Raw genomic sequence first — 215921 nt, 5'->3', positions numbered from 1 at the left:
CACAGAGCATGCACCCCCCCGAAAAAAAAAACAACTCTGGGACTAAATCCCAGAATTAATATTTAAAATGTACAATCTGCACAGTTTTGATAGTTAATCAAATGGTATTTAAGATAGTGTTTAATATTTAGAATTTAAGAAACTCTGATATTGTTCTAGTTTGCTAGCTGCCAGAATGCAACACACCAGAGACGGATTGGCTTTTAATAAAAGGGGATTTATTTTGTTACTTCTTCAGAGGAAAGGCCGTGAACTTTCCACTGAGGTTCTTTCTTACGTGGAAGGCACAGGATGGTCTCTGCTGGTCTTCTCTCCAGGCCTCTGGGTTCCAACAACTTTCCCCGGGGGTGACTTCTTTCTGCATCTCCAAAGGCCTGGGCTGAGCTACAAGTGCTGAAATGAGGTATGCTGAGCTGCTTGAGCTGTGCTACGTTGAGCTCTCTCATTTAAGCACCAGCCAATTAAGTCATTGCAGCAGACACGCCTCCTAGCCGACTGCAGATGTAATTAGCAACAGATGAGGTTCACATACCATTGGCTTATGTCCGCAGCAACAGAACTAGGTATGCTCACCTGGCCAAGTTGACAACTGAATCTAACTAACACAGATATCTTCACAGATTTTTTTCCTTTCTTGTTTTCTCTCTCTTTTTTTTTTTTGCATGGGCAGGCACTGAGACTCGAACCCACGTCTCCGGCATGGCAGGCGAGAACTCTGTCTGCCTGCTGAGCCACTGTGGCCTTCCCTCTTGTTGTAATTTTAAATTGGTTTATGAAACATATTGTACAAACAGGCTTTATTATGATTACTTAGATTTTTTTTAAATATGCCTATGGATAAGCTAACTAAGTTATCCATTTTAGGTGGTTAAGATTTTCATATGTTAATTGTAAAAGTATTCGCATCTTCATATTTTCCTGAAATCTGGAAAATATTTAGTAATAGAGATCATTATCATAGCAATGCAGATATTTGTAAGAACTTTCTACTTGATATTTTGAGAACATTCACAATTTTGACAGCTGATCAAATGGTATCTAAGTTAGTGTTTAATATTTAGAATTTAAGAACTTGTTGTCTGAATTGGCAGATTTTTTTCCTTGTGGCCTTAATTTTAAATTGTTTTATGAAACTTACTGTACAAACACAGGTTTTACAATGATTATATGAGTACTTTATTAAAATATGCCTATGGATAAGCTAACTAAGTTATACATTTTTTGCTGGTTCTAGGTGTAATGTTTGTTTTCTTAAATTAAAAAAATACACCAAAAGATAAAAAAAAAACAAAAAAATGAAAAGAAAAAGTACAGTGTGCAATAAAAGATTACACGAAACACAAAAAAAACAAGAAATGATGACTTATCCAAAGGAACAAGATATAAATCAAGAAACTGTCAGTGAAGTAGATCAGACTTTGGCTATACTCAACAGAGACCACAAAAGAATCATTCATCCTCAATATGCTCAAGGAGATAAAGGAAACTACGGAGAAAGAACTAAAGGATATCAGGAAAATAATGAATGAACAATGTGAGAATCTCAGTAAAGATTAGAAAATATTAAAAGGAACCAAACAGAAATATAGAGATTGAAGACCACAGTAACTGCTGTTCAAAATTCCCTGGAGGGTTTCAACAGCAGATTGGAGCTGGCAGAAGACATCAGTGAATGTGAAGACAAGACCATTGAACTGATTCAGGCTGAGGAGCTGAGAAAGAATTGATAAAAGCAAACAGAGCCTGAAAGACCTATGAGACATTATATGAATGTGGTTATCTATGAGAATGAGAACAGAGGGAAAGGAGCAAAAGGAATATTCAAAGAAATAATGACAGAAAACTTCCAAAATTTAACAAAAGATATAAATATGCACATTCAAGAAACTCAATGAACCCCAAATAGGTATTAGTAAAACTCCCAAATGCCAAGAATGAGGAGAAAGTTCTGAAAGCTGCAAGAGAAATGCGATGTGCTATGCCAATTTCATATCAGAAACAAGGAAAGCAAGAAGGCTGTGAGATGAAATACTTAGAGCGTTGAAAGAAAACAATTTTCAACCAAGAATTTTATGTCTGGTGACACTGTCTTTCAAAAATGAGGGGAACATTCCCAGATAAACAAAATCTGAAGGTGTTCATTACCATTAGACCTGCCCTACAAACAATGCTAAATGGTGTTCTTCAAACTGAAAGGAAAGGACACTAGACAGCTGATCAAAGCAGATGACCAAGGCAGCATAAAGAAATAAAGACATCTGGTAAAGTTAAGCATTTGGGTGATTATAAATGCCAGTAGTATATGTACTGTATTTTGGGGTATGTAATTCCAGTTTTACTTTCTACAGTTTCTAAAATGAAAATGAAAATAATGAAAAATCTATAGTTTTGGACATACAATGTATAAAGATATAATTTGTATAAAGGACCACAAAAAGGTAGGGGAACAGAGGGATATAGGAACAGTATATATGTATGCTACAACTTAAAGTTAAGTGTATCAAATCAAACAGCATTGTTGTAGATTTAGGATATTAAATTTTAGTCACATGGTGACTGCAAAGAAAGTATGTGAAAAATATATACAGAAAGAAATGAAGGGGACAAAAAAAGGTACACTACAAAAAATCAAATAACTATGAAAGCAATCATTAACAGAAAAATTGAGGGAAAAAAGTTTTAATACTTATAAAGAGCAAATATCAAAATGATAGAAGAAATTACTGCATGGTCAGTAGTTACTTTAATGTAAATGGATTAAACTGTCCAGTCAAAAGGCAGAGACTGCCAGAATAGATTTAAAAAAAAGCTTGATCCAACTATAAGCAGTCTACAAGAGACTAGAACAAAGAAGGTAAATATATACTGATAATGGTGTCAATTCAAAAGGAAGGTTAACAAGTATAAATATATTATTTACCAAATGGCAGAGCCCCAAGATATATGAAACACATACTGACATATTTAAGGGAAGAAATTAATTCCTTTAAAGGAAGAAAAAATCTCCACATTAATAGTGGGAGATTTCAATATGCTACTTTAAATAATGGCAGAACATCTAGACAGAAGATCAGTAAGGAAATAGAAAACTTTAACAATACTATAAACCAACTAGACCTAATAGGCATACATAGAATCCCTTACTCCAAAGCAGCAGAAAACACATTCATCTTTAGTGCATATGGATCAGCCTCTAGGTTAGATCATATCTTAGGTCACAAAATAAGTCTCAATAAATTAAAAAATGTTGAAATCATACAACGAATCTTCTCTGAACACAAAAGAATGAAGGTAGAAATCAGTAATAGGTAGAACTGGGAAATTTGCAAATATGTGGAAATTCAACAGTACACTTTTTTTTTTGCATCACCAAAAATATTTTATAATTGCCAAGATTTTCTGCTCATACAAAACTTTTACAAGACACAAATTCACCTTAACTCTTCACAGCACCAAAATAATGCCCAGAGTAAAGCTACACATTTTCATTATTTTACACACTAAAAAGAAAATGCTGATAATTAAATGCAGTTCTTATGATCTAGAAAATACTCACCATACATAAGACATTTATTACTCTACCTCTGGAATGTAACTGTACACTCTTAAACAACCAATGGATCAAAGAAGAAATCACAAGGGAAATTAGGAGATATCTTTTTTTTATTATTAATTAAAAAAAATTAACAAAACATTTAGAAATCATTCCATTCTACATGTACAATCAGTAATTCTTAATATCATCACATAGTTGCATATTCATCATTTCTTAGTACATTTGCATCGATTTAGAAAAAGAAATAAAAAGACAACAGAATAAGAATTAAAACGATAATAGAGAGAAAAAAAAACCTATACCTCACACGCAGCTTCATTCAATGTTTTAACATAATTGCATTACAATTAGGTAGTATTGTGCTGTCCATTTCTGAGTTTTTATATCCAGTCCTGTTGCACAATCTGTATCCCTTCAGCTCCAATTACCCCTTCTCTTTTTTTTTTTTTTTAATTAACGGAAAAAAAGAAATTAACCCAACATTTAGAAATCATACCATTCTACATATGCAATCAGTAATTCTTAACTTCATCACATAGATGCATGATCATCATTTCTTAGTACATTTGCATCAGTTTAGAAGAACTAGCAACACAACCGAAAAAGATATAGAATGTTAATATAGAGAAAAAAATAAAAGTAATAATAGTAAAAACAAAACAAAACAAAACAAAGCAAAACAAAAACCTATAGCTCAGATGCAGCTTCATTCAGTGTTTTAACATGATTACTTCACAATTAGGTATTATTGTGCTGTCCATTTTTGAGTTTTTGTATCTAGTCCTGTTGCACAGTCTGTATCCCTTCAGCTCCAATTGCCCATTGTCTTACCCTGTTTCTACCTCCTGCTGGACTCTGTTACCAATGACATATTCCAAATTTATTCTCGAATGTCCGTCACATCAGTGGGACCATACAGTATTTGTCCTTTAGTTTTTGGCTAGACTCACTCAGCATAATGTTCTCTAGGTCCATCCATGTTATTACATGCTTCATAAGTTTATCCTGTCTTAAAGCTGCATAATATTCCATCGTATGTATATACCACAGTTTGTTTAGCCACTCGTCTGTTGATGGAGATTTTGGCTGTTTCCATCTCTTTGCAATTGTAAATAACGCTGCTATAAACATTGGTGTGCAAATGTCCGTTTGTGTCTTTGCCCTTAAGTCCTTTGAGTAGATTCCCAGCAATGGTATTGCTGGGTCGTATGGCAATTCTATATTCAGCTTTTTGAGGAACCGCCAAACTGCCTTCCACAGTGGTTGCATCATTTGACATTCCCACCAACAGTGGATAAGTGTGCCTCTTTCTCCGCATCCTCTCCAGCTCTTGTCATTTTCTGTTTTGTTGATAATGGCCATTCTGGTGGGTGTGAGATGATATCTCATTGTGGTTTTGATTTGCATTTCTCTAATGGCCAGGGACATTGAGCATCTCTTCATGTGCCTTTTGGCCATTTGTATTTCCTCTTCTGAAAGGTGTCTGTTCAAGTCTTTTTCCCATTTTGTAATTGGGTTGGCTGCCTTTTTGTTGTTGAGTTGAACAATCTCTTTATAAATTCTGGATGCTAGACCTTTATCTGATATGTCGTTTCCAAATATTGTCTCCCATTGTGTAGGCTGTCTTTCTACTTTCTTGATGAAGTTCTTTGATGCACAAAAGTGTTTAATTTTGAGGAGCTCCCATTTATTTATTTCCTTCTTCAGTGTTCTTGCTTTAGGTTTAAGGTCCATAAAACCGCCTCCAGTTGTAAGATTCATAAGATATCTCCCAACATTTTCCTCTAACTGTTTTATGGTCTTAGACCTAATGTTTAGATCTTTGATCCATTTTGAGTTAACTTTTGTATAGGGTGTGAGACATGGGTCTTCTTTCATTCTTTTGCATATGGATATCCAGTTCTCTAGGCACCATTTATTGAAGAGACTGTTCTGTCCCAGATGAGTTGGCTTGACTGCCTTATCAAAGATCAAATGTCCATAGATGAGAGGGTCTATATCTGAGGACTCTATTCGATTCCATTGGTCGATATATCTATCTATCTTTATGCCAATACCATGCTGTTTTGACCACTGTGGCTTCATAATATGCCTTAAAGTCAGGCAGCGCGAGACCTATTAGGAGATATCTTGACGCAAATGAAAATGAAAACACAAAATGCCAAAACTTATGGGATGCAGCAAAGGTAGTACTAACAGAGAAATTTATAGCTCTAAATCTCACTGAGATTCTTTATCAAATGAATCCTGAGAAACAGCCTGGAAGGAGATGCCACATGAGAAGAAGGAGCCACCCCCCAAGTTCACTCTTGGCCTCTCATTACCACCTTTCTGCCACTGGCAAGCTGGCTGCCAGGATGGACTCTTTTCCCCTTAACTTCAATCTCAAACTTGGAAGGAGACCTTTCTAAAGCTCCTGTGTGCATCACTGAACCTGGAAAGCAAGGGAAGAAAGTGCTAGCTCCTAGCAATTTTCACAGGCCTGGAACACTCCCAGCCCTGAGACTGCTAAACTCAGCCCTAAAAAGCTGTCTTCAAGTTTGCAAGCTGCCAGAATGCAATATACCAGAACTGGAACAGCTTTCAAAAAGGGGAATTTATTAAGTTGCAAGTTTACCGTTCAAAGGTTGTGAAAATGTCCAAATTAAAGCAAGGCTATAGAAATATCCAATCTAAGGCATCCAGGGAGATACCTTGGTTCAAGAAGGCCAATGACTTTCAGGGTTTTTCTCTCAACTGGAAAGTCATAGTGAATATGGCGATGTCTACTAGCTTTCTCTCCAGGCTTCTTGCTTCATGAAGCTCCCCTGGGGGTGTTTTCCTTTTTCATCTCCAAAGGTCTCTGGATGCGTGGGCTCTTGTGGCTCTTAAGCTTTTTTCAAAATGGCTTCCTCTTAAAGGGCTCCAGCACGCAGCCCTACCTTGAAGTGGAGACACATCTCCATGTAAACCATCTAATCAAAAGTTACCACTCCCAATTGGGTGGGTCACATCTCCATGGATAATCAAGAAACTCCCAGCCAGCAATATTGAATGAGGATTAAAGGACACGGCTTTTCTGGGGTAGCCCACAGATTCAAACCAACACAAGCTGCAACTCTTTCTTGGGCCCTCTTCTGGCTAACTTCTGTGCTGGCCTGCAGCATGCCTCAGTCTGTGAGCCAGCAGACTACTTAGCTCAGGCACTTCCATCATTCCAAGGGATCCTTTTCCCTTCTCCCCGTTGCAGACCCACAGGGTATCGTAGCCACTCCATATTCAAACCTGTCCAACAGTAAGCATGCAGAAGAGCAGTTCTGCAACTTTCAGGCCTTTATGAGAAAGGGAAAAGGATTTATCTTTTTCTTACCCAGAAACATGCAAAGCAGGAACAGAAATAAACTTATGCCTGCTAATATTTGTCTCTTTTGTCCAATCTGTCATTCTACAGAGCTACAGATGATGGAATACAATGACTGCCACCTTCCCTCCTTCCTTTCAAGCCCTGAGGCAAAGCCATGGCCATCAGATTGTCAATCCCAACTACATATTTGAATCATGAGCTTTTAAAACAATTTTTCTTAGTAGAGAAGTTGTGGGTTACAGAAAATCATACATAAAATACAGGATTCCCATATACCACCTGGGCTAGTTTGAAATGATGTATGTGCCCTAGAAGAGTCATGTTTTAATCCTAATCCCATTTTGTAAAGGCAGCCGTTTCTTCTAACCCCTATTCAGCACTGCATGTTTGAATCTGTAATTAGATCATCTTCCTGGAGACGTGACTCAATCAAGAGTGGTTGTTAAGCTGAGTGGGTCTTGATTAGTTTACTGGAATCCTGTAAAAGAGGAAACATTTTGGAGAAAGCTGGAGATTCTGAGAGAGTAGAACGACATAGCCATGAGAAGCAGCGAGTCCACCAGACAGTGACCTTTGGAAATGTCAAGAAGGAAAACGCCTCCCAGGGAGCTTCATGAAAGAAAGCCAGGAGGGAAAGCTAGGAGACGGTGCTGTGTTCACCACATGTCTTTCCAGAAGAGAGAGAAACCCTGAACCTGTTCGCCATGTGCCTTCTCACTTGAGAAAACTTGAATGCCATTGGCCTTCTTGAATCAAGGTATCTTTCCCTGGATGCCTTTGATTGGACATATTTATAGACTTGCTTTAATTGGGACATTTTCTCAGCTTTAGAATTGTAAACTAGCAACTTATTAAATTCCCCTTTTTAAAAGCCATTCAATTTCTGGTATATTGCATTCTGGTAGCTAAAAAACTAGAACACCACCCTATTATTAACACCTTCCGTTGATGTGAAGCATTTATTACAATTGATGAAACCACATTTTTAAAATGAAACTATTAACTACAGTTCACGGTTTAACTTAGGGTTCACTGTTTGTGTAATGCAGTTCCATGAATTTTTAAAACATTTTATTCTGGTACCATATATACAACCTAAATTTTCCCCTTTTTAACCATATTCAAATATATAATTTGGTGCTGTTAATTACATTCACAATGTGCTACAATCACCACCATAAATAGCTAAAATTTTTCCATCATCCCAAAAAGACATTCTCCATCTTTAGCTTTATGTCTCAGTTGATATTGTGCCTGTGAAGCAGATTTCTTCTAAAATGTGAGTGAAGATATGAAATGAGAGTAGATTTTCAGATTCTTTGCTTAATGACTGTCATGGTCAGGGACATGTGTCAACTTGGCCAAGTTGTGGTACCTGTTTATCTGGTTGGGCAAGCGCTGGCCTGACTGTTGCAATGAGGACATTTCATAGAATTAGATCATGATCACGTCAGCTGCATTCACAGCTGATTCCATTTGTAATCAGCCAAAGGGGAGTGTCTTCTACAATGAGTGATGCTTAATCTAATCATGGGAAGCCTTTTAAGGAGGATTCAGAGGAGACAGGTCCCATTCCTGCTTCGGCTGGTGAGCCTCTCCTGTGGAGTTCGTCCAGACCCTCCATTGGAGTCGTCGACTTCACAGGCTGCCCTGTGGATTTTGGACTCTGCGTTCCTGCGGTCACATGAGGTACTTTTATAAATTTTATATTTGCAAGTATTCCCTGTTGATTCTGTTTCTCTAGAGAACCCTAACTAATACAATGACATTAACAAACTTAGGACAGAAAAAAATTCCAAACTTGCAACTTCAAGGTCTCTCCATCCTGGTGGTGGCAGAGTGATCTTCCAAGGTTTCAGGAGTGGGCACAGGGCCTGATTTCTACCTTAGTTTTGAGGGCATCGGGGAAGGCTACCTCTGCTCACTTCCTGTAGGATGCTGTGGAACGTCCAATGCAAAGAAATTTCATTACCTGCATCTGCCAATCCCAAGAGGAGCCACTACTCTGGGGAACATGAGCTGGGGCATAGTCACAATCACACAAGACAAGAATGGACACTTATTAGACTAACTTTCAGACAAATCTAAACTTAGTGTAACATTTTATTTTCCTTTTTCATGAACACTTTTTTTTTATAGGTCAAAGAAAGATCACATTTTATAAGGCCTTTATTTAAGTAAGAGTCTTACCTTGATTTTATGCTCTTAAATCAGCATCGATTCTATGATGCTTTTACTCCCATAGCCAGGATTCACAGGTCCAAGAATCAAGGGGTGGAATTGGGAGTGGCACCACTCACTATTACCCTCAGTGATCCACTAGAAATAATTTTGCTTCCTGGCCCTACAACCTGATGCTCTGCTGGTTTACAGGTCTTGGTTCCAAAAAGAAGAATGCTCCTACCAGGAGAGACAACAATGATTACACTGAACTAGAAGTTAAGACTGTCACCAGGCCACTTTGTGCTCCTTAAGTCTTTGGAGCTTAAGGCTCCAGGTAAAGAAAGGAATTATACTGTTGATTCCCTTGTACTGGCTGGGTGATTGATCATGACTATCAAGGGGAAATGGGACTGTAATTACACAATGGAGGTAAACAAGAGTTTGCCTGGAATACAGGAGCTCCTCTAGGGCAACTCTTAGTACTACCATGCCCAGTGATGAAAGTCAATGGAAAAGTGCAACCACCCAATCCAGGCAGGACTACCAATGGCTCAGAAACTTCAGGAATAAAGGTTTGGGTCACCCTACCAGGCAAAGAACCATGGCCAACTGAGGAGTTTGCTGAGTGTAAAGGGAATAGGGAATGGGTAGTGGAAGAAGGTAGAAATATAAAGCCATGATGATGTGATCAGTTACAGAAATAAGAATTATAATAGCTATGAATATTTCTTCCTTATTTTGTAATGAGTATATTTGTATAGATAGAAAAAGCTATTATCTTAGCTTTCTTCCCTATCCTATCCCCTTAACATGACATAAGTGGCATTAACTTAATGTCACAGTATTGAAGTCACAGGATATCAAGTTTAAGAGTGACTATTACCCAAGTACTTGCAGCCTATTTTGAGACAGTTAGTGCATTTCCAGTTGTAAGCAGGATAGTTGAGTATTGTTAGGCACAATATGACTGCTGTTGTTTTTATTTAGAGGTTAAATATGGTTTAAGGAGATGTGTATGCCAAGTTGAGAAGGGGTGGACTGACTGGTAAGTTCATATGTCAACTTGGCTAGGTAATGGTGCCCAGTTCCTTGGCCTGTTACTGTGAGGACATTTCATGGACTTAAATCATCAGTAAGATAATCACATTTACAATCAACAGAGATAACCTTCAGCAACGAGAGATGTTTCAATCATTTGAAAGCTTTAAAAGGAAAAGTGATGATTTCAGAAGTCAGAAGAGAAAGTTTCATCTCTACTTGAACCAACCAGCTTCTCCCGGGGAAGTCACTGAAAACTTTCACTGGAATTCCCAGCTTGCTGCCTGCCCTAAGGAATTTTGACTTACCCATCTCCATAGTCACATGAAACAATTCTTATAAAAATCTCATAATAATATTTACAAATATCTCCTGTCAGTTCTGTTTCTCTGACGAACCCTAAATAATAAAATTCCCTATTCTCTAACCTAACCCCCACCCCCACCCCTTGGCAACTAGATTCTAGTTTCTGACTCTATGAGTTTGTTTATTCTAATTATTTCCTGTCAGTGAGATCAGACAATATTTGTCCTTTTGTGTCTGGCATATTTCACTCAACATGATATTGTCAAGGTTCCTCAATTCAGTCACATGCATCAGGATTTTATTCCTTTTTATGATGGTATAATATTCCATTGTATGTACTTACCATATTTTGTTTATCTGTTCATCGACTGATGGACACTTCGGTTGTTTCCATCTTTTGAAAATTATGAATAATGCCACTATGAACATCAGTGTGCAAATGTCTCTGAGTCCTTGCTTTCAGTTCTTTTGAGTATTTTATTAGTTAGGGTTCTCTACAGAAACAGAATCAACAGGAAATATTTGTAAATATAAAATTTATAAAAGTGTCTCACATAACCATGGGAACACAGAGTCCAAAATCTGTAGGGCAAGCTGTGAAGCTGTCGATTCTGATGGAGGGTCTGGATGAACTCCACAGGTGAGGCTCGTCAGCCGAAGCAGGAAGAGAGCCTGTCTCTTCTGAATCCTTAAAAGGCTTCTAGTTATTAGATTAAGTATCACTCATTAAAGAAGACACTCCCCTTGGCTGATTACAAATGGAATCAGCTGTGGATGTAGCGGATATGGTTATGACTTAATTCTATAAATGTCTTCATAGCAAAAGACAGGCCAGCAATTAACTTGCCCAACCAGACAAACAGGTACCACCACTTGGCCAAGTTGACACGTGAACCTGACAAGTATATACCTAGAAGTAGGACTGTCAGGTCATATGGTAATTTTATACTTAACTCTCTGAGGAAATGCCATATTGTCTTCCACAGCAGCTACACCATTTTACATTCTCACCAGCAATGAATGCGTATTCCTCTTTCTCCGCATCCTCTCCAACTATTTTTTTTTAATAGTAGTCATTCCAGTGGTTGTAAAATGGTATCTCAATGTGGTATCTCCCATTGTATTTCCCTGATGGCTAATGATGTTGAACATTTTTTCATGAGCTTTTTGGTTATTAGTATACATTCTCTGGAGAAATACCTATTCAAGGTTTTTGCCCATTTTCCTTTATTTTTTTTTAAATTTTATTTCTTAAAACAAACACTAACATTCTTACCATATGATCATTCCATTCTACATATATAATCAGTAACTCACAATATCATCACATAATTGTATATTCATCATGATAATTTCTTAGAACATTTGCATCAATTCAGAAAAAGAAATAAAAACAGAAAAATAATTCATATATCCCATACCCCTTACCCCTCCCTTTCATTGACCACTAGCATTTCAATCTAGTAATTTTATTTTAACATTTGTTCCCTCTAATATTTATTTTTAATCGATATGTTTTACTCATTTGTTGATAAGGTAGATAAAAGGAGCATCAGACACAAGGTTTTCACAGTCACACAATCAGATTGTGAAAGCTATAGCATTATACAATTATCTTCAAGAAACATGGCTACTGGAACACAGCTCTACATTTTCAGGCAGTTCCCTCCAGCCTCTCTGTAACACCTTAACTAAAAAGGTGATATCTATTTTATGTGTAAGAATAACCTCCAGGATAATCTCTCGATTCTGTTTGGAATCTTTCAGCCATTGATACTTTATTTTGTCTCATTTCATTCTTCCCCCTTTTGGTCGAGAATGTTTTCTCAATCCCTTGGTGCTGAGTCCCAGCTTATTCTAGGACTTCTGTCCCACGCTGCCAGGAAGGCCCGCACCCCTGGGAGTCATGTCACATGTAGACAGGGGGAGATTTTGCCCATTTTTCAACTGAGTTGTATGTCTTTTTTGTTGTTGTGTTGAAGGGTCTCTATATATTCTGGATATGAAACTCTTATCAAATAAGTCATTTCTAAATATTTTCTCCCATTGTATAGACTGTTTTTTTACTTCCATGATAAAGTAATCTGACATACAAAAGTTTTATATTTTGATGAGGTTTGGTGAGCTTTTAAGAATACCAATATTTTATCCCAGACCAATTAAAAGACTGTAGGTAGAGCCAGGAGTGAGGATCTTTTATAAGCTCCAGCTCCCCAGGTGAGCATGTTATGGCCAAAGCTGAGAACTGCCACTCTAGCTCATGTAGAATCATCACTTTGGCAGCCCAGGCCCTTGCGGCCCAGCCTGCGGAGGTGAGCACCCTGACCAGCATCCCTGTTTGTGGACTGACCACAGTGGAGCAACTCCAAAGGTAGAGAGCCATCTGAGTCTGGGAGAAAAGGTAAGATGGAGGCTGCTTCCCCAGGTCTTGGGGTGGACAGTTGATTGTTCCCGGGAGACAGTCTCTTTAGCCCTCTGTTTTCACCCAACCCTAAGCCCTCATTCAGGAAAAAAGCTGGCAGAAGTTGCCAGCAGATTCTTAAAGCATGCTGCTAGAAAAATTAGCCCCAGCTCCCTCCTTGTTCCTGACACTTTGGGAGAACCTCATGCTCTCTATTCATCCACCAAGGGTTGCAGTAACGTGTGTCTGTAGCAGGAGGCTACTTAAGCAGTCAGAACTCAATAGTGCTCAACCCTGGAGGAAAGCTGGGTTTATATCTCTCCACATGGGTGCACTCACCCCAAGGCCAGCTGGGAGGGCTGAAGCCAAGAGGGCTACTGCTGGGCAGGTTACACAGGTAAGGTGGAAGTCTGCAGGGCAGAGAGGCTGCTGGAGCTTTGGATGAGGCTAAGCCCAGTGTTTTGGTTTTTAAAGCTGCCAGAATGCACTATACCAGAAATGAATTGGCTTTTATAAAGAGGATTTGTTAAATTACAAGCTACAATTCTAAGGCCATGGAAATGTCGAAATTAAGGCATCAACAAGAGGGTACCTTCTGATCAAAGGCTGATGGTGTTTGGGTTCCTCTGTCACATGGTGACAGCTGCTGGCTCTTCTCTCCTGGTTTCAAAATGGCTCTCAGATCCCATGGGTCCTTCTGGCTTCTCCTGGGGTGTTTCTTAGCTTCTTCGAACTCTCTCATCTTTCCCTTAAATGACTCCAGCAAGCAGACTAAGACCCACGTTGAATGGGTGGGATCACATCTCCATGGAAACAACCTAATCAAAAGTCCCATCCAACAATAGGTCTGTCCCCACAAAACTGGATTAAAATAAAATGGCTTTTCTGGGGTACAGAACAGATTCAAACCAGGATACTTAATTTTCAGATTCAGGGCTTTAGGCATTCATTTGCCTTTCATCCTTTTTAACTCAGCACTTTTCCTTTTCTCCAGGAAAGCAGCCAGAGAACCAGTGACCTAATAGGATCTTTTGTTCAACAAAATAACCTGCATTCATGTCCGAGTTGGAGGAGCATATCCTTTCCTGGAAGATAGCAACAAGTTTTCCTGTTTTTCCACAACACTGGGACCAAACAGTCCTTCCTGACGGTGGAGAGAAGGCTAGAAAGAAAGTAAGGGTTCCCTGTGAACTGAAAGCAGAAGCAACATACAGATACAAACTAAGTTGCTGAATTCTCAATTTCAGCCCAATAGGCCATCCAGGTGGCTTTTGTTCTCCTACAGGTAGGAATACAATACAGATTTCCCTTTTCTCCTCCCTGCCCCCCCAGGAGAGAGGGATAATTTCTCTACTTCCCCCTGCACATATCCAATCAATATTTTTAAACTGGAAGATACTGTCCCAAATCCTATTTTCTAGCTTCTCAAAGAGAAAAAAAAAGGAGAGGCATGGGGAGAAAATGCAACACTCTGATCTCATTCCTGATTTCCTCATAGTAGTCATTCACCAGGGATGAAATCTATGCAGGGTTGCGACTTCCTGAGTATCTAGTGGTGGTGGTGGGGGGGGCTGGAACACACATTTGAGATCTTTTAAGCCTTAAGGTTTTTAAAAAGGCACAGGTCAAACTCTCTTCTATCTCTTAGGAACCAGCAATGGGCCAATGGGCCTTACACATAAATTATAACTCATACAGTATTTAGAGAAACTGTTTTATACCAGTGGTTCAACTCTGGCTGCACATTAGAATTACCTGGAGGGATTTTAAAAGGATGTCCAGCAGTACACGGTGGTGGAGTGAGGTGCTTCAGGACTCTTTGGAGAGAAGCTTTGAACAACCATCAAGAATGAACAGAAACATCTTTCTCGAAGCTCCATGAAACAGTTAAAGGGCTGTATTAACAGGGTAAGACCCAAATCAAGAAAAAAGCCACAGTGGCTCAGTGGCAGAGTTCTCGCCTGCCATGCCAGAGACCTGGGTTCGATTCTCCATGCCTGCCCATGTTAAAAAACAAACAAACAAAACCAAAACCAAAACTGGTAGGATCTCATGGTGTGTGGCTGGCCCTCCCTCTTACCCTGCTCCCCCGGCCCCCACTTGCTCTCAGTGCGGATCCCTGGACCATTTCCAGAGGGAGCAAAGTAAACCTCGTACACTTAGTGTGAACATGTATTCTGGCCCAATCTGTGTAGTGGTGGCCTGAGGAAATTGCTGTTTCACAACTTGCCCTGTATGTAAGTGGCTCACAGAGCTCTCCTACAGAACATTGGGAGAACAGTCAAGTGGCTGCGTGGGGCAAGGAATTGCTGGCGGTAGGACATAATAGTGCAATGCCCCAGACCATGAAGAAATTCTTTCTCAGGGAAAAGGGGAACATTCCTCTCCACATAAACAGGGGAACACCCAGGGCCACACGCACAAGTCCAAGACAAAGGAGGCTTGTGAGGGAAGGACTAGAGAAGGCCCTTGGATTTAGCCTAGAGCTGTTCTTTAAACTAATTGTATAGATAAGCCCAGAAGGAGAGAGCACTCACAGAGATCAGCATGCAAAGACAGGAAAAGGTGTTTTATCTTTCTCTTCATTTTTTATTAGCTACTGGCATTCAAGAAAAGTTCCCTCATGACACTAGCTGGATACAAGTTTAAGGAAAAGATGTCTCAGAGTCTAAATTCCAGCAATAATGCATTAAAATATCAAAATGTCTAAGTTTTAAAGAAGAAAAAATAAAACATATGACAAAACAGGAGATGACTGTCCAGGCAAAGGAGATAATTAAAGCATTAGAAATCATCAATGAGGATGAGACCTGGGACACAGCAGACAAAGGCTTTGAAAAAATGGCCCTATATATGCTCAGAGCTAAAGGAAAGTATGGACCAAAAAATAAAGGAATTAGGAAAATGATAGATGAACACAGAACAATAGAGTGATGGAAATTATGGAAATGAAGTAACTCTGTTTCCTTTCCACAGTAACAGAAATTTCCTAGAGGGGTTTCACAGAAGATTGGAGGTGGAAGAAGAAAGAATCAGTTAACTCAAAGATACGAAAAGTGAAATCATCCAGTCTGAGGAGCAGGAAGAGAAAAAAATGAAGAGTGAATAGAGTCTGAGGAACCTGTGGGAAAACAACTAAGTACCAGTTGAGGCATTATGGAGTCTCAGAAAGAGAGAAAGGTGCAGTGAGAATATTTAAGGAAATAGTGGCTGAAAACTTTCTAAATCAAGGAAAAACACGAATATACACATCCAAGATGCTCAACAAACTCCAAAGAGGATGAACCCAAATAAATCCTTGCCAAGGCACAACAAAATCAAACAGTCAAATGCCAAAGATAAAGAGAATTCTGAGAGCTGCAAGAGAAGAAACAAGGGATCCACAATAAGAATGATTTCTTCATCAGAAACCATGGAGACAAGACAGCACTGAATGGCATATTTAAAGTGCTTAAAGCACCAAGAAACTGTATCTGACAAAACTGTCTTCCAAAATGAGAGATTAAAACATTCTCAGATAAACAAAAGCTGATGGAGTTCATCACCACTAGCCAGCCCTACAAGAGATGCTGAAGAGATTTCTACAGGTTGAATGGAAAGGACAGTTGACAATAGATCGATACTGCATGAAACACAGATTTCCAGTGAGACTACTGGCCAGTGTAAATATAAATGCCAGTATTACTGCATTTTTGGTTTGTAACTCATTTTTACTTCTTGACAGGATTTAAAATGCAAATGCATGAAATGTAATGCGCAATCAGGGATTCTGGACTCAATGCATAATATGTAATTTGTGCATTACATATCTGGGGGGGGATGAGGGCTTGATGTAAATTATTGAAATTACGTTGGTTATCAAAGCAAATGAGATTTTATAGAGTTACAATGTTAAATTTAAGCTCCATGGTAACTACAAAGAAAATATTAGAGAAAATGCAAATGCATGGACAGAAATTATAGTACAAGGTGCCTGGGTGGGGGGCAGGGTTTATCAGGAATTAATGCATAATGGGTGTACAATTTCTATTTGGGGAGATGGAGAAGTTTAATAATGGAAGATGGTGAGGGTAGCACAACACTGAATCTGATTGATTCCACTGAATGGTATGTTTGGGAATGGCTGAGATAGGAAAGTTTGTTGTATTTCTGTTCAACAAAGAGTGAGAACTAAAGAGGCAATGACACTTAAAGGCAATACATGATCCTGGATAGGATCTAAGAAGGGAGAAGGCTCAAAACAACATTGGGACATATGACAAAAGTGGAAGATTGACTGTAGGCTTATATCATGGTTAAATTTCTTGAACTTGATAAAAACTACACTTAAGGTGGTTACTAAATAGGTGAATATCCTTGCTCTGGGAAAATGTACATGATAGTGTTAAGTGTTTAGGGAGTATGATGTATACAACCTACACTCAAGTGTTCAGAAAATGGTTTGAAAGAACAGATACACTGATAGATTGATAAACAGATTGCTAGAATAATATGGCAAATGTGGCAACTGGTAGAGCTGATTATCTAGGAAGATAGGGGTATGTAGGCGTTCTTGTATGGGCTTTGTATTAGTTTTTGTTTGTTTGTTTGTTTAACTGTCCTGTAAATTTGAAAGTGTTTCAAAATAAAAAGTTTACCAAAAAAAAAAAAAAAAAAAAAAAAGAAAAAAGAAAAAGTAGTTCTGTGAATTCAGTATACAGCCAGGCTCTGGAGGAAAGGAATTTCTCCTAGCCTTGACCCCTTAGTTGCTGGGACTTGAGGCAAGTGTTCATCTTTTTGGATGTTTCCTCCTCTTTACAGAGGGTGGTTCTCACCTGGCAAGGTTGTTAAGCATTACAAGTCAGGACCTGCAGAAAAGTGCCTGTCATACCGTAAGTCTCTATAAATACAAGGGATTATTGCTTCACTGATTGCCAAATCCCCCTCATTTAGGAGGCCTGGCCCTTGTTAACTTAGGGCTATTTCTTAGGAGAACCAGGATTGGAGTAAATAATTTTCACCATAAGCAGTGTCACGGCTCTGAAAGAGAGGGAAAACCCAGAATGAAACCAGCTTTAAAGCAAAGAAGTTAAAGAGAATGACACAATATGGGGACTAATATACAAATAGGATATATCCACAAAAAGAGCCAAAAAAGACAAAAGTAACGCAAAATCTGAGAGTTGCTAGTAGTTTGAAGCAGAGGAGAAGGCCTGTAGAAGGGTCAGTCATTGTCAGTGTGGTCAGGATTAGATTCAAGTTCAGTTTCAAGTTCAATTTTAGAATTATGGGCATGATCCTTTCCTCATTGCCAAGCAATTAAGGGCTAGTAAGATCACTGGAACAAAATGAAGGCAAAGAGAATAAGGGTGAGAGTGCCAAGTTCAAGGACAAGATTAAAGTAAGGATGGTTGATGTATAAATGAGGGTCAGATCAGGATCAAGGTCAAATTCAAAGTCAGGCATATCGGGGCAAGGTAAAGAACTAGGTTAGAATAGCTCATTGTCAGAACAATGGCAAGGTCAGGATGGGTATGATGGCCATTTCAAGGCCGAAGCCACTTAAGGCCAGAAGGATCATCAAAGTCAGATGACAAAGTAACTTTCAATGTCAAATTCAAAGGTTCAAGTGGAACACTGTCAGGACAACAGTCAGGGTCAGGTACTTTAAACAAGTGAAGTTTAAAGGTTAAGCCCAGGAAAAGCCAGGATGATCATCAGTAACAGAAAAAGGGTCAAAAGCAGGGTCAAGGTCAGGTTCAGTATCATGGTCAGGAACAATTGAGGGTCAAGGAAAACATCAGTTTCGGGTTATTTCAAAGTCAGAGCAAGTCTAGGTCAGGACAATTACTTGTCAGGAAGGGAGTCAAGATCAGGGTGATAGAATGAGACAAGTGTCAAGGTCAATTAGAAGGTTACGTTCAAACTCAAATTCAAAGCCATAATTAGAATTTACCTTGGTCAACATGGACAAGTTGGGTGTACCTTGGCATAGCTTGATTGGGGGAGGTTAACTGTTAGAATGTAGTAAGGATGGGTGTGAAGGTCACTTCTATAATGAAGTTCAAGGTCAAAAGGAACATAGTGTAACATTTAGTGTCAAATTCAGGAACTAGGTCAGATTCAAGGTCAAAATTAACATCTAAATGAAAATTAAGGCAACTGAGGATGAAGATAATATCTATGGTCAGGGTGAGGGAATGGATTAGTCAGGATCAAGGTCAGGTTGAAGGACACTTCAAAGTCAGAGCTGGTTATGGTCAGGATAGTCAGTGTCAGAATGAAGAATAACTTAATGGTTAAGGTTAGGTTCAAAGTCAAATGCAAGGTCAAATTAAAATTAGGGAACACATGAGCAGGGTGAGGACTGGTTTCTAGGTCAAAGCTCAAGTTAGTTTGGTTGAATGACCAGGTTTAGGTCAACAGCAGGGTCAAGTTCAAAGTGAGGTTAAGACATCCTCAGAATGAGTCAGGTTCAAGGTCAATTTCAAGATCAGGAAGGGCCAAGATCAGGGTGCAGGTAAACATTGTATTTGAGGTCAGGTTGGAAGCAAAATCAGGGGTCTTTGGCAGGATCTGTGAAGCAAGAGGAATGTAAATTGAGCAATATGCTTTCAACTCTAACTGCTTATCAGCATGAATTAGGATAAGAGTAATTAGTTGTAAAGAAAAGAATCCTTATTAGTGCTGACACAGTCAGTCATTCAAGCGTAACATCTTGTTGCTTGTTCATGTAATCCAAAATGAATGTAAAGAGTGGCAACACATTCATCTCTAACTCTCGTTCTTACCACGATGTAGAGAATTAGAATGAATCTGACAAGTTCTATTGTAAAGTATTGGTATTAGCACTAATAAACTCATTCAGAAAATATTCTGAAAAGTTAAACTTAACTGCTGATTAGTTTTAATTGACATGAACATAATTATCATGCATTAATCTCAAAGATATATTCTTACTGAGAAGATGAATCTGAAGTGGAGTCTGGATAAGAATTTTTGTTAGTTCAACGAATTTAGCCCCATTCTTCTTAAAACTATCTCCTTATAGTTTGTTGGAGCAAACTGAGAGAAAATTAAGCACATCAACATACATTCATACTGTGAGAAAATGTGAATTTGGATGAACCCAAAGAGTATTACTGAAAAGAATTTGTAAATTAGTGCAAACTTAATTCTAAACTTTCTTAAAAGTGAATCCCTACTACTTGTTGGAGACCGGCCCATTTTTCTTAAAAGCACATGCTTACAGTGAATCTAAGTAAGAATATGGAAGAGGAATCTAAGAGGAATATGGAATTAGTATAGAGGTCAGTTATGGCCATTCCTACTTACTGTGATTAAACCAAATCTAGGTGAATATAGGTTGTCTATGTACAATTTAGGTAGATAAGATGAAACCAACTAAGTAAAAGGTATTAGGTTGATGAGACATTACTGATTATACTGAAGGTCAGAGAATAAGCTTCACTGTCATGGTAGAGTTCAAAGTCAACTTCAAAAAAAAAGGCAGGACATTGTCAGGGTCTGAGTCAAGATCATTTCAAGGGAGTCACGTTTACGATGATAATCAGTGATGGGATGAGGGATCAAGTTCAGAGTCAAGGTCAAGTTTGCAATCGGGGTGAGACATGGTAAGGACAACGGTTATGGTCAGGATGAAGTTCATGTATAACGTCCTATTCATGTTCACCTCAAGGTCAGGCAGATCAATTTCAGGATGGCCATCAGTTATAGCATGGAGGTAGAGGTCAGTGATAATGTCTGTTTCAATGTCATGTTTTCAAGATTAGGACCAGGCAAACATAATCAGGGGAAGAAGACCCTGTAGTTTGTAGACCTGGGCGTCACACACAGGATCACAACTTATGGCCCAGTGACTGGGCCCCAACCCAGAAAGGATCCTGCTCCTCTGGAGGCCAAACACAATCCCACATTAAGCTTAGCTCAGGGCAGGAGAGCAGAGATTTAAGCCATATACAATGAACCTAGTGGAACTTCAGATATATATGATTTCTAAGGGTGTGTCATTTGAACTTCAAGGAATATTTGTAACTCATGAATATGTGCTAAAAGCAGGCATGAGGAAGGAAACCAATTGAGGAACCTGGGATGTGGAAACAGAAAAACACAGCAAAGTCTAATTCAAGATGTAAATTAAAGGGGCATTTGGGTAAAACCCACAATGATTCACTGGCAGGGACACTGCCCTGGTTCTAGGTGGCATCTATGCAATTCCAGCCATTGGATGACATATATTGGAATATAGGGCCCCTACTTCAAAATCTTTCTTTCCTGTGAGAAATCAGAAATCTGGAATTCTTATATCTAAGTGTCAGTTACTACATCCATTAGTTTTAAATGCTTACCTGCTGTGCATGGCCCATGGGTCACCAGTTTGTGGCTGCTGCTCTAAAGTGACTGTACTTTCTCCACTCAGGAAACTCTCCTAGGCCCCCCCCCCAAAAGTACTGTGATTAAAAATAAACAAACAAGTATGAAGACAGGTATGCAGGGTTGGGAGTAAGAAGGCCTTTCTGCCCATGTATGAAGGCTCTTTTGCTTGATAAAACTTTGGCTGTGACTAGCTAAAGTGGACTCAACTGAGCCAAGGGGAGGGAAGATGGAAAAATGACAGGGCAAAGGCAGATGATCTTTGTTCTTGTTAAATTTTATTGGCATCACGTTCATCTCCTTACAGAAGAACTTGGCCCACACCCTAGAATGTAGACCTTTGGAAAAAAGGGGAAGTGCTTCATTAAGCAAGCTACCAATGCAGGGGCCAACCTTATGGAGGAAGAACTGCCAGGTTCCATACCAAAGAAAAAGGTTAATTAATGGTGGGCAATACTGGGTAGGTAGAGGGATACGATAACCTAAGGATACGATAACCCCGAAAGGCGCGCCTTCTAGAACAAAGGTAAAATCACTAGGACAGATCTGTTGGGATTTTCCTTTCCCTCTTAAGAGTAGGATACTGATCTAATAGGGAGTTCTGAAGTGTGGAGCAGGGGGCAGGGGAAAAAAGGAAACAAGAATTTTAATTTCTGAAACAGCTATTTATCTATTGCACGTACCACTGTATTATGCAAATCAACCTTTTGGAAAATTTAGACACGGAAGGGAGATACACACTTTCCCTCCCGGAGAGATGAAAAGCTTTTTGGCTCTTAAGTCTTTGATAAAAGGTGTACATAATTCTCGTCTACTGTACAGAATACTGCCTCCAGCTGGATTTTTGAATTCTGAGTTGCTAACACTCTGCAATCCAGACAGGGTTCAAACCTCCATCTTACGCACCTGCATTACAGGACTTAAACACATAATCCAAGAATTTCTTACACTAATTTATACATTTTTAATTGGTTGCATATATTAACATGTACTATAAGATTCTTTTCTAAGAAGCATTACATAATAAATGGATACTGTAAAAAGATCTGATTAGTTAAAAGTAACAAGCATTAACAGATACATACAAAACTCAGCCTGATCAGACTGGGTGTGAGCCTGTAATGAAACATGGGGCACCAGCCTTCCCAAGTTGTAGCCTTCACAAGGAGGGGAGGGGTGAGGTGGGGTAAAAAGACCACAAGACCATTAAAAAAATCAAATAACTAATTAGACGCAGATTAACTGTAAACAGTCTCTCTCTCCAGTAGACAAAAAGAATAAGCTTCCAATGCTGACTCCACACCAGAACGATTTCCACAGCCGGCCTGTCCTGCTGCCATATCCAAGGGCTGATGTGGAAGGTGGACGGGCAGACCCTGCAGGAGCTGTGTCACAGGCATGGGATCGAATCTGTCTGCTTCTATCAGATCTCTGTGTGTTCTGTGTATGGGGGTGAATGTGTTTGGTGGGGTTTCTTTTGGCAGCTGGATATGAGAGATCAATTTATGTTTTGCTTGGAAGAGGAGAGGGGGCTTGTGTTTGAAGGCCTATGTGTGTTCTTGGTTTGTGAAGGACTCTGTGCTCTACTCCCATTGCCCCTTCAGCAACTGCAGCTTTCTGCTGAGGCCTTGGCCCGGTCATTCTTGTCCAGTTTGATGGGTTCAGGAAATTCGTTGTAGAGCTCCACCTCCGTTTCCTGGACAGGAAGAGAAAATGTGGTTACTCTGGGTGCGAGAGCATAGGGGAATTCAGTTCTCAACTCTGGCCTCTACCAGCAGAGGTGTGCTTCTGCTTGGATACAATGGGGAGAGAGCTGAAGACAGAACCAGAAGTAAAGGGATGTTACGACAGGAGATGCTCAATTAGAAGGATGAGCAAGATGAAGATAGGTTTCTGAAAACTTTCAGGTCAACGTAAAAAGAAAACTTCAGCCAGAAAGAGCAGCTTTCAATACTGAGAAGTCAGACAAAAGGCGATTTATATTCTCTCTCAGATTATAATCTGGTGGCTCTGGGGCCACACCTAGCTCACAAATGTTTTTTGTATGGCTTACAGAGCTACCAACACTTAACAAAATATTACATGTAAACATGGTCTAGATTTTAGTCTCTTTCAAAGATTTGGCAACATTCCCACGAGGCAAGAATGGGCTAAAGATGAATGCCAGCTGCTGTTTTAGTTACAGAGTCTTTCTCCAGTTTCCTACTTTTCCCTCATTTTTCAGGATCTATGATTTATTTCCTATTTCTTTCAAAGGTTTAGGAGAGCTGTGTCTCTCAAATGCTGCTTGCCTAGAAACATAGCTGTAGGCAACCAACAAGGATAAATTTTACTACCATCTGTGGTGAGAGATCAGAGTAAATTATGGTTATTTTGGTGGGATTTTTGCTTAACATATGTCCTATGAGGCACTTTCTACTTCCTGGGGCAGGAAAACAATTTGTAGCTGGAACACTGAGCAGCTATGTGGCAGAAGCTGTTCTGACTTTGGAGATAAAGCAGGTTATATTTCAATTAATTAGAAAGTTCTCCAGGAAAAATTATTCCATTCACAAATACATACAAATTCTTAGGATTACACTTTTTTAAAAGAAGCTAATGTAGGTAGTAGAGAAGCTTAGCCTACCTATAGGTATGCCTAAGAGTTACTTCTGGAGGTACGCTTTTGTTGCTCAGATGTGGCCTCAGTCTCTCTAAGCCCAACTCTGTAAGTGAAATCATTGCCCTCCCCCTCCATGTAGGATATGACATCCAGGGATGGAAGTTTCCCTGGCGATGTGAAGATGACTCCAGCCCTGGCACCATGGGATCAACAATTCTATCTTGACCAGAGTGGAAAAGAAGCGTAACTAATAGGTAGCAGTGGCACAGAGAGTTCAAATAGAGTCGAGAGGCTGCCCTGGAGGATGCTCTATGCAAGCTTCAGTTAGACATTGCTTACCTATCATAACCTGCCAACCCCCCTCCAGGACCATTCCACCCAGTCCTAAAGAATACCTAAGGCAATATATAAGATTCCTCAAGGGTTCCCTGCACTAGTGTAACTCCAAAAGCCTATAAACTCCAGATGGGTCATGAAACCTAGAGGGCCCAGCATCTCCAGAGCATCAGAAAATTCCATCTCCCTACCTCATACTGGTGACAGACCCTTCCAAAATGAGAAAGTTGGAATGGCCATGGCTAAAACACCCCTAAAGAGAGGGACAGAAAGATCAAAGGTGATGGTGGAGTTATACAGAGAAGACAGGATTTAACAAATGAATATGACTGCTGAATCATTAAACTGATAAAGCTTTAGTCTCCAATATCTTAGAGTAGCTAGAAGTAAAAACCTAAAATTGTGGAACTGTAACCCATGTCAAACTCTGAAATGTGTTCTACAACTAACTGTGGTGCTGTGCTTTGAAATTAATTGTTTTTTCATATACATGTTATTTTTCACAAAAAAGAAAAAAAGTTGATTGTGGTGATAAAAAAATATTTAAGCCTTCTAGCCTCTTATATTCTGGAGCAGCTAGAAGGAAAAATCTGAGGATCATATGGTAGCCCATGACAAATTCTGGTATCTGTCCTGTAACTACCTGTTGAAGAGTGCTTTGAAAACTATTGCTTTTTTATTTCTTTGCTTTGTATATATGTTATACTATACAATTAAAAAGTAAAAAAAAAAAGGCTTTAGATATAATTCATATGCCATAAAATGTATAATTCAATGTTTTTTACTATATTCAAAAACTTCTGTAGCCATCACCGCTATCTAATTTCAGAACATCTTCATCACCCCAAGAAGAAACCCTGACTTATTTTACTTAACACAATGTCCTCAAAGTCCACCTACATTATTATTATTAACAATGCAAAGTGTTAATAATAGGGTGGTATATGGGAATCCTGTACTTTATTCATGATTGTTTCGTAAATCCACAACTCGTCTCTTAAAAAGAAAAAAAGGTATGGAAAATTATAGATTTCTACTGAAGGAATATAAAGCAAGACTTAAAATACAGAAAGATAAAATGCACGTTCAATTACAATCTCAACAGGGTTTTATTTTGGTAGGGCAGGGTGAGGGAAGAGATGTAATTGGAGTGAAATTCTTAATCGAAAAGGAAAATGCCCCCAAATACCCAAGGAAAGCAAACAAACAAACAAACAACAACAACAAAAAAAACCCTCACAAAAAAGACTAATTAGAGAAGGCCTGCCTTATCAGAGGCCAGTAAATAATACGAAGCCAGTAAAACCAGGATGGTACGAGCACAGGAACCAAAACATCATTGGAACAGATTGGAGAAACCAGAGTTAGACTGTTATACATATGAAAATTTAATACGACAAAGGTATTATTTCAGTTAGTAAGAGAAATGGTTTATTTAACAACTGGCTTTTAATATTTGAAACTGCCTATCCCTCTGGAAGAAAGAATTAGGTCCTTACTTCCTGTCGTAAGCAAAAATGAACCCTAGCTGGATTACAGACAATAGCACAATCTAGACATAGGAAACCTAAAAATTAAAAATGACAACACTGAAAAACTGCTTTCATACTATGACCAAAGGATATCAAAAGATGACAGGATAAACCTTTATACACCTATAGTCAACCGATTTTTGACAAGGGAGCAGAGTCTACTCAGTAGGGAAAGACTAGCCTCTTCAACAAATGGTGGTGAGAAAAGTGAATACACATACAAAAGAATGAAATGTGGGGCTTCACCTCACCCATATACAAACATTAATTCAAAATGGATCAAAGACTTAAGTATGAGAGCTAAAACTATAAAACTCCAGAACATAAGGAAACATCTTTAGGACCTTGTATAAGACTTTGCACCAAAAGCACAACCAACAAAAGAAAAGCTAGATAAATGGGACTTGATAAAAATTTAAACTTTTGTGCACCAAAGCACTTTATGAAGAAAGTAAAAAAATAATCTAAAGAATAGGAGAAAATATTTGGAAATCACTTATCTGATAATGGGTTAATATCTAAAATATATAAAGAACTAACAACAACAAAAAACCACACAATCTGATTTTAAAAATGGGTAAACGACCGGAACAGACATTTCTACAAATATATACAAATGGCCAATAACACATGAAAAGATGTTCAACATCAGTAGCTAACAGCAAAAATATAAATCAAAACCACAATCAGATACCAGTTCACATGCACCAGAATGGCTACAATTAAGAAAATGGAAAATAACAAGTGTTGTAGAGGATATTGGGAAATAGGAACTTTCATATATTGCTGGTGGGAATGAAAAATGGTACAGCTACTGTGGAAAATAGTTCAGAGATTCCTTAGAAAGTTAAGCATAGAATAACCATATGATCCAGCAACCCTACTTCTAGGTATATAACCCAAAAAACCCTGAAAGTAGGAACTTAAATGGCATTATTCACAATTGCCAAAAAATAGATGCAACTCAAGTGTCCATCAACTGATGAATGGATTAACAAACTGCGGTATGTACATACAATGATCACACATTATTTGGCCATAAAAAGAATGAAGTTCTGATACATGTGACAACATGGATGAAAGTTAAAGATATCATGTTGAGTGAAATAGGTTACACACAAAAAGGACAAATATGGTATGATCTCACTGATATAAAATAAGTAGAATATGCAAATTCATAAAGTCAGAAACTACAACATAGGTTACCAGGGGCTGGGTATGGGGGCAGGCAAATGTGAAGCTAATGGTTAGTTGGTTCAGGGCTTATGTTCATGGTGACGGGGAAGCTGTGGCAATGGACGATGGTGATGGAAGCACAACTTCGTGAATGTAAGCAATACCATGGAAATGAGTATTTGAGAGTGGATAAAATGGGAAACTTTAGATTGTATAAAGATAATCAGGAAAAAAAAACCTCACAGAATGGTATGAATCAAAAGTGAACCCCAATGTAAACTATGGGCTACAGTTAACAGTACAGTTATAATAATAAAGGTGCATCATTTGCAACAAAGGTAACATACTAATGTTAATGTTATTATCAGGGAAAACTGTACATGTGAGGGGGGCTGGTATATGGGTACTGTTATTTTCTACATGATTTTTTCTGTAAACCCACAATTCCTCTAATTAAAAAAAATAAACTTAAGTGATTACCCAACTTGTATTTAAGCAGCAAACCATTTCTTTTTTTAATCTTTTTATTGTAAACCATAACAAACATACAAAAATTCTTGACACACAAACATTCTATACATGGTGTACAATCAATGGCTCACAATATCACATAGTTGTGTAGTTATCATCATGATCATTTTTTTTTTAATTTGCATCTCTACAGAAAAAGAAATAAGAGAAAATCATACATACCATACCTCTTACTCGTACCTCTCACTGACCACTGGTATTTCAATCTACGCCATTTACTTTAACCTTTGTTCCCATTATATAATTTTTTACCCATGTTTTTTACTCACCTGTCCATATCACAGTTAAAAGGAGCATCAGATATTAGGTTTTCACAATCACACAATCACATTGTAAAAGCTATATCATTATACAGTCATCTTCAAGAAACATGGCTACTGGAACACAGCTCTACAGTTTCAGCTACTTCCCTCTAGCCACTCTAATACACCATAAACTAAAAAGGGTTAGTTATAGAATATGTTAAGAATAACCTCCAGGATAACCTCTCAACTCTGTTTAAAACCTCTCAGCCACTGACGCTTTATTCTGTCTCATTTCTCTCTTCCCCTGCAAAACATTTCTTGAAATAAACTCTTACATAGAACCCAAATGAGTAAATTAAAAAAAACTAAAAAGACAACAGAATTGGGAAAAACACTTCTAACACAAGCAGGTTTGTTTCAATTTACAAAGATCTCTTAGCAGCAGAGGAAATAAAAATGACTATGCCCATGGAAACTGGGCAGGAGGGTTCAGAGGGCCAGCAGCCAGGAAGGGGGCCTTTACAGACCCAAAGGCTGGAAGCATACCAGCATTACAGCTGAAACCCATTGCTTGCTGGTATGGACGCAGTGGGAAGAAAACTCACAGGGCTTTGGGAGGTGGGGAGGGGATTACTGCAGCATTTCTGTCCTTGGGGAAAGTGACCTGGCATCAGCTCTTACACTCCTTTCAATCTTACCTGGTGGGGTGGGTAGCACCTATAAATAAAGACACTATTATAAGACTACAAGGACAAGAACTCCAAGAATATGGTCAATAGGGAATGGCTGGAAAAAAGTCCTCCTGTTTGAATTTAGATTCTCATGAATTTCAGGAAAACACACTAGGTAAAATCAGGTATGACAGTGGGTTAAAAATGGGGAAAGAGTTCCGGAGAAGATGGTGGCTTAGTAAGATGCGCGGGTCTTAGTTCCTCCTCCAGAACAGCTACGTAAGAAATAGAAACGGTACAGAACAGCTCCCGGAGCCACGACAGAGACCAAAAAGACAGCGTACCCCATTCTGGAATGGCTGAACCGGCTGGGAGAATCTGCAGCGGTGAGATCACCGAGGGGCGCATGCTTACCCGGGTTGGGGCGGCTGGCGGCCGGAGTCCCTCCCCCACTCCTTCACGGGCCGGCTGGGAGAATTGGACAGGCGGTTTCCTCAAGCCGCGGCAGCTGGCGCTCCCCCCCACGCGCGGCCCCCCAGACTGGCTGGGAGAATTGGATCGGAGGTCCCCCAAGCCGCGGAGACCGGCGACCGGGGTCCCTTCCACACACGTGGCTTCCTGGTACGGCTGGGAACGTTGGATAGGCACTCCCCCAAGCCGCGGTGGCCGGCGCCCCCCCGCCAAGTTTGGCGTCCCGGGCCGGTTGGGAGATTCGGATCGGCACTCCCCCAAGCTGCTTCGGCTGGCGACCCTCCCCCACAGCGAGAGTTTTCCAAAGTTAAAGGAGCCACAGCATCTTTTACTGGTGGGACCCGCAGACAGACGAACGCCACGAGTGCCACCTACTGGGCAGCATAAGAAAAACAGAGCCCAGAGATATCACAAAAAAAATTTTCAACCTGCTGGGTCTCACACCCAGGGAAATCTGATCAAATGCCCAGATGCCAGCAGAAAATAACGGATCACGCTCGGAAAATTGAAGATATGGCCCAGTCAAAGGAACAAACCAATAGTTCAAATGAGATACAGGAGCTGAGACAACTAATGCTGAATATATGAACAGAAATGGAAAAACTCTTCAAAAACCAAATCAATAAATTGAGGGAGGACATGAAGAAGACATGGGCTGAACAAAAAGAAGAAACAGAAAAAATCTGAAAAAACAAATCACAGAACTTATGGGAGTGAAGGACAAAGTAGAAAAAATGGAAAAAACAATGGATACCTACAATGATAGATTTAAAGACACAGAGCCTAGAATTAGTGAACTGGAGGATGGAACATCTGAATTCCAAAAAGAAACAGAAACTATAGGGAAAAGAATGGAAAAATCTGAGCAGGGGATCAGGGAACTGAATGACAATATGAAGCGCACAAATATACGTATTGTGGGTGTCCCAGAAGGAGAAGAGAAGGGAAAAGGAGGAGAAAAACTAATGGAAGAAATTATCACGGAAAATTTCCCAACTCTTATGAAAGACCTAAAATTACAGATCCAAGAAGTGCAGCGCACCCCAAAGAGAACAGACCCAAATAGGTGTTCTCCAAGACATTTATTAGTTAGAATGTCAGAGGTCAAAGAGAAAGAGAGGATCTTGAAAGCAGCAAGAGAAAAACAATCCATCACATACAAGGGAAACCCAGTAAGACTATGTGTAGATTTCTCAGCAGAAACCATGGAAGCTAGAAGACAGTGGGATGATATATTTAAATTACTAAAAGAGAAAAACTGCCAACCAAGACTTCTATATCCAGCAAAATTGTCCTTCAAAAATGAGGAAGAAACTAAAACATTTTCAGACAAAAAGTCACTGAGAGAATTTGTGACCAAGAGACCAGCTCTGCAAGAAATACTAAAGGGAGCACTAGAGTCAGATACGAAAAGACAGGAGAGGTATGGAGAAGAGTGTAGAAAGAAGGAAAATCAGATATGATATATATAATACAAAAGGCAAAATGGTAGAGGAAAATATTATCCAAACAGTAATAACACTAAATGTTAATGGACTGAATTCCCCAATCAAAAGACATAGACTGGCAGAACGGATTAAAAAACAGGATCCTTCTATATGCTGTCTAAAGGAAACACATCTCAGACCCAAAGATAAACATAGGTTGAAAGTGAAAGGTTGGGAAAAGATATTTCATGCAAATAACAACCAGAAAAGAGCAGGAGTGGCTATACTAATATCCAACAAATTACACTTCAAATGTAAAACAGTTAAAAGAGACAAAGAAGGACACTACCTACTAATAAAAGGAACAATTAAACAAGAAGACATAACAATCATAAATATTTATGCACCGAACCAGAATGCTCCAAAATACGTGAGGAATACACTGCAAACACTGAAAAGGGAAATAGACACATAAACCGTAACAGTTGGAGATTTCAATTAACCACTCTCATCAATGGACAGAACATCTAGACAGAGGATTAATAAAGAAATAGAGAATTTGAATATTACAATAAATGAGCTAGACTTAACAGACATTTATAGGACATTACATCCCACAACAGCAGGATACACCTTTTTCTCAAGTGCTCATGGATCATTCTCAAGGATAGACCATATGCTGGGTCACAAAGCAAGTCTTAACAAATTTAAAAAGACTGAAATCATACACAACACTTTCTCGGATCATAAAGGAATGAAGCTGGAAATCAATAATAGGCGGAATGCTAGAAAATTCACAAATACGTGGAGGCTCAACAACACACTCTTAAACAACGAGTGGGTCAAGGAAGAAATTGCAAGAGAAATTAGTAAATATCTCGAGGCGAATGAAAACGAAAGCACAACATATCAAAGCCTATGGGACGCAGCAAAGGCAGTGCTAAGAGGGAAATTTACTGCCCTAAATGCCTATATCAGAAAAGAAGAAAAGGCAAAAATTCAGGAATTAACTGTCCACTTGGAAGAACTGGAGAAAGAACAGCAAACTAACCCCAAAGCAAGCAAAAGGAAAGAAATAACAAAGATTAGAGCAGAAATAAATGAAATTGAAAACATGAAAACAATAAAGAAAATCAATAAGACCAGAAGTTGGTTCTATGAGAAAATCAATAAGATTGATGGGCCCTTAGCAAGATTGACAAAAAGAAGAAGAGAGAGGATGCAAATAAAGAAGATCAGAAATGGAAGAGGAGACATAACTACTGACCTCATAGAAATAAAGGAGGTAATAACAGGATACTATGAGCAACTTCATGCTAATAAGTACAACAATTTAGATGAAATGGACGGGTTCCTGGAAAGACATGAACAACCAACTTTGACTCAAGAAGAAATAGATGACCTCAACAAACCAATCACAAGTAAAGAAATTGAATCAGTCATTCAAAAGCTTCCTAAAAAGAAAAGTCCAGGACCAGATGGCTTCACATGTGAATTCTACCAAACATTCCAGAAAGAATTAGTACCAACTCTCCTCAAACTCTTCAAAAAAATCGAAGTGGAGGGAAAGCTACCTAATTCATTCTATGAAGCCAACATCACCCTCATACCAAAAACCAGGCAAAGATATTATAAAAAAAGAAAACTACAGACCAATCTCTCTAATGAATATAGATGCAAAAATCCTCAACAAAATTCTAGCAAATCGAATCGAACAACACATTAAAAGAATTATACATCATGACCAAGTAGGATTCATCCCAGTTATGCAAGGATGGTTCAACATAAGAAAATCAATTAATGTAATACACCATATCAACAAATCAAAGCAGAAAAATCACATGATCATCTCAATTGATGCAGAGAAGGCATCTGACAAGATTCAACATCCTTTCCTGTTGAAAACACTTCAAAAGATAGGAATACAAGGGAACTTCCTTAAAATGATAGAGGGAATATATGAAAAACCCACAGCTAATATCATCCTCAATGGGGAAAAATTGAAAACTTTCCCCCTAAGATCAGGAACAAGACAAGGATGTTCACTATCACCACTATTATTCAACATTGTGTTGGAGGTTCTAGCCAGAGCAATTAGACAACAAAAAGAAATACAAGGCATCAAAATTGGAAAGGAAGAAGTAAAACTATCACTGTTTGCAGACGATATGATACTATACGTCAAAAACCCAGAAAAATCCACAACAAAACTATTAGAGCTAATAAATGAGTACAGCAAAGTAGCAGGTTACAAGATCAACATTCAAAAATCTGTAGCATTTCTATACACGAGCAATGAACAATCTGAGGGGGAAATCAAGAAACAAATCCCATTTACAATTGCAACTAAAAGAATAAAATACCTTGGAATAAATTTAACTAAAGAGACAAAAAACCTATACAAAGAAAACTACAAAAAACTGTTAAAAGAAATCACAGAAGACCTAAATAGATGGAAGGGCATACCATGTTCATGGATTGGAAGACTAAATATAGTTAAGATGTCAATCCTACCTAAATTGATTTGCAGATTCAATGCAATACCAATCAAAATCCCAACAACTTATTTTTCAGAAACAGCAAGACCAATAAGCAAATTTATCTGGAAGGGCAGGGTGTCCCGAATTGCTAAAAGTATCTTGAGGAAAAAAAACAAAGCTGGAGGTCTCACGCTGCCGGACTTTAAGGCATATTATGAAGCCACAGTGGTCAAAATAGCATGGTACTGGCATAAAGATAGATATATCGACCAATGGAATTGAATAGAGTGCTCAGATATAGACCCTCGCATCTATGGACATTTGATCTTTGATAAGGCAGTCAAGCCAACTCACCTGGGACAGAGCAGTCTCTTCAATAAATGGTGCCTAGAGAACTGGATATTCATATGCAAAAGAATGAAAGAGGACTCGTATCTCACACCCTATACAAAAGTTAACTCAAAATGGATCAAAGATCTAAACATTAGATCTAAGACCATAAAACAGTTAGAGGAAAATGTAGGGAGGTATCTTATGAAATTTACAATTGGAGGCGGTTTTATGGACCTTAAACCTAAAGCAAGAGCACTGAAGAAAGAAATAAATAAATGGGAGCTCCTCAAAATCAAACACTTCTGTGCATCAAAGAACTTCATCAAGAAAGTAGAAAGACAGCCTACACAATGGGAGACAATATTTGGAAATGACATTTCAGATAAAGGTCTAGTATCCAGAATTTATAAAGAGATTGTTCAACTCAACAACAAAAAGACAGCCAACCCAATTACAAAATGGGAAAAAGACTTGAACAGACACCTTTCAGAAGAGGAAATACAAATGGCCAAAAGGCACATGAAGAGATGCTCAATGTCCCTGGCCATTAAAGAAATGCAAATCAAAACCACAATGAGATATCATCTCACACCCACCAGAATGGCCATTATCAACAAAACAGAAAATGACAAGTGCTGGAGAGGATGCGGAGAAAGAGGCACAGTTATCAACTGTTGGTGGGAATGTCAAATGGTGCAACCACTGTGGAAGGCAGTTTGGCGGTTCCTCAAAATGAATATAGAATTGCCATACGACCCAGCAATACCATTGCTAGGTATCTACTCAAAGGACTTAAGGGCAAAGACACAAATGGACATTTGCACACCAATGTTTATAGCAGCATTATTAACAATTGCAAGGAGATGGAAACAGTCAAAATGTCCATCAACAGATGAGTGGCTAAACAAACTGTGGTATATACATACGATGGAATATTATGCAGCTTTAAGACAGAATAAACTTATGAAGCATGTAATAACATGGATGGACCTAGAGAATATTATGCTGAGTGAGTCTAGCCAAAAACTAAAGGACAAATACTGTATGGTCCCACTGATGTGAACCAACATTCGAGAATAAAGTTGGAATATGTCATTGGTAACAGAGACCAGCAGGAGTTAGAAACAGGGTAAGATAATGGGTAATTGGAGCTGAAGGAATACAGACTGTGCAACAGGACTAGATACAAAAACTCAAAAATGGACAGCACAATAATACCTAATTGTAATGTAATTATGTTAAAACACTGAATGAAGCTGCATCTGAGCTATAGTTTTTTGTTTTGTTTTGTTTGTGTCTTTTGTTTTTCTTTTTCTTTTTATATATACATATTTATTTTTTATTATTTTTATTATTTTTATTTTTTTCTCTATATTAACATTCTATCTTTTTCTGTTGTTTTGCTAGTTCTTTTCCTGAATTGATGCAAATGTACTAAGAAATGATGATCATACATCTATGTGATGATATTAAGAATTGCTGATTGCATATGTAGAATGGAATGATTTCTAAATGTTGTGTTAATTTCTTTTTTTTTTTCTAATTAATAAAAAAAAAAAATGGAGAAAGAGGGAGGTAGGAAAGTAGCCATGTCTGTATCTTGGTCAGTTTCACCCCACCAGCCTATCAGTGTTGTTCAGCATGGCTTCTGGCTTGTAGGGGGTAGTCCCTCTCATTACAGAACACATAGGCCCCTCCATCCCACAAAACCTTCTAGTCCTCGGAGCACTCTATTCCAAATACCTCCTTGTCCATATGTCTAGATGCTCTGTCCTGCAGAGAGCCAACATTGCCTTCCATAAGCCTAATTACATGGAAGAACTCACCTTGCCCTGTATGTCTGGGCACAGTCACAATTTGCTCCAAGTGTTTTCATGCTACTGGCAACCAGGCTCACCTCTGAATATCCACCCCCAACCCTACTGAAGGTGAAAATCACAGGACTGAGAATGCCTCAGGACCTGCCTTAACTTATCACTGGCTGTAATGAAGTTGTTGCTTTTTTTTTTTTTTACATGGGCAGGCTCTGGGAATTGAACCTGGATCTCTAGCATGGCAGACAAGTGCTCTGTGTAACGGAGTTTTAAAATCAAAATGACATCTCTGCCCCCAGGAACATTACAAACCAACAATATGAGATTTTTTTGGAGGGAAAAGTTAAATAAACAACATGAACAAGGAGAATACAGAAAAACTATTCAAGGGAAATAATTTCCCATGCTTCTGATCAACCTTTTCTGTAATTAAATACAACCATCTGAGGAACAAAAGCAAATTCATCTGGACTTCGGGGAAGATGGCTGAAAAAGGTGAGTTTAGACCAGATCTGTGAAACAATGAGAGAGAATACAGAAAAAAACACTGATTCCAGGATGGGAGTGATCACAGCGCATCTTCCAACCTGTAGAAGGAGGCCCTGAGCAAAAAAGTGGAGAAATGTGGACAGAGAGAAAAGGGAAGGTGTGCTTGGTCATGATTCTAGCCCACCCCTACAGCTAAGCTGATCTTTCCTTACAGCTCTGCAGCTGGCAGTTCCTGTGGGGGAACTCAAAAGCCAGCAGGCTTGCTTTCCCTGCACACTGAGACCATGTGGCCCAGATACAGCACCTGCTCCTTATTCCTGAGAGAAGCTGCTGTGGGTATCTATCTTTTTTTGATAGAGACTGGGGGGTCCTCACCAGGGTAGGAGGAAGTAATGCAGAATGATGCCATTCTGACAGCTGGCCAGGGAAAGACAGTTATTGGGTACAGATATCGCTCCCCTTCTCCCATGGAGGCCCAGAGACTTCAGTTATGTACGGACAGAGAAGTGAGGCTAAGAAAGTTGGCCGAATTGAATGCCGTGACCAGCTGCGAGGCATTTCCAGATTGGCTAAAGGCAGGGGAAGCTGAAATACCCAGTTCCACCACAAAAGGTCATGCCAAGAGGGATTTTGGGGTCTACCAGATAAACTGGGCACACAAGTAGGATCTATGCTGAGGTGTATGCTGAGGTGCCCTGGGGTTGGCAGCTTTCAATGTGCAATGAGAACCAGCGTCCCTTACTGGAATTATACTGGGTCTCCATTCCGTTCAGCCCACACCTGCAGTTGGGAAAAAGCGGACATGAGAAGAGGTGGCTCAATAGTGCCACCCGCTGGGAAGAACCAAAAGTGCAGGCTGGTGAACTGCCTATTTGCCTAGCTTTCAACAGAGCACCAAGAAGAACTGCAATGATCCCAAGATATTTGGGACTTGGTTTTGCACGAAGGGCCCACAAACCAAATCCAAAAAAGGACTTTCAATGCTGAGTCCAGGTAGATACAAAACTTTAGATGAGTTAAGGAAATCAACGTGGAAGATAACCTTACCAAGACAATCAAATGCCCAGTTTGTAACAAAAGATCACAAAGCACGTAAAGATTCAGTAAGATCCTCTCCATTACGTGGGATGTGACTCTCAGGCAAGTATAATTCCCTGGCAACGTGTGACAGGACTCCTGGGGATGAGCCAGGACCTGAAATCATCAGAATGAGAAAGGCTTTCTGATCAAAAGGGGGAAGACAGAAATGAGAAATCTCTCAGTAGCTGAGAGATTTCAAGCAGAGTTGAGAGGTTATCCTGGAGTTATTCTTGCACATTATATAGATATCCCTTTTTAGTTTATGGTGTATTGGAGGGGCTAGAGGGAAGTACCTGAAATTGTTGAACTTTATTCCAGCAGCACTGATTCTTGAAGGAGACTGTGTAAGACTGTGTAAGTCTTGAAGAAGACTATATAGCTTTTACAATGTGATTGTGAAAACCTTGTATTTGATGCTCTTTTCATCCAGGGTATGGACAGATGCATTAAAAAAATTATAAAAAATAAATAACAGGTGGATATAAAGGGTAAAAATTGAGTAGACTGAAATACTGGGAATCAATGAGAGGGAAGGGTAAGGGTATAGGATGTATGAGCTTTTTCTTTTTATTTTTCCAGAGTGATGCAAATGTTCTAAAAACCATCATGATGAAAAAAACACAACTATGTAATGATATCTGTGAGTCACTGATTGTATCATAAGGCTGGACTGTTTGTGTATGGTATTTCTCAATGAAAATATTAAAAAAAAGAATTAGGTAGATATGGCCCAGCCATATCATTGATTTAATGATCAAATTAAAACACTAAAGGGACACAGAACTTGGAACAATAAATCACGGACGTTTATAACAACATAAAAAAATATGAAGAATGCACTGAAAAAGCATAAAAAATTTTTAAAAGAATAAACAGACAGAACAAGAGATCTTACAGAGATGAAAGACACTGTAGACCAAACTGAAACTATAATAGAGACACATAACAGCAGATTTGAAGAAAGAATAAGTGAATTAGAAGATAAGACAACTGAACTCGAATGCACAAAAGAACAAATGGCAAGAAAGATGCAAAGAATGGAACTACATCTTAGGAAAATGATACACAACATGAAATGCAGAAACATAAGAATTATCAGTATCCCAGAAGAGAAAAAGGGATAAGAAGGCTAGTTGAAGAGATTATGGGGGAAAACTTCTCAACCTATACAAAAGATATAAATATGCAAATCAAACAAGCCCAGTGGATTCCAAACAGATTAAATTCAAACAGGCCTACTCCAAGACACATACTAATGTCAGATTTTGAAAAGAAGCAAAAAGTCATGAGAGAAGCAAGAGAAAAGAGATTTCACTACATAGAAGGGAAGCTACATAAGAATAAGTTCGGACTGCTCAACAGGCCCCATGGAGGCAAAAAGGCAGTGGTATGAAATATTTAAGATTCTAAATGAGAATAACTTCCAGCCAAGAATTCTTTGTTCTGCAAAGCTGAGGAAGAGATTAAAATCTTCACAAAAGCTGAGAGATTTCCCAACAAGAGACTTGCCCTACAAGAAATACTAAAGGGAACTAACTCAACTGAAAAAAAAACAGGTAAGAGAGGTCTGGAGGAGAGCACAGAATTGAAGAGGATCAGTAAGAGTAACTTAAAGGATAAAAAGAGACAGAGAGGGAACAGAAAATATAGATATAACAAACACTAAAGGATAAGACAGTATATTCGAGAATTGCACTTACAGTAATAACTCTGACTGGTTGATGAACCAAATGCACAAATTAAAGGACACACATTGGCAGAACGAATTAAAAAAATATGATCCATCTATACGCTGCTCACAAGAGACTCATCCTAAACCCATGGATACAAATAAATTGAAAGTGAAAGAATTGAAAAAGATGTTCTATTCAAGTTGTCAAAGAAAGCAAGAGTAGCTATACTAAAATCAGATAAAACAGACTTTAAATGTAAAGATATCATACGAGACAAGAAAGGACATTTATATACTAATAAAAGGGACAATTCATCTAGAAGAAATAACAACCATAAATGTCTATACCCCCAATGAAGGAGATCCAAAGAACATACAGCAAACATTGGCAAAACTGAAGGCAGCAATAGATGTTTCAACAATAATAGTGGGTGACATCAATAAAACACTCTCCTCTATGGGTAGAACAACCAACCGAGGATCAATAAGGACTCAGAGAATTTAAATAATGTGATAAATGAATCAGACCTAACTGATATATACACATCGCTATACCCCAAAATATCAGGAAATACATTCTTCTCTAGCGCTCACGGAACACGTCTGCAGGACAGATTATATGCTTGGACATAAATAGGTTCTTATAAATTTCAAGTAACAAGACTGAAATTATTCAAAGCACTTTCTCTGATCATGATGGAATTAAGTTGGAAATTAATCATCAAATAACCAGAACTTTCAAAAGTAGATGGAGATTAAACAACACACACTAAAACAATCAGTGGATCAAAGCAGAAATTGTTAGAAAAATTGGTAAATAATTGGTAAATATCTGGGGATGAATGAAAATACAACATATCAGAACTTATGGGATGCAGCAAAAGAAGTGCTGACTGGGAAATTAATCACTCTAACTGCTGATTTAAAAAAGAAGAATTGAGCAAAAGCTGATAACCTAACCACTCATCTGGAGGAACCAGAGAAAGAACAGTAAACTAACCCGAAAGCAAATAGAAAAAGAGAAATAACTAAGATTAAAACAGAAATAAATGAATTGGAGAACAACAACAACAAAAACTAGTACCAAGAATCAATAAAACCAAAAGTTGGTTCTCTGAGAAAATCAATAAAATTGATGGATCCCTAGCTAGACTGACAAGAAAAAAAAGAAAGAGGATAGAAATAAACAAAATCACAAATGAAAGCAGGGTCATTACCATGGATCCTGAAGAAATTTTAAAAACCATAAAAGGATATTATGAACAACTATATGCTAAAAACTAGACAAATAAGAATAAATGGACTAATTTCTAGAAACATACGAACTACTGACATGGACTGAGAATAAACAGATCTTAATAAACCAATTAGAAGTAAAGAGATTCAATTAGTCATCAAAAATCTTCCTACAAAGAAAAGCCCAGGCCCAGATAGCTTCAGAGGGGAATTTTACCAAACATTAAAAAACAAAACAAAACAAACAAAAAACCTAAGACCAATCTGCTCAAACTTTTCCAAATAATTAGGGAAAAAGGAACACTACTGTGCTGGTCTGAAAGGAAGTATGCCCCCTAAGAAAAGCCATGTTTTGATATAAATCCCATTTCTTAAAGGTAGAATAATCCTTATTCAATACCGTATATTTGAAACTGTAATGAGATCATCTCCCTGGTTGATGTGATTTAGTCAAGAATGGTTGTTAAACTGGATTAGGGGATGACATGTCTCCACCCATCTGAGTGGGTCTTGATTGGTTTACTGGAGTCCTATAAAAGAGGAAACATTTTGGAGCGAGAGACTCAGAGAGAGCGGAGAATGCTGCAGCACCATGAAGCAGAGTCCACCAGCCAGCGACCTTTGGAGATGAAGAAGGAAGACGCCTCCCGGGGAGCTTCATGAAACTGAAGTCAGGAGAGAAAGCTAGCAGATGATGCGGTATTCGCCATATGCCCTTCCAGCTGGGAGAGAAGCCCTGTGTTCGCCATGTGCCTTTTCACTTGAGAGAGAAACCCTGAACTTCATTGGCCTTCTTGAACCAAGGTATCTTTCCCCTTTGATTGGACATTTCTATAGACTTGTTTTAATTGGGACATTTTCTCGGCCTTAGAACTGTGAACTAGCAACTTATTAAATTCCCCTTGTTAAAAGCCGTTCCATTTCTGGTATATTGCATTCCGGCAGCTAGCAAACTAGAACAACTACTTAACTCAGTTTCTGAGGCTCATATCACTCTAATATCAGAATAAGATAAAGACGCTATAGGAAAGGAAAATTACAGACCAATCTCCCTAATGAATACAGATGCAAAAATTCTCAACAAAATTTTAGCAATCAAATCCACAATATATTAAAGAACTATACATCATGACCAAGTGGGGTTTATACCAGGAATGCAAGTTTTTCAACATATAAAATCAAAAATCAATGTAATATAGCACATTAACAAATAGAAAAGGAAAAATCACATGATCATATTGACCGATGATGAAAAAGCATTCGCCAAATTTCAGCATCCTTTTCTGATTAAAAAAAAAACTTCAAAAGGTTTTTTTTTAAGGAATCAAAGGAAATTTCCTTACTATCATAAAAAGCACGTATGAAAATCCCATAATCCTTAATACCATTCTCAATAGTAAGAGACTGAAAGCTTTCCCCCTAAAATTGGGAACAAAATGAGGATGACCACTGTCACCACTATTATTCAACACATTTGTACTAGAAATTCTACCTAGAGTGATAAGGCAGGAGAAAGGAATAAAGGACATCCAAATAGGAAAGGAAGGAGTAAAACTTTATTTACAGATGACAAATAATTTCCTATACTTGGAAAATCGTGAGATATCTACAACAAAGCTACTTGAGCTAATAAATACTCATGGATAGGAAGGTTGAACGTCATTAGGGCGTCAAGTTCTATCCAAAATGATCTACAGATTCAATGCAATACCAACCAATTAAAATTCCAGCAACTGATTTTGAAGACTTGGAAAAGCTAGTTATCAAATTTATTTATAAGGGAAAGAAATCTCAAATAATTGAAGATATCCTAAAAAAAAAAAAAAAGAGTGAAAACTTCCCAACTTCAAAGCTTACTATAAAGCCACAGTGGTCAAAACAGCATGGTACTTGGCAAAAATAGTACTGACCAATGGAACGGAATCAATAGCATGGAGACCGACCATCAAATCTATGGGCGATATGCACCCAAAACCACGGAATTGGAACAGAATTGTCTTTTCAATAAACAGGCTTGGGAGAACTCAAAATGGATCAAGACCTAAATATTAGAGCCAGTACCACAAAACTTCTAGAAGAAAATATAGAGAAACATCTTTAAGACCTAGCAACAAGAGGTAGCTTCTTAAACTATACTTACAGCACAAGTTATGAAAGAAAAAATAGATAAATGGGAACTTCTCAGAATCAAAAGTTTCATTTTCTCAGATGAGTTTCTCAAAAAGATGATGAGACACACAACACACTGGGAGAAAATACTTGGCAGCCATGTATCAGAAAAGGTTTGCCTTCCTGCATATATAAAGAAATTGTTCAACTCAACCACAAAAGAACAAACAACTCAATTATACAAAGGGCAAATGATATCAATAGATATTTTTCTGAAAAGCAAATATAAATTTGGCTAAAAAGCACATGAAAAGACATTCATTTCATTAGCTATAAGGGAAATGCAAGTCAAAACTACAATGACCATATCTCACACCTGTAAGAATGGCTGCCATTAGACAAACAGGAAACTACAAATTTTGGAGAGGATGCGGAGAAAATGGACCACTTATTCACTCCTGGTGGGAATGTATAATGGTACAGACGCTGTGGCAGACAATTTGGCGGTTCCTTAGAAAATTGTATACCAAGTTGCTCAATGACCCAGCAATACCAATATTTGATATATACCCAAATTGCCAAAAGACGGAAACAATCCAAGTGCCCATCAACCGACAAGTGGATAAACAAAATGTGGTAAATACACAGGATTGAATACCCTGCAGCATTAAGATGAAATGAGATCCTGAAGCATATGACAACACGATGAACCTTGAGAACATGATGAGTGGAAAAGGATAGATACCGTACGATTTCACTATTACGACTCTGGTAAAGACAGCATATTCCAAATCATATAGCCCAGAAAGAAAATCTGTGCTCATACACAGCAATGAACAAGACGTTACATCTCCACAGCTAGAGTATACAAATGACTTCACAAGCAACTGCTTCCGTATGTTTCACATTTTTAACATTTGCCATTCATAATTAAGATTTTATAAAAGAGAAAAAAATTAATTACAAAGTAAATTTATAACCATACACTATTCAAACACCAAAAAAGCATGAAAAGAAAGTAACATGCCCAGCCAAGCCGAAGTCTCCACCACCTCTGCATCTTTCAGATTATTCACGAACAAGAGGAATTTCTGGAAACTTAAGCAGAATATGTCTTTATCTCCCTAGATGTATATATAGGTTTTCCTGGCTACAAAGAAAAGATAGTCTGCTAGGGGGAGAAGATTAGGGTAAGAAATCTGGGAAGAGCTGGACTGGTGGTCAAACAATCACCAGAGAGAGCCAGACAGCCCCCAGGGACCTACCTGTTTAAGTGCATTCCGTGCAATAGTCTGGAACGCCTGCTCCACGTTGATGGCCTCCTTGGCACTGGTCTCAAAGTAGGGAATATTATTTTTGCTGTAGCACCAGGCCTGTGCTCGCTTTGTGGCCACCTAGAAGAAGAAGCAGGTACACGTGTGCTCACAACAGCCAGCAGCAGCTAGCACCACCTCAATCCAGGTACAGTCAGGACCATTCCTGGTGCACAGATGGCCAAGAGGCAAGGGCAGACTTAGGGGATAAGGACAGAGGACGGACTGGGCCTTACTGCGTGGCGGGTTCGCCACCCACCCTACCTGGCTTCCCCCGCCGCGCAGCCGCGGATGTCTCCGGCCCGCAGCCGCCTCCCTCTGCCAGCAGGAGCAACGCTAGCGCCAGGCCCGGACCCACACCCGCAACGACGACCCTCATGATGATCGGCTCCTGCAGCAAGCAACTCATACTCTCGGGGAACCTCATCAAGGGAGCCGTGCAGAGGATTCAAACAGCCGTCGCAGCGGCCGCTGCAGTTGCAGCCACAGGCCCTACTGGTGCCGCTGAGCCCGGCAGTGTTCGCAGGGGACCCGACCTGGTCGCCCTACAGCCCTCAGGCGCCCTGCACTGACTCGAGACCCGGGGGAAGAGGAGGCCGCCACGCAGACCGATGGCATCCTGTCTCCACCAACCCTGAAGCTGAAGCCGCCGCCGCCGCTATCCTGGGAGCGAACGCCTAGGCTGCGGGAGGCGTGTGGAGCGAGACCCCGAAACTAACAAGTTTCCGGCCTCTAAGAGGCTGTCCGAGAAAACATGAAAAGTGGAAGAATGCACGGGCCAGGGCGCACCCATGCCACCTGAGAATTTCCCCCGGCCATCCCGGGGCCTAGGACCTGGGATAAGCTGGGAGAACTATGGCAGCTACTTATATCGACTTGTACCTGACTTGGCCCTTGGGAGCATTCTTGCTTGGATTGTTTAAAGATAGGGCAGGAATCGTGAGGGCTTTATAACAATACTTGAAAACTATTGAGATGCACACATTTTCTCTTTGTTATCCGGAGGAAGAGCTTAGTGAAAATGGTGCTACAATTGCCGTGCAGAAAAACTCTGCGGGGAAGAATGTAAAAGTTTGGTGGATGGGTTGGCATTGTCCACCTTTTTCATCTAATCGGTGGTGGTGGAGGTGGAAGATGTGAATTTCGGTTAGGGGATCCGAGGGAGCTGGAAAATCACCAAGGTGTGGAGAACAGAATGTGTACTTTTTTTTTTAAATTTATTTATTAATTAAAAAATAAAGAAAGTAAAACAACATACATAATCAGTAATTCACAATATCATCACTTAGTTGCATATTCATCATTTCTTAGAACATTCGCATTAATTCAGAAAAAGAAATAAAAAGACAATAGAAAAAGAAATAAAACAAACACAGGAAAGAAAAAAAAATTATACCTACCATATCCCTTACCCCTTGCTTTCATTGATCACTAGTATTTAAACTAAATTTATTTTAGCATTTGTTCCCCCTATTATTTATTTTTATTCCATATGTTCTACTCCTTTGGTGACAAGGTAGATAAAAGGAACATCAGACACAAGGTTTTCACAATCACACAGTCACACTGTGAAAGTTGCATCATTATTCAATCATCCTCAAGAAACATGGCTTCTGGAACACAGCTCTACATTTTCAGGCAGTTCCCTCCAGCCTCTCCATTACATCTTGAATAATAAGATGATATCTACTTGATGCATAAGAATAACCTCCAGGATAACCTCTAGACTCTGTTTGGAATCTCTCAGCCATTGATACTTTATCTCATTTCCCTCTTCCCCCTTTTGGTCGAGAAGGTTTTCTCAATCCCTTGATGCTAAGTCTCAGCTCATTCTAGAGTTTTTCTCAATCCCTTGATGCTGAGTCTCCATTCATTCCAAGATCTCTGTCCCACGTTGCCAGGAAGGTCCGCACCCCTGGGAGTCATGTCCCACGTAGAGAGGGGTAGGGTGGTGAGACTGCTCGTTGTGTTGGCTGGAGAGAGGGGCCACATCTGAGCAACAAAAGAGGCTCTGCTCTCTTGGGGGTGACTCTTAGGCCCTAAATTTTAAGTAGACTTGACCTATCCTTTGCACAGTTAAGTTTCATATGAACAAATCCCAAGACTGGGGGCTCTGCCTATAGCTTTGGTTGTCCACACTGCTTGTGAGAATATCAAGAATTCAACTTGGGGAAGTTGAATTTCTCCCCATTCTCACCACTTCCCGAAGGGGTCTTTGCAGATACTTTTCCACTCACTGATCAAATGATTCATTGGGGCATCACTCTGGACAAACCAGCAAAATCTCATGTCCTACTTGAGATTCCAAGTACTTATTGCGTTCAAACTATCTACATAAGTTATATTAGGAAATGCACTAGTCAAAATATAAATTTTGTAACTAATAAACATTTTTTGCTTTAGTATCACACAGAAGGTGACATTTTAAAATATTAATTACCATCTATTTTCAGTACCCTGTAATAATGACATTCCTTTGTTCTTCCTCACGTAAAAACATTTTTAAAATTGTACCTTGTACATTTCACTATTATTACACACTCTAGGCATTCCTAGATTATACCATCTCAATCTTTAACATCTATCTTTCTTTCTGATTTCATGAAAGTGTACTTTTAAGTGTCCTGACTTTGCCACCTGTGGTTCAAGGTCACAGTTTGCTGTAAGTGGAAGGCTGTGGGGTGCCTGGGAGAGCTAACTCACTTCAGAGTCTTCTCTTTCTTTGCCCTGACTGTGCTTTGCTACCGCTTGGAGTCTCCCGAAAACACACAGGCAGAGTGGGATGGTGTGGGGAAGAGTTATTTTTTTCATGCTTTCCTCTTTCCACAACTACTCCTCCCAGGAGGCCACTCTTGGCTATGCTGCGAGCTTTCTTAGAACAGTCATCTACCACCGCTTGAGCCTTGTCTGTGCTCCCAGTCCACCCTTCTGGTGTCAGTACAGGGTGGGTGAGAGAGGCCACCCACTTTTTTGCTCTGGTGCTCTGTGGAGTCGTGGGTCTGAGCCTCCATGGTTCCTTCCTGGGCACGGTTGTTCCCTCCTGCTACGCCAGCTCTTTGTGAGTGACTGAAACCGTTTTAAAATGTGACTTTCTGAGAGGAAATCGCTGGCTTTACTGTTGTGAAACTTGACGGCCCTTTCAGAACGTGCCACCCACAAACATAAGGTAGCTAAACGATTTTTTTTTTTAAAGATCCAATGGCTCGTTCATCCTCCAGATGTAGCTACTGACATACACTTTGCACCAGAGTGTCTGAAATTGTGGTGGTCCTGATTTATAGGATTTCTTAATTAAAATGTCTGCTGAATAAATTTGGTTTTTGTTTTGGAAAAAAAAAAAAGAGACAAGGACAGACTAAGTCACCAAGGGATGGGAAAAAAAAATAGATGGTCAGAAATAAATTTAGCTCTATTCTTGACAGAGTCTTATGTTTCCAAATGTAGCAAAATGTTAAAAGTGGGTAAATCTGTGTATCTGGGTAAGGGCTATACTGAAGTTCTCTATATTGGTTTTGTATTATTTTCGCAAGTTTCCTGTCAGTTTGAAATTATTTCAAAATTAAAAAATAAAATCAAAGCTCTATTTCTAACAGAAATGCTATATGAAAGTAAACCATAGTAATTTTACTCAAAGCCCAAAGCAATCTTCTGCACACATGGAAATTCTGGCAGGCCTTTGAGGCATGAGACATTTGGACTTGGGAGGGCACTTGAAAAAGACAAAATCGTATTTCCTCCTTTAAAGCGGGGGGGGGGCGGGGGGGGGGGGCGGGAAGGAACTGAAGCTCAGAGGCAAGGTATTGGTTCAAAGTCACAGCCAGCCAGGGCGGAGCCGGGGGACTTAACCTAGTCCTAACTCATGGTCTTCAAAGGTAGATGCCTGAGTGCAGGTCCTGAGTTGTTCACAATACCACCAGCACCTGCAAGATCCATTCCAGTCTTGGAACAGACCTCTCCCAATTCACAGAGGCACCTTAGAAGCAAGTCTCTATGACAAGAGAGGAAAACATGACAGGCTAACTAGAAAGCCACTATTTCCCAAGCTTCTGTTATGAGTTGTGGATGTCCTGTCACTCGGGAGAGAGGCAAGGTATACTCATGATAACGAGCAACAATTCACAGTTCAAGGAGTTTTCCCAACTCAACAGTACATGTACCAGGCTTCAAACTCAAGTCTGTTTTTAAACCCAGAAGGCCAAAAATGCAAAAGGCCACACTACCTCAAGAATGCCATCTCCCTTGAACTAAGCAGGATGGCCAGTACAAAAAAGGCCACACTACCTCAAGAATGCCATCTCCCTTGAACTAAGCAGGATGGCCAGTACAAAAAAAGCCACAAAATAGACTTGGCACTTTGTGAGCATAATTTCAAGGGAAACTCCATGTCAACCTTCTACTGTCCCTGTTTTGCCACCAGGAAAGCCAAAACGGCATGCTAGTAATAGGTGAGGGAGCAAAGACCTATCCCAAGGGCTGGGCAGGTCACTGGTAAGTTGTCCCTTCTAATCTAACTCAGAGGTTCAATGTCCATGCCCCACACACCCCGTGGAGGCAATTACATACAGATATACAGTGCTTATAGGGTACTGGTGGCTTTTTAATCAGAGCTAAAAATAGCACCTGACACCCCAAATTTAGCTGCCTCTAAAAGAAGCCAGAACATTCACAAGAGGAGGTCCACATTCACAAGAGGAGTTCCACATTCACAAGAGGAGGTCCTTAATCCTTCGTGTTGTTTATGATTTCCACTATTTTTAGTACTTACTTGTCTGTTTTCGAGGTCAATCTTGTTTCCCAATACAACAAAGGGGAAGTTTTCAGGATCCCGGGGACTGGCTTGGATGAGAAACTCGTCTCTCCAGCTATCCAGCGTTTTGAATGTGTTGGGGGCAGTTACATCAAATACCAGAACACAGCAGTCTGCGCCTCTGTAGAAGGCCACACCAAGAGACTGGAACCGTTCCTGTCCTGCTGTGTCCCAGATCTGTGAAAGACAAAGTATTTATTCCATGGAAGGAATGTTGAGCAGAGCACCAGGAATGAGGGAAGGTTACAGACAGGTTGGATTAGGGGCCTCCCACAAAGAAATGATTACATTATTTAGGAAGCAGATTTCAGGACCAGAGTTTCTAATACAGCCCTGAAAAACTGTGTGACTGTGCTGTGTGTGTGAGTGGATAATGAGAGGAAGGAGGCATAACAGAATCCTTTCTGTGGTACCAGAAATGTGTTCTATCTTGATCCAGATAATGGTCCATAGATACATACGTACGTAAAAATTCAAGCTGTTAACTTGAGATTCAAGTACTCTGGGAACATTCTGGGGGTGATGAAAGTATGAGGAGGAGTCATCACTGAACTGTATATTTAGATCTAAACATTTTACTGTAAGTAAATTTTACCTGAAAGGGGGGAGGGATTTTATATTATATTTTATTTATATTAAACCTCAATTTAAAGGAAAATGAACAAGGGTGGGCAATGGTGGTTCAGGGCAGAGTTCTTGCCTACTATGCCGGAGACCCAGGTTCGATTTCCAGAGCCTGCCCATGTCAAAAGAAAAAAAGAAAGAAAATGAACAAAACCTAACCCTGACAGAGATTGAAAGACAATGGGAACACACGCTAAATTAAATGTGAAAAGTCAGTTTTAAGGTAAAATAACATCAGGTACCTCTGACAAGTTCAAAGACTTTTATATCATCAATTGCCATAGTAGGTCCAAGAGCAAGGAGAATTTCCTCTCTGCCCTAGATACTTAATAGGGCCATTTGGTTCAGACTGGAGAGATGACAAATGTCCAAAAACTCATTTGAACAACCCTGGGTAACCTGCCAGACTGAAGAGAGTGCTTGGGTCACCATGTAGGGATGGATAACCTTCCAGATGATTAGTCAGACTCACTGTCTGTTTTCAAGGAAAGAAACCCACTCAGTTTCAGAATGAATCAAGAACTTGGACCACCCTTCAAATCAAACAAGTTCCTCCTTTATGGTCAAATTGCCAAAAACTTTACCCAAAGGCTAGGGGTTAGGAAGACAATAGGGTATGGACCAGGCTATTAGAGTTAAATCTTTAGAATGAGCTTTTGCAGAAAGGTTGAGCTCCTCCCCAAAGCCATCTCTGGCAATCAGGCCTGCCTCCCCATGACTCCAGAGCTCATAGGGAACACACCAACTATGCCCAGGGCCTGTATACACCCAGCACCCACCACATGCCAAATGTGAGCTGACAGGATAGCTAGACAGAGCCTCACTGTGAGACAAACTGAGGGGCAACTGCTTGGCTAGAGAAGTAAATACACACAAGGGCAACAAACTAGGATGGCACAGTGTCACAGGGTTCATGTTTCATTAATACCACCAAGGTAAACAAAGCTCACGATATTTCAAACCCCACAATACCTCCTGAGGAATTATCCAACAGGGGTTCTAAAACACCATGTGCAGATGTAATCAGGTAATGGCTGGTTTGCTCTTGGTGTTTGGCTAAAATCACACAGTAGCAAGGAGAATGGTAGGAACTTAAATACCAGAGAAAAGGTTGAAATTGTCAATGTTAAGTCCATTAAAGAAGCTTCAAGAAAGGAGTATAATCATGCAGGCTGAACTCGGGACACACTGATTAGCCAAGAGTCCAGGCCAAAGGCATGCATGAGAGAGCTGAGGTTCCCAAGGTCAGTACTGGGCAATAAGTGCACACCTCAGCTTCACTGAACAACAATTCTTAAGAGGGGGACCAAGAGGAGCACCTAGAGAAGGATAGCTCTAAGAAACCACCTCAGCATTTCTGTCTGATGTACAAGGCCCTCGACCAACAGTAAGGGACTGTGTGGTCAATGAGACTCCTGTCTCTACCTCTGGTAATGGAACCCTCTTGTGGTAGCCTATTGCATTCCCATGAAACTCTGACCGGTACAAGCATTAGCTATCTAGAAAAGACCTTATTGAGACAGAACATGCCCTTCCAGCCACGGGAAGGTATGCCCTGACTGCAGCAGGGCTGAGTCAGGAAGTTGGGAAGAAGAAGAGAGAGAAAGTAAATAAATAAAATCAGAAATGGAAGAGGAGGCATAACAACTGACCCTGCAGAAATAAAGGAGGTAATGAGAAGATACTATGAACAATTTTATGCTAATAAACTAGACAATGTAGATGAAAAGGGCAACTTCCTAGAAAGGCTTGAACAACCAACACTGACTCAAGAAGAAACAGATGACCTCAACAAACCAATTACAAGTAAAGAAACTCAATCAGTCATTAAGAAGCTCCCCAAAAAAGAAAAGTCCAGGACCAGATGGCTTCACATGTGAATTCTACCAACTATTCAAGAAATAATCAGTACCAATCCTGTTCAAAATCTTCAAAAAAATTGAAGAGCAGGGAAGGCTACCTAGCTCATTCTATGAAGCCAACATCACCTTCATATTGAAGCCAGACAAAGATATTACAAGATAAGAAAATTACAGACCAATCTTTCTAATGAATATAGATGCAAAAATCCTCAACAAAATTCTTGTAAATTGAATCTGGTGGCACTTTAAAAGAATTATACATCATGACCAAGTAGGATTCATCCCAGGTACACAAGGATGGTTCAACATAAGAAAATCAATTAATGTAATACAACAACCATATCAACAAATCAGATCAGAAAAACCACATGATCATCTCGATTGATGCAGAAAAGGCATTTGACAAAATTCAACATCTTGTTGAAAACACTTCAAAGGAAAGGAATAGAAGGGAACTTCCTCGACATGAAAAGGGAATATATGAAAAACCCTCATCTAGCATCATCATCATGGGGAAAAGATGAAAACTTTCCCCTTAAGATCAGGAACAAGACAAGGATGTCCACTATCACCACTGTTATTCTAAACTGTGTTGGAAGTTCTAGCCAGAGCAATTAGATAAGAAAAAGAAATACAATGCATCAAAATTGGAAAGGAAGAAGTAAAACTCTCACTGTTTGCAGATGATATGGTACAATATATATAGAAAACCCTGAAAAATCCTCAGCAAAACTACTAGAGCTAATAAACGAATACACAAAGTGGCATGTTACAACAGCAACACTCAAAGTTTGTAGTGTCTCTATACACTAGTAATGAACAATCTGAGGGGGAAATCAAGGAAAAAAATCCACGCCACCAAAAGAATAAAATATTTGGCAATAAATTTAACTAAAGAGACAAAAGACCTAATCAAAGAAAACTACAAGAAATTCTTAAAAGAAATCACAGAAGACCTAAATAGATGGAAGGGCATACCATGTTCATGGATTGGAAGACTAAATATAGTTAAGATGTCAATTCTACCTAAATCCATTTACATATTCAATGCACTACCAATTAAAATCCCAAAAACTTACTTTTCAGAAACAGCAAAACCAATAACCAAATTTATCTGGAAGGGCAGGGTATCCCAAATAGCTAAAAATATCCTGAGAAAGAAAAATGAAGTTGGAGGTTTAACGCTACCTGATTTTAAGGGGCATTACGAAGATACAGTGGTCAAAACAGCATGACACTGGCATAAAGATAGATATACTGACCAATGGAATCGAACAGAGTGTTCAAATATAGACCCTCTCATCTATAGACAATTGATCCTTGATAAGGCAGTCAAGCCAACTCATCTGGAACAGAAAGTCTCTTCAATAAATGGTGCCTAGAGAATTGCATATCCACATGCAAAAAAACTTGAAAGATGATCCATATCTCACACCCTATACAAAAATTAACTCAAAATGGATCAAAGACCAAAACATTAGATTAAAGACCATAAAACTGTTGGAAGAAAATGAAGGGAAATATCTTTTATAAATCTTATTATAGGAGGCAGTTTCCTAGGCCTTACACCCAATGCATGAGCATTGAAGAAACAAAGAAATAAAGGGGAACTCCTCAAAATTAAACACTTTGTGCATCAGAGAACTTCACCAAGAAAGTAAAAAGACCGCCTACACAATGGGAGACAACATTTGAAAACAATATATCAGATAAAGGTCTAGTATCCACAATATATAAAGAGATTGTTCATCTCAACAACAAAAAGACAAACCAATTACAAAATGGGCAAAAGACTTGAACAGACACTTCTCAGAAGAGGAAATACAAATGGCCAAAAGGCAAATGAAAAGATGCTCAACTTTCCTGGCTATTAGGGAAACAAATCAAAACCACAATGAGATATCATCTCACACCCACTAGAATGGCCATTATCAATAGAACAGAAAACAACAAGTGCTGGAGAGGATGTGGAGAAAGAGGCACACTTATCCACTGTTGGTGGGGATGTCAAATGGTACAACCACTGTGGAAGGCAGTTTGACAGGTCCTCAGGAAGCTAAGTATAGAATTGCCATATAATCTGGCAATACTATGGCTAGGTATCTACTCAGAGGACATGAGGGCAAGGACACAAATGGACATTTCTACCCCAATGTTTATAGTAGCATTATTTACAATTGCCAAGAAATGGAAACAGCCCATGTCCATCAACAGATGAGTGGGTAATCAAGCTGTGGTATATACATACGATGGAATATTATGCAGCTGTAAGAAAAAACAAAGTTATGAAGTATGGAACAACACGGACAGACCTTGAGGACCTTATGCTGAGTGAGTTAGCCAGAAACAAAAGGACAAATACTCTATGGTCTCACTGATAGGAACTAACATTAGTTAATGAACTTGGAGAATTTCAGCTAACAACAGAGACACCAGGACATTGAAATAGGGTAGATATTGGGTATTTGGAGCTAAAGGGATACAGATTGTGCAACAGGACTGATTGTAAAAATACAGGAATGGAAAGCATAATACTACCTAACTGTAGTACAATAACGTTTATACACTGAATGAAGCTGAATGTGAGAAAGATAGAGGGAGGAGGGATGGGGGCACAAATGAAATCAGAAGGAAAGATAGATGATAAAGACTGAGATGGTATAATCTAGGAATACCTAGAGTGTACAGTGATAGTGACTAAATGTACAAATTTGAAAATGTTTTTTTTTTGCATGAGGAAGAACAAAGGAATGCCAATATTGCAGGGTGTTGAAAATAGATGGTAATTCATATTTTAAAACTTTAACTTATGTCTAAGACTAAAGCAAAAGATGTTCATTTGGTACAAAATTTATAATTCGACTAGGGCATTTCCTAATATAACTTACGTTGATAGTTGAATTGAACATCATAAATACATGGAACCTTGAGTAGGGCGTGACATTTTGTAGGTTTGTCCAGAGTGATGCCCTGATAAATCCCAGAATGATTTGAACAGTGAATTAAATAGTTTTTATTTGCAAAGTCCCCTTGGGGGAATGGTGAGAAAGGGGAAAATTCAACTTCCCCATGTGAAGAGTCTATATTCTCACAAGCAGTGAGGACAACCAAAGCAACAGGTCAAGCCCTCAATTTTTTTTTTTTTTATATGAAACTAATACCCACAAAAGATAGGCTAAGCCTACTTAAAATTAGGTCTAAGTGTCACCCCCAGAGAACCTCTTTTGTTGCTCAGATGTGGCCTCTTTCAGCCAACACGACAAGCAAACTCACTGCCTTCCCCTTCTCTATGTGAGACATGACTTCCAGGGGTGCAAACCTTCCTGACAACATGGGACAGAAATCCTAGAATGAACTGGGACTCAGCCTCAAGGGACTGAGAAAACCTTCTGTACCAAAAGGGGAAGACAAAATAAAGTGTCAATGGCTGAGAGATTTTAAACAGAATCGAGAGGTTATCCTGGAAGTTATTCTCACGCATTATATAGATAGCACCTTTTTCACTAAGGTATACTGGAGAGGCTGGAGGGAAGTACCTAAAAATGTAGAGGTGTGTTCCAGTAGCCATGTTTCTTTTGATTGCATAATGATATAGCTTTCACAATGTGACTGTGTGATTGTGAAAACTTTGTGTTGATGCTCCTTTTATCTATGGTATGGAGAGATGAGTAAAGCACATGGATTAAAAAACAAATAATTGCGGGAACATGTTAAAATAAATTTAGTAGATTGAAATGCTAGTGATCAATGAAAAGGAGTGATAAGGGGTATAGAAAAAGATAGGGGAAACAAAGACTAAGTTATATTGGGTAGATGGAAATACTTGCAATAAATGAGGGAGGGGTAAGGAGTATGGTATGCATGAGTTTTTTTCAGTTTTCATTTTATTCCTTTTTCTGAATTGATGCAAATGTTCTAAGAAATGATCATGGTGATGAATATACAACTATGTGATGATATTGTGAGTTACCGATTATATACCAAGAATGGAATGATCATATGGTAAGAATGTTCATGTCTGTATATTGTTATGTTCAAAAAAATTTAAAAAAACCAAAAACCAACTATATGGGGCGGTGCAATGGTGGCTCAGTGGCAGAATTCTCACCTGCCACGCTAGAGATCCAGGTTCAACTTCTACACAAAAAACAAAACAAAAAACTATATGGTCCTGTAATTTCATGTTGAAGAGTGCTTTGAAAATTATTGCTTTTTTATTTGTTTGCTTTGTATGTTTAATATACACCAAAAAATTAAAACAAAAACAAAAACAAACAAAAAAAGAAACAGAAGGACTTGGTAATGGGTTAGTACACAGATGAAGGGCGATAAAAGCAAGTTCACATTCTATCTGCCACTCTGTATGGCGAGGGACTGAATGCCATGCTCCTTCCCTCAACACAACAAGCAAAATACAATCATATATACAAAAAGATTAATGTGAATATTGAGTAACCAGGAGCAAAATGGTTCTTGATGTTTGCCTCTGTGTTTTTCTGGTTTTCTACACTTCTACCCTGAATTTCTTTCAGTATGGGAAAATGACACTTTTTTCATAAAAAGGAAACAAGGTAGAGGGGAACTAAGAAGTAGGTCACATAACAAGAAAGTAGAAACAGAAAACTGCTATAAAGACAAAACAGGAAAAGTTTTAGAAAAAGAATCTAATTGAAGCTGGGGCAAATTAGAAAAACAAAATTCGCATTAAAGAAACAACAGTGCTATTAAACAAATATTTGGAAAACAAAGCAAAAGCAAAGCAAAACAAACAACCCCCCCCCCCCCAAAACAAACTAAAAACCACCTGGCACCCACATATAGGACATTATTTGCTTATATCTTAGTGTAGTCACACACACTGGAGAGTTTTATATTGCTAAAATGTTATTCCTTATCCCACGTGCCACTCTCCACCCTCCTGTCACTCACTCCTCTCTTCTGCAAGAGAACCACAATCCTCTACACCAACAGTTTACACATTCAGTGGTACCCAAGAAACTCAGGGACACACCTTCTATTTCATTCTGCTTTTAAATAATGCTGCCAATTTTCCATAATTATACCTAACTCAGCAAAGAACATTAATATACAGAGCTTTTTCCTGCATTTCAGAGTGCTTCTTTAGGATGGAATCACAAGAGCAAAGGGAAATAACTCTATTATTTTTATGAGAAGTTTAGAACTCAAGATACATAGAGAAGGCAAAGAAAAGAATTAAGCAAACAAGGGCCATTATATTTACAATGATGTGCAAGTATCACCACTAATTCCAAAAATTTTCATTACCCCAAAGAGAAACTCTGCATCTATAAAGTAACAATACTACATTCTTTCGCGTACCAACCCCTTGGTAACCTCTAATTTATTTCCTGTCTCAACGAATGGCTTTTCTAGATACATCACACATGTGGAATCATAAATATCCATAAGAAAAGCAGGAATGTGCACATTTATGTTCATTAATAAAAATACTTTAACATAGCTTCCATGGCAAATATTCCACATTAAGGCTTTGATAATCAGCCTCTGGTTAGAGGACAAGATGGTTAGTTTTGTAGCCATAGAAATCTGAAAAAACAAATCAGAGGTTAAAAACATTTAGCATTTATTGCTTTTTTGCATATATGTTATTTATCACACAAAAAAATGGGCAACTATAACAGAGAAGATAGGATTTAAGAAATGAGTATGACTGCTGAATCATTATATACGTATTTATTTTGGTCTCCAGTGTCTTGGAGCAGCTAGAAGAAAAAATGAAAAATCGTGGAACTGTAACCCATACCAAACTCTAAAATCTGTTCTATAACTACTTGTGAAAATGTACTTGGAGATTTATTGCTTTTTTGTATATCTGTTGCATTTTTCAATTAAAAATAAAAGAGTTTTTCCACAATGAGGTATCATCTCACACCCACCAGAATGGCCATGATCAATAAAACAGAAAATGACAAGTGCTGGAGAGGATGTGGAGAAAGAGGCACACTTATCCACTGTTGGTGGGAATGCCAAATGGTACAACCGCTGTGAAAGGCAGTTTGGTGGTTCCTCAAAAAGCTAAGTATAGAACTGCCATATGACCCGGCAATACCATTGCTAGGTATCTACTCAGAGGACATGAGGGCAAGGACACAAACAGACATTTGCACACCAATGTTTACAGCAGCGTTATTTACAATTGCCAAGAGATGGAAACAGCCAAAATGTCCATCAACAGATGAGTGGCTAAACAAACTGTGGTATATACATACAATGGAATATTATGCAGTTGTAAAACAGAATCAAGTTATGGAGTATGTAACAACATGGATGGACCTTAAGGATATTATGCTGAGTGAGATTAGCCAGAAACAAAAGGATAAATACTATATGGTCTCACTGATATGAACTGACATTGGTGAATAAACTTGGAGAATTTCATTGGTAACAGAGACCATCAGGAAATAGAAATAGAAATTGGGTAATTGAAGCTGAAAGGATACAGACTGTGCAACAGGACTGACTGTGAAAACTCAGAAATGGATAGAACAATACTACCTAACTGTAATACAATTATGTTACAATACTGAATGAAGCTGAATGTGAGAATGATAGAGGGGGAGGTCTGGAGGAACAAATGAAATCAGAAAGAAAGATAGAGGATAATGATTGACATGGTATAATTTAGGAATGCCTTGAGTGTCTAATGATAGTGACCAAATGTACAAATTTAAAATGTTTTTGCATGAGGAAGAACAAAGTAATGTCATTACTGCAGGGTGTTGAAAACAGATGATAATATTTTAAAATTTTAACGTACATGTGAGACTAAAGCAAAAAATGTTTATTTGGTACAAAAAAATGAAAAGATTGTTCATGCTTGTATGTTGTTTTGGTTTGATAATACATAAAAAAAAAAATTGCCCACGACAGTGCAACGGTGGCTCAGTGGCAGAATTCTTGCCTGTCATGCTGGAGTACCAGGTTCGATTTCCAATGCCTGCTTGTGAAAAACAAACAATAAAAAAAAACCAAAACCACAGATGAGAGGATCTATATCTGAACACTCTGTTTGATTCCACTGGTCAGTATATCTATCTTCATGCCAGTACACATTGTTTTGACCACTGTAGCTTCATAATGTACTTTAAAGTCAGGGAGTGTGAGCCCTCCTACTTCATTTTTCTTTCTCAAGATAATTTTAGCTATGCAGGGCATCATTTCCTTCCAAATAAATTTGGTTATGGGGTTTTCTATTTCTGCAAAGTAAATTATTGGGATTTTAGCTGGTATTGCACTGATCTATAAATCAATTTGGGTACAACTGACACCTTAACTATATTTAGTCTTCTAATCCATGAACACAGTATGACCTTCCATCTATTTATTTAGGTCTTCCATAATTTCTTTAAGCAATTTCTTGTAGTTTTCTGTGTATAGTTCTTTTGTATTCTTAGTTAAATTTGTTCCTAAATATTTGCTTCTTTTGACTGCCTTTGTAAATAGAAGTTTTTTCTTGATTTCCTTCCCAGATTGCTCATTACTAATGTATACAAACACTACTGATTTTTTGGTGTTGGTCTTGTACCCCGCCACTCTGATGTTCTCATTTATTAGCTCCAGTAGCTTTGCTGCAGATTATTTTGGATTTTCAACATACAGTATCATATCACCTGCAAATTGTTGAGTTTTATTTTTTCCTTTCCAATTTGGATGACTTTTATTTTTCTTGTCTAATTGTTCTGGCTAGAACTTCCAGCATAATGTTGAATAACAGCAGGACAATGGGCATCCTTGTCTTGTTCTCGTCTTAAAGGGAAAACTTTCAGTCTTTCCCCAGTGAGGATGATGTAAGGTGTGGGTTTTTCATATATTCTTAATCATGCTGAGAAAGTTCCTATCCTCTATAGTGTTTTCATCAAGAAAGGTTGTTGAATTTTATCAAATGCCTTTTCAGCATTAATCGAGATGATCATGTGTTTTTCTGATTTTATTTGCTGATATGGTATATTACAGTAATTGATTTTCTCATGTTAAGCCATCCTTACACACCTAGAATAAATCCCACTTGGTCATGGTGTATAATTCTTTTAATGTGCTGCTGAATTTGATTTGCAAGTATTTTGTCAAGGATTTTTTGCATCTATATTCATTAGAGAGATTGGTCTATAATTTTCTTTTCTTGTGGTATCTTTGTCTGGTTTGGTTATTAGGGTGACAATGGCTTCACAGAATGAGTTAGGTAGCTATGCCAGTTTGAATCCGTTGTGTAACCCAGAAAAGCCAAGACCTTCAATCCTCATTCAACATTGCTGGGTGGGAGCTTTTTGATTATCCACGGAGATGTGACCCACCCAACTGTGGGTGGTAACTTCTGATTAGATAGGTTCCATGAAGATGTGTGTACACCCATTCAAGGTAGGGTTTGCTTACTGGAGCCCTTGATGAGGACACAATTTTGGAAAAAAGCTTTAGAGCCCACATAGCCAGAGACCTCTGGAAATGATGCAGGAAAATACCCCCGGAGGAGCTTCACGAAAGAAGAAGCCAGGAGATAGAGTTAGCGGACTCTGTGTGCCCTTCCAGCGGAGAGAGAATCCCTGAACTTCACTGGCTTTTTCTGAGTGGCGGTAACCTTTTGTTGGTGCCTTAATTTGGGCATTTTCACAGCCATTTCTCAATATGAACTGTAAACTTGCAACTTAAGAAATTCCCCTTTTTAAAAGCTGTTCTGCTTTTGGTATATCACATTCCAGCAAGTTGGAAACAAGAACAATAGTTTCCCCTCGTCTACAATATTTTTGAAGAGTTAGAGCAGGACTGGTACTAATTCTTTCTTGAATGTTTGGTAGAATTCACATGTGAAGCCATTTGGTCCTGGACTTTTCTTTTTTGGGAGCTTCTTGATGACTGATTCAATCTCTTTACTTGTTATTGGTTTGTTGAGGTCGTCTATTTCTTTTCGAGTAAATGTTGACTGTTCATGCCTTTCTAGGGGGTTGTCCATTTCATGTACGTTTTCTAGTTTATTAGCATATAGTTGTTCATAGTATACTCTCATTACCTCCTTTACTTCTGCGGGGTCAGTGGTTATGCCTTCTCTTCCATTTCTGACTTTATCTGCATCTTCTCTTTTTTTTTTTGTCAATCTAGTTAAAGGTTCATCAGTTTTATTGAGCTTCCCAAAGACCAACGTCTGGTTTAGTTGATTTTCTTGATTGTTTTCATGTCCTCAATTTCATTTATTTCTGCTCTAATCTTCGTTATTTCTTTCCTTTTGCTTGCTTTTGGGTTAGTTTGCTGTTCTTTCTCTAATTTTTGGAGGTGAACAATTAATTTCTTGATTTTTTATCTTTCTCCTTTTTTAATATAAGCACATTTAAGGCAATAAATTTCTCTCAGCACTACCTTTGCTGCTGCCCATAAATTTTGATATGTTGTGTTTTCATTTTCATTTAGATATTGACAGATTTTTCTTGCAGTTTCTTCCTTGACCCCACTGGTTGTTTAAGAGTGTGCTGTTTAGCCTCCACGTATTTGTGAATTTTCTGGCCTTCTGCCTGTTGATATCCAACTTCATTCCATTATGATTCAAGAAAGTGCTTTGTATGATTTCAAGCTTCTTAAATTTACTGAGACTTGCTTTGTGACCCAGAATATGGCCTATCCTTAAGAATGATCCATGAACACTTGAGAAAACTGTATCCTGCTATTGTGTGGTGTAATGTTCTGTAAATCTTCTGTTTAGCTCATTTATTACATTATTAAAATTCTCTGTTTCTTTACTGATCCTCTATTGAGATGTTCTATCTATTGATGAAAGCAGGGAATTGAAGTCTCCAACTGTTACAGTAGAACTGTCTATTTCTCCCTCCAGTATTGTCAGTGTTTGCCTCATGTCCTTTGGAGCACTATGGCTCACTGCATAAATATTCATGATTGTTATGTCTTCTTGTTGAATTGTTCCTTTTATTAATATGTAGTGTACTTTTCTCTTTTAATTGTTTTACATTTGAAGTCTAATTTGACGGATATTAGTATAGCTACTCTTGTTCTTTAATGATTCTTGTCTGCATAAAATAATTTTTCCCAACCTTTCACTTTCAACCTATCTTTGCCCTTTGGTCTAAAATGAGTCTCCTGTAGACAGCACACAGAAGACTTTTCCTTTTACTACCAGTTGCCTAGTGCCCATCTTCTATCAATGTTACAAGTATGGCATTCAAGTGAGACAATGAAAAAAACTGGATTTGTGGTCTTAATGTAAATTTCCCAGCTTGAGGTATAAATATTTTGTAGCTTGTTCACAAATATATTGTTAAAACCTACAGAAAATAAGTACTGAACTGTTTTAATTATGATTTACCATTTTTCCAAGTTGAAATTTTTTACTGATGGGAAATAGAAAAATGTTTTAATAACTGCATTTAAAAATAAACTCATATGGACAGAAATAAATAAATACATAATAGTGGGGACATAAGGTAAAATAAATTAGGTAAAATGAAAACACTACTGATCAATGCGAGGGAGGAGTAAGGGGTATGGTATGTACGAATTTTTTCCTTTTTTAAATTTCTTTTTCTGGAGTAATGCAAATGTTCTAAAAACTGATCATGGTGATGAATACACAACTACATGATGATACAGTGAGTTATTGTTAATGCACTATATATAGAAAGCATGTGTGAAAATTTAGTAATAAATAAATAAATAATAAAAATGTGATCTAACTTTTTCACACGCAAGAAAGCAACTTAATAGCATGTTATAAAAGGTCAAAAGGGGGTTGATTACATCTTTGCCCAAATATCCCCATTAAGGTTTTTGAAATACAGTGAAACTTCTTTATAACTTTAAAATCTAGTTCAGCGATTCCCGGTGCCTCCCCGTGTAAAAATAAATAAATAAAAATAATAAATAAATAAATAAATACATCTAGTTCAGGTACCCCTTGGAACTGTTATAAGGAAAATTTTCTGAGAAGCAACCATTGTTTTACAGAAATTTATTTCATTATATGACAATTCTTTATGTGCAATCAGCCTTTCCAAGAGAAGGTATCCTCTTATTGGTGCCTTAATTTGGACATTTTCACACCTTTAAAATTATAATTTAACAACACCCCCCATATAAAAGCCAATCCATTTCTGGTATACTGCATGTTGGCAGTATTAGCAAACCGAAACAACTCCCATAATGAATACACTGGCCTGTGTGACGGTATATCTCTGGTCTCTAAGTAGAATATTTTAATATGATAAGCTCTTAAAATATGGTTCTTGAGAGGTTTTGCTCTATTCTAGAAGGCTTGATGTTCTTGATCAGTGACAATTTAGTTTGCGAACCAGGAAGTATTCTGACAAAGAATTCTTTGAATGAGAGGAAATTAAATACAAAATCAACTACCCAATCAAACAAAATACCTCTCCTAGTCTTTGTGAATTGGCTCTGTGATGGGGCACTCCTTTAACACTCAGCCAGACCACTTAGAACTCTGCATGGGTCTTTAGTTTCTGCTCGTAGTAGGCCTAAAGTTCAGACAGTGATGGAAGCTTAGGGTCATCTCAGGTCTCTTCTGAGAAGGGTGAATGGCCTGGACACGTGCCATGGCCCTTTAAATTCTCAATATACAGTGGTGCTTTTGATTGTCCTAATTTTCCAAACAAACTATACCAACCCCATCCTGCTTTTTCTCCCAGGCGTTAGGCCATCTACTATTTATCTCAACCATCTTCTGTTCCAGGAAATTGTATAACTTTCTTCTCACCTTGTAATGCTTCCAAACACCGTCAGTGTCAGTTGTTTTTGCCACCTTCAGTGGATTCCAACTTATGTGAAACAAAATAGTTCCTCGTGTCAGCCCTTTAGTTAACACACGTAGAGAGGTCAGAATACATAAACACAATAATTTGTGAATAAGGTCTGCTCTGCTCCCTTTGAAACCAGGAACCACAGTCCCACATTGGGAATATGAATTGTCATCATCAGGACTGCTGTCAAGCAGAAGAGAGGATAGGGCAGGGCAAGTAAAAATGCTATAAGGCTTTCTAGCGCTGCCTGATGCCCCTTAAAACTTTTTATTTTGAAATATTTTCAAACTTACAGGACAGTTAAAAAAAGCATACAAACCCCATACAGAAAATTCCAACAAACCCACCCGCCCTCACCACAAATACCCAAATCCACCAATTTTAACATTGTGCCACATCTGCTGTATCAGACTACATACTGATGTATCTATTAATCTCTCCAGCTATTCGATCCATTTTCTGAACACTTGTGTTGGTTGTATACGTTATGCTACATGAACACTTAATACTGCCATGTATATTTCCTAAGAACAAGATTATTCACTTGGTTGGTCTTTGGGGAAAAAGCATCACTTGATGGTATCTTGATTTGGACTTCTATTTTAGCCTGAAAATCATAAGCAATTAACATCTGTTTGAGAAGCCTAGGAAACTAAAATGGCATTTGACAGTATGATTATGATATGCCATGGCTGTGGGTCTATTTGGATTTATCCTGTGTTTGGAATTTATTGACCATCTTGGATGCGTATGCCTTTTGTTAAAGTTAGGAAATATTCAGCCATTATTTCTTTGAATATTCTCTGTCCCTTTCTCTCTTTCTTCTTCTGAGTCCCACAGTGCATATACTGGTGTGCTTAATGGTGTACCACAGGTTCCTCAGGCTCTGTTCACTTTTCTTCATTCTCTTTTTTCTTATTGATACTCACTAGTACTTGATTCCACCTGTCTTATCTTTAAGTTCACAGATTCTTTTTTATGCCAGCTTAGCCCCTCTAGATAATTTTAAATTTCTGTTACAGAGGTCTTTAAGTTCTGTTTGGTTCCTTTTCATAATTTCTATCTCTTTACTGATATTCTCTCGCGTTCATTTATCATTTTCCCAAATTCCGCTAGTTATTTATTCATATTCTCCTTTAGCATTTTGAGCATAATTACAAACATGTTATTGATGGCCTATGAGGCATCAATGTTATGGCAGAAATTTCGTTGAATGCCAGGTGCTAACAAAAAAAGGAGGAAAAAACAAAAACATCTTTCCCAGTCTTTGCATACTGACCTGTGTGAATGCTGTCTTTTACAGCTTACCCATACAAAGTGTTTAGAGAATAGCTATAGGCCAAAGCATAAGGCCCACCCTGATTCCTTCTGCAAATGCAACTCTTGGGTTGCATGTGTGGCCCTGGGAATTTCTCAATTTCAATGGATATTAATATGCCTTCTTTCCAAGGGAACAGTTTCTCATGGTCCCAGGCTCTGGCACTGTATGCCCTATAGGCAGCAATTGTTTGCTCCAGTCGGCACATTCTGCCCCACAGTGTTATGTAGGAAGAGTTCCATGAGCTGTGTTCTACATGGAAGGCGACTCTCCAGGGCCACCACCAGGTTGAGCAAATATATACGCTCTCAGTATGTGCATGAAGGTTATTCTGCTACCTCTGGAAAAGGGAAGCACACTGCAGGTATAGGCTAATGAGAAAAGGCACAACCAAAGTGTCACAAGATCCTGTCTTCTGTTTTATTTTGTTTTTAAGTTTATAGCATTTTATTGTCGATTTTACTTCTAAAAGTTTATCCCAAATAAATTACTTAAGTAAAGCAAAAACAGAACTACACAGCCTTTCCATACAGCAGTGACCCCAACATGTTTAAAAAATGAAAATAATCTAAGTATCCAACATTAAAATAACAGTAAATTATGGCATATCAACAGTGTAAAATATATTGTATTAAATAATAATTAGGAATATTTTCTACCACTTTTTTTTGCTATAAAAGAGGAGCTTTATTCCACTACCCCCACATCACTTTTTGCTTGATTTGGGACTTAATCACGTTACTGTTTTCTAGAGCTTTAAGAAAGATGTTTATGCCGGTTCTTGCTGGTTGTTTCACAATTCTGTGCAAGGTATGGAGTCCTCAAGTGTGCCACTTCATATCATCTTAATCAGGAGGAGACTTCTAAAACATTTGTAAGTTGCCTTTTCCTTGATTCAATGTTCACTTGGTTGCTAAATCTCTGTTTCCCTGAGTTCTGGGAAAGTTGGTTCTGATAGTTGCTGCTTGTTTTTTGATGTTTTTGTGGAGGGATTAAAGTTTGGAGCTGCCTATTCTGCCATTTTACTGATGTCACTCTCTGAAAGATCTTTACACATTTTAATTGAAAATTTTTAAAAAGAAATATTTAATCCCCCTATATCATATCCTCATACTTACCTCCTCTGAAAATATGTCTCTCAGCTGTACTCCTAGACAGAGAATTGCTACGTTGCTTGGTATGAATACGTTCAACACTATAGAGCAAAATGGTAGTGTTCAGTAAAGTAGCTGTACACTCCCATCATCAGCTTAAGAATGGTCTACTTTATATTCTAGCAATAGAGATTTTGTCAGCCTTTTCAAATTTGCAATTCCTTGACATGACATCCAGGGATGAAAGTCTCCCTGGAGGTGTGGGAGATAACCCTCAAGGATAAGCCTGGCCCTGGTACCATGGAATCAACAATGCTATCCTGACCAAAAGGGGGAAAAGAAGTGTAACAAATAAGCTTTCAGTGGCTGAGAGAGTTCAAATAGAGTTGAGAGGTTACACTGGAGGTCACTCTCAGCAAGCTTCAGTTAGACATTGTTACCTATCATAACCTCAACCAACACCATTCCTGTTAATCGTAAACAATACCTAAGGCATTACATAAGATTCTACAAAGGTTCCATGCACTAGGGCAACACTCCAAAACATACAATCTCCAGATGGGCCCCTGGACCAGGAAGTCCTGAAAGGCAGAGGGGAAAACCATTCCAGAATATCAGTTCCATCCCCCTACCCGTATTATCAACAGCCCCTTTCAACATGAAAAAGTTAGAATGGGAATAGCCCAAATACCCCTAAAGACTGGGAAAAAGATCAAAGGTGAGGGTGGAGTGATATAGAGAAGGTCAGGTTTAACAAATGATTATGGGTGCTGAATCATTATACTGATATTTCTTTTAGCCTCAAGTACCTTAGAGCAGCTAGAAATAAAAACCTTAAATTGTAGAACTGTAACCTATACGAAACTCTGAGATCTGTTCTACAACTAACTGTTGTGATGTACTTTGAAATGTATTGCTTTTATGAATGTTATTTAAAGAGAAAGAGGAATAAAACAGAGAAGATCAGATTTAACAAATGAGTATGACTGCTGAATCATTATACTGATATTTTTGTTGATCTCTAGTGTCTTGGAGCAGCTAGAAGAAAAAACAAAAAATCATGGAATTATTAACCCATGCCAAACTTTGAAATCTGTTCTACACACCTCCAAAATACCAGGAACAGTACAGGACAGCTCCTGGGGCCACGTCAGTGACGGGACACATAGCGTACTCCAGTCTGGACCAGTGGGACTGACTGCGAGACCCCCCCCCCAGAACCGTGAGTTTCCCAAGCCGCGGCGGCCGGCACCCCTCACCCACAGGCTGCTTCCAAGAGGGAAAAGGAAAGGGACTTTACCAGCAGCAGGGGCTGAGCACAACCAAAAGTGAATTGTGGAATTAATACACAAATTCTGACAACTAAAAACAGACCCCAGTTCAGGTGAACCTGGTCAAACCGGAGGTCACTCATTTTTGTCCGGGCGCCAAGGGGGCAGGGTTGATGGAAAAAAACAAAACAAAACAAGAAACAGAGGTTTTTGTGGCTGTACTTTTACAACTTGACTGCCTTTGGATACAGCAGCAGGACTTCTCAGGCTGCAACTGCCCCAGGCATAGGCAGAAACAAGCTTGTTTGAGAGCTTGTCTGGAGACTGTGCCTTCCCCAGGGGAGAGGTGAAGCCCAACTCAGGCAGAATCCCTCCCTTAAGGAATTCAGACACAAGGGCTTGGTAATTTGAAGCCATTAAAACCAGCCTATGAGGAAAAATAACGAAGCTGGAGGTCTCACGCTGCCGGACTTTAAGGCATATTATGAAGCCACAGTGGTCAAAACAGCATGGTATTGGCATAAAGATATATATATCAACCAATGGAATCGAATAGAGTGCTCAGATATAGACCCTCTCATCTATGGACATTTGATCTTTGATGAGGCAGTCAAGCCAACTCACCTGGGACAGAACAGTCTCTTCAATAAATAGTGCCTAGAGAACTGGATATCCATATGCAAAAGAATGAAAGAGGACCCGTATCTCACACCCTATACAAAAGTTAACTCAAAATGGATCAAAGATCTAAACATTAGGTCTAAGACCATAAAACAGTTAGAGGAAAATGTTGGGAGATATCTTATGAAACTTACAACTGGAGGCAGTTTTATGGACCTTAAACCTAAAGCAAGAGCACTGAAGAAAGAAATAAATAAATGGGAGCTCCTCAAAATTAAACACTTTTGTGCATCAAAGAACTTCATCAAGAAAGTAGAAAGACAGCCTACACAATGGGAGACAATATTTGGAAACGACATATCAGATAAAGGTCTAGTATCCAGACTTATAAAGAGATTGTTTAACTCAACAACAAAAAGACAGCCAACCCAATTACAAAATGGGAAAAAGACTTGAACAGACACCTCTCAGAAGAGGAAATACAAATGGCCAAAAGGCATATGAAGAGATGCTCAATGTCCCTGGCCATTAGAGAAATGCAAATCAAAACCACAATGAGATATCATCTCACACCCACCAGAATGGCCATTATCAACAAAACAGAAAATGACTAGTGCTGGAGAGGATGCGGAGAAAGAGGCACACTTATCCACTGTTGGTGGGAATGTCAAATGGTGCAACCACTGTGGAAGGTAGTTTGGCAGTTCCTCAAAAAACTGAATATAGAATTGCCATACGACCCAGCAATACCATTGCTAGGTATCTACTCAAAGGACTTAAGGGCAAAGACACAAATGGACATTTGCACACCAATGTTTATAGCAGCTTTATTTACAATTGCAAACAGATGGAAACAGCCAAAATGTCCATCAACAGACGAGCGGCTAAACAAACTGTGGTATATACATATGCAGCTTTAAGACAGAATAAACTTATGAAGCATGTAATAACATGGATGGACCTAGAGAACATTATGCTGAGTGAGTCTAGCCAAAAACTAAAGGACAAATACTCTATGGTCCCACTGATGTGAACCGACATTCGAGAATAAACTTGGAATATGTCATTGGTAACAGAGACCAGCAGGAGTTAGAAACAGGGTAAGATAATGGGTAATTGGAGCTGAAGGGATACAGACTGTGCAACAGGACTAGATAAAAAAACTCAAAAATGGACAGCACAATAATACCTAATTGTAATGTAATTATGTTAAAACACTGAATGAAGCTGCATCTGAGCTATAGTCTGTTTGTTTGTTTGTGTCTTTTTTTCTCTATATTAACATTCTATATCTTTTTCTGTTGTTTTGCTTAATCGATGCAAATGTACTAAGAAATGATGATCATGCATCTATGTGATGATGTTAAGAATTACTGATTGCATATGTAGAATGGAATGATTTCTAAATGTTGTGTTAATTTCTTTTTTTTCTTTAATTAATAAAAAAAAAAAACACAAAAAACAAAAAACAAACCAGCCTACAATTTCTCCTCTGTCTCCACCACGCCCCCAGCAGGGAGAGTCTGCCAAAATTAAAGGTAACACATCATCTTATGCTGGTGGGACCTGCAGGCAGACAAGCGCCACATACTGGGCAGGATAAGAAAAACAGAGCCCAGAGACCTCACAGAAAAGTCTTTCAACCTGCTGGGTCTCACCCTCAGGGAAAACTGATGCAGGTGACTCTTTCCTCCTGACAGAAGGCCAGTTTGGTCTGGGAAAATATGGCTGGGGTCTATAATACCTTAGTAGTCCCTCCTAAGTATGGGTGGAAAAAGGCACCATACAAGCAGGGCAAGAAAGAAGAAGACAAGAACTGAAAAATTCTGATCTGTTAAATAAACCCTAAGCTAGAGGTCCAGAAAAAGCTGAACTGAATGTCAAAGAACAGATATACAACAAATTCATCCAGCAAGAAAACCCTAGGTAAAAGAAGTGAAAACAATCTCCAGAATAAACTAACTAAGGTAATTAAATGCCCAGACCCCAGCAAAAACTAAGAAATCACACTAGGAAAACTGAAGACATGGCCCAGTCAAAGGAACAAGCCAACAATTCAAATGAGATACAGGAGTTGAACCAATTAATTCAGAATATACAAAAAGACGTGGAAAATCTCATCAAAAATCAAATAAATCAATGAATTGAGGAAGGATATAAAGGCGAGGAATGAACAAAAAAAAAATCGAAAGTCTGACAAAACAAATTACAGAACTTATGGGAATGAAAGGCACGGTAGAAGAGATGAAAAATGCAATGGAAACCTACAATGGTAGATTTCAAGAGGCAGAAGATAGGATCAGTGAACTGGAGGACGGAACATATGAAATCAGACAAGCAAAAGAAAATATAGGGAAAAAAATGGAAAAATATGAGCAGGGACTCAGGGAACTGAATGACAATATGAAGTGCATGAATATACGTGTTGTGGGTGTCCCAGAAGGAAAAGATGAGGGAAAAGGAGGAGAAAAACTAATGGAGGAAATTATCACTGAAAATTTCCCAACTCTTACGAAAGACTTAAAATTACAGATCCAAAAAGTGCAGCGTACCCCAAACAGAACAGATCCAAATATATGTACTCCAAGACACTTACTAGTTAGAATGTCAGAGGTCAAAGAGAAAGAGAGAATCTTGAAAGCAGCAAGAGAAAAGCAATCCATCACATACAAGGGAAGACCAATAAGATTATGCATAGATTTCTCAGCAGAAACCACGGAGGCGAGAAGACAGTGGGATGATATATTAAAATTACTAAAAGACAAAAACTGCCAACCAAGAATTCTATATCCAGCAAAATTGTCCTTCAAAAATGAGGGAGAAATTAAAACATTTTCAAACAAAAAAATCACTGAGAGAATTTGTGACCAAGAGACCAGCTCTGTAAGAAATACTAAAGGGAGCACTGGAGACAGATGTGAAAAGACAGAAGAGAGAGGAGTGGAGAAGAGTGTAGAAAGGAAGACTATAAGTAAAGGTAAAAAGAAGAAAAATTAGATATGACATATAAAATCCAAAAGTCAAAATGGTAGAAGAAAGTACTACTCATAAAGTAATAACACTAAATGTTAAGGGATTAAACTCCCCAATCAAAAGACATAGACTGGCAGAATGGATTAAAAAACAGAACCCATCTATATGCTGTCTATAGGAAACACATCTTAGACCCAAGGATAAACATACGTTGAAAGTGAAAGGTTAGGAAAAGATAGTTCACGCAAATAACAATCAGAAAACAGCAGGAGTAGCTATACTAATATCCAACAAATTAGACTTCAAATGTAAAACAGTTAAAAGAGACAAAGAAGGATACTATGTATAAATAAAAGGCATAATTCAGCATGAAGACATAACAATCATAAATATTTACGCACTGAGCCAGAATGCTCCAAAATACATGCGGCAAACACTGAAAACACTGAAAAGAGAAATAGACACTATAGCATAATAGTTGGAGACTTCAATTCACCACTCTCATCAATGGACAGAACATCCAGACGGAGGATCAATAAAGAAACTGAGAATTTGAATAATACAATAAATGAGCTAGACTTAACAGACATTTATAGAATATTACACCCCACAACAGCAGGATATACCTTTTTCTCAAGTGCCCATGGATCATTCTAAATGATAGACCATATGCTGGGTCACAAAGCAAGTCTCAATAAATTTAAAAAGATTGAAATCATACAAGACACTTTCTCAGATCTACAGGAATGAAGCTGAAAATCAATAATAGGCAAGAGTGCCAGAAAATTCACAAATATGTGGAGGCTCAACAACACACTCTTACACAACCAATGAGTCAAGGAAGAAATTACAAGAGAAATCAGTAAATATCTTGAGGTAAATGAAAAGGAAAACACAACCTATCAAAACTTATGGCAAGCAGCAAAGGCAGCGCTAACAGAGAAATTTATTGCCCTAAATGCCTATATCAAAAAAGAAGAAAGGGCAAAAATCAAGGAATTAACTGTCCACTTGGAAGAACTGGAGAAAGAACAGCACACTGACCCCAAAGCCAGCAAAAGGAAAGAAATAATGAAGATTAGAGCAGAAATAAATGAAATTGAGAACATGAAAACAATTGAGAAAATCAATAAAGCCAGAAGTTGGTTTTATGAGAAAATCAGTAAGATTGTTGGACCCTTAGCAAGACTGACAAAAAGAAGAAGAGAGAAGATGCAAATAAATAAGATCAGAAATAGAAGAGGAGATATAACCACTGATCCCACAGAAATATAGGAAGGGATGACAGGATACTATGAACAACTTTATGCTAATAAATACAACAATGTAGATGAAATGGACAACTTTCTAGAAAGCCATGAACAACCAAGAAAAAATAGAGGACCTCAAGAAACCAATCACAAGTAAAGAAATTGAATCAGTCATTAAGAAGCTCCCCCAAAAGCAAAGTCCAGGACCAGATGGCATCACATGTGAATTCTACCAAACATTCCAGAAAGAATTAGTACTAATCCTGCTCAAACTCTTCAAAAAAATTGAAATGGAGGGAAAGCTACCTAACTCATTCTACGAAGCCAACATCACCCTCATACCAAGGCCAGACAAAGATACTACAAAAAAAGAAAATTATAGACTAATCTCTCTAATGAATATAATGCAAAAATCCTCATCAAAATTCTAGCAAATCAAATCTAGCAACACATTAAAAGAATTATACATCATGACCAAGTAGGATTCATCCCAGGTATGGAAGGACAGTTTGATGAAGAAAAGGCATTTGTCAAAATTCAACATCCTTTCCTGTTGAAAACACTTCAAAGAATAGGAATAGATGGGAACTTCCTCAAAATGATAAAGGAAATATATGAAAAACACACAGCTAACATCATCCTCAATGGGGAGAAATTGTAAATTTTCCCTGTAAGATCAGGAACAAGGCAGGATGTCCACTATCACCACTGCTATTCAACATTGTGTTGGAAGTTCTAGCCAGAGCAATTAGACAAGAAAAAGAAATACAAGGCATCAAAATTGGAAAGGAAGAATTAAAACTTTCACTGTTTATAGGTGATATGATACTATATGTCAAAAACCCAGAAAAATCCAGAGCAGAACTGCTAGAGCTAATAAATGAGGACAGCAAAAGTGGCAGGTTACAAGATCAGCACTCAAAAAATCTGTAGTGTTTCTATACAGTAGTAATGAACAATCTGAGGGGGAAATCAAGAAAAAAATCCATTTACAATTGCCACCAAAAGAATAAAATATTTGGCAATAAATTTAAAGAGATAAAAGACCTATACAAAGAAAACAACAAGAAATTGTTAAAAGAAATCACAGAAGACCTAAATAGATGGAAGGGCATACCGTGTTCATGGATGGAAAACTAAATATAGTTCAGATTTCAATTCTACCTAAACTGATTTACATATTCAATGCACTATCAATTAAAATCCCAACAACTTACTTTTCAGAAACAGAAAACCCAATAACCAAATTTATCTGGAAAGGCAGGGTGCCCCAAATAGCTAAAAGTATCCTGAGAAAAAAAAATGAAGTCGGAGGTCTCATGCTACCTGACTTTAAGGCATATTATGAAGCTACAGTGATCAAAACAGCATGGTACTGGCATAAAGACAGATATATTGACCAATGGAACTGAATAGAGTGTTCAGATATAGACCCTCTTATCTATGGACAACTGATTTTTGATAAGGCAGTCAAGCCAACTGACCTGGGAAAGAACAGTCTCTTCAATAAATGGTGCCTAAACAACTGGATATCCACATGCAAAAGAATAAAGGAGGACCCACATCTCACACCCTATACAAAAGTTAACTCAAAATGGATCAAAGATCTAAAATATTAGATTTAAGACCATAAAATTGTCAGAAGAAAATACAGGGAAATATCTTATAAATCTTATACTTGGAGGCAATTTTCTAGACCTCTACACCCAAAGTGAGAGCACTGAAAAAAGAAAGAAAGAAATGGGAACTCCTCGAAATTAAATACTTTTGCGCATCAAAGAACTTCATCAAGAAAGTAAAAAGACAGACTACACAATGGGAGACAATATTTGGAAACGACATATCAGATCAAGGTCTAGTATCCAGAATTTATCAAGAGATTGTTCAACTCAACAACAAAAAGACAGCCAATCCAATTACAAAATGGGCAAAAGACTTGAACAGACACTTCTCAGAAGAGGAAATACAAATGGCCAAAAGGCACATGAAGAGATGCTCACCTTCCCTGGCTATTAGAGAAATGCAAATCAAAACCTGAATGGGGGGTTCTAACATATCATCTCACACCCACCAGAATGGCCATAATCAATAAAACAGAAAATGACAAGTGCTAGAGAGGATGTGGAGAAAGAGGCACACTTATTCACTGTTGGTGGGAATGTCAAATGGTACAAGCGCTGTGGAAGGCAGTTTGGCCGTTCCTCAACAAGCGAAATACAGAACTGCCATATGACCCGGCAATACCATTGCTAGGTATCTACTCAGAGGACATGAGGGCAAGGACACAAACAGACATTTGCACACCAATGTTTACAGCAGCATTATTTACAATTGCCAAGAGATGGAAACAGCCAAAATGTCCATCAACAGATGAGTGGCTAAACAAACTGTGGTATATACATACAATGGAATATTATGCAGTTGTAAAACAGAATCAAGTTATGGAGTATGTAACAACATGGATGGACCTTAAGGATATTATGCTGAGTGAGATTAGCCAGAAACAAAAGGACAAATACTGTATGGTCTCACTGATGTGAATTAACTTGGAGAATTTTGTTGGCAACAGAGACCATTAGGAGATAGAAACAGGGTAAGATATTGGGTAACTGGAGCTGAAGGGATACAGATTCTACTACAGAACTAAACGTAAAAACTCAGAAATGGACAGCACAATACTACCTAACTGTAATACAATTATGTTAAAACACTGAAGGAAGTTGAATGTGAGAATGATGGAGGAGGGCCAGGGGAACAAATGAAATTAGAAAGAAAATAGACGACAAAGACTGAGAGGGTATAATCTATATAATGATAATGACTAAATGTACAAATTTAAAAAATGTTCTTGCACAAGGAAGAACAAAGGAATGCCATTACTGCAGGGTGCTGAAAATAGATGGTAATTAATATTTTAAAATTGCAATTTATGTGTGAGACTATAGCAAAAAATGTTTATTCGGTACAAAATTTATATTTTGACTAGTGCATTTTGTAATATAACTTATGTAGAGAGGTTAATTGAACACCATGAGTACATGGAACCTTGAATAGGAGATGAGATTTTGTTGGTTTGTCCAGAGTGATGCCCCGATGAATCCCAGAGTGATTTAAACAGTGAATAAAAAGTATTTGCAAAGTCCCCTTCGGGGAATAGTGAGAACGGGGGAAAACTCAATTTCCTCAAGTTGAATTCTTGATATTCTCACAAGCAGTGTGGACAACCAAAACTACAGGCTGAGCCCCCAGTTTTGGGGTTTGTTCATATGAAACTTAACCCCACAAAGGATAGGTCAAGCCTACTTAAAATTAGGCCTAAGAGTCACCCACAAGAGAACCCTTTTGTTGCTCAGATGTGGCCTCTCTCTCCAGCCAACACAACAAGTAAAGTCACCACCCTCCCCCTGTCTAAGTGAGACATGACTTCCAGGGGTGTGGACCTTTCCTGGCAACATGGGCCAGAAATCCTAGAATGAGCTGAGACTCAGCATCAAGGGATTGAGAAAACCTTCTCAACCAAAAGGGGGAAGAGTGAAATGAGACAAAGTGTCAATGGCTGAGAGATTCCAAACAGAGTCAAGAGGTTATCCTGGAGGCTATTCTTACACATTGAGCAGATATCACCTTGTTAGTCAAGATGTAATGGAGAATATGTAGAATGGAATGATTTCTAAATGTTGTGTTAGTTAATTTCTTTTTAATTAAAAAAAAAAAAGATGTAATGGAGAGGCTGGAGGGAACTGCCTGAAAATGTAGAACTGTGTGCCAGTAACCATGTTTCTTGAAGATCATTGTATAATGATAAAGCTTTCACAATGTGACTCTGTGATTGTGAAAACCTTGTGTCTGATGCTCCTTTCATCTACCTTGTCAACAGATGAGTCGAACATATGGAATAAAAATAAATAATAGGGGGAACAAATGTTAAAATAAATTTAATTTGAAATGCTAGTGATCAACGAAAGGGAGGGGTAAGGGGTATAGTATGTATAATTTTTTTGTCTGTTTTCGTTTTATTTCTTTTTCTGAATAAATACAAATGTTCCAAGAAATTATCATGATGATGATGAATATGCAAACTGTGATGATATTGTGAATTACTGATGATATATGTAGAACGGAATGATCAAAATAGGAATGTGTGCATTTGTTAGGTGTTTTTTCTGGTATTTGAAAAATAAATAAAATAAAATAAAAAAATCTGTTCTATAACTACCCATTAAAATGTAGTTGGAAATTTATTATTTTTGTATATATGTTATATTTCATAATTTTAAAAAAGTTAAAAAAAATCTGCAATTCCCTGAAGTCAACTCACTGGCTATTAAAATTTCTTCTGTGAACTGCTTGTCCACATCTTTTTATCTAGTTCTCCACTAGATTGCCTGCCATTTGGATACTAATACTTTGTTAGTTATGTATTATCAACACTTTCTCCTGGTTTACCTTGTTTTTATTATTAGGAATGTTGCTATTCAGAAGTTCAATTTCATGTGGTCTACTATAATCTTTAACCTTTTATCACTTGTGCTTTATCTTAAATGCTTCCCCTAAGATAAAAATTCTTTGTTTTCATTTTTTTTTAAGGTCTTCACTTTCTATTTTTTCCACATTCATGTCTTGAATCCACCTGGATAACCCCACACCACAGAAGCTGCTGTCCAAGCCCATTTACTGCATAATTCCTGCTCTCCACAGTTGTGTGAATCCAATTCTCTAGCAAGCTCTCCTTTATGTGTAGCTTGTTTTTGTGTCCTGTTTCCTTGGTCTGTCTGGTCTGCTATTATCACACTGACTGAATTATCATGGCTTCATAGTAAGTTATATTTAAATTTTTCATGCATACTTGACTCCATCTAATGTTTAATATGAATTGAGTTCTCACATCTCCCATTACTATATAAGGAACTTAAAAAGCATAATTTCAAAGTTGATTTCCTAATACCAGTTTGGAAGTTATGTATTCTGAATATCAGAGTCAGCATTCTAAAAAGAGACACATGTATACTTCCTTCTTATATCTGAGACTTTCCAAGTGAATTCACTTTACTTTTGCCTGAAGTACATCCTCTAAAATTTCTAACATAGTACTAAAAGATGAATTTTTATATAGCAATGACTTCACTTCACTTTCATTTTTGCACGATATTTTCACCATGGGTAGAAGACTATGTGAACTGTGCTTTTCTTCTGGGAGACATCCTACTGTCTTTTTTTTAAAACATTTTTATTGTGAAATAGAATATACAAAACAATAAATTTCAGAATCCATTTTTAGAAGTAGTTTTAGAACAAATTTCAAAGTATAGTATGGGTTTCAGGGCTTCTCTGGCCTAGGAACCGTCTGGAGGTTATTGGTTTCTGAAAAATAAACTTAGGGAGTGAAACTTTTATAAAGTCTCAGATGCAGCCCTGGATATTCTTTCTAACTAAGGAATTCCAGCTCTAAGACACTGGAGACTAAAACTAAATATCAGTATAATGATCCAGTACTCATACTCATTTGTTAAAACCTATATACTCTGATACAACTCCTCCTCCTTTGATCCTTCTCCCATTCTTTAGGGATATTTAGGAAATGGCTATTCTAACTTCATGTTGAAAACACATCCCACTGTCTTCTGATTTCCACTGTTCCTACTGATAAGTCAACTGTCAGCTTCATTGATGTTGTTTTAAAGGTCATCTTTCTCTACTAGCTTTAAAGTTGTTTTGATTTTGGTAATTTCATTGTGATTCATGTAGATTTCTCTTTTATTCACATTTCTTGGAATCTGGACTTTAAGAATCTATAGACTAGTACCATATCAGATCTGCAAAATTCTCAGCAAATATTATCTTTGCTTTATTTTCTTTTCTCTTACTTCTGTGACTCTGATTACAAGTAGGTCAGACTTTCTCAATGAATCCTGTTGTTTGCATTTCCCAACCTTTTTTTTTTTTTTTTTACCTTCCAAACCTCTTCTGTTGTGTACCATCTCCTGCCAAAATCCTCTCTGAATTTCAAATTTCAGTTATTTCATTTTAAAAAATGTGACTGCAAAAGTGTGAAGGTCAGTCTTTGTTTCAGTTTCTCAGGAACATATTTTATTTACCATTCTTCTAGACCTTGCTCAGTGCGCCCTGTGGTTCTCCAGACATGTTTTCTCGATAACTGCACTACTCCAGAGTCCCAGTTTAGTAGTGCATGTGTGCTCTATTATACCTCTCAACTCAGGAGGGGTTATGCTCTGACTTCTGAATCCCTTGGCTGACAAATACAGCCTGGTCCTACAATTCTATTCTCCTGGTAAAGGAATCCAGAATTTATTTCATTAAGCTTCTGGCCTCTGTTGCTACAGAGAACACATGTCTAAACACTGTTTCTTTATAAGTAATTTGTCTTTTCTCCCTGTTCTTATGATTTTGGAGTGCCACAGTTTTGAGTTTTCTTCTAGATAATTTGCTTGGCTTAAGAGTTAACTATTTTCTTCACTGGTATTTAATTTGCAGTTATCTGAATTTAGTTTATTTCAATGACTAATTTTTCACTTCTTGAAAGTTTTAAGTTTTCCATATCCTTATTTTTCATAGGGTCCCGTTTCAAATGTGATTTCTATTCCCTTTTGAAAAATCTCTAGTCATTGTGATCATTTTTTGTGGTATATTATTTCCTCTTGTGGCTATGAACTCAATAACAGTGAGATTATTCTTTCTGTCCTGATATTTTAAATATTCCTATAGAGTGGATTTATCTTTGTTTTTGCCAGGAGTTTATGTCAAATTCTTCACGAGAGATTTCTGTACCACACAAAGTTTAGATTTAGGTTCGACACATGTAGATAGTGGAACTGGGGTTCTCCAGCAAGGAGGCAAACATGCATGTCCCAAGCCTATATTTCTGACATAAATTTTGCCACTTCTTTGGGTCAGGGTCTTTCAGATCTGCTTTCCTGGATGGAACATCCTTCCAAGGTCCTAGATGACTGTGTGTCAAGGGATTCTTGGTTCCAGCCTCCCCTTTCCTCCATACTGTGTAGTCACATAGCCTGCCTCTGCACAACTAACACAACTCTGTTAGAACTTCCCAATTTACCATGGCAGGAGCTCATGAACTTATCACTAGTTTTCAATTCCCTCTTCATTACTGTAATCTGGAAACTTCCTTTTCTCTCAAGTTTGGCTTATTTAAACTTTAGCTATATTTTGAGCATTTTGGTATGGATGTGTGGGTGAGATGGAGAGAGGAGAGATCTATGTTAGCACTGCCTCAGAAGCTCAAGTCAAATGAGGGTAGGCATACTTTCAAGAGTCCTTATTCTCCTGTGGGAGCATGCCAATTCATGATCAACACATATAAAAATTTCTTTCTTTTAACCTATATTTCGTTCAAGGATTTTTCAGGACTACAACGGACAAGACCCTGTACTTGATCACTAGAAGCTTAGTCTCTCCTGGGGGGGGGGGGTATTTACATTAAACAATTGCAGCAGAGAAGAAGTTACAGAAGCAACATTTGAGCCAACAGTTAGAGACTTCAGAATGAATGTGGATGTGACAAAGGGGCCTGTCAGGAGAGAATGCACAAGGAAAGGTTTGGAAGAGTAGCACATGATTTGTAAGGACCGGCAAGAGACAAAAAAAAAAGTTTGCATCAGGAATGTAAAGGCATTCAAAAGGCCATGCCAAGGAATCTGTACCTTATCATAACAGTGAAAGGGAAGCCCCTGAAGGAATAAGTTGATAAATGAAAACCAGTTTGTTTAATGGAAACACACCTTTAGAGGATAAAAATATCAGAAAAATACAGAAGTCCTGGGTGCAATAAGAACCTTAGAGAAAGAGTCAAAAATTCCTGATCTAAAGCACTAGATAAGGATATTAAAACATTTTGGACACACAACTACAGATTCCAAATTTAGCAAAAATAATAACAGGAAAAAAGGAAGTCTGGTTAAACTTGAATTTTAGCTAAACTATGACTAATTTTTAGGGTAAATATGCCTCATACAATATTTTGAACACAGTTAAATAGTTATAAAGACTTACATTATCTGAAATTCAAATTTAACTGGTGTCTGGCATTTTCTCTGGCAACCCTGTCTGTAGCCAATTATTCATGAATGTAATAGTGGGATTTGAACAATAAGGAAGTGAAATGCCTAGATGTGATGAAAAAAGGATTGAGACTATATGAACTTATAATAAGGCTTGGTTAGCAAAGCCTAGATGCGTGCTTACCTGCATTGTAACTAGTCTGTCATCCACCATCACCTCCTTCGTCAGAAAGTCTGCTCCTATTGTGGCTTTGTACTGATTACTGAATTTCTTGTTCACATATTGGTTCATGAGTGATGTTTTACCAACTCTGAAATTGGAGAAAAACCACAAGTATAAGCCATACAATACAGGAAGGTAATGAAAACTGATTCTTGTACTTGCAGCTTTAAAAGGAACCTAACCGTTCTGAAGGAGAACAAAGAATTGGACTGTAAACAGATGGCAATGCCAGCAAGCGTCTCAGCGTTACTCATCCGAGGGTTGTCCTTTCTCCTGGGATAAAAATACAGGGTACAAATGTGGACCGCATATTGAAAAGTCCTGCTAAGTGTTGGTACAGGCAACTCAAAAGGTAGAATCTAGCATTTTATTCTCTTCAAAAATGATGCAAGCAAATATACTTCTTTGAAAGAACCTTCAGCAATAAGACTGTCCTATTCTAAAAATAAAACTGCATGAAGTTTCTGGTATTTCTCCACTTAGTGGTTACTATTCAGTTTCATAAAATAATACCAGGATGGGCCCGTTGGTTTCAATAACCAACCAGCCAACCAACTTGCTTGCTTTACAACGCTTAAAATGTAAGGCAGAAAGAGCACCAATATTCCAATGAGCCAGAATCTACTTCAAAGTATATACCTCCACAAATAATTTTCAGCAAAACAAACAAACAAAACTCATTAAGAGACAATGTGTGATACATACATATATATATATTTTTTTTGATAAGGTTGAGGCAGGTAAAAGCCCCGGAAGATAATGCAAAAGCCTTTAATATACCGAATAACATCATCTTCCTTTCCAGCAAAGGAAGACATTAATTTAACTTTTTCACATGCAGACGATCTGGAAGAACAAAGCAGCCCAAGGTAGTGTTCTCCAATTTCCAGAGGAAAGGTGAGGGAATCTGTGTCTCTAATGAGGTTCTGGTAATTCTTCTCAGAATTGTTACCTCAAACTCAGGCAAGTTTGGGTAACACTGCCTAAATGCAGCAATTTTCAGTCCCCACAGCAAAAGAGCATCATCTGGAATGTGTGTGTGTGTGCGCGCGCGTGCCCGTGCCCAAGTACAGAGGACTAGGCTTTGCCCCGTGGGTCTGAGACTGAGTGTATCTGCTAGTGTTTTTAAAAGGCTCTTCAGGTGATTCAAATAAGCCAATCAGGAAACTGTGAAATAAAGAGGCACACCTCCATTTATCATAAGTATTATTAACATGCAGGCCCCAGTTAGTCGATGCTTTCACGGGCCACTTCAGATACAAGTCTGAAAAGCTTTGCCACAGAATCTTCAGAGCTACTAAAGAGGTAGTTACTCAGGCTGGGGCAGCTCTAGAATCAGAGTCCAGTTCTCAAACCCAGGCTTTTTTGCATATAGGCCTGAATCAGACGCAGCAGGAAGGTACTGCACAATATAGTCAAAGCCCACAGTGTAACCAAAACACACTGTAGGTGTGATGACAACAACAAATCTAAATAAACAGGACTCCTTAGTATAATCAGCTCGGAAAAAAGGAATTCCATGAAAATGCCTTCCATTAGTTAGGTATGCTCAATAGCCACTCTTCCCCTCAAATCACGCTAAAAATGAGGAAACGAAGGATAATATTTAAAGGAATCATTCACATTTCTGCCCTGCCCTGAAACAGCAGGGAGACCTAAGGCCCTACGCCACTGCTACTGGAGAAGGAAGAGGCTAACATCAGAGAGAGGGGGCAGAGGCTTCAAAAAGGTTAAGTTTAAATCCAAACCAATCCACCAAATATCTAATTCATGAGAAAGACTTACCCAGAATCTCCCAGGATGATAACTTTCAGCAACACTTTCTTCCTAGAGGTCATCCTTCAAACTAAAGAGGAAAGAAGAAAGAACTGTGAGAGAAAAGGGAACTCAAAGGTGAATCACACACCCACTTCACCCCACCCCACATCAAAGCAGCCTGGAGATCCTGTGCCCTGAGCCTTTCCTGCTGGCTGTTTTCCCAGTGTGAGGGGACCCTGATAAAGAACACTAACAACCATCAGAGCTCTGGTCCCAGGAGAAAGGAGGGCCATCCTGTCCCTGGGGTAATCTGATTAAATATATTCTCAAGGATGGATGCTGCTGCTGTCAATTTCGATTAATGTTCCAACTTATTCATAGCTCATTCCCTCTTCATTCCCTCTTTTCCATTAAAAGAGGTGATGCTCTTTTAGTGATGCTCAAATATCACCTATTCAGAGAGTTGACTACTTAATATAAACTAGGACTCCCTTCCTCCCCATTTGTTCTCAATCCTTTACTCTTATTTTTCTTCAGACCATGTATCATTACTTAACATTTCTGTGTACTGAATCCATCTGTCTTCTCCTTTTTAAATAATTTCCATGAAGACAGTTTTATTCCCCTACCATAGCCCCAGTGCCCATTACAGAATTATAAATATTGGTTTAGTGCATGAATGAGACTTGATTTAGCAGCTCTAGGGATGCCCTTTTCCAGAAAACCTTTCTGGCAGCTAGCTATCTCTACCTCCAAGTAGACAATATATAAGTTGCCTCAAGTTTGCTTTCTTCCAGCACTCTCCATATACGAAGACAGGGCTCCTGTGTTATTTACCTCTGAGTCTCCAGAGTCTGGCTCAGTGACTTTCAGAAAATGAGTGGCTTTCAGAAAAATAGCCCTAAATTCTAGATCCCAATGTTACTAACTTATCTAAGGATTGCTGGAGGAACACTCCTCTTTAGACAGCTGAATTCTCAGTAGGAGGTAGACATCCTCTTCTAAAATTGGAAATTCAAGATTGAATGTTAGTATCCTCAAAAATGACCAGTTATCTTCTGATATGGCTTGGCCCTGCATCCTCAGCAAACATTTAAGTAGCCAGGGCAGGATATGAGGAGTAACAAGGTCAATATCAATGCCTGGCTGCAGTGAAGCTGGGAGAGATAAATGTTTATATATAAACAAAGTAGGTAATTAAGTAGGTTCAACAGAAGCCTGTTCTACAGCTTGGGAAAACAAGGCAATCAGACACCATCTTAGAAAGGCTACTTTTCAATTTCCTCTTTAACAGTCTAGCTTCCTGAAGGTTGGGGCTGATAGTACTACCTAGAGTAGGTGTGAGTTAAGCATGCAAATACTTCTGAATCCAATCTTCCCACTCTGGAACAAGAGATTTCATTTTTGTCTCCTGCCCTTTGCGTGTCTCTCAAAAAGGCCAGTGCAGCCCCCTTGCCTGTAGCAGAACTCATACCAGTAAGCCGCTTTCCTCTTCTGCGAACTACAAGTCGTATTAACCCTGAAAACTATGTGAAGATGCTGCACCTAAATTCCCACTACAGCAAGAACATATCCTCAGCATATAACTTGGGTGTTTTTTGATCCTCCCACAGTATGATTTATCCTTGTTTCCAGTGCTTTGGAACTACTATTTTAATGGTTAATATTCTTTGAGTGGATTAAGCATTCAATCAGTCATCATTTATTTAATATATCAAAAATATTCTGCAAAGAGCAACTGTGAACTTCTGTCCCTGGGATCATTTCCTCAGGAAACATTAATGTCCACACAACACGTGTTGCAACAGTGTTGCAATAGTCCACAGAGCAGTCCAGCTCAGGTGCACAGACACTGTGTGGACTCACATGGAGGAGACCCAGGAAGACAAGGAAACCAAAAACCCTCATTCTTGAAGGGAGCCAATCCTTAGTCAGTTTTCATGCTCCTACAAAGGATATGTTGTCTATAAGAGCACGTCCATACTCAGCAAAATACAAAGCTTGGATTTCCAAGATATTTACTTTCCTTCGAGTCCAGATGCAATTTAACAACCAGGGAACATTTTAACATAAGTAATATTCCCCAGCAACATAGCTGACATTCTGCTTTTGAACAGTTCCCAGGGCTAAAAGAGCTAGAAAGTTAACAGTAAAGTCAAATTCTCCTGCAGGGGAGAGGGTTTTATTAATCTTAACCCACAGATACTGTTTAGGAACAGGGTTACTAAGTTAAAAGTATAAATATTTTCATGATGTTTGCTAATTCATTTTTCAGAAGACACATTTTCTCAGATTATTCTGCAACTATTGGATTAAAGGGCAAAGGACCTAAATAAGGAAAATGATAATTTTCCTACAACAGAGAAAATGTAAATAAAGAGATATTTCCAAGTAGGAAACCTTAATGTAAAAATGCTGATTTTCTGCCATTTAAACAATCCCAAGGATTTTTCGCATATATGCTATAAAAATACAGATTCAACAGTGTGGAATAGGACTTAAGCCAATAAAGAAATAAGACCTCCAGAAATGAACATATTTGACAAAGCTGGCATCATAAAATTCAGTGTCAACAGGATGAACAATTCATTAAATAGTGAGAGCAGAAAGAATCTGTGAGAAATACAATTAGACACACCTCAGATTCAAAACAGGTTATCAATGGAATAAGATTTAAATGTAAAAATGGTTATCCATGACGCTGAAAGGGCTACACACAAATACAAGTGAGTTTTTCTAGGAGGTGGGATTACAAATGTTTTTGCTTTCTTCATACTTACTGTGATTTTTAGAGAAGCATATTAACTTTATATTCAATTAAAAAGCAAATTCCATTTTGGGAAAAAAAAATGTCTGTCTGTTTTTTCAAATGATTTTTCTGATTACAAAAACATTCCTTAGGTGTGTTACCACCCATTTAAGGTGGGGTTGCTTACTAGAGACCATTAAGAGGGAATCATTTTGGAAAAAGCTCAGAACTAGCAGAACCCACGCAGCCAGAGCTCTTCGGAAATAAGGAACCCCACCCCCTACCCCCTGCCGCCCCTGCATGGGAGCATCATGAAATAAGAAAAGAAAGCTAGCAGACACTGTTGTCATGCGTCTTTCAGCTCACAGAGAAACCCCTAACATCACTGGCCTTCTTGAGCCAAGGTACCTTTCCCCGGATGCCTTAATTTGGACATTTTTATAGTCTGAACTTAACTTGGACATTTCCATGGCCTTAGAACTGTAAGCTTGTAACTTAATAAATTTCCTTTTGAAAAAGCAAAAAATAAATTCCTTGTTCATCATGGAAAAGGAACTGCACTTGAATGTAGACTTACTAAACATCAGAGGGTTGCTACAAATGGTACTAAACAGCCAAAGCCAAAGGAATCCCACATCTGGTTTTACGAGAATGTTGATGGCTTTAAATTGGCAAAAAAGTTAGGAACTATGTTTCTGTACTTAATGTTCCCCAGGATCAAATAAAGCAGGACTTGTTTCTAGAAGAACTAAGAAAAAAAAAAACCCACACTTTGAACATAGCCTTTGCCCTAAGAAGCTGCTCAAAAGTGAGTGTGCTTCATAATCTCCACTAGCAGTTTCTACTTCCGTAATTGATTTCCATTATCACCTTCATGGACTTCTGAGGACTGAAACATTTCTTTCTAAATCCTGCCATGTGAAATTTCTATCAGATAAAAAGTTCTCTAAAAGATAAGACAACTACCTTTCAAAGGAGAAACTGAAGCAGGCAGAGTAGAAAGGAAGAAAAAACTGAACAATGCTCTGACACTTCATTCTTTAGAAACGTGCATTTTAGATCCATTAAAATATGGATATACTCTAAAATCTTTTTAGAATAAGGTATATTTAGAACAAATATCCTTCAAGATCGATCAAATTTCTGCATCAAAAATATCCTTCCCTCTGCTATCAAACCAAACCCCATCAATGGAAGAACAAGCATTTTTTAACAAAACACCAACAGTATTCTACATCCCAAAACAATTCTTTCCTTCAAGTATGTTTCATATGTAATAAATTAAAAGCTAGAATTTTCCTTCATTAGCCTGAAATTGTTACTTTCTTCCACTCAGAAGCAGGAAAGATAACTGGCCATACAGGTAGGTGCAAAAAGAAAAGGACACACTAGGGGTAAGGAAGACAGTGTCTATATTTTAGCACCACACGTACTCTTTCAGACCAATGAAAGAAAGGTTTATTTGATTTGGAATTGAAATGTTCTGTAGTGCATAATCTAATTCAACCTACCTGTATAGCTCATTTGAATAACTGAAACACAGGGAGCACAGAATAAGAAAGAGGTCCTTTAATCCCGTATAGAATATTGCAATGCCTGGAAACATCCTAGACTATTTTAAAGGGATAATAAAAAAGTACTGGCAAAGTCCCTTGAGGGAGAGGATAAAGAATATGGAACTATTAAACCTTACCATCAGGGCATCCTCTGATACTGTGTCAAACTTTAGGGACACCCAAATCAATAGGCGATGCCCCCGATCATAAGGCTCACTCTTATGTAGGTAGGAGAGAAATTTAGATTACCTATAGGCATGCCTAAGAGTTACTTCTGGAGGACCTCTGTTGTTGCTGAGATGCAGCCTCACTCTCTCTAAGCCCAACTCTGCAAGAAATCATTACCTTCCCCACTACGTGGGATATGACTCCCAGGGATGAATCCAGACCTGGCACTGTGGGGTCAACAATTACATACTGACCAAAAGAGGGAAAAGAAGTGTAATAAATTATCAGTGGAAGAGAGAGTTCAAATACAGTCGAGAGGCTACTATGGAGGTTGCTCTTTACACAAGCTTCAGTTAGACCTTGCTACCTATCATAACCTGCCAACCCCCAACCAGGACCATTCCTGCCAATCCTAAAGAACACCCAGGGCAATATATAAGATTCCACAAGAGTTTCATGTACTAGAGTAACTTACCAGAAACCTACAACCTCTAGATGGGTCCCTGGTTCAGATAAATCCTGAAGCCTAGCCCAGCCTCTCCAGAACATTAAACAGTTCCATCTCCCTCCCCCATATTAGTGACAGACCCTTCCAATACAAACAATTTATAATTGCCAAAGCCCAAACAACCCTAAAGAGAGGTACGGAAAGATCAAAGGTGATGGTGGAGTTATACATAGAAGATAGGACTTAACAAATGAATATGAATGCTGAATCATTAAATTGGTATCTCTTTTAGTCTCTAGCATTTTAGAGCAGCTAGAAGTAAAAACCTAAAATTGAGAAATTGTAACCTATGTCAAAGTCTGAAATATGTTCTACAACTACTTGTCGTGCTGTGCTTTGAAATCATCTTTTTTGTATATATGTTATTTTTCACCAAAAAAAGAAGGAAAAAAGTCGATTGTGATGATAAAAAAAAATATGTAAGCTCTCTAGCCTCCTATATTTTGGAGCAGCTAGAAGGAAAAATATGAGAAGACTGTATGGTAGCCCATGACAAAACTCTGGGATTTGTCGTGTAATCCCTTGTTGAAGAGTGCTTTGAAAACTATTGTTTTTTTAATTCTTTGCTTTGTATATATGTTACACCATACAACAAAAAAAAGTTAAAAAAAAAAGAAAAGGACATGCAAGGAAAATACTGTTCAAATGACTGACCAACAGGTTTTGGCCCAGAAAAGGTGAGAGAGGTCAGAGAAGTGCTGAAAGAGAAAGCAAAGGGGTAGGCAGGAAAGGCTAACAAAGGACTGGTATGGCCAAAACAAAAAACAGAAGGGAGGGGTAGAATGTTGGGGGTCAGTGGACAATTTCAAAGTCCGAAATACTTGGCAAGTGAACAATTTCGTGTAGCTAGCAGGAATACGTGATGACTGTGCACACTCAAGGGAAGTCTGGATGGTATTGAAGGAGCAAGGAACTGAAAGCAAAGTGCTTGCAAAGCCATCAATACAATAATGCAAAATGAAGGGAATGAAACCAAACTATGTTATCAGGTCCAAGGTCACAGAGCAATTAGGCAGCAAAGGTGGAATTACCACAGTATCAGCCCAAGCTCCAACATGTAACTATAATGCCATACTGCAATACTAGCTCCCACTGCAAATGGGATTTTGGTCGTAGGGCTAGGGGTGAGCTGTGGATTAGGCATTTAAAAAAAGTTCCTGTGGTGATGGCGGCACACAATTACATCATGTTTGGAAAATACTGACATAAGGCCTACCACCCACTGTTCTGATTTACATGTTGTGTTCAATACAAAATTGTATAATGATGGTACTAAATATCTGAACAAAATGCTAAAGGCTTGAAAACACTGCAATGGTTAAACTCATTAACCTTCTCTAGTTCACTGACTTCATTACTAGCCTGGCCTTTCCAAGTTGCTTACCCTTATCATCCAGGTCCAACCACATCACTGTTTTTCTGCTCTCCCATTTCCCACCCCGGTACTGAACTGTAGAAAATTTGGGGAGGTACAAAAGAATGAAGCAAAGAAAAGAATGCCACCCCCAATTCCATCTCCTAGAAGCCATCACTATTAGGCTTTGGGAATGTCATTTACATTTGCCTTCAGATGGTTGTGATCACATTGTATACAACTTGGCATCTTGCTTTCTGTACATTAACTATCTTCCTATGTTATTAAAACTCTTAATTACCATCAAAATTGCATGACATTTCAGCATATGAATAGGCCCAAACCCTTCCTTGTTATTAAGTATGCTGCTGTTCTTGATTTTGCTGAGATGAACCTCTGTATATAACGTCAGTCTAATTATCAGACTCACAAATGTGTATTCAGTTAAACTATGAATATTTTAATGGCTCTTGAAATGTATTGCCAAATCATTTTCCAAAATAGCTTTGTTTATTTCCACCTTCACCAGAAGGGAAATAGCACTCGCATTTCACCATATCCAACTATCATTAGCACAAATTAAATAGAGGAGAGTGTCAACAAAGTTCCATTTGCATTTCTTAGATGCAAACCACTCAAACCACTCAAACTACATACGTCTCAGTTGTCATAATAGTCTTTGCCTATTTTGTCCATTAGCATGTGATCTGCTACAGAAACAGTCTAAATATAGATTTGTGGAAGAAGTATCATGTGGACATGGATTCAGAAGTTATAGGTTTCTGAACAGACTCAAAAGTACCATTCTAAACTTTAACGAAGGACATACTGGTAATGTCTCTCTCTGTTTCATTTTGTTCAGAGACTGTGCTCTGGCCTGACTATAAGAGAAGACTCAGCAGACATTCCGTCCTCAAAACTGATGGATTTCAGGTCTCAGAATAAAAGAAGCAAGCAACATTTGCTCATCAAGTTTCGGAGAAGGCTGCAGGGGAGACTATAAAGGCATTTTACGTCATAGAATATCACTGTGCTGGTCATCAAGCTGAACAGGAGGGTCTGTTGTAGGCACTCTTTAACTTTCCAAAAGGAGTCAGTTTAGGGCCAAAGAGGTGGAAGAGTATATCTAGGCCATGAAACAATAAGAAATACCATTTACTGAATATCTGCTCTGTGCCAGGCATTGTACTGCAGACTTCACCCAGGTTATTTTATTTAATTATCACATAAGCCTGTAAGGTGGATACTAGAAATTTTCATTTAATAGGTAAAGAAATAAGAGGCTCTGGTGGTCACTGGATTTCTAAAAATATTCAAAAGTGAGACTAGAGCCCAATGACTGACTACAAAGATCATCTCAGCTACTACATGGAGTTGAACATGAAGAGCAAAAAGACGTTCAATGCTCTGAAATAGTCCAAAGGGTGAGAGGGAGCAGATAAAACAAGACTGGCCATGAGCGGATAGCATAGGGGTTCAAGACACTGTTCTCACTATTTCTGTATATTGTCTGAAATTTCCCATACCAAAAACTGTAACGTATTTCATACTTTATTAGCAAAAGAGGAATATCCATAAGAAAAGCAGGAATGTGCACACTTATGTTCATTAATAAAAATACTTTAACATAGCTTCCATGGCAAATATTCCACATTAAGGCTTTGATAATCAGCCTCTGGTTAGAGGACAAGATGGTTAGTTTTGTAGCCATAGAAATCTGAAAAAACAAATCAGAGGTTAAAAACATTTAGCATTTATTGCTTTTTTGCATATATGTTATTTATCACACAAAAAAATGGGCAACTATAACAGAGAAGATAGGATTTAAGAAATGAGTATGACTGCTGAATCATTATATACGTATTTATTTTGGTCTCCAGTGTCTTGGAGCAGCTAGAAGAAAAAATGAAAAATCGTGGAACTGTAACCCATACCAAACTCTAAAATCTGTTCTATAACTACTTGTGAAAATGTACTTGGAGATTTATTGCTTTTTTGTATATCTGTTGCATTTTTCAATTAAAAATAAAAGAGTTTTTCCACAATGAGGTATCATCTCACACCCACCAGAATGGCCATGATCAATAAAACAGAAAATGACAAGTGCTGGAGAGGATGTGGAGAAAGAGGCACACTTATCCACTGTTGGTGGGAATGCCAAATGGTACAACCGCTGTGAAAGGCAGTTTGGTGGTTCCTCAAAAAGCTAAGTATAGAACTGCCATATGACCCGGCAATACCATTGCTAGGTATCTACTCAGAGGACATGAGGGCAAGGACACAAACAGACATTTGCACACCAATGTTTACAGCAGCATTATTTACAATTGCCAAGAGATGGAAACAGCCAAAATGTCCATCAACAGACGAGTGGCTAAACAAACTGTGGTATATACATATGATGGAATATTATGCAGCTATAAGACAGAATATAGTTATGAAGTATGTAACAACATGGATGGACCTTAAGGATATTATGCTGAGTGAGATTAGCCAGAAACAAAAGGACAAATACTGTATGGTCTCACTGATATGAACTGACACTGGTGAATAAACTTGGAGAATTTCATTGGTAACAGAGACACCATCAGGAGATAGAAACAGGGTAAGATATTGGGTAATTGGAGCTGAAGGGATACAGATTCTGCAACAGGACTGAATGTAAAAACTCAGAAATGGACAGCACAATACTACCTAACTGTAATACAATTATGTTAAAACACTGAAGCTGAATGTGAGAATGATAGAGGGAGGAGGGCCAGGGGCACAAATGAAATCAGAAAGAAAGATGATAAAGACTGAGATGATATAATCTAGGAATGCATAGAGTGTAAAATGATAGTGACTAAATGTACAAATTTTAAAAATGTTTTTGCACAAGGAAGAACAAAGGAATGTCATTACTGTAGGGTGCTGAAAATACATGCTAATTAATATTTTAAAATTTTAACTTATGTATGAGACTAAAGCAAAAAATGTTTATTTGGTACAAAATTTATATTTTGACTAGTGCATTTTGTAATATAACTTATGTAGAGAGGTTAATTGAACACCATAAGTACATGGAACCTTGAATAGGACATGAGATTTTGTTCGTTTGTCCAGAGTGATGCCCCGATAAATCCCAGAGTGATTTGAACAGGGAATAAAAAAGTATTTGCAAAGTCCCCTTGGGGGAATGATGAGAAAAGGGGAAATTCAACTTCCCCAAGTTGAATTTTTGATATTCTCACAAGCAGTGGGGACAACCAAAGCAATAGGCTGAGTCCCCAATCTTGGGGTTTGTTCATATGAACCTTAACCCCACAGAGGATAGGTCAAGCCTACTTAAAATTAGGTCTAAGAGTCACCCACCAGAGAACTCTTTTGTTGCTCAGATGTGGCCTCTCTCTCCAGTCAACACAACAAGCAAACTCACTACCCTGCCTCTGTCTACATGGGACATGACTCCCAGGGATGTGGACCTTCCTGGCAACGTGGGACAAAAATCCTAGAACGAGCTGAGATTCAGCATCAAGGGACTGAGAAAAACCCTAGAATAAGCTGAGACTCAGTATCAAGGGATTGAGAAAACCTTCTCAACCAAAAGGGGGAACAGTGAAATGAGACAAAATAAAGTGTCAATGGCTAAGAGATTCCAAACAGAGTCGAGAGGTTATCCTGGAGGTTATTCTTATGCATTAAAGATATCACCTTGTTAGTCAAGATGTAATGAGAGGCTGGAGGGAACTGCCTGAAAATGTAGAGCTGTGTTCCAGTAGCCATGTTGCTTGAAGATGACTATATAATAATATAGCTTTCACAATGCGACTGTGTGATTGTGAAAACCTTGTAACTGATGCTCCTTTTAGCTACCTTATCAACAGATGAGTAGAACATATGGAATAAAAATAAATAATAGGGGGAACAAATGTTAAAATAAATTTAGATTGAAATGTCAGTGTTCAATGAAAGGGAGCGGTAAAGAGTACGGTATGTATCAATTTTTTTCTGTTGTCTTTTTATTTCTTTTTCTGAATAGATGCAAATGTTCCAAGAAATGATCATGATGATGAATATGGAACTATGTGATGACACTGTGAATTACTGATTATATATATAGAATGGAATGATCAAAAGTTAAGAATGTTTGCGTTTGGTGTTTTTTGGTATTTAAAAAAAAATATTTAAAAATTGTAACAAAAAAAAGTTTAATACCCAGAAGAAAAATAAGGGCCTTTAATCTTGTATAGCTTAATGTAATGTCTGATATATCCCATAATATATTAAGCAGATAATAAAAAAGTATTGGCAAAGTTCCTTGAGGGATGGGAGAAAATATATGGAACTATTAAACTTTAACACCAGGGAAACCCCTGATGCTGTTGCAAACATTAGGGACACCCAAATCAATAGGGCAACCCCCTGATCGTAAGGCTTGCTCTTGTGAGGCTTATGTACGTAGCGGAAAAACTTAGCCTACCAAAAGTGCCTAAGAGTCACCTCCCAAGGACCTCTTTTGTTGCTCAGATGTGGCCCCACTTTCTCGAAGCTCAACTCTGCAAGTGAAACCACTGCCCCCTGTGGGGCATGATATCAAGGGGTGAAAGTCTCCCTAGTGGCACTGGAGATGAGTCCCAGGGATGAGTCTGGTCCTGGAACCATGGGATCAACAATGCCATCCTGACCAAAAGGGGGTAAAGAAGTGTAACAAATATAAGGTATCAGTGGCTGAGAGAGTTCAAATAGAGTCGAGAGGCTACTCTGGAGAATGCTCTTACGCAAACTTCAGTTAGACATTGCTACCTATCATAACTTGCCAAACTCCAACCAAAACCATTCCAGCCAATCATAAAGAACACCTGCAGCAATATATAAGATTCTACAAATGTTCCATGTACCTGGGTAACTTTCCAGACTAGATAAGTCCTGAAACCTAGAGGGGCCAACCCTTCCAGATCATCAGCCAGTTCTATCCCTGACCCCTTATTACTGACAGCCTTTCCAAATGAAAAAGCTAGAATGGGCATAGCTCAAATGCCCCTAAAGGGGAAAGATCAAAGGTGATGGTGGAGTTATACAGAGAAGGTAGGGTTTAACAATGAGTATGATTGCTGAATCATTATACTGATACGTATTTTAGTCTCCAGTATCTTAGCGGAGCTAGGAATAAAAACCTAAAATTGTGAAATTGTAACCCATACCAAACTCTAAAATACATTCTACAACTAGCTGTGGTGCTGTGCTTTGAAATTTACTTCTTTTTTGTATATATGCTAATTCTCACAAAAAAGAAAAAAAGTGATGATAAACTATATATATATATATATATATATTCCTTCTAGCCTCCAATGTTCTCGAGCAGCTAGAAGGGAAAATCTGAGATGATGGTGTGCTAGCCCTCGACAACTCTGGGGTCTGTCCTGTAACTACTTGCTGAAGATTGCTTTGAAAGCTATTGTTTTTTTCCTCCTTTCCTTTGTATGTATGCTATATTATACAATTTAGAAAGTAAAAATAAAACATTAAATTAAAAAAAATTCAAAGAATTAAAAAAACATTTAGCATACTTCTTAATAGAAAGCTTATGAACAAAAAAATTTGTTATGGTTTTGGTAAGAGTGGGTAGCTTTTTTTTTGTATACTGTATGGCGGGGGTTACATTTCATTCTTTCTCCATATGAATATCCCTTTTCTTGCAGCACTTTTTGTTTGTTTGTTTTTATTTGCTTGTTTGCTTGCTTGTTTGTCTGGGAAGTACACGGGCTGGGAACTGAACCCAGGTCTCCTGCATGGCAGGCAGGAATTATACTACTGAACTACACTTGCATCCCCACATAGCTGTTTTAAAGATCAGTTTTAAAGATCAGTTCCCACTGCAAAGGGTAAAACACACTGCACTAAAGGGTAGTAGAGTAGCAGGAGGCAGCTTAGGGCCCCCTTTCCAGGGACAACTTAAGATACTATACAGTGAAGAAAAAGTAACTCTTAAAAGCATCCACAAAGCCAGGAGGAGGAAGGGAATAAGTACTGCTGGTTGCAGAAAGTAGGTCTGCTTGGAGTGGTCTGGTGAGGAGGAGAAAACTGAAGCCATAATTTCAAACAGTAGCAAAATGAGAAAGACTATCACTGGATGATCAGATGATACAGGTGATGTAGGTACAAGAAAATGCAGGAGAGAAAAGTGGAAAAGGGTCATAGCCACACATTTCTAGGGGTACCCAGAGAAGGGGACAACAGAGAGACATGATGCTCATTCTGGGGAGGGGGACAGGAGTAGAAAGACCACTGGTCTGGTAAGGAGGAGAAAAGGTGATGAGTTAATGGCTTAGATAAAAGCCATTTCTGTAGACTGTTAAGGTCAGCTTTTAGAAGCTCAGGATAGTGTTGGTCCTTTACTGTCTGCTTTGGACAGTAAAGCAGAATTTAGCAATTGGTCAGGATGATCAAACTGCACCTCTGAATGCACAATGGTCATTTAGACAATGAAGCCATCTGTGCCTTTTAACTAGTTTTTGCTTTGTTAGTACTCAGCTCTTCCTAGATCGAATTCTTCTGGGGAATGGGCGGGCTAGGCAGGAAGCCAGATTATTTAGCTTCCGTCTCCTATAAGGAGACTGTCGTACCCTTGAGAGCTGAGGCTAGTGTTTAATGGTGGGTTTTTCTGTCCACAGTCCTCACCAATTCCACAAGACATTTTTGGCCAGCCCTGTTTCTCAACTGGTTGCTTAGCACTGGAGAGTCACCTTCCCCATCCCCAAGTGGTGCCCCATCCTCGGTTCTGGACATCATCTGGGTTTCCCTGGAGTACAACTGGTCTCCCAGCCTCTAGTTTCTACTCCTTCCATTCCATTATCATATTTTCTTGCCCCCAGGCCTTTGCACACATTATCCCCTTAACTGGCCAATCCATGATTTCATTCAATATAGCTTATGTTTCAGAATAATCTTCTAACCCTAAACTTAGGTTCTACACTTGCTGGGCACCAGGGATTTTCTGTAGCTCATTTCCCCCCTTTCAAAGCAAAGGCTGTCTCCACTGAGAAGTCTCCTCTAACCTCCTAAGTTTCCATTACACTCTGCCTATACTGCTGGGCAGCCACTTGTTAACTGGGTAGAAGGTGGGGCAGGAGTCAGGAGGGCCACACTTCCTTCAGGGACAGTCCTTTGGACCAAACAGGAGGCTGCAGGCAGCCTAGAAATGATAGCTTGCCTTCTGCATGACTACCTCCACTTCTGCAGCTATTCTGCAAAGGAACTCGATTATTGAATCATGGTCCAACAGTGGCCCCCTTCTACTGAAGCTAATCTAGGGGGCTGCTGCAGCCACCACCTCCCCTTTGGAGAGGACTGAATTTACACGACTTGAAATACGTAGTCCACTGACAAAGCATAGCTTGTAGTATTTGATTTCTAATCATGCCATGAATAGAGCTCTTAAACCTCAGGACTACCAAGAAGTATAATATTAATCTTATCATATTCATTCACTGAACAGATGGAGGGTAAATAGACACTATGCCTGCCCCCTCTCCCCCACTAAAGCAGAAATGGAAACCAAACACAAAAATAAAATACCAACATGATAAGATATGTGGAGTTAACTTTAAGGGTAATTATTTCATTTGGGAGAATTAGGGAAGGATTCCTCCAGGTAGGATGAACTGAACCTGGGCATAAGGAAGGAAAAGAAGATAACAAAGTAGTTTCTTGGCAGAAAGAATAACACAGGCAAAGGCCTTATTGTAGGAAGAAACAAAGAGTAAGGCATGGAAAGAAAGCTGGGGTGGGTGGAAGGCTGAGGGAGAGCACAGCGCAAGAGGAAGCAGAGGTGCAGAAGCCAGACACATGGGACCATGAAAGCCATACTAAAGTCTTCAAACCGCAGTGCAAGAAGCCCATCGTTTAAGGATTTGTAAGCAACAGTGCTCATATGGTGAGGCAATCACCTTACCTGCAAAGTGAGGGCTGGAGCGGGAGGGAAGGCCCCCTGACAGTTCAGTTGAAGAATTTCAACTGCAGGCAATAGTGGTGAAAGTGGGGGCATTTTAGAGGGTTTTAAGTAAAAATGTAGAGCACTTAGTAAGGGATTAGACTTGGAAGGATGCCAGACATGAGAAAAATACCAAGAAAGTAACCTAGGTTTTATGCAACTAAATGGATTTCTTATATCAGGTATTGCTGGAAAAGAGCAAGGTATTTTTTGGGAGGGAATTTTGTTTGGTTTTAGATATGCTAAGTTTGAGGTGACTTTGACACACAAAGAAAAGATTTTTACTCAATTAAGTATATAATTAATTTGGTTAAATGCCTGTGATGTCTTTAAATACAAAATCAATACTCCATATAATATAACTGAGGGGAGGGTAGTTGCAGACCAAAAATACATGTGATAAAAGATCTGAGTAACAGTTACCATTCATCGCAAAAAAATCTCAGTCAAAGCAAAGGTACCATGGGAGGGGCCAACTCCAAAATGGGGAGCCCACATTTAGAACCCAGGTGGACAGGGTAGCGAGCAGGGTTTGTGGAATTTTTTGCCTCTCTGAAGCAGTCTATACTATGAAAAGTTTGAGAGCCACTGCTTTAACAGACTTAAGGATCTGGTAAGGAACACTTACATGAAATCCACACTCAACTACTTCCATGCTATACATTCATTCACAGGGATTTCCAAGACTAAGAAATATAACAACTCTGTTGAATTTAACATATTTCCTCTTCCTCCAATATTAGAGGGTGGGGAACTGGCAACCAAATCTATTTTAAAAGATAGCTTTGTATTGAGTTTTTTCTTAAATTTCAGTGTTAACTGAGGGAATGCTTGTTTGTGCTTAGATTTGATGGCTTAAGTCTAGATGTCTGTTCTAAAATGGGAATGTCAGCATTTGCCCAGACAGAGAGCAATACAAACAGAAGGCTGGCCTTGCCTTCTAGAGCTCTGCTGCCTAGTTAGACAAGGTGACATAAACAATCATTACATAGGGCAGTGGAAAAAAGGGCTTCAAGAGTATGCAGTACAGCCAGGAAGAGAACACTCCCAGCCAGAAATACTAAATGTTTTCAAAAGCAAGCCTAAGCAGCTATTAAAAAGGGCGTGTTCAGTGTGTCAAAACTAACTGGCCAGAACACATTTTACTTGTTCTCATTTCCTTACAAACTTCAGAGAAGTCTCAGAGAAGCACTGTGGAAAATGTTAAAGGACTAAAATTAGAAGAGCAAGACTGTGAAGCCTGAGCTAGTACACAACAGCTAGAGAGGCTGCTATGCTTGCTCCCAGATGACCTTGTAGGGGAGATATCTAGTCTCACCTTTGCAACCTTTCTTCAGAAAATGCCTCATTCCCACCCCGAAATACCTGATCTTGGGTAAGTTTGCCACTCCCGCAGGGTGGCACATCCTTCATTCATGCCCTTTGTACCCAGGAGCCCACTCATCTAGAAGGGGGTGATATTTATGCAGTCTCCAGAGCCTGTCCTGCTGGAAATCTCTCTCCCCACCCCCAGAGTATCTGGTTTCCAGAAACTCAGTAGTGCTGTCATATGTGAGGACTTACTTAACAACTACTAAAAAGGCAAGTGCACAAGCCTTGAGGCCAAGGAGTCACATGGAAGGTGGCAGTCTTTCTTGGTTTTGATAAAAATTTTCAAGTTGCTAGCCCCTGTAAGCACCGTCCTCTAGACTCAACCCAGAAATAATGATGTCAAGTTACTTAGTACAAGGCTATCTTTTATTCAAATGAAAACTATAAGCCTCTTTCCCATCATGGTACCTTTTGCTCCTCGGGACATCATGAAAGCTCCAATTCTGGCCAGGGAGCATACTCTGAAACAGCAACAGTAACAGGTGTTGTATGTGCCATCACTTAGGACCTTCCTTCCTTGTGCTCATGGACCTGTGATCTTTTAGCATTACGTGGCTGGAGGGAGAGAGTAATAATCTAGAAATGTTATATAAGACGTAAAGAAATGCCTTAGCACCCTCTCCTCATCTTTGCTGATTTCCCTACCTCTCCCTGGAGTCAACCACAGACAAGAGAAAGCAACTGGTATGTGCTGCCATGACATCATGGCTAAACATGAAAATGCAGAGGTACTTTTGCTGTTCTGTGCCATCAGCAGATCTTGGTACCATAAGGCCTCCTGCCCCTAAGCCTAGCCCAGTTAGAATTCGGGGTATTATCAGAGGTGATCCTCCTGCACACTGACTCCGAGGCAGGAAGGCATACAGCAAAGCTCCCCACGTATCTGAGTGTCAACCTGTGCTACGATGGAGGACCGTTCTGGTAATATGCAGCATTTGCCTCTTCAGGCAGGGCCAAATGGCAGCCTCTTCCTTAGAACTCAAGATTTATGTACATAAAAGTAAATGAACTTGCCTTAAGCTTACCTATAGTTATATGTGGAGCCAGGATCTAAACTCAGGCTGTCTGATCCTCCAAGGATCAACGGTTGTCTACTCTTGCCACATTACCTTCTTTTTCCTAGACCAGAGCTCTGGCCTCTTAAAAAGAGTTCCTTATAGTCAGTTGACAAAGGAAGAGAAAACTTGTACCTGGTTTACAGATGGTTCTGCACGATATGCTAGTATCAGCTAAAAGTGAATAGCTGTAGCACTATAGCCCCTTTCTGGGAAATCCCTGAAGGACAATGGTGAGGGGAAATACTCCCATTGGGCATAACTTTGAGCAGTGCACCTAGTTGTTCATCTTGCTTGGAAGGAGAACTAGCAGAAGGTGCGTTTGCATACCGATTCATAGGCTATTGCTAATGATTCGGCTGGATGGTCAGGGACTTGCAAGGAGCATGACTGCAAGACTGATGACAAAAAGGTCTGGGGAAGAGGTATGTAGATAGGTCTTTCTGAGCGGGTTTTTATCCCGAATGCATTATCCCCATGCGTTATTTGTATCCTGTATGAATGCGTAGCAGAGGAAGGTTTTAATAATCAAGTGGATAAGATGACCCATTCTGTAGATACCAGTCTGCCTCTTTCCCCAGCAACTCCTGTCACTGCCCAAATGTTTGAAGAACAAAGTGGTCATGGGGGTAGGGATGGAGGTTACGCATGGGCTCAGCAATATAGACTTCTACGCACCAAGGCTGACCTGGGTAAACCACTGCTGAATACCCAATCTGCCAGCAGCAAAGACCCATACTCAGCCGCCAACATGGCAGCATTCCCCGAAGTGGTCAGCCTGTTACACGGTTGCAGGTTTATTACGCTGGACCACTTCCATCATGGAAGGGACAGTGATTTTGTTCTAACTGGAATAGACACATACTCTAGATATGGGTTTGCCTTCTCGGCATGTAATGCTTCTGCCAAAACTACCATCCATAGACTTACAGACCATCTTATCCATCGTCATATAGTCCAAACAGCATTGCTTTGTATCAAGGAACCCAGTTCACACCAAATGAAGTATGAGAATGGGCACACACTCATGGAATTTTCTGGTCTTACCATGTCCTCCATCATCCTGAAGCAGCTGGATTGATAAAATGGTGTAATAGCCTTTAGATGATCCAATTACGGTGTCAACTAGGTGGCAATACCTTGCAGGGTTGGGGCAATGTTCTCCAGAAGACTGTGTATGCTCTGAGTCAGTGTCCACTGTATGATGCTGTTTCTCCCACAGGCAGGACTTACGGGTCCAGGAATCAAGAGGTGGAAATGGGAGTGACACCACTCACTATTACCCCTAATGATCTACTAGGAAAATTTGAGCTCTGCTGGTATACAGGTCTTAGTTCCAGAAGGAGGAGTGCTTGCACCAGGAGACACAACAACAATTCCACTGAACTGGAAGCTAAGACTGCCACCTAGCCACTTTGGGCTACTCATGCCCCTCAATCAACAGGGCAAGAAGGGAATAACTTTACTGGCTGGGGTTACTGATGCTGACTATCAAGGATAAATAAGACTGCAACTACACAATGGAGGTAAAGAAGTGTTTTGCTGGAATACAGGAGACACTCTAGGGTGTTTCTTGGTACTACGATGTCTTGTGATTAAAGTCAATGGAAAACTGCAACCACCCAATCCAGGCAGGACTACCAATGGCCCAGAAACTTCAGGAATGAAGGATTGGGTCACCCCACCAGGCAAAGAACTGCAGCCAGCTGACGTGCTTCCTGAGGGTAAAAGGAACATGGATTGGGTAGCAGAAGAAGGTAGTGATAAATATGATCTACAACCATGTAATCAGTTACAAAAATAAGAACTGCAACGGTATGAATATTTCCTCCTTGTACTGTAATGAGTATACTTATATTTGTACATAAAGCAAATATCTTCTTTTCCCCTCTAAAAAAAAAAGAAACACTGGCTGGTTCTTGATCATTCAAATGTTCACTGGTTGTTTCTGTGCAAGGTATCAGGCAAGATTCTATTTCATAGATCAACTTTTATTATACCAAAGACGCTAAAGACCTGAGATCACAGCCCTCAACATATAAGGCTCCCAAACTCTCAGGGAGAAAGGTAAATGGTTGCACTGAACAACAGGAAGAGAAAGGCAGCTTGAAATTGCCCAAACACGGCCACAGCCATGGGTTCAAATCACATCTCAACACATTCAGCTGTGTGACTGGAAATGAACCTATGCTTTCATGTGAAAGTGAAAAAAGTCTACTTCAAAACTCTACAAATGAGATAATGCAGAAGAAAGCTCCTGGTATATCATCTAACACACAAAAGATATTCAGTAAGTGGCCATGATTATATGAAGGCTTTTCCAACTAAGATGAAAACCTTGTGCGTAGTATACAAATATTATTCCACCTTCCAAATCTCACTACTGTAGCCTCTCATACTACCTTTACAATCTTTGTGATATCTGAACATCAATTCACTGAAATATGTCTGAGGTGTATTTCTAATAGCTATTACACATTCATCCATATATCACCTAAAATCTCAACACTGATGCAATGAAATCATACTTAAGCAAGCTCAGCAGCAGAGAGCCATATTTAGCATAAGACCCTTGCCATTTGAGGAAAATATAGGGAGAACTTTGTGAACTTCTAATCAACCAAAACCAATTGAAAGAAAAACAAAGCAGTGCTGAGAAGGGGTGCTGGGCTACTAAGTGACTTATTCTCATTATACCAATTTGAACTGATTCAGCCCCTACTGGTTTTGACAGTATAGGCATGTGAGCCCTACAGCCAGGAGCTAGCACTCACTCAATTCTAGCCACATAAGTTGTTGTATTTCCTCACCTTCTGATTCTCCAGGACCACCTCAGGCTAAAATTACCACTGCCTTGACATCTCTCTTCTACATCTTACTTCATCATACTTAGCACGTGCTTGATTCTATGGTCATTAAGCATGGGCTGGGGGTAAACACACCTTGTTTAGGTCAAACACCTCCTATGTGCCCACTCAGTATCAGTTATTGGGATGGTATTGAAGATGACTTACCAAAGGCTGCAAATGCTTTCTTACTTCAAAAGCTGTTAAGTAAAACATCCTGTTTTGTAGTTTTGCAAGTGCTAAAACTGAAACCTAAGGGGTCACTTCAAAATTCCTCACTAGGTAAGAGGTTCTATAAAATTCTATATATTCAGAAATAGTGAGCACTAGTTTCTAGCTAGTTGGAAAAGGAAGACAAAACCAAAGTACCTTAAACTCAACTGTAATGGGTCCTGAGAAGTAATTTTATCTCTAGTCACTAGGAAAGACACTTTACAGCCCTTAAACCACCCAGTTTCTCCTTGAACACCGCCAGTGATGATGAAACCACCTCCTGTGCAGCCTGTTCCATTTTCAGACAACTTCAATTGTAAAGTGGTTTAATTAACTGAAACTATCTCTGTGGTTCTTCTACCTACCTTGTCCTTTGAAGCTGTATGATATCAATCTAATCTTTCTCCCCCATGACATTCTTCATTAGGTGGAGACACACAGTCTCTCCATCACCACATCAACATCTGGGGTTCTTTCAACTCTTCTCCATACAACATGGATTCTAGATCCCTTCATTTCCTGGCTGCCAAATAGGCAGAATCTTTTAGATTCTGTTTGCTGATATGCTTTTAATATATCTGTATCTTTTCACAAGTTCCAAACATAACTAAAAAATATGGATACTTATAAGAATGTCATATCTCAGTACAAAAAAGGATGGCTAATGGAGAATTTCTCAAACCTACAAAAACGTCCTCATCTTTGAAGTTCTGAGCTGCATTCCTCACAGGTACCAGTCTTAGGAGTCATTGTAATTGCCTAAGGATGCCAATCCTCAATTATGGAGTGATATAACAAGAGTCCGTAGCCTTCTAGGAGATACAATATATAGACAGAAATCTATGGTATTAAAATTTTATCAGACAATGTGACGATACTGTGAGCCACTGATTGCATACTTTGGTTGGACTATATGGTGTGTGAATATATATATCAATAAAATTGCATTAAAATGTTTTCATTGGAGCAGGGGAGATAATTAAGAAAAATATATTCATCTATAACAGCTGGGGGAAATGAGAGAAAAAAAAAGCTTGAGAAATATTGGTCTATACCTGAGCTGTCCAGTATAATAGTTACTAGCCACAGGTGTCCAACTTTAGATTTCATTTAAAGTTCATTTCATTTCCTTTAAAGTCCCTTAGTTGTACTAGCCACATTTTAAGTGCTCAAAAGCCACATGTGGCTAGCAACTACCATACTGAGCAGTGCAGATATGGAACAATTCCATCATTACAGAATGGTCCATTGCACATTGCAGGGCTAAAGACAATTCTGGGGCATTTTACAAGGATTAATATATAGTCCTCAAATATCTCAAATCTCAACTTATGATCACTACTCATTTCATTAATTGGGTAACCTTTCACTTTTTTTTCCCCTTTCCTTCCTGAGAGCAAGTAAAGGTAATGGTTCTTCAGCAGCAAATTTTAGGTATTATTAACATATGAATTCTTCATTAGATAGATGCAAATATTGCCTTGTGGAAGTGGGATAATAGCTGCATCACAATTACTTCAAAATCCAAAATATCTGTAACCATTTGTCCTAGTAGACCAGAGGTGTATACACTGAGGTCCTTTGTAACCCACAGAGACTGAGGTTCCATTAACTGTCTCACAATCACTGACTTATGGGAAACAAAGCGAGCACCGGAGGAAAGGGACATTCAAGTTAAAGTATGCATTACCATTAACAACGTAGGAAACATCAAGGCCCAGAGACTGATCACATCAATCAACTGCACGGATTACAGAATCTGTGCCTGAGTAAGACAAAATTATGAAAACTTAAATGCAAGTCTTACAATCCTGTACAACACTAATTCTCTTGAATGGGTGCGAAACACTGCTAGTTACAGTTAAGACAGTTTCATCAGTTCTGAGAAAGTCCTCTTTAGAAACACAATTTTGTAAGGGCATCACACATATTTTATTCTCTAGCACTCTTTTAAGAACCATGGCAAACTGAGGTGTTTCATGGGATTAGATTTATATTCCTAAATAATTTCTTCCTTATCACATCCCGAAACAAGATTTCAAAGTAAAAGAAATTCAGTAAGATATATGATAATCTGTCTCCACGCTTGGCATTTTTTAAAACTCTAAAACAAGTATCACAAATAATGTAAAGTGATGATGATGATGATAATGCCTGCTGCATGGTTATAGTAGTAGTAACAGAAGTAGTAATAATAATAATGATAATAATAATAACGTGCCTGCTGGAGTCAGATGCAAAAAAAATAGTCTTTAATCTTCTACTGAGGAGCCCCACAGCTGAAGAAATCTACCAAACAACAAAACTGAAAACATATTCTTTCTTTCCAATGAAGGGTAGAAAAAACAGCAGAAAGACTCCAATCAAGAAATGAGCATCTACAATGAACAAACACTACCTTGAGGAAAAGCAATGTGCCTGAGCCAGAACACCTTTGCTGAAGTATGGCTCTAATGTGCAGATGTTTACACACAGTAGCCGGGCTAGCTATGATTACAGCTCATTGAGTGCTCAACTATGTGACATAGATTTAAGCTCCCTTAGGAATTAAGGAAGTAAGAGAGGAAATGCAGGCTAGAGAGAAAAGGAAGGAAGCATAAATCAGACAAGGTCCTAAAGTTAGGAGTATTTGGATGACAGGGACAAGGACATAGGAGAAAAGGGAGTACGGATTGATCAAATGTTTTCTTATCCCAAGCACAGTAGGATTGCTTCTCTAGCAAAGCAGGGTATGATGGAGCCAGAAGAGAGAGAGAACTCCTCTTTCCCCACCGTGCCCCAGCTAGGGCTTAAGTCAATTGCCTGTTTTTCTTCCGTGTTTGATTCTAGCCCTTACATATGTCCTTTCCTGCCAAGCTCTTAAGTCTTCCTCTTACTTCCCTCATCCCCTTTCCATACTGTGACTACCCTGGGAGGAAAAGGGAGGAGGAGCTGTTGGCCTTGGTTTGCAGAGAGTGGTGGGGCTTTGGGGAAAGGCGGTGAGCTGTTGTGCTGTTGGGGCTTCCCCCGGCCCTCCCTTCAGTCTCTGCACTATGATGTATGATATGTATGTAGAGACCAGAGATGTTTATATACAGTTAAGATTCTTATGGTCTCAGTCACTATACCTTTTAAACAGGGTGCCGGCCACACAACCAGATATTGAAGGCCCTTATGGTGCAAGCCCAAAGGGGAAAAGCTGGTAGGTAGCCCAGGAAACTCTAAGATCACAAGGAATATTTTCAGCTGAAGCCTTGCTCTCCCCTAAAAAATTTATCTTCATCTATCAACAATGCCCATCCAAGGTAAGTAGGAGGTGTATTATTTAAGCACTACTTTTAGGTCAACTCCCAAACAGTTAATAGAAAAGAAGAGTAGTATTTGCTTCAAAAAAAGTCATTTCTACTTAGATTTTTTTTTTAGCAGGAGAAAGATGGAGGATTTGCCTTCTTAATTATATTTTTTCTTAAGCTGTTAAAATGGCTTTTTTTTCCTTCTTTATGTATTCATTTGTCAACAGAAAGAACTAGGTTAGAAAAAGAGAGACAGGGATGGAATGGCAGGGAACCTTCATTTCAGAGCTGCCTAGTGATAGAGATTGTTACACATAACTGACAAATGACTCAGCAGTTGACTATTGTGCTGGTATGAAAGGATATATATCCCCTAGAAAAGCCATGTTTTAATCAAAATCCAATTTCATAAAGGCAGAATAATCCCTATTCAATACTGTATGTTTGGATCTGTAATTAGATCATCTCCCTCGAGATATAACCCAATCAAGAGTGGTTGTTAAACTGGATTAGGTGACGACATGTCTCCATTCATTTGGGTGGGTCTTGACTGGTTTACTGGAGTCCTATAAAAGAGGAAACATTTTGGAAAATGAGAGATTCAGAGAGAGCAAAGCAGAATGACATAGCCACAACAAGCAGAGTCCACCAGCCAGCAACTTTTGGAGATGAAGAAGGAAAATGCCTCCCGGGGAGCTTCATGAAACAAAAAGCCAGGAGAAGCAGCTAGCAGATGACGCCGTGTTCGCCATGAGCCCTTCCAGATAAGAGATGAACCCTGACTGTGTTCACCATGTGCCTTTCCAGATGAGAGAGAAACTGACTGTGTTCGCTATGTGTCCTTCCACTTGAGAAAGAAACCCTGAACTTCATCGGCCTTCTTGAACCAAGGTATCTTTATCTTTCCCTGAATGGATGCCTTTGATTGGACATTTCTATAGACTTGTAATTGGGACATTTTCTTGGCCTTAGAACTGTAAACTAGCAACTTATTAAATTCCCCATTTAAAAATCATTCCATTCCTGATATACTGCATTCCGACAGCTAGCAAATTAGAACAACCATCTACTTTTATGATCAGCTTTCCCCGACGATTTCTGACTCTCCAGTGTATTCAGCAAGGGAGACATCATAAATGTAAATGCCCTCTGGGTTCCTAACTAGGATCCTAGCCTAGTTTAAAATCTGGTCTGGTTTCAAAAGGTTGACAGAAAGTTCTATTGGGATATTTCATAGATACCACACCAAAAGCACAATCCACAGGAAAAAAAAAACTGATGAGACTTCATCAAAATTAAGTACTTCTGCTCTTCAAAAGATACTGTTAACAGAACAAATTCAGAGACTAGATGAAAATATTAGCCAACTGCATAACTGATAAAGAACTTGTCATCAGCATATATAAAGTACCCTCAAAACTCAGTAAGAAAAAATTGACTAAAAAAATGGGTAAAGATTAAACAGAAACTTTTGTTAAAGAAAAACAGAAGACAAATAAGTACATGAAAAGATGTTCAACATCATCACTTATTACAGAAATGCAAATTAAAACTACAACAAGATACCACTACCTACCTATTAGTATAGGCAAAAAAAAAAAAAAAAAAAAAAAATCACCTACCTATCAGTATGGGTAAAAAAAAATTTTTAAGGACCATATCAAGGACTAATGAGAATACGGAACAAGTGGAACTCTCACATACTGGAAGGAAAGTACAATGATAAAGCCATCTTAAAAATTTAAGCATACATTTAGGTGATGACAGAGTTCTGGAATTAGTGGGGATAGTTGCACAATCTTATGACTATACTAAAACCACTAAGCTGCATGTGTTAAAAGAGTGAATTTTAACTCAACTAAAAAAATAAAAAGGTAAACATAAACCTACCACATGCCCCAAGGACTCCCTTCCTGAAGACTGTGCAACAGAACTGATTATAAAAATTCAGAGATGGACTGCACAATATCACTTGATGGAAGCACAATAACATAAGTGTGCTGGTTTGAAATGATGTATGGACCCTAGAAAAGCCATGTTTTAATCAAAATCCCGTTTTGTAATGGCAGAATAATCCCTATTCAATACCGTATGTTTCAATCTGTAATTAGATAATCTCCTTGGAGGTGTGATTTAATGAAGAGTGGTTGTTAGGCTGTATTAGGTGACATGTCTCCACCCATTTGGGTGGGTCTTGATTGGTTTTCTGGAGTCCTATAAAAAAGGAAACATTTGGAGAATGAGAAATTCCGAGAGAGCAGAAGATCATAGCCACAAAAAGCAGAGAGTCTACCAGCCAGTGGCCTTTGGAGATGAAGAAGGAAAACGCCTCCCAGGGAGCTTCATGAAACAGGAAGCCAGGGGAGAAAGCTAGCTGATGACACCATGCTTGCCATGTGCCCTTCCAGCTGAGGGAGAAGCCATTACTGTGTTCACCATGTGCCTTCTCACTTGAAAGAGAAACCCTGAACTTCATCTGCCTTCTTGAACTAACGTATCTTTACTTGGATGCCTTTGATTGGACATGTCTATAGACTTGTTTTAACTGGGACATTTTCTTGGCCTTAGAACTGTAAATTAGCAACTTATTAAATTCCCCTTTTTAAAAGCCATTCTATTTCTGGTATATTGCATTCTGGCAGCTAGCAAACTTAGAACAATAAGTCACTGAATGAAGCTGAAAGTGAGTGTGGTTGAGGGAGAAGGGCTGGGGGCACATAATGAAACCAGAAGGAAAGACAGAGGATAAAGACTGAGACAGTATAACTTAGGAATGCCTAGAGTAGACAATGATGGTGATTAAATGTACAAATATAAAAATGTTTTTGTATGAGGGAGAACAAATGAATGTCAACATTGCAAGTTGTTGAAAATGGATGGTATACAGGAAAAGGTACAATCAGTGCTAGCTATGGTCTATAGTCAAAAGCAACACTGTAATATGCTTCCACTGAATATAACAAAGGAATTATGCCAAAACTAAATGTCAACAAGGGTGGTGGTAATGGGGGATGGGTTTGGATTCTATATAAAAGACAATAAAAGGTCTTCATATAGATTACAGTGGCATAAGGCATATTTATTTACTTAGGTTGGATTGTATGATGTACAAACAAAATTGTTTAAAAATGAACAGAAAGCAAGAGTGCTAGAGAAAATGTGGACAAAGAGATGTACCTATTCACTGTTGGTAGGGAAGTGGGGTTGCCATATGATCTTGCAACCCCATTGTTAGGTATAAATCTAGAGGAACTGAGAATGGGTACGCAAATGGACAGCTGCACAGTGGGATTTATGGCAGCAATGGATGGAGGTAGCCTAAAGGTACAATGACTGAGGAATGGAAGGGGGAACAGTGTTGTATACATACAACAGACCACTCAGTGGCCGCAAGAAGGAATGAAGTTGTGAAGCATGCAACGACGTGAATGAACCTTAAGGACAGTTGTTAAATAAAATGTCAGAAACAAAAAGACAAATATTATCATGCCTCACTGATATGGATTAATTATAATATACAAACTTAGAGGACTGAAGTTGAAAGCATTATCAGCTTAGGGGCTATTGGAAAGGTTCCTAGAATGTAAGCTCTTACGGCAGTCACATATATTCAAGAGTTGTAACTGATATTTCTAAATTCTGAGATACTGAGCTATTTGTATATAACATGGTCTTCCCTGAAACTTTGGTCATTTATGTGACACCTGAGACTCAAGAGTTAAAGCACTGAAACTATTAAAGTTAGCATTAATCCATTTAGCAACTGTTAAAAAAAAACTGAAAAACTGATCAGACTTCAAGTAGAGATATGAATGAAGCTGATAAGGATAAGGACTAAGGTAAATCAGAATACTGGGTAAAGGATAATATGGCCCATATTTTAAAACTCAACCACTATGTGAGACCAAAGGGAGAGATATTTATTTGGTGCAAAAATTATATTTTTTGTAGCAAAATTATTTAATTTAACTTGTATGGTCAGTTTACCTGAACACCATAATTGCACGGAATCTTGGACAGGGCATGAGATCTTGGTTTACACACATAAGTGTGATGCCCCGATATATTCAGAGTAATTTGGGCAGAGAATAAAAAAATTTTTGCTAAGTCCCCTTGGGGAACTGGGGAGGAAAAAGGAAATTATTACACTTCTCTATCTGAGAAATTCTTGATATTCTCGCAACCAATTCTTGAACTGGACAACCAATTCAACAAGATGAGTCCTCAATCTTGGGGCTTGTTCCTAGGAAGCTTATTCCTGCAAAGGAGAGGGGTAAGCCTACTGATAATTATGCCTAAGAATCATCCCCAGAGAGCCTCTTTTGTTGCTCAGATGTGACCTCTCTAACCCAACTTGGCAGGTGAATTCACTGTCCTCCCAGTTAGGTGGGATATGACTTCTAGGAGTGCAAATCTCCTGGCAACATGGGGCAGGACTCCCGGGGATGAGCTGGGATCTGGTGTTAACAGAATGAGAAAGCCTTCTTGACCAAAAGGGGGAAGAGAGAAATGAGACAAAACAAAGTCTCAGTGGCTAAGAGACTTCAAACAGAGTTGAGAGGTTATCCTGGAGGTTATTCTTACACATTACGTAGATATCCCTTTTTAGTTTATGGTGTATGGGAGTGGCTAGAGGGAAGTACCTGCAACTGCTGAACTGTGTTCCAGAAGCCTTGATTCTTGAAGAACACTGTATAAAGATATAGCTTTTACAGTGTGACTGCATGATTGTATAAACTTTGTGGCTGATGCTCCTTGTATCCAGGGTATGGACAGATGAGTAAAAAAAAATAACAATAAGGATAAAAACAAAAATAATAGGGGGAGGTAAAGGGTAAAAAATTGGATAATTTGAAATACTCTGAGTCACTGAAAGGAGGGGTAAAAGGTATGGGATGTATGAATTCTTTGTTTTCCTTTTTATTTCTTTTTCTGAAGTGATGCAAATGTTCTAAAAATGATCATGATGAAGAATACACAACTCTGTGATGATACTGTGAGCCACGGATTGTATAATATGGTTGGACTGTAAGTGTGTGGACAGTCTCAATAAAAATATTTTTTTAAAAATGCATAAATTTTCACAGCAGCTTTATCTGTAACAGCCCCAAGATAGAAATAACCCAAATGCCCATCAACAGGTGACTGGATAAACTAATTGTGGTTTATCTATATAACACTCAGCTATTATAATAAGAAATGAACTACTGAAACATGCAATATGAGTAATTCTCAAAATACTGATAGAGTATAAAGACATCAAACATTTTCTCCTGAGAAAGAATACATACTGTAAGATTCCATTTATATAGGATTCCAGAAAATGCAAACTGAAAAGAAGATCAGAGGTTGCCCAGGATAGAGGTAGGTTGGGAAAGCAGAAGAAAAAGGATATGTTCATTATCTTGAATGTGGTGATGGTTTCACAGCTATATTCATACATCAAAACTCAAAGTGTACAGTTTAAACATGTACAGTTTATTGCATAGCAATTATATATAAATAAAGCTGCTAAAATTACCATGAGCTCTCACCAAATAAATATTAGAAAGTTGAAATAAATGACAATACCAAATGCTGATCTCTCATACTTTTTAGTGGTACTGACACCCCGGAAAATACTTTGGGCAGTTTCTTTAAATGTACACTTACCACACAGTCCAGCAATTGCACTCCTAGGGCCTCTCCTGGAGAACTGAAAACTTACATCTGGACACAAACCTATTCAGAGTGTTTATTGCAGCCTTATTGGTAATAGCCAAAAACTAGAAATGATCAATGGCCCTAAATAGGTGAATGGTTAAACAAGTTGTGGTGTGTGCATTCGTATCTCAAAAGGTCATATATTGAATGATTCCATTTCTATGAAATTTCCCAAATGACAAAATTGTAGAGCTAGAAAACATGGTATAGAGAAGAGAGCTGGGATAACTATGAGAGGGAGATCTGTGTGCTGATGGAATGGTTCTTTATCTTGTTTGCAATGGTGGCTACATGAATCTATATATATATATATATAATAAAATTACATAGAACTCTACACATAGTGTACAAATACCAATTTTCTGGTTTTTATATTATACTATTACTATATAAGATGCAACCAATGGGGAAAATTGGGTGAAGTATACATGGACTCTCTCTGGACTATCTTTGTGAATTCATAATTATTTCAAAATAAAAAGTTATATATATATATATTTTTAAAAAGCAGCTCTAAAAAACAGGTAGAGGCAAGTCAGATACAGTACATACTTGAGGGATGGTACAGAAGAGGCAATAACCTTGCTTTGCTTTAGTTCTCACTTCACTTAGGACTCCAAATCCGGACTTCCAGCTTAGATTTTTCTTAATTATTAGCTGCACAAACATATGTCACCTGTTCTACTAGCACCTAAAAGGTCACAATACATATAAAACCCACCCAAATCTGTCCTTCCCAAGGGGAACATTCTCATCCTGTTCCCAAACTCAAAACCATTTCCTATGTTTCTTTACCCCAACCACCACATCTGGTCCAGTCCTACAGATGCTAATCTTCCCCACACCTCTTCTTCCCATTTGCAGAGTCCTAATTTTAGCCCACATTATTTCTTGACTTTCAGTTTATTTCCTTACCCTTATGCTCTCTCTACTCTGTGGCCTGTTTTGCAATATACAGTATTAGCTCTAAAATTCAGAGCTCCTTGTTCTAATACTTCAGGCCCTCCAAAAGCATGATCCCAGCTACCTTTCAAGGCTAGTATAGCACAGGTCTTTCCCTTCTAGCTTCATCCACTTTCCCATACCTTCCCATTATCTGAAAGAAGAAACCCTGTTGTATGCTGTGACTAAAACCCAGTGAGTAATTCCTGATTAGACTAGAGCTAAACTCCTGACCAAAGGGTCGACCAATCCATAGCCTGGGCTGAGCCACTCCAATTCTAACTCAATAACCTGAACATCAACATTCAGCATGATTAAATGGTAGGAGAAACTAAATTTAAAGGCTTGGAGCAAGAGCTGGCATCGCGGCAAGTGAGATACAGTGGTAAACTGAAAGAAAAGGAGACATATTATATAGATAATCCTTTTTGGATTATGGTGTATTAGAGTGGCTAGAGGGAAATACCTGAAAGTGTTGGGGTGTTTTCCAGCAGGCTTGATTTTTTAAGACGATTGTATAATTATACAGCTTTTACAATGTGACTGTGTGATTATGAAAACCTTGTGTTTAATGCTCCTTTTATCTAGGGTATGGACAGATGAGTAAAAAATATGGATGGAGAATGAACAAATAATCGGTGGGGACAAAGGTTAAAATAAATTGGGTAGCTGGAAATACTAGTAGTCAATGAGAGGGAGAGGTAGGGGTATGGTATATGTTTTTTATTTTTAATTTTTTCTGAAGTGGTACAAATGTTCTGAAAAATGATCATGATGATGAAAGCACAGCTATGTGATGATATTGTGAGCCACTGATTGTAAACCATGCATGGGATGTTTGTATATTAAGATTTATCAATTTAAAAAAAAGAAAAGGAGAACCCACTTCACATCTACTAGAATGGCTATAATTTAAAAACAACAACAAAATCATGCAAGGATGTGGAGAAATGAACTTTCATACATTGCTGATGGGGAGGTAAAACGGTGCAGCCACTTTGGAAAAAGTTTGGGAGTTCCTAAAAATGTTAAGCATGAGAGTTAGCAGATAACCCAGCAATTCCATTTGGGGGTACGTATCAAGAGAAGTGAATTGAAACACATGTCCCATGAATGTTCATAGCATCATTATTCAAAATACCCAAAAAAGGGGAAACAACCCAAAGGTCCATCAGCTGATGAATGGAGAACAAGATAAGAGTAAGCAAAATAATCTGGACCCTCATAAGAGTGAAAAGGTCAAAAAGGGAGAATAAATGAAAGACCATGAAATATCACACAGAGATGACATGACAACCTCCCCATTCCCACAGAGCTGGGCTGCAAATGAGTTTCATAAGATTTCCTCTTGTTTCCTTCTCATAGCCCTTCCCACTTAATTCAATGTGGGTGATGAGTAGTGCACCAGGAACCTTGCTCACATCCCATACTTGCCCCATCCTCTACCAAACAAAATCTCCTTTAGCCATGACTTCTCAATAGTGACAAAATCACCTGCTCTACAACACTCCAGACTTCTCCGACCCAACCTGAATAACACCAATTAAATGATATTACACCTCCTAAATTAAGAAATCCTTAAGTCTTCAGCTGAACCCTCTACCCACAGATGTACAAATGTAAGAAATTACTCTGAGGTGCTCCACTGAGTAGAGGGACTCAAACATGAGACCCTGAATACAGTGACAATAAAAAAAAGTTTGCCAAATTGCATTACTCCAGAGGACAGAATCTGAACCAATTTTTCAACAAGCAAATTTCAAACTAACAAAAGAGAATACTATCAGCTGCTCAACAAGGAAACAGAATGCTTCGAGAAGTACTGAGTACATGGTCACAGGAAGCAAAAGACGGGTCTTCTGTCAAGGCAACAGGTTTAGGCTTGGACTAAATCTACCACATGATTCCTTTCTGGCTTCATGATTTTAAAATTAGCTACCAAGGATATTTGAAAATAAAAATCAAGGACTGGCCATGATTTTCTAAAGGGAAGAAGAAGCAACTCCTAAATTAAAGATTACTTTTACACTAATTCTGATGATCAAACCAACATGATTTCATTAAAGATGACTACTCTATACAATAACTCTTTACTCTGAAAATCAAAATTAAGGGAAAAGAATTAATGTATCCCTTGCAAAGAGATGGAAACAGCCAAACTGTCCATTAACAGACGAGTGGCTAAATAAACTGTGGTATATACATACGATGGAATATTATGCAGCTCTAAGACAGAATAAACTTATGAAGCATGTAATAACATGGATGGACCTAGAGAACATTATGCTGAGTAAGACTAGCCAAAAACTAAAGGACAAATACTATATGGTCTCACTGATATGAACCGACATAAGTGAATAAACTTGGAATATGTCATTGGTAACAGAGACCATCAGGAGATAGAAATAGGGTAAGATAAGGGGTAACTGGAGCTGAAGGGATACAGACTGTGCAACAGGACTGGATACAAAAACTCAGAAATGGACAGCACAATACTACCTAATCGTAATGTAATTATGTTAAAACATTGAATGAAGCTGCATGTGAGGTATAGGTTTTTTTTTTCTCTCTATTATTGTTTTATTTCTTATTCTGTTGTCTTTTTATTTCTTTTTCTAAATTGATGCAAATGTACCAAGAAATGATGAATATGCAATTATGTGATGATATTAAGAATTACTGATTGTATATGTAGAATGGAATGATTTCTAAATGTTTTGTTAGTTAATTTTTTTTAATTAATAAAAAAAATTAATGTATCCTGCCTTTTTAACAGGAACTTTACAAGTTGACAAATGGAAAACAAACAAACTGATGAATGCCAGTAGAAGGAATAGCTAAGGAATGAATGAACTAAGCGGAAAAGTCATTTTGCAACCCTTAATGAAAGCAAAATGCTCAGGTAAAGATCATCAATAACCCTAATACTATAATGAGAAGCAGATGGGGAATGAGAGATTGCATGGCACCACAATCTCACCCCACAGACCATTTCTTAACCTCAGAGGCTAGAGGGTAGGGTAAGTGATGAGCTGTAACAACCTTAACACCATGATTAACCCTACATCGCAAATAGTGGGCCATCCAGATAGTTTATACCTCCAAGGGGATGCAACATGAAGTATTTATGAAGTATTCTTGCCAAAAACATGTAGCCTCAATTTATTTAAACCTTTAGATTTAATTCCCAGTTCACAAGAAATATTATGGTAGGAGGAACACAATAAACAGAAAAGGGTGCAACCAGCCAAACTCAGAATGTGGAACATTCTTGATAAGACAAATGACTTATCTTTTCAAAGTTAAAGATAATGACATAAAAAGGGGGGAGATTTTCACCCACCCACCCGACATGAGATATAACATTGAGGGGTTAAAGTCTCTCTGACACCATGGGCCAGGGACGAGCCTGGCCCTGGCACAGTGGGACTGACAATGACTTCCTGACCAAAAGGGGGAAGAGAAATGTGAAAAAATAAGGTATCAGTGGCTAACAGAGTTCAAATAGAGTCAAGAGGCTATTCTGGAGGCTACTCTTATGCAAGCTCCAGCCAGATATTAATGATTATTATAGTTTACAAAACCCCAACCAACACCATTCCTTTTAACCCTAATGAACACCTAGGGATCTACCAGAGATTCTACAAAAATTTCAAGTACTAAGATTACTTTCCAGAAAACTACAACTTCCAGATGGGTTCCTAGATCAGATAAATGTTGATACCCAGAGGGGCCACCTCTCCAAGAACATCAACTAGTTTCATCCCCCATCACATATTATGGACACCACTTTCAAATGTGAAAAGGTCAGAAACGGCAGAGACCAGATACCCCTAAAGATGGGCAGAAGGATCAAAGGAAATGGAAAAACTTAAAATTTTGGAATTGTAACCCCTACCAAACTGAAATCTGTTCTATAAATACTTATTACAATGTACTCTGAAATTTATTGTTTTGTATGTATATTTCATAATTAAAAATGTTTTAAAAAATGTCCCCACACTGCAAATATGTAAAGAATGTGCAACTTGAACAATTTATGGCTTAAAACAGTCATAATCAAACAGAGAGAAATAAGCGCTAGAGAAAATGCAGAGGAAAAAAGTCATAATCTTTCATATTTTAAGACATATTTATCTTTTTTTAAACTAACAGTAGCAACTAACTTAAACATAATCCCTTACCAGCTATGAAATGTATCCACAAGTATCCTCCTCTTTTATGAAACACATGGTGGGAGGAGGTGGACTAAATGAAAAATGAAACTAAATGAAATAGCAGAAGCATTTCACTCGACATGAATTGGAGCCTATATAAATAAAATAAACATGTTGATTCTGAAAGAAAAGGGAGGGGAGGCGGTCACACTCTAAAAGACTTGATACAACCCAAATGCAATGCATGATCTTTAGTTAAATCATTTCTTTTTTAAGATTATGAAAGACATGTGGGGGATGGCAAGAACAATTTTTGTATGTGGTATGTTTTAGATGATATTAGGCAATATCACTATTTTTTTCCAGATATTGGTGTGGCTGTGTAAAAGAAAAAATTTTTGGAGATGCATGAAGTATTTAAAGGTGAAGCACCTGCTGGTGATCAGTGAAGGGGAGGGAGGGGTAAGGCATATGGTATGTATGAATTTTTTTCTGTCTTCTTTTTATTATTTTTTCTGAATTGATGCAGATGTTCTAAGAAATGATCATGATGATGAATATACAACCATGTGATGATAGTGTGAGTTACTGATTATATAACAAGAACAGAATGATCATATGATAAGAATGTGTTTTTGTAATATTTTTAAAAATTTAAAAATTAATTTTAAAAATTAAAAAAAAAAAGGTGACACACCACAATGCCTAATTTACTTTGTAGTAGTTCAGTCAAAAGATCAGACAAAGAAAATGGACAAAAAATTAACTGCTGAAACTAAGGTAGGAGTGTGAGTAAATGTATGCATGTATGTACCTCTTTATTTTCTGTTTGTTTGGAATTTTTTCATAGTAAAGTATTTTAAAAAGAGATCGCTAGGACACATTTGAGGACAAGTGACTTCCTAAATTAAAGTACCCGTTAAATAACTCCTGATACTTGCCTCCCCACCCCCAGCCCCAGGTACCCCTACCAGCACTGCCTGTCAGATCCAGCTCTGGCAGCCAGTCAAAAGAGGCAACTTCAACAGACAGAAATGCATGAAACTCTCCCAAAGTATTTCAGGTCTGTTCAACCAAGAATTCTCCTGACCCTTCCTCTTTTAGAAAAAAGAAGCCACTCACTAGTTATTCAGATTTAAGTTATCCTTCATGTCTTTATACAATTCTCTCCTTCTTTTAACATGTGTGAACGTGCATATATGTGATAAGACTTCAGGAAATTAAGAAAAAGTAAGTGCGAGGGGAATTTGCTTAGTTTTACTGTGTTGGTTATAAAGAATGTATAATAATGTAGTCTTTATAATATTTAATATTAAAGACTACATTATAGGGAATGAAACACTTGTTAAGGCAGTGTGCCAATCTGAAAGGATTTATGTACCCTAGAAAAGCCATGCTTTAATCCTAATCAATCTTGTGGGAGCAATGGTTTCTTCTAATCCCTATTCAGCACTGCAGTTTGGAAACTTCATTAGGTTATCGCCACAGAGATATGACTCAATCAACTGTGGGTATTAAACTTGATTAGATGGAGATGTTTCTCCACCCATTCCATGTGGGTCCTGATTACTTTACTGGAATCCTATAAAAGAGGAGACATTTTGGAGAGAGTTCCTTTTTTGAGAACAAGGAGAATGCCACAGAACCACAAAGCAGAGAGTCCACCAACCAGCGCCTTTCTTTAATGAAGCATAACCACATACAAACACAAACATTCTTACCATATGATCATTCCATTCTCGTTATATAATCAATAACTCACAATATCATCATATAGTTGTATATTCATCATGATCATTTCTTAGAACACTTACATCAATTCAGAAAAATAAAAAGAAAACAGAAAAAAATTCATACATACCATACCCTTTACTCCTTTTCACTGATCACTAGCGTTTTTAAAAATATTTTTATTGACAAATCTTCACAAACATACAGTCCATACATAGTATACAATCAATGGCTCACAATATCATGACATAGTTGTGTATTCTTCACCATAACCATTTTTTTATTAATTAAAAAAAATTAACTAACACAACATTTAGAAATCATTCCATTCTACATATGCAATCAGTAATTCTTAATATCATCACTTAGATGTATGATCATCATTTCTTAGTACATTTGCATCGATTTAGAAAAAGAAATAGCAAGACAACAGAAAAAGAAATAAAATGATAATATAGAGAAAAAAATAAAAATATATATATATATATATATATATATAAAAAAGCAGAACAAAAAAAACCAAAAAAACTATAGCTCAGATGCAGCTTCATTCAGTGTTTTAACATGATTACATTGCAATTAGGTAGTATTGTGCTGTCCATTTTTGAGTTTTTGTATCTAGTCCTGTTGCACAGTCTGTATTCCTTCAGCTCCAATTACCAGTTATCTTACCCTATTTCTAACTCCTGATGGTCTCTGTTACCAATGACATATTCCAAGTTTATTCTCGAATGTCGGTTCACATCAGTGGGACCATACAGTATTTGTCCTTTAGTTTTTGGCTAGTCTCACTCAGCATAATGTTCTCTAGGTCCATCCATGTTATTACATGCTTCATAAGTTTATTCTGTCTTAAAGCTGCATAATATTCCATCGCATGTATATACCACAGTTTGTTTAGCCACTCGTCTGCTGATGGACATTTTGGCTGTTTCCATCTGTTTGCAATTGTAAATAATGCTGCTATAAACATTGGGGTGCAAATGTCCATTTGTGTCTTTGCCCTTAAGTCCTTTGAGTAGATACCTAGCAATGGTATTGCTGGGTCGTATGGCAATTCTATATTCATTTTGAGGAACCGCCAAACTGCCTTCCACAGTGGTTGCACCATTTGACATTCCCACCAACAGTTGATAACTGTGCCTCTTTCTCCCCATCCTCTCCAGCACTTGTCATTTTCTGTTTTGTTGATAATGGCCATTCTGGTGGGTGTGAGATGATATCTCATTGTGGTTTTGATTTGCATTTCTCTAATGGCCAGGGACATTGAGCATCTCTTCATATGCCTTTTGGCCATTTGTATTTCCTCTTCTGAGAGGTGTCTGTTCAAGTCTTTTTCCCATTTTGTAATTGGGTTGGCTGCCTTTTTGTTGTTGAGTTGAACAATCTCTTTATAAATTCTGGATGCTAGACCTTTATCTGATATGTCGTTTCCAAATATTGTCTCCCATTGTGTAGGCTGTCTTTCTACTTTCTTTTTTTTTTTTTTTTTTTATTAATTAAAAAAAGAATTAACAAAACAATTAGAAATCATTCCAATCTACATGTACAATCAGTAATTCTTAATAACATCACATAGTTGCATATTCATCATTTCTTAGTACATTTGCATCGATTTAGAAAAAGAAATAAAAAGACAACAGAATAAGAATTAAAACAATAATAGAAAGAAAAAAAACAAAAAAAACAAAAACAAAAAACCTATACCTCACATGCAGCTTCATTCAGTGTTTTAACATAATTGCATTACAATTGGGTAGTATTGTGCTGTCCATTTCTGAGTTTTTATATCCAGTCCCGTTGTACAGTCTGTATCCCTTCATCTCCAATTATCCCTTCTCTTTTTTTTTTTTTTTTTAATTACCGGAAAAAAAGAAATTAACCCAACATTTAGAGATCATACCATTCTACACATGCAATCATTAATTCTTAACATCATCACATAGATGCATGATCATCATTTCTTAGTACATTTGCATTGGTTTAGAAGAACTAGCAACATAACCGAAAAAGATATAGAATGTTAATATAGAGAAAAAAATAAAAGTAATAATAGTAAAATCAAAACAAAACAACACAAAACAAAACAAAAACCTATAGCTCAGATGCAGCTTCATTCAGTGTTTTAACATGATTACTTTGTAATTAGGTATTATTGTGCTGTCCATTTTTGAGTTTTTGTATCTAGTCCTGTTGCACAGTCTGTATCCCTTCAGCTTCAATTACCCATTGTCTTACCCTGTTTCTAACTCCTGCTGAACTCTGTTACCAATGACATATTTCAAGTTTATTCTCGAATGTCCGTTCACATCAGTGGGACCATACAGTATTTGTCCTTTAGTTTTTGGCTGGATTCACTCAGCATAATATTCTCTAGGTCCATCCATGTTATTACATGGTTCATAAGTTTATCTTGTCTTAAAGCTGCATAATATTCCATCGTATGTATATACCACAGTTTGTTTAGCCACTCTTCTGTTGATGGAGATTTTGGCTGTTTCCATCTCTTTGCAATTGTAAATAATGCTGCTATAAACATTGGGGTGCAAATGTCCGTTTGTGTCTTTGCCCTTAAGTCCTTTGAGTAGATACCTAGCAATGGTATTGCTGGGTCGTATGGCAATTCTATATTCAGCTTTTTGAGGAACCGCCAAACTGCCTTCCACAGTGGTTGCACCATTTGACATTCCCACCAACAGTTGATAACTGTGCCTCTTTCTCCCCATCCTCTCCAGCACTTGTCATTTTCTGTTTTGTTGATAATGGCCATTCTGGTGGGTGTGAGATGATATCTCATTGTGGTTTTGATTTGCATTTCTCTAATGGCCAGGGACATTGAGCATCTCTTCATATGCCTTTTGGCCATTTGTATTTCCTCTTCTGAGAGGTGTCTGTTCAAGTCTTTTTCCCATTTTGTAATTGGGTTGGCTGCCTTTTTGTTGTTGAGTTGAACAATCTCTTTATAAATTCTGGATGCTAGACCTTTATCTGATATGTCGTTTCCAAATATTGTCTCCCATTGTGTAGGCTGTCTTTCTACTTTCTTGATGAAGTTCTTTGATGCACAAAAGTGTTTAATTTTGAGGAGCTCCCATTTATTTATTTCTTTCTTCAGTGCTCTTGCTTTAGGTTTAAGGTCCATAAAACCGCCTCCAATTGTAAGATTCATAAGATATCTCCCTACAGTTTCCTGTAACTGTTTTATGGTCTTAGACCTAATGTTTAGATCTTTGATCCATTTTGAGTTAACTTTTGTATAGGGTGTGAGAGATGGGTCTTCTTTCATTCTTTTGCATATGGATATCCAGTTCTCTAGGCACCATTTATTGAAGAGACTGTTCTGTCCCAGGTGAGTTGGCTTGACTGCCTTATCAAAGATCAAATGTCCATAGATGAGAGGGTCTATATCTGAGCACTCTATTCGATTCCATTGGTTGATACATCTATCTTTATGCCAATACCATGCTGTTTTGACCATAACCATTTTTTAATGAAACATAACCACATACAAATACAAACATTCTTGCCATATGATCATTTCGTTCTTGTTACATAATCAATAACTCACAAAATCATCAAATAGTTGTATATTCATCATCAGGATCATTTCTTAGAACATTTGCATCAATTCAGAAAAAGAAATTAAAAAAAACAGAAAACAATTCATACATACCATACCACTTACCCCTCCCTTTCATTGATCACTAGCATTTCAATCAACTAAATTTATTTTAACATTTTATTGCCCTTATTTATTTATTTATTTTTAATCCATATGTTCCACTCATCTGTCGATAAAGTAGATAGAAGGAGCATCAGACATAAGGTTTTCACAACCACTCAGTCACACTGTGAAAGCTATATTATTATACAATCATCTTCAAGAAACATCGCTATTGGAGCACAGCTCTACATTTTCTGGCAGTTCCCTGCAGCCTCTCCATTACACCTTAACTAAACAGATGATATCCATTTAATGCGTAAGAATAACTAACCTCCAGGATAACCTCTCCACTCTGTTCGGAATCTCTCAGCCATTGATACTTTATTTTGTCTCATTTCGCTGTTCCCTCTTTTGGTCCAGAAAGTTTTCTCAATCCCTTGATGCTGAGTCCCTGCTCACTCTAGGATTTCTGTCCCACGTTACCAGGAAGGTTCACACCCCTGGGAGTCATGTCCCACGTAGACAGGGGGAGGGCACTGAGTTTGCTTGTGGTGTTGGCTGAGAGAGAGAGGCCACATCTAAGTAACAGAAGAGGTTCTTTTGAGGGTGACTCTTAGGCCTAATTTTAATTAAGTAGGCTTGGCTTATCCTTTGCAGGGTTAAGTTTCATATGAACAAACCCCAAGATTAGGGGCTCAGCCTACTGCTTTGGTTGTCCCCACTGCTTGTGAGAATATCAAGAATTCTCCACTTGGGGAAGGTGAATTTTCCCCCTTTCTCACCATTCCCCCAAGGGGACTTTGCAAATACATTTTTACTCACTGCAGCCAATGACTTTTGGAGATGAAGAAGGAAAATGCTTCCTGGGGAACTTCATGAAGCAAAAGGCCTGGAGAGAAAGCCAGCAGACACCACAATGTTCACCAGGTACCCTTTCAGCTGAGAGAAATGCTGAATGTCATAGGCCTTCTTGAACCTAGGTACCTTTTTCTGAATGGCTTAGATTGGACATGTCTATAGACTTGTTTTAATTGGAACAATTTCTCAGCCTTAGAACTGTAAACTAGCAATTTATTAAATTTCCATTTTTAAAAGCCATTCTGTTTCTGGTATTGCATTCCGGCAGCTAGCAAACTAGAACAAGCAGTTTTTCCAATTCTTTCAGAAGTGTTAGCAAAAACTCTCCCCACCCCCACCTCTTTAGACTTTTTCATCTCCAATCTTTACACAGCAAAGCCCACCTATGGCCTAAAACAAACGGACTCATCATTTTTAGCTCAACACTGGCAGGAATGTTTTATTCCTTAGGTTTTCAAATTTGTTACAAAAACTTATAGAAAGTATTCTATTTCATTGTAATTACCTGAATACCTGTTAAGTTTATTTTTAACAGTAGATTTAAAATCTCACTTTAAGGCAACTGGTAAAACACAGGATTAGATAGGGTGCCAAGTAGAAAAGGGAGGAAAAAAGCTATGGCAGGGCTCCGTGCTTTCTGCATAGAAAGTGCACAATAAATATCTGCTGATGAGGATGATACCACATTACCAAGCGTTGACGTAAGTGAAAACAATAAAACATTAAATGCTTAATTACATTCCAGTGATACCTAAAACAGTCTTATTCAGATCACTACTTCAATACACTGTTTGAGATTTGTAATTTAAAGAAATTACAAATTTCTTTAAATTACAAATCCCTGTAATTTAAAGAAAAAATTTTTTTTGGGCAGGCACCAGGAATCGAACACAGGTCTCCAGTATGGCAGGTGAGAACTCTGCCTGCTGAGCCACCATGGCCAGCCCTAATTTTTTTTTCTAACAAATTATTTTTGAAAACAGGATTATAGGCTGCAGCTATTACTCTAGAGCAGATGTGCCCCATTTTTCAAGATCAATCTATTATACAGATCTAAGTCTAGTGAAGAAGGTAGATCCATTCAGACAGATCAGCAACGGTACATAAGGCCTATTCAGGGGCTGCCGACCTTCGAACAGATTCATTTCTCAAGCACCTGCACTGGGCCAAATGTAAAGATCACTTAAATAATCTCCTTGCTTCACAGAGCTCAGTGTAGTGCGACATGGGATACATAGTATTATTGTGAGATACGTACTATGTCATAAGTATATAGTCAGGATTTTTTTCTTAGGACTGAGATGTGGGGACTATAGAGGGTGTTGACTTTTATTTCCCTAAACACAATTTGCCACCTTTGAATTTTTAAAATACTGAGCACTTAGTTCTTTTGTAATCAAAAGAAACTCAGGACACAAATGAGAGTCTGGGAGGTATCCTCTATGTTAAATCCTCAATTGGATATGGACATGGTGGCATGTGAAAAATTCTAAGTGAAAAAACAAAGGCTGGAATTAAAAATAAAAGTGGGGTAGGAGGCCCTGACCAAGACGGCAGAGTGAGAGCTTCAGGGCTGTTCCCCAACAGACCTACAGAAGGTCTGAACAACCAGTGAAAAAACATCTTTCTCAAAGCTCAAGAAAACATCAAAAGAACAGAGCGAGCAGCGAATCAAGAAAAAGGTCACTTGTTTTATATAACACAGTCTTTCCCCAAAACTTTGGATATTTATATGACACATAAGACTCAGAGTTCGAGCTCTAAAGCTATGAAAGTCAGTAGTACCCCATACAAGAACCGTTAAAAAGTTAAAAAGGGGATCAGACTTCAAGTAGAGATATGAATGAAGCTGATCTTGACAGGACTAAGGTACATCAGAAGAATGATTAAGGGATGATATCACCCATATTTTAAAACTTCAACTTTGGTGTGAGACTAAAAAGAGAGATGTTTGTTTGGTGCCAAATTTATATTACGGGTAGTTCATTTCCTAATTTAATTTGTATGGTCAATTTAGTTGAATACTGTCAGTGCATAGAATCTTGAATAGAGCATGAGATTTTGTTGGTTTGTCCAGGTTCATGTGATGCGCCAATAAATTCCAGAGTGATCTGGACACTGAATAAAGAAGTACTGCAAAGCCCCCTTGCGGGACTGGGGTTAAAGGGGGAAATTTTCAACTTGCCATTTGGAGAATTTCTGATATTCTTCTAAGCAGTGGGGACAACCAAATCAATAGGCCAAGCCCTCAATCTTGGGGTTTGCTCCTACGACACTTAATGCCTGCAAAGGACAGGCTAAGCTTACTTAAAATTAGGCCTAACAGTCACCCATAGAGAACTCTTTTGTTGCTCAAATGCGGCCATTCTCTCAGCCAACACAGGAAGTGAACTCACTGCCCTCCCCTGCTACGTGAGACATGACTCCCAGGGATGTAAATCTCCCTGGCAACATGGGACAGAAATCCCAGAATGAGTCGGGACTTGGCATCAAGGGATGAGAAAACCTACTTGACCAAATGGGAGAAGTGAGAAATGAGAAAAAATAAAGCATCAGTGTCTGAGAGATTTCAGAGTCAAGAGGTTATCCTAGAGGGTTATTCTTATGCATTATATAGATATTCCTTTTTAGTTCATGGTGTATTGGAGTGGCTGGAGGGAAGTAAATGAAACTGTAGAGCTGTGTTCCAGTAGCTTTGTTTCTTGAATATGAATGTATAATGATACAGCTTTTACAATGAGACTGTGTGATTGTGAAAAACTTGTGTCTGATGCTCCTTTTATCTACGGTATGGATAGATGAGTAAAAAATAAACAAATAATAGGGGGGACAAAGGTTAAACTAAATTGGGTAAATGGAAATATTGGTGGTTAATGAGAGGGAGGGGTACAGGGGTATGGCACATAGTTTTTTTTTTAATTTTTTAATTTCTGTTTCTGAAGTGATGCAAATATTCAAAAAAATGATCAGGGTGATGAATATACAACTATGTGATGATATTGTGAGCTGTTAATTGAACACCATGTACAGGGTGTTTATATGCTAAGAGTGTTTGAATGTTTGTATGTTGTTTTATCAATTAAGAAATATTTTTAAAAAACCCACTTCCCCATGTGGAAAATACCTGATATTCTCACAAGCAGTGGGGACAACCGATTCAATATGCTGAGCCCTCAATCTTGGGGCTTGCCTCTACGAAGCTTATTTCTGCAAAGGAGAGGCTAAGCCTACTGATAATTATGCCTAAGTCACCCCCATAGAGTCTCTTTTGTGGCTCAGATGTGGACTCTCTCTATAAGCCAACTTGGCAGGTAAACTCATGACCTTCTTCTCCCTACCTGGGACATGATTCCCAGGGGAACAAATCTCCCTGGCAACATGGGACCTGACTCCTGGGGATGAGCCAGAACCCAGCATCATCAGAATGAAAAAGCCTTCCTGACCAAAGGGAGAAGAGAGATGAGACAAAATAAAGTCTCAGTGGCTGAGAGACTTCAAACAGCATCAGGAGGTTATCCTGGAGGTTATTCTTTTTTTTTGTTGTTTACATGGGCAGGCACCGGGAATCGAACCCGGGTCCTCTAGCATAGCAGGCAAGCATTCTTGCCTGCTGAGCCACCGTGGCCCGCCCTGGAGGTTATTCTTATACATTATGTAGATACCACTTTTTAGTTTATGGTGTATTGGAGTGGCTAGAGGGAAGTATCTGAAACTGCTGAGCTGTGTTCCAGTAGCCTAGATTCTTGAAGACAATAATATAAAGATGTAACATTTACAATATGACTACATGACTGTGAAAACCTTCTGTCTGATGCTCTTTACATTCAGGGTATGAGTAAAAACTATGGACAAAAATAAATTAATAAATAAGCAAATAATGGGGGGACAAAAAGTAAAATAAATGAGTAGATGGGAACACTAGAGGTCAATGAGAGGGAGGGGTAAGGTGAATGGTATGTATGAGTTTTTCTTTTTATTTCTTTTTCTGGAGTGATGCAAATGTACTAAAAAAGTGATCATGGCAATGAATACACAAGTATATGATGATACTGTAAGTCACTGATTGTACACCATCTATAGAATCCATGTGTATGAAGATTTCTCAATTTAAAAAAAAGAAAGAAAAAGGTCACTTAAAAGGGACAGGATCTCACTGGCTGGCCCCCCACCCACCCACCCCCATCACTGGCTCAGCCTGCACTCCCAGTGCAGAAACCTGGTCCCAGTTTCAGAGTAACCCTCATGCACATTCTGGGAGTGTGTATGTCTGTCTCAATCTATCTGGTGGTATAAAGGAATCACTGTCCCAGAACTTGCCCTGTCTATAGAAGGCAGCTGTGGGAGGGCAGTCAAGTCACACTGCTTGGGGCAAGGGATTCCTGGCTGTAGGACACGTGGTACAGTTCCTGGGACCATGAAGAAACTGTTCCCTGTGGAAGAGAAGCCATTCCTATTCAAGCAACGGGGGAATTCCTAGGGCCACGCACATATGCCCAACACAGGACACATGCACAGAAATGATCAGAGAGACCCCTGCACTTAGGCCTCTAAACTCATTGTATGGATAAGTTCTGAAGAAAAGCACAGCATCAGGTCAATCTGCAAAAACTGGGAAAGGTCTTTCGTGCCCCTCCCTATTTTTTTTTTGTTAGCTCCGGAAAGCTCTATTATACCACTAGCTGGACAAGCTTAAGGAACAGACACCTCCGGGTCTAAATTCTAACAATAACACACTAAAGTATAAAAATGTCCATGTGTCAACAAAATACACAAAACATACAAAGGAACAGGAAGTGGTATCCCAAGCAAAGAAGGTTAAAGCATTAGAAACTATCAATGAGGAGGACCAAACCCGGATTCCAGGCAAAGACTTTTAAAAAATGGTCCAATTATGCTCAAAGAACAAAGTGAATATCAGTGGAGAGATGGAAATTATGAAAAGGAACCAAACAGAGCTGAAGATCACAGCAACAGAAATTAAAGATTCCCTGGAGGTAGAATGAGCTGGGACTTAGTAAGAAAATCTTCTAGACCAAAAGGGGGAAGAAAGAAATGAGACAAAATAAAATGTCAATGGCTAAGAGATTTCAAACAGAGTCGAGAGGTTATCCTGGAGGTAATTTTTACATATTACATAGATATCACCTTTTTAGTTAAGGTATATTGAAGAGGCTGGAGGGAAAATGTAGAGCTGTGTTCCACTAGTCATGTTTCTTGAGGATGACTGCATAACGATATAGGTTTCGCAATGTGACTGTGTGACTGTGAAAACCTTGTGTCTGATGCTCCTTTTATCTACGGTATCGACAGATGAGTAAAACACATGGATTAAAAATAAATAAATAATAGCGGGAACAAATGTTAAAATAAATTTAGTAGATTGAAATGCTAGTGATCAATGAAAAGGAGTGATAAGGGGTATAGAAAAATATAGGGGAAACAAAGGCTAAAATATACTGGGTAGATGGAAATACTAGCAGTCAATGAGAGGGAGGGGGAAGGGGAATGGTATGTATGAGTTTTTTTCTTTTTTCTTTCTCTGAATTGATGCAAATGTTCTAAGAAATGATCATGGTGATGGATATACAACTAAGCGATCATATTATGAATTAATGATTCTATACCACAAATGGAATGATCACAATGTAAGAATGTGTGTGTGTTATATTTAAAAAAAAAAAAAAGATTCCCTGGAGGAGTTCAACAGCAGACTGAAGATAGCAGAAGAAACATTCAGTTGAACTTCAAGATAAGACAATTAAAATCATCCAGTCTGAGGAGCAGAAAGAGGAAAGAATGAAGAAAGGTGAACAATGCCTGAGGAACCTGTGGGATGCCATTAAGCATACAAATATACACACTGTGGGAGTCCCAGGAAGAGAAGGAACGAAAGGGGAAGAGAGAATATAGAAGAAAAAATGGCTGAAGAGTTTCCAAATTTAATGAAAAACATTAATATGGACAGCCAAGATGCTCCATGCACCTTAATCAGAATAAGCTCAAATAGATCCATACTGCGCCATGTGATAAACTGTCAAATGCCAAAGATAAAGAGAGAATTTTGAAAGCCACAAGAAGCAACGTGTTCATACAGGGGAGTCTCAGTAAGATTAAGCACTGGGGAGACAAGAAGGCAGTGGGAAAACATATTTAAAGTGCTGAAAGTAAAAAAATCACCAACAGAGAACTGTGCAGCCAGCAACATTGTCTTCAAAAATGGAGGGATTAACCTGGACCAAATGAGTCCTAGAACCTAGGGGGCCCAAACCCTCCAGGGCATCGGCTGGTTCCATCTACCTGCCCCACGTTGTTGGCTGCCCCTTCCAGTATGGGAGGGTTGGAGTGGTCATGGCCCAGGTGCCCTTGGGTATGGAATAGAGGGATCAGGGGTGATGGTGAAGTTCTGCAGAGAGGGTGGGATTTGATGGATGGGTGTGATTGCTGGATCATTGGACTGGTAATTCTTTTGGTCTCCGGTGTCTTAGAGCAGCTGGGGGTAAGAGCCTGGAATTGGGGAATTGTGGCCCATACCAGGCTCTGAGGTCTGTTCTGCAACTAACTGTTGTGCTGTGCTTTGAAGTTTGGGGCTTTTTTGTATATAGGTTATTTTTCACAAAAAAGAAAAAAAAAGTTGATTGTGACAATAAAGAATATGTATTCTTTCTGGCCTCCTATATTCTGGAGCAGCTAGAAGGAAAAATCTGAGAGGACGGTAGGGTAGCCCATAGACAAACTCTGGATCTGTCCTGTAACTACTTGTTGAAGAATGCTCTGAAAATTATTGCTTTTTTCTTTGCTTTGTATATATGATATGTTACACAATTTAAAAAAATTTTTTTTAAAGGTTAAAAAAATGGAGGGATTAAGACATTCTGAGATAAACAAAAGCTGAGGGACTTCAACACCACTAGACCAGATCTACAAGAAACGCTAAAGGAAATTTTATAGGTTGAAAGAAAGGACACTAGACAATTGACAGAAGCCACACAAAGAAATACAGATCTCTGATAAAGATAATGAATGACATGGGTACTGCCAGTACTATTAGTATTTTTTTATTTGTAACTCCTCTTTTTATTTCCTACAAGATCTAAAAAGCAAGTACATAAAATATAATGATAAATCAATGATTTTCGAATCAATGTCTAAATACGTCATTTGTGACAAGAACTACACAATATAGGTGAGGGGATGGAGGGGTAAAGGAACATAGTTTAGCAATGCTATTGAAGTTAAGTTGGCATCAAAGTACAAAGGATAGTTAGAGATTTAGGATGTTACATTTAAGCCCCATAGTAACCACAAAGAAAATATCAGAAACTATGTAAGCTCACAGAGACAGAAAGCATATGGGAGAATAGGGGAAAGGCAACTGGGAGTTAATTTTAAATGAGTATAAGGTTTCTGTTAGAGTGAAGGGAAAGTTCTAGTACTGGATGGTGGTGAGGGTACTACAACATTATGAATGTGATTAATACCAGCTGAATGGTATTCTTGGGAGAGAATGGGATGGAATGATTTATGTTGTATGTATGTTTCAACAATTAAAAAAGAAAGAAAAACTAAAGAACGCAATACACGATGTTGAATGAGATCTAAAAATGGTGAAAAAAAGGCTCAAAAGGACATCACTAAGATACAAGGAAAAATTGGAATATAGACTGTGAACTTTATATCAATGTCAAATTTCTTGAACTTGATGACTGCACTAAAGGTGATTACATAAGTGAATATATTTGTTCGTAAGAAAAAGTATGGGGTGGGTGATGCAACGGTGGCTCAGCGGCAGAATTCTTGTATGCCATGCCAGAGACCTGGGTTTGATTCCCAGAGACTGCCCATGCCGAAAAAGAAAGAAATATACAGAGAAGAATTATGTGTGCAACTAGCTCTATCTGCTTAGAAAAGAGATAGACAAGGAGAAAAAGCGATAAAGCAAAGATGGTAAACCGTTAAATTGGTAGATTTGGATTATCTGAGGTGGTTACATGTTGGAGTTCTTCGTATGGGGTTTGTATTTAGTTTGTAACTATCCTCTACATTTGAAATTATTTCAAAATAAAAAGTTTAAAAAAAAAAGTGGGGGAAGAGTAACAGGTTAAGTAATCCCATGAACCATTGTATTTACTTATAATCTTTGTAATGGATATGGGGTGTGGGGGTGCTGGAAAAATCTGACGCCTGGATTCTCTGCTTATTAACTTTACAAAGAAATTCTTTTATCTGTACTCCAATTTTCTTCTTCAACTGTAAGACAGACTCCTGCTCATCTCTTAGGGTTGTAGGTAGGATTCCATAGGCAAACAAATAAAGAAGGCTTGTAAAAAGTAAAACATTTATACAGGTACACTCCTTACCTGAAGTAATAACGGGATTGGCAATAGGAAATGACCTGATTTTGCCTAGCTCCCCCTACAAAGATTTAACTAGAAAAGATTTCAAGGTAAATGCTAGCCTCATATGTTTATACATCAGGTAACACAGAGACTGAACATTTTTCTATAACCAGGGCTAGCCCCAAAACTATCGACCTTTGGATCTGGGTATCTGGAGCAGAGATGGGTATGTTAGAGTTCTCTGTGTGAGTTCTGAATTATTTTTGTAACTATCCTGTAAATTTGAAATTATTTTTAAAAACAACAATACACACACAACTATCCACCTTTCATTTCAAAATCTCTTCTATTACGGTTGAGGAGGAATTTCCTCACCTTCTTCCACTAGCCTGGTTTAACAATCACTGTTAGTTAACAGCTGACCTTTTTGTTCTGGTCAATCTGGCTATTCACAAACCAGAGAACAGATCTCTGCATGGTAGGAAGTATTAGTGAAGCTGAACTGCAGTTCCTCTGATGCTTGGTGATGCTTGGGGCCAAAACTTGCCTCTGGGAGAGAGTGCCTCTTGGAATGCTGGGGAAGAGGTGAAGACCTAACAGCTCACCCACTGGAAGCTTCAAGTGATATGGGGTACTGTAAGGATCAAGGACATGCCATGCTCTTTAGTCTGAGGAGGAAGTGCTGAAGACCAGGACATCAAAATTTCACAGCCCTTTCCTTCCATTTTAAAAGTTACATTACTATAGAGCTGGTTTAAACGGACTCCAGCTTTAAAAACCATTTTCAACCTTTGCCTGCAATATCTTAGGCACGATAAAGATCTACCTGTCTCACCAGATCACCAATGCATGGCTGGCCTCAGACAACATAAAGGATATCTCTGCTAGGTTCTGATTCAAGACGGCAATTCCTGGCTACTCTGCTAAAAAGGAAAAAGAACTAAAATTCCTGACCAACTAGGTTATATCTGGATGCTTTTCCACCACACCACAATGAATTACAGAGTGCGCTAAGAGGAACTAATACACCATTTACTTAATTTACTCCTTTTGAGTCAGTACAGTTGCTTTAGAATAGAATTCTCTCTGTTGCTGTTCACCAACTTCAATGTGCAGCGACTATTAAAATGCACTTCACAGATCAGTCAGTTAAGATGATATGGCTGGCTTTTTTTTGAGGAACAATTTGAAGGGAAAATACTAATCCTAATTGCCACATTCGAAAAAATAAAAGAGCTATAGATCTAAGATTCCCTTTACAGAACCTCAAGGCCAAAATCAAATTCTAGTTTATTTCCTACTTAAGTGTCTCCAACCAAACCCTGAGGCACATGTAGAGCTAGCAAATCCCTTAGTTATCTTTCTCGGGGGGGTTAAGTTTATTTGAAGCTATAGAATCATGTGAAATGAACTCTTATGTGAAAGCATTCATTAAATAAAAAAAGATAAATCAGAGCTCTTCTTGGAGTGGCCAAGAGTAATCTAATCCCCTTCTTATACCAACAAAGACATCACCTCCAAGAAACCTTAAGACTCGATATACAATTAGAAAATCAGTGTTTTAGTCTAAGCTCTTTTATTTTTATAAACATTTAAACTCATGCCCAGAGAAGGAAACACACTCGCTCAAGAGTAAACAGCTCTGAAAATATTTTCAAAGTCATTCATTCCTGATAAATATCCCTGAAAACAAGCAGAATTCAAAAACAAAAATAAAAAAACCTCAGGCCCTTGCCCCTTACCCATTTCTCACTTTTCTTTGCATATACTAAGCCCCTCTGCCACAGGACACAGTCCCAGTTTCCTCCTTCACTTCCTTCAGACTGCTCAAACGCCACCTTCCCCACAATCTAAAAGAGCACACTGCCATACACCCTTTTTCTTTACCCTGTTTTACTTTTCTCCACTATACTTATCACCATCTATATTCATCTCTCTCCCCTTCCTTCTTTCTATCTTATCTGTTAAATGCACAAAATATGCAGAGAAATACTTAAAATATTCATGCAAGGTCGAACTAAAAAAAGTACAATGACCTTTCCCATAATATGACATAAAATCTAATGGTCTGTATCAGAGAAATTCAGATCTGGTCTGTAGTCTTTTAATTTAATCATCAGCAGACCTTGATTTTTAGACCTTGCCCAAATGCATTCAAGCCCGTTAATTTTCTTAACGGGCTTGATCACCGTTAATTTTCACCACAGAAAATTTTCACGTAAATTAATCACCGTTAATTTTCTTAACAGAAAATGCCAGGTATTCGCCTACTCTTGGACAACACAGGTATGATTTATTTTTTGGTTCTTGTAAAGGATCACGGTGGGTCAGCCGTATAACTCCTTCCTTAAATCTCTTGTGACCAAAGAAGACCACCCACAGACTGAATTATGTGGCAGAAGAGAACAAAAATAATCTAATATAAAGCACAGGCTCAAAACATCACCCTAGTGACTTCTGTGTTCAGAAACACTAAGAGATGGTTGACAAGAAGCATGACATATAATTTACTTCAAGAGTCTATATTCTGGAAACAACTGCCCTGTGCTGGGAACTACAGCTGGAGTTAAAACTTCTAACACGGGTGCATAGGTGGTTCAGTAGTAGAATTCTCACCTTCCATGCCGGAGACTGAGGTTTGAATCCCAGACCTTGTACCCCTTCTCAAAAAAAAAAAAAAAAAAAAAAATTTTTTTAACTCTATGTCCATCACATTTATGGAACTCAGCTCTCCTTGCAGTCCTCCTCCTGGAAGCCTACATTTAAAAGGATACAATGAATGGCCCAGGCAAGGAAAATACTTAGCACTCACTCTGGAAACTCTCTCTAATTTTCTCTCTCTAAAATATGTCTCTCTCTTTTTTCTTCTTCTTTTCTTTTTTGCAGTAATTAATGTGCATCAGCCGAGTAAGCTAGGAGTTGCTAATACAATGCTTGGGAAATTGATGTTGTAATAGTGAGTCAGCAACTCCCACCGAACAAGTTCTTCCTCCAAAAACAGCCAAAATTACAACAACAAATTGACCAGTCAGTGCACGAATACAAATACGAAAGATCACTGGTGAGCAGCAACAAAAGCTAAGAATTCTGTATCATCATATCTTCATTATCACTAGAAACTCTTTATCTTCCATATCACTAGAAATTCAGATGAACCAGGGAACCACACCGGTCCTCGGGGCCTTATAGATATCTGTGGTTAATAATCCTGTTCTTCAGGAGCAGTCAGTCAGGCTTGCTTCCTCCTTCACTGGCTCTCTGCTGTTTGCCTATGTCCACTCCACATTTGTGCAAAGCCTGTCAGATAGGCTACCTTGGATTTATGGTCACAGTCACCATCTTAGACCAGGCTCACAAACCCCATACCTCATGCCCATGCTACTTTAATTGTAAATCCTCTCTATCAGAATCATCTCCCTCAGATACCACTCTCTTATCACTTTCTTTTAAATATTTAAATATGGGTTGATTATCATGACAAAATGCAGTTAATGTAAAAATTATTTTTATTTTGTCATATTGCAGGCTTCCTAATGCTCCACTCTTGACTAGTAATATGCCGGAAAAATGCAAAGTTAACTGCACTTGAAATCAGCAGCATATTTCTGTATACCATGCTTGCTTTCTTACTGCTAATTCTTCACCCCTCATTTTCAAGACCTACCACCACCTCAAATCACTGCCCAAGTCTGTTTGCCTAGCTAAACCGCCTGCTTCCAGGTTCTGCCAAGTTAACCTATTTGGAAGGCCATAGGTCCACTTCTCTTTTCCTTTCCTCTCTTTGATGCACCCCTCCCGGCCAACAAAATCCAAGTGGAAAAAAATTCCAGATGAGGAAGGCTTATACTTACTATTAGTGGAACATTCTTAGATGTAGATTTTTTTTTAGGGAAGCTACAGAACGAGATATACTCCGCTCCCACTTGTGTTTGTCATTAGGTTAAAACCTATGAAACTCTCACTTTTTATTGAAAATTCAGCAATTTTGTACAGTTCGATGAAGAAAAGCAAAGAATCTAAGGATTGCCTCTAGGGAGGTAGGGTTTGGGAAGGCCAAGATTTGTTTTCAACTGGCTTTATCAAGTATGTCATTTCCTATCCCTTCTGTAGGTGCTCTTCCTGCATAACGGCACTGCCAAACAGGTAAATTCCTCCAGGACAGGAACTGGCTTGAAGCCTCTGGCTTTTCCCCGGGCTCAGCACCCCCGGCATCACTCTGGGGGCATGCCTGCTGATCCCACTGGCACTTCCCCTGTATCACCAGAGGAAGAACTCGGTGTTCCAACAACGGCTGTCAGCAGTGGGAAGCAGAAAAGCCAACCGGCTTCTCTGAACCTGACATGCATTGTTTGCGTTTGGGCTCTCAAGAGCTACAGGTGAAGTTATTCATTAACTGTATACACCATCTGCCGGATGTGGAGACTGGAGAGGGTGTTCAATTCAGGGGCTGACCTACATAACCCCCTCTCCCCACCTACACAATGTCAAGGGAAAATCACCCTAAAACTGCTTCACCTCTCCACTGGGCCAACAGAAGCCACCATTCTCCCAGCAGACCATGAGTGCTCCTCTAACACTCTAGATGCCTTCATGGATTCATAGAACTGCAAGTCACAAAAGACAGCCATTTGGCAGGGCAGTTGGACAGTCGCATGTAGATGGATTTCATAAAACAAAGCAGTGATGGTAATCTACACCTTCAGAAGATAACAAGCAAGAGTAAAAAAGGCAGACTTGGCTGAACCTAGTGTACTTTTTTCCTGTCTAAAACGCAATATTTTTTCCTGATTCAGACTGTTACTATTCCTTCAAAAGCAATGAAAATAAAGACTGGCCCAATGGTTTGTTCTTTATCTGTGAAAATTACCACCACCACTCCCTTATCTGTTAAAATTAATTATTAAAAAGGCAGGAAAGATGTGATGATATTGTGAATTGCTGCGTGTATGTGCTGGGAATGTTTGTGTTTCTCGTAATTTCTTTTATAATTAATAAAATTTTTTTTTTAAAAGGCAGGAGAAAAACATTTTTAATGTATGCAAAGCCTAGGGTATTCCTATGAAATCTCAGCCAGGAATGATAAATCTAATTCGTTGCTTAAACAAGAAGAGTTAACTTCTAATCTAAAGCCCATCTAGACTGTATACGAAGACACTGTATATGTTTAAATACTGCAAGAAAAGACCAAAGAAAGCAAGACATGAAAAGCTTAGAGCTTCATGAAATAATTTAAAACTTAGTATGTGCTTTCCAAAATCTTTCTTCAATGCATTATATAAGGCAGTAATAGGGGCCCAAGGATTAAAATAGATGTATCATTGCCCCCATCAACTGAGGGATTCTTGGGGACCAGGAACCAGATTTTCCACCATGTGTACAGCTATTCCCTTGCATGAGGCCTGGGACATGGTAGGTGTTCAATAATACATATGACTGGCCCAAAAAAGCAATGACACAGTGTATCAGTGTCCCAGATACACTGGAAGGGAGAAATAAAGTTTCTTCCCTCTACCAGAGCACCATGGGAGGGCTTCCTCTAAATTTCTTGATGAGTGAGTATGCCAGTAAAACTGATTAAGGATCAATACCAAAATGGGGAGAAACCACACCACTTCATCAGTATTTGAGACTAACTTAAGCAAAGTCTCGTAAAAGATAAAAAGTTGCCCAGCTTACCAAAATATATCATGAAGCAATAACAAATAAATCAGTGGTATATACTGATTTATTTGTCCCAGAGACGAAGAAAGGAACAGAAGTGTCTGAAAAAGACACACAGGTGTGAAATTAGTGTGTGATAACAAATTACTAGTCAGTGATGAAAAAATGACAACATCTTACAGAAAAATTCCAAATTGCTAAGCCCTAGAAGAAAATATTTTTATCATCTTGGGGATGGGAAAACCTAAGCTTAATATGAAACCCAGAAAGCAAAACAAATTGATGAACATGACTATAAAGCTTCTATACTACAAAAAAATACACCACCAACCAGACCAAGAGAAACAAGCCAAGAACAACGTTTACAGCATAACATTCTTGCTATAGGAAAAGTTTACAAATCAGAAAGGGAAAAACTTCACTTGGGCCACAAAGAACAATTCACAAAAGAAATATAAAGGGCAAATAAACATGGCGGGAAAACAGAGCTTAATTTATTTATCAACGAAAAGTAAGTTTTAAAAGAATGAGACATCATTTGAATATTTCCCATTAAACTGGCAAACATTAAGAATATTGAAAATTGGTACCTATATAACTAGAATTCTCCAACTGCAACCTTGCTGGAAGCAGACAGGCAATGAATACCAAATTTTAAGTAAGTATACTCAGTCAAGGAAATAATCAGATAAGTGGGCAAAGATATACATTAAATAATCTTCTTACAGAGAAGAGTTGGAAATAACAGAAATGCTCATTAGAAGATGGCTAAACAGATTGAGAAAACCTTCATGACCAAAAGGGAGAAGAGAGAATGGCTGAGAGATTTCAAACAGAGTCGAGACGTTATCCTGGAGGTTAGTCTTACACACTATTTAGATATCACCTTTTTAGTTAATGTATATTGGAGAGGCTGGAGGGAAGAGCCTGAAAATGTGTTCCGGTAGCCTTGTTTCATGAAGATGATGGTATAATGATATAGCTTTCGCAATGTGATTGTGTGATTGTGAAAATCTTGTGTCTGATGCTTTCATCTACCTTATTGACAGTAAGTAAAACATATGGATTAAAAATAAATAAATAATAGGGGGAGTAAATGTTAAAATAAATTTAATAGATTGAAATACTAGTGATCAATGAAAGGAAGTGGTAAGGAGTATGGGAAAAAAATAGGGGAAACAAAGGCTAAAATATATCGGGTAGATAGAAATATAAGCAGTCAATGAGAGGGAGGGGTAAAGGGTATGGTATATATGAGATTTTTCTTTCTATTTCTTTTTCTGAATTGATGCAAATGTTCTAAGAAATTATTATGGTGGTGAATATACAACTATGTGATGATACTGTGAGTTACTGATTATATGCCAAGAATGGAATGATCATATGGTAAGAAAGTTCGTGTTTATTGTTTTATTATCATGGTCCACCGAGTTCAAACAGTGAGGAAATAACATTATAATGTTATTAATATGTTTACTGTTATTATGAAGATGGCTAAACAAACTACGGTAAATGCAGTATTACAGAGACATTAAAAATATGCACTGACATGGAAAAGTGTCTACATAATTGAGTTTAAAAACCTCAACCTGCAGAAGAGTGGGAAGAGTGGGTACTACATTTCATTTAAATAGTAAACAAGTATAAGTTTAGAAGTATAGTAACCAAATTATCCAGAAGGAGGATAGCAAAAACTATGCAAAGACTTCTACAGTTTCTGTAACTTAGAAGCAAGTCCATTTTTTAACTTTTTTTATTGTAAAATATATTCACAAAGCAAAGATAGAAAAAAAGCAATACTTTTCAAAGCACACTTCAACAAGTAGTTACACAACGTATTCCAGAGTTTATCATGGGCTACCATTCTACCATCTCAGATTTTTTCATTCAAGTTGCTTCAAAACAACAAGTCCAGTTTTAAAGAAAACTACCTGCAGTAATGTTCCTCTTACCCCTCATAAAGAAGTGAATGGGCAGGATCCCTGTAGGTGACAGCTTTTGAAATGGCTAAGAAGGTCCTTCAAGTTTCCACCCTCTTGCCCATTTGCAAAAGCCACTGTGGTATGACCAAAAGCCTGAGAGCCTCAAAATGAGAAGGGACCTTGAGGATAGCTAATCCAATACTGTCATTTCTCAGAAGTGGAAACTGAAGCTTGATAACACACTTGAGTGCAATACTGTGGCTCTGCTTAAGGAAGCCTCCATGCTCTTATGGCTTCTGGTCCACCGAGTTCAAATAGTGAGGAAATAACAGGTACTTTTTTTTTCCAGCCAGGGAATACAACAGATGAAGCGTATATGCCTATCAACCAAAAGCCACTAGGGGAACATGCTTTAAGCGCATTCATTCAAAAGATTAATCTTTGGGGTAACGCACAGATCTATCAGTCTAGAATTCCCCTTAACAGCCTCTCCTAGGACAGGAAAGACATACGTACAAAATCCCTGGGAGAAACTATTCTGTGGCAGGTCACAGGATTCAGGGGAAGGGGAAATATAGTATGGGCTACAGTGGTCAGGAAAAAGCTTTAAAACTGGAGCTGACCAGTAGCCATGTTTCTTGAAGATGACTGTATAATGATATAGCTTTCACAATGTAACTGTCTATAAAAATCTTGTGTCTGATGCTCCTTTTATTTACCTTATCAACAGATGAGTAAAACATATGGATTAAAAATAAATAAATAATAGGGGAAACAAATGTTAAATTTAGTAGACTGAAATGCTAGTGATCAATGAAAGGGAGGGGTAAGGGGTATGGTATGTATGAATTTTTTTCTGTTTTCTTTTTATTTCTTTTTCTGAACTGATGCAAATGTTCTAAGAAATGATCATGATGATGAATATACAACTATGTGATGAAAAAAAAACAAACAAAAACTGGAGCTGATAGCTGGAAGTGGTACACAGAGATGAAGAGAAGTGGCAGGAACCAATTTGAGAAAAACAGAGAACAAAGTGCAGTAAGGAAAGGGTGAGTAAAGCAACTCATGGCTGCATATGATCTGAATCAAAAACAGGATCAAGCCAAGGTAAGCTGGGGATAGTTTGTGGAGGGCCTCGACCAAGGGCAAAGGGATCTATGGATAGGGAAAGAACAGGTCTTGAGGAGTAACTGAAGACTATCTGGTACACTTTATGAGAAGGAGCTACAATAGCAAGTGTGGGGGTGAGGGCAATCAGTAAAATGATACCTACTGTAAGTCTACAGAATTTCAACACTCAAAATGTGGAAGGCAAGTGAGAGCTCAGAGCCAATAAATTATTTCACAACTACTTCATGCAAAGGATATTTCAAGGCCGGTGAACTGAGGATAAAGCATTTGTCATTTGAAAGAAACAAGATTTTTAGGATAGGAAGCTGGTTTGTGAGTGAAGATAATAGGAAACTTGCTATCCCAAATCAAGCTCTTTCTAGTATTTAACTTAACAGGTGACTGGAATCTACAAATGGGGATATTCTTTGCCCCAACAGTCATTACATATTAGAGCACTGCCTGAATGACAGTCACTGGTGCGGTTTGCAAATATTTCCAGCTCTGTACCTTGTAAGCCCAAGGTACGATTACACTTCTCAGCACCTTGTGAGCACAAGTGAAGTCCGAGCAGAAATGATGTGTGATCTCTGGGCTGCACATCTAACTGCAGAAAGAAGACCCTCCAACAGTTATTTTTCCCTCTGCCAAGAGAACCAGCAATATTCCTGATCATGGCTGCTTTCTCCGTAGAGTAAGAATGATAATGATGCAGTGCTCCTGAAAAATCCATGCTAAACATCTGACCTGAACAGGAAATAAACCTATGTTCTCTTAGGCCATTCTGGGGTTACTTGTTACTACAGCATAACCTAAGCCTGTTCTGTCTGATAGTGCTAGGAAGCTCACTATCTGAAAATTTACATGTCAAAAGAAACAGAATAATCAAAGTCTACTGTTTCAGAAAGCATTTAAGTAAAGCTCAATAATAAAATTTCAAAAACTGTCCTTCCACAAAAGCAGCTCTTACTCTCTTAACCATCATGAGGGTTAAAAGAACATCTGCCAACTTGGAATACTTGTATTGGTCCCAGCTCTACTACTCAGTGGCTCCATGATATTGACCTTATCCTTTCAGCCTCAGTTCATGTATCTGAAAAAAGATGGTGAAAACTCAGATGTTGCAAAGTTTGAACAAGTTTAACAGTTGAGCTCTATAAAATGTAAAGAGAGAACGTTTATATACTTGCATACTTCATTCAGTTAAGCCACTCATTGGCAGCGAAAGAAAAACTAAGACAACTTACACAAAGAAGCAAGTTCCATGGAAAACAATCCTTGTTAAAGGGACTCTGCCTCCCATGTCAATAGGTTCTTGAAAACGATGTTCTCAAGCTTCCTAACCAACCAAGGGCTAAGGGCTGTATTGTCTTTAATGAGCAACTAGGAGGATGGGACACCTCCTTTTCTATTGAATCAAACTGGAAAGCAGACAGCTATTAAGACAGGCCGTAAAGAAGAACTATTTTCAATAGCTCAGAGCCTCTAATTTCACCCTCAAAGATCTCAGACGGATTACCCTAGTAAAACTGATTGCCCATAAACTGCTAAGAAGAGCTCACAGTGGGCTGGCTGGCTGAAGAGGAAAACGAAATTAACTGCTCTCTTCCTCCACTCCTTCCCCCCAAACCAGCTCCTCCTTTTAAACCTGCCTTAAAGGCTCTTTTGAGGAAGCACCACTTCCTTGGTTTCAGTCTTGGCCCCAGTAACTTTAATGTTTTTTCAGGCAAAATTCAACCTCAAAGTCTTTCCTCATCCATAACTGGAATATCACCTGCCTTTCTCAATAGGGTTGTGAAGTTGAAGTGAGAACATTATGTTCTACTATACTACGTTATCCAGAGGAGCATCCTTCAGTTAAACATAAACACTTCAACAGGGCATAGCATTGCCTCTCCTCCCCAAAAGAACCTGGCCCTATCACACCTATATACTCATTCCCAAATTGGAGACAGTGCATGTTCCACCTGCCTTACCATTTCCTACCTGCATTCATTTGCTTATGCTGTTCCCTGTGAGAATAATGGTTTTCCCAAGCCTCCATTCCATATTAACGTATCCAAAAATCCACTCGGCACCTCCCTAACCCCCCTAGCCATTGAATAACTCTAGCATGTACTTGAGGCTATTTTTGTGACTCTTATTTGCCTTATTTTACAATTACACCCAACCTCCAGTGCTCTTATTTTACATTCCCCACAGCCACCAACAGTCTTCTGCTTACACTAGAAAATAAAAATGTGTCAAATGAACACAGAAATTCAACAAGGTGTACTATTCAGGAAAGCTATACATATTAATCCTCTCCCAGAAGTGTAATTTACATGCTACAAATAGTAATTTACTTGCGTTGTCAGAACTAGAAATTTTTTTTGAACAAAAGTTTACTGAGTAATGTGTCAAAAAAACAGTTCTACAATGATTTATCCTTGCCTCAAGGAGCTTAGAGTGGGAGACAGACAAAACCAAGTAATATTTCAAACTAAGGTTTAAAGTGGATGAGTAAAGTTCAAGGTCACTCAGAAGAAAGCTGGTGGTCAAATGCCAATTAATATATACATGCGCAGTCAGAACATGCAAAAGAGACATATTTCTAGCAGAGCATATGAGGGAATGCAGTATTTTAAGGACTTAATTGTCAGACTAAATAAGAATTTGAGTGAAAGGACTATCTACTGTGGCCAGATTTATGGCTCACAGATGATACTTCTGGGTCAATTCCACCACCAGGACTGAGTCCAGATTACAAAAGCAAAATCTAATCCACAGGGCTAATGGCTCACGAAACTGAAGTCATTCACTGCAATTCTGCTTTTCCAGCCTCAGTGGATTTAAGTACCATGTACAAGAGAGAGACTCAAACTATGACACATTTTGCTCCAAAAACAGGCCTGGCTACCCTCGCAAAGGGTTTCTCTATGCTGCTAAGGAAAGTGGCTATACTAAGGGAACAAAAGAAACAAGTTTCTACCAGAGTGGCTAAAATGTAAAACAAAATAACAACTGTTGATATGAGTTTGGAATTCTCATACACTGCTGCTGGGAATGTGAAAAATTACAACCGTCTTCTTTTGAAATAGCAGTAAAACATACATGACATAAAATTTATCATTCATAAAAAGAAAAAAATTTACCATTGTAAAGTGTATAGTGCAATGGCATTAAGTACATTCTCAATGCTGTGCAAGTATGCAATGTGCAAGTATACCATTATCTATCTTGAGAACTTTTTCATCTCCTCAAATACATATCTGTACCTATTAAGCAACAATTCCCCATTCCTTCCTTCCCCTCAGACCCTGGTAATCTCTATTCTACTTTCTGTCTCTCTGAATTTGTCAGTTTTAGATATTTCACATAGGTGGAATCATAGAATATTTACCTTTTTGTGCCTGGCTTATTTCACTCAACATGTTTTCAAGGTTCATCCATGTTTGTAGCATGTAACAAAACTCCATTCTTTTTACAGTCAAATAATATTCCAATGAAAGTATATACCATATTTTGTTTATCCATTCATTCACCAATGGACACATGACTATTGTGAATAATGATGCTATGAACACTGATGTACAAACTGAGTCCCTGTTTTCAATTCTTTGGGGTATATATTACGGAGAAATAGAACTGCCGGGTTATTTGGTAATCTAGGAACTGCCAAACTGTTTCCACAGCAGCTGCACCAGTTTACATCCTTACCAACAATACATAAGGGCTACAATTTCTTCACATCCTTACAATATTTGTTATTTTCCATTTTTTTTTAACAATAGCCACCCTAGTGGGTGTGAATGTGGTTTTGTGAAGCACTACCCTGATGAGTAACGAGCATCTTTTCTTGTGCTTATTGGCTATGTGTATATCTTCTTTGGAAAAATGTCTCTTCAAGTACTTTAACCATTTTTAAACTGGGTAGTTTGTTGTTTTGTGGTTGAATTTTAAGAGTTCTTTATATATTCTGGATATTAGGCCCTTATCAAATATATGGTTTGCAAATATTTCTCACATTCTGTGGATTGTTTTTCACTCTCTCAGTAGTGTCCTTTGTTGCACAAAAGTTTTTAATTTTGATGAAGTACCACTTACCTATTTTTTTCTTTTGTTGGTTGTGCTTTTGGTGTCAATTGTACGAAACCATCGCCAAATCCAAGGTCATGTAGATTTGTCCCTATGTTTTCTTCTAAGAGTTTTATAGTTTTAGGTCTTAAGTTCATTTTTAGTTAATTTTTATATATGGTGTAAACATTCTTTTGCATGTGAAGCTCCACATTTCCCTGTACCATTTGTTGAAGAGATTGTTCTTTTCCCACTAAAAGGTCCTGGCACCCTGTCAAAAGTCATTTGACTATATTTCTCAGGATGCTAAGTATAGAACTGCCAGATGATCCAGAAATCCCATTACAAGGTATATATTCGGAGGAACTGAAGGCAACGATTCAAACAGACATTTGCACACTGACGTTTATAGCAGCATCATTTACAATTGCCAAGAGATAGAAACAGCCCAAATGTCCACTAATGGACAAGTGGCTAAACAAGCTGTGGTATATCCATACAATGAAATACTACGTAGCTATAGGACAGAATAAAGTCACGAAGCATGTTATGTAGAGGAGCCTTGAGGACATTATGCTGAGTGAGATTAGCCAGAAACAAAAGGACAAATACTGTATGGTCTCACTAATATGAACTAATATTAATGAGTGAACTTTGAGAGTTAAAGTTAAGAACACAGGTTATGACACAATAGAAAGAGGGCATTTGGTGCTGAAGGAATAAAGATCGTGCAACAGCACTGATCATAAAAATTCAGAAATGGATAGCAAAATAATATAAGTACACTGAATGAAGCTGAATGTAAACATGGTTGAGGGAGAAGGGCGGGGGCACATAATGAAACCAGAAGGAAAGACAGAGGATAAAGACTTAGGAATGCCTATAGTGGACAATGATGGTGACTAAATGTACAAATACAAAAATGTTTTCGCATGTGGGAGAACAAATGAATGTCAACATTGCAAAGGGCTGAACATGGATGATATACAGGAAAAGGCACAATCAATGCCAGCTAGGGTCTATAGTCAACAGAAACACTGTAATATGCTTCCACTGAATGTAACAAAGGATTTATGCCAAACCAAACATCAACGGCGGGGCAGGACCGGGGGTGGGGGGGTGGGCACATATTGATTCTGCGCAGAAGAAAAGAAGTGTCTTCATATCGATTATAGTGGAGAAGGAATATCTATTTACTTAGGTTGGACTGTATGATGTGTGAACTAAATTGTTTAAAAATGAACAGAAAAAAATAATCTATCTGTTATTATTATATTAATATTATTGTTATTAATATTTATAAAATTATTTTTTTTAAAAAACAGTAATTTGCTCCTTCTGTACCAGCAGCTACTGGCACCCATCTCCCCATCCTCACAGCAGGCCATGGTGGAGTCCACCCCTGGTCAGCTGCTGGTGACAGAAAGGGACATGAATATCCCCTTGCCCAAGAACAGTGGTAGGCAGAGCTGATCACTGATCATGGTTTTGATGAGTGAATTCAGATCACCAGAGGCCTGGCTCCAAAGGGAGCTATTATTTCAATCTATCCTGGACAAAGGCGGCCGCAGCCATTGTCTCAGCCCACCCCGACAAGGGTGGCGGAGGTGGAGACTTAAAGATGCTGTATGTCCTCAGAACTGCAGGGTACAGTTAGATCAAGGTCTGCATCGTCTGGGCAGAAGAGGAAAGCTCAGCTTAGGGAGCTGTTGGATAAGCTGTTGGTGCCCTTCCTGACCTCCCCAGGGCACTTTGGAGCTGGTCTGACCCCTTTGTGGGTCCCCGGCCCTATTTTGGCTGGGAAAGACTAACTTGGGAAAGTTCTCTCCTGTGTGCCCTCCTCAAAAAAAACAGCTTGAAAAAACACAAGGAGTATAAAAACTACAAGGACGAACAGTTTTGGACAAAGGCCTAATGCCTTCAAACACCTAAAACAGGGAGGTCTGTCTCCTGGGAATCAGAGGGGAGAGCAAAAACTCCTTCAAACAGGGGAAGGCTTAGACAATTAACACGCAGAGTCCCAGGGCCGGACAGAGGTCCAGAAAGACAGGGAAAACCTGTACACTACATTCGCCTTGGGCAGACCTGACTGATAGGAGGATTGAAGTTGAAGAAAATCTGCCTTATCATCAGCTGGTTACAAAGACAAGAACAGATATCTCAGGAATATATCCCAGAGATAACCGTTTAAAATATTATAATATACAGTGCGCAACAAGAGTACAGGGCAAACAAAGAACCAGGAAATGAGGGTCCATTCAAAGGGAGAGGACAAAAATAGAAAAAACACCAACAAAGAAGATGAGAATGTGAATGCATCAAAGTCTTTAAAAAATTGATCTTAAAATATTCAAGGAGGTGAGAGCAAGAAGGCAGTGGGATGAAATACTAAAAGTGCTAGAGAAATCATTGCCAAGCCAAAAAATTTATACCCAGTGAGATTCTCTTTTAAAATTGAGAGAACAAAAATAAAAAATTAAAAAATGAGGGAGTATTTAAGACATTCTCAGATAAACAAAAGCTGAGGAGTTCATCACCCACAAGCCTGCCCCACAAGCAATGCTAAAGGGAGTTCTTCAGACTGAAAGGAAAGGACACTCAACAGTAGTTTAAAGTAGAATAAAGAAACAGAGAGTAGTGGTGAAGATCAGCATATGTAATTTAACCGTATGGGTAATTATAATATGCCAGTATTACTGTCGTGTATCATTTGGTATGTAACTGTACTTTTTACTTCCTACAGGTGCTAAAATGCAAATGCAAGAAAAGTAATGATAAATCTGTGTTTCAGGATATACAATGTACAAAAATATAAGTGGTAACATGCACAAAAAATACGGAGAGGGACAGAGGAGTAAAGGACAAGTATATGTGCGTGCTACTGAAGTCAGTTCATATCAAAACAAGTATGACTGTTATACGTTTAGGACGTTAAACGTTAACCACATGGTAACCACACAAAAAAAACAGATGGAAAATATATCCAGATAGAAATGAAAAAGAACTCAATATGGTACAACACACAAAAAATCAAATAAATAAAAAAGTAGGCATTAATGGAAGCAAGGAACAAAAAAAAGGTATAAGACGTTAAATGGCTAAATAATATGTAGCAGAAGAAAGTCCTGTATAAACAGTAGTGACCTTAAAGGTAAATGGATTAAACTCTTTAGTCAAAAGGCAGAGTTTGGCAAACTAGATTTAAAAAAAAAAAAAAGCATGACCTAACTATTTGCTGTCCACAAGAGACTCATCTTAAAGTAAAAAATACAAGTAGGCTCACGGTGTAAGGAGGAAAAAATACATACCACGCAAGTAGTATCAAAAAGAGAGCTGGGGTGGCTCTACTAATATTAGATAAAATGGTCTTTAAGTCTGAAACAGTTATGAGGAACAAAGATGGTCATTACATATTATAACAGAGGATATTCAACAAGAAGATTTAACAACTATAAGTATTTATGGACCTAACAGCAGAGCCCCAAAATATATGATGCAAATACTGACAGATTTGACAGGACTTGAATGATGCACTTAACCAACTAGACCTAACAGACATATGTAGAATATTGCACTGAATGAAAACAGAATATACATTCTTTTTGAGTTCACATGGATCATTCTCCAGGATAGACTACATGTTGAGTCACAAAACAACTCTACATAAATTAAAAAAACACTGAAATCATACAGTGTATAGTCTCTGACCACAAAGAATTGAAACTAGAAATAACAGAGGGGAAAATGGAAAACTCATAAATATGTTAAAATTAAACAACATATTTTAACCAATGAATTGAAGAGGAAATCAGAAGCAAAATTGGAACTATTTTGAGGTGAATGAAAATGAAAATACAACATACCAAGACTTATGGGATACAGGGGTGGGCCGCGGTGGCTCAGCGGGCAAAGTGCTTGCCTGCTATGCCGGAGGACCTCGGTTCGATTCCCGGCCCCAGCCCATGTAACAAAAAACGGAAAAACAAAATACAATAAAACAAGAAAATGTTTAAAGATGTTTCCCTTTCTTCCTTCCTTCCTTCTCTCTGTCTTTCCTTTAAAAAAAAAAAAAAAAAAAAAAAAAAAAAAAAGACTTATGGGATACAGCAAAGGCAGTGCTGAGAGAGAACTTTATAGCTCAAAATACTTAACATTAAAAATGAAGAAAGATTTTGAATCAGAGACCTAATCTCAAAATGGGAAGAAGTTGAAAAAGAAGAGCAAAATAAACCAGAAATGAGCAGAAGTAAAGAAATAAAGACTAGAGATAAATGAAATAGAAAAATAATAGAATCAATGAAACCAAAAGCTGATCCTTCAAAAAGACCAATAAAATTGACAATTAACAAACCTTTAGCTAGAATGACAAAGTTAAAAAAAAAAGAAAAAGAAACACCAAAAATCAGAAATGAAAAGGACAGTACTACTAACCCCACTGAAATAAAAAGGACTATAAAAGAATGCAATGAACAATTATATGCCATTAAATTAGATAATCTAAATGAAGTAGACAAATTCTTAGAAACCCATGAACCACTTATATTGACTCAAGAAGAAACAGAACATCTCAACAAACCAATTACTAGTAGAGATTGAACTAATTGTCAAAAAACTTCCAACAACAAAAAGCCCAGGACCAGATGGCTTCAAGGGGAATTACACCAAACATTCCAAGAACACTTATCTCTAATTCTGCTCAAAGCCTTCCAAAAAACTGAAGCAGAGGTAACACTCCCTTAACTCATTCAAGAGGTCAACATCACCGTCATACCAAAGCCAGATAAAAATACCAAAAGAAAACTACAGAGCCACATCTCTTATGAATATAGATGCAAACAAAGTTCCTCAGCAAAACACCAGCAAATCAAAGTCAATAAAGTATAAAGAATTATACATCATAATCTAGTGGGATTTGTCCTTGAAATGCAAGAGTGGTTCAACATAAGAAAATAAATTAATGTAATGAACCATATTAACAGAATGAGGGGGGAAAGATACATGATTATCTCAATTAACGAGGAAAAGGAATTTCACAAAATCCAGCTCCCCTTCATGATAAAAATATTAAGAACACTAGGAATATAAAGAAACTTCCTCAACATGGAAAAAAAAAATGAACAGAAAAAAACAAATGCTAGAGAAAATGTGGAGAAAGAGATTACATAGTCGCTGCTGGTAGGAAAGCTGAGAGGTGCAGCCCCCCTGAAGGGCAGTGTGGTGGTTCCACAGGAGGCTAGTGGTGGGGTTGCCATATGATCCTGTAACCCCACTGCTATGTATATACCTGGAGGAACTGAGAGTGGGGACATGAATGGACATTTGCATACTAGTGTTTATGGTGGCAGTGTCCCTGATTTGCAATGGACAGAGGTGGCATAAGGAATGTAAGGAAACATGGTAGTGTTTTCATACAATGGATTACTGAGCTGCTGCAAGAAGGAATGAAGTTGTGAGGCATGCAAGTAGATGAATGACCCATAAGGATAGAATATTGAATAAAATGTCAGAAACAAAAAGATAAATATTATGATGCCTCGCTCATGTGGATTAATTATAATAAACAAACTCAGAGGACTGAAGTCAAGAGCATGTGTTATCAGGTTGGGACCTGTTGTAAAGGTTTCTCAACTGTAGGCTCTTACAGCAGTCACATATATTTAGGAGTTGTAACTGCTATTTCTAAATTCTGAGACAATGAGTTATTTGTATATAACCTGGTCATTCCCTGAAACTTTGGGTATTTATGAGAAATGTGAGACTCAAAGTTAAGAGCACTGAAGCTATGAGAGTCATCACTACCCCACTCAGCAACTGCTAAAAAAGCTGAAAAAGTTATCAGACTTCATTTAGAGATTATTAATGAAGCTAATCTGGATGGGACGAAGGTAAGTCAAAATATTGAGTAAAGGCTGACATGGCCCATATTTTAAAATTCCAACCACTGTGCGAGATTAAAGGGAGAGATGTTTATTTGGTGCAAAATTTATATTTTGGGTACTACATTATCTAATTTAACTAGTATAGTCAGTTTACTTGAATACCATAATTACATGGTATCTTGAATTGGGCATGAGATCTTGTTGGTTTGTACAGGTTAGTGTGATGCCCCAGATATTCCAGAGTAATTTGGGCAAAGAATAGAAAAGTATTTGTAAGGTCCCTTTAGAGACTAGGGAGAAAGGAGGACATGTTAAACTTCTCCATGTGGGAAATTCCTGATCTTCTCATAGGCGGTGGAGACAACAAATTCAATAGGCTGAGCCCTCAATCTTGGGATTTGCCTCTATGAAGCTTATTCTTGCAAAAGAGAGGCTAAGCCTACTGATAATTATGCCTAAGAGTCACCCCTGTAGAGTCTCTTTTGTTGCTCAGATGTGGCCTCTTTCTATAAGCCAACTTGACAGGTGAATTCATGTTTCCCCCGCCCCCCCCACATACACAGAACATGACTCCCAGGGATATAAATTTCCCTGGCAACATGGGATCTGTCTCCTGGGGATGAGCCAGAACCTGGCATCATCAGAATGAGAAAACCTTGTTGACCAAAAGGGGGAAGAGAGAAATGAGAAAAAATGTTTCAGTGACTGAAAGATTTCAAACAGAGTCAGAGAGGTTATTCTGGAAGTTATTCTTATGCATTATATAGATACCCCTTTTTAGTTTATGGTGCATTAGAGGGGCTAGAGGGAAGTACCTGAAATAGTTGAGCTGTGTTCCAGTAGCCTTGATTCTTGAAGACAATTGTATAAAGATACAGCTTTTACAATGTGACTGTGTGATTGTGAAAATCTTGTGTCTGTTGCTCCTTTTATCTAGGGAATGGACAGATGAGTGAAAAAAGAAAAGATAAAATACAAATAAATAATAGGGGGAGATAAAGGGTAAAAACTGGGTAGATGGAAATACTGTGGGTCAATGAGAGGGAGGGGTAATGGGTATGGGATGTATGAGTTTTTTCTGTTTGGTTGTTTTTTTTTCCTTTTCTGGAGTGATGCAAATGTTTTAAGAATGCATGGTGATGAAGATACAGTTACGCGATGATACTGGGAGCCATTGCTTGTATAATATGGTTGGACTAGAAGTGTATGGTTATTTTTCAATAAAAAATTTTTCTGAAAAGTCAACTGACCACAGATATGAGGGTTGATTTCTGGGTCCTCAATTTTATTCCATTAGTGAATATTATCAGAGTTCTGTATTGAGTTCTGAAATTAGGAAGTGAGCCCTCCAACTTTGCTCTTCCTTTTCAAGATTTCTTTGGCCATTTGGGGTACCTTGAAATTCCATATGAATTTTAGGATGGGTTTTTCTATTCCCTTAAAAATGCCACTGGGACTGTGAAAGGGATGCACTGAATCTATAGATTGCTTTGGGTAGTACTGACATGTTAACAATATTAAGTCTTCTATCCATGAATACATAACATCTCGGTTTATTTAGGCCTTCCTCTCATTTCTTTCAGTAATAATTTGAAGTTTTCAGGACACAAGTCTTATGCTTTCCTTAGTTTTAAACTCACTCCTCAGTATTTTATTCTTTTTTACAGTTTTCTACTGTAAATGAATTGTTTTCTTAATTTTTTTTCTGATTCTTCATTGCTAGAGTATAGAAATACAACTGATTTTTGTCTATTCATTTTATATCCTGTAACTTAGCTGAAAGTATACTGACTTTGGCAAACTGGCAGTATCTTTGAAGCTATCTGAATAGATATATACCTAAAACTTTGCCATTCTAGTCCTAGGTATTAACTCAACGGAAAAGGTGACAAGTCATCTAAAGACAAATACATGAATATTTATAGCAGCATTATTTGTAACAGACACAAATTACAAGTTACTCAAATGTCCATCAATGATTTAATAACTAAATTATATCCCATACTGTAATACTATTTAGCAATGAAAAGGTAGCTAAAATTGAACACAACAACAGTTTGAGAGACATAATGTTGAATCAAAGAACCAGATACAGAAGGGTACACTGTGTATGAATTCATTTATACAAAGTCTAAATAAGGCAAAATTAATCTATAATGTTAGAATCAGGAGACTGATTTACCTTGGAGGGAAGATAATGACGTGAAGAACACAAAAGGGGGCTTCTGAGTTTGGGAAAAGCCTCCATGTTGTTCACTTATTTGTACATTTTTCTGTATTACGTTCTATTTCAGTTAAAAGTTTACTAAAATATAGAAGAAATGACAAATCACAACCCAGGAACTGTTCAGATGACCCAGTTATTTCGGGGGGGTTGGGGTGAGGGGGTGTCCCCAGAACTATAAGTACACTGAGAATTGTTGGCAAACTTACTAAATATCATACATATTTTTTATATTAAATCCATGCTGTCAGAGAATTAATTAAAAGGTTAATTCTTAGCAGCTTTGTCATTATATACTCTTCAAATAACTGAGAACTTTATCAAATGGGAGTTGATTTTTTTTTTAATTGCACACAAAGACTGGAAACTAATGATGTAACTATTTATGTCACAAGGTAATTTTTTTAAGAACTCCTGAACTGAGCCGGATAATTCCAGGGAAAACAGCAGTGACAGAGAACTTCCTTTACTATATCTGGAAGTAGTCACACAAGCAGACTGTGAGAAGCAGGCAAGGTTGCAGAATTCCTAAAACTGCCCAGGTCTCTAAGCTTCCTTTAATTTTGCTTCCTCAGATTTGCTCTGTCCCGATGGCAAGCAATTCTAGGAGACCAGGAAAAGGTCAACCCAATCAAGCAAGCTGATCTAGCAGTTATGACCTCACCAAAACAGGGAATCCTAGGTGAGGTTCTTGGGCCCCTCCATCAAGTACTGTGTCTTCAAGCAAATAAATGAACAAGGCCAATACTGTATGTCACCACTGGAAATAACTCCCAAGCTTTCTTCCTCCCCCACAGAGACATTCTGCAAGTAGCTATTCTTAAATTTGTTTTTGAAATCCCAGCTTGGAGTACTAAAATTGAAACTAGTCAGAGAAGCTGCAAAAAAAAAAAAAAACCCTGTTCTGATTTCACTCAGGTTACTTTTACCTTTAATTCACAAATCACACTGACCACAATCACCATGAAGTTTTAAAGAATAAATGAAAACTATCTTTCTTTCTGTAATGTTATCTGTGGGAAGGAAAAAGTGGAGAATAGAGGAAAGATGTGAGAGAAAATAACCGAAGAGACCAATGCATCACATTATGTTTCTGCAGCGAACTGCAGGCAGATACACACAGAAATTTATTAGATGGCACTAACAGATAAGTGTCTGACAACATGAGGAATGGATCCCTGAAAATACAATGGCAACCTTATATGAGAGATAAGAATCAGCAGAAAGCCAAAAGCTGCAAAAGGTGGGGAGGGGGGGGAGAGAGCTCGTCTTTACTAGAGCTTTAGCCCTTTTGAGGAGATGACATCAGTGCCAAGAGAAACCATAGGCTTTCTCAGGAGGATGCTTCCTCATTACTTGCCCCCAAAATCGTTCCTACAGTTAGCTCCCAGTTTAGTATCTGGTCAAATCTCTCTCAGCCACATTTGTCGAATTATAATGAAGACTTGGATAATTTATCACAGGAATAACGGCAAAATATTTATATCAAATCCCAGAAAGCAACAACAATGCATAAGAGCACTGTCATATCACTACTGTGTTCTCAGTCTGACATTAGCCCAGAAAGGCTAATGTCAAATCTAAGTGCAGAAGTATTATTAATGCAGACCTCTTCAAAACTTATTAAAAGATCATAAAATAACCAAAACTCTTCCCTTTACTTGGGAGTAGAATCAGAAACCTCATTCAAAACCACTCTTTGCTATACAGCAATGTTCTCTGATTATGGGGCTTGGGGGCTTAGCCAAGGTTGGCCCCCATATATAAATAAATAAAGGTAAATAGAAGTGTACCCAAGTGGTTGTTAATTACCTGGACATATATACTAGTAAAACCATTTTTAGAGTGCCTTCCCCTTCCTTCCACCCTTGCTTGTTTACCCATGCAGTTCTACCACAAACGCAAAGCCCAAATTCCCTTTTATAGAAGAGGAGACAAGTTGTGGGATGGCACACTGTTTTGTCTAGGATGTTACCAGTACTGTGGCTGGTAGGAGTTACATTAAACTTTGTCAGTAAAGAAAAAAAATCCAGCATGCCAAGGGTACTTTTAACTTCTAACATTTGCAGTGCAATGGAATAGCAGTGACATCGATTCTCTCTTGAATGAAAATAAAAATGCCACTACAGCAAAAGAAGAAACAAGTTAGGTGTTGAAGGTTACTCTTCAAAGGATATGATCAATTAGAAACTCTCTTCTACACTCTCTTCAAGCACAAACCATACAAATGCTGTTGTTAAAATTAACAAAGCCTTTGATTCAGCTAAAACACCAGACTGTGGATTACCACAGATTCACTCGCAGGGATGAGAAATAACTCCTTTTTCCAAAGCCTCAAGTTCTACTGCCACGTCATTCCAAAACAGAATTCCTAGCCAGGACCACTCACTACTTTAAAATTCCTTAAGACAGGAACCATGTCTATCTCTCCTGAATCAATAACCAACAATGTCTGATACATGGTAGGCACTCAAAACATTTGATGAATGAATGAATCGTGTCCGCCATTACTCTCCTCTAAACCCAAACGTTATTTACAGCTACAGTTCTTACTACTCACTTAAACATTTCAGGCTTCTTAGCAAAATAAAAAGGACTAATGAGAACACAGTGGGGCTGTGAGTACTATGCTTTAGTATGGACAATATCCTCGGGAGGACAAATACTCATAATTCACATTCCAATCCTTAAACTCAAACCTGGACAAATCTTCCAAAGTTTGAAGAGGGAAGCACACTAACAGGAGACTTCATTAATCCATGGATGGGAAGTCATGTGGCCAATCAGCTGCTTAAGTCACAAGGAAGAGACAAAAGTCTTTCTTTTGGAATCCAAAGAAAAGATAAAGCACTTCAACAGGGAAAAATCAACTAGCTGGACACCACTTACTAACTCCACATTTTTGCTAAAGGTTATAAGTTCATGATAGGCTCGACAAAAGACTTAAATACTTAAAAATTTCCCAAACCTAAATTAGTATACTTCAAGAGCCCTTAATTTAATGATTTAACTACAATGTGTTAAGCCACAACTGCGAAAGGAATGACTTATATCTTTAAGGAGGAACTAATGCTACCTGAGGAAGCTTTGAAATGACATCACTAGAAAGATGGGAGGCCACAAGGGGCAGATACCAAGTGACAAAAGAGAAATCACAAGTCTCAGGGGCACCTGAAAACAGTACAACCTAAAAGCAGAATACAAATCTATGGAGTCTGACTGCCAGAACTTAAATCTCAGTTTCATAACCTATCAGTTGAGTGTCCTTGTTTAGGTGACTTGACATCTCTATTCTTCAATTTCCCTATCAATATGAGGGCAAAATAATGGTACTTCAGAAAGGTGTTCTGAGAATTAAACAATGTGTGTGAAAGTCTTGGCGTGATGTTCAGTACACAGTGCACGCTCAAATATTTGCTATTATTATTCTCAATATCCCCTGGGCTGTAAGAAATCCAAAGCAGCCCTTCGGCCAACCACCATCTCACCCCTACTCCCCCCAATAAAAGTTTGCAAACTTCTTTCAGTATTTAGCATAACATGCTTGTGACAAAAAGCTCCCTGTCTCCCACAGCCAGAGGCATCTCACATGCATACAAGTCTTTGAGGAAAGCCCAGAGCATGTGACCTGACTCACAGTCTTGACTCAGTTGCCGCCGGGGAACCTCTCCCACTAACAGAGTCAGACTGTTCAACCGAACAGCACAGATGGGAATGTGGTTCAGCTCTGGGAACCTGTCACCATGGGCCGCGCAGTCGGCGGCAGAGGTCAGCGTAACCCGATATGGCCACGAGTGGGGTCGGCTCCTACACTCTCTGGCTTGCTCCAAGGGACTAAGCCTGCTAATGCGTCCCGCCGCGGCCCAAGTACCTCCATTCCCTCCCCGCCCCATGCCAGTGGCCCACCCAGTCAGGAAACCCTCTCGGGTTTCGGGTCTTGACACCACCAGTAAACAAGGCGCCGGTGACTACGGCCCGGAGCCGGCACCCCGGCCAGAGGTCACACCCGATGACCTCTGACCTCTTCCCGGGTGGGCGCGGTCCGGGCCTGCTCCCCTGGGCTGGAACGACGCGGAGTTTCCAACGGAGGCCGGGGCTGGGAATCCGCCCAGCGTAATTGGAACAACGCGAGTCCCAGGCGACCCAGGGAAGGAGAAGGGGGATGGGGCCAGGCCGTCAGCCGAGACGGGCCCGCTGCTTACCGCGCGCTCCGCGGGGGCTCCGGGCCGGGCACGTTGCGAGGGCTCCCAGGGAGGAGGCAAAACAAGGAAAGACAGGAACAGAAAGGAAGACCAAGTTCCGGTACCAGCGAGTCGCTCCGCGTTCTTAAAGACTCCAAAGCCGCCGCTGCCTCCGCCTCGGGCTTTATGGCCAAGACTCCGGCCCCGCTCCCACTTCCGTCACCGCCGCCGCCCCGAGCGGAAGTACCTGTCACGAGACGCTCGACGCCGAGGATGCGTGGGAGGGACCCCGCCTCAACTTTGCGTCACGTTCCGGGCCACCTCTGGCCTGGGCCTGGATCACGTAGTAGAAACATGTCGGCCCCCGAATGGTACTCTCCATCTTTGGTGTTCGTACAAGGAGCAGGACGGCGCCATGATGGACCCACAAACAGACTCCTCAACCACTCGAATTCTCAGCCTACCCGGGAGACAACGAGGTAAACCCGCCCTTCAAGTAGAGTCCCTCTCTGGAGGCACCGATTACGCAACCAAGTAGTCCTACTGTGTACCCCGAGTTCTGCAGATCAACAATAATCTGCTCTAGAAACGAGATTGCCCAGGGACAAATCTCAGTCTTTTAGAGACAAGACCGTAAGCATTTGACAAACTAATACATGGGTGAGGCAGGGCGTACGTATTCATTAAGGACCTACTGTGCTCCTATACTAGAGTCTTGGATCATCTCCATTAGTCCTTCTTTTAACCACTTGAGGAAACGTTTTTATTATCACCAGTTTGCAAATGGAAGCTGAGACCAGTACAGAAGGTCCCTTGACCTAGGTCACAGTAATTGTCAGAGCCAGGATGTGAACCAAGGTCTGTCTGATACCAGTGTTTGTGATCTAGACTACAAATAACTGCACCAGTTGTTTAGTTGGGTGATGGAGACAGAGAAGTAATTGGACATCTCCAGAACACTTTGTCTGGCAGGGAAGGTAGTCCAAGAAAATTGAAAAAGACCTCAAGAATTTAGTGTTGAGAGAGAGGCAATAAAGATGGATGTGTTGTTAAAGCTTCTTGAAGGGTGGGGCACTCTCCCAAACCCCAACCCCACTGAACACGATTAAGATTTAATCAGAACTTTATCTCTGTATTCAAGAACATGATCTTCTCATAGTCTTTATACTATTTTGGTTCATGCAAACTCCGTTTTTTCTGTTACAAGTCCGAAATCCTTGGACTCATTTCTTTCTTACTGCATGTTAATACATTATCATATACTTTTAAAAATGATAATACACACAGGTATTTGATTACGTAAACGTGGAGGTTCACAATAAACATAATAGTTGTAATCTGTGAAGGATCTGTGAAGGACTGGAGGAAGTGGTAGGTGGGAGACTAATTTTTCATCTTATTTCTTCTTATATATTTTTGTGCTTTTAGCAATTTGTGTAAATTTTTCTATAAATATAGTCCATCATCTAGTCTGCATACTTTTTGAGTTCTTAAAATGTATATATTTATTTTTAATTCTGGTAAAATATATATAACATTAAAAATCACTGTAACCATTTTAAGTATACAATTCTTTGACATTATGTACGTTGAAAACACAGTGCTATTTTCCCTGGTATTAATTTCCATGACTATTTTCATCATGCCCAAACCAAAACTCATACTCATTTAGAAATAACATGGTTTACCACCTGCGGTAACCACTCTGTTTCCTGTCTCTATGAATTTGCTTATTCTAAGTATTTTATTTAAGAGAAATCATACCATATTTGTCCTCTTCTGTCTGGCTTATTTCACTCAACATGATGGCTTCAAGGTTCATTCATGTTATAGCATGTACCGGCACTTCATTTATTCTTAAGGCTGAACACTGGTCCTTATATTGGATGGCTATACCACATTCATCAGTTGATGGACACTTGGGTTGTTTCAACATTTTGGTATTTCCGTCTGTGCGCTTTCTTCACTAAATCCTATAAGTTTATGTTTGCATTTTCTGTCATCTCAAGATATTTCCTTATTTCCCTGTGAGTTCTTCTTTGGTTGTTCAATAGTGTGTTGTTTCATTTCCACATATTTGTAAATTTCCCAGTTTTCCTTTCATATTGATTTCTAGCTTTACTTCAGTGTGTTCCAGGAAAATACTTTGTATGATTTCAGTATTCATAAATTGATGAGGTTTGGTATATGGCCTAACATATGGTCAGTCTTGGAAAACGTTTCATTTGCACTTGAGAAGAATGTGTGTTCTGCTCTTTTTTGCTGGAATGTTCTATTTAGGTCTGTTACGTGTAATTATTTAGCAGTGTTATTCCAATCCTCTACTTCCTTACTGATCTTCACTTTCAGTGTTCTATCAATTATTGAAAATGGTGTGTTGACGTTTCTCACTATTACGGTAAAACTATTTCTTTAGCCCCTCAGTTTTGTTGGTTTTCATTTCATATATTTTGGAACCCTGTTGTGAGGTGCATAAAGGTTTAAAGTCGTATCTTCTTGCTTGATTGAACCTTTCATCAAAAAATGATCTCTTTATTTCTCTCCTCTAATCGTTTTTTTTTTTTATTTAAAGCCTATTTTTATGTATGGATTCCTTTAGCTCAGTTGATTTCAAGTCTTTGATTAATGATTCCACTGTATGGAATCCAGGGAATGATACCTTGATTCACAAAGGTCGATGAAGTTCAGGGTTCCTCTCTCATCTGGAAGGGCACATGGTGAACATAGCATCATCTGCTACCTTTCTCTCGAGGCTTCCTGTTGGATGAAGCGCCCCAGGAGGCATTTTCCTTCATCTCCAAAGATTGCTGGCTGGTGTACTCTCTGCTTCTCGTGGCCACATCATTCTCTGCTCTCTCAGAATCTCTTGACTTTCTCTCTTGTCATTCTCTTTTATGGGATTCAAGTAAACTAATCAAGACCAACCTAGAATGGGTGGAGACACGTCTCCACCTAATCCAGCTTAACAACCACTCTTGATTGAGTCACATCTCCAGGAGATGATCTAATTACGGTTTCAAGTATACAGTACTGAATAGGGATTAGAAGAAATGGCTGCCTTTATAAAATGGGATTAAGATTAAAACATGGCTTTTCTAGGGTACATACATCATTTCAAACCAGCACAGTTCCCATACAGGAAATGGAGAGAGAAAAGAAAAAAAAACAATAACAAGTTACTGCCTCTTTAAGACTCCTCTGCAGCTTTTGCCTGTGGGCAATTGTAACAATGGCTGCTCTCATAGCCAGCCCCCCATGATCTGAAGTAGCTTCAAGACTGTGTCCTTACAGCCTATCTTGGCACAGCAAGCTGAATGCGGAGCTGGTCCTCACTGCTGCCTGCAAGGTGCTTGGGGGACAGAGGGAGTAACCAGTGCTCAGAGGGTGAAACTCACCGATATTTACCACAATTTACAAGCTGCTTCTTCCTGCTCTTCCCTGGATGTTGTGCAGGGTTCCACTAGACTCCGGAGTTTCAATTTGTTGACTCAGTCAGTTCCTACCAGTTCGGTAGTAGTTTAGGTGGAGGACTGATTCCTGGAGCTTCCAGTAGGAAGACTCTTCCCGCAGTTCTCTTGGAATATTTATTGACTCCTATAGTAGGTTGAATGCTGGATCCAAAATCGATTATGCCCATGTCTTGAACTTTTGAATGTGACCCCATTTGGAAAAAAGAGTCTTTGCAGATATAATTAATTTAAGGAACTCAAGTTGAGAGCATCCTGCATTATCCAAGTGGACCCCAATACAATCACAGGTGTCCTTATAAGAGAAACTCAGAATAGAGGTACAAATAAAGGAGAAGGCCATGTGTGATGGTTGGGTTCATGTGTCAACTTGGCCATGTAATGGTGCTGAGTTGTCTCGTCAAGCAAGCACTATCTTAACTGTTACTGCAAGGATATGTCATGGACTTAAATCATCAGTAAGTTGATTTCATTTATGGCTGATTATATCTGCAATCAACTGAGGAAAGTTTCTTCAGCAATGAGATAGGTTTCATCCTGTCAGTTGAAGGCTTTAAAAGGAGAAGTGATGACTTCAGCAGTCAGAGGAGAGAATTTTTATCTCTACTTCAGTCAGTCAGCTTCTCCTGGGGTATTCATAAAAAACCATCATTGGAGTTGCCAGCTTGTAGCCTGCCCTACAGAATTTGGACTTGTGCATCCCCACAGTTGTGTGAGACACTTTTATAAAATCTCATAATATTTACAGATATCTCCTGTTGGTTCTGTTTCCCTATATAACCACATCTAATACAGCATGTGAAGATGGAGGCAGAGATTGGAGTGATCAGCCACAAGCCAAGGAATGCTTTCAGCCACCACAAGCTGGAAGAGGCAAGGAAGGAAATCTCCCCTTGAGCCTCTGGAGGGAGAATTGGCACTACCAAATGCCCTTTATTTTGGACTTCTCACCTCCAGAACTGTGATAAAATACATTTCTCTCATTTTAAGACACCAAGTCTGTACTAAATTGTTATAGCAACCCTAGGAGACTAATACAATTCCCTCTATCTTTTTTACTCCTTATCCACAGCCTTCTACATATTTCAAGAACATGACTTCTTACCATTTCTGCTGCTACACATGGCCAAAGCTTACATCATTCTCATCTGCAGTGTTGCAAACAATTTTCGTGTCCTGCTTGTACCCTTACTCCCCTCACCCCCTATCAATTCTCAACAGCCAGAGTAATTCTATAAAAATGTCAAACCACTTCATTCTTCTGCTCGAACTCTTCTAACATCTTCCTGTCTCACTTGGAGTAAAAATCTACCTTGTCTGGACCTTATTTACATGACAAGATCTATTTTGAGCCAATGATATATTGAGAAAATGTTTAGGCTCTTTGGGAGAAGGTGAGTATATCTTGCACATGCGGGAAATATAGTATTTGGCTAAAAGGCAGACTATGGCAGATTAAAGATGGTGGTGAATTCTTTGTTCCTTCTCCCTTTAATATATGCAGTCTACTTCCCCTTCTTTGAATCTGGGTTGGCCTTACAGATGTGTTTGACCAGTAGAATGTAGCAGAATTGTGGCATATTGTGAATTGTAGGGTTAGGTCATATAAAGTCTTACAGCTTTCATCAGGTATCTTGAAATGCTTTCTGTCTGGAAGCTTCATCACAGAAACCAGTCTCCATGCTGTGAAAAGCCCAAATCATGTAAATATGCTCTAATCAGCAGCCCACATCAATGGCCATCCCTGTGAGTGACCCATTCAGCCCTGTCAGGCCTTCGAGTGGTGGCAGCCCCAAACAACATCTGACTGCAACCATGCAGGAGGCCCCAAGGAAATGGTACCCAACTGAGCCCAGTCAACCTATAGAACCATGACATGCTGTACTAGTTTGCTAGCTGCCAGAATGCAATATACCAGAAATGGAATGGCTTTTAAAAAGAGGAATTTAATGCGTTGCTAGTTTACAGTTCTAAGGCCGAGAAAATGTCCTAATTAAAACAAGTCTATAGAAATGCCCAATCAAAGGCATCCATCCAGGGAAAGATACCTTGGTTCAAGAAGGCCAGTGAAGTTCAGGGTTTCTCTCTCAAGTGAGAAGCCACATGATGAACACAGTCAGGGCTTCTCTCTTAGCTGGAAGGGCACATGGTGAACATGGCATCATCTGCTAGCTTTCTCTCCTGGCTTCTGGTTTCATGAAGCGCCCCTGGAGGCGTTTTCCTTCTTCATCTCTAAAGGTCGCTGGTTTGTGGACTCTCTGCTTCGTGGTGCAGCAGCATTCTCTGCTCTCATCAAATCTCTTATTCTCCAAAATGTTTCCTCTTTTATAGGACTCCAGTAAACCAGTCAAGACCCACCCAAATGGATGGAGACATGTCGCCACCTAATCCAGTTTAACAACCACTCTTGATTAAATCACAGCTCCAGGGAGATGGTCTGATTACATTTCAAACATATAGTATTGAATAGGGACTATTCTGGCTTATGAAATGGGGTTTTGATTAAAACACGGCTTTTCTAGGGGCCAATACACCCTTTCAAACCAGCACAGATGCTATGATATTTTTGTTTTAAGCCCCTACTTTTTTTGGCAGGGGGGTGTGGGGTACATGGTCTGGGAATCAAACTCAGGTCTCCCACATGGCAGGTGAGCATTCTACACCCATGTACCCCCCAACATTGCCTTTTTGTAAAAATACTTGGAGGGCGGTGGGTATCCACCTCATGTTGCAGCCATTTTGGTATAAACAGGATTTGGACTCACATCTTGCCAAATAATTGAAGGAGGATCACTCCTGTGCCCAAGTCTCAGGAGCCCCTGTCTTATTCCTTCACTCACCACCCATGCTCACCATCTCATCTGGAAGGGCAGGAGTTTTGCATTAAGCAATCCTTGAAGACAAAACTGTACCCTTCAAACAGTATAATTATATATCGACAAAAAATGGGAAAAGATGTCCCAGTGCTGCCTCAAAGCCTGAGAAGACAGAGGGGGTATCCTGTGCTGAGCATGCCCATAGGAATGCCCTGGTCCTTCATGCTCAAATAAAGAAGACCAACCCACAGCCTATGGGTGGACCACCCTTGTGTCAGCAAAGTTCTTATGCTAAGAGAGAACTTAGTTCTCAGACTCCAGGAGGTAACCGAAGTGAAGTCAGCCAAATTCTGGATGAACACATCTGGAGTGATGGGGAGCAGGAACCCATTACAGTGGATCAGGCTTGGAGAGATGACCTTGACAGTGAAGCTGACAATTCAGACAGTGATCAAGAAGATCCCCTAAAACGTGCTGGTGTCAATACAGCAGAAGTGGCCCCCTAGTATGTGTAAGAAGCTAATTTGTTTTCAGTCTTTGTATGTTGATCAATTTAAACAACGTAAGCATCTAGATGCTCAAGGACAAGGAGCACTGTTAATTACATAATCACAAAGTGAAACATGAAGCTCTTAGGTAGTAGCTTCTTGACTGGTCCAGAGGACTTTTGGCCAAAGAATGAGTGACGAAATCATCTCTGGTGATATTGCCAGCACTGTCAAATGGAAGACTTACTACAAAGGCAGCTGAAAGAATGCTGAATGCTCCCTTCAGATGGTACTACCTAACAGCCTCTTACTACTCGTTCCAATCAGAGGTGCTTGACCTTTGTGGATGATATTCATTGTTCCAGTCAGTCTCTTCTGGTGACCAGACACCATCTCATCCATACCTTTTTACTCTGCCTGTTCAGGCTCCCAATTTGCTTGCTAGAGCCGGGGTTAATGGGAATGTCTTTGCTAGTTTGTTTAATTGAGAGTGTTTGTTTTCCTCTGACCCTGAATCAAAGCCAATAGTTTGATGGAGCTTTTGGTTCCAAGCAGAACATGTCTTCCTATGTCTGCTGACCATTTCAGAACTTTAGAAATGTTATGGTCAATTCATTAGAAAGAAACATCTGTGTCATTGGTGATGGAAGTGAGCTAATATTTATTTGTAGTCCTAATAAAAACTGGGAATCCAGAACATAGGGATACTTGATTTAACTTATTCATTAGAATTATAAAGCAGTTAAAAGTATTTCCAAAAACAATGATGGAAGGATTTTTCATCCAAACAATAAGACAGTTCTGGACTGTGACCTTCCTTTGAGTGATGTCAGAGCTCTAACTTGTATATTTTAAACTTCATTCAATAATGAGAAACTTCCTGTTCCCAAAAATGGGGTAGTTTTTTCCTCCTTTCAGTTAACTTGCCTTGGAAATTATCATTATGTCTGTTGATTCTGTTATGGAACTACAGATTTACCTGATATGATAATAATGGACTACAAAAATGTTTGAGTTGTTTATTGGGTTGTGAAAGTGCTTTTTTATCCTGGGCATTGGTTGAAAAAGTTGATTTCACTGAACAGGCACTAGTTAAGTAAATGTGATGATGTTCATTATGTGAAAGGCAGAAATTTTACTAGATTTCATTGCTTTGCAAGAGTTAAAATATATGGAAAATAAGCTGTAATTTCTTTAGTAGGAAGACAAGGAGAACTGTCCCTTCTTTTGGGAGGAAAAGTGAATTTTTATATTGTTTATTAAATATTTTGCCAATTTATTAATTTTTGCAGCAAATCTCTGATAAAAGATTACTACCCCTAATATGTAAAATGCTTGTGCAAATTAACCAAAAACTAAAGACAAATGCTTAAAACATAATTGGACAAATGCTATTTATGGACAGATTTAAAAGAACATAAAAGTGGCTGATAGCTAAAGTATTAATTTTCGCTATCAATAAATGAAATAAACAAGAAAATTTTTAATCTGTAAATTTAATATTTGTATATATTTTTAAGTAAATTTAGAAGTATAAAATTTATTTTTTAATGAGTAAATTTCAAAAGTTGGTAAGAATAAGGTGAAATGAGCCTTCCTAAACACTGCCGGTGAGAATATAAATTACTACAAGCTTTTTGGAAAGCAATTTGACACTTTTTGATGTAGTAATTCCATCTCTGGGAATTCGTTTTAAGGGGATAATAAATATAAACGAACATTTTTATGTAAAAATATTTATCCAACTGGAGACAGTCTTAAAATTTCCAGACATGGGGAACAGAGAAGTAAATTATGGCATAACAATGTTTAACAATGTTGGATATATTAAATACATTTACCAAAGTTTATGAATGACAGGAAAATGTTTGATAGTGACTAAAGGATATGGAATTCTGTAGACTGTGACATGATCTATGTTTTAACTGCATGGAACTAAAATCTGAGAGGTATATAATAAAGAAACCTGATTTATTGGGGGGAAAATAAGTAGAGTTAGAATAAGAATAAGAACATACACTCAAGAAACTAATAAAAAATAGTTACCTAGTATATTAGTCAAGATTTGTCCAGAGAAATAAGTCCAGAGTAGTTAGGATAAGGAATTAACTATAGAGGTTAGACCTTACACAGTTGTAGCAGTGGGTCAAACTCCTACTCAGGCAGTTGCTTCTGTGCTTCAGTGTTGAGACCAATGTCAATCATTACAGGTTGGGTAGACCAGCAGTCAGGAAGAAAAGCAGGATAGGGTGAGAGCAATGCCTCATGGGAACCACAGAGAGAAGCAGGAACCCATGTCTGTCTCTCTTTAACTTGAACCCTAGAGACATGGGTGGATTACCTGCTGCACACCCTACATCGCAGAGCTGCACATGGCTGAAGATTCAGGGAAACTGAAGGAAGAGGTCTTCTGGAGACTGGAGAAGATGGGGGTCTGGGTATTTTCTATGTCAACCAGGCCAGCAGACCGGTGACACCATACACAAGCTGCACCAGTGCGCAGAGCCCTTGTGACCTTCAGAGTGTAAATAGCATGACTGCAGTTTCACTTTTTTTTCACCTGCCAAATCTCACACAAAACATCTCTTGTGGAAGCAGGTCAAGAGGGCAGCTTAACGTGTGCATTTTAGTTCGTCCTCCAGAACAACTACTAAATAACCCAGAAACAGTACAGAACAGCGCCTGGGGTCATGTCAGTGACCAGACACACAGCGTACCCCAGTCTGGACCACCTGGACTGGCTGCGAGCACCCCCCAGAACTGTGAGTTCCCAAAGCTGCGGCGGCCAGCGCCCCTCCCCCACAGGCCGCTTCCCAGAAGGAAAAGGAAAGGACTTTACCAGCAGCAGGGACTGGGCACAATCAAACGCCAATTGTGGAACTAATTAACAAATTCTGACTACTAAAAATAGGCCCCCAGCTTAGGTGAACCTGATCAAAGCGGAGTTTGCTCATTTTTGCCCCGGCGCTAAGGCGGCAGGGCTGACAGAAAAAGGGGGAAAAAAAAAAAAGAAGGAAACAGAGGTTTTTGTGGCTGTGTATCTACAAAGCCTTGACTGCCTCTGGATGCAGTGGCAGGACTTTTCAGGCTGCAGCTGCCCCAGGCATAGGCAGAAGTGAGCTCTTTTGGGGGCTTATCTGGAGCCTGTGCCTTCCCCAGGGGAGGGGTGAAGCCCAACTCAGGTGAAATCCCTCCCTCGAGGAATTCAGACACCAGGGCTTGGTAATTTGAAGCCATTAAAACCAGCCTACAACCTTTCCTCTGTCTCCACCATACCCCCAGCAGGGAGAGTCTGCCAAAATTAAAGGTACTGCATCATCTTATCCTGGTGGGACCTGCAGCCAGACAAGTGCCACACACAGGGCAGGATAAGAAAAACAGAGTCCAGAGACTTCACAGGAAAGTCTTTCAACCTGCTGGGTCTCACCCTCAGGGAACCCAATGCAGATGACTCTTTCCTTCTGATAGAAGGCCAGTTTGGTCTGGGAAAATCTGGCTGGGGTCTATAATATCAAAGTAGACCCTCCTAAGTGTGGGGGGTGGGTGGGAAGGCACCACACAAGCAGGGCAAGAAACAAGAAAACGAGAACTAAAAAATTCTCCTCTGTTAAACAAAACTTAAGCTAAAGGTCCAGATAAAACTGAATGGAATGTCAAAGAACAGATAGACAACAAATTCATCCAGCAAGAAAACCCTAGATAAAAGAAGTGAAAGCAATCTCCAGAATAAACTAATTAAGGTAATTAAATGCCTAGATGCCAGCAAAAAATAACAACTCACACTAGGAAAATTGAAGATATGGCCCAGTCAAAGGAACAAACCAACAATTCAAATGACATACAGGGCCTGAAACAATTCAGAATGTATGAACAGACATGGAAAAGCTCATCAAAAACCAAATCAATGAACTGAGGGAGGATATAAAGAAGGTAAGGAATGAACAAAAAGAAGAAACTGAAAGTCTGAAAAAACAAATCACAGAACTTATGGGAATGAAAGATACAGTAGAAAAGATGAAAAAAACAATGGAAACCTACAATGGTAGATTTTGAGAGACAGAACATAGGATTTCTAAACTGGAGGACGGAACATCTGAAATCCGACAAGAAACAGAAACTGTAGGAAAAAAAATGGAAAAATTTGAGCAGGGACTCAGGGAATTGAAAGACAATACGAAGTGAACAAATATACGTGTTGTGGATGTCCCAGAAGGAGAAGAGAAGGGAAAAGGAGGAGAAAAACTAATGGAGGAAATTATCACTGAAAATTTCCCAACTCTTATGAAAGACTTAAAGTTACAGATCCAAGAAGTGCAGCATACCCCAAAGAGAATAGATCCAAATAGGCATACTCCAAGACATTTAATAATCAGAACGTCAGAGGTCGAAGAGAAAGAGAGGATCTTGAAAGCAGCAAGAGAAAAGCAATCCATCACATACAAGGGAAGCCCAATAAGACTATGCGCAGATCTCTCGGCAGAAACCATGGAGGCAAGAAGACAGTGGGATAATATATTTAAATTATTAAAATAGAAAAACTGCCAACCAAGAATTCTATATCCAGCAAAACTGTCCTTCAAAAATGAGGGAGAAATTAAAACATTTTCAGACAAAAAATCACTGAGAGAATTTGTGACCAAGAGACCAGCTCTGCAAGAAATACTAAAGGGAACACTAGAGACAGATACGAAGGCAGAAGAGAGAGGTGTGGAGAAGAGTGTAGAAAGGAAGACTATGAGTAAAGGTAAAAAGAAGGAAAATTAGATATGACATACAAAATCCAGAAGGCAAAATAGTAGAAGAAAGTACTACCCATGCAGTAATAACACTGAATGTGAATAGATTAAACTCTCCAATCAAAAGACATAGTCTGGCAGAATGGATTAAAAAACAGGACCCATCTATATGCTGTCTCTACTCAAAGGACACGAGGCCAAGGACACAAATGGACATTTACACACCAATGTTTATAGCAGCATTATTAACAATTACCAAGAGATGGAAACAGCCAAAATGTCCATCAACAGACAGTTGGCTAAACAAACTGTGACATTTACATAAGGTGGAACATTATGCAGCTGTAAGATAGAATAAAGTTATGAAGTATGTAACAACATGAATGGGCCTTAAGGACATTATGCTGAGTATGATTAGCCAGAAACAAAAGGACAAACACTGTATGGTCTCACTGATATGAACTGACATTAGTGAATAAACTTGGAATATTTCCTTGGTAACAGAGACCATCAGGAGATAGAAATAGGGTAATTGGAGCTGAAGGGATACAGATTGTGCAACAGGACTGAATATAAAAACTCAGAAATGGACAGCACAATATTACCTAACTGTAATATAATTACGTTAAAACACTGAATGAAACTGCATATGAGAATGATAGAGGGAGGAGGGCTGGGGCATAAATGAAATCACAAAGAAAGATAGATGATAAAGATTGAGATGGTGTAATCTAGGAATGCCTAGAGTGTATAATGATAGTGACTAAATGTACAAACTTAAAAAACGTTTTTGCATGAGGAAGAACAAAAGAATGTCATTACTACAGTGTGCTGAAAATAGATGGTAATTAATATTTTAAAACTTCAACTAATGTGTGAGACTAAAGCAAAAAATGTTTATTTGGTACAAATCTATACTTTGACTAGTGCATCTCCTAATATAACTTATGTAGATAGTTGATTGAACACCTTAAGTACATGGAACTTTGTATAGGACATGAGATTTTGTTGGTTTGTCCAGGTGATGCCCTGATGAATCCCAGAGTGATTTGATCAGTGAGTGGAAAAGTATTTGCAAAGTCCCCTTCAGGGAATGGTGAGAACGGGGGAAAACTCAACTTCCCCAAGTTGAATTCTTGATATTCTCACAAGCAGTGTGGACAACCAAAGCTATAGGCTGAGCCCCCAGTCTTGGGGGTTGTTCGTATGAAACTTGACCCCACGGAGGATAGGTCTAGCCTACTTAAAATTAAGCCTAAGAGTCACCCCCAAGAGAACCTCTTTTGTTGCTCAGATGTGGCCTCTCTCTCCAGCCAACACAGCAAGCAGACTCACCACACTCCTCCTGTCTACGTGGGACATGACTACCAGGGGTGTGGATCTTCCTGGCAGCGTGGGACAGAAATCCCAGAATGAGCTGAGATTCAGCATCAAGGGATTAAGAAAAACTCTAGAATGAGCTGAGACCCAGCATCAAGGGATTGAGAAAACCTTCTCGACCAAAAGGGGGAAGAGTGGAATGAGACAAAGTGTCAATGGCTGAGAGATTCCAAACAGAGTCGAGAGGTTATCCTGGAGGTTATTCTTATGCATTAAGTAGATATCACGTTGTTATCCAAGATGTAATGGAGAGGCTGGAGGGAACTGCCTGAAAATGTAGAGCTGTGTTCCAGTAGCCATGTTTCTTGAAGATGATTGTATAATGATATAGCTTTCACAATGTGACTTGTGTGATTGTGAAAACCTTGTGTCTGATGCTCCTTTTATCTACCTTGTCAACAGATGAGAGGAACATATGGAACAAAAATAAAAAATAGGGAGAACAAATGTTAAAATAGATTTAGTTTGAAATGCTAGTGATCAATGAAAGGTATCAGTAAGGGGTATGGCATGTAAAATTTTTTTTTCTGTTTGTTATATTTTTCTGTTGTCTTTTTATTTCTTTTTCTGAATTGATGCTAATGTTCTGAGAAATGATCATGATGATGAATATGCAACTATGTGATGATATTGTGAATTGCTGAGTGTATGTGTTGGGAATGTTTGTGTTTCTTGTAATTTTTTTTAATTAATAAAAAATTTAAAAAAAAAAAAAACATCTCTTGTGACTAACATGAATTCAGAGCCATATAGAGAATTCTGGGAAACTTGGTTCCAGCTTAGCTAAGTTGCCACCAGGCAAAGCCATCATCCCTGATAACTAGGGACAAAGCAGGAGCTATATTTTCAGTGCGTATTTTTTGTATTATCAAGTTTTAACCAGGAAACTGTGTTAACCATTAATTATTTCAATAAGAAAAGGAAATCCATAAAGTGATCAGTTGGGAGTCAGACGATGAAATGGTGCAGTGATAGAAGTTGGAGGAGAGGCCGTATTCGACCTTCTGGCTGAAAAGGTGACATTTGACAAGAGACCTGCATGACAAGATAAAGCCAGTCTATTGAGAATACCTGGGAAGAAAATATTACAGCTGGAGGAATCAGCAAGGGCAGAAGCAAAAACAAAAAACCAACCAAGGTGTCCCTGTCCAAGAAACAGCAAAAAAGCCAGTGTTATTGGAGCAGAGTGAGCGAGGGGAAAAGTTGGGAAGAGGTGGGGTAGGAGAAGTGGGCAAAGCCAAATCATCTGGGGGCTCATTGGTCATGGTAAGGCCTTTAGAATTTGTATCATGTGTGACGTGAAGTCCCTGGAGAGTTTTTAATGGGGGTGTGGGGTGGGGAGGGAGGAGAGGGAGAGGGAGAAGAAGAGAGGGAGGGAGAGAGAGAGAGAGATTGAGAGAGAGAGGGAGAGGGAAAGATAGAGAGAGATGTTTCTCCTTACAGGTCCTTTGCCCTGCAAAGCCTTTCCTGGCCCCACCCTTTGCTTCTCTGTTTCCATAGTGATCCTACAGCCATGGTTTGTCCTTGCCATGGCTCCATGACACAGCTTCCTCCCTGTCTGCTTATTCATCTGCCCCTCATCTAGATCAGGTTGCTCCTCAAGGATTGGCACCTGTTCTGATCCGCCTTAGCTTCCCCAGAGCCCCACCGGTCACTGGCAAACTCAATGCATGATTAAACAATTCAAAGTGGAATAAAAGGTGGAATTATCCTCCCTGACACCGCTTTGCATGATTTATGAAGTTCTCTGGGTTTTGCTATTTAAACATAGCCAATTTTGCTCAAGGGTTGCTCCCTTGGCAGTGTTTATTAAACCAGAAGCTGCTGGCTGGCTGTCCCTAGGTGCCCTTGCTCTGCCGCCCCGCCCCGAGCCTTCCATCCTTGGTTACTTCCCCAGCTCCCAACACCCAGCCTGAGCACCAGTCCTTCAGCAACTCACTTGAGCTCTCTGGGCCTCATTCTCCTCAATTATAAATGGGGTTAATAAATCCCACCTCTTTGAGTGATTGTGGGAATCAGATATGAAAGTGATTTGTAACTCCCTATCTAAGGGAGTTACTGACAATGTGTCAGTTGCAGGATGAACTAAATCTCAGGAGGTGGCCTCAGGTACTTTCCTGCTGAGTGCTGTGCTTGGAAGCAAAGATTCATTCATTCATTCAAGCATTAATTCGAAAGTAATCAGTCCCCGGCTTCCAGGGTGTGACCCTAGGGACATAGAGATGAACCAACCAGTCACAGTCTCTGTGCTCCTGGAGCTCCCAGTTGTGTATATGTTTGTGGTGGGGGAGTAACACACAAAAAGTCAAGCACGTATCACACTACACTGTAACCTCATATCACTCTGCCTTACGACACTCTGCCACAGGTTGCTTTCTAGAGCTTCCCTGCACGCAACACTGCATTGCAGCCCTCTGCCCACAGAGACTCATTAGAGATGGGCACTTGACCAGATCCAGGCCCTTCGGGGCCAATAATCAAGGCTGGGTATTTTTGGAGGGTGGAGGGAGGCAGATGTATTGGAAGAAAGAAGACATTTGCCCCAGGTAGAAAGAATACGACATGTCTAGAACTGCTGGAGGCCTCCTTGTCGTCTTAAGGGGGAAGTATGCCTGAGAGTGAAGCTCGAACAGAGGAAAGCAAAGAGATGAAGTAAGACCTGGTCTTAATGATAACATTTTTGGCACCTGTATCCAGCTATACCTGACTCCGCCTACCCACTTCTAGACCTGCACCACTTGCTTAAATGGAAAGTCACAGCTGCACCCAAGGTCTGGTCTCAGCAGAAGCTGCAGGAACCTCGGTGTCCAGGCCCTACCTGGCTGGACTCACAGAGGCTTTGGTTCCCTAGTGACTGCCCACAAAAAGCCAGAAATATTGGGAATTGAACATCCCCATGGAGGGAACCTTCTAGAAAGGTATTGCCAGCAGAAGGACAGCTATCTGTAGAGGGTTAGTGAAGACAAAACATGTCATAACTCATTGAAGAAACTGCTGATGATTCAGTTTTTCTAGAGGACAGATTTAGAGGGAAGGAAGAGGTAGCAATATGGAAACACAAGCAGAAAAACCAGTCATGGTAGGTTACAAATTCCTCTGGTCTGTATGTTGAGAGGGTCTTTTCCTGTTTTCTTGGTATAGGAAACTAGGATCCAAAACTGAGGATAAAGAGCACTGAGGACCCCACATTTAAGGAAGATGTGAGGACATCCACCAAGATTGGAGCAAGAACAAGCTCCAGAAATGTTCAGAAAGTTAGCTCTACCACACCCACTTCCACCTCACCCTATCCAAACCAAAGGGTGAGAACAGGGAGAGAGGGAATCCACATAGGTCACAGCCCACTGGGGAGTATTGTTTTTTTCTTTCCCAAAAATGAGGGGGTAGTTTCCAAAGGATACTCTAAAGTTTGGGGGCGGGGGGTGGTGCTAAAGGTAGGAGAGATGAGTATACAATTTCCCAATAGAAACTGATGAGGCACCAGCTGCATTGATCCTGCCTTCTGCTCTCCTGAGCAGGGAAAGGAAACACAGGAAAAGGGGAAGCTGCAGGGCTGCTGCCTGCAAATTTCTCTGAGCTGAGGCTAATGTGCCAAGTTGCCCAGAGTCAAAGGGTCAGTACTGAAGGGCATCAGGCTTGAGCCATTGTATGAGTTATCTATGGCTGCAAAATAAAGTAACTCAAAGGTTAGCACCACGAAACAATAATAATTTATTATCTCTTGATTTCTATGGATGTGGTGTAATGAAAAACTTGGGCTGGTATTTGTCCTCAGTTCCAGGGGAAGCAACCTCTAAATCTTTGGAATTTCCTGTGACTTGAGTGTCTTTTGTTCTTCAGGGTAGGTCCAGGACCACACCTGCTCAATCATATGCCAGTGAGACCGTGGGGAGGGCCAGCCATACCTGCAGCTTTAGGGTGGGGACTGGCCCCACCATTGAGACCAACCAGGTGATTGGGTTGTTGGCGCTTCAAGCCAAATCATATCAGTTTCCAACCTCTGGGAGGGGAGGGTGGCTGCAGATTGACTTCAAACACGTGGACATTCATTCCATCAATCACCCCTACTTAAAGAGACCCCAAATAAACTCAGAACTCCAAAAGCCATGAGGAACTTCCACAATTTATAAGATATATCACTGTGCCAAAAGGATGACATTTTCTGACCTCACATGGAGAGGACATGCAAGCTTGCCTCTGAGACCCTCTCAGACATTGATTGCCCTATGTGTCTCTTCTTTTGGCTTCTTATTTGTATCCTTTCACCATAATAAAACTATAATCGTAAGTATAGCAATTTCAGTGAGTTCTATAAGTTGTCCTGAAACTGACCAAAACCTGTTAGCTTCTCTTTAACCCATTAGTGGTAGCTTCTGCTTTTGAGCTTGTTTTGCAAGCTCTGCCCAAAACTTATTAGTAACCTAAATTCTCCTTTTCAGCCTGTTTTGCAGGTCAATGAAGTCTGAGCATGTGTAGAAGCCCAGACTGGTGTCCTTACATAACCTCCAGGACCCTGGAACAATCTGAAAGGAGAGGCCTTTCAACAAGGAAAATCTGGTGCAAAGCCTGCCTCTACCCCATATGTGCAAATCTATGCCTAGCCATTCAAACCACGCCACAACACCCTTCCCCATAAAATGTCACTTAGCCTTCAAGTCAAGGAGAAATATTTGAGTCTTGTCTCCTGTCTCATTACTGGTCAACTTTGCAATAAATCTTTTTCTTTTCTCAAAATCCTAATGTCATAGGATTGGCTCCTGTGATCATCAGGCAATGAGACCTTGCTTGGTAACAAGTTTGGCAGCCATGAAGGAACTTAAGGTCCCAAGACTGCCTGCCTAAGGTGCTGCAGTACCAGCAGGGCATGGGCCCTCTTTGCCATCCCTGATTGGCCACCTAGACTGGTTTTGTCTGGAAGTTTAATGATCAGGGTCCTCTCTGCCATGGCCTGCCACTGTAGGCCCTTCAGCATTACATCTAATTTTGGAGGGGAGGAGGGAGTGTGGGGGTGCATGGCCCAGGAATTGAACCCGGTCTCCCAAATGGAAGGTGAGCATTCTACCACTGAACCATCTGTACACCCTCTACATTTAATGTTGAGGAAAGAAATAATTCTGGGAATAAATGTCTTTTGGATGAATAACCTTGTATGAGCACCTATTTTCTTCTGTCTAATATCTGCCTGATAGAACTTGGGCTTGAGTCTCACCCATTAGGGTAAGGTCTAGGATTTGTGGTTAGAGTACCCCTATTAAGAATGTACAGAAACCCAGACTAGATGATTTGCACAGTTTGATATGATGCCCCAATATATCCTAGAGTAGTCTAGGCAGAAGATTAAAAAGCATTTGCAAAAGTCCACTTGAGGGACTGGGGTAAAAGGTGCAAATATTACATTTCCCCACCTGGGTAAGGCCTGATATTCTTGTAAGCATTGGGGACTGCCAATTTGATGGACCAGGCCCCCAATCTTGGGGCTTGCCCTTATAAAACTTATTCCTGCAGTGGAGAAGCCAAACTTACTTATAATTATGCCTAAAAGCCACCCACAGAGAACCTCTTTTGTTGCTCAGACGTGGCCTAAGCCAATTCAGCAGGTTCTTTAACTCAGTGCCCTCCCCCTTACGTGGGACATGACCCCCAAGGATGTTGTACTGGTTTGAAAGGATTTATGTACCCTAGAAAAGCCATGTTTCACTCCTAATCAATCTTGTGGAAACAACCGTTTCTTCTAGTCCCTATTCAGTACTATAGGTTGGAAACTTGGTTAGGTTATCTCCATGAAGATGTGACTCAAACAATTGTGGGTATTAAACTTGATTAGATGGAAACATTTCTCCTCCAATTCTAAGTGGGTCTGGATTAGTTTACTGGAATCCTATAAAAGAAGAAGTATTTTGGAGAAAGCTTCAGAATGCCACAGAACCATGAAGCAGAGAGTCCACGAGCTAGTGACTTTTGAAGATGAAGAAGGAAAATGCTTCCCAGGTAGTATATGATGATACTCTGAACCACTGATTGTATAATTTGGATGATTTTATGGTATGTGAGTACATATCTCAATAAAATTGGGTTAAAAAAAAGAAGTAGACAAGATCCTTTGTTGAGTTTGAATCCCAAGAGTGAGAGATCGCATACCTGACTGTAGTCCTTTGCAATGTATTTTATAAAATTGGTATGTTCTGTTTGTTTTTTTAACTTTTTTATTGTATAATATGACATATATACAAACCAAAGAAAGAAAAAAGCAATAATTTTCAGAGCACTCTTCAACAAGTAGTTACAGGACAGATCCCAGAGTTTGTCATGGGCCACCATACCATACTCTGATTTTTCCTTTTAGCTGCTCCAGAATATAGGAAACTAGAAGGAATAAACATATATTTTTATCATCACAATAGATTTTTTTCTTTTTTATGAAAAATAACATACATACAAAGAAGCAATAAATTTCAAAGCACAGCACGACAATTAGTTGTGTGTGAACAGATTTTAGAGTTTGGAATGAGTTACAATTCCACAATTTAGGTTTTTACTTCTAGCTGCTCTAAAATATTGGGACCTATGTCTCTTGAAGATGATTGTATAATGATACAGCTTTTACAATGTGATGTGTGATTGTGAAAACCTTGTATCTGATTCTCCTTTTATCTACCTTATCTACAGACGAGTAAAACATATGGAATAAAAATAGATAATGGGGGAACAAATGTTAAAATAAATTTAGATTGAAATGCTAGTGATCAATGAAAGGCAGGGGTAAGGGGTATGCTATGTATGAATCTTTTTCTGTTTTCTTTTTATTTCTTTTTCTGAATTGATGCAAATGCTCTAAGAAATGATCATGATGATGAATATGCAACTATGTGATGATATTGTGAATTATTGATTATATATGTAGAACGGAATGATCATAGGTTAAGATGTTTGTGTTGTTTATTGCTACACATTTTTAAAAATTAAAAAATTAATAAAATGTTGGGGAATAAAAGTATCAATTTAATAATGCAGCAATCATATTCGTTTGGTAAACTCTACCTTCTCTGTAAAGTTCCACCATCACCTTTGATCTTTCTATCCCAGTCTTTAGGGATATTTGGGCTACAGCCATTCTAACTTTTTCATGTTGGAAGGGGCTGTCAGTATTATGGGGGAGGGAGATGGAACTAGTTGATGTTCTGGAGAGGCTGGGCCCTCTAGGTTTCAGGACTTATCTGGTCCAGGGACACATCTGGAGGTTTGTAGGTTTCTAGAAAGTTACCCTAGTGCATGGAACTTTTGTAGAATCTTGCATATTAGCCGAGGTATTATTTAGGATTGGCCGGAATGGTTTTGGTTGGGGGTTGGCAATTTATGATAGGTAGCAATGTCTAACTGCAGCTTTTGTAAGAGTGACCTCCAGAGTAGCCTCTCTATTTGAATTCTCTCAGCCACTGACACTTTATTAGTTATACTTCTTTTCCCCCTCTTGGTCAGGATGGCATTGTTGATCTCACAGTGCCAGGGCCAGACTCATCCCTGGGAGTCATCTCCCACACTACCAGGGAGACTTTCAACCCTGGACGTCATGTCCCATGTAGGAGAAAGGGCAATGATTTCACTGACAGAACTGAGCTTAGAGAGAGTGAGGCCACCATCTGAGTAGCAAAAGAGGTCCTCCAGAAATAACTCTTAGGCATACCTATAGGGAAGCTAAGCTTCTCTGCTACCTACATAAGCTTCACAAGAGTAAGTCTCAAGATCAAGGGCTTGGCCTACTGATTTGGGTGTCCCTAAAGTTTAGCACAGTATCAGGGGATTCCCTGATGATAAATTTTAATAGTTCCATATTTTCTCTCCCATTCCTCAAGGGATTTGGCCAATATTTTTTTATTATCTGCTTACTATATTCTAGGATGTATCCAGGCTTGCATTAAACTATACAGGATTGAAGGCCCTCATTCTTATTCTGGGATCCCTGTGTTTCGTTTGTTCAAATGAGCTATCCAGACAGATTGAGTTAGATTATGTGCTACAGAAAATTTCAGTTCCAGACAAAATAAACCTTTTTTCCTTTGGTCTCAAACAGTAGGTGCGGTTCTAAAATATAGACAATGTCTTCCTTACCCCTGTGTTCTGAATTAAAAATTCATACATTTTTAAATAGAACCTGGACACTGCCTTGTTGTAGGTTAAAAGTTAAAAAGAGCAGCTTTAAACATCTCAGGTTAGGCAAGAAGCAGGAGCCAGCTTCAGGAGCTAACTCTGGATCTGTGATTTGGACAGAGAGTGATAGACATCTGGCAAGAGGAGAGATAGCAGCTTTTCCAGACATGAGTAAAGAATAATTATGTGTGGCCCAAGAAGCTAGAATGCAGGAGGGGACTTTGTGATCTATTTTGGCTGCCTGCTCAGAGACTAAGTTCCTCCTTTCTTGCTGGATGTGGCTGAAAGGATATGGATTTATGAAAACAAGTGTAAGTACTCATTTCCTCAAATGGCTGCAGATGAATTTGGGAAAGAAAAGCTTGCTGGGAATACAGGAAAGCTAATCTTTTTGTGTTTTTCAAGGACCTTTGAGTAGAAGAGGACTAAGGCCAGCTTCTTCACCAGACTGAAGTTAACATTGGAAGTCTATATTGAGGTTACCCTTTATAATTGTATTGGTTTGCTAATGCCTCCAGAATGAAATATACTAGATATGAAATGGCTTTTATAAAGGGGATTTATTAAGTTGCAAGTTTACAGTACTAAAGCCATAGAAATGCCCAAACTAAGGCATTCAGGGAACAATACCTGACTCACGAAAGGCTGATGGGTCCAGAACACCTCTGTCAGCTGGAAGGCATGTGGCTGGCATCTGCTGGGTTCTTTAGCTTCTCATTTCAATCAGCTTCCCTGGGGGCATTTTCTTTCTGCATCTCCAAACATTTGGGTCTCATGTTAGCTTTGTAGGCTCTTTCCAAGATGGTTCCAACTTAAAGAACTTCAGTAAGCAACCCCACCTTGAATGGGTGGAGACACATCTCCATGGAAAACGACTCATCAGAAGGTCTCACCCAACAATATTTAATGAGGATTAAAGGACATGGCTTTTCTGGGGTACACAACAGTTTCAAACCAGCACAGTAATCAAACTCATATGATTGCTACAAAGAGGAGAGATAAACAATACCAGAAAAGATGAGATTATAGTTGGTGAATGACTTCTAACTTCCACACCTTAAGATCTTTGAGTCAAGCCTGCCTCTTGGGAGGCTGAAATGAAATACCAAACTGATGCTAACAATCCCTAGAATACTTAATAATAGTTAACTGCCAATTACCAGTTGAGTGGAGGGAAGCTGATCAAGCCACACTTGATATTTGTCTTAAGAAATAGAAAATGTTGAGCACTTTGACAGGCAGCTGCTTCTCACTTAATTTCATCAGATTTTATAAGCGAAGATAACTTGTAGTTCTTAGAGTGACCTCGTCTTGGAAATTTTAGCATGTTGCAGCTACCTAGTCACCACTCAGCCATGACTCCAGCAGGTGCTGATGTCTAACTGAAACATTGTGTAAAAGAGTCCACAGGGATTTCATGGGTAGGCACCAGGTATTGAACCTCAATCCCTGACATGGCAGGTGAGAACGCTGCCACTGAGCCACCGTGGCTGCCCAATCCCAAAGTGATTTGATCAGTGAATAAAACAGTATTTGCAAAGTCCCCTTCGGGGAATGGTGAGAACAGTATATTAGTTAGGGTTCTCTAGAGAAACAGAATCAACAGGGAACACTCACAAATATAAAATTTATAAAAGTGTCTCACGTGACCATGGGAATGCAGAGTCCAAAATCTGCAGGGCAGGCTGTGAAGCCAATGGTTCCAATGGAGGGTCTGGATGAACTCCACAGGAGAGGCTCACCAGTTGAAATAGGAAGAACCTGTCTCTTCTGAATCCTCCTTATAAGCCTTTCGGTGATTAGATTAAGCATCACTCATTGCAGAAGACATGCCCCTTTGGCTGATTACAAATGGAATCAACTGTGGATGTAGCTGATATGATCATGATTTAATTCTATGAAATGTCCTCATCGCAACAGACAAGCCAGCACTTGCCCAACCACCACTTGACACCATGTGGTTGCCAAGTTGACACCATGAACCTGACCATGACAACAGGGGAGAATTCAACCTCCCCAAGTTGAATTCTTGATATTCTCACAAGCAGTGGGGACAACCAAAGATATAGGCTGAGCCCCCAGTCTTGGGGGTTGTTCATATGAAACTTAACCCAACAAAGGATAGGTCAAGCCTATTTAAAATTAGGCCTAAGAGTCATCTCCAAGAGAACCTCTTTTGTTACTCCTATGTGGCCTCTCTCTCCAGCCAACACAACAAGTAAACCCACAACCCTCCCCCTGTCTACGTGGGACATAACTCCCAGGGGTGTGGACCTTCATGGCAACGTGGGACAGAAATCTTATAATGAGCTGAAACTCAGCATCAAGGGATGGAGAAAACCTTCTCGACCAAAAGGGGGAAGCGTGAAATGAGACAAAGTGTCAATGGCTGAGAGATTCCAAACAGAGTCGAGAGGTTATCCTGGAGGTTATTCTTATGCATTAAGTAGATATGACCTTGTTAGTCAAGATGTAATGGAGAGGCTGGAGGGAACTGCCTGAAAATGTAGAGCTGTGTGCCAGTAGCCATGTTTCTTGATGATGAATGTATAATGATATAGCTTTCACAATGTGACTGTGTGATTGTGAAAACCTTGTGTCTGATGCTCCTTTTTTTTTTTTTTTTTTTTTTTTAAGAGAGAGGGAGGAAAGGAAGGAAAGAAAGACAGAGAAGGAAGGAAGGATGGAAGGAAGGAAGGGAGGAAGAAAGGGAAACATTTTTCTTATTTTATTATATTTTGTTTGTTTGTTTGTTTTTTACATGGGCTGGGGCCGGGAATCGAACCGAGGTCCTCCGGCATGGCAGGCAAGCACTCTTGCCCGCTGAGCCACCGCGGCCCACCCCTGATGCTCCTTTTATCTACCTTGTCAACAGACGAGTAGAACATATGGAATAAAAATAATAAGGGGGAACAAATGTTAAAATAAATTTAGTTTGAAATGCTAGTGATCAGTGAAAGGGAGGGGTAAGAGATATGGTATGTATAAAGTTTTTTTCTGTTTTCGTTTATTTCTTTTTCTGAATTGATGCTAATGTTCTGGGAAATGATCATGATGATGAATATGCAACTATGTGATGATATTGTGAATTGCTGATTATATATGTAGAATGGAATGATCAAAATAGGAATGTTTGCGTTTGTTAGGTGTTTTTTGATCAATGAAAGGGAGGGGTAAGAGGTATGATATGTATACTTTTTTTTCTGTTTTCGTTTTATTTCTTTTTCTGTTGTCTTTTTATTTCTTTTTCTGAATTGATGCAAATGTTCTAAGAAATGATCATGATGATGAATATGCAACTATGTGATGATATTGTGAATTACTGATTATATATGTAGAATGGAATGATCATATGTTAAGAATGTTTGTGTTTCTTTCTTGTCATATATATATTTTTTTAATTTAAAAATTAATAAAAAAAATAATAAAGAGTCCACAGGCCTGTGGGGGACATTTCTCTAATCTGCTTGAGAAGTGGTAGTTTATGAATACAAATGAGAACATCTTTAAATAGTCTGGCATGATTTGCAACCCAACAACCTGATCTGAATGCCGTGGCTATAGCAACCCCAGGGGAAGAACTGGGTTGGGACCCAAATGATCCTGGGGACTAGGGACAAATTAAACAATTACAAAGACTGCATCAAAACAGGGATGCAGAAGGGAGTTTTTAAAAGGTCCAGGAGGTACAAGGGCCAAAAGAGAACCTGTCCACTTTTCTCGAGAGTATTTGACACATACAGCCAATATACTGATCTCAGTCTGGAATGCCCAGAGAATAAGAAAGGCGTCAGTATCACTTTCATTAGTCAAAGTGCCCCTGATATAAAAAAGAAGCTACAAAGGGTGGAGTGGAGACTAGATATGTCTATGTCTCAACTTGTTAAGATTGCCTTTAAAAGTCTACAGTAACCGAGATCTGGCTCAGGGGAAATAAAATCAGCAAGATATGAATTGTTAAGCTGCTGTACTGGCTACTGCCTTAGGCTACAATTTGCTGGACACAGAGAACACCGTCTCATGTGGACAAGTGGTCATGGGTACTCTGGAGCCTGCTGTGGCCAGTTGAAGAAAACAGTCTCAGATAGGACCATGGCGATGTGCCTACTACAAATGGGAGGGTCATTGGAAGCAAGTGTCCTCATTGACTGAAAGAGGGATTCTGCAAATCCATTTGCCAAATTCAACCAGGACTGATGGGGCTCAAAGACACCTCTCAATCCAACTCGTTCCATTAATAGTTCCCATGAGAAGCTCTGGGCAGCCATGATTATGGGAAAAAGCTCATTGATTTTTTGGTAGACACTGGAGCAACCTACTTCATTCTAAATAAAGGACAGTGTCCTCTTTTCCTCAAGAACGATGGCTATTGCATTATATAGATATCCCCTTTTTAGTTTATGGTGTATTGGAATGCCTAGAGGGAAGTATCTGAAACTGTAGAGCTGTGTTCCAGGAGCCATGTTTCTTGAAGTTGATTGTATAATGATGTAGCTTTTGCAATGTGATTGTGTGATTGTGAAAACCTTGTGTCTGATGCTCCTTTTATCTATGGTATGGACAGATGAGTAAAACATGTGGATTAAAAATAAATAAATAATCGGGGGAACAAATGTTTTAAAAAAATAATAGATGGATACATGGGGAAAAACATGCCTATTGCAAACTTTGGACTATGGTTAGCAGTAATATTTCACTATTCTTTCATAGTCTTACATTAACAAATGTACCACACTAATACTATGAGTCAATGGGGCAGGAGAGAGAGGGATAAGAGGTGTGGGAGGATTTGGGTTTTATTTTTTATTGTTATTTGCTTTCTAGAGTAATAAAATGTTCCAAAAATTGATCATGGGGATGTATGTAAAACTACGTGATGAATTTGAGTCAATGATTGTATACTGCAGATGGTTTGTATGGTGTGTGAGTGTATCTCAATAAAACTGTGTTTTAGAAAAAGAAATAAATAATAGGGAACAAAGGTTAAAATAAATTGAGTAGATTGAAATACTAGTGGTCAATGAGAGGGCAGGATAAGGAGTATGCTATGTATAAGTTTTTTCTTTTTTATTTCTTTTCTTAGAGTGATACAAATGTTCAAAAAATAATCTTCATAATGAATACAGAACTATGTGATGATATTGTGAGGCATTGATTGTACACCATGTATGGAATGTTTGTGTGTCAAGAATGTTTGTATGTTTGTTTAAGGTTTGGCAATTAAAAAAAGAAAGAAAGAAAGAACCATGGCTATCACTGGAGAATCAGGGGAAATGGCCCATGAACACTTTCTCCTTTTCCTTCACATGCCTGAGTGCCCTATATCATTTCAACTTTCTTGTTAGAGAAAATAAGCATTGGGGTTCCTTATAAGCAAGGCTGTGCTCTTCAAGCAGCTCTTCTACAACTAGATGGAGACATATGTCTAAGAATTCCTGGTGGGATCCCGAAGAAGGTGAGGTCAGCAGCTCAGGTAAGAGAGAAGTGTTAGCTAGAGTGACTGTACCAACTGCCGGGAAGCAACATTGGGGGCTTTTAGAAATGGCTGGATTTTGCCATATCTGGATCCAAAATTTTGGACTTATAGCCAAACATTTATAAGAGGCACTTAAAAGAAAGGATAATGGGCCATGGTGCTAGTCAGCGTTCTCTAGATAAACCGATCTGACATGAGAGATCTATAAATATGAGATTTGTAAAAGTGTCTCATGCAACCATGGGAATGGAAGAGTCCAAAATCTGTAGGGCAGGCTGTGAAGCTGGCAGCTCCAATGAAGGGTCCGACCAACTCCACAGAAGAGACTCACTGGCTGAAGAAGCAGTGAAACAGTCTCTCTTCTCCCTTAAATGCCTTCAACTAATTGGATTATCTCATTGTGGGTGCCATGCCTTAATTGATCACAGATGTAATGAGCCACAGAGGCAGTCAATTGACTGATAATTTAATACACCAGCCTTCTGGTTTATCAACTAGTCATGAAATATCCTTGCAGCAACAGTCAGGCTGGTGCTAGCCTGACCAGACAACTGGGCCTCATCACTTGGCCCAGTTGACGCCAGGACCTAAACATTACAGAAACTAGCTTGGATTGCTGAATGCCAGCAGGCATTTCATGCTATTAAAAACTTTTAACGGCACCAACACTTGACCTACCAGACATAAGGAATTTCTTCAATCCGTTTGTACATGAATGGCAAGGGTTGAGCCTTGGGGTATTGATATAAAATCTGGGCACCACACAAAAATCTATTGCTTACTTTTCCATACAACTGGATATAGAGAACCAAGAATGACCAGTATGCGAATGAGCAATGGCTGCCACTTGGTGATCTGCTGCAGAAAGCTGAAAAGTTTACTCTGGGACAACCTATCATAATGCCTACCCCTCATTGTGTGATACCCCTTCTTGGACAAAAAGGGGGACATTAGCTTGCTACTGGGAGGCTAGACAAATACTAAGTCATATTACCGGAAAACACAAAATTTAAAGTTGAAGGCAGGTTCTTCTTTAAACCCAGTCACTCTACTTCCCAGTACACAGGGAAAAATCCATCCACGATCAATTGAAGTCTATTCTAGCTGATTGGATATCACTGACCAACTCCTGGAGGATCCAGATTTATATATTCTCTGGTGGAAGTAGCTTCATGGACTGGTGTGCTGGTTTGAAAGGATGTATGTACACTAGAAAACCATGTTTTAACCAAAATCCCATTTCCTAATGGCAGAATAATCCCTATTAAATACTGTATGTTTGAATCTGTAATTAGATCATCTCCCTGGAGATGTGACTCAATCAAGAGTGGCTGTTAAACTGAATTAGATGTGTCTCCACCCATTTGGGTGGGTCTTGATTGGTTTACCAGAATCCTATAAAAGAGGAAACATTTTGGAGAATGCGAGAGATTTTTGAGAGAGCAGAGAATGACATAGCCATGAGAAGCAGAGAAGTCTACCAGCCAGCGACCTTTGGAGATGAAGAAGGAAAACGCCTCCTGGGGAGTTTCATGAAACAGGAAGCCAGGAGAGAAAGCCAGCAGATGATTCTGTGTTCGCCACATGCCTTTCCAGATGAGCGAAAAACCCTGACTGTGTTCACCGCATGCCTTCTCACTTGAGAGAGAAACCCTGAACTTCATCGGTCTTCTTGAACCAATGTATCTTTCCCTGGATGCCTTAGATTGGACATTTGTGTAGACTTGTTTTAATTGGGACATTTTCTCAACCTTAGAACTGTAAACTAGCAACTTATTAAATTCCCCATTTTAAAAGCCATTTCATTTTCTGGTATATTGCATTCCAGCAGCTAACAAACTAGAACAGGGATCATCATGCATTTCCATCAGGGAACCTATTATGGGAGGGACACCATGTAGCAATGACTACGAATGTTCACTATTGGCCCAAACATACAGAAAACTATTCAAAAAGTGGCCTAAAATTGCTTAGTCTGTGGCAAAAAATAACCCAAAGACAGGATACCTTCTTTCTGTGATGGGGATGCAAATAAGAGGAACAGAACCAGGAGAAGACTAGCAAATAGGATTTACCATCATGCCAAAGTTCCAGAAAAAATGATAATCACCTACTAGTATTTGTATACACCTTCTCTTGATGGATAGAAGCTTTTCCTTGCAGGACAGAGAAGGCCTCAGAATGACAAAAGTCCTACTAAAAGAAGCTGTTCCCCAGTTTGGACTTCGATACTCTATACAGAGTGACTATGGGGGAATCATCGCTAAGGTGACCCAAGAAGTAGCTGGAGCCTTTAGAGTTTTTTGGAAGTTGAATGCTTCATGCAGGCCACAGCCCATAGGACAAACAAAATAAATCATACCTTTAAGAAGACTGTAGCAAAAATCTGCCAGGAAACTAACTCAACATGGGACAAAGCATTGCCAATTGCACTGCTTAGGGTAAGAGTAGCACCAGAAGCAAGCTCCAATTGAGCTGTTATGAAATGTTATATGGGAGACCTTTTCTTAGGAATAAGTTTTATTGTAATCTGGAAAATAGTCATATTGTAAAGGAACTAGATACTGTAAACTGTGTGCAATCTTTGAGTGCTACCTTGTCAATATGCTTCCAGCCACCTTCTTTTCCACAGATATGCTCATTCACTGTGTAAGTTCAGGAGGCTGGGTGCTCCTTAAAATCTGGAAAAATCAGCACCCTGAGGATCAACTAAGACCCCAGTAGAATGGACCCTACAAAGTCTTGCTTGTTACCCATTCTTCTGTTAAGCTGCAGGGTATAAACCAGGGGCTCATCATTCCTGGGTGAAACTAGTGCCTGTTCACCAGAAAGACTACTCCAGGCTGACTACAGGGAACTAGATGGACAATCAGGGATATAACAGTCTTCATGAACAGTGTGTGTGGGGAGAACACAACAGTCTTCATGGATGGGGGTGGGGTACACACAGTCTTCATGGATGGGAGGAAATTGCAGGATCTAATCGCCTGAACATTGGATAGGTATGGGAACCTACGGAAAGTTTTTCGTCTGTTGAGTATTCTTATGAGCCTGTGACTATCCTTAAAATGCTCTTCAAGAAAAGGAAACCACAAGAAAAGTAATGATTGAACTTTGGTTCCTTAGTCTGTGTTTACTTTATAACTCAATGCTCCTTTGTAAACTGCCTAATGGATTTAACCATTTTCTACGTAGTCAATATGGATAGAAAATGGCATGTATTCTTAAATATTGGTACTTGTATTGAAAGATGCTCCCACGTATCCTGACTGATACAGCAGTTTGCCAAGACCATACAAAAGGAACCAAAGTTATTAGAAAGATTACTTTTACTCATATTTTTTGGAGGCCCAAGAAGGACTAAGACTGGGGGCTAGTATATGGAGACCCAAACAAATAGGGAGAATGGAAAAATTCTATTTCATTCCTCAAACCCCAATCTACACCCCTAGCCAGCTTGAAATAGTCATAGTGGTTGTCGTTCTAAATCCCTGAAGACTGAGGAATCCTCAAAACACAAGGCGGGGGGTGGGGGGGAGGATTGAAATATACCCAAAGCTACTCTTTAACTCATTAATAACAGCTTCTTCTCCTTTTGAGCTTGTTTTGCATGTACCACTCCAAACTCATTAGTAACAGCTTTGCAGGCTGATGTAAACTAAGCATGTGCAGAAACCCAGATTGGCGTCCTTAGATGACCTCCAAGACCCCAGGCAAATCCAATATGTGAGGGCCTTCAACAAGAAAATTCTGGTGGAAAGCCTGCCTTTACCATATATGGGCAAATTTATGCCTAGCTAATCAAACCAACATCAATGCCCACCTCCTGTCCTAGGAAATCTCCCTTAGATCACAATTGAGGAGACAGATTTGAGTCTTGTCTCCTATCTCTTTCCTGTTCAACATAGCAGTAAAGTTCTTTCTCTTCTGAAAATCTCAATGCCATAGAATTGGCTCTTGTATGCACTGGGCGTGAGCCCTTGCTCAATAACAGTTCTAATGAATTACTGAATCGACAAGGGTTGTGGAAACCCCTGAATTTGTAGCCAGTTGGTTATAAATGCAGGTAGTTTGTGCTCCCGAGCTTGAGATGGTATCTGAAGGACTATCTTGTAGAGGATGGCCCTGACCCTGTGGGGCCTGGCTTAACTCTGGGTAGTTAGTGTCAGAATTAAACTGATTGACTTAGTAGCCTTTGCAGTTTCTGCTACCAATACAGCTGGTGTCAGAAGCTATTGTAGAAGTCATATAAGGTTGGTACTTTTTTGGCTTTTATAAAGGGAATTTAATAAGTTACAAGTTTACAGTTCTAAGAAAGTGAAAGTGTCCAAATGAAGGCACCAACAAGAGGTTACCTTCACTCAAGAAAGGCTGATGGGTCTAGAACACCTCTATCAGCTGGTGAGTCACATGGCTGGCATCTGCTGGCCCCTTGCTCTTGGGCTCCATTGCTTTCAATTTCTGCTCCTGTGGGGGTTCCTCACTTTGCTTCTCCAGAGATGTCCTTCATCTCTTGGTTTCCCTTGGCTTTCTCCAGGTTCTAGTTTGCTTAACATCTCATGGCGACGTCTGCTGGGCTCTGAGCATCTCCAAACATCTGTCTTTGTTCTCCAAGTGTCAACATCTGTGTCAGCTCTGCTCTCAAGTTTCTTTTGGCTCTCCCTCTCTAGGCTCTGAGTCTATCCAAAATCTTTCCTCTTTTAAAGGATTCCAGTAAATGAATCAAGACCCACCAGGAAGGGGTGGAGTCACATCTCCATCTAATCAAAAGTTCACACCCACAACTGGGCATGCCACATCTCCGTGGATGTACTCTAATAAAAAGTTTCCATCTACAATATTAAATCAGGATTAAAACATGGCTTTTTTAGTGTGAATAATACTTTCAAACCAGCACACTCTTCAAACACTATTCCTCACATAGACGCAACAACTTGTTACCCACAACCACCCAAATTCCTGAATAAACGATTTCCCATTGAATACATTTTCCATCATGAATTCTAGTTCTCCTTCAAGGATTTTCCTCCTGCTTCATAAAGACTTCTCCCTCTTATTTCATGCTTTTGTGACTTTTCCCTCTCATTTCATGTTTTGTGGTTATTCCTAAATATTCTTTAGTGTACCAAGGCTTTGTATTTCATTAATGATAGTGCATAGTAATCACAGACTTAGTGATTCATTCCTATGGAGTGCATACATTTTATTTAAAGGATAAATTACAAATTAAGGCACTCCCAAATTGAGTACAGATATAGAATTCCTTACATGTAATTTCTCTAGCTTGCTTATGATTAGGGTGGTGAATGAGGACTTTCCACTTGCAATAGATTCATAGTGTGAGTTCTCTCATATGGTATATCATCACACCAATTACTAAGGGCTTTGCTACATAGGTAACATTCACATGGATTCAGTCATAGAGGTTTTTTTTTTTTCTTTTTCAGTTTAGAAAAAGTCCTTTTCTTAGAAAGGCCCATTCCTTACAGCAGGACAGGGAAGGTCAAAACAAGAGTACTTATATCTTGAAACACAGTGTTTTGTAGACTAAAAGCCAGATGTCTGAAATCCCAATACTACTCCTATTTTGAATAACACTGAGAAAATATTTTTTCTCCACAATTTTCCATTTGTAAAATGCCACTTATAACAATCCCTGATGCATAGTAGGGGCTCAATAAATTCTTTTTTTTTTTTAAATCAGGAAAAAAATGTTTATTTTGCTTTTAAAACAAAATGGACCATATTACCACGTATTTTTTACTAATATATATTTTGGTTAAAACTGCTTTAAATTTCCTAGCACATTTAAAATATACAGAAATTGCTGTGGTAATTTTTTAAATATTCATCATCATGATAATTTCTTAGAACATTTGCATCAATTCAGAAAAAAGAAATAAAAAGAAAACAAAAAAATTCATACATACCGACCCCTTACCCCTCCCTTTCATTGATCACTAGCATTTCAATCTACCAAATTTATTTTAACATTTGTTCCCCCTATTATTTATTTATTTTTAATCCATATGTTTCACTTATATGTCAATAAGGTAGGTAAAAGGAGCATCAGACACAATGTTTTCACAATCACACAGTCACATTGTAAAAGCTGTATCATTATACAATCATCTTCAAGAAAAATAACTTCTGGAACACAGCTCTACATATTCAGGCAGTTCCCTCCAGCCTCGCTATTACACCTTAACTAAAAACATGATAACTATTTAATATGTATGAATAACCTCCAGGATAACCTCTCAATTCTGTTTGGAATTTCTCAGCCATTGACACTTTATTTTGTCTCATTTCTCTCTTCCCCCTTCTGGTCGAGAAGATTTTCTCAATCCCCTGATGCTGAGTCCCAACTCATTCTAGGATTTCTGTCCCATGTTGCCAGGAAGGTCCACAGCCCTGGGAGTCATGTCCCACATAGGGAGGGGGAGGGCACTGAGTTTGCTTGTTGTGTTGGCTGAGAGAGGGAGAGGCCACATCTGAGCAACAAATGGGGTTCTTGGGGGTGACTCTAAAGCTTAATTTTAAGTAGACCTAGCCTATCCTTCATGGGGGTTTAAGTTTCATATAAGCAAACCCCAAGATTGGGGCCTCAGCCTGTTGCTTTGGTTGTCCCCACTACTTGTGAGAATATCAAGAATTCTCCACTTGGGGAAGCTGAATCTTCCTCCTTTCTCACCATTACCCCAAGGGGACTTTGCAAATACTTTTTTATTCCCTATTTAAATCACTCTGGGATTTATCAGGGCATCACTCTGGACAAACCTACAAAATCTCATGCCCTACTCAAGGTTTCAAGTCATAGAGGTTTTTGAATACCTGTACAGTAGGTCAGGAATTCAGACAGCGTACAGTGTATGTGAATTATCTCTACATCATGATGTCTGGTTCCTCAAAACTGACCCCTCCGAGGCTGGAGTCTAGAATTATCTCAAGGCTTGTTGGAGCATCTGCTTCCAAAGTGGCTCAAACTCATGGCAGGTAAACTAGTGCTGCCAAATTGCTTTCTCTCCAGAAGGACCTCTCTGGAGGGTTGTTTGTGTGTCCTCATAACATAATAGCTTGTGTCCCCCGCCCTGAGCAAACAATCCAAAGGACCAAGGCAGAAGCTCTAACATCCGATGGGACCAAGCTACAGAAGTTACAAGCACACAGGTCAGTCTTTATTTAGCATGAGACAAGACTATAGATGGAAGTGGATTCCAAGAGGTGAGGACAAACCCACTTGGGAGGCAGGGGACAACATGTATTCTGCTGGCTCCTCACCAAAAAGTGTTAGCCAGGGACGGGGGGACCCAAGAAGCAAGGGGTGTGTGCACTTTGGTGGCAGGAGGTGAGAAGCAAGGAAGAACTTGACCCTGCATCAAATCTCCCTTAGTTTGGCTCTGAGCTATGGGGAGGCCCCAGAGGACCCTGTGGATATCTTGCATCTCCTGCATTGGAAAGAAGGCCCCACTGAGGAAGTTATGACCAGTGAGCCTAGCCAGGGAGCAGCAATGACCCCAAACCATCTATTTAAAAGACCATCCTCTCCCTGCTGCACTCTCATGTCACCGTCATAAGTCAGATAACTGTATATTTATGGGTCTTTTGGCTAAGTCCCATTCCGTTGATCTGTTTGCTCATCCTTATGCCAATACTACATGGTCGTAACTACTATACTCACATAACAGTTCTTAATGTCTGGTAGTATAAACCCAACTATTTTCTTCCTTTATCAGACTGCCTTGGTTATTGTTGGCCCTCTGCTTACCCATATAGATTTTAGAATCTGCCAGTTTCCATGAAATTCTATTCTTTAAAATGTCATGAAGAAATCTGCTACTCAGAGCAGTATTTAATATTTGTACAATGTGGCACTGAGATTCCTCAACAAACTAACACTAAATTTTCAAAAAAATTAGATTTTTTCCTTGGGGGTTTGTGATCCCCCAATTCAGTTATCTGTATACCGCCATCATTATTTTTCACAGAACTAGGATGATGACACTGATAAAAACATAGATCTCATTCACATTTCCTCAGTTTACTTGTATGTCTTTGTGTACATGTGCATGTTAAGATTTTATTACCCATGTGGGTTTGTGTCCCTCTCACCAGACTCTGTGCATGTTTTGCATACATGTGTTTAACATGAAAGTGTTTTATTACCAGGAATTCATAAATTTGTGGACAACACATCCCAGCGAGGATTCCATGTCATTGGGGAAGAAAGACAGGACCATGCACATGACCTGAAGGCAGAGAGAATACCTTCAGGCCAGCCAGCCACTGGCTTCATAATTGGGGGGTTGATGAGGGAGGGCAGGGAGAAGGAATAAGGGAGGATTGTGCATCCCACCCTTGGGCTTTGGAGAAAGGTTGCATTATTGCTTGCAGATGAAGTTGTCAGTGTTGAAGTTGTAGAGTTGCCTTGAGTTCTCTGGGAGTCCACTTGCAGAGCATGGAAAACATATCTACAGGGGGCTTCCGGGTCAAGATGGCAGCTTAACAACGTGCGCATTTTAGTTCGTCCTCCAGAACAACTACTAAATAACCAGAAACTGTACAGAACAGCTCCTGGGGCCACGTCAGTGACCAGACACACAGCGTACCCCAGTCTGAACCAGCTGGACTGGCTGCGAGCACGCCCCAGAACCGTGAATTCCCAAAGCTGCGGCGGCCAGCACCCCTTCCCCACAGGCCACTTCCCAGAGGGGAAAGGAAAGGACTTTACCAGCAGCAGGGACTGGGCACAATCAAACGCCAATTGTGGAACTAATCAACAAATTCTGACTACTGAAAATAGGCCCCCAGCTTAGGTGAACCTGATCAAAGTGGAGGTTGCTCATTTTTGCCCTGGCGCCAAGGGGGCAGGACTGAGAGAAAAGGGGGGGGGGGAGAAGGAAACAGAGGGTTTTGTGGCTGTATATCTACAAAGGCTTGACTGCCTCTGGATACAGTGGCAGGACTTTTCAGGCTGCAGCTGCCCCAGGCATAGGCAGAAGTGAGCTCTTTGGGGGGCTTATCTGGAGCCTGTGCCTTCCCCAGGGGAGGGGTGAAGCCCCACCCAGGTGGAATCCCTCCATCAAAGAATTCAGACACCAGGGCTTGGTAATTTGAAGCCATTAAAACCAGCCTACAACCTGTCCTCTGTCTCCACCACGCACCCAGCAGGGAGAGTCTGCCAAAATTAAAGGTACTGCATCATCTTATGCTGGTAGGACCTGCAGTCAGACAAGATAAGAAAAACAGAGTCCAGAGACTTCACAGGAAAGTCTTTCAACCTGCTGGGTCTCACCCTCAGAGAAAACCAACACTGGTGACCCTTTCCTCCTGATAGAAGGCCAGTTTGGTCTGTGAAAATCTGGCTGGGGTCTATAATATCTAAGTAGACCTTCCTAAGTATGTGTGGGTGGGAAGGCACCACACAAGCAGGGCAAGAAACAAGAAAACAAGAACTGGAAAATTCTCCTCTGTTAAACAAAACTTAAGCTAAAGGTCCAGATAAAGCTGAATGGAATGTCAAAGAACAGATAGACAACAAATTCATCCAGCAAGAAAACCCTAGATAAAAGAAGTGAAAGCAATCTCCAGAATAAACTAATTAAGGTAATTAAATGCCTAGATGCCAGCAAAAAATAACAACTCACACTTGGAAAATTGAAGATATGGCCCAGTCAAAGGAACAAACCAACAATTCAAATGACATACAGGGCCTGAAACAATTCAGAATGTATGAACAGACATGGAAAACCTCATCAAAAACCAAATCAATGAACTGAGGGAGGATATAAAGAAGGCAAGGAATGAACAAAAAGAAGAAACTGAAAGTCTGAAAAAACAAATCACAGAGCTTATGGGAATGAAAGACACAGTAGAAGAGATGAAAAAAACAATGGAAACCTACAATGGTAGATTTTGAGAGACAGAACATAGGATTTCTAAACTGGAGGACGGAACATCTGAAATCCGACAAGAAACAGAAACTGTAGGAAAAAAAAATGGAAAAATTTGAGCAGGGACTCAGGGAATTGAAAGACAATACGAAGTGAACGAATATACGTGTTGTGGATGTCCCAGAAGGAGAAGAGAAGGGAAAAGGAGGAGAAAAACTAATGGAGGAAATTATCACTGAAAATTTCCCAACTCTTATGAAAGACTTAAAGTTACAGATCCAAGAAGTGCAGCATACCCCAAAGAGAATAGATCCAAATAGGCATACTCCAAGACATTTAATAATCAGAACGTCAGAGGTCGAAGAGAAAGAGAGGATCTTGAAAGCAGCAAGAGAAAAGCAATCCATCACATACAAGGGAAGCCCAATAAGACTATGCGCAGATCTCTCGGCAGAAACCATGGAGGCAAGAAGACAGTGGGATAATATATTTAAATTATTAAAATAGAAAAACTGCCAACCAAGAATTCTATATCCAGCAAAACTGTCCTTCAAAAATGAGGGAGAAATTAAAACATTTTCAGACAAAAAATCACTGAGAGAATTTGTGACCAAGAGACCAGCTCTGCTAGAAATACTAAAGGGAACACTAGAGACAGATACGAAGGCAGAAGAGAGAGGTGTGGAGAAGAGTGTAGAAAGGAAGACTATGAATAAAGGTAAAAAGAAGGAAAATTAGATATGACATACAAAATCCAGAAGGCAAAATAGTAGAAGAAAGTACTACCCATGCAGTAATAACACTGAATGTGAATAGATTAAACTCTCCAATCAAAAGACATAGTCTGGCAGAATGGATTAAAAAACAGGACCCATCTATATGCTGTCTCTACTCAAAGGACATGAGGCCAAGGACACAAATGGACATTTACACACCAATGTTTATAGCAGCATTATTAACAATTACCAAGAGATGGAAACAGCCAAAATGTCCATCAACAGACAGTTGGCTAAACAAACTGTGACATTTACATAAGGTGGAACATTATGCAGCTGTAAGATAGAATAAAGTTATGAAGTATGTAACAACATGAATGGGCCTTAAGGACATTATGCTGAGTGTGATTAGCCAGAAACAAAAGGACAAACACTGTATGGTCTCACTGATATGAACTGACATTAGTGAATAAACTTGGAATATTTCCTTGGTAACAGAGACCATCAGGAGATAGAAATAGGGTAATTGGAGCTGAAGGGATACAGATTGTGCAACAGGACTGAATATAAAAACTCAGAAATGGACAGCACAATATTACCTAACTGTAATATAATTACGTTAAAACACTGAATGAAACTGCATATGAGAATGATAGAGGGAGGAGGGCTGGGGCATAAATGAAATCACAAAGAAAGATAGATGATAAAGATTGAGATGGTGTAATCTAGGAATACCTAGAGTGTATAATGATAATGACTAAATGTACAAACTTAAAAAACGTTTTTGCATGAGGAAGAACAAAAGAATGTCATTACTGCAGTGTGCTGAAAATAGATGGTAATTAATATTTTAAAACTTCAACTAATGTGTGAGACTAAAGCAAAAAATGTTTATTTGGTACAAATCTATACTTTGACTAGTGCATCTCCTAATATAACTTATGTAGATAGTTGATTGAACACCTTAAGTACATGGAACTTTGTATAGGACATGAGATTTTGTTGGTTTGTCCAGGTGATGCCCTGATGAATCCCAGAGTGATTTGATCAGTGAGTGGAAAAGTATTTGCGAAGTTCCCTTCAGGGAATGGTGAGAACAGGGGAAAACTCAACTTCCCCAAGTTGAATTCTTGATATTCTCACAAGCAGTGTGGACAACCAAAGCTATAGGCTGAGCCCCCAGTCTTGGGGGTTGTTCGTATGAAACTTGACCCCACGGGGGATAGGTCTAGCCTACTTAAAATTAAGCCTAAGAGTCACCCCCAAGAGAACCTCTTTTGTTGCTCAGATGTGGCCTCTCTCTCCAGCCAACACAGCAAGCAGACTCACCACACTCCTCCTGTCTACGTGGGACATGACTACCAGGGGTGTGGATCTTCCTGGCAGCGTGGGACAGAAATCCCAGAATGAGCTGAGATTCAGCATCAAGGGATTGAGTAAAACTCTAGAATGAGCTGAGACCCAGCATCAAGGGATTGAGAAAACCTTCTCGACCAAAAGGGGGAAGAGTGGAATGAGACAAAGTGTCAATGGCTGAGAGATTCCAAACAGAGTCGAGAGGTTATCCTGGAGGTTATTCTTATGCATTAAGTAGATATCACGTTGTTATCCAAGATGTAATGGAGAGGCTGGAGGGAACTGCCTGAAAATGTAGAGCTGTGTTCCAGTAGCCATGTTTCTTGAAGATGATTGTATAATGATATAGCTTTCACAATGTGACTTGTGTGATTGTGAAAACCTTGTGTCTGATGCTCTTTTTATCTACCTTGTCAACAGATGAGAGGAACATATGGAACAAAAATAAATAATAGGGGGAACAAATGTTAAAATAGATTTAGTTTGATGTGTGTTGGTGAATGTGAGTACGGGGAAACAGCGGCCGCCATTTCAGGGAGCTTGCCGAAGCTTAGGCAGGGGTGGATCCTGAGCTGCCGAAGCCGCTGTCCTGCTCTCCTGCGCGGGCTTCTCTAATCCCATTGTTTTTTTTAGATCCGCTTGGGCCTAGCCGCCCTCGGAGCCCGAAATTCGGGCTGGGCGGTACCGCGGCCCGGGTTTAGCGGCTTAACAGTAGTAGCGGCGGCGGCGGCAGCAGCAGCAGCAACAACAGCCTTTTTCCAAATACGAGACCACAGGCGATCGAAAGCCCACACAGGCGTTAGAGGAAATGGCAGAGGATATTGATATTGAAGCAATGCTTGAGGCTCCTTACAAGAAGACTTGCCTAACGATGTCTCACCTCTACTCCCATGAATTCACCTTTGATTCCAGTGTGAACTGTCAATCATAAGGATGAGAACAAGTTGAGCAGTGCCAACGGCCATGAAGAACGTAGCAAAAAGAGGGAAAAAAGCAAGAGCAGAAGTCGTAGTCATGAACGAAAGAGAAGCAAAAGTAAGGAACGGAAAGGAAGTAGAGATAGAGAAAGAAAGAAGAGCAAAAGCCGTGAAAGGAAGCGAAGTAGAAGCAAAGAAAGGAGACGGAGCCGCTCAAGAAGTAGAGATTGCAGATTCAGAGGCCGCTACAGAAGTCCTTACTCCGGACCAAAATTTAACAGTGCCATCCGAGGAAAGATTGGGTTGCCTCATAACATCAAATTAAGCAGATGACGCTCCCGAAGCAAAAGTCCGTTCAGAAAAGACAAGAGCCCAGTGAGGGAGCCTATTGATAATCTAACTCCTGAGGAAAGAGATGCAAGGACAGTTTTCTGCATGCAGCTGGCAGCAAGAATTCGACCAAGGGATTTAGAGGAGTTTTTCTCCACAGTAGGAAAGGTTCGAGATGTGAGGATGATTTCTGATAGAAATTCACGGCGTTCCAAAGGAATTGCTTATGTGGAATTTGTTGATGTTAGTTCAGTGCCTCTAGCAATAGGATTAACTGGCCAACGCGTTTTAGGAGTGCCAATTATAGTACAGGCATCCCAGGCGGAAAAAAACAGAGCTGCAGCAATGGCAAACAATCTACAGAAAGGAAGTGCTGGATCTATGAGGCTTTATGTTGGTTCATTGCACTTTAACATAACTGAAGATATGCTTCGAGGGATCTTTGAGCCTTTTGGCAGGATTGAAAGTATCCAGCTCATGATGGATAGTGAAACAGGTCGATCCAAAGGATATGGATTTATTACGTTTTCTGATTCAGAACGTGCCAAAAAGGCTTTGGAACAACTTAATGGATTTGAACTTGCAGGAAGGCCAATGAAAGTTGGTCATGTCACTGAACGTACTGATGCTTCCAGTGCTAGTTCATTTTTGGACAGTGATGAGCTGGAAAGGACTGGAATTGACTTGGGAACAACTGGTCGTCTCCAGTTAATGGCAAGACTTGCAGAGGGTACAGGTTTGCAGATTCCACCAGCAGCACAGCAAGCTTTGCAAATGAGTGGCTCTTTGGCATTTGGTGCTGTGGCAGATTTACAAACAAGACTTTCCCAACAGACTGAAGCTTCAGCTTTAGCTGCAGCTGCCTCTGTTCAACCTCTTGCAACACAGTGTTTCCAGCTGTCCAACATGTTTAACCCTCAAACAGAAGAAGAAGTTGGATGGGATACAGAAATTAAGGATGATGTGATTGAAGAATGTAACAAACATGGAGGAGTTATTCATATTTATGTTGACAAAAATTCAGCTCAGGGCAATGTGTATGTGAAATGCCCATCAATTGCTGCAGCCATTGCTGCTGTGAATGCATTGCATGGCAGGTGGTTTGCTGGTAAAATGATAACAGCAGCATATGTACCTCTTCCAACTTATCACAACCTCTTTCCTGATTCTATGACGGCAACACAACTACTGGTTCCAAGTAGACGATGAAGGAAGATATAGTCCCTTATGTACATAGCTTTTTTTCTTTCTTGAGAATTCATCTTGAGTTATCTTTTATTTAGATAAAAATAAAGAGGCAAGGGTCTACTGTCATTTGTATACAATTCCTGTTACCTTGAGAAAATAAAAATGTTAACAGGAATGCAGTGTGCTCATTCTCCCTTACTAGCAAATCCTACTGTATACAAAGCTGTTTTCTTGTTCTGCCTTTTAAATGTACATTTAGAAAATTACATTAAGGATCTATAGAACCTAGCTCTAGGGGAACAAATGTGCTTTATTGTAAAAAGGCAGACAGGATGTAATGTTTTTAATATTTCAGAAGCCTAACTTTTTACACAGCAGTTAACGTTTCACATTGCACTAATGTTGGTATTTGGTTTATGGTTTAGCTGGAAAGTTTTCTGGAATACATATTTAGTATGAGGGAATACACGAGAACTTTAGGTCTGTTTGATTAGCATCTCATTCTGCATTATCAATTGGCAAGAAGGGGAGACTTCAAAATTTTGTTGATGGTAACTTTTCAGTTAATGTATCTGTAAAAGTTTCTTTGTAAATACTGTGTGTTCTGGTGTGTCTTAAGATTACAAGCAAAATGATCCCTGCATTTCCTCAAATGTTCAGTGACAGTCTGGTAAGCAGTGCAATCTGAGCAGGAGATAGGAAATGCTGAAATAGGTTTTGTCTGGTTGCATATAATCTTTGCTCTTTTTAAGCTCTGTGAGCTCTGAAATATATTTTTGGGTTACTTCAGTGTGTTTGACAAGACAGCTTGATATTTCTATCAAACAAATGACTTTCATATTGCAACAATCTTTGTAAGAAACACTCAAATAAAATTCTCTTTAAAAGGCCAAAAAAAAAATAGATTTAGTTTGAAATGCTAGTGATCAATGAAAGGGATCAGTAAGGGGTATGGCATGTAAAATTTTTTTTTTCTGTTTGTTATATTTTTCTGTTGTCTTTTTATTTCTTTTTCTGAATTGATGCTAATGTTCTGGGAAATGATCATGATGATGAATATGCAACTATGTGATGATATTCTGAATTGCTGAGTGTATGTGTTGGGAATGTTTGTGTTTCTTGTAATTTTTTTTAATTAATAAAAAATTAAAAAAAAAAAAAGAAAACATATCTCCAAAGTCATTGAAGTTGAGATTGCCCTCTCCATCCTTGGAAAAAGTCTCCACAATCTTTTCTTTGAAGGGATACTCCTGAAGGATTTTTATTTTTTTAATGTCGAACTAAAATTTTAACTTAAAACTAGTTTTCCATGCTTGGTTTTGCAGCACATATACTAAAAATGGAATGATACAGAGAAAATTAGCATGGCCTCTCACAAGGATGACACACAAATTCGTGAAGCGTTCCATATTTTTATTAAAAAACTGGACCCATCTATATGCCGTCTAAAGGAGATGCATCTTAGACCCCAGGATAAACATAGGTTGAAAGTGAAAGATTGGGGAAAGATATTTCATGCAAACAAAAGCCAGAAAAGAGTAGGAATAGCTATACTAATATCCAACAAATTAGACTTCAAATGTAAAACAATTAAAAGAGACAAGGAAGGCCACTATATATTAATAAAACAAACAATTCAACAAGAAGATATAACAATCATAAATATGTAGCATTGAGCCAGAGTGGGCCACAATATATGAGGCAAACACTGAAAAGAGAAATAGACACATCTACCATAATAGTTGGAGACTTCAATTCCCCACTCTCATCAATGGACAGAACATCTAAACAGAGGATCAATAAAGAAACAGAGAATTTGAATAATACAATAAATGAGCTAGACTTAACAGACATTAATAGAACATTACACCCCACAAAGCAAGATATACCTTTTTCTCAAGTGCTCATGGATCATTCTTGAGGATAGACAACATGTTGGGTCACAAAGGAAGTCTCGATAAATGTAAAACGATTGGAATCATACAAAAAATACTTTCTCAGATCATAAAGGAATGAAGTTGGAAATCAATAATAAGAGGGCCAGAAAATTCACAAATATATGGAAGCTCAACAACACACCCTTAAACAACCAGTGGGTCAAGGAAGAAACTACAAGAGAAATCAATCTCAAGGAAAATGAAAAGGAAGACAGAATACATATCAAAATTGATGGGATGCAGCAAATGCAAGGCTAAGAGGGAAATTTATTGCCCTAAATGCCTATATCAAAAAAGAAGAAAGAGCAAAAATGGAGGAACTAACCATCCACTTGAAAAGAACAGCAAACTAACCCCAAAGCAAGCAAAAGGAAAGAAATAATGAAGATTAGAGCAGAAATAAATGAAATTGAGAACATGAACACAATCGAGAAAATGAACAAAACTAGAAGTTGGTTCAATAAGAAAATCAATCAGATTGACGAACCCTTAGCGAGGTTGACAAAAAGAAGAGAGAGGATGCAAATAAATAAAATCAGAAATGGGAGAGGAGACATAACCACTGACCCCACAGAAATAAAGGAACAAATGAGAGGATACTATGAACAACTGTATGCTAATAAACTAGACAATGTAGATGAAATGGACAACTTCTTAGGAAGGCATGAACAACCAACACTGACTCAAGAAGAAATAGATGACCTCAACAAACCAATCACAAGTAAAGAAATTCAATTAGTCATTAAGAAGCCCCCCCCCAAAAAAAAAGTCCAGGACCAGATGGCTTCCCATGTGAATTCTACCAAACATTCAAGAGAGAATTAGTACTAATCCTGCTCAGACTCTTCAAAAAAATTGAAAAGGAGACATCATTCTATGAAGGCAACATCACCCTCATACCAACATCACTCTCACTGTTTGCAGATTATATGATACCATATGTTGAAAACCCAGAAAAATCCACAGCAAAACTACTAGAGCTAATAAATGAGTACAGCAAAGTGCTAGGTTACAAGATCAACCCTCAAAAATCTGTAGTGTTTCTATACACTAGTAATGAACAATCTGAGGGGGAAATCAAGAAAAAAATTCCATTTACAATTGCAACCAAAAGAATAAAATATTTACGAATAAATTTAACTAAGGATACAAAAGACCTATACAAGCTGCATCTGAGCTATAGGTTTTTGTTTTGTTTTGTTTTGATTTTACTATTATTACTTTTATTTTTTTCTCTATATTAACATTCTATATCTTTTTCAGTTATGTTGCTAGTTCTTCTAAACCAATGCATATGTACTAAGAAATGATGATCATGCATCTATGTGATGATGTTAAGAATTAATGATTGCATATGTAGAATGGTATGATCTCTAAATGTTGGGTTAATTTCTTTTTTTCCGTTAATTAAAAAAAAAAAAAGAGAAGGGATAATTGGAGCTGAAGGGATACAGACTGTACAACGGGACTGGATATAAAAACTCAGAAATGGACAGCACAATACTACCCAATTGTAATGCGATTATGTTAAAACACTGAATGAAGCTGCATGTGAGGTATAGGTTTTTTGTTTTTTTTTCTTTCTATTAATGTTTTAATTCTTATTCTGTTGTCTTTTTATTTCTTTTTCTAAATCGATGCAAATGTACTAAGAAATGATGAATATGCAACTATGTGATGTTATTAAGAATTACTGATTGTACATGTAGATTGGAATGATTTCTAATTGTTTTGTTAATTCTTTTTTTAATTAATAAAAAAAAAAAAAAAAAAAGAACCCAAAGGCTTAATGCAAGCCAGGACTGGAGTGCTACCAATCCTGGGAGAGAGCAAGCGTTTTAGCCTCTGAAACTGTGAGACAATAAATTCCCGTTGTTTAAACCACCTATTGTGTGGAATTTGCAGCCTGGAAAACTAAGACACATCAATTCTACAAGGGATTTGACTAAAGACAATCTTTTAAACCAAAAAAAAAACAAAGAAAAAAAAAAAAACTAAGGGGTGAGATATGAGAGAACAGTTGAGACATGGAAGTTAAATCCAGAATGCCTAATACCTATTAAGTAGGAACTTCAGAAGATGCAAAACTGAAGATGAAATCATCAAAGAAAGGACAGAAGAAGAGTTCCTGGAATAAAGAGAAGCACAAGTTTGCAACTAGAAGGAGAAAATCCAGTGCTAAGAGTATTGAATGTAAAAATAACCATAGCTATAGACATCTTGGTGGAATTTTTGAAGTCCAAAGATAAAGAGAAAAATCTAAAAGCTTCCTGGAAGTGTTTTTTTAAAAAAGCTTATCTATAAAATAGGGAAAATCAGCTTGCCATCATATTTCTCAATGACAACTCTAGGTACCAAGAAACATGTAATTTATCTTCAAAATTATTAGAAAAAATAACTTCGAGCTTAGATTTCTATTTTCAGGTTAAATAAAAATTCAATGAGGCTAAATTGTAGGCATTTGGGGGTAATTCATCCCTTAAGTCCCACAGATGTATTCTAAGAGAATTATTCAAGATTGCACTACTGAAAATGAAAAATGAATCCATGAAGCATTAAGATACAAAAAGAAAAAGGTCAGAAGCAAGGAAAACAATAGAAATTAGATATAAATCTAGAGTATTGTTAGGACATTATTCTTTTAATATATTATGAATTCAATTTGTTAACATTTCCTTTAAGCATTTCGTTGATTTTAATAAAGGACAATATTTCAATATTCATAATATCTCAATTTTTAATAAAGGATCATAGTTCAATATTTCAATTGATTGGAAAATATTGATTGTAGTGTCACATGAGACATAAAAAAGCAATGACTTGGAAATAAAATCCAATAAAAATGTGAAGATGGTGGAAGGAATAAGGAACTGAAATCTAAATTCCCCCTTGGAAAATTCAACCTTCCCAAGTTGAATTCTTGATATTCTCACAAGCAGTGTGGACAACCAAGGATGAGCCCCCAATCTTGGGGTTTATTCATATGAAATTTAACCCCACAAAGGATAGGTCAAGCCTACTTAAAATTGGCCTAGGAGTCACCCCCAAGAGAACCTCTTTTGTTGCTCAGGTGTGGCCTCTCTCTCCAGCCAACACAACAAGCAAACTCACCACCCTCCCCCTGTCTACGTGGGACATGACTCTCAGGGGTGTGGACCTTCCTGGCAACATGGGACAGAAATTCTAGAATGAGCCGAGACTCAGCATCAAGGGATTGAGAGAAACTCTAGAATGAGCTGAGACCCAGCATCAAGGGATTGAGAAAACCTTCTCGACCAAAAGGGGGAAGAGTGAAATGAGACAAAGTGTCAATGGCTGAGAGATTCCAAACAGAGTTGAGAAGTTATCCTGGAGGTTATTCTTATGCATTAAATAGATATCACCCTGTTATCCAAGATGTAATGGAGAGGCTGGAGGGAACAGCTTGAAAATGTAGAGCTGTGTTCCAGTAGCCATGTTTCTTAAAGATGATTGTATAATGATATAGCTTTCACAATGTGACTGTGTGATTGTGAAAACCTTGTGTCTGATGCTCCTTTTATCTATCTTGTCAACAGACAAGTAGAACATATGGAATAAAAATAAATAGTAGGGGTAACAAATGTTAAAATAAATTTAGTTTGAAATGCTAGTGGTCAATGAAAGGGAGGGGTAAGGGGTATGGTATGTATAATTTTATTTTTTCTGTTTTCGTTTTATTTTTCTGTTGTCTTTTTATTTCTTTTTCTGAATTGATGCAAATGTTCTAAGAAATGATTATGATGATGAATATGCAACTATGTGATGATATTGTGAATTACTGATTATATATGTAGAACGGAATGAGCATATGTTAATAATGTGTTTCTTTCTTGTAATATTTTTAATTAATTAAAAATAAATAAATGAATTAAAAAAAAAAAGACCTATACAAAGAAAACTACAAGACATTGCTAAAAGAAATCACAGAAGACCTAAACAAATGGAAGGGCATACCGTATTCATGGATTGGAATACCAAATATAGTTAAGATGTCAATTCTACCTAAATTGATTTACAGATTCAATGCAATACCAATTAAAATTCCAAAAACTTACTTTTCAGAAATAGAAAAAACAATAACCAAAATTTTCTGGAAGGGCAGGGTGCCCTGAATAGCTAAAAATATCCTGAGAAAGAAAAATGAAGTCGGAGGTCTCACAATATCTGACTGTAAGGTGTATTACAAAGCTACAGTGGTCAAAATTGGCATAAAGTTAGATATACTGACCAATGAAATTGAATAGATTGTCCAGATGTAGACCCTCTCAGGTATGGACAATTGATCTTTGATAAGGCAGTCAAGCCAACTCACCTGGGACAGAACAGTCCCTTCAATAAATGGTGCCTAGAGAACTGGATATCCACATGCAAAAGAATGAAAGAGGATCCATATCTCACACCATATACAAAAATTAACTCAAAATGGATCAAAGATCTAAACATTAGTTCTAAGACCATAAAACTTTTATAAGAAAATGTAGGGAAATATTTTATAAATCTTATAATAGGAAGCACTTTCCTAAATCATACACCCAAAGCACGAGCATTGAAGAAAGAAAGAAAGAAATGGGAACTCCTCAAAATTAAACACTTTTGTGCATCAAAGAACTTTGTCAAGAAAGTAGAAAGACAGCCTGCACAATGGCAGACAATATTTGGAAAGGATATATCAGAAAAAGTTCTAGTATCCAGAATATATAAAGAGATTGTTCAACTAAACAACAAAAAGACAATCAACCCAATTACAAAATGGGCAAAGACATGAACAGACACTTCTCAGAAGAGGAAATACAAATGGCCAAAAGGCACATGAAAAGATGCTCAACTTCCTTGGCTTTTAGGGAAATACAAATCAAAACCACAGTGAGATATCATCTCACACCCACCGGAATGGCCATGATCAATAAAACAGAAAATGACAAGTGCTGGAGAGGATGTGGAGAAAGAGGCACACTTATCCACTGTTGGTGGGAATGTCAAATGTTACAACTGCTGTGGAAGGCAGTTTGGCGGGTCCTCAGGAAGCTAAGTATAGAATTGCCATATGACCCGGCAATACCATTGCTATGTATCTACTCAGGGGACATGAGGGCAAGGACACAAAGGGAAATTTGCACACCAATGTTTATAGCAGCATTATTTACAATTGCCAAGAGATAGAAATAGCCAAAATGTCCATCAACAGACGAGTAGCTAAACATGCTGTGGTATATATATATATATATATATATATATATATATATATATACACGATGGAATGTTATGCAGCTATACACAGAATAAAATTATGAAGTATGTAACAACATGGATAGACCTTGAGGACATTATGCTGAGTGAGATTAGCCAGAAAGAAAAGGACAAATACTCTCCTGTCTCACTGATATGAACTAACAATAGTCAATGAACTTGGAGAATTTCAGCTAAGGACAGAGACCAACAGGAAATAGAAATAAGGCAAATATTGGATAATTGGAACTGAGGGAATACAGATTGTACAACAGGACTGATTGTAAAAATTCAGAAATGGATAGCACAATACTACCTAACTGTAATACAACAATGTTAGAACACTGAATGAAGATGAATATGAGAATGATACAGGGAGGAGAGCTGGGGGAACAAATTAAATCAGAAGGAAAGATAGATAATAAAGATTGAAATGGTATAAACTAGGAATGCCTAGAGTATATAATAATAGTGACTAAATGTACAAATTTAAAAATGTTTTTGCATGAGGAAGAACAAAGGAATGTCAATATTGCATGGTGTTGAAAATAGATGATAATTCATATTTTAAAACTTTAACTTATACATAAGACTAAAGCAAAAAAATGTTTATTTGGTACAAAATTTATAATTTGACTAGTGCATTTCCTAATATAACTTATGTGGACAGTTTAATTGAACACCATAAGTACATGGAACCTTGAGTAGGGCATGAGATTTTGTAGGTTTGTCCAGAGTGATGCCCGATAAATACCAGAGTGATTTGCAGGGAATAAAAAAGTATTTGCAAAGTCCCCTTGGGGGAATGGTGAGAAAGGAGGAAAATTCAACTTTCCTATGTGGAGAATTCCTGATATTCTCACAAGTAGTGGGGACAACCAAAGCAATAGGCCAAGCCCTCAATCTTGGGGTTTGTTCATATGAAACTTACACCCGCAAAGGATAGACTAAGCCTACTTAAAATTAGGCCTAAGTGTCACCCCCAGAGAACCTCTTTTGTTGCTCAGATGTGGGCTCTCTCTCTCAGCCATCACAACAAGCAAACTCACTGCCCTCCCCCTATCTACGTGGGACATGACTCCCAGGGGTGTGGACCTTCCGGGCAACACAGGACAGAAATCCTAGAATGAACTGGGACCAAGCATCAGGTGATTGAGTAAACCTTCTCTACCAAAAAGAGGAAGAGAGAAATGAGACAAAATAAAGTGCCAATGGCTGAGAGATTCCAGAGTCAACAGGTTATCCTGGAGGTTATTCTTACATTATATAAATACCGACTTTTTAGTCAAGGTGTAATGGAGAGGCTGGAGGGAACTGCCTGAAAATGTAGAGCTGTGTTCCAGTAGCCATGTTTCTTGAAGATGATTGTATAATGATAAAGCTTTCGTAATGTGACTGTGTGATTGTGAAAACCTTGTGTCTGATGCTCCTTTTATCTACCTTATCAACGTATGAGTAAAACATATGGATTAAAAATAAATAAATAATAGGGGGAACAAATGTTAAAATCAATTTAGCAGCTTGAAATACTAGTGATCAATGAAAGGGAGTGATCAGGGGTATAGAAAAAAATAGGGGAAACAAAGGCTAGCATATGTTGGGTAGATGGACATACTAGCAATCAATGAGACGGAGGGGTAAGGGGTATGGTATGCATGAGGTTTTTTTTTCTTTTTCTGTACTGATGAAAATGTTCTACGAAATGATCATGATGATGAATATACAACTATGTGATGATATTTTGAGTTGTTGATTATATACCAAGAATGAGATGATCATATGGTAAGAATGTTCGTTTTTGTTTGTTGTTATATTTTCAAAAAATTAAAAATTAAAAACACCAGTTCTCCCTTTTCTTTTATAAGAGAATAATCATATTAATATTATAGTACAAAACAAAACAAAAAAATTATACTACAAAAGCATATACACTCCATGTGCCAGTTTGAATCTGTATGTACCAGAAAGAACCATGTTCTTTTAATTCATTCTTGTGGGGTCAGACCTGTTGTGGGTGGGACCTTTTGGTTATGCTATTTCAATTGAGATGTGACACAATCCATTCAAGGTGGGTCTTAATCCTTTATGTGAGCACTTTATGACAGGATAAAATGCAGGTAAAGCAGGAGAACATAATGAAAAATACCCAGAGACATTTGAAGATAGCCACTGAAACCAGAACCAGGAGAGAAGGACTAGTGGATATCACCATGTGCTTTCTCATGGGACAGAGAAAGCCTGGATGTCAGCAGCCCCTCCTCAAGGTATTTTCCTTCTAATATCTTAATTTAGACATTTCCATGGCCTTAGAACTGTAAATTTGTAATCTAATAAAACCCCACTGAAAAAGCTAACCCATTTCTAGTACATGCATTCTGGCAGCTTTAGCAAACCAAAACACTCCATGATTTAATAAATTAATATAAGTAATGGCATTTTCTCAATCATCCATGATTTTCACAGTTTTTTTTCTTTTTCTTTTCTTTTTACCATTTCTTCTATATTGGAACAAAGATTAAAATTCCCACAATTTAAGGATCATTAAATATGAATTAAAACCCTCAAAGAACTACAAAGTTCATCAGCTCATAGAGAGTGGGGCCCTTCCTCTAGTCCATTGGAATGAGGCTGCAGGCCAGCTTGTGGAACTGTGCATGGACCCTGAGGCTGTCCTCACTGGAGAAGGTGCAGTCCCGGTACTTGGCCACCTGGTCTTCAATGAAGATGGCCTGCGTGTTCCCCATGGCAGCCACAGCGATCAGTGGCCACTGGAGTTCAATGCCTGCAGCCCTCACCAAGCCTGTGGTGGGCAGTGCCTAGCCACAGCCAGACACTGTGTTTTTAACACTGTCTTGTTCTACGCTGTCTTCCTCCTTCTAGCGCATTACCTGCTGTTTCAAGGGTATGTGTGGGTGGAAGCTCACACTCTGGCTCTTGAAGTCCACCACTCATGGAAATGTGTCACTTCTACTCACAGTTCGCTAGACAAAGGCTGTTCCACAGGCACTTCTATCTTCAAGGGGGTAGGGAAGCACGATCCAGTGATGTACCTGGAAGGAGGAGAATTATTTCATTAGTGAGTAGATCCAATAACTGCCATCACGCTATTCACCTATGTCTCTCCCAATGGGCCCATTGGTGGACATTCTAGAATATCCTAGAATATTCTAGAATAGGTCTCTGATCTATTCCTGGGGGAACATGGCAAGTGGGACACAAACAGCAGTGGAAAGCTTACAAAATAACTTAATACGATTAGCGCTGCCACTGCGACCGAGAAGCCCAATTTTCTTTCTCAGAGGCCTTTAACTACTTCATATATGGGACAGTTATTTTGGCCAGTTTCATCTCCCCTTTTGTTAAACCAGACACCAGGATCAACCTATTCGGCCCCCAAATCCTCTCTGAGATTCATCCCCCCTCCTCCAAGCCTTCAACCACGGCTCTCTGTACCCTGTATGGGACAACTCACCACCCTCCCCCTGGGGGATAGCCTCCACTTTGCCTCCCTCCAGTATCTTCCTTTATTTACTTGTGCCAGCCAGGTGTAACCTAATAACAAAAATAGTGTAACTGCTATAAATTTGATATTCAAAAGGGAAACCCTGAAATCAACTGTTTTGAGTTTTTCTTTCCAGGTCTTGTTAAAGATGCAGGCTGAATTTGTATGCTATAATAATACCATACAGCTATTAAACAAACAGGGAACCATAAAAAATATTGGAGAGGACGTGGAAGAAATTGGGACTCATTCACTGATGGTGGGAATGTATAATGGTCAGCTGCTGTGGAAGACAGTTTGGAGTTTCCTTAGAAAACTAAATATTGAGATGTTCTATAACCTAGCAGTACCAATATTAGGTATATACCTGGAAGAGTTGAAAGCAGTGACATGAACAGACATTTGTATACCATTTTTCTTAATGGCACTACTCATAATTGCCAAAAGATGGAAACAATACAAGTGCCTGTCAACCGATGAATGGGTAAACAAAATGTGGTATATACACACAGTAGGATATTATGCAGTAATAAGATGAAATGAGGCCCCAAAGCATATGACACCATGGATGAAACAAGAGGATATAATACTGAGTGAAATAAGTTAGACACAAAAGGCAAAAAAACTAATGACTTCACTACTAGGACTCTGGTAAAGATAGCAAACTCTAAATCATACGGCCCAGGAAGAAAATCTGTCCTCATTATTAGCACTGAGCTAAATGTTACATCTCTGTAGGTAGAGTATACAAATGACTTCACAAGCAATGGCTTCCATATATTTCACATTTTTAATATTGACCATTCATAATAAAGTAAAAATAAAGATGGGGCAAAAGTAATAATAATAATAATAATAATAATAATAAAAGAAGAGGCATTGCAAGTAATTCAAAAAATACCATACGTAGAATTTTTATATTGCTTATTTTCATCCAATGTTATACCAAAAGCATGTCTTATGTTACCAAATAGCCCCTGAGCATCCTAAAAATTGGTATCATTTGTTCCCTTGACTATGTAAATAACATATGCTCGTTGTTGCACATTTTGGAAAATCAGGAATCTATGAGTAAGAAAATATAATGTCTTTTGCCTATGTTTGAGATACTTTTATTAGTTCACTTTAGCTCCTTATCAGGAATCAGGAATCTGTGAGTAGGAAAATATAATGTCTTTTGCCTATGTTTGAGATACTTTTATTAGTTCACTTCAGCTCCTTATCAAATTACCCCAAAACTTAGCGACTGAAGACAAGCATTTATTTTCTCATAGTTTCTGTGGCTTAGGAATCATGGAGGAACTTAGCTGAGCATATCTGGCTCAGGTTCTCTTAAAAGCCTGCCATCATAAACAACAATGTGAATGAACCTGTGGGACAATTAGTAAGGCAAAATAAGTCAGAAACAAAAGAACAACAATGGTATAGTCTACTTTAGAAATGCTTACAAGAAAACAGGGGCCTAGAGTATAAGCTTTTATAGCAGACAGAATTAGTCCAGAGTGGTAATTATTATTTCTGGATTTCGAGAGACTGTTTATATATATATATATATATATATATATAAGCAGTTATTTATAATAATAAATCCTGATATTTAGAGATAAGAATGAAGCCAATCACTTTGGGGTTAAAGTAATTCAGAACACAGGGGTAAGGAAGATAATGTCTATATTTTAGAACCACACATACTCTTTGAGACCAAAGGAGGAAAGGTTTATTTGATCTGGAACTGAGATTTTCTGCAGCCCACAGTCTAACTCAACCTATCTGTATAGCTCATTTGAACAATTGAAACACAGGGAGCCCAGTATAAGAAAGAGGGCTTTTAATTCTGTATAGCCTAATGTAATGCCTGGATACATCCTAAAATATAGTAAGCAGATAATCACAAAGTATTGGCAAAGTCCCTTGAGAGATGGGAGAAAAAATATGGAACTATTAAACTTTACCGTCAGGGAATCCCCTGATACTGTGTCAAACTTTAGGGATGCCATGCCCTTGATCTTGAGACTTACTCTTGTGAAGCTTATGCAGGTAGCGGAGAAGCTTAGCCTAACTATAGGTATGCTTAAGAGTTACTTCTGGAGGACCTCTTTTGCCACTCAGATGGTGGCCTCACTCTCTTTAAGCCCAACTCTGTAAGTGAAATCATTGCCTTCCCTGCTACGTGGGACATGACACACAGGGATGAAAGTCTCCCTGGTGGCATGGAAGATGACTCCTAGGGATGAATCTGGCCCTGGTACCGTGGGATCAACAATTCCATCCTGACCAAGAGGGGGAAAAGAAGTATAACAAATAAAGTAGCAGTGGCTGAGAGAGTTCAAATAGAGTCGAGAGGCTACTCTGGAGGTTGCTCTCATGCAAGCTTCAGTTAGACCTTGCTACCTATCATAACCAGCCAAACTCCAAACAGGACCATTCCTGCCAATCCTAAAGAACACCTAGGGTATTATATAAGATTCCACAAGGGTTCCATGCATTAGTGTAACTTTCCGGAAACCTACAAGCTCCAGATTGGTCCTTGGACCAAATGAGTCCTGAAACCTAGGGGGCCCAGCCTCTCCAGAGCATTAGCTAGTTCCATCTCCCTACCCCGTGTTATTGACAGCCTCTTCCAACATGAAAAAGTTAGAATGGCTATAGCCCAAACACCCCTGAAGAGAAGGATAGAAAGATCAAAGGTGATGGTGGAATTATACAGGGAAGATAGGATTTAACACATGAAAATGATTGTTGAATCATTAAATTGATATCTCTTAGTGTCCAGTATCTTAGAGCAGCTAGAAGTAAACACGTAAAATTGTGAAATTGTAACCCATGCCAAACTCTGAAATAGTTCTACAACTAGTTGTGGTGCTGTAGTTTGAAATTTATTGGGTCTTTTTTTTTTTTTTTTGGTATATATGTTATTTTTCACAAAAGAGGAAGGAAAAAAAGTCGATAGTGATGATAAAAAAATATTTATTCCTTCTAGCCTTCTATATCCTGGAGCAGCTAGAAGGAAAAATCTGAGAGGATGGTGTCGTAGCCCATGACAAACTCTGGGATCTGTACTGTAACTACTCGTTGAAGAGTGCTTTGAAAACTATTACTTTTTTATTTCTTTGCTTTGTATATATGTTATATTATACAATAAAAAAGTTAAAAAAAAAAAAAAAGAAAGAAAGAAAGAAAGAAGGAAAAGAAAGCCTTCCATCAAGATATTGGCTGAGGCTGTGGTCATCTCCAGGCTTGGCGAGAGAAGGATCCGCTTCCAAGCTCACCCATGTGGTTGTTGGCAGTTCTCAGGTCTCTACTAGTCTGGATACCTCAGCTCCTCACTTCATGGGCCTCCCCATTCAGCTGCTAACATACCTGATGCCTAGTTTCACCCAATCAAGGAATGCATATGAGAGGGAGGAGGGGAGATTGATAGTGTTCAGGATGGAAGCCACAGTCTTCTTATAACCAGATATAAGAAGTGACATTCCATCATTTCTGATGTATTCTTTGTTAGAAGCAAGTCATTAATCTGATCCACCCACACATAAAGAGAAGGGGATACATAGTAGCATGAATAGCAGAATGCAAGAATCATTGGGGCCCATTAAAGGTTGGCCAACAGCCACATATACAAAATATATTTTATAGCCTACTTGGTTTTTGTTTGTTTGTTGAGATATAATGCACATTTTCATTTCCTGGCTGCTAAAACACATACCATGTAATGGGCTGGCTTAAAGAATGGGAATTTATTGGCTAATGGTTTTGAGGTTAGAAGTCCAAAATCAAGGCATCATGAAAGCAGTGCTTTCACCCAGAAAACTGTGGTGTTCTGGGGCTGCTGCCAGCAATCCTTGGTCCTTTTCTGTCACATGGCAATGCATATGGCAGCTTCTCCTGGCACTCTCTCCTTCTGACTTTAATCTGCCTATGAAGGACACCAATAATTTGGATCGAAGCACAACTTGATTCAGTGGGGCTACACCTTAAGTGTTTTGAGGAGATTTTATTTACAATGGGCCCACACCTACCAGAATGAAGGCAGAGTCCAAGAACATGTGCAAATTTGGGTACACAGTTCAATCCATCACAATAAGTGTACAATTCTGTGGTTTTTAGTGTATTCACAAGGCTGTGTAACTGTTGCTGGATTTGGAATTTTTGAGAAAGAATTCAAGGGCACAGCATAGAGTAACCAGGCAGAAAATTTATTAAGTATGCATGCAGAGAAGAAACATGCAGCACTTTCGCATAGGAAGAGCTAAGGATCAAGAGGTCCCACAATGTTGGGGCAATCTGCTTTTATTGCTTAGCTTTATTTACTCCCCTTCCCCCTCCTTGTTCAAGACTGTTCCTCCACCCTTCCTTCTCTCCAGGGTGGTGCCTCATGGTACATAGTGCATTTGGGCCAGTCAGCTACCACTGGGTGTTTTGCACTGGTGAGTAGCCTCCAGGCGGGGTCTCTGTGCAGGACAGACCCCCCTTGACCTTGATGAACTATCCTTGCTCTAGGGCTTCTTCACGACATTTTCCTCGCCTCTCAGGTCCCTGTTTTGGTTTGCTTCATAACCATTACCACTATCTGGTAGCATAAGATTTTCGTCACCCCAGAAGAACTCCATACTCATTAGTAGTCACTCCCTATTCCCTCTCCCCTTAGGATTTTCCATATGTAAGATCATATGATTAGCAAATAGCGATAGTGTTACACATTTTCCCCCCCCCAATCTGGTTGCTTTGCCTTTCATTTCCTTTCTTGTCAAATTTACTGGCTAGAATATTTTACAATGTTGAATAGAAATGGTCAGACTGGATATCATTGTCTTGTTCCTGATCTTAGGGGAAATTTTTCAGTCTTTCCTCACTAAGTATAATGTTAGCTATGGGATTTTTATCCATAGATGCTCTTCATCAAGTTGAAGAAGTTTTCTTTTATTCTTATCTTTAAGTATTTTTATCATAAAAGGGTGTTGGATTTTTGTTAAATTTTCCTTGCAACTACTGAGATGACCACATGTTTTCCCCTTTATTCTATTAGTATGGTGTACTACATTAATTGGTTTTCATATGTTGAAGCAACCTTGCATTCCTGAGGTAGATTTTACTTGGTCTTGGTACAGAATCTTCACATTTGCTGCTGGAATTCATTTGCTAGTATTTTGTTGTGGTTTTTTTGCATCAATAGGCATGAAAGATTTTGGTCCGTAGTTTTCTTGTGATGGCTTTGCCTGGTTTTGTTATCAGGGTAATACTGACTTAATGGAAAGTGTTCCTTCCTCTTCTGTTTTTTGGAAGAGTTTGTGATGGTTTGGTGTTCATCCTTCTTTTGGTAGAATTTACCAGTGAAGGTTTATGGTCATGGGCTCCCTTTGTGGGAAGTTTCTGATTGTTAATTCAATCCCTTTACCTGTTATAGTTCTATTCGGATCTTCTATTTTTTCTTGTGTCAATGACAGTTGTTTGCATCTTTCTAGGAATTTGTCAATTTCATCTAAATTATCTTATTTTTTGGCATGCAATTGTTCATAGTATTCACATCAATGCTTTCTCTGGGATAGTTCTTATGACTTTTTTTCCCCTTGTGTATGGAGCATATTTTCTTGTTTCTTTGCTTGTCTTGTAATTTTTTGTTGAAAACTGGACATTTTAAATGATATAAATTTGCAACTTTGGAAGGCAGATATCCATTTTCTCTAGGATTTATTATTATGCTGCTTTTTATAGTTGTTGCTGTTTGGCGACCTTCCTGAAACAATTCTGTGAAGTGATGTGAGACCTCTGACATCTTTACTTAGTCAACTTAGTGGTTAGCTAATGAAGGGACAGAAATTCTTTACACACTTAGAACCAATTATGTCCCAGACTTCGCTGACGGGCTCTGAGTGCAGGTTGACACATGCCTTCCACATTCAGTCTAGCAGGTGATAATGCCACCTTAGCTGTTGCTTCCTGCTCAGGCAGACCACAAGGTCAGCCAGAGGTGAGAGCTGAAGACTTTGTTCTCAACTCTTTCATGAACATATACACATCCCTGGGTCTATAATCCTACACTTAAGTCTTTCTAGACTTGCAGGAATATGTTGGAGCTTTTAAAGTCTCTATGAGAACTTATTATTGAACATTTTCTTCCTAGTTTTTGTTTAAACTATTGTTTGCCCCAAATACTATCCACTACTTAAGGCAGTTTGAAGTTAAGACACTTCACTGTAATTTTTTCAACCTCTTTCTTCCTACCCGCAGGCATTAGACTTTTCACATTGGGTGAGCTCCAAGTCAAATCAAATACTGAGAGCCTTGCAAGAGGGTCTTCCAGGGAACCATTAGACAAGTTGAATAATGACAGATTCTTTGGGACTAAGGCTTTGAAAATGTTCTAGCTCTGTTCTTCTCCCTCCCATGGTTGCCAGGCTACACCAGGAATTCAGCCTGTTATTTTTCAATATCAGAGCTGGAGAGTTGAGAATAGGTCTAGGGTAAGTTTAAACACCTTGACGCTTACTGTTCTTACTGAGATTCACCCTTTTTCTTGAATAAATGCTTTCTGCTTTCTGCAAGACTTTGGTTATTTTTCACAGTTCTCAGAAAATTGATTCTGATTTTTTGGGCCAAGATTTATAATTGCTTTTATGGAAGAGAGAATTTTTGGAATTCTGACACTGTCATTTTCACTGACTTAACTCTGCCCTACTTGTTTTTAATTTTTGAACATGAATCCCGAACTTTTCCCCATTTGACTACGTATTCTAAAGTGTGATCTTTCCATGACTGCATTGCACTCTATTCTATAAAAGAATTATTATTTATCTAATAATCTTCTCCCAAAATTCCTAAGTTGTCATGAGAACTAAGTGAAATCTGCAGTAGGCTTTCCAAATATCAGGAATTTGCCTGGGTAGGAGGCTCCAGGGATGTGCTGTAACCAGTTTCCACTGGCACTCAGAGGCCAATGCATACATGTCTTTCCAATTCTGTCTTCAGTGAAATTGCATTGGAATTTGAGATTAGCCATGGTGGAAATATTTACAACACAGAAACTGGCACCAGTTACAAAACGTTCTCTTCATCCCCAAATGATAGACAGCTGTTAAATATTTACCAGCACGCCATTGGGTGGCTCCTAGTAAAAGGATTTTGAGGGCAGTTACCATAACAGAGAGCCATATTGGGGGCACATTTTACTCATTTATCTATCCTTAAGACTCAGCAGAAGGCCTAGCACACAGTAGATAATTATGGTATTTTTGTTTCTTTTGTGTACAGGACATTTTGTGCTCTTTTTGACATAGTTGGATTCCCAATTTGAGTACCATTTTATAATTTAATCTGTCTTTCTTGATTTAGCATTACTGCAATGCTCAATAATCATCATTATATTAATGGCTGCTATTTTCCTTGAATGAATGAATCATTATTTATTCAAACGTTCTCACGTGATGTTATTTCTGATGTTTCATTAGTGTATATATCACAGTGAAGATCATCTCTGTGTAATGAACTTTTTGTATCTTTTTGAAGCTCCTTCAAAGTTGGGAACATGCTACCTTGCCAAAATAGTACCTAATACCATGTAAAAAGCACATATAACCTCCTAAGCTTAACTTCTTTGTATACTGAATGTCTAGTCTGTGTGTCAGTCTAGCCTCTGTTAAAGAGATCCCAGAAAGAACATCTGGTCTGGGTCTCACATTCACAAAAGTCCTGCATTTAGACTTTTAATTCTCTCTCCCAATGAGTGTATATGAATGATCATAGAGATCCATGACAGGGCTGAAAGACAATATTGCTCTATAGCTCTGGCCCAGGGTTAATGAGGACGCATGTTTAGTTGCTCTAACAAAGAACCAAACACTCGTGCTTTAGGCAAATGCAGATTTCTTTCTTTCTTATACATTAATGGCTCAGCTTCACAGTACTGGGGAGCCAGGCTCCTCCTATGATGTTGCTGAATCACCCCTATTTATGTCCAACATAATAGGGTGTGCATGGCCCAACATGACTCATCACCTTGATGAACAAATTATGGGGAAAATATTAGGTAAATCATAGTAGAACTGACATGACAATATTGCAAAAAACATGCAGTGTCATGCAAACTCCTGATATTTGGAAAGCCTACTGCAGATTTCATTTAGTCCTCATGACAACTAAGGAATTCTGCCCCCATTTGAGAATGGAATGTGTGGGTCCAAAGGTTGAGATGACTAGACAGGGTGAAATGGCTAGTAGAGGGCAGTGACAAATTTGAGAGTCAGTTCTGGCTGGTGTCTTCTTCACCGCACTCTCACCCCTGTCTTATTTGTCTTAAATAGACTCCAAGGCTTCCTCTGTAAAAGGCTTTTAGTTGGAATATCTTTGGAGAAGTGAAAAACCCTTCCAGACCACTTCCTCTCAGGAGTGGTGGTCATCCACTAGATCTTGGTTCCCCTCTGACGGGGCTGGTCCATTACAGAGAGAGCTCAGGAGATCTGACATGTCCTCGGACTGGACATCTAACTTGCCCTCAGGGAGAGACTGGAAGGAAGTAGCAGTCTTGAAACTTGGGGTCAGAAAGGAGGGATGGGCCTGGCTGGGTTTCTCTTGCTTCTCTTTGAGCTGCAGTCTGTTTCTCGGAAAACAGAAGAGAAAGTGGAGGTGGGAGGGCATGGAGGAGGGTGGTGCTGGATGCTACTTGATCAAAGGCTGAGAGTTCCTTCACAAAAGCCAGATGACTCAGCTGGCCTCAGGTCCCAGGGCCAGAGCTGTCTGAAGCAGCACATGGAAGAGAGGTGAGGTCCAAATCAGCAATCCGCAGCAGCCAGTACCCAGTGCTCTACATCTTGGTTCCCCCCGGGTGGAGTTTGGCGAAACTAGCAGTGGGGATCTTGTTGGTGTGGCTCCAGCCCACTGTCCTACCTTCAACTAATATCACTTCTGTTTTGTCTACTTTAGAGATTCAAAACAGTCTGAGCACCATTATTCTAGCATCTTCTAGGAGACTCTGGTTTGAAGAAATGCTCCCCAGGGCTTCATTTAGCCATTGGCTCTGACAATATCGTTGGCAAAAATGAATGGGGTAGGAGGTTCAAGAAGCATGCTGTATTCAACCTTCTCTTAAATGTTCAGGAAATAGATAGATAGATACTTAGATGGATGGCTAGACAGATGGCTAGATAGATGGACAAATAGATAAGATAACATGGCAAATGTTTACATTATTAGATCTGGAAATTGGGGTCAGCATGGGGGAGGTATGTTGGAGAACTCAGTATGGATTTTGTATAATTTTTGCAACTGTCCTGTAAGTTTGGAATTACTTCAAATTAATTGGTCTAAAGGGGGAAAAAATAGAAATTGACAGGTTAGGAGAGGAGAACAAAAGCATGTGCTGACAGAGGGATCAGGGAACCTGATAGGCAGCAAAGACACTGTCCCAGAAGCAGGCTTTTACCAAACCCTCTTCCAAAGTCTCATTTTCATTGCTCTACCTGATCTTTAAAAATACATGTTGTCTCAAAAGTATCTCCCCCAAATTACTTATTAATTATAAAATAGTAGCTTAACAGTGGAAAACAATGGCAGGTCTACCTAAACCAAAAGGTCACAGTAGAAATTATCAATGTTGGAATAAAGTTACTTTCTTTACTGCCTGATAAGATGCACTGAAAAGGACATATCACATCAAGTGTTTCTGCTAAAAAAAAAATGTAATCAGAATTCTAATAAGAAAAAAATATAACACAGGCTGAAACTGAGGGACAGTCTCAAAATATCCAAGTCAATGTGAGACGTCATCAAGTGTACCAATATATATATTATGGGAATACCAGAAGGAGAAGAAAGAGAGAACAGGGCAGAGGAACATGCAAGGTAAAATTTTCCAAACTGAAGGAAGGTATGAATATGTACAATCAAGAAGTCCAATGAACCCCAAATAGTATAATACCAGATCCAGATATATAGTAGTTAACTGCTGGATGCCAAGGACAAAGAGAGTTCTGAAAGCTGCAAGAGAAAAGCAATGTGTTATGTACAAGGGAGTCCCAATAAGATTAAGTTCTGATATTGCATTTGAAATCATAGAGGCAAGAGGCAGTGGGATGAAATTGCCTAAGGAAAATAACTGCCACCCAAGAATTTTATATCTGGCAAGACTCTTTATTATTATTATTATTATTACCATTATTTTTAAATACTTTTATTGTAAAAACTTAATAAACAAATATACAAACATTCCATACATGGCGGACGATCAACGGCTCACAGTATCATCACATAGTTGTGTATTCACCACCACGATCACTTTTTTGAACATTTGCATCAAGACTCTCTTTTGAACTGAAGGAGAGATTAAGACATTCCCAGATAAATAAAAGCTGAGGGAGTTCATGCCACTAGACCTGCCCTATGAGCAATGCTAAAGGGAGTTCTTCAGACTGAAGGGAAAGGATACTAGACAGTGGATTGAAGCAGCATAAAAGAATAAAGACCTCTGGTAGTGGTAACCATACGCATAATTATAAATGCCAGTACTATTATATTGTAT

The 215921-nt window shown here is 38.9% G+C and overlaps 2 protein-coding genes, 2 long non-coding RNA genes, 1 other non-coding gene and 3 pseudogenes across 6 annotated transcripts; 7 read left to right on the top strand and 1 right to left on the bottom strand.

The window, feature by feature from the left end:
- Positions 1 to 8405: 8405 nt before the first annotated feature.
- Positions 8406 to 14499, top strand: LOC143646924 (uncharacterized). The gene is made up of 3 exons (XR_013157748.1): positions 8406 to 9396; positions 12690 to 12807; positions 13802 to 14499. It is a non-coding gene; the product is annotated as an uncharacterized LOC143646924 (long non-coding RNA).
- A 6942-nt stretch (positions 14500 to 21441) lies between these two features.
- Positions 21442 to 154071, bottom strand: RAB7A (RAB7A, member RAS oncogene family). Of its 2 annotated transcripts, XM_077116362.1 has the most exons (7): positions 153839 to 154071; positions 96413 to 96465; positions 80354 to 80414; positions 78530 to 78656; positions 47463 to 47681; positions 42650 to 42778; positions 21442 to 22876 (listed from the first exon to the last, which is right to left on the bottom strand). In XM_077116362.1, the coding sequence occupies exons 3-7, from the start codon at positions 80404 to 80406 to the stop codon at positions 22781 to 22783; spliced, it is 624 nt and encodes a 207-aa protein (XP_076972477.1). In that variant the 5' UTR covers positions 80407 to 80414; positions 96413 to 96465; positions 153839 to 154071; the 3' UTR covers positions 21442 to 22780. The 2 variants fall into 2 exon arrangements, with proteins under 2 accessions (XP_076972477.1, XP_076972476.1); XM_077116361.1 differs by lacking the exon at positions 96413 to 96465 and having other exon boundaries at positions 153839 to 154070.
- Positions 153345 to 167357, top strand: LOC143645654 (uncharacterized). The gene is made up of 3 exons (XM_077114889.1): positions 153345 to 153635; positions 153726 to 154296; positions 166638 to 167357. Exons 1-3 carry the CDS (start codon positions 153345 to 153347, stop codon positions 166781 to 166783), a joined length of 1008 nt encoding a protein of 335 aa, XP_076971004.1. The 3' UTR covers positions 166784 to 167357.
- Positions 159019 to 161931, top strand: LOC143646327 (KAT8 regulatory NSL complex subunit 2 pseudogene; annotated as a pseudogene).
- On the top strand, positions 161093 to 161219 carry LOC143647511 (small nucleolar RNA SNORA2/SNORA34 family; annotated as a pseudogene).
- Positions 167358 to 174259: 6902 nt separating the features above from the next.
- On the top strand, positions 174260 to 175388 carry LOC143646024 (uncharacterized). The gene is made up of 3 exons (XR_013157229.1): positions 174260 to 174432; positions 174970 to 175160; positions 175255 to 175388. It is a non-coding gene; the product is annotated as an uncharacterized LOC143646024 (long non-coding RNA).
- Positions 175389 to 193216: 17828 nt separating this feature from the next.
- LOC143646921 (RNA-binding protein 39 pseudogene) lies at positions 193217 to 195163 on the top strand (annotated as a pseudogene).
- An 871-nt stretch (positions 195164 to 196034) lies between these two features.
- Positions 196035 to 196140, top strand: LOC143647446 (U6 spliceosomal RNA). The gene has a single exon (XR_013158074.1). It is a non-coding gene; the product is annotated as a U6 spliceosomal RNA (small nuclear RNA).
- Positions 196141 to 215921: the final 19781 nt, after the last annotated feature.

Source organism: Tamandua tetradactyla, chromosome 9 (genome assembly GCF_023851605.1).
Source record: "Tamandua tetradactyla isolate mTamTet1 chromosome 9, mTamTet1.pri, whole genome shotgun sequence".
Taxonomy (NCBI): Eukaryota; Metazoa; Chordata; class Mammalia; order Pilosa; family Myrmecophagidae; genus Tamandua; species Tamandua tetradactyla.
The sequence above is the reverse complement of the archived record's forward strand: the minus strand, read 5'-3'. Positions and strand labels throughout refer to the sequence as shown.

Coding starts and splice junctions, on each gene's coding strand:
- RAB7A (XM_077116362.1), bottom strand. CDS start 80,406: ATGACCTCTAGGAAGAAAGTGTTGCTGAAAGTTATCATCCTGGGAGAT. Junction 47,682..78,529: donor ACAGACTAGTTACAATGCAG/GTAAGCACGCAT, acceptor TGTCTTTCACAG/ATCTGGGACACAGCAGGACA. Junction 42,779..47,462: donor TTGACCTCGAAAACAGACAA/GTAAGTACTAAA, acceptor TTCTTCTTCTAG/GTGGCCACAAAGCGAGCACA.
- LOC143645654 (XM_077114889.1), top strand. CDS start 153,345: ATGGGAATGTGGTTCAGCTCTGGGAACCTGTCACCATGGGCCGCGCAG. Junction 153,636..153,725: donor AGCCGGCACCCCGGCCAGAG/GTCACACCCGAT, acceptor TTTCCAACGGAG/GCCGGGGCTGGGAATCCGCC. Junction 154,297..166,637: donor CCTACCCGGGAGACAACGAG/GTAAACCCGCCC, acceptor CTCTCTCTCCAG/CCAACACAGCAAGCAGACTC.